We start from the raw sequence: 272,645 nt of genomic DNA, 5'->3' as shown, positions 1-272,645 counted from the left end.
GAGTTTTACGTGAAAACACCACAAATAAAAACAAGACTTCAAAAGAGAATAAAGAGATCATGCATTTGTTTTACAATTAATAACTTCATATTTCACAATATAAATGTGTCTATTCACTCAGCTGCACTTTCCTTTCCTTTTTTAATTTCCTTTACTCATTTAAAAATAATCCTGTCGCAACTCTTGAGATATTTTTGGGAAATAATTTATTTTGAATCCGACATCCTGAGCTAAATCACATTTTAATAGTTGGTCTCTTCTCATTATTCACTTGATTAGGTTGAAATTTCACACAAAACATTAATAAAACTCTAGAATAAGTTAGAAAGTGTATATGTGAAATACATCTACCTTTCAGTATCTACTGTAAATATTCTCCTTTTCTTGCCGTCACTCAGTAGCCATTTTAGTTATATTTTAATTTGAAGGCATGGGAACTTACTTCCGGTTTTGCTCTACTTCGTCACAGGTTGGATGAACGCGATTTTTCTTGTGACGTTTCAGGCTCGCTCACAGCTGCTTTCCACTTCCTGCAGAGCAGAATCACTTCTACTGTTTATTGGCTTTGACCAGATAAAAGTTTTAAAGCATTTTTATAATAACTGCAGGTGGCGTCATGACGTCATCCGTCCAATCACAAGCCAGCTTAGTTGTAGCTCAACTGAAAATCATATTAAACAGAATAAAATGAATATTTACTTGTTAAAGTGAGAAAAATATTTTATCCTACCAGCAGGTCTGTGGTTTTACATTCAAGGAAATAAAAAAAACATCCAAATAATGACGTTTGATGAGCTAGAGGAAGTTTGGCAGTGGGGTCTGAACAACAACTGTCTTCCTCCATTTACAGAACACAATAAGTGACGATAGAAATAGGTGCAGTTACTTGTTAAAAAAAAATATCTATAATTATGACAACTTTGGTCAGGCCCCATGTCCAAATAAAGGGCTTGTAAACAACAAAGTATTGTGAACTACGGCAAAACGCTTTAATTCAGCTCCGTGTGAAGACGAGTTTTACATAAACTTTATGACGTTTATGATTTAAAGAGATCAAACTGTGCTTCTTTACCATACTTTGATTGGCAGATAAACCCTGTTTATCTCAGAGTTTACACAATATCAGTCAGTGATTGTTTGCTAAACCTAAAGATCAGCGATTAACATCCTGTAATTAACTTAAGTCTTTGAAAACTTGACCATCTTTACCCAAAGATAAGCAGAGTCTGGCCTACTGGGCGTCATGTTATATAATATTAGGCTAAATCTATCGAACTGAACAAGAATAAAAACAGATTTATGTTCATTGTTGGTCATCATAAAGACTCACGGCCTTTTTTGGCTTTTTGAAAGTCCCTCAGTTTGCTTCAGGCTGACACCAAAGACGCATGAAATCGACACTGCGAGCTGTGGTTGGGTGGATGTGGGTGGATGTGGGTGGATGTGGGTGGATGTCACTCCAGAAACAGTCAAGCATGTCAGAGCGTGTTGATAGGAACACACCTTAACACATACTCGGTCAGGTTTCTGTCACTTCAGAGAACTCAGCGCCAGTTTAAAGCAGCTCCTCACAGGGCAGGAAAGGGAGCTTCAGTCTCCACAGTGTGAGTGACTAAATAGATTTACCGCAGATTAACACAACGTGAGTAACACACACACTGTTCACCAGAGTAAGATACAGTGTTAGAAAGCCACGCCCCGACAGGAAGGAGTCACCAAGAATAGAGTCGCCCTCCACCCAACCAGCTTCCCTTTCACTGACACACACTTCCTCTAAGTGTGTTTGTGTCCAAAACACAGAAAGGTGCGGTTCTTGTCTTGTGTAAAAGAAGTTTAAAAATAAATTAAACAGCAGATGAAAGGGATTCTACTTCAAGAGAGTCAAGAGTGACAACATTTTGTTTCATCTGTTGTAAAGATTGTTGTGTTTGGGAGTGTGGACAAAAAAAAATCTACTGTGGTGTCTCTTTGCATGTGTCACAGGCTCAGAGGACAAGAACTGGTCCAGAACTGGTCCAGAACCGGTCCAGAACTGGTCCAGAACTGGTCCAGAACCGGTCCAGAACTGGTCCAGAACTGGTCCAGAACTGGTCCAGAACTGGAGATTGAACTGTCCACCCTGTAAAGGCAAAGATAAAATGAAAAAATTAGGAATGTGAACCTAATCAGACTCTAAAAATGCTTCAGAGAGATAGACAGCTGCCATAAAAATGAGTAATTTTCCACACAAAGACATGGCAGAGACCCCCACCATAGGTTTATGGTGACGTTAGTGAGATCATGGAGAGAACTAACTGCAGTTTTACATATTTTACAGATGCTCAGGCCTCTGCAGACACTTCCGAGCTGCATTCGCTGACTCTGGGGAACTCAGGATTTCCGATCGCTGACTGCAACAAGTCAATTAAAACAGCACAAAGCTTATTTTGGAGTCTATAACTCAGGGTTCGTCAACCCTGACGTCTGCGTTTTTTATCAACATGCAGTTTATCAGGTGAACTTGAAGATAATTCATTTAGTCTTAATCTAATAAAACATTTTAGCTAATTCCTTTGGTCGGTTAAGTGGATTACAAAACTGCTGATGACAATAAATTGATTTCTAACCTCCCACTTCCAAGCTACAGTGAATGCAGCATGAGAGCCTGCCAGGTTGACTGTGAGGTTTAGGAGGGGGGATCAAAGTTTCCTGACCTTTATAAGGCTATAATTAGCCAAATTTAGGTGAAAAAACTAGATTGTATTGAAATGCTGAGGGGAACATCTGTTGTCTCTTTGGAAGGTGCCTGGACCCCCGTAGATGTCTGACATCCCCCCTGAAGTTTCTTGAGCTGCAGATGAGGCTTTCTGATTGGCTGAAGGGTGACATCTATTTCCTGACTGTTGCTCCTCCTCAGCTTTTGTCCATTTTTTCCTCCACATCAGAGGATTTCTGCTGAATTTAAGTTTGAACCGAGTCTGTTCTTCTCGTCAGACGTTAAAAGGATTCACTGCAGCGCTCTCAGACACGAGGACGGCCTGAACACAGCGGCGGCCCATCAGAGCAGAGACTTCAAAGAGAGAAATCATCAGCATGTCAATGCCCGGCCGGGCTCACGCACACTAATACAAACTCTTCAATCAATTCAGCCGTCGCTGGGAGACCAGATGAGTGAGCGTCATGCGGTTTGTTTGCTCTCCAGCTCATTTCTGCCTCATTTAAACAGCCAATCAGAGGCAAAAGCAGCAACACAGGCAGGAAGTTGTGTCCTCCGACTCCTACCTTTGGATGTGGGGATCCTTCAGGTAAACCGGAGGTCAGATGAGAAGCTGCAAAGACAGCCCTGGAGACCTGTTTCCATTACCGTTATTAATATTATTAGAAGTGGATTCTTACACCTTGGACACTGGACTGGGGGCATGTTGGAAGCTGCACCATCAAACTGAACTCTGGCTCCCTCTGCTGCTACAAACTGATCAAACTTCTGTACTTCATGTTCTTCTGGACTTTGAGTTAATGGCAGAGGAAAGAAATGTTTCCATTTAAATGATGTTGGCCCAAAAAAGTGATCCATTGAAACGTGTTCAAACATGAATCTAAACCCAGAATCTGAGGCAGAAACAGAGTTTTTTATCAGTTCTCAGCAGCTTTAAAGTGAATCTCTGGTCTGAGCTCCTTTATTCTCCAACACAGCCTGAACCCTCTGAGACAAGCTTTCTGTCATTTCTTTAAGGAGTCTTCAGGAATAGTTCTCCAGGCTTCTTGAAGGACATCCCAAAGCTCTTCTTTGGATGTGGGCTGCCTTTTGTTCCGTTCTCTGTCAGATGATCCCACACTGCTTCAATAATGTTGAGGTCCGGGCTCTGGGGAGGATTCATCCCTCCATAAGACCTGTTGCCACTGATTTTCAGTCCACTTCTTGTGTCATTTGGCACAGCTCAGCCTTTTCTCCCCGTTTCCCTTCCTTAAGAACGGCTTCTTGACAGCCACCCTTCCATGGAGACCATTTCTGATGAGGCTTGGGCCAACAGTAGATGGATCAGCTGAAGGTCCAGATGCATCTCTCAGGTCCTGTCAGGTCACAGCTGGATTTTTTCCTCTTTCTTAAGGACATCACTTTCAGGTCCTGTTCATCTGCTGGAGATAGTTTTTTAGGCCTGACACTTCTTCTTTTGTCCTCCACTTGTCCAGTTTCCTCAAATGTTTTAAGGACACACTGCACACCATGCTGAGATATGCCAAGTTTTCAGCTAATAGCTCTTTGGGAATCACCTTGTTGCTGCAGAAATCCTATTTTCTGTCTGTCAAACTGTGTTTTCTTTGCTGTTTTTCATAGATGCAGCTAAAGAAATGGGAACAAATGATGTGTCTTTGTGACAGGCTGCTGGTAACAAAGTGCCTAAAGATCCAGTTTAAAATGGCTTCTTTGCTAAGTTGTCTGTTCTGTGTCGACACAACACTGGTTCATCCCTTGAGTTAGGAGCCTTTTTTCTGCCTGAATGCTTCATAGCTCAGAGTTCAGTGGCTTAACAGAGAAAAAACTCAGGTACAAGGACTGAAAATGAGTGAAAAAGCAGAAAATGTCCAAAGAAAAACTCTGAAGGAGCTTCAGAAAGCTGCAGAACTATTGATCAGGACACTTTAAGAGATTCAAAGAAAGTCTGGCTGCTTGGAGGGAAAATATGAAGGAATGAGGGCTGGATCAGGACTTTTCAATGAAACAGCAGAAATCCCTCAGCTGGTTTCATTTGTAGTGCAAACAGGTTTTATATCGGTTCCGTATCTGTCAGGAACATCCGTCAGTACAGTTCAGAGGACGCTTCCTTCTGAAGAGAAGAACGATGACCTGCAACTCGTGGAGTTTGTGCTCAGCACGATTTCAACAAACATATTTCCAAATGACTTCCTGTTAACCTCAGGCTGAGTTACGACATCTTCGTTAGGTAACTGCTGCCTGGTCATAGTTTACAGAGACAGTAAACCTCTTTTAAAGCCTCTGTGGACTCTAATATTTGGCTTCAAGCAGCTCTGAGCTGAGCTTTCTCAGACTGCTGCCGTTCTGAATGACTTTACTTGTGTTTTTGTGGGATATTACTCCGACAGTGTGCTGCACAGCATGTAATCAGCACAAACTGAGGCTCCACATCTGAGTGAGATCCTTCTCTGGCTCACAACAGTGCCGTCAGAACATCTGAATAAAACAGGAGTCGGATTAAAGAGTCCAACCACTTGGCAGCGTTTATGAACACATAAGAGGGCCGTGCACGTTCTTATAAAACCATGACAGTCAGAACAGGGCTGGATAAGTATTTTTACACAGAACAGTCGGATACATTTGGATTATTTTCTATCCTGAAAGTAAATAAACTATTTATAAAAGTGTTTAATCGGGCCGTGACCTTCAAACAGCGATATTTCATCAGGGATCAGAGCGTTTTTGGTGCTTTATGGAATATATACAGGAAAGGTCACACCATAAATCAGACCGTGTCCGTGTTTGGAGCTCGTTGTTACGCTAGCTGAAGCAACGACTTCCTGACTTAGATTTCGTGCTGCAGCGTGGACCGAGCCACAGGTGCATCCACCTGACGGGTCAGCTGACTCGCTGACTCGCTGTCTGAGGTGCAGTGATGGTGCCGACCACCTCTGACGTGAGAACGCCTCACTTTATCTGCAGGAAAACTTGAATCAACCAGACCTTTAAATCAGAATCTGGCCATGGACACATTTTATTCCATCCAGGGGTCCACGTACTGATGTAATTACATCTTTAATTCTAACATCGGCTGCTGCTTGTGAATATCAGTACTTAGTCTATTTACATTTGCTCTAGAGCTGTAAATTAAGCCTAGATTGGGTTTAAGTTTATACTGTAAAGCAAACACAAAGAAAGAAGGCAGTCGGAGTATGAAGGCAGGCAGAAATGGACCTTTTTATTTTTCTCGGGCGATAAACAACAGTGGATTGTCCTGACAAGACCGGACCAAACCGGATTAAACCAGCCTGAGCCTGGTTTCACCACATTGGACCAAACAAAACTATCAGGACAGTGAAATCAAAACCACAGCTGACCAGAGGGGACTGGCTTAAACCAGTTTGAGGCAGCCGGACTCAGAACAGAAAAGTGTTACTTTGTTTTACACAGCCAGTATGGTCCAGTCAGATCAAATGGGACATGGTCCGATAATTCATTCTCTTCCCTCCCTCCCTCCCTTCCTTCCTTCCCTCCTAGGACTGAAGAAGTCGAGGGCCGGTCTATTGAATCGAGGGGAAACAGAAGATGCTAATTGGTCCACAAACAGTAAAACCCCGCCCACTCTTCCTCTCAAAGCCTCCTATTGGTTGCCTAAATCTTTCGCAAAAACACAGAGCGAGCCCTTCTCCCATTGGTCACCACAGCTTCAGGCGGGAAAAAAGGCTGTTTTCCCAACCATTGGTCAGTTTTAACACGCCAACTGTCAGTCACTCAGCAGCGGCCAATCAGGTTACAGTACCTGTGGAACTTTCTGGAATCATGAAAAGAAAGAAAAAAAAACTAAAAAGAGAAGAATGATGATGCACAGGGAGATCAGCCAATCAGATGATCTCAATAGAAAAACAAACAGGAAGTGGGAGGAGCCTCGAAGCCTCGCATGGAAATTATTTTTCTGGAATTTTTTTTTTCTCGATCATCTTTTTTGTCCTTTTTGTCCGTGTGTGAGAGCCGTCCGTCAGTCTTCCTCCTTTCTTTCCCAACAGCAGATTTCAGTGCAATGCATCATGGAACGATCGGTCGTTAGGAGAGGGTGTGTCACTACATCTGTGTGTGTACGTGTGTGCAAGTGTGTGTCTGCGTCCTGTTGTCATGGAAACATGCTGCAGGGATAGCGCTCCAGCAGCGGGGTGGTGCCGTGTTGCATCGTGGGAACTTGTTCTGTCCGTGTTCTTAGCTGGTGTCCATGGACTCCATGTTGGCCGAGCTGGAGTCTCTCTGGATGGAGTCAAAGATGGCCGCCAGCTCCTGATTGGACGAGATCTGGGACTGGAACTCTGACATCAGTGGCGACTTCTCGGCCTCGGGGATGGTCAGCAGCGCGACGACGGCTCGCATCGCTGATCGCTTCAGCTCGTCCTGCTTCTCGAACTCCTGCTTCACAGAGTTCGCCTTCACCTGCAGAGACACGAGACATTTTCATTCTGCTGTGTGGCCTCTACCGCCCCCTGCTGACCACACGCCAGCTTATTCCCTGCAAAGCAGCTGATGAAAACGAGCCCGACGAGCTTTCTCCGTGCAGCGGAAGATTTAAGCTTCGCGTCAGATTCAACAAACTGTGTTTTTCTGCAGTTTTCAGCTGAGGCTTTACTTTTTCCTCTAAAAACAGCTAAACTGAAGGAGCTGAAACTCTACAGCAAGCAGGGACCAGTTTTAAGACTGCTATCAAATTGCTAAAGATAAAATAGTTTTGAAAACCCCAGAAAGAACCAGAGAGCCCTTCTGCCATGTATGAGGCAGGTCCGCATACTTGGTAGAACGGACGTTTTGTGGCCTTTAGCTAGCGAGTTTTCAGTTCCGACCATCAAAGAACCGACCAGAAAAACTGGTGCTACAGCAGCACCAGCTCCTTCCTGGCTTCTTTCCATACATCAGGGACCTGGGGAGGGGCTACAGAGACCAACCAGACTGTTTAAAAATCCAGAGCCAGTGTAGCCGTCTGGTCTGCTTAAATCAAGGGAGAAAACTGAGCTTCAACATGCACGCTCAGCGTTTTCCTTCTGTTTAATGTTTCGATCCCGTTTGGAGAGCGGTTCATAAATACTGGTCAGTGTTTACAGATGAAACATCTGTGGAAGTCGACCGTCTCCCTGCACTGAGCTCCATCCTTCCTTCCATTTATCTGAGCAGGTCCAGGAGGGAAACCCAGACCACAGCAACACTCTCAGCTCCTCCGGGGGGATCCCAGGAAGGTGTTCCCAGGCCAGAGGAGATATAAAACCCCGCCTGCCTGAGGCAGGAGGCGGAGACTCATCTCCAGCCTTCTGGAGAACCATGGCCTGGATTTGGAAGAGCCGACTTTCATCCCGGCTGCTTCCCGCTCAGCTGTGACCTGCTGCAGTGCAGCTGAAGGCCAACAGAACCACATCATCTGCAAAAAGCAGCGATGGAACAACCTCCCAAACCCTCCTCTGCCCAACAACGCCTCCCAATCCTGTCCATGAACACCACCAACAGGCTGGATGACGAGGGGCCCAACAGGCACCGTAAACCAGCTTGAATGTGATCTTCAGAATAAAAGGGATGCAACACCAAACCAGCCGAGCTCTGGCACCACCTCAGCAGCTGCTGGAAAGTGGTGTTGGTTACAGCTTTTTTTTCAGCTGGTGCTTTAAACTGAAATGAAAACACAGCTGTTGTCTGAAGCAGTTAAAAAAAAAACCTCAGGGGCTCAAAGAGCTGCTGCTAACGGGAAGATAAATGGAGAGATGCTCCCTACCCCAACAGTTCCCTCTACAGCAGCACACAGAGCAGAGCACTCAGAAACAGGGTTGTGTGGTGGTGACGTACCTTGGTGGTGCAGGTGGCTCTCAGCGGCTCCACCAGTCTGTCCAGTCTCTGCAGAACAGCGCTGGGACACAGCGACGACAGCCGGGCCAGCATCAGGAACGTCAGCATCTAACAACACCATGGCACAGAACTCGAGCATCAGCATCAAAGATGGCCGCCACCCGGCTCAAACAGACAGACAGCACACAAACCCGCCCCCCTCTGCGCAGTCCGACCTTGATGTCGTAGTGGTCCTTGAGGCCGTCCTCCACGTGGTTCAGGAAGGTGAAGATGTCGATCCGGTCCAAGCAGCTGTCCAGCAGAGTGTACATGCACTCGAACGCAGCCTTCCTCAAGTCCAGCCCGTCATCCACCGTGTGTTTGAACGGACCCATCTCCACCTGCACACAGCCGGGACAGCAGTCAGCCCCTGAGCCCCGCCCCCCGCTGATGTCACCCCGATCTGCGGCGTTCTCACCTCTCGGATCAGCTCCTTCCTCACTTTGGTCTCATTGTAAAGTTGTGGTAAAACCGAGTCCAGCAGCTCTCGGATCAGACTGGGCTTATTGTGGGCGGCGGAGTTGAACGTTACCAAGGCAACGCGCCGCACGTTCAGGTCCGGGTCCTCCAGCGTCTTCAGGAAGTCACCTGGGTGGGTAAAGGGAGTAATTATAAGCATAAAACTGACATTTGAAATGTTTTTTTAGCATTAACTGACCGACTAAAACGTCCCAGCTTGAATCACACACAGCAGATAAAACCTTTTATATTATATTATTAGTCATATTAGACTTTAATCTCTTTTAGAATCAGCTCATCACAACAACAACCAAACCATAAGAACAGAAAAAAGTCACAAACTGAGCCGCTCTGTTGATCGATGGGCTTTTAGCCAGACTTCATGCCTAACTTTAAAGCCCCCCCCCCACCACTAAAAGTCAAGTCTTTGCCGCTGTTAACATGTCCATAAGGTGGCTGCACAGTCAATCAAACTTTAACCGTGACTTGTAATTAAACTGAAAGCATAGTGAGCCCTTCCCTGTTGGTCACATGTCTGCATGAGCCAATCACAGCTGTTCCTGAGCAGCTACAAGCTTCCTGGATGAAGTTTGGACGAGTAGCGGCACGAGGACCGATATACAACAACACAGAGCTGGTCCCTGGAGACGGATCGTCATCTGCTGTTAGGGCGAGTGACGTTAAGCAGGAACAGAGTTACTGAAGAGAAACAGTTCAGTGGTTTGACTTCTACCTGAAGCTAACCCACTTCATGTGGTCGGGGGCCGAGTCCCTCGTGCAGCTGTGCTGTAAACTCGGCTGTTAAGTGTTTATTATTACAGCTGATTCCCAATAAAGCACGTTTTAGGGAAATTCTGCGTTTTCAAACCAACACGTGCGCCGTTGTTGCTTCCAAACAGAAAGCAGGGGACGCTGCGACCGAGAGTAACCATGGCGACGGGGCTAAAAAACGTGCAGTTCAGCTGGACCGTTGAAAAGGAGGAGCAGCTCTGCATTATGGAAACAGCACGAATTTGTTGTTCAGCATTTCACCGCCAGGTGCATGATGGGAAATGATGGGAAGTCTGACTGAACACTGTGTGAGGTCTCATAAAAGTCTTTTTATTCAAAGCTGTCTGGAGTATGGGAGCCATAAAGGGTCATAAAACTGGTCTGTCCTCAGATCTTTTCAAAGTTTTATCAAAAAAATTGCATTTTTATCAGCATTTATTTTCCGTTTGTTGAGTCTTAAACATTCAGAAAAGTGTCAGCGGTCGACAGAAATGCAACAAAAGCAGACGGTCAGCTGTTACCTATGCAGTTCTTCAGCAGGGGGTCGATGGGCTGCGGTTGGTCAGAGATCGTGAACTTCACCGCTGTGACCACAGAGCTCCTGGCGTACGATGAACCTGCAGAAATAGATTAAAATCAGATGATTCTATTGGTTAATGACAGTTTGAATCTGGCTGCCCACTGGCTCAGACTGTATTGATCACCTGACAGCAGGTATCCTTTGAGGCGGGGCAGCAGGGTCTCGGGGTCGATCAGAGTCAGTTTGCCCAAACACTCCGCCACCACGTTCCTGGTTCCTTCCTCCTGACACTCGCAGTGTTTGAGCAGCAGAGACCAAACCGACTCCACGTAGGGCTTCAACCCCGACACAGACGCTGAGCCTGGACACACACACACACACGTTAAAACCACAAACACACACACACACACGCATGGATTCATTAACTTAAGCTGATCTCACTGATGATCTCTTTGAGCGAGTGCAGCAGCAGGTACTGCCTCTTGGAGGAGGAGATCTCCTGCAGGACGAAGGGCAGATACTCCGGGAGATTCCCCACAGCGATGCTGCCCAGCGCGTACGAGGCTGCCGACTTCACCTGAGACACAAACAGCCCGAGACCAGCTTAAAGGCTTCAAACGCGCAGAAACAGAACCAACAAGAGCCTTCTGCAAGGCCTGGGTGTTACCTCTTCACTGGAGGAGGAGAAAGCATCCAGGATGACGGTCTTGAGCTCTGGTTGGCCACTGAGGTCCACGTGGTGTCCCACCTCGCCCAATGAGAGCAGAGCCAGCAGCCTGATGGAGTCTGTTGAGCGGCTGTTCTTCACATCCTGTGGAAACCAGAGTCAGCACACATTCGGGTTTTCGGTTAGAGATTCTGCATTCTGTCCAGATGCTGAGCTTTTCCACCAGAAATGGATCTAAATGATAAGAATCAGAGTCCAAAATCTACGCTGCGGAGTTGGGAAGCTCCCAGTTTGAAAGCTGACGTGTAAAAGTGTCATTTTCTTCATTCATACCTGGTCGCCTGTAACAAAATAACCGTGGGTCACGTTTACACCTTATACATCATGTGACCTGGACATATATGAGCAGCAAGTTATTTCTTAGAGATGCAAACATCTGACAATCCTCCAAAAAGAAGACTGACTAAGGCAGGCGTGTTTAACTGCTTCAGTCACATGAGCCAGTTTCACTTCTTTTACTTTAAGAAGAAACGATAGAAATCTTTGCTTCACCTCAGATGGTCACTTTCTAACAGTACAGCAACTCTTGATGGCTTTGCCTTAGCTTCTAGCTGTACTGAGAGGAACGCTGGACGTATTTTTGACTCTCACATTCAACAGATCTCTGCAGTGGGGCTGCCACGATTAAACTATTAAAATCGTCGAGGACTAATTTAATAGTTTTTCTCTCAAAACTGCTGCGTCTGCCTTTCTGTCCTTGACACACATGCGCAGTCATGGTAACCGGGGGTCAGCCGTGATGTCACAGGAAGTTAAACCAGACGGGATCTGGTATCATGGCTACCCGGCAACAGAGCTCAAAAGTGTGGGAGCATTTTAAGAAAATTAAAGACAAATGTGTGCAATGCAGTATCTGTACGGCAGAATTTTCCTTCCACATCAGCCACAACAACAGGAAGCATGTTGTTGTGGCTGATTGTGAAGAGGGGCCGTCATCTTGGTAAGCTAACTGGCTAGTTAGCTGCTAACTGGCTAGTTAGCTGCTAACATTAGCGTAAACAGAGAGTTAGCTTGCTACTTACTCATATTGATAGCTGTAAACGTTAACATTAGCGATGATGATTGGATTAATTAGCCTTAGCACACATATTTCATGTGTTTTCTGTAACGTTATAACAGTGATGTGTTTCAATGGGAACGCTAATGTTTTCTAACGTTATGTTTCAGTGCTAAAAAAAGTAAGTTCATCTTCAATGAACGGCTTTGTTACAAAGCTACATGCACACCTCAGCAAGCAAATGTCCTGACTGAGTCCAAACTGAACATGTTGCTGTTATATTTGAGTCAGTGAGACTAATAATAACTATTTGATTTAAATGCAGCCATGTTTGATGCCAGAGACAAACGAAGGAAAGAAAAGTATTTATTTTTGTGTGTTTGCTACACAGTTAAATAATTGTTTGTTGCAACAAGCTGCATATTTCAAAGGGTTAAAGAACTATGAACTATGTTTTTTTTAGTTAGCATCTACCTTAAACACTCCAAGCTGAAAGCTAATGAAGGTTATATAAGAGCAGCTGCATCCTGGTGCGATAAGCTGCATGTTTTACATTCAATATATGATTAGATTAGTCCAAAAAAATAATAATCGGTGATTAGTCGACTATTAAAATGATGGTTTGTGGCAGCCCTACTCTGGAGCTGCCTTCTTTCATCTGCGTGACACCAATAAAACAAGGAGCATCTTGTCCCAAAGTGATGCTGAGGAACCGGTCCATGCTCCTGGACCATTTTAGCTGGATGTCCCTGTAATTCCTGAAAGATCTTTCATTTGGTCCAACATGCTGCAGCCAGATCTCAGATAAAGCTTAGAACAGAATTTCAAATGCTTCTCGTTACACATAAAGCTCTTAATGACCCAGCTCCTACGTATCCGACACATCTTACAGTTCCATCACTCCACCAGAACCCTTCTCTCAGCTCGGGTTTACTTGCTGTTCCCAGAATCTCAAAGACCGATATGGGAGGCTCACCTGGATGAACTGGCCCACCACGGCGGGGCCCTCGGTGGGACAGGCTCGGGTCAGAGCGGCCACACACTTGGCGATGGAGCAGTACGCCTGTTTGTGAGGCAGCGCAGCACTCTGAGAGTAAACCGGACCCGTCAGCATCCTCAGCAGGTCCATGTAGCCCAGTCCAGGGGTGTCGGTGGCCACCAGAGCCTGAACAAACACACACAGTTCGTTCTGATGAAACAAGTATTCAGGTAATCCGATCAGAAACTTTGACATAACAGGACTATGGGGCAGCAGGTATTAGCTAACATCCAGCTGTGCTAACATCCAGCTGTGCTAACATCCAGCTGTGCTAACATCTGTCTGCTGTATTTTCTCATAAACTGTGTTTTAATGCAGCTGAAAGTCTAATAAAGCCTCTTATTTCCTTCTTTCTGGTCTGTTTTCAGACCGCCGTGACCTGGGTGACTGAGAATCGACACCAACGTCTGTGACTGGAGCCCAGAAACGAGAAAATAATAAAAAGATTTAAAAAAGAAACCTGGTAGAAGTCCAGCATGGCGGCGAGCGCTCCTCCCTGCAGCAGCGGGGATCGAACCAGCGCGATGAGCTGCTGGAGGATGTTTCCTCCGCTTCCTCCACTCAGCTGAGCCAGCGAGGACGGGTGAGTCACGGCCAGCGTGGACAGGAAGCTCAGCGCCATCTGAGACACGTGCATGTCGCTCTCGGAGATGAGAGGGGGCAGCTCGGCGAGGACGGCGTCCACCATGACGGGGGTCACCGCGGAGCTGGGGGACACAAAGAAACTGTGAGCAGCGGGAGAGGGCGGCGCTGACGATGCAGGGCGGGGCTCACAGGTGGAGCCGTTACCTGTAGTTCCTCAGCAGGATGTCCAGAGCGGCCAGCGTGCACAGCTTCAGGGCGCGCTGGTTCTTTCGGAGGAAGGAGGCGAGGATGGGAACGGCGTCGGGGAGAACCGGCCTCAGATCGATCTTCAACGGAGAGCCAGCGATCAACGTCAGAGCTGTGAACACATCAAACCTTTACATCCGCCCGCCATCACGACAACATCCAGCACGCCGCCTCATCCTTCCCAACAGCTGTCTGGGGGCGGAGCTTACCTTTCACCGTTGTCAGTCGTGTGATCTCGTTCTTGAGGCGTTCTAAGAAGATCAGCAGCGTTCCTGGAAGCTCCGTGGGCAGACGATCACCTACGGCAAAACAAACCAGGAAGTGAGAACAGATCCTGCAGCGATGACATCACACCGTGTCATCGACGGCCGGCGGTTACCTAGGTTACAGATGATCTGTCCCATGCAGGAAATGGCGCGTTCTTTGACCTCCTGATCGATGTCGGCGGCCTTCAAACGCTTGATCGTACACGTGAACAGGTCCATGATGTAGGGGGAGGGGTCAAAGCTATCGGAGCCCTCTGATAGGTTGTCCAGCGGTCGTATCACCTGGAGGACGCAGAATAAAGACCAATAAGCATCGCCCGAAACGCTGAGCAGCAGCCGAAACGCTGCGGCGGCAGCTTCAACTCCCACCTTAACCAGCTGCTGGGTGACGAGCAGCGCCTCCGACGTGATCTTGTAAAAGGGGTCTCCCACGCACGCCACCACGGGTGGGACGAGCGCGGGGACGTGGGGGTGGAAGGCGTGGGCGGGGTGTGTGACCATGATGACGTGGAGGCAGGCGAGGGCATCGATTTTCAGGTTGGAGCTGCTGGACTTATCGTTCAGAGAGAAGATGATGCCTGAAACACAGAGTGGTGACTGATGAGGTCATCAGTTCATGTCCAGCAATGATCCGTAACTCAGGTTTGACTGAAATACGGAGAATTCCTTTAGAAACGCAGTGTTCGGCAGATTCGAGTGACCAATCTGGTCCAGAACACCAACCAGAGAGGGACTGTGCTCAGAATTAATTCAACAAGCCTCAATAGAAGTGAAAGGTTCCACCACAGAGACTTTTAAAGCAAATCTCTGTCACGAAATGTGTCAAAACTCAGCCCTCAAACACATGCGAAAAGCAAATAAATGATGGATAACAACTGGTCCAAATACATAAATAAACATCCAAATGAATCTGTGAATATTTTTTTGTTCGTCTTTAACGTTCAGAACGGATTTGAAGGCAAAATGCTGCTTAACTCAGTTCACTTGTGCATCATTTATCTTGGTTTTAGTTGCAGTGAGATGATCGTAGACTTCAGGAGGAGCTGATTTCGGACTAAAACCCTTGTGTTTCACACCTTTTCCACAGCCTGTACTGAAGCACTGAACGTGAGAGTTTGCAGTAGTGGGATTATTAGTAGGTCTACCTGGTATTAGTACTGGGATGTGCTGAGTCAGGGCTCCTGGGAGGACGTTCACCAGCTCGGTCAACATGTTGAAACAACACTGGCGGGTTTTCACGCTTTTCTCCTTCAGCTGCTTGTGAAGAGCTTTGACGATCATGGGCACCTGCGGAGGATGAGAGTCATTAACAGAGACAGATGGTGAGAGAGGCGACCACAGACTCTACTTCCTGTCACTGTCGCCGGTGTGGGATGCTCAGGGTTTCCTGTTGCCGTGGGAACGGAGACAGCCAAACCAGCAGCTTTTATTTTTTTTTTTTAATTAAAAATGGACAACAGTGACACCTGCTGCACAGAAACTGAACTACAACCACTACGACCAGTTTATTTCAACACATTTTAAATAAAGTCAGATGAAAACAAATGATTATTTTTCTATTTTCATCCAGTCAAAGCAACAGCCAACTTCCTGTTAAACCTCTGAAAGGGGTCCTGTGAGTTTTAGGCCTCATGTGTCCGCGGGGGAAAGGGATTCAAGCTTCTGCAACGGAAGAAATAACCGACTTTCTATCGGACTTTAAAGGGAAAAACTATTAGATCAAATGAACCTGAAAAACCAGTGAAACAGCAACATGCAGAAATCAGTTAAACAGTTCAAACTGTGGAGGTTTGAGTCGTTTCAGAAGACAAAAAGCAGTTTAAATCAGTCTGAACTGACCTCTGACTCCATGTTTCTCTAAATTCTGACAATGACGCGGTGAAACATTACATCCAGTGTGGAGGCTGGAAGAGTTGACGCCTTCAGACGTGTAGAAGTGCAGACTTTACCAACCTGGCTCTGCAGCATCGTTAGCGGAGTCTCGCCCTGCTCCATGGCGTCCGGATCAGCCAGCCAGCTCTGAGCCGGTCTGGTCTGTTTGAGCAGCGACAGGTAGGCGTGGAAAACATCCGCCTTCACGTTCTCCTCCCGCTCCTGCACACAAAGGTCGGCCCGGGCGGGTTCTGGTCACAGTTTCAGCAGCAGGTGCGGACACTTTGATGGACAGACGTTACCTTGAAGCGGCAGACGAGTGCAGGGGACACCGAGCGATAAAACTCCGGCAGCATCTCGTGACGGGTTGAAACCACGGCGTCCAGACACTTGGCCGCCGCCCTGCGAACCTTCCAGCTCATGTCGTCGTCGTCGCTGTACTCGTCGTCGCTGCCTGGACGCACAGAGAGACGCCGTTATCCGGGCAGCCAATCCCGTGGCAGCAGGCTGACGTGATTGGCTGGAATCTGCTTCGGTACCTTGATAGTCTTCATCGTTCTGCTCGGCATCCATGGCGTTGTCGTCCTCATCCTCGTCGTCAAAGTTGTAGTTGGGGTCGTAGGTCAGGTAGCGCAGGCAGATGGAGATGACCGTGGGAACGTGGGGGTAAACCTCCTTCGGACACCTGCAGACAAACGCACGTAAAAAGCGAGAACAGCGGCGGCTGTAGCGGCACCTCCACTCGCCGTTTCTCGGGTTTTACCTCCTGACGAAGGACTCGAAGGCCTGGATGCAGTATTCTCTGAGCTCGTCATCGTCCACGTTACAGAACTTCACCACCAGAGGGATGATTTTCTCCAGATACTCGCCTGCAGACACACGGGTCAGAGGTGAGGAGCAGTTAGACGGCAGCCTGCGGTCTTACCTCACACTCCTCTGACTCACCGATCCTGTGGCCCGCCTGTCTGCTGATGGCGGCCGTGCACTGGATGTACGTCCTGGTGGTCGACATGTTGTCGTTCCTCCCCAGCTCGGTCAGAAGGTGCTCGATCAGGTCGATGAAGACCAGGTTCCCGCAGGACATCACCAGGTGGCCGAGAGCCATGATGGTCCTCTGAAACAGTCAAAAACCCCCGAGTTAAACCCACCTGAAGCTTCCAGCTCGGCTACTTAATGCTGAGAAGGTCGAACGCACCTTTCTGACGGCCAGTCTGGGGGAGGTGAGCTGAGGGAGCAGACAGCTGAGGATGGAGGGGTGGAAGTTTACCAACAGACCGCCCTGTCTGCAAAGAGACACACCGACAAAGAACACCTGAATGAGTTATGGCATCACCTATGGCATCAATAGAGACAAGGAGCCAAAAATATGAAGCTTCAGGCGTCATAAAGCTGACAAAAAGAGTCCTAAATCTGTCCTGAGTGAGTCACAGCTGCATTTAGTGCTATCAGCTCATCCGGGACGCATTTTAACATGAACCGGGCCTTTGGCGTCTGACTTTAACAGGAGCAACACCAGCACCGACTTCCCCTCAGGCTGCCGCACAGGCGTCAGTCCAGCTCTCACCAAAGCAGGGACGGAGCGGATTCTGTTCGGTGAAATGTCGCCCCCTACTGGTCCAAATGGCTTCCACAGCTCAGTCACACCTTACTGTACCTGCAGAGCATGTCGGCCATGATGTCGAGCGCCTCCAGCTGCACAGAGACGTCTTCCTGTTTGGCGATGGCGCTTGTCAATCGACCCGTGATCTTCTTACAAACACTGGCGGCTAAAGCTGATCCTGAGAGGCAGACGGGGGAGAAAATGTAATGTTTTCCACCTGCAGCTTGGCCACACTGAGACATTTAATGTAAAAAACTCTGTTCAAAGGGCTAAAAATGTGCTTTATTCTAAGAAAAAGTTTTCAGGATGTAGTTCTTTCCTTTTTAAATGGCTGCAGCTCTAATAAACTTGAGAACTTGGAGTGTTTTTACCACTGGAGGCAGGAGGCAACTCTCCGATGACGGTTTTGAGTCCGATGGATGAAATGTCTCGGAGCTGCTCTTTGTCTGACAGCATGTTGGTGCAAAGCGTGTCCACGATGGTCTCCACCTGGTACTCCTTCACCTTACTGACCAGAGGGCCCAGGCTGACGAAACAAACGCACCCACAGTTAGAGACGCCAGGCATGAGCGTTTGAGTGAGATCAGGTGTCGTTCTTACCATTTCACAGCTAAGTTCTGAACTTCTCCATTCTTGTCTTCCAGCAGTTTGAGGATCATCCTCACCACCTGTCAATCAATCAAACAATCGATCAATTCCTGCACGCAAACAACGGCGAGCGCTGAACCGGTGTGAGCAGCATGCACCGACCTTCCTCTCACTGTCGTCGTCCAGTTTGATGGAATCTTTCTGCAGCTCCGTCATCAGGTCGTTTGTGGCCATAAACCTGAAAACACAAAACGAAGCCATGAAACGGCCATCAGGTCAAACGCCGTGTTCAGGCTCAGCAACGAGGCCGCCTGTTTTATTCAGCCGAAGGTGAGGCTTTAAAAGCCTGAAGCTGTTCCCATCGAGTTCTGCAGGTCCTGATCCAGCCCTCATTTCTTTAAATTTTACCTCCAAGCAGCCAGACCTCCTGAAACCTTTAAAGTGTCCTGATCAATAGTTCTGCAGCTTTCTGAAACCTTTAAAGTGTCCTGATCAATAGTTCTGCAGCTTTCTGTAACCTTTAAAGTGTCCTGATCAATAGTTCTGCAGCTTTCTGTAACCTTTAAAGTGTCCTGATCAACAGTTCTGTAGCTTTCTGAAACCTTTAAAGTGTCCTGATCAATAGTTCTGCAGCTTTCTCAAACCTTTAAAGTGTCCTGATCAACAGTTCTGCAGCTTTCTGAAACCTTTAAAGTGTCCTGATCAACAGTTCTGCAGCTTTCTTTAACCTTTAAAGTGTCCTGATCAACAGTTCTGCAGCTTTCTGTAACCTTTAAAGTGTCCTGATCAACAGTTCTGCAGCTTTCTGAAACCTTTAAAGTGTCCTGATCAACAGTTCTGCAGCTTTCTGAAACCTTTAAAGTGTCCTGATCAACAGTTCTGCAGCTTTCTGAAACCTTTAAAGTGTCCTGATCAACAGTTCTGCAGCTTTCTGTAACCTTTAAAGTGTCCTGATCAACAGTTCTGCAGCTTTCTGAAACCTTTAAAGTGTCCTGATCAACAGTTCTGCAGCTTTCTGTAACCTTTAAAGTGTCCTGATCAACAGTTCTGCAGCTTTCTGAAACCTTTAAAGTGTCCTGATCAACAGTTCTGCAGCTTTCTGTAACCTTTAAAGTGTCCTGATCAACAGTTCTGCAGCTTTCTGTAACCTTTAAAGTGTCCTGATCAACAGTTCTGCAGCTTTCTGAAACCTTTAAAGTGTCCTGATCAACAGTTCTGCAGCTTTCTGAAACCTTTAAAGTGTCCTGATCAACAGTTCTGCAGCTTTCTGAAACCTTTAAAGTGTCCTGATCAACAGTTCTGCAGCTTTCTGAAACCTTTAAAGTGTCCTGATCAATAGTTCTGCAGCTTTCTGTAACCTTTAAAGTGTCCTGATCAATAGTTCTGCAGCTTTCTGAAACCTTTAAAGTGTCCTGATCAACAGTTCTGCAGCTTTCTGAAACCTTTAAAGTGTCCTGATCAACAGTTCTGCAGCTTTCTGTAACCTTTAAAGTGTCCTGATCAACAGTTCTGCAGCTTTCTGAAACCTTTAAAGTGTCCTGATCAACAGTTCTGCAGCTTTCTGAAACCTTTAAAGTGTCCTGATCAATAGTTCTGCAGCTTTCTGAAACCTTTAAAGTGTCCTGATCAACAGTTCTGCAGCTTTCTGTAACCTTTAAAGTGTCCTGATCAATAGTTCTGCAGCTTTCTGTAACCTTTAAAGTGTCCTGATCAACAGTTCTGCAGCTTTCTGTAACCTTTAAAGTGTCCCGATCAATAGTTCTGCAGCTTTCTGTAACCTTTAAAGTGTCCCGATCAACAGTTCTGCAGCTTTCTGTAACCTTTAAAGTGTCCTGATCAACAGTTCTGCAGCTTTCTGTAACCTTTAAAGTGTCCTGATCAACAGTTCTGCAGCTTTCTGTAACCTTTAAAGTGTCCCGATCAACAGTTCTGCAGCTTTCTGAAACCTTTAAAGTGTCCTGATCAACAGTTCTGCAGCTTTCTGTAACCTTTAAAGTGTCCTGATCAACAGTTCTGCAGCTTTCTGTAACCTTTAAAGTGTCCTGATCAACAGTTCTGCAGCTTTCTGTAACCTTTAAAGTGTCCTGATCAACAGTTCTGCAGCTTTCTGAAACCTTTAAAGTGTCCTGATCAACAGTTCTGCAGCTTTCTGAAACCTTTAAAGTGTCCTGATCAACAGTTCTGCAGCTTTCTGAAACCTTTAAAGTGTCCTGATCAACAGTTCTGCAGCTTTCTGAAACCTTTAAAGTGTCCTGATCAATAGTTCTGCAGCTTTCTGTAACCTTTAAAGTGTCCTGATCAATAGTTCTGCAGCTTTCTGAAACCTTTAAAGTGTCCTGATCAACAGTTCTGCAGCTTTCTGAAACCTTTAAAGTGTCCTGATCAACAGTTCTGCAGCTTTCTGTAACCTTTAAAGTGTCCTGATCAACAGTTCTGCAGCTTTCTGAAACCTTTAAAGTGTCCTGATCAACAGTTCTGCAGCTTTCTGAAACCTTTAAAGTGTCCTGATCAATAGTTCTGCAGCTTTCTGAAACCTTTAAAGTGTCCTGATCAACAGTTCTGCAGCTTTCTGTAACCTTTAAAGTGTCCTGATCAATAGTTCTGCAGCTTTCTGTAACCTTTAAAGTGTCCTGATCAACAGTTCTGCAGCTTTCTGTAACCTTTAAAGTGTCCCGATCAATAGTTCTGCAGCTTTCTGTAACCTTTAAAGTGTCCCGATCAACAGTTCTGCAGCTTTCTGTAACCTTTAAAGTGTCCTGATCAACAGTTCTGCAGCTTTCTGTAACCTTTAAAGTGTCCTGATCAACAGTTCTGCAGCTTTCTGTAACCTTTAAAGTGTCCCGATCAACAGTTCTGCAGCTTTCTGAAACCTTTAAAGTGTCCTGATCAACAGTTCTGCAGCTTTCTGTAACCTTTAAAGTGTCCTGATCAACAGTTCTGCAGCTTTCTGTAACCTTTAAAGTGTCCTGATCAACAGTTCTGCAGCTTTCTGAAACCTTTAAAGTGTCCTGATCAACAGTTCTGCAGCTTTCTGTAACCTTTAAAGTGTCCTGATCAACAGTTCTGCAGCTTTCTGTAACCTTTAAAGTGTCCTGATCAACAGTTCTGCAGCTTTCTGAAACCTTTAAGGTGTCCTGATCAACAGTTCTGCAGCTTTCTGAAACCTTTAAAGTGTCCTGATCAACAGTTCTGCAGCTTTCTGAAACCTTTAAAGTGTCCTGATCAATAGTTCTGCAGCTTTCTGAAACCTTTAAAGTGTCCTGATCAACAGTTCTGCAGCTTTCTGAAGCTCTTTCACAGTTTTTCTGCTTTTTCCCTCATTTTTAGTCCTTGTACCTGAGCATTTTCATGTGTTTTTTCTTTGTTCAGCCACTTATCTCTGACCTCTGAACCCTTCAGGCAGGAAAAAGGCTCCCAACTCAAGGGATGAACCAGTGTTGTGTCGACACAGAACAGACAACTTAGCAAAGAAGCCATTTTAAACTGGATCTTTAGGCACTTTGTTACCAGCAGCCTGTCACAAAGACACATCATTTGTTCCCATTTCTTTAGTTGTATCTATGAAAAACAGCAAAGAAAACACAGTTTGACAGACAGAAAATAGGATTTCTGCAGCAACAAGGTGATTCCCAAAGAGCTATTAGCTGAAAACTTGTTTCCTGTGCAGGTAAACGAGGAGTTTTCCACAGGAGTGTAGTTAAAAAGTTTAATATGTGACTTTAGAGTAAAAAACATGGACAAAGCCAGATGTTTTCTGATGCAGATGTGCCTTTAAGTTCAACATTATGAGGGCTTGAACAAGTGCTGCCCTGAAACGGTTAGAGGTGGGAAACAGTCAGGTCTCAGATGAGGTAACGGATGTGAAAATGTGATTTTCTGGATGGTAACAGATGGGTTAACGTTGATGGAAAGAAAAAGGAGGAACTTGGTTTGGTGGAAGTGAAGAGTCAGGCCTGTTCAGGAGACCCCTCCTCACTTTAGAGCCAGCACAATGAAGCTCAATATTTCAGATATACGACAAATATGAGAAAATGCATGTTTCCAGCTGGAAAAGGCAGCCGTCGCCGCTGGCAACCAGAAGAACGCTGAGTCAGAGATGTCAGAGGCTCAGAGCAACATGGAAATGCTGGAGAAACTCCATCACAGCTTTAATTCTGAGGATTCGTGTCCACGCTCAGCCTCAGAAGCAGGCCTTCTGGCCACGTTGCCTCCCTGAAGCTGAGATATTTCACTGAGCAACAACACGCTCTGCAACAGTTTTAAAAAGCAGGAGGAGCGCGAAGACGTGATGGCTTCTCAAGAGCAGCGAATGTCACGGAAAACAGCTGATGTGGGCATTAATGACTGCAGCAATGCTGCTGCAGGCACACTTTTCTTTTCCTTTTAAATTTGCGGGCGAACACAGCCTTTCAGTTAACTGCTCGCATCTTTTTTATTTGCTTAATTAATCAAACAAATTGGAAGTAAATTAACTATGGATTGTTACAAAGACAGTGCTTTGAAGGTATCGTGATGAGATTCCCGCCCTCATCAATCATTTCTGGCTCCAAACATCAACTTTTCTCATTAAACAAAGTTCATACAGTTTCCCCAGAAGTCCTGATGGCCTCATTAGCGAGATTCTCTCCCTCTGATCCCTGCTCATTCTGAGAATCACTTCTGAATTTAACAGATTTCTTTTCAGAGATGAATCGCTCCACAACCTCATCCAACTATGGTCACTTCTGGCTCCAAAACAAACCCGATCGGGCGAGAGTTCATGACCCGATGGGAGCCATCACCGAGGATTAGCCTGTTTATCGCAGGAAAACAAACCTTTTTTTGTCTGTTCTCTGTGGCCACGTGCACGCCAACATGCACGTGTGTCCAGACCGACATCACACCGCAGAGCTCATGACTTTGGATTAGGACACTCTGGTTTGAACATTTAGTCGTAACCTTATCAGAGGAATCTGGACCGTTGTGCTGCTCTGCAACAAATGAATCCTTCCAAACCTTTCCACCACCTGCAGGTGGCCCCGCCCCCCGGCCCCTGGCCCCGCCCCCTGGCCCCGGCTAACATCCATCTGTTTAAAGGCACCGATCTGACCGGGGATCAGAGTGAGCGCCCCGTGGCAGGAGGACGACCGTTTCGGTTCAGCTTCAGTGACTTCATGCATCAGACTGGTGGAGTCTGACAGCTTGAGGTCAGACACAAAAGGTCACTCGTTTTTTTTAGCTTTCAGCTCCTGAAATCTGCATCACGCAAAAATATTTACAGCTTTCTGAAGACTTTATCTGAAATTAACCCGTATATAAGACCGAAGGTAAATGCAGGTGATGCAGATGTTCCAGTGGAAATAATCCAGATGGCAAGCAAGCCGTTTCAGGACATTTTCTTAACTTCCTTACTTTTGCAACACAACCAAATCCTTTAATGCCAAATGAGATAATCATGTTTTCCTCCGAAGCACATCCAGCATACGGGACAAGCCATTTACATATCTCTGACAGCTCAACAGCCATGCTGTAAGAAAATCTGCTGTGAGCGACACGTCCCCAAAAACAGAAAGCCCGTCTCCTGCAGAGCTTCTGCTGAAAGTGACTCAGTATTAAAGCCCTCAGATCAGCTCGGAAACGGCTCTTGTGGGGTCACAAGCAATTTTAACCGCAGCCAAAGCGAGCAGTGGCAGGTCACACAATTTCACAGATTTCTGGAGGCCGTCAGAGGAGAAGAAACCGATGATCTGTGCTGCCAGCTGTGGTTGTGATCGTCCTGCTTAACAAGGGGCCGGCTTTCTCCTCGGCTCGGTCTTTAAAACATTTAAACTCCAACACAAAACAGATCAGACACACTGAAGGCTAAAATGATTATCACCAAAGAAACCAGCAGAAAGATTTCTAAAGGCCACATATGTAAAGGACTCAGACGCTACATTAAACTCATCAGTGTTCTGCAGTGAAGACGATGAAAGTGATCCACGAGCCGCTTGTTTGACATGTTTCACGTAAGAAAGCCACTGTGTGGACTCTACTTTAGATGATCTGAACACAATCGATGCAGAAGAATTCATGAGCAGACACTCGGTTTCTGTAGTTTGACTCAAAATGATCGTCAAAGCTGCAGCAGCTGAACGGATTACTTTCATTTATAAAAACTGGAATAAGCGTGTCGGCTTCCTGCTCAGCGGTCAGCCTCAAAGGAGCAACCGTCTTTCTCCCTACTTGGAAGTTAATTAAACTGACGATTACTTCCAATTCATTAATCTCTCAAATCAAATCAAGTCTGGATTTTTACTAAGGCTGGGTTTAAAGGAGCAGTTTCACTTTTAGCTCGACTGCCAGCAACTGACTGGAGATGACAATGAAGGTGCATCATAATCTGAAGCAGGCACACCTTAACTGACCCTGCCACCGTGGTCAAAACGCCCGAGTGTGACACAGACAAGAGACAGAAAAGCAGCATCACCCGGAGAAACCAGAGACAAGAGACAGAAAAGCAGCATCACCCGGAGAAACCAAAGACTAGAGACAGAAAAGCAGCATCACCCGGAGAAACCAGAGACAAGAGACAGAAAAGCAGCATCACCCGGAGAAACCAAAGACTAGAGACAGAAAAGCAGCATCACCCGGAGAAACCAAAGACAAGAGACAGAAAAGCAGCATCACCCGGAGAAACCAAAGACAGAAAAGCAGCATCACCCGGAGAAACCAAAGACAGAAAAGCAGCATCACCCGGGGAAACCAAAGACAAGAGACAGAAAAGCAGCATCACCCGGAGAAACCAAAGACAGAAAAGCAGCATCACCCGGAGAAACCAAAGACTAGAGACAGAAAAGCAGCATCACCCGGAGAAACCAAAGACAAGAGACAGCATCACCCGGAGAAACCAAAGACAGAAAAGCAGCATCACCCGGGGAAACGAAAGACAAGAGACAGAAAAGCAGCATCACCCGGAGAAACCAAAGACGAGAGACAGAAAAGCAGCATCACCCGGAGAAACCAAAGACAGAAAAGCAGCATCACCCGGGGAAACGAAAGACAAGAGACAGAAAAGCAGCATCACCCGGGGAAACCAGAGACAAGAGACAGAAAAGCAGCATCACCCGGAGAAACCAAAGACTAGAGACAGAAAAGCAGCATCACCCGGAGAAACCAGAGACAGAAAAGCAGCATCACCCGGAGAAACTAAAGACAGAAAAGCAGCATCACCCGGAGAAACTAAAGACGAGAGACAGAAAAGCAGCATCACCCGGAGAAACCAGAGACAGAAAAGCAGCATCACCCGGAGAAACCAGAGACAGAAAAGCAGCATCACCCGGAGAAACTAAAGACGAGAGACAGAAAAGCAGCATCACCCGGAGAAACCAGAGACAGAAAAGCAGCATCACCCGGAGAAACCAGAGACAAGAGACAGAAAAGCAGCATCACCCGGAGAAACCAGAGACAAGAGACAGAAAAGCAGCATCACCCGGAGAAACCAAAGACTAGAGACAGAAAAGCAGCATCACCCGGGGAAACCAAAGACAAGAGACAGAAAAGCAGCATCACCCGGAGAAACCAGAGACAGAAAAGCAGCATCACCCGGAGAAACTAAAGACGAGAGACAGAAAAGCAGCATCACCCGGAGAAACCAGAGACAGAAAAGCAGCATCACCCGGAGAAACCAAAGACGAGAGACAGAAAAGCAGCATCACCCGGAGAAACCAGAGACAAGAGACAGAAAAGCAGCATCACCCGGAGAAACCAAAGACTAGAGACAGAAAAGCAGCATCACCCGGGGAAACCAAAGACAAGAGACAGAAAAGCAGCATCACCCGGAGAAACCAAAGACTAGAGACAGAAAAGCAGCATCACCCGGGGAAACCAAAGACAAGAGACAGAAAAGCAGCATCACCCGGAGAAACCAAAGACGAGAGACAGAAAAGCAGCATCACCCGGAGAAACCAGAGACAAGAGACAGAAAAGCAGCATCACCCGGAGAAACCAAAGACTAGAGACAGAAAAGCAGCATCACCCGGGGAAACCAAAGACAAGAGACAGAAAAGCAGCATCACCCGGAGAAACCAAAGACGAGAGACAGAAAAGCAGCATCACCCGGAGAAACCAAAGACTAGAGACAGAAAAGCAGCATCACCCGGGGAAACCAAAGACAAGAGACAGAAAAGCAGCATCACCCGGAGAAACCAAAGACAAGAGACAGAAAAGCAGCATCACCCGGAGAAACCAAAGACAAGAGACAGAAAAGCAGCATCACCCGGGGAAACCAAAGACAAGAGACAGAAAAGCAGCATCACCCGGAGAAACCAGAGACAAGAGACAGAAAAGCAGCATCACCCGGAGAAACCAGAGACAAGAGACAGAAAAGCAGCATCACCCGGAGAAACCAAAGACTAGAGACAGAAAAGCAGCATCACCCGGAGAAACCAAAGACTAGAGACAGAAAAGCAGCATCACCCGGAGAAACCAAAGACAAGAGACAGAAAAGCAGCATCACCCGGAGAAACCAGAGACAAGAGACAGAAAAGCAGCATCACCCGGGGAAACCAGAGACAAGAGACAGAAAAGCAGCATCACCCGGAGAAACCAAAGACTAGAGACAGAAAAGCAGCATCACCCGGGGAAACCAAAGACAAGAGACAGAAAAGCAGCATCACCCGGAGAAACCAAAGACAGAAAAGCAGCATCACCCGGAGAAACCAAAGACTAGAGACAGAAAAGCAGCATCACCCGGAGAAACCAGAGACAAGAGACAGAAAAGCAGCATCACCCGGAGAAACCAAAGACTAGAGACAGAAAAGCAGCATCACCCGGAGAAACCAGAGACAAGAGACAGAAAAGCAGCATCACCCGGGGAAACTAATGATAAGAGACAGAAAAGCAGCATCACCCGGGGAAACCAAAGACAAGAGACAGAAAAGCAGCATCACCCGGAGAAACCAAAGACAAGAGACAGAAAAGCAGCATCACCCGGAGAAACCAAAGACAAGAGACAGAAAAGCAGCATCACCCGGGGAAACTAATGATAAGAGACAGAAAAGCAGCATCACCCGCAGAAACCAAAGACAAGAGACAGAAAAGCAGCATCACCCGGGGAAACCAAAGACGAGAGACAGAAAAGCAGCATCACCCGGGGAAACCAAAGACGAGAGACAGAAAAGCAGCATCACCCGGGGAAACTAATGATAAGAGACAGAAAAGCAGCATCACCCGCAGAAACCAAAGACAAGAGACAGAAAAGCAGCATCACCCGGGGAAACCAAAGACGAGAGACAGAAAAGCAGCATCACCCGGGGAAACCAAAGACAAGAGACAGAAAAGCAGCATCACCCGGAGAAACCAAAGACAGAAAAGCAGCATCACCCGGAGAAACCAAAGACAAGAGACAGAAAAGCAGCATCACCCGGGGAAACCAGAGACAAGAGACAGAAAAGCAGCATCACCCGGAGAAACTAAAGACAGAAAAGCAGCATCACCCGGAGAAACCAAAGACAGAAAAGCAGCATCACCCGGAGAAACCAAAGACAGAAAAGCAGCATCACCCGGAGAAACCAAAGACAAGAGACAGAAAAGCAGCATCACCCGGGGAAACCAAAGACAAGAGACAGAAAAGCAGCATCACCCGGAGAAACCAAAGACAAGAGACAGAAAAGCAGCATCACCCGGAGAAACCAAAGACAGAAAAGCAGCATCACCCGGAGAAACCAAAGACAAGAGACAGAAAAGCAGCATCACCCGGGGAAACCAGAGACAAGAGACAGAAAAGCAGCATCACCCGGAGAAACTAAAGACAGAAAAGCAGCATCACCCGGAGAAACCAAAGACAGAAAAGCAGCATCACCCGGAGAAACCAAAGACAGAAAAGCAGCATCACCCGGAGAAACCAAAGACAAGAGACAGAAAAGCAGCATCACCCGGGGAAACCAGAGACAAGAGACAGAAAAGCAGCATCACCCGGAGAAACTAAAGACAGAAAAGCAGCATCACCCGGAGAAACCAAAGACAGAAAAGCAGCATCACCCGCAGAAACCAAAGACAAGAGACAGAAAAGCAGCATCACCCGGAGAAACCAGAGACATGAGACAGAAAAGCAGCATCACCCGGAGAAACCAAAGACATGAGACAGAAAAGCAGCATCACCCGGAGAAACCAAAGACAGAAAAGCAGCATCACCCGGAGAAACCAAAGACAGAAAAGCAGCATCACCCGGGGAAACCAAAGACAAGAGACAGAAAAGCAGCATCACCCGGAGAAACCAAAGACAGAAAAGCAGCATCACCCGGAGAAACCAAAGACTAGAGACAGAAAAGCAGCATCACCCGGAGAAACCAGAGACATGAGACAGAAAAGCAGCATCACCCGGAGAAACCAAAGACATGAGACAGAAAAGCAGCATCACCCGGAGAAACCAAAGACATGAGACAGAAAAGCAGCATCACCCGGAGAAACCAAAGACAGAAAAGCAGCATCACCCGGAGAAACCAAAGACAAGAGACAGAAAAGCAGCATCACCCGGAGAAACCAAAGACAAGAGACAGAAAAGCAGCATCACCCGGAGAAACCAGAGACATGAGACAGAAAAGCAGCATCACCCGGAGAAACCAAAGACAAGAGACAGAAAAGCAGCATCACCCGGAGAAACCAGAGACATGAGACAGAAAAGCAGCATCACCCGGAGAAACCAAAGACATGAGACAGAAAAGCAGCATCACCCGGAGAAACCAAAGACATGAGACAGAAAAGCAGCATCACCCGGAGAAACCAAAGACAGAAAAGCAGCATCACCCGGAGAAACCAAAGACAAGAGACAGAAAAGCAGCATCACCCGGAGAAACCAGAGACGAGAGACAGAAACTATTCACCTGGACTGAGAGGATGCACTCTGAAATAAAAGTTTCAGAGGCTCAAGATCATGTTTGTAAAAGCCGCTCATTCACAGCTGGTGTTTATCAAAGTACCACCGGAGAATTTGGCTATTTTCTTTGCTCTTTGGCTCCCCCTGCTGTTGTAAACGTAGCATTACAATCATAAAGAAAGGCCTGAAAAGTTGTAAACTGCGGTATCTCAGCTGTCTCAATCCAAAGCGCATAGTTTTAAGGTTCACAAACTTCTGTTTGTTCCTTGATTGCTTAGCTTTTGGTTACATGAAGTTAAAATGACCAAAGATTTGATTTTACAGGTTATTTCAACAGCGTGTGCATGAAAAGTAGATCTTTAAGTGTCGTCAACATGTAAACAACCCAGATTCAACATGACATCGGCTCCATCCTGTATGCAGTCCGAAAGGGTCGAGTCTTTTTTCTGGAGTCCCACCGTCAGTTTCTGAGCAGATAACCCACATTTTAAGCTCAATAAACTCAAAGTCACGAACACAAAGCTTCACTTAACGGGCTGAGCAGTGTGTGAAAAAACGGCATAATGAAAAACAAAAGGCTGCCACAATCAATCGTTTCATTTAGCAAAGAATTTGACGATGACTTCACACCTAATTGAGTTCTAGAATAAAAAAACAACTTTAACAATGATTTGTCCACCGTAAGACTGATCAATACACTGACTAATAGTTGTTTGAGTGTGTGAGAACACTTCAAAATTACTTTTTTAATGAACAAAAACTAAATGTAAAGCAGATCTCATGTTGGGTTTCTCTTGCAAGTCAAAAAATTTTTCATTTTAATAAAAGACGACACAAAACTTCTGAATTTAAGTTTCTCTAATGCACCCATCAACCTCGGGTAACCAAAAACAGCTTCCACAGCGACAGCACAGATTACCCCCAACCCATCTCTTATTTTAGCCTCAGAAACAATCCGTCACTGAAGAATCTGACAATGAAAAACAGCAATTTACTGATCTACAACTAGTTTCTGTCTCATTTTGTTGGCAGTTTTAATGTTAACGAATCTATCAAGTAACAGCCAATATAGCTTAGCTGCTCTGCTGAAATGCATATGAATGTGAAACATGTCAAAGCTACGAATTAACTGCAGCTTTTTGTTTTTTTAAACCAACTTTAGGCACAAGATTTAAATCTGAGGAAGACCGTTGCAACACAAATGTTGAAATAACAGTTTCAGGATTGCAATTCAACCCAGAATTAATGAAAAAAGCAAGTTAAAAACCCTCAGATTCTGGTGCCTATCATGAGCAAATGCTTTATTCTAATGCTTGTTAAAAGCAAACATGCAGAAATCCTTCCTCTGTTAAAGCATATATTCAACATATCATCCACTGATGACAACAAAAAGTCCTGCTCCATATCTGATAATTACAAGATAAATAAAAACATCACTCCAAAACCAGCTCCACACAGAAATGTGGCTCTCTTTGTCCGACTTTACCCCCCCACACTTATGCTTTGGAGTTATCTGCTGCACTTTTTAACCTCAGAAACTCTAAAATGAACACAGGCTGCAGCCATGTTCATAACAGCTAAGAAGGTGGGCAGGGATCTGACATCATCACATCCAGCATGTTGACATGACAACTGGACGTAAAACAGGGAATGTGTGACGTATCAGGATATAAACTGTTCATCATGTAACGCTTTCAAAAAGACTAAAAAGTGGCCAAGACAACACACAGGATGTAGTTTTGTGAGAATAAGACGTACATTTTTTATGGTTTCCTGTGTTTTTAAGATTCTGTGACGTTCATTAAACCCCAGTAAGTGTAGAATGTAATTTCCTGTGGAATCCTCTTCATTTTGCAAGCTGTTGTGGTAATATTGCCACTCAAATTACCTCCAAAAAACCCATCCAAGAGTTAGATGACCACTACAACTCGATCCTGACAAGAAGAGACCTTTTCCTTTGAAAAACAAAGAGCTGGGGCCAAAGACAGTCTTGTAAGGCAGCATGTACAGCTTAACAGTTGTGAGTGTGCCACTGTATATATTCTAATCAATTTAAAACTTTATTATTCCCCAAAGGAAGCTATATTGCTGCAGTATTAAGATGTGGCATTTTATAGGCAAACAATAAGATAAATAAAATAAAATCAGCTCACCAAACGCTTAGAAAGTGTAAGTGTGGCAGAGAGGGCTGTGCAAGAAGTATTCAAAGGTCTCCATCAATGGAGTGGGATGTTGTTTCTGTAGCTAGGCAACAACTTTGCACACTTCGACAGGTAACACAAGTGAACTCTCTCAGAGGACAACATTAACAGGAAATCACATCCAGCAGCCTTCTCAGAGACATATCCACACTTTCCACGATGACCAAGGAAAAGAAAAATCATTTCAACTTCCTCCTCCTTTTTCTCCATTTTGTTCCAGTTCTGCATCCCAGACGTCTCCTCTTCAGCTCATCTGGATTCAGGGTCTAATTCCAGGAATTACTCGGGCTTTGGAAAGCTCAATCAGTTGCTCCCATGAGCAAACAACTTTCACGCTGACATTACTCCGCATCATAACAGATGTGCATCATCCAAACCAGCACAGAAAAACGACTAATAAATCTGTTTCCACAGAAAAAAAAGCTTGTGAGACATTTTTAAAAGACACAATATGCCCAGAGCTACTGCAGCAGGTTGTCACTTGTGCAGCACCTTTAAAAAAAGGTGTGAGATGTCTCTTTATGTCACAGAAAGTTTCTATTTTTGCAAGTAACACCAAAGGCTGCATGTCTGGCTTCTAGTTCAAAACAGATGAAGGGAACCACTGAGATACCTTTAGATGTGACTCAGAGGTGATGAGACGCTCTCAGCCAGGGAATCAAACATTAAACTTGATTTACATCTCATGCCGAGTGACAGAGTTAGTCCAGAGCTAAATATTCAAACCGTGAACCCTGACACCATCCATCTCGACCTGCTATTGTGTTTACATCCGATTACCGAAGCTACCACAGCATAAAACTTAAAAACACCAAGCCTGTTAGCCCAAAACACACTGGGCTACCTGACTCTCATCTAGTTGTCTTCCAGGTCCTGTGGTTCTTCAATCCGGTACAGACACCGTTCACCCAGGCAGTAGCTGACATCACGCTAGCTTGCGGCATGACAGAAGTTGGTGCTAACCAGCTAGCAGGCAGGCTAGCTACTAACTGACGATCGTTTACTCGCAGTTCAACTGTCAGTTAAGCGTCACGTGTAGCAGGTTATTTATCTAACCAACTGTTAAGTGTAAATACATCGCTGTTAAATCAAACGAGTACAGATGCTCTAAGCTAACTAGCAGGCTAGCGATGTGGCAATGATCAGACAGGTGGCAGGCTAGCTGTTAGCACACCAGCCTGAGGCCTTCCTGGGTGTTGGATGTGTTTTGCACTGAATGCAAACAGTCTGAGCTCATACCAAGAGTCGTGCAATGTGGTCACCCTGTTGAGGGTTATTTTACCTGAAATCTTTGTCACTGGAGGTCATTTTCTCCAGGAGGTTGGAGATGTGGTACGAGGCGCTCGCCATGTCGGTGCTGTTAGCCGTTAGCCTCCTGCTAGCAGACTGCGCTCAGTGAGAGTATTTCTGCCGCTGAGTGCCTGCGTGCCCGGCTGTGTCTCTTGGTTTGCGTGATTTTAGAGGTAAAGGGTGTGTTTCTGCTTCTTCTGCTGTTGCTGTGGCCGCCCTTTTCTTCTTCTACAGCAACTGTCGCATCCCGGGGCGCGGAGTTTGGTGCGTTTGAATGGAGCTCCCGTTCTCTCTGCAGAGGGGCGGGGTTAGCAGGACTGGACGCTGCGGGTCGGAGGTCACAGTTGGAGCCTCAGTTATTAGATTTCATTTTTCCAAATCAACATTTCCTGACATAAAAGTATAATCAAAAGACAGAAAACCACTCAAACACACACACATACATATATCTCTATATATATCGATATATAAATATATGTAAATTAAAATATCTTTTAAAAAACTTTTTAAGCAATTTCCAAGCTGGTAATTTCTACTGGTAATTTTGGCATTTTTTAACACCTGTTATGCTGCATAACTACCATCAGAAGCAGCTGATTGAGCTTTGCAAAGCCCAAGTAATGTCTTGAAAAGACTCCAAATCCTGTCAGATGGGAAAATAATGAGAAAATTATGACAATTACATAAGCTATAACCTCAATTGACCAATCAGTAGATAAAATGGGAGAAAGGTTAGCCCATGCAGAGGACCGGATCTGCACGCTATTCATGGCTGCTAGTGTACCTGTTGCAGGGGCAACTCGAGGAAAGATAACGAAGAGCTGGAAAATGTCACCAGGAGAAGCAGCATTGGGTTTTAGAAGGTTCAGAGACAGGAGGCACGGCTCAGTGGACTGAAACTTTTATGAGGGAGCTTCTGGATTTGCCCTCAGATCTCACTCTGCAGATAGAAAGAGCCCACAGGTCACTCCATCCTAAACCTTCGATTAATGAAGCACAAAACATCCGCAGTATTTGGATAAAAGGGTTTACATGGACCATGACAACTCACCTGCTCCACAGAAGAAAATACATGAATGTGTCAAGATCAAAAAATCACTGAAGAGAAAAAAACATCTGAAAGACGGCATCAAAACATTCAGCTCAGCTCAGGAAGCAGCAGAGGGCTTAATGTCTTTGGGAATTCAAACATCCATCTCAGAAGGCGAGAGGCTGGATAAGGAGCTGAATCAAGCTGGCTGGAAGATAACAACAAGTGGCCCAAAGGGGAGATGGTAACAAGCTGTCTCATTTACAGGCCTTTCAAAATAAAGCAGCGAGTCAGGATTATCTCTGAAATATTAATATTCTCTAATTCCATTTATAGAAAATAGGGAGGCGAGGGAGGGGTAAGGGGAGTAAGGACCATTTTTCTTTTCCTGCCATAGATATGGGCGAGGGCCCTCTGTCTTTGACATAGACCTTCCCTCAGAGACAAATAGCTTAACTGGCTCTGGTCATAGCTCAGACCTTTCATGTGGAAGCCTCAAGTTTATAGTTCTTTGGTTCATTACTTTTCTTCCTAAAGTGCAGGAATGTTTAAAGATTTGAGATAAAAACTCAAAAAGACAAGCTTGGACGTGAAAAATCTGTAAAATGGAAGGGATAAAAATCACTTCATTAAATGTAAATGAGCTCCACAGTCATAAGAGGCAGGATGATAACCAAATTAAAAAAATAAATGTGTCTTTCCTGCAGGAAACTCATTTGAATGACAAAGAGCACACAAAATGAGGTAGACTAGGGTTTAAACATGTTTTCTCATTATCACATTTATCCAGCAGCCTGAGAGGAGAAGCCACGCTAATTCTGTTAATTATGAACACATCCTGGATAAAAAAGGCAGGCAAGGAAGGTATGTGCTAATGAAAGGGAAATTAGTGGGTTCTCTAATCACTCGGTTAAATGTGTGCGCACCCCCAGATAGTGAGTGGAAGTTTTCTAAGCAAATATCTGACATCAGGTCAACAGTTGCTGAAGGAGTCTTGATATGTGGTGAAGCCTTAAATGTAAGTTTGAGTGATAAACTGCACCCATCAGGAGGAGTTTTACTCACGTAAAACAGCTGGATGCCGGCGATAAACTGCTGTCAGACCCTAAATAAATTTGTCCTTTGCTATAACAGATGCTGTTTCAGCATAAAGAGTTCAAACACCTGACATTCTGGTCATGTGAGCGGGGAGATTTTGTTCATTTAGTCTTACGAGAAAGTTCTGTTACACCTCCTTTTTTAATCGATTTAGTTATTTTTCTTTGATAAGTCATACTGCAAAACTACAGTAAATTAAACTTACTACTGCTGGAAGTCCTGCAGAATGAGGTCTGGCATCGTCCTGCTGAAATAACCACGGACCTCCCGGGAAAAGACGGCACCTTGATGGCAGCATCTGTCTCTCCAGAACTCCAACATCCAGCTGTGCATCAGTGGTACCTTCACCCAGATGAAGCCCTCCATGCCCTGGACTCTGATGCAGCCCCAGACCATCACAGACGCTGGCTTTAAACCTTCCTCTGAGAACAGCCTGGATGCTCTTTCTCATCAGTTTTTCCCAGAAGCAGCTGAAACGTGGACTCATCTGCCCACAGAACACGTGTCCACTGTCTTTCTGTCCCTCTGAGATGAGCTGGAGTCCAGAGAACTGGGCCGTGGTTCTGCTCAGAGCTGATATATGGCTTCCTCCTGGTGTGATACAGCTTCAGCTCACATTTCTGGATGCAGCCGTGGACTGTGTTGAGTGGAAATGCTTTTCCCAGCTCCTCCTGAGCCCATGTGGCTGTATGGATCATGGTGGCCTGACGGTTTCTCCTGCAGTGCTGCCTGAGGGCTCCGAGCTCATCCAACAGGGCTTTCTGTCCTTGGCCTTTCCACACTGAGACTTCCCCAGACTCCCTGAATATGTTCCCAATATTCTGCTCTGTAGATGCTGAAAGACCAAAGTTCTTTCCAGTCTGACTCTGAGGAATATTTCCTGAACTTATTGATGATTCTCTGATGGAGTTTGGCCCAAAGCGGTGAGCCACGACCCATCCTTGTTGGAGAGGCTGAACCTTTGGTGGAAGCTGCTTTTATACCCAACCCTGACACCCTCACCTGTCAGCAGGTAACCTGCTGCTTGGAGAAGCTTCAGAAGCTGTTGCTGTGGAGTCTATGAACGTCTTTTCTTTTTTTCCTCAATAACAACCCTTTTTGTGTTTTGCTGCATCAAATTCTAGATTTGTTTCTATCATCTAAATACGATTAATTTGTTCAGTGAAGACGCTAAAAATAACATTTATCCCTCCTTAATCGACTCAGCATCTTCTCAGATTATCTTATAATACATTACAAAAATATGAGAGCTAAACGGTCCCTTCTACATTAAACTGCAGCTGTATGAACCACCTATTAACATTAACTTTGGTTGTTTTGCAGGTACTTCAGGTAACGTGAGAGGCTCAGTGTGGAGAATGATGGCCTCCACCACCTGCAGCAGGTGTCTCTGCTGAACACATCGTTCACGAGAGCTCCTCCCTGGCACAGGATCAGTAAACAGAGAATCAAATACAGCTGCAGGTCTCTGCCTGTGTGGAGCTATATGGAGCACATTATCCTCTGCTCAGAAATGAATCACCACACACACACTCATGCACAGTGTGTGTGATCTTCTACATGCAGGAGAGACTTTGAGGATGCTCTTGTCTTTCATTTGTGTTGGTTGAATGCATTCAGAGTGCGTTTCAGCCAGTGTGTGTGTGTGGTTCTGGCTTAGTGAAGACCTTGTAAAGCTTATTCTGACAAGGTAAACGATTACATTACAACCTGGTTTTAGTTTGGGTTCAATTAAAGCTCCAGTTGTGTGTAAATAGTTTAAAAAAGATATTAAATCAACACATCTGGAAGATGTCAATACAGCTGTTTTATTCAGCCAATATGGCTTCATAAAACAAAAATAGTTTGACTGTAACCACCTGCCTGAGCTGCCTTTAAACCATTTATAAGCTGAAACTCTCCACCAGTTAGTTTAGAAGTAAATAAGCCTTTTGCATGAGAGGTGAAATGTCTTGAAGAACCAAGGAAAAGAGGTCCAGCTTCCCTGATTCAAGCGTTTCAGATTCGTAGTTATCTTTCTGACATGTCTCCTGGTGTCTGATTAACCCAAAGGGCTAATTTGTCCCGTACTCGTTGATCTACGATGGAGACCCACGGCTGCCTGAATTAAATCCACGTCACTAATGCCGCCCACAGACTGACTTCTGGGACGAAAGGCTTTCCAGAACAGAACCACCTTAGAGGCAGGCAGTCGGCTGCAGCAGCTCTGGACATTTCTGTGTCTTTCTGAGCATATTTCTGAGATTTGTTCTGGGAAAACACAGTTTTCAGAAACATTTTTCTGTGCTGGTTTGGATCTATGGTTCGGATTTCTGCTGCTAACTCTGCTGATCTGTTATGATGCATAACCAGCTGATTTATAGCTTATTCTGTTATCTATCTATAACAAAAAGCACATGTTTAATAATAATTTATACTGCAGCAACATCATTTCCTTAAAGGGCATTATAAAGTAGCACTGAAGTGAATTGAATTAAGGATTAAAACCAGTTATCTAACCTCAGTCACATAGGTTCACATCCAATAAATATTCCTCTTAATTGCGGTTCTTTTGAAATAATTTTCTGTCAGTTATTTGTCAGCCTGACATTTATTCAATGCCAATCCAGGGCTTCGGGTGTTGTTTTGATGTCAGGAATCATCACGTATTCATTAATTTTGCCTGATGACTGATTTTGCTGTCTGAGTGATAATCAGGGAAAGAATCAGTGAAAGGTCAGAGCTTTAAACAGACGGTTTAATCTGAAACTCTGAACATAAACTGCTCTGGAGCAGGTGATGTGTTCTGCCCGGGTTACCATGGTGATCGAGCCAGGTTTAAAGAGTCACTTTTATGAAACTGAAAACCCCGACTTTCGGCTTAACATACCTTTCTAATCCATTAATCTTGCTTCACTGAGGCTAGAATTAAGTACAGGTGACGTTTAGGGTGAGGAAATAAGGGATTCGGTATGTGAATAAGTGTCCTCACAAGGACATTAGGATAAATGTGTGTGTGTGATGCGTCACAGATCAGTGGAGTGGGATGTTTACAATCCCCCAGGCGCTTTTCCTCTTTCTCTGTTGACACAAAATACAGCCAGACATATGTGTGCTGTGATTCCACTGTAGGTGTGTGTGTGTAAGGCACTGAAAGCGTTTGACATTAATCTGAGAAATTAGACAGCAGCTGCTTCGCAAACACTCACCGTCTCCTTCAGATACAGGAAATGATATCATGATGATAAAGAACACAAAGAAGGATTCTGCCCTCGTCAGTTTTCTCACCAACAACGGCCTGCTCACCCCTCTCAGACAAACCTGTGTTTGAAATATTCTGAATGAGGTGCTGCTCAGAGAAAACAGCTCACTGCTAATGCTAACGTGCTAACATGGGGGAGTCTTTTCCATAGCACAGGTAACCATGGTAACTGTATAACTGTACACAAAGAGGATGCCCTCATTTCTGAGCAGCCAGACTTTCTTGTAATCTTTTGAAGTGGTCTTGAACAGTTCTCCAGGCTTTCTGAAGGACTTTCAAAGCCTGATGCTAACCTCGTCCACTTCTCTGGGCTCGGAGGCGTCTGGGATGGACCGTCACACGGTGGAAACGTGTGCTGTGGTCAGACCCATCAGTATTCCACATCTTTGTTGGAAGAAATGGAGCAAAGAGCAAAAGCAGCATCCAGCCTGCTGTCAGCAGCCAGTCCCTGCAGCCAGGCTCTGTGATGGTATGGGGTTGGATCAGGGGCCAAAGCTCATTTCCACTTCTGTGACGGCAGCATTAATGCAGAAAAGTTCACTGAGATTTTACAGCAACATATGCTGCCTTCAAGGCCACATCTTTTCCTGGGACATCCCAGCATTGTTCAAGCAGACCATGGAAAACCACATTCTGCCACATTCCAAAGGCCTGGCTGAGGAAGAAGAGGTACGGGTGCTGGACTGGCTGCCTGCAGTCCTGACCTGTCCCCAGCAGAGAAACAACCACCCCCCCGCACTGCTGCACACCTTAAGACCTGTTTAAGGAAGAATGGGACAAAATAACAGCTGGAACTCCTTTAAGTGTTGGAAGAAGGAATGGAAACAGTACAAAGTGGGAAAAGACTCACTGTCCTGACTTTTGTGGAATGTGTTGCAGGTCTGAATAGATTAAATTAAGTTAATGAGACAAAACACAAATTATGTGTTTATACCGTCTGCAAAGAAATAAAAGTCAGAGTAAATGTTTCATACTGTCCAAACTCTTTCTGATATGAGGTTCTTAGCATTCTTAGCATGGTTGACTTTGATAACCTCTCTTATGGGGACATACAGTGTGAAGACTGCAGGTTTAAAGCTGCTGCTGGATCCTGTTAACTTTCAGTCTGGAAAATAGATCATAAATGGCTCAAATATCCATCCTGCTACCTCCTTCTTCCTCTCATAACACAGTTACTCTATAACAAGTTTACTGAGATCCCAAAGTGGTTGCTCCCCACAACGTAAAGTAAAATTTCAGTCTTCCAGCTGCTGAATGCAATTAGCTTCTATTTGTCTCCAGCTTGGAGAACAATCAATTCAATTCAATTCAATTCAATTTTATTTATATAGCGCCAGATTACAACAATTATCATCTCAAGGCACTTAAGTAATAAAGTCCAATTCAAGCCAATTGGAATTCAATTCATAGTAATCATAATCCAATTAATTCATATAGAGCCAATTCAAAAAAATAATATCCTAGCTAAGGAAACCAACAGATTGGACCGAAACTTGTCTTCAGTCCAATCTCCCGTCCTGAGCCTGAGGGACTGTGGAAAGGAACGACTCCCTTTAACAGGAAGAAACCTCTGGCAGAACCAGAACCAGGAAGAAACCTCTGGCAGAACCAGAACCAGGAAGAAACCTCTGGCAGAACCAGGAAGAAACCTCTGGCAGGACCAGAACCAGGAAGAAACCTCTGGCAGAACCAGGAAGAAACCTCTGGCAGAACCAGGAAGAAACCTCTGGCAGAACCAGAACCAGGAAGAAACCTCTGGCAGGACCAGAACCAGGAAGAAACCTCTGGCAGAACCAGAACCAGGAAGAAACCTCTGGCAGAACCAGAACCAGGAAGGGTGGCCATCCGCCTCGACCAGCTGGGGTTTGAGAAGACAGAAAAGAGGGAAAAGAGGGGGGAAAAACACCATAACACCATTCAAAGGATACCTGCTGGAACAGGGAAACACAAGTTAATAACCACAATAATGTCACATGGACATAAAATCAATTGTGAATCAGCCAATCAGATGAGTTATTTTCAGTCAATCTTTGAGAAAAGTTTGGAAAACTGAGACAAAACATGGAATACCAAGAGGGAATAATATCTGCACTGAAATACGAGTCAAAGTAAATGTGTTGAATGAGTTTTTGTCCACTTGCTGCTGGAAATCACACAATAAAATATGAAATAACTCTGGGTGGGTTTCAGCCATATTCACCCACCCACAGTGACCTGGAATGGAAGAGATGGCTCCACCAGTGGATAGATCCATTTGTAATAATAACAACGAGTCAGTCTACATTTATTTTAAAAGGCTGCAACACTGCAGAAAGCGGATGGTCACATGGGTCTCTCCCTGCGACTGAATCTCTCGTCATATTGAGGTCAGTCTCTGCTTTTTGTCTTGTAGCCTGCAGAGACCCATTCTTCCACTCCGCTGCATCTTTCCCAGCTCTCCCTCCTCCATCCCTCTCCCCCCCTTCTCCACTGGGATGAAAACATGGCTGCTCGTCACGTTGAAGGCTGTCACTTAATCACTGCTGCAGTCAGGCAATCTGGCGGTTGGATTCTGTTTGTTTTGACCCGGTGGGTTTCCTGTCAAAGCATCAGATCCAGTTCACTGCTTGTTTTCCTTTACAAACAAGCAGTTTACAATTTGTTCCTCTAATACTTCAGCACTGGAATAAAGACTTGACCTCGTCCGCCTGGATATCTACAACAGGAGGATGAAATTGCAAAGTCAGCATGAGCCATAGAGGCACAACAGAAGCATTAATGGGATGAGATAAACTGGAATCATCCTTTAAATCCATCCAGAGGATTTTAATGCAGTGGATGGCTACATGCATGACATCACCCGAAAAGACTGAGGCTGAATCTAACAGCAGGGAACTCACGGGCTCATGATTCATGCAGAAGATTACATCTTTCTTAAAGTCACATTTAACAGGGAGCTGAGAATAATTCATAATTTCAAAGAACACAAAATACTTTTATGGAAAGGAGTTAAAAGTGTTGGTTTTACAAACTGTATTTACCCCAAAAAATCGATAGAATGCAACAAAAACTCAAATCTGTCATTTCTTAATTGGTTACTTATTCATTAACAGTTACACACACATATATAGTATCTACATATATATCTATATACGGTTATAATGAGCTATTTTTTCAGGGACTTTACTGACCAACTTCATTGTTTTAGGAAATATGAACAAATCCAGAATCTGATGCAGCAACACACTCAGTAAAAATGGTTATAAAGGTTTATCTACAGTAACAGCTTCTGGAAGATTCTCCAACCAGCAGATTACCTGGTGACCGGTGAGGGTGTCAGGATTGGGTATAAAAGGAGCTTCCACCAGGAGGAAGCCATATATCAGCTCTGTGCAGAACCACGGCCCAGTTCTCTGGACTCCAGCTCATCTCAGAGGGACAGAAAGACAGTGGACACGTGTTCTGTGGGCAGATGAGTCCACGTTTCAGCTGCTTCTGGGAAAAACTGCTGAGAAAGAGCATCCAGCTGTTCTCAGAGGAAGGTTTAAAGCCAGCGTCTGTGATGGTCTGGGGCTGCAGCAGAGTCCATGGCATGGAAGGCTTCATCTGGGTGAAGGTACCACTGATGCATGCTGGATGTTGGAGTTCTGGAGAGACAGATGCTGCCATCAAGGTGCCGTCTTTTCCCGGGAGGTCCGTGGTTATTTCAGCAGGACGATGCCAGACCTCATTCTGCAGGACTTCCAGCAGCTTCAGACACACAGAGTGTGTGAGCTCGGCTGCCTGCCTGCAGTCCACATCTGTCTCCTGCTGCAGATGTTGGAGCATCATGAAGAGGAGAACCAGACAACCAGGGACTGCTGAGCAGCTGGAATCTGGGATTCAGCAGGAATGGACACAGATTCATGTGAAAAACTGCAACAATCAGTGTCCCAAAGTGTCCCCAAAGCATTAAAAAGTCCACATCTGTCTCCTGCTGCAGATGCATCATAAATAAATGAAAATGTAGGAGAAACTGCAACGTTCTGCATGGTGGAGGGATCAGGTTGGTGTGGGATGTAGTGATATGTCGGGGCACAAACTGCATCCAACGACCCTAGAAAAGGCAAACAGATAATTCTACAGCCAGCGTTTGACACCTCTGAGCCACCGTAGCAGCATGTTTATCTCTTAAATCTTTAAGGGGTTAATCATTCACTGTTTTCATGGGGTTTTCCCTGCAGGGCTCACTTATTTATGCTAAGCTACAACTTGAAGACTGTGGCTCCCTTTTTTGTTCATTAAACTCTTTTCATTTCATAATCAACAGAACCTTTAAAATAAAGCATTCAGAGATGCTAAAATATCCACATTTTCATGCAGTTTTTTATTTTTGGGATCACGACATTAACTTCCAGGGCTGGGTTTTTAGCAGAATGCCCCTTTAATCCACAGCTGGTAGGAGCTGGGGGCTGAATTCCTCCGAGGCGAGTCGGGACAGGATCCGGACTTAACCGGTGTGCAGCTTTGTGTGTCTCTGCAGGTTCCTTACTGAGTTTTGAGTTTAATGACAGATCTTCTGACGGTTGGAAAAACATCGTGATGACACTTTATGGACTGCAGGGGAAGAATAAACTGAATGTTTGGTGAAATAAAGACTTGCTCTGTGGCACATTTTATTCTTCACCAGCTCATTCTGCCCATGAGTCTCTGATTATATACTGATTATTGCGTCTGTTGCCACTTTACTGAAGCCTCATGAAGTAAATTAATATTCATCAGATAGTTACTGGAGCTCTTCTCTTTGTCTCTTTACCCTTATGGGTCAAATAATGTTGACAACATCTGTTGAAGCTCAGAAATGACAGCTTGTTATGCTATTGTCTTCTGCCAAAGCCCAGCTGTAGCTGTGGGACCATTGCAACACCTTGATTCTTTTCTTTTTCACACATTCTGCTGTAGATCTGCTGCTGTGTTTGGGATCTTTGTCCTGTTGATGAGCCAGTTTCAGCCCAGCTTTAGCTGTGGGACAGATGGCCTCACATCTGACTCTAGAATACTTTGGTATCCAGAGGAGTTCATGGTGGACTCAGTGACTGCAAGGTGCCCAGGTCCTGTGGCTGCAGAACCAGCCCAGATCACCAGCCCTCCACCACCGTGCTTGACAGCTGGTATGAGGTGTTTGTGCTGATATGCTGTGTTTGGTTTCCTCCAAACGTGCTGCTGTGCATTAGGACCAAACATCTCCACTTTGCTCTGGTCTGTCCAAAGGACATTGTTCCAGAAGTCTTGAGCTTTGTTCAGATGCAGCTTTGCAAACCTAAGCTGTGCTGCCATGTTCTTTTTAGAGAGAAGAGGCTTTCTCCTGCAGCCCTTCCAAACAAGCCATCCTTGTTCCGTCTTTTTCTAACTGTGCTGTCATGACCTTTAACCTTTAACATGCTAACTGAGGCCTGTAGAGTCTGAGATGTAGCTCTGGGCTTTTTCACCTTGGGGTGACCTTTAACCTTTAACATGCTAACTGAGGCCTGTAGAGTCTGAGATGTAGCTCTGGGCTTTTTCCCCTTGGGGTGACCTTTAACCTTTAACATGCTAACTGAGGCCTGTAGAGTCTGAGATGTAGCTCTGGGCTTTTTCACCTTGGGGTGAACTTGCTGGGACGTCCACTCCTGGGAAGATTGACAGCTGTCCTGAATGTTTTCCACTTGTGAATAATCTTTCTCTCTGTAGAATGATGGAAACCAGATAGTTTGGAAATGGCCTTATAACCCTTCCCAGACTGATGGGCAGCAACAGCTGCTTCTCTACGATCATTGCTGGTGTCTTTCCTCCTTGGCATCGTGTTAAAACACACCTGAATGCTGCAGAGCACACGGTTTTGTTGACTTTTGATGCCGTCTTTGTGGCTTCTTCAACATGACAACAAACACAACTCTGCTGAGAGCCAAAGGACAAAAACATTTGCTAACTTCCCTGGTTTTGAATTGTTGATTAATTTGCTCACAGCTGGGAAAGATGTCCTCTCTCTTACTGATCATGTGACAGACCTGTTGAAAATTAACCCAATTAGCCGTGAAATGTTCCACCAGGAGTTTTTTTATTAACTCCACGCAGATTGTCCGGTGTTCTGTTGCCCCTCTTCACACGTTTTTATAAGCTGCCTGGCTCCAGGTTTAAAATGCATTTATTTTATAAAAAAAACACTACATTTGTCAGTTTAAAGTTTAGTTTCCGAACCTCTGGATCAGTGTCTGTTAAAAACCGTTCATAACTCTTCTCTGATGCCTTTATTGATCTGCCCGTCCACGCATGATAACTCTCTTTTTGCTATGAATGAATGGAGGATGCGCGTGCACGCCACAGTTAGCGCGTGTCTTACTGCACTTGAGAGCTCGTGAAAACGAGCGGTAATTGTGACCAGCTCGGACAGTTTTAAGGACCATCTGTGGGGGTAACGGAGAAGGGAGCGAAGCTCGCGGGTACCGACACACCGTCTGCCTGGCGCCCCCTTCGCGGTCATCACGTCACCCCCGGCTCGAGCTCCTCCAGAGACCACAGCGAGGCTCGAGGGGTAGAGTTTCAAGGGGGGAGGGGGTAGAGAGACATAACGAAGAGTGGGAGAGAGCGAGAGGTTCGCGTGCATGTGTGAGGTAGAGAGGGAGTGGTAGAGAGAGGTAGAGTCAGAGTTAGGGGTGGGGGTGTGGGGGGTGTAGCAGCTGAAGCTAAAGCTAACTAGCCATGTTTCTATCGCCGCTGCTGCTCCTCCCGCTGCTGCTGGTGTGTGACTGTTAGCGGGCCGCCCTGGACTCCCTATCCGCCCTGAGGTGCATCATGCCCGGCTGGAAGAAGAACATCCCGGCCTGTCTCCAACCGGACCAGGAGGGAGGTAAGACCCGACTCGGACCGGTCCGTGCAGGAGCGAGTGTGTGTACATACCTGTGTGCGCGCGTGTGAGCGCGAGTATACTAATTATCGCCTGTGCAATCTCCCGTGCGGCGTGCTCTGGCGCCGCCGGTAGAGCTCGCGCGGACGGTTGAATGTTTTTAAATTAGTGAAAGTTGGTAACTGATACCTACTCTGCGTGTGTCTATGTGTGTGCGCTCGTGTGTGTGCCGTCTCGTGCTAATCTGACGCACTGACTGAGGTTACAGTGACGTTACGGTGATTTTTACGTTGAGTGCTAACGTGTTCCTGGTTACGGGCGATTACCGGTGACCGGTTACTAGCGCCGCGGAGTTAGCAGCGCCGCTAACAGGCTAACCAGCGGTTAAAAGCGGGCGAAGATCAATGGCTGGTCAAGCGGAGGGTCTGCCCTTGTGTGTGTGTGTTTGTGTAACGGCCACCGGGCTGCGGGCGGCTGTTTTTTTGCCGGTGTTCCGGTAAAAGCCGTGACCCTTCAGTTTTAGTGATGTTGTGACCGTTAGAGTCCGTGAACACCTCACAGTTATGTACGTTGAACATTAAACCCCTGTGGTGTTCTGCGGGCTCGAAGGGGGAAAGTCACCAGGTTGCTTGAATTTAACTGAATATATTGCTCTTTTTTTATTTACAGTTTTATTATACTTGTACTGAAGTTGGATAATTATTTTTTTTCTACATTTACACGTGTTAAATTACCTCCCTGAGGGCAAACATTTGACAACTGGCCCATATAAAGCTGCAAAACAAGTCTAACATGTTGAAAATAGGTATTTATATCATGTGTTGCTCATAATTTAGAGAACTTAAAGGTCCACATGCATTAGGTTCTGGAAGGGATGGTATTTAATGAATTTTGCTTTCTTTAATTGCTGATTTTGACTTTTAAAAATCCCAAATTTGTCAACACGCTGTTTGCCAAGACATATTAGCACATCAGTCGCTTTGAGAGAAGTTTATTTGCATACTAAACCACAAAACATAAAAAGTTATGTAAATCTGGTAGAAAGTAATGCATGTTGTTCAAAATGAGTGATTTAATAACCAAGTAAAAACGGGTGCATATGTGATACATCGTTGGAAATCTTCCCTATTCCCACAGATTGCTGTTTCATTATTTCAGATAAGCCAGTATTTGTGCTTCATCATTCACATATTCTCTCTTACCAGTCCAGTCTGCATTATTGAAATGTTTATTTCAGAGTATATCCAGCCCACAGGAGCTTCATGTCGTGTCCACAGGCTTCAGTTCCCAACAACAATCTGCGTTAAACGAAGGTTCATGGTCCTCTTCAGCTGTGTGGACTCTGAGCCGGCTGTAAATGAGCTGTTTGAAGACTTAAGCATCAAATAGACGGAGAAATTCTGAACATGAGGATGTGCTGTTTGCATCTGTAACTCCCTCTGTGTGTCGTACATGTGTAAATGAGGACTTGTTCATGCACCAGGTTGTGGTTTGCTTGTGTTTTCCAGCTGATCGTTCACAGCTGTCGTCATCTATAGGACTCTGTTTACAAAAGAAGCTCAGATGTTCTTCGTAGTCTTTAAACATCTGTTACTCCGTCACAATAACATTAAAAGGGATTCTGACAATTTTGGGATAAAAGCTTAGAGCATTAGCTTTCCAAAGAGACCAAAATCCAGCATTTTCTCTATATTTTTTGGTTTTTCGGTTTACTTTTGCTATGCTTTAGACCGGAATTTGAGGGGAAATTTTCCAGGGCAGGAACTTGTTAAAATGTTTTGACATATTGTGTGTAGGAAGTCAGTCGGTAGTCTGAGGTGCTGCTGTCTAATTCAGATTAAATTTGACACTACTTTTTTAAAGCAGCACGCTTTAATACTACAACAGCAGAACAGAAACACCACAGAGACATTTTCAACTATACCCTGAAATAAATTTATTCATAATGATGAAACAATTCATGGCAGCAACAGAAAAATGTGTTTTTTTCTTTATAAACACACTCAAACACTTGAAAATATTAACAAGTAATCACAGTAACTTAAGTCTGCACAGTGAGGTGACCTCATACTCATATTTGAAGCATGCCTTCCCAGATTTTATCATTTAATTTATTCTTAACATTAACAGGGTAATATTTAGCTTAATTTTGATGGCATCAAGTTTCCTCCAGGACTTTTGGAGCATTCTTTCCACCTCAGGATCCATGCAAGAAAACAGCTCAGGAAGGTATTTAAACCCTGTAGGAAGGTGCCACATCGCCAGTTTCTGTAACTGTAATTGAGGCTTTACAGCCTGTAAACTGGAGCTCAGATCCACAGCAGCTGGTCAGCGCACTAAAACACATAATCTACACAGTTCTTCAGTTTGCTGTGTAAAGACTTAGATCTACTGTCTGATTATAAAGATTCTGGTCAAAATGCAGCCTTTAACTCATCGTGCGCGCCTCCCATAAAGATTTATTTACCCAAGCCTGTAGCTTTGACAGAACCAGATGCAAACCTGTGGAGCTTCATGCAGATCCAGGCTGTAGAGGAGCTTCAGTTGTGACTCATCCAGCATTTTCTACTGTGAGAGTTGTGACTTTCCTATTTTTAAACCAGATGTGGCCAAAACACACGATTAAACTGAAACACTCAAAGAAATGGCTTGCAAAAAACAAGCTCTATGGAACAGCCTTTTAAATAATATTGTTGGTATTTTACTAAAACCCAGGAGGAATTCTGGGAAGTTGTTTGACTCTTCTCCAGTTTGTTATGTTTAAGTCGTTGTTCAGGTGATTTTCACAGAAAAACACTAAATATTTTCCATCTTCTGTAACAGTCATTTAGTATTTTTTAACTGTTTGACGGATGGATGGAATTAAATCTCAGAAAATAGATTTTCCAATTGAAATCAGTCTCTTACTATATGTATTTTCTTGTAGCTGTGTGAACCTTTATCGTCATTAGTTTTAGCACAGAATTGGGCTAATTTTTCTCTCTTTGGCCGCCCTTACAGTTGTGTACAGATGTAACAGCAAAATCAGCGTATTTAGAGCCATTCTCATGAATTTGTTGTCATTTGTTGCCACGAAAACGTCAAGTTAAACAGTAAAAGTAAAACATTGTGGAAAGCAAAGTCGTGAACTGCGGTATCTCAGCCGCTGGGCGCTCCAAAGACAGTTTTCCGCTTTACGGGAACATAACGAATGTCATAGTACTTCAAAACGAGTCGGAAACACATAGTTTTAAGGTTCACAAACTTCTTTAACTGAAATAAGGCTGTTATTATGTCACATTTTTACAACACAGCTGTGTGGTGGCTAAAAACACTCAGATAATTATGTTATTACAATCTAAAGAAAAGACTTTAAAAGTTTTTTTTTGTGTTTTTTTAGTTTGACTTTTTTTCTCCTTTTGAAGTCGAGTCAAATTAATTTTTATCACACATTTCATGTCCAAAACAATTCTTTACAGAAAATAAAAGCATTGCAGCGGGGAGCGGAAGAAGCATTAAAAATACATAAAAGAACACAAAGAGAGAGAAGTAAAATGATTAAAATGAAATCAAAATGATTAAAAAGGAGCAACAGTCGAGATGAATTAAAAGAAACGTCTCATGCAGGAAAGAAATGAAGAGATGAGGAGCTATAAAAACCGCACAAAAAGCCCAAATCTCTATTCAACAAGGTCATGTGTGCTGTCAACACAGCAGTAACGTTCCTTCCTTTGACTGAGACAATGATCGTCAGGAAAGGCTTTCTTATGACTGCACCACTGATTGAAAGTGACTGATCAATGCTCAGAACCAGAACCCGTGCTGCCTGGGCTGATGAATACAGCCGATAAGAGACTGACTTCATGCTTCAGTCAGAGCAGAAACAGATATGTCGTCACTCACCTAAAGTCTACGAGGAGCAGGTATTCCCATTTTACACGCTGCTGGTGTCGGATTCAGCTCACCATTTTTAGCCCACATTGAAAAGCTTCGCACTCTATAAACTACTCACGACTGCAGCCACAGAACCATTACAAATCCTCAACTCTGGAGCTTGAGCTGCTTCATTTGGTTTGCAGGCAGTGTTGCTGGAGAATAGAAAACTGTGCCGAGCTGCATGCTTACAAATGTGAGAGTTCATCTTTGATAAATGCAAAACATTTAGGGGCTTCTGCTGAGGATATCCACATGTATGCGAAGAGTCTCCTCACCATTAAAGCAGCCTGGCATGTTAACAGGGCAATAAATGTTGGATTAAAGAAGATCAAACCCATAATCCATTTATTTTCATTTGGGCTGACTAACACCAGATTCCAGAGGGATTATTTACCCAACCGATAGAAAAAGAAAAAGTTCAAAGCTTTATTTCTGGACCGGATACAAAAATATCAAAAAGAGCCAAAGGTGACGTCTGCAAATGTTTTCCTTTTGTCTAACCAGGACTAAATGAAGGAATTAGTTATTTGTCTGTGGTCCATGGAGCAGTCGATGAAGGAGGATGAGTGCGGTGACTCTGGTGTTGGCCGGCCTGCAAACTGCAAGAACACAGATGGAGTGTAACACTGATAAAGTGTCGGCTCCTAAGTGAGTGATTATCTCCACGGTGACACATTCACCACAACAGACTCACAGTGCAGTCAAGTGTAACTAAGCTCGGATTTCCTTCTGATTTTTCCCTTATTTCATGTTTTTTTTTCCATCAAGGTGGAGAGAAAGTACTCAAAAAACACGGAGGTGCAAAAAGACAGTTTCAGCTGCTCTGTGACACAATCATAGATGGTATATAAGATGGTGATGTTTGCCTTTAAGATTACGTTTCCAGGCCTGAGATCTTTATCCAAATAAAACCCGCAGGAGGAAGCCTTGGTGGTTATTTGACTTCATTTTCCTCCAGTTAGTCACGTTTGAGTCACTGTTCGGGTAGTTTTCTATGAAAAATGCTGAAAATCTTCTGGTTCTAAAACAAATATTTTTTAACCGTTTGACAGATTAAAGGGAAACTCCGGTATTTTAACTCGAGATCCATATAACGGAGTGAACGGTAAATAAGGCATTATCTGTCTTTATTTCACCAATTAAATAATGTCCTGAGATCAAATCCTGATGTTTTCACATCTGTATTATCAACAAAGCATCGATATTTAATCTTTTGATTCCACGATTAGTACCAGTTATATTTGTCTGACGTAATCCGATAACATTCGATAAGAACCCTTAAACACCTGAACCGGTGATTATTGAGCAAACAAACTAACCGATTATCCTGCATTAGTAACAGTGTTTACTTCAGTCCCATCTGTGTCAGGAAGAAAAGCAGCAAATCTTCTCATTTAAAGGGGAACTCCGGTCATTTTAAACCTTATTTATGGCATCATCTGTCTTTATTTCACCAATACTTTAAGAAGAATGAATGAATGAACGTGTGCTATAGCTCTGTTAGCTCATAGCTGCTGTTATGTGGCTACTTGCAGCTATAGGAGAGCTAACGGAGGGATTTCTACACAGGCACTCTACTGGGACCACTTCATCCACACGCCCCCCTGCAGCACAGCTCATTCACTCCGTGCTCTGTGACAGTCGGCTAACTTCACACAGAGTTTGCTGCTGATAGTTTTGTGCAACATGGCAGGATATTCATCAGATTTTGTGGATGAAGTGGTCCCAGTAGAGTGCCTGTGTAGAAATCCCTCCGTTAGCTCTCCTATAGCTGCAAGTAGCCACATAACAGCAGCTATGAGCTAACAGAGCTATAGCACACGTTCATTCATTCATTCTTCTTAAAGTATTGGTGAAATAAAGACAGATAATGCCTTATTTAGAGGCTGCATCCTCTAAGCCCCGTTCACTCTTATTATATGGATCTCGAGGAATCTAAATATTTTCCGAAGGACGCCGACTTTCACCAAACTGTTCTCGGTGAGTAGATGAACGTATTTCATGCCAGAAATAAGGTCCAGGTTTAAAAATACCGGAGTTCCCCTTTAATGTTAATATTACTTTTAGTAATATTTTATAGATAAAATTAGGTCTAAAAAAGGATTTTTCCAATAGAAATTCATTCGTATGCACATGCTATCGATTCATATAATTCTAAATCAGTCACTTAGTGTTTGTATTTATTCAGTTGATGCATGATCATTTATTCTCATTAGTTTTAGCAACACAAACCTTTGCTTCTTCTCTTTTACATTTTTAAAGTAACATTGGATAACTTGTCAAATGTGTTGCTCTTTAGCTCCCCCTACAGTTGTGGGATATAACAGCACTGCCATAAAAACAAGTCGTGAGCTGCGGTATCTCAGCCAAAGTATTTCTCAGGTTCAGCTGCAATCATAGATGGTATAGAAGAGGTGAACAAAGCCACTGGGACATTTTTAGCAGTTGTTGTGACGCTTTGAAGCTCGGCTTCAGTCGATAGTCAAAGAAACAATGTGTTTTCATTCATGTTTAAAGAAAAACTCTTCATGGTTTTCATCAAACATGTGTGAGAATTTCCCGTCTTCGTCAGGTTCTCAGTTGAATATGTTCACATCTGGACTCTTGGTTGTACAAAAAGGTCATTTTTTACGTCTTATGTAGAAAAGCAGGTCGAAAAAATACTCAACAAATCACAGGCTGGTGGTTAGTTCCAGCAAACGCGACCAGTTTCACCCCAGAGGCGATTACAGGATGTGTTACGGTGCTGATTTACTGCTTTGTTGTAAACCTGTCTGTGGCGCTCACGGAGAGATGGTGATTTGCTCTCCCAGCTACACTGCTCACAGTGTTTTTACGGTGGGATGAGGAAACAGACTGACACTCAAACATGTGAAATACAAAGAATAAAAAAGGAAATCACCAGCCAGCCAAAGGCAGGGGAGTAAAAATAGATAACAGGTTAATAATTGATTAGCAAACCATAAGAGACACAGTGTACTGCTGTTATAACACGGATCAAATCAAGTTTATTTGTACGGATTTATGTCAGTCCTTATCTCAGTGGGCTCTGCAACACTTCCAACTCACTAAGAAGACGAGGAATTAAATCCAGTCAAATGAAAGAAAGGAACCTCAGGAGATGAAATCCAAAGCACAGAGAAAATGGCAGCTGCAGACGTTGAACAGAAATTTGTGATGTTAATTAGCCCATTTCCCCCTGAGTTTGGATCAGGACTATTGAGAGAAACCCAGAATTAGAATGAGGGAGATTGAAGGGGAAGTGGTGAAGATGATGAAGCCATAATTATGTTTAAAAAACAGGTGATGATGGGAAAACTTGAACTGGAAAAGAGAGACGCTTTAATGATCAATTCAAAAACATTCACATTAAAAGGCTCTTTTTAAATTTTCCATTTTTCTGATGTAAGCTTCACATGAAATGCTTTTTCCTGTTTCTGTTTCTGCTGTGGGGGAAATGACCGTTTCCCTTCATCCAACCTGTGTCTTGGTGTAAAATTGGAAAATAATCAACCTCACAGGATGAAGGTGACAACTGTTTTAGAGCCAGAGGCTGCAGTTCCTCTTCCTCAGCTGTAAAACCCTGGTGCATGATGGGAAACACCAGACTGTTCACTGATCAAAGAGTTCATTCAGTCAGACGTTTGACCAGAAACTGAAACCCCAAAGTAACGCTTTGACTTCCCTTAAGACTCGATATTTGGCCCAAAAAATGCCAGAAAGGAGCCAAGATGTACCCCCAATGTTTTCAAAGTGAAATCATTTGGCTGCTTTGCCAAAATTAAACAGTTTATTGAGTAAAATCTTTAAACAGCTGCTATCACGCAACATGACTCCTACCAGAATAGATTATGTCTTATTATTTTTCTCAATTTATTGACTCTTTCTTTCAAATTTAGCAAATATGGTTAAAACTGGTCCAAACATGGAATATTTTAGATGCGTTTTTCAGAAAAAATGAAGCTTCTTGTTCTACATATTCATGCTATGTGTAAAGTAACCATTGTGGTCAAAATGGAGTTGAAAAAAGGAATAAAAGGTATGAAATTTGTGTTAATATAAATTTAGTCCCACCTTTGGCCTGGATTTGTTCATGTTGGTATGATTAAAAGCAGCTGAATGAGCTGTTAGCTCTTTGTTTTAGCCGTGTACACGGGGATGAACTGACACCGGGGATTACTGTGACACCGTGAACAAAACTAACAGATTGTGAGGATTCTCAGGCAGATTTTGAATGGACTTCTGGGTGGATTTAAGGGTCACTCACAGACCAGATCAGGTTAGTTTATAAGTTTAAAATCAGCGTGAGGAAGCCCAGCCTGTCATTTGATGTTCAGCCCACTGAACAGGGCATCCTTTAGTATTATTATTATTATTATTATAGGTTTTATCTGCTAGTAGAATAAATATTCTGTGGTTGAGGACCAGTTTTGTGACCAAAGAGAGGTTTTCTTGGAGGTCTTAAAGCTGCAGGAAGCAGTCTGTCTTTTGTGAATTTCCTGTCAAACTCACAAAAATTAGTTTATTAGTACAGTCCTAAAAATATTTGGGCTCAGTTTGAAGGTGTTATTCATTTTAGTGGTAATGATAGATTTCCATCCATCCATCCGTCCATCCATCCGTCCATCCAACCGTCCAACCATCCATCCATCCAACCATTCATCCATCCAACCATCCATCCATCCATCCAACCATTCATCCATCCATCCATCCATTCATCCATCCGTCCAACCGTCCAACCATTCATCCATCCAACCATCCATTCATCCATCCAACCATCCATTCATCCATCCATCCATCCATTCATCCATCCGTCCAACCGTCCAACCATTCATCCATCCAACCATTCATCCATCCGTCCAACCGTCCAACCATTCATCCATCCAACCATCCATCCATCCAACCATTCATCCATCCATCCATCCATCCATCAGATTTAAGAGTTTTCACATAAAACATACTAATACATTTGATGTGATATCCATGAATGAATTCTATAGATATTAGTTATTCTAAATGACTTTATAGTAACATGGTTCATGTATTTGTTTTATATATTTGTACAAATCACATACATTTTAGGTGATTTAATCTGTTTCACCCTGTATGGTGTGTAGATTTATTTAATATGTTTCAGTTGATTAAATTGAATTGTTCTGACAACCAACAGATTTATCTTAATTCTAAGCACCTTAAATTCATAGAAACATAAATATGAACATTCACATAGAAGCTAATTGATGTAAATACTGTAAAATACATAATACCTGATCCTTTTTATCTAATGACGGACACATACATGATTCTGGTCATCAGCTGTCGGCTTTCCAGCTCCACGAGGCTTAGGATAAACGTTGGTTTAGAAACCCGCGGAGGAAAGCATGGACACAGCGAGCAGCTTTCACAGTGTGTTCATGGAGTCAGCTTCAGGTGCGTGACCTTATCTCTGCCGCGGTGAGTCCAGACGGGACCAGCACCTGTGTGCCTGCAGGCGACTGTGACTGACTGAACTATGGCCAAAGCACTCAACAGCACGCCACGTACAGTCGTGTGAAAAAGAAAGTGCTCCCTCTTTCCTTACCAGACCGTAGAATGAGGAACACAGCCTCATTTGAGCAACTTTACATGACATGTTTGTTTAAAGCACCAGCAGAGAAGTTTTGAACCTTAAAACTATCAGCTTCTGGCTTGTTTTGAAATGCACAAACCTTTGTTACGCACAATCATGGGCCTGAAACTATTCTTGAAGCGCCCGATGGCTGAGATACCACAGTTCCACGGTCTGTTGGATTATTTACATTATAAATAAAGTAAAAGAAGATAAAAAAGTTTCAGAAAAGAGGCCCAACACAACACGATGTGAGGAAACAAGAGAGAAACATACAGGATGAGAATAATGGGACTGGAAGGTGTAGCGGTAAGATTGCCACCTTTCATGTGGGTGACCTGGATTCAAATCCCCTGCATGAAAGGTACTACTACCTCCAGTAGGGGTCCTTAGGCAAGGCCCCCTTACCCTATCTGCCTACCTGGAAGTCACTTTGGATAAAACCGTCTGCTAAATGCATAAACATAAACAATAAACAATAAATATAAACAATAAACACCCGATTGGATCATCCTGCTGGAGAGAACTCAGAAAAAACAACATCACAACAGCAGCGTGTTCATCCATGTTATGTTATTCATCAGAGATTTAAATGTGAATGGACTGTACTTATGCGCTCTTGGTGAACTGGGTCTACGGGGTGTCCTCTGCGTTATTTAGGCTTATTTATTCTTAAAGCATCACTACAGGCTTTGGCTTCTCCTAAAGGGGTGTAACACCACCATCGTAAAAGGAAAAACTCCCTCTGAACCCTGTATATACACAGCTATACACATGAATTTGATGTCATGCTTTACAGGCTGACAAAAGACACCCCCAGAAGCTACCAAAATGCCAAGAGACACGGTAGAGTAATGTTACAGGATCTAATACAAATAAGACGATTTATTTTATAAGTCAGGAAAGAACATCAAATGTTCTAATAAAGTTAGCCTTTTATTTTTATAGCGCTTTTCTAGTCTAACTGACCACTCAAAGCGCTTCACTACATGCCGCATTCACATGGGCGACTGCTCGTCAAATAACTACGTGCTTTTTCTAATCACTCATACACACATTCATAGGCAACGTGGGGTTCAGTGTCTTGCCCAAGGACACTTCAACATGTAGCCCAGGGAAGCCAGAGTCGAACCACCGACCTTCCGATTGGTGGGCGACTTCCTCCTTGAGCTACAATGTGGTTGTAACCTTATCGTTACCATCTCTGTCTCACAGATGAAGCCACAGTTAGCGCCTCAGTTCTGTTACAGACTAACACGGAAATAAGTTCTCATGTTAAAATGTTTGGTCAGTTTTAGCTAATTTCACACCAACATCTTGGAAGTTTACTTCCTTTCTAAATGTTTTCTGCTATCTTACAATACGTTACACTCAGTGGGTCCACATGATGAGATTAACTGGATTACAGCTACAGTTGGGTTCTGCTCCTTATCTGAGGGTAATTATCCTTGGATATATGGCGGTGAATGAATGGAATCACTGGCACAAAGCATGTCATACCCCGGTACGATAGGTGGCGCTGTCCCCATTTCAGCTATCGCTAATAGAGCCACTTCCTGTTGACGTCTTCACCGCCAACAGCAACAAACTCAGGCATTCAGAAAGATGGCGAACGCAGAGCGAGATGAAGCTGCGTCCCTCTCCATCTGTGATGAGCTGGTTATGGAACAGAAGATGCACAACATGTTTGTTTGTTTCTTTCTGTACAGTAATATCGTCTCCTTCCACTTCCGGGTGACGATCGCGGGAAAAAGTCTCGAGCATGCGCAGAACGCTCGATCCGATCCACTGTCGTTTTGGATCGAGTTATCTCGGGGTCTTAATTCGATCCGATTTCTTGTCAGATTAAGGTGTCTCCATGAGCTGAATAACTCAGTCTTATTGTAATTTATCCATTAATCCGATCCGGTGGCGCTCAGGTAACCGCACTGACTGTAATATATATACACATAATAAGGATTATGTGGCACATGTATTGATTTCACAGATAGGCCACTTTCAGATCCTTAAAAAAATAAAAAGGCTAACTTTATTAGAACATTTGATGTTCTTCCCTGACTTATAAAATAAATCGTCTTATTTGTATTAGATCCTGTAACATTACTCTACCGTGTCTCTTGGCATTTTGGTAGCTTCTGGGGGTGTCTTTTGTCAGCCTGTAAAGCATGACATCAAATTCATGTGTATGGCTGTGTATATACAGGGTTCAGAGGGAGTTTTTCCTTTTACGATGGTGGTGTTACACCCCTTTAGGAGAAGCCAAAGCCTGTAGTGATGCTTTAAGAATAAATAAGCCTAAATAACGCAGAGGACACCCCGTAGACCCAGTTCACCAAGAGCTGCTTCCTTCCGTTTCAGTTAATTGCATTATTAAACCCAGAAATAGTTTTTTAAACTCCATCATTTCCTCTGAAGCAGCCTGTGAGGTGAGTCTTTAACGTTTGGTTTAAACAGCCACAAACTGCTGGTAAATCCTCGTCACCTGGACACACTCTGCAGGAAGCTGAAGATCACGTGATGTGGCTGAAAGCTGTGGCAGCAGTTGAGCGATGAAGCAAGGATGTTATGTTGGGAACGTTACAGTCACTGTGTGTGTGTGTGTGTCAGAGCATGACATCATTCTACCGTTTTAAGCTTTTCGGCTAAGAAGCAGAGAAAATGGCTTTAACACAAACACACACAGTAACACACTTATGTCTCTGCTGCTGACACACACACACCGAATAACACACTGAAATGCACATAGGCTCCTTTAAGAGGTGCTGATGTCAGAACTCTGCTCATCTTTGTGCTCAGGATTACTGAAGCAGACCTGAGCTTGTGTGTGTGTGTGTGTTTACATCCATTTCCTTAGCTTAATGTATTATCCCCATCGTTTCTGACACAACTCTGAGGAACAAACTGCTGACTGTGTGCGACTTTCCCATTTAAATGTGTGTGTTTATGCAAATGTTGGCAGCACGGTCCTCCCAACGCTGCCTATAAACCCAAAGCACGGGGACATGTGATTGCGTGCCCAGTGACTCAAATTGTACGCTTGACAGAAAAACCTCGACAGCGTGAATCTCTTTCGGAAACTAACATGGCAACAAAAGCTTCTCAGTTTTTTTTGTAACCGTGTGCACACAGAGGCTCTAATTTGGAGTATGCAGCACTGAGATAATGGTGAGAAAAGGCTGGATTTTGCAGGTTTGAGTGGCTCAGTCTGAACAGGCCACGTGACTGGCTTAAATTAAACCTCTCACTGAAGGTTGCTTAAAGTAACCTCACAGGAAAACTGAAAATGGCTTTTTTCTTTCTGTGGATTTAAATGACTCTCCCTACCCTATAACATATATGTGTACATAAGTATTAGATTATATGAAAGAAATACAATCACACAAAGCCCACAGAGATGCTATAAGAGGGATTAAGTGTCCATATTTGGGGACATTTAATTCAATTCAATAATACTTTATTAACTTACAAAGGGAAGGAAAGGAAAATTATTATTAAAGATGTGCTATTGTTAGAGATAGACAACTAAATAAATTCAAAGAAAACCAGAGAGGGGTGATGGAAATCTTTAAGTATCGCCATAACTTGACTGGGGTGTTGTTTTTGTATCTTAGCTGATGATGTCACTGTGTGACATGTGGTCCCAGTAGAGTGCCTGTGTAGAAATCCCTCCGTTAGCTCTCCTATAGCTGCAAGTAGCCACATAACAGCAGCTATGAGCTAACAGAGCTATAGCACACGTTCATTCATTCATTCTTCTTAAAGTATTGGTGAAATAAAGACAGATAAGATAAGATACATAGTTTGTCCTGCAGATTCTGTTGATAGACCAAACAAGAGAGCTCTACCTGCCAGACAGAAGGTGTGACCTGAGGTGGGATAACATGAAATCAATCACACAGAACGTCCAAATTACCGTAGCTATTTGGGGGGAAATGGCAGCGATACCAAAAACAAGTGAGCACCACCGTTGATTTCAGTTTTTGTTAAAGTTGGAAGTCTGAAGACGATATTGATCAGTGTGGCCCAGCTGTCACTGAGGCCGTCGTTTCTATGCTTACAAACTTTAAATGACCTTCTCAGATCAAGTCTCAGTCCGTTTCTGCTCCAAATAACAAAATCCTACCTGAATCTGTCCTCTGCAAGCAAAAAAACCACAACATTTATTCACAATAGACCCACCGGCTGTTTCATCATGTAAGCTGGTGTGACGTTTTATTTTACCGACATAAACACGCAGATTCTCCTCATTTCTTTGCCTCCACCAGGATAAATCTGCACAATCTGCTGATACAGTGGCAGCAGTTCATGTTGGTGGAGCTTCTCGTGGTGACGTAGCTGCTAACTGTTGCTACAGCCTCTCATTGGAGCTGGAAGGTCATGAGATTGATTCTCCCTCGAGCTTTAATATCTCTGACAAACTGTGATTGAGCACCTGCAGAGGTCACCAGGTGAGATCCTTTTTAACCAGGCGGTGCTGTCAAGCCAAGGAAGAACCCAGAATCCGCCTAAAGCACATATTTCTCCGACTGCTTGGCTCTGGTTTGGAAAGGATTTGGGATGTTTTATTGATCCAAACATTCATGTAAATACGGAAAATAAGGCAGTTAAGACACAACACTGGCTCATCCCTTGAGTTAGGAGCCTTTTTTCTGCCTCAGACGGGGTAAGATTACAGGAAAGTGTGGCTGCTTGGAGGGAAAATGTGAGCTGGAAGCTGTATTCTGGATGATGGAGCACACCTAATGAAAGGGTGGAAGTGAGCACATGTCAGAGGAAATGGAGGGACTGCTCGTTTTGTTGCTGTGCTTCTCATCATCCTGCGTTGGACGGAAAAATCCTGAGTCACGGTGCTGAGAAAAAGGGTTTTTCTATGAAGGAAGCAGTCTAAAAATCTGTTTGACTGTCCTTCATCACAGCTCTGGGCAGCGTCCAGGTGGACAGCCAGGCAGGCTGCTGGCATCTCACACACTCATTTTCTGCTCGGATAAACCCAGCATGGACACACCAACACAGAGCACTTATTAATACACACTCTGTCTGTCGCACACATGTTGTGCCTCAGCGTGTCCCTGATAGTGGAGCAGTTGGTCTGACACTGAAACCTGTAGCGAGGGATGAAGACCAGAGTGTTTCCACTGTTTTCTGCTCTGTTTTCATCCAGCGTTGTGTTTGTGTGGGACTTTGGCAGCTGCAGTCGCCTGATAACTGTTTCTGTCCCGCCGGCACAAAACATTCACTGCAGGCTGGACTGAGTCCACCTTAAACCGCTTTCCACATACGTGAGGCCTGTGTTCATGGGTTCATCCGACCCAGAAACTCCGCTTCAGTGTTTCACCTGCAGGGACCATGTGATGCGAACGGAGTCTTCTTCACTCAGCTGCAGGTTATTCAGATAAAAAGCATGCCAGGTGCAGCCAGGAGCTGCTGATCCTCAGTCAGTGTGAGCAGCTCTATAAAAGCAGGAGTTCTGTCAGTTTAACATGATGCCAAGGAGGAAAGACATCAGCAATGATCTCAGAGAAGCAGCTGCTGCTGCCCATCAGTCTGGGAAGGGTTATAAGGCCATTTCCAAACTATCTGGAGTCCATCATTCTACAGAGAGAAAGATTATTCACAAGTGGAAAACATTCAGGACAGCTGTCAATCTTCCCAGGAGTGGACGTCCCAGCAAGTTCACCCCAAGGTGAAGAAGCCCAGAGCTACATCTCAGACTCTCCAGGCCTCAGTTAGCATGTTAAAGGTTAAAGGTCACCCCAAGGTGAAAAAGCCCAGAGCTACATCTCAGACTCTACAGGCCTCAGTTAGCATGTTAAAGGTTAAAGGTCATGACAGCACAGTTAGAGAAAGACTGAACAAGGATGGCTTGTTTGGAAGGGCTGCAGGAGAAAGCCTCTTCTCTCTAAAAAGAACATGGCAGCACAGCTTAGGTTTGCAAAGCTGCATCTGAACAAAGCTCAAGACTTCTGGAACAATGTCCTTTGGACAGACCAGAGCAAAGTGGAGATGTTTGGTCCTAATGCACAGCAGCACGTTTGGAGGAAACCAAACACAGCATATCAGCACAAACACCTCATAGCAGCTGTCAAGCACGGTGGTGGAGGGCTGATGATCTGGGCTGGTTCTGCAGCCACAGGACCTGGGCACCTTGCAGTCATTGAGTCCACCATGAACTCCTCTGGATACCAAAGTATTCTAGAGTCAGATGTGAGGCCATCTGTCCCACAGCTAAAGCTGGGCTGAAACTGGCTCATCAACAGGACAAAGATCCCAAACACAGCAGCAGATCTACAGCAGAATGTGGGAAAAAGAAAAGAATCAAGGTGTTGCAATGGTCCAGTCAGAGTCCAGACCTCAGCCTGACTGAGATGCTGTGGTGGGACCTTAAGAGAGCTGTGCAGCTGATGACAGGATGACCGTGAGATTCTGTCTCAGTCGCTGCATTTTACTGGTTTGAATATTTTTCTGGCCTCAAAGTTCAATTATCATGAATGTTTGCAGTTCAGCGTCTTTAACCCTCATTACTGTCTGGCAACTTGAAGCCTTTTTTTCCATTAATAAGGCAGCAGACAGTCCTCAGTCCTGTGGATGCTGTGTGTTCGTTATTTTATGATTCTGTGGTGCAGATTTTTCATGTACTTTAAATCTAAAGTGCCTCCCTGAGTACTTGAGATATAAATGGCAGCTTTGGAGAACAGTTTGAATGCACAGAGTCTGATGGTTAATGTTTTTGAGGGTTTAATAAGGGTCCTGAATGTCCTGTATTTCCCTGTTGGGTCATTTTTCTTGTTATTTCTGTGATGCTTAGAAAAAAAGGTTTTGTCGAATCAGACCTGAAAATGCCACCATGTCGTCAAATATCTTTCAGATTTACGTCTCCAGAAAGCTTATTTTGTGTGTTTGAACTCTGAGTTCGTCTCCTGTGCAGCTGTGGTCCAGCTGTTTGCCCTTTTCTGTCAGGGTTTGGGTTCAGGTTATACCGAGCCTTCGGGGAATGAATGGAAGTCAATGCAGCATGTGTGTGTTTTTGTCTGCGTGTCCATTAGGAATCAGGGTCAGTCACACAGCAGCCCATTAGGACCACAGATTCACTCTTTTTTGTTCTGTTTTGTTTCCGTCTTTCTCTCGCAGCCTCAGGCTTTATCAATCACTGCCTGACTCTCTGCCCCACTGCACTGTGGGTAGTGTGGGGCGCCGTCTGAAGCCTCAGATATCTTCTCTGTGGCTGGTGTCTTCATGAGCTGCAGTTCCTCTGAGTGAACAGCAGGTGGAGGCAGAGGATAAACCCTGTGTGGGTGTGTGTCCTCTGTTGTTTTAGCATTTTGTGGGGTCCAGAAGCAGCGAGCCTACTATACTTGTGGGGTCTAAGGTTTTAATCCACATATTTAAAAGAACCTTTGAGGGTCAAAACTTGGTTTTATGGTTATAATTAGATTTAAGTTCAGAGTAAAGCTTAGAATTAGGTGTTTAAACTGTGACGGTAAGGGAAAAGAGCTGAGCGCATCGCTACAAAGACAGAAAAACACGTTTGTGTGTGCGTTTTGAAGTGGAGCGTGGAGAACATGATTATATACACACACACTCACACACACAGATGTGCCGTCCAATCGTGTTACAGAGCAGCAGAAGCCCGGGAGCGATATGCAAATGAACTCACGCATTTTTAGCCACGTCCGTCTCTTCCTCGCTGTCCACCTATGACAGTGAATGTGACGGGACCATCTGGCCGGCTGTCGGCTCCTTTAGGGTGTCGAGGCCCTCAGGCCGGTCTGACAGGTGAAGGAGGCGGAGTCGTGCCTCCCTCACACTCCTGAACTAACACTGACTCTAAGTGACTCCACGACACGAGCACATCGACATGCAACACGAGTCGGCGAATAAATGACACTGATTCCTTCTTCACGTGCACGAGGGCGGCTGGAAGTCATGTGACACATCAGGCTTTTATCACAGGTTTGGATTCTGCTGCCACAGCCTCTGGAAGCAGTGCAGCAAGCCTTCATTGCTCCAGATGTTTGTTTTAAACCAAAATAATGCACGTGACGGTGAACAAAACAGCTGTTGTAACAAAATGCTTCATGTCAACTAAAATGGGCCAAAGCTCACCTGTCAGAGCTGCGAATGAATACGTTTTCATTCATTAGACAACAGTTAATGAAAAATATCAGTTAATCTTGAATCTGACGAGTGTGTAGCACCTTAACAACATCTGCAAACATCTGGATGGGAGCAAACTCTGCTCTAAAACCTGTTTATACCTTTCAACATTGACGGGGCCTTTCCAGATGTGCAGGTTTCCAGTTCCAGAGGCACTAATGAGATGCAGGCTTTGAGCTGAGAGCTGATAACCAGCTGGATGGTTCCTCTCCTCTTTAGTCTGGAGGACGCAGCGTCAGGTTCTGACCCATCTGACCCACTCTGCCTCAGTCCATTTTAAACCAGCTTTAAAGATGTTTCTGGGTCGTGTTCACATGTGGCTTCTTCTCTGCCTGATGGAGCTTTAAGCTGCATCTGATGGAGCTTTAACCTGCATCTGATGGAGCTTTAACCTGCTTCTGATGGAGCTTTAACCTGCTTCTGATGGAGCTTTAAGCTGCATCTGATGGAGCTTTAACCTGCTTCTGATGGAGCTTTAACCTGCTTCTGATGGAGCTTTAAGCTGCATCTGATGGAGCTTTAAGCTGCTTCTGATGGAGCTTTAAGCTGCATCTGATGGAGCTTTAACCTGCATCTGATGGAGCTTTAACCTGCTTCTGATGGAGCTTTAAGCTGCATCTGACGGAGCTTTAAGCTGCATCTGATGGAGCTTTAACCTGCATCTGATGGAGCTTTAAGCTGCATCTGATGGAGCTTTAACCTGCTTCTGATGGAGCTTTAAGCTGCATCTGATGGAGCTTTAACCTGCTTCTGATGGAGCTTTAACCTGCTTCTGATGGAGCTTTAAGCTGCATCTGATGGAGCTTTAAGCTGCATCTGATGGAGCTTTAACCTGCATCTGATGGAGCTTTAAAGCTGCATCTGATGGAGCTTTAAGCTGCATCTGATGGAGCTTTAAGCTGCATCTGATGGAGCTTTAACCTGCATCTGATGGAGCTTTAACCTGCTTCTGATGGAGCTTTAACCTGCTTCTGATGGAGCTTTAACCTGCATCTGATGGAGCTTTAACCTGCATCTGATGGAGCTTTAACCTGCTTCTGATGGAGCTTTAACCTGCATCTGACGGAGCTTTAACCTGCTTCTGATGGAGCTTTAAGCTGCATCTGATGGAGCTTTAACCTGCTTCTGATGGAGCTTTAACCTGCATCTGATGGAGCTTTAACCTGCATCTGATGGAGCTTTAAGCTGCATCTGATGGAGCTTTAACCTGCTTCTGATGGAGCTTTAAGCTGCTTCTGATGGAGCTTTAAGCTGCATCTGATGGAGCTTTAAGCTGCATCTGATGGAGCTTTAAGCTGCATCTGATGGAGCTTTAACCTGCATCTGATGGAGCTTTAACCTGCATCTGATGGAGCTTTAACCTGCATCTGATGGAGCTTTAACCTGCTTCTGATGGAGCTTTAACCTGCTTCTGATGGAGCTTTAAGCTGCATCTGATGGAGCTTTAAGCTGCATCTGATGGAGCTTTAAGCTGCATCTGATGGAGCTTTAACCTGCTTCTGATGGAGCTTTAAGCTGCATCTGATGGAGCTTTAACCTGCTTCTGATGGAGCTTTAACCTGCTTCTGATGGAGCTTTAAGCTGCATCTGATGGAGCTTTAACCTGCTTCTGATGGAGCTTTAACCTGCATCTGATGGAGCTTTAACCTGCTTCTGATGGAGCTTTAACCTGCATCTGATGGAGCTTTAACCTGCTTCTGATGGAGCTTTAACCTGCATCTGATGGAGTTTTAACCTGCATCTGATGGAGCTTTAAGCTGCATCTGATGGAGCTTTAACCTGCATCTGATGGAGCTTTAAGCTGCATCTGATGGAGCTTTAACCTGCATCTGATGGAGCTTTAACCTGCATCTGATGGAGCTTTAACCTGCATCTGATGGAGCTTTAAGCTGCATCTGATGGAGCTTTAAGCTGCATCTGATGGAGCTTTAACCTGCATCTGATGGAGCTTTAACCTGCATCTGATGGAGCTTTAAGCTGCATCTGATGGAGCTTTAAGCTTTAATCTGATTTCCAGGACAGAATCAGGTCTTTTGGAGCCCAGTCTCACCAGAAAACATGTAATCGGTGTGTTTGCTCACACAAAATGTCGCAGCGTCACAGTCCACGGTCTGAATATTGTGCCTTTTAAAGGTGTTTAAACTCCTCACCTGAGTAAAACACAGAAAAGATGTTTCCTTTTATCTCAAACCGCCTTTAAGCTGCAGTCTTTTCAAAGTTTTCTGCCTGAAAAAATCACCAAAACCAGCAGCTCCAGCTCTTCAGCGTTATTTCCCCGTTGGTTTAATCATCAATACGTTTATTTCAGGGTTATTTCTGCTTCTGCTGCTGTGTGTGTGTGTGTGGGGGGGGTATCTATCACTTTTCCATCAGCATTTTTGCGTCTGTCAGGCTTCGATGCAACAAGAGCTGTCAGGACATGACAGGGGTCAGAGGTGAGCGCACAGTTCCCGGTGTGTCGCAGCACAGCCAGCAGGCCGGCTGTCAGTCACACGCTGGGCTGCTTCCTTTGTGTTTCCTCACGTTTTGGGTTTTTAATTAGATTCTCTGCCTTTCACTTAATCAAGCTCTTCAGCTCCTTCTCTTCTGTCTTATTTTTAGCGAGCGTCTCGGTAGAAATAAGCAATGAAAAGAAAAACTAGATAATATTGAGACTAATTGAATACACTAGACAACTTAAACCTTTTTTTATTTAGCATTCAGAGCCTGGATGTCAGCACCTGGATGGGCTGAAAGGCTTTTAATAAATTCAACGATTGGCTGGAATCAGGATTTATAAACAGCCAGTTTGCATCTAATGGAAGAAACACATTAATCAACAATAAATAGTTGCTTTTCAGCCTGATTGATCACCATTAATGCATTTATCCAGAGTCATAAGAGCACTTAACTAGAAGGTAACCTGGTTGTGTTAAATGAATAAATCTGGTTTAAACTGTGAAGTCGGCGGGATATTTTCCTTTCCATTATTTCCAATTCACCACCACTTTCTATCCAGAATAAAAGGATATTCCTGTTGGATGGAGGGTTTGGGCCTGAGGGGTTTTAGTCGGTTCTGATCCGTCTGTGGAGGTTCTGTGTCCAAAGCTCACATTAAATATCTGTGTTTTCGCTGTTTGAAACCAACACTGAACTGAAGCCATCTCTCATTATATCTGAAGCAGGGAGGCAGACAGACCTGATTAATCTGAGCCCGGTTGGCGGGATCCTGGCGTCCTCTGATCCCAGTTTTCTCTCTTTCTCAGCCAGCTGGCCCAACCGGGAACATATCGGATCAGCCATGAGCTTCCATCAGATCCACAGTTGGGCTAACGAACCACAGCTCCTTTTCCCACAGTGGAGTTCTGCTGTTTTATTGCTCTGCTGCGGAAAATAAGAAGTTATTCACATTTATGCATTCAGGACACGCTTCTATCAAAGCGACTTTCCAGGAAAAAGGAGGCTTTTTATTGTCCTCATCAATGAATCTGCCCATAATACGTGTTGTATTATTATATAATTATATTATTATAGTTGAACAAATCAAGCTTTATCTAATTTATTGTGGTTTTAACTTGAAGGAGAAATATTTTAGGAAGAGATTTATTTTTATTTCTTTGCTTTAATTCACGGCGTTGGATTTATTTCTTTATTTTTATCCTAATATCCTCAATCTATTCATTCATAAGTTTGTATTTATATATGGAGAACACCCCCCCCCCCCCCCCGGCCACTTTATCAGGTACACCTGTGAGTAAAAGCCTGGACCTCCTTCTGCCTTCAGAGCTGCTTGGTGTCAAACTTTCAGGAAGGTGTTGGAAACATTCCTCAGAGACTTTGGTCCATTTTGAAATGACAGCATCACCCAAAGCTGCTCTGCTGCACTGAGATCTGGTGACTGGAGTCCAGGGAACTCATTGTGATGTTAAATGAAGCAGTTAGAGGTGAAATGAGCTCTGTGACGTGGTGCCCTGTGCTCATCAAGAGATGGAGATGGTCAGCAGCAATTTAAACGATGCTCAGAACCATCAGAACCATCAGAACCATCAGAACCTGAAGCGCTGATACGAGGCAGGATGGATCCATGCTTTCATGTTGTTTAAGCCAGATTCTGACCCCACCAGCTGAAATGGAGACTCTGGTGATCCTGTGTGGATTGTAGCCTCAGGTTCCTGCTGTCAGCTGACAGGAGCGGCCCCCGGGGGGTGGTCTGCTGCTGCAGAAGAGCCCTCCATCTTTAAGGTTCCACGTGTTGCTCCTTCAGAGATCTGAGTGTTTATTGGAGTTCCTGTTGCCTTCCTGTCATCTGGAACCAGTCGGCCCGTTGACCTCTGACCTCTCACAGGCACTTTCACAGCATATCCTCTCTTTTTCGGGCCGTTCTCTGTGAACCCAGAGGTGGTTGTGGGTGTAAATCCCAGCAGATCAGCTGTTTCTGACATACTGGCAGCAACGCGCCACGTTCAAAGCCCCTTTAAATCCCCGTTCTTCTCCATTCTGACGCTCGGTTTGCACTCCAGCAGGTTGTCTTGACCACCTCCACGTCATGAAGGTGCTGCCATGCTATTGGCTGATCAGCTGTTGTGTTGCCAGGTGATTGAACAGGTGTTTCCTAATGAATAAAACATCCTTTTTCTGTTACATTCCCATTTTTATACATTTATTCGTTATTTTCTCATTTATTAGGCTACTTTTGGAGACATTTATGGAATATTCTGTTAATGATAAAAAGCTTATTTAAGCAGCTCTGATTTATCAGGTGGAATCAGGACATTTTTCTTCCTAATTAACCTTTTTTCACGTTGTTTATCAGGTGTCTGGAGCTCCTCTATGGCTCTACTTTCATGAACTCTAATAATTGGACTCGGTTGTTAGGATTTGGGCCTTTTGGGGATTTTTGCACCACATGGGAGCAACTCGCCGCCCTCCAAAGCCTCATTATCAGCCCACATGGACTCAGACACGGGGGGCCTATTAGGGCCAGACTGGATGCAGCTTTCCCACCGAACCTGTGGCACTCGTGTTATTTTAACTGTAATGAACCTGATTCAGTTATTTGTGCCAGTGTGGAAACATCCAGCTTAATCAGGTCAGGAAGGTTTTCTGAATGAATCGGTGGTAAAGGGATCTGTCAACATGCTGCTTCTCAGCCGCTGTCTGCAGCTCGTTTGAAGAAGAGCAATAATCACGCAGTGGGCTTATCTCAGCAGATCATCTCCTCTGAGTCAGACTGCAGGGCGTCAGCTTCCTTTGCTCCGGCTTTAGTGTCTGCATTTATCGCCACCAGCAGTCCGGCCGCTGATGAATTAGCCGCGCGGGGGGGGATTCGGGTTGGCTCTGGGGAGGTTTTGGCCTCTAGGTCAACCAGAACACCTGGAAGGATTATCTGTAACAGGATTGGTCGGAGGCAGCAGGTATGACGCCTGTTCTCTGATTCTTCCCTCCTGTATGATCGAGGCTGCTTGTTTTCACTTAGCGACCGCCGCTCTGTTTATTACAGCCGTATAAAACGTGTAGCGCCACCTGCTGGCCACTCCACACACGCTCCATTATTCACTCCAAGCACAGCGATGGAAACTAACCTGATGAGCCTTAAAAAACTCACGGTTAATGGCTAATAAAGCCCAAAAATAGCACATGTACCGGTTGGTGTCGTAGCAGTCGGGGCTCAGCACTGTGCGGCTTTTAGAAAGTTTGTGAACCTTAAAACAGAGTGCTTTCAACTCCATCCAACGCCACACTGGAGCGCCACACTGGAGCGCCACACTGGAGCGCCAAACTGGAGCGCCAAACTGGAGCGCCAAACTGAAGCGCCAAACTGGAGCGCCAAACTGGAGCGCCACACTGGAGCGCCACACTGGAGCGCAAAACTGGAGCGCCACACTGGAGCGCCACACTGGAGCGCCACACTGGAGCGCCACACTGGAGCGCCAAACTGGAGCGCCAAACTGGAGCGCCAAACTGGAGCGCCAAACTGGAGCGCCACACTGGAGCGCCAAACTGGAGCGCCAAACTGGAGCGCCAAACTGGAGCGCCACACTGGAGCGCCACACTGGAGCGCCACACTGGAGCGCCAAACTGGAGCGCCAAACTGGAGCGCCAAACTGGAGCGCCAAACTGAAGCGCCAAACTGGAGCGCCAAACTGGAGCGCCAAACTGGAGCGCCAAACTGGAGCGCCACACTGGAGCGCCACACTGGAGCGCCAAACTGAAGCGCCAAACTGGAGCGCCACACTGGAGCGCCACACTGGAGCGCCAAACTGGAGCGCCAAACTGGAGCGCCACACTGGAGCGCCAAACTGAAGCGCCAAACTGGAGCGCCACACTGGAGCGCCACACTGGAGCGCCACACTGGAGCGCCACACTGGAGCGCCAAACCATGCCTTTGCTTTATGGTGGGGGGGGTTTGTGGCCTGTGCATGTGCAGGGCTCACATGGAGGTTTGTTTTTTAGGGCTGGTGTTGCGTCACACAGGGCTGGGGGGGGTTGAACCTACTTCTTAACTCCGGTTTATTACATCATGCAGCCTGTCAGTGTGATTTATCATGAGATCAGTGGCTCGGACCGCTAAGATGAGCCGAAGGCTCGACAAGTCTGTTCTATACCGGGCCTAATACAGAAAAAACACTATTAATAGCCCATTTAATCAGTTAAATTAGTCTCTCTTTGATTTGGTCGGAGACTGGGATGATTCCCATGTTGGGCGTTTATGAGCAGCTCGACACAAGCAGCAGGCAGATATTACCTCAGCTCAACCAACACTTTTCTGATCGCATCTCAATGATTTCTTCATCCTTCACACCTCCCTGCTCCGTCAGCCTGCTGTTCCTACGACTGAGGTGTCAGCTGATCGATGTATTTTGTGCTGAAGAAGAGAAAATCAGATGCTTCTTTTTATGTGTCAGATCCCAGACTTCAGTTGGGTTGCTGTTGGCTCGTTGCCTGACGCTCCACACGAGGTGATCTGCCTTTGTGGGGGCAGGACAGTCACATGGGATGATGCTTACCATCATTCTTCATTGTCTTCATGCACAAAGTCGGAACATTTTGCAGTGTGACGATGAAAGAGTTCAGAAGCAGTCGATGGAGGAGGTGCTCTCTGGATGCTCTTCATGTCCCTTCATAAGCTTTTATCCTGCTTTTACAATCTGTTCTCACTCCAGTCTGTGCTCCTGTGGCACAATTTCATCTGAATATCTAAACTCTGTCGGCAGCGGTCAAGATTCTGCTGCTGAAAAGGTTTCTGGGTAGTTTTGATCGGTCTCGTTTGACAGCTATCTTCTTATTAGCTTGTCTGCATTTAACTTGACAAGCAGCGAAACGGTTCTTATCAGGTTAAAGCAGAAAGCTCTAAAGTTTCTGCACCAGCAACACAGACGGTGGATGCAGATTTCCCGCCACATTCAGCGGAAAACAGGAGTCAAACGTTGCTGTTCCTCCACAGTTTCAGAGCACTCACACACTGACTCCATTCCTGAAGAGCCCTCCCCTCCCCCTCACTGGAGTAGAGTGTGTGAATGAGGAGGAGGAGGAGGAGGAGGAAGGTGGGAAACGAGAGTATAGATGGAAGGAAGAGGAAGGATGGAAGCAGCAAGACGAGATCACAAAGAAGGGAAGGAGCTAATGAAGAAGAGGAAGCACACAATGGAGGGCTGAGATGGAGGAGTGTTAAAGAGCAGCGCTGTGTGTGTGTGTGTGTGTGTGCTGCCAGCCCTGTGATTGGCTGAGCCCGGCGAGATGCACCAACAGCCGAAAGAAGACGAGAACAGAGGAGGAGAGGAAGGCTGCAGATAGAGGAGAGAACACAAAGAACGACCTACTGAGTGTGTGTGAGTGTGTGCGCTACACGCTCGCTAATGTGTCCGCATGTGTGTGTGTGATATCCAGAGGTGTGTGTGTGCAGCAGCGGCAAGCAAAAAGCCAGGAGGAGGAGGAGGAGGAAGAAACCTGATCTCACTCCCTCTTTGGATTTGCTCACATCGTCATCAGGCTCTCTGTTAGCTTAGCCTGGCCCAGTTTGGCCCAGTTGGGACCCAGTGTGGTACCGGTGGCGGGGATGGAGCGGTTCCTGGCCTTGCTGCGCCTGCTGAGCAGGAGGAGGCGAGGGAGGAGGTACCGGGCAGACGACGACTACCAGGAAGGATACGAAGACGTTTACTACTACACCAGCAAGTACAACACACACCTTCTGAGTGAGTCCCACAGAGACACAATGGGGAGAGAGAGCTTATCAACAGATTATGGTACTCCAGCTAACCCCGACTGTGTGTTCCACTCATCTTCTGAGCACATGCGTGTGTTTATATGGACAAACTGGGCAGATGAAGCAGTTTAAGTCCTCGGAAGTGGTGAAAATGTGCGTGTGTTTTATTATAGATGAAGGTCTTCAGCAAACCGCTGCTCAGTTACACACACTCAGGTATCCAGGTGACAGGGGCCAGGTGCTTTGTGGGTAATGACAAGGGAGGAAGTGTGTGCTGTGGTAGGAATGTGAACAATGTGGGAAACACACACACTAATTCCAGGTTTAACATGCTGTGTTTTTCCAGCACACACCTCTGATTGTTGCTCTACTCTAGTTTTTTGTTGCATGTTCAAACTTTTAATGGCTCCAACAACAAAGGAGGATGTCCCTCCTCTGCAGTTCAGGTTTGATCAGGTCCTTTAAGCTCATTTACAGCAGAATAAACTCACATGTCGCTGCTCACATTCTGGATTATTCATTTATGTGTTTAGCAGCAGCAGGAAGGAGGAGGAGGAGGACATCACCTGAGGTGTGTCTCTGACACATTAGCATCTGTTTCTGTGGAGAAATTTCCTGTTAAAAGAATCAAACCTCTTCAACAGCTGCAGCTCTCTGTGTCTAAAGCCATTTTAGGTGAGGCCTGGTGCTGCTGTACCTGTCAGACACTTCGTATACTCACACAATCAGCCGGGTGGAGCTGTGGTTGGAGTTCAGCCCGGTCATTTAACCGAGAAAACGCTGCTGCTTCTGGCTTTCTCTGTGGGAGAAGTCAGTACAGCTGGATTCACAGCACAGATGTTGTCTTTAAGGTGCTTTAACGGTGATTTCGTCGGATGAGGCTCAGGATTTTATTAGAGCAGAGCGACGGTCTGGAGATGCTTTAAAGTCATACACGACACGGTTTTTCAAGCTGTTTCACGGTCGTTGACAGTTTTCCAGAGAATGAAACCGGGAAGAATGCACCAAAAGGTCATAAAACATGACAAAATCAAACAAGTTCAGCATCACCCTAAGTGCTGAGTCTCATTTTGAGGAATCTGTGACTCATTCTGCGTTTTCAAACCAACACGTGCGCTGTTGTCGCTCCCAAACAGGAAGCCGGGGAGGCTGTGACCGGGAGTAACCATGGCGACGAGGCTAAAATAAGGCTTCGGTTGGACCGTAGAAAAGGAGGAGCTTCATGGAAGCAGCACAAACGATGTTTCATCTGCACTTAAACATGAAGCCGCTTATCGGTCGACGTCGTTGTTCAGCTTCTCACCGCCAGGTGCATGATGGGAAAAAGTCTAGTTGTGGACACAATGAGCCAGATGTGAGAGGGTGAACTCTTTTTATTCAGAGCTGTCTGGGGGGTGTCTGAATGTTTCTGACAGAAAGAAACGGAAAGATGTGTGAAGGGGAGCAGCTTTATTGGGATTTAATGTATTCTTAAAGATGGAACGTTTGAGCTGTACAGTCAAGGACCATTTGAGTCCAGTTAAGTGTTCAGATATTATCTCATTCGCCTTTTACAATGTTTAACATCCACCCTTTTTATTTGACCTGATTCTCACTTTTCTTTTATCTTTTTGCTCGGCAGCTCTCCACTGCTGGACCTCTTTGGGTCATAAAGTGAAACTAAAAACCCGATCTGATCATAAATTGCCTGATTAAGCATGCATTAAGTCCTCTCGGGCCATTTTAAGAGGCTACACAGCTAAAGCGGCCAGTTTTTAGCAAGACTCCAGACAACCAGGCTTCTTTGTCCTCATCTCTTTCTGTCTGTTGACTCCAGCCTGGTTCTGTCAGCTCTACGTTGGATTTTCCATCGATATTAAAGGTTTTTTAATCATTTCTGAACTAAATCTAGCAGCAAATTGCAGATGCAAACTGGCCTTACTGAATATTTAGCATGAAATGATGAAATGTCGTCGGTAATCAAACCAAAGCGCATTTATATTGCAGTCAGGTCCTTGTCAGAGCCCAAAGGGTAATCTGCTGTGATGAATTTAAAGCACGAATTGATCAGCAGCTCGCTGACTGTGATCAGCAGATGAAGGCTGGGTGGAGTGTGTTTCTATTTTAGGACGGAGCTGCTGCTGTGTGTGTTCTGGACAGGTGTGGAAATCAGATGCTATTCTTGTCTCAGATTCAGACTGCCGGGATCTTTGAAGGCACTTCTGAGAGGAGACGAAGCTCAGTATGAAGTTACTTATGTCGCCTTCATGCAGCAGACGTCCTGCAGCTTGTTTGGTCAAAATCAAGGATTTTCCAGGATTTTTCCATGTGAAAACAAAAGGTTCAGAAGGACTCAAATGTTCAAATCTTCCAGGATGTTTTTTTCTTTATACAAATACTGATTTTCTACACATAAAGTTCTGATCCAGTTCCATTTTCCCTCCAAGCAGTCCTGATCAAGGCCTTTCCAGGCTTTTCTTTGGACGTTTTCTGCTTTTTCCCTCATCTTCAGTCCTTGTACCTGAGCATTTTCATGTTTTTTTCTTTGTTAATCCACTTAACTCTGACCTATGAACCATTCAGGCAGGAAAAAGGCTCCTAACTCAAGGGATGAACCAGTGTTGTGTCGACACAGAACAGACAACTTAGCAAAGAAGCCATTTTAAACTGGATCTTTAGGCACTTTGTCACAAAGACACATCATTTGTTCCCATTTCTTTAGCTGCATCTATGAAAAACAGCAAAGAAAACACAGTTTGACAGACAGAAAATAGGATTTCTGCAGCAACAAGGTGATTCCCAAAGAGCTATTAGCTGAAAACTTGGCATATCTCAGCATGGTGTGCAGTGTGTCCTTAAAACATTTGAGGAAACTGGACAAGTGGAGGACAAAAGAAGAAGTGTCAGGCCTAAAAAACTATCTACAGCAGATGAACGGGGTTCAGGCGGTGATGGAGAATAAAGGAGCTCAGAGCAGATTTTCACCTTCAAGCTCGTAAACATAAAAGAAATGAGGGCTGGATCAAGACTTTGAGGTGCTGTACCTCTAAGAATTCCTCAGCAGCTCGTGTTATTTCCTGCTGGTTCTGCAATATGTTTGAACTCTGCTTCACATCTGCGTCCCTCCACCAGGGCTTGAACTCCACTAAACTGTTTATTCTGATTAAAGCCCGCGAGCGTCTGGTGAAGAAAGCTTGTGTTTGGTGTTTATCATGAGGTGAAGCAGCAGGATGCACCGGAGGAGGAGGAGGAGGAGGAGGCGTGGCTACTTTCCCTGGAATAAATATCATGCTAATGTGAAACCAAACGCCTTCATGAATATTTATGGAGCCTTTGGGTGGAAGTGTTTAATTTCATTTGATAATTACAAGTGTTTAGATGCTAAAAACTGAGTGAACTTTGAACACTCCTCTGTGAGAGGGAGCTGCAGAGCTGCCAAAAGACATTTCTCCAAGCTATCAGCGGCTAACTCGGTGTGTTTAGCACAGCGTGAGATTGTATATGAAAGCCATTTAGAGTCGGTTGACTGACCGGCGCAGACACTCTCCTCAGACCGGTTTTTAGTCCTTTATTTCCTCTTTAACTGAATGTGCTGCGACTGGCTTAACCTGCGTTAACCATCGAGGCTCCTCATGAAGAAATGAGACATTTACACCATTTCTGATCATTTTCTGTCCTTCTTTTGGATCAGAGCAGCTTCACCTGCAGGATGAAAGAGGGAGACACTGCATGGTGTTAACACTCACCTGGAAACATGAAGAAAGCCTCTATTTTTACTGCTCTGGCGTGTTTCCAGCTCCATGCAAACAAAGTATGAGTCATTTTAGTGAAAGCATGGCATCATGATGTCACAGATGACTCCATCACACCCAGACATGCTGCGGTTTTAAATTCTATCACAACAGCCATGATTCAAAGGGTTTTTATCCAAATTTAACCGAAAAACTGCTCTGTTAAACCCAAATGGTTCTTTGAGTTGAGCTCCAACGAGATGATGTTCAGACACAAAGAGCATCAGCCCAACAGCAAACAAAGTAGGACAGACTTAAGCAAATGAGCAGCTGCTGACGGAGGGGATGTTTTCTAAAGAATAAAGACGATGACTTTCATTAGAAAAAGAAAGTCAGGATCAGGTCAGATCGTCTGTTCTGCTTCACTGAGCGAAATGACCCGAAGTGTCTGAGTAGCAGCCAAGATGGGCGCTGTTTGACCTCTGCAGAAGCAGATAAAGGAGCTCCAGCGCTTCCTGTAAGATCTGCTGACACACGTCCTTTATAGGAGAGGAGATGTGGATTGTTGGAAAAATTATATAGTTATACTATGACAGAAGAGTCCCTCCATCTTTTCCTCTTCTATGATTCAAGCAAAAGTGTTTTGACTCTGGTTCTAGTCTTTCCCATAATATTAACTGGTGAGAAATGCCTTTTTCCCATAACATTGAACGTCTCTTCCCATAATAATGAATGGGGAGAGAAGCACCTTTTCCCATAACCTTGTGTGATCAGCATAAACAACATAAATAGCTGGAGCACCATTTTGTCAGGGAGACAACTCTGAACCAGCTTCCTGACAGGTTGTGCAGACTTGTCTCTTTCTTGCAAGAAATAAATGTTTTGTGTTAATCGTATCCAGCGACTCTGAGCCTAATTTTAAGAGAATTTTTCTAACAGGATAAATACTGTGACAACACTCAGAAATAACTATAATGAGGTATTGCTCTGTGTTTTCTCTGATGATGCGGCAGTTTCAGCGCCGCAGACCCACATCACAGTGAGGTTAGACTCACTCCAGCGTGGTCGTCCTGAAGGATTTATCTGCTTCCCTCCATGATGTTTCATTGTTGGACTTCACAGGCTGCTCACACTCGTATTTATCCTATTTATCAGTTCCTGGACTGGATGAAAAGGAGCTAAAGAGGCAGCTGTGTTCGTTTCCCTTTTGTTTAGCTGAAAACAAACGTTTAAAGTGACTGATGTGTTGTGTCCTGGAAACACATCCCGCAGCTGCTTTGCTGTGTTTTCCTGGAACAAATGACAGAAATCTGCTTTGCCTAACAAAGGTCTGAGGCCCCGCCTCCATCGGTGATGTCACCTGTCTCACCTGGCCGAGCAGACAGCTGCTTCTCCTCCTGCGATCGCGTTACCTGCTGAAACGTCACGGCGCACACATTTGCACGGAGTGACTTTGGTGTGATGCAGAGTTCAGGGCAGCGCGGTTCACACCAGTCATGTGACGGCTGTTCGCACAGAAAGACGTGCTAATTAATGCCTTAAATTAGGGCGCCGTTAGCAGGATTCTGTTCCACGTGACGGAGATGAAGGAGCAGGAAGGAGGCCGACTCTCGGTGAAGCTATTTGCAGAACTCGGATGTGTTAAAACGTCTTTGTTTTCAGCAGATTCTGCCATTAACTGCCCGCCATGAAGCGCCCGCCTCCAGCTCCACGTGTGAATGCGTTAGACTCCTCTGGACCCGGCCGGCTCTCCGGCCCACGTCTTCCACTCTTTCCTTGGCTGGGATTGGCTGCGAGCGCGCCGGCCTGGAGGCGGCGTTCTTCTCTTGATTATCTTCAGAGCCGCCGAACGCACTCACACACGAGCAGAGAGGCTGAAAGCAGAGCAGAAATCCACCCGGTTAATTAATCTGCAGGCCTCTCAGGAGCCGCAGCGCTTTCCCCTCATTATTTGGATTTGATGTTTAATTAGTTCTTTTAAATTAAAGAACAACTGACTCATTTTCCTCCTCTGATTCCCCTCAAACCGCTGCCAGTTCATTAGGAACACCTGGCTGTCAGTAATGGAACAAATGCTGCTTTTCTTTGCTTCGGCTGCAGCTCTGTGGCTGTTCAGGTAGGAACTGTAAGTTAAAGGTTCCTGTGGTTCCTGTGGTTCCAGTGGTTCCAGTGGTTCCTGTGGTTCCTGTGGTTCCGGTGGTTCCGGTGGTTCCAGTGGTTCCAGTGGTTCCTGTGGTTCCAGTGGTTCCAGTGGTTCCGGTGGTTCCGGTGGTTCCAGTGGTTCCAGTTGTTCCTGTGGTTCCAGTGGTTCCTGTGGTTCCAGTGGTTCCTGTGGTTCCAGTGGTTCCAGTGGTTCCGGTGGTTCCGGTGGTTCCTGTGGTTCCAGTGGTTCCAGTGGTTCCAGTGGTTCCTGTGGTTCCAGTGGTTCCTGTGGTTCCAGTGGTTCCTGTGGTTCCAGTGGTTCCTGTGGTTCCAGTGGTTCCAGTGGTTCCGGTGGTTCCGGTGGTTCCGGTGGTTCCAGTGGTTCCAGTGGTTCCGGTGGTTCCTGTGGTTCCAGTGGTTCCAGTGGTTCCTGTGGTTCCAGTGGTTCCAGTGGTTCCTGTGGTTCCAGTGGTTCCAGTGGTTCCGGTGGTTCCGGTGGTTCCGGTGGTTCCGGTGGTTCCAGTGGTTCCTGTGGTTCCTGTGGTTCCAGTGGTTCCAGTGGTTCCTGTGGTTCCAGTGGTTCCTGTGGTTCCTGTGGTTCCATTGGTTCCATTGGTTCCTGTGGTTCCAGTGGTTCCTGTGGTTCCAGTGGTTCCTGTGGTTCCAGTGGTTCCAGTGGTTCCGGTGGTTCCGGTGGTTCCGGTGGTTCCGGTGGTTCCAGTGGTTCCAGTGGTTCCTGTGGTTCCATTGGTTCCAGTGGTTCCAGTGGTTCCTGTGGTTCCTGTGGTTCCATTGGTTCCTGTGGTTCCAGTGGTTCCAGTGGTTCCTGTGGTTCCAGTGGTTCCTGTGGTTCCAGTGGTTCCAGTGGTTCCAGTGGTTCCTGTGGTTCCAGTGGTTCCTGTGGTTCCTGTGGTTCCTGTGGTTCCATTGGTTCCTGTGGTTCCAGTGGTTCCAGTGGTTCCTGTGGTTCCAGTGGTTCCAGTGGTTCCTGTGGTTCCATTGGTTCCAGTGGTTCCTGTGGTTCCAGTGGTTCCTGTGGTTCCAGTGGTTCCAGTGGTTCCTGTGGTTCCTGTGGTTCCATTGGTTCCTGTGGTTCCATTGGTTCCTTTGGTTCCTGTGGTTCCATTGGTTCCTGTGGTTCCAGTGGTTCCTGTGGTTCCTGTGGTTCCAGTGGTTCCTGTGGTTCCAGTGGTTCCTGTGGTTCCGGTGGTTCCGGTGGTTCCGGTGGTTCCAGTGGTTCCATTGGTTCCTGTGGTTCCGGTGGTTCCGGTGGTTCCTGTGGTTCCATTGGTTCCAGTGGTTCCAGTGGTTCCAGTGGTTCCTGTGGTTCCAGTGGTTCCAGTGGTTCCTGTGGTTCCAGTGGTTCCTGTGGTTCCAGTGGTTCCAGTGGTTCCTGTGGTTCCATTGGTTCCAGTGGTTCCAGTGGTTCCTGTGGTTCCTGTGGTTCCATTGGTTCCTGTGGTTCCAGTGGTTCCAGTGGTTCCTGTGGTTCCAGTGGTTCCTGTGGTTCCAGTGGTTCCAGTGGTTCCAGTGGTTCCTGTGGTTCCAGTGGTTCCTGTGGTTCCTGTGGTTCCTGTGGTTCCATTGGTTCCTGTGGTTCCAGTGGTTCCAGTGGTTCCTGTGGTTCCAGTGGTTCCAGTGGTTCCTGTGGTTCCATTGGTTCCAGTGGTTCCTGTGGTTCCAGTGGTTCCTGTGGTTCCAGTGGTTCCAGTGGTTCCTGTGGTTCCTGTGGTTCCATTGGTTCCTGTGGTTCCATTGGTTCCTTTGGTTCCTGTGGTTCCATTGGTTCCTGTGGTTCCAGTGGTTCCTGTGGTTCCTGTGGTTCCAGTGGTTCCTGTGGTTCCAGTGGTTCCTGTGGTTCCGGTGGTTCCGGTGGTTCCGGTGGTTCCGGTGGTTCCGGTGGTTCCGGTGGTTCCATTGGTTCCTGTGGTTCCGGTGGTTCCGGTGGTTCCTGTGGTTCCATTGGTTCCTGTGGTTCCAGTGGTTCCAGTGGTTCCTGTGGTTCCAGTGGTTCCTGTGGTTCCATTGGTTCCAGTGGTTCCTGTGGTTCCTGTGGTTCCAGTGGTTCCTGTGGTTCCAGTGGTTCCAGTGGTTCCATTGGTTCCTGTGGTTCCAGTGGTTCCTGTGGTTCCTGTGGTTCCGGTGGTTCCGGTGGTTCCAGTGGTTCCAGTGGTTCCTGTGGTTCCAGTGGTTCCTGTGGTTCCGGTGGTTCCTGTGGTTCCGGTGGTTCCGGTGGTTCCGGTGGTTCCGGTGGTTCCTGTGGTTCCTGTGGTTCCAGTGGTTCCTGTGGTTCCGGTGGTTCCGGTGGTTCCGGTGGTTCCAGTGGTTCCAGTGGATCCTGTGGTTCCAGTGGTTCCGGTGGTTCCTGTGGTTCCTGTGGTTCCAGTGGTTCCAGTGGTTCCAGTGGTTCCTGTGGTTCCTGTGGTTCCGGTGGTTCCGGTGGTTCCGGTGGTTCCGGTGGTTCCTGTGGTTCCTGTGGTTCCAGTGGTTCCTGTGGTTCCGGTGGTTCCGGTGGTTCCAGTGGTTCCAGTGGTTCCTGTGGTTCCAGTGGTTCCTGTGGTTCCGGTGGTTCCGGTGGTTCCTGTGGTTCCTGTGGTTCCAGTGGTTCCAGTGGTTCCAGTGGTTCCTGTGGTTCCAGTGGTTCCGGTGGTTCCGGTGGTTCCGGTGGTTCCGGTGGTTCCAGTGGTTCCAGTGGTTCCAGTGGTTCCTGTGGTTCCGGTGGTTCCGGTGGTTCCGGTGGTTCCTGTGGTTCCTGTGGTTCCAGTGGTTCCTGTGGTTCCTGTGGTTCCTGTGGTTCCAGTGGTTCCAGTGGTTCCAGTGGTTCCTGTGGTTCCAGTGGTTCCGGTTGTTCCGGTGGTTCCTGTGGTTCCAGTGGTTCCGGTGGTTCCTGTGGTTCCAGTTAGACACATTTTATGATCTTCACTGTGACCAAAAGCACTGAAGAAAACAGCCCAGAGCATCAGAGTAGCAGCACTTTTTTTATTCAACATTAAACAGCTTTCCGTGTCCGTGATCATTTCCGGTCACTCCAGAATAACTTTGAGCGCTCCTCATTCGATCAGAACCACAGAGAACTTTCTCTTTGGGGCAGCAGAACGGGGCCGGCTTGCCCTCACAGCCACAAACACATTTTCCTGCAGACATCTCTGAAGCAAAAGCAAATGCTGGGCTTTTAAATGCTCCTTAAATAACGGTTATCAGCCCCGGGTTTGATGGCGGTCGCTGTAACCGTGGCGTTGTGTCCTCCCTCTGCTTGAGTCGGACAGCGGGTGCGTGGCGCCGTGTGGCTGACTGAGCTGCTGCCCTGACCCATCTGCTCCTCACAGGACTGTGACTGTGGGCACTAATTAAAGGGTTGCACGTCCATCCTCTCCTCTTCCCGTGTTATTAGCACCCGGCGTGTTTTTGTGCGTGCTTGCATAAGAGCGGTGACTCAAACCCTCATGTTTGACTCACACACACACCCTGATGTTCTGAAATGCCAGCGGCGCTGATGATAACCTGTGAAACGTGAGAGTGGGTGCGCTCGGTTCTGTGTGTGAGCACTTCTTTCATCTCTCAGAATCACTCTTTGTACGGCGCGGGGTCGCTCTTTCCCCTCAATTATTCATCAGCCTGTTTCCATGGTAACGGCTGCAGCCGTGTGGGGGGGCGGATGTTTGATTTGGCGGCTTTCATCTCCTGATGATGGCGTGTTTTCACACTGCTCGGTTAAAAAGGTCCGAATGGTTCCGTCACCCCTGTGATTCTGAAGTTTGGAAGGGTTCCGGTCACAGAAAGGGAAGTGGGTTCTGGTTCCGGTGCCGCTGGTTCTGCCTTATCTTTGTCTTGATATTGCACTTTTGATTCCAGTTCAGAATGTGTTCAGAATTTTCTGAGGTTCTGATGATTCTGATGGTTTGGATTCAACACACATAAGCTGGTTCTGAATCTGGTTCACAGCTGAGTCTGACCCATCTGGTTCTGTCAGACCAGCAGCTGTTTTTTGGAGGTTCTGGTTCATTAAGCCAAAATTCTGGTTTAAGCTGGTTTTGCTGGTTCTGGTTCTGTCAGGATTTGCGTTTGTTCTGATCGATCTGGTTCTGTCACACAGACAAGTATTGGTTTTGTCGGGTGTTTTTAGGTTCTGGTTGGTTCAGCTGGTTATAGTTTCTGTGGTTCTGATTTTGTAAGGTTCTGATGTGTCTGGTTTCATTCTTTTACTGGATCTTATCCACAGTAACTGGTTCTTTCTGGATTTGTCAGAACTGTTGTTATAGATTATGTGGTTCTGAGCTCTCTTTTTGTGTTTGGTTCTGTTTGGCTGGTAGCGTCTCCTGTCCCTGATTGGTTCAGATTGGTTTGGACTCTTTTTGTTCCTTTATCTGGTCCTGATACCTTTGAGGTTTCTGGACCGGCTCCGGGCTTATTTCCTGTCTGTTAAGTTGGTTCTGATTTCATTTTTGTAATTGGTCTCATTGGTGGTTGTTGTTCTTGGACCTGACTTGGTTCTGTGCAGGTTCTGCTCTCTTTGGCTCTGGATCTGTTTGTGTTCTGATCCAGTTTGAGTTTGAGCACAGAACCGCATTTGATTCAGCCTGAGACACGAGGTGACACTTGTGTTTTGTGTAGTAATAGTATTAATTAGTACTATAATTAGTACTATAATTAGTACTAGTATTGGTATTAGTATCAGTATTAGTATTGTACTAGTATCAGTATTAGTACTATTATTAGTATTATTATTAGTACTATTATCAGTATTAGTACTAGTATTAGTACTATTATCAATATTAGTACTATTATTAGTATCAGTATTAGTATTATTAGTAGTACTATTATAAGTATTAGGGCTGTTATTAGTACTATTATAAGTATTAGTACTATTATTAGTACTATTATAAGTATTAGTACTAGTATTAGTACTATTATCAGTATTAGTACTAGTATTAGTACTATTATCAATATTAGTACTATTATTAGTATTATTAGTAGTACTATTATAAGTATTAGTATCAGTATTAGTACTATTATTAGTACTATTATAAGTATTAGTACTAGTATTAGTACTATTATAAGTATTAGTACTAGTATTTGTATTATTATTAGTACCAATATTAGTACTATTATTAGTATTATTAATAGTACTATTAATAGTATCAGTATTAGTACTATTATTAGTATTATTAATAGTATCAGTATTAGTACTATTATAAGTATTAGTACTAGTATTTGTATTATTATTAGTACCAGTATTAGTACTATTATTAGTATTATTAATAGTACTATTAATAGTATCAGTATTAGTACTAGTATTAGTACTATTATTAATAGTATCAGTATTAGTACTAGTATTAGTACTATTATCATTATTAGTACTATTATCAGTATTAGTACTATTATCAGCATTAGTACTATTATTAGTATTATTAATAGTATCAGTATTAGTACTATTATCAGTATTAGTAATGGTGAACGTCCCACCTGAGTGGAATGGGCACATCCAGCTGCAGTTTCCTGCTGCGCAGCCGCAGACTCTCCAGCAGGGGGCGGTACAGGCTCAGCCTGCATCTGAGAGCCAGTCTGACAGCGCGGTGCAGCACAGATCAGCTCAGAGCCGTCAGACCTCACTTATATAACAACTGTTACTGTGCTCACAGCAGGCTGAGGAAGCGCTGGCTGACCTGCATTTTGCTGCAGTTACAGTAATATCACTTAATGCCTTTAATACATGCAGACTGACACTAATCTGGTGTAATCTGCTGCTGAGACACTGACCCACATCTCTGACCACTTCACTACCTGCTGCAGGACACGCCCACCTCCAGCCAGCCAATCATACGACACACACAACACGCCAGCTGCTCTCTTATTGGTGCTCACATAGTCAAGAAAATACTACAAACGGCCTCACATCCTCAGTGGTTCTAACTGTTTTAATGAAGCTCCTGAGACATTTAAACCGGAACTTAATCATATTTATATTTTATTTACACTCATTTTTTACCTGCAGGCTCCATATTTCTACTACCTGCTGCAGGACACGCCCACCTCCAGCCAGCCAATCATACGACACACACAACACGCCAGCTGCTCTCTTATTGGTGCTCACATAGTCAAGAAAATACTACAAACAGCCTCACATCCTCAGTGGTTTTAACTGTTTTAATGAAGCTCCTGAGACATTTAAACCGGAACTTAATCATATTTATATTTTATTTACACTCATTTTTTACCTGCAGGCTCCATATTTCTACTACCTGCTGCAGGACACGCCCACCTCCAGCCAGCCAATCATACGACACACACAACACGCCAGCTGCTCTCTTATTGGTGCTCACATAGTCAAGAAAATACTACAAACAGCCTCACATCCTCAGTGGTTTTAACTGTTTTAATGCAGCTCCTGAGACATTTAAACCGGAACTTAATCATATTTATATTTTATTTACACTCATTTTTTACCTGCAGGCTCCATATTTCTACAAACTCGCCTTGTGTTTGTCATGAAAACGTGGGTTAAGTGCTTTTGGTTCTGACTCCCAGACATCGGGAGGAGGCAGCTCAGCCAGGCTTTCACAGACATGAATTTAGAGACTGTTTACACTGTTTGTCTGAATCCTAACAACAGGAAACGCAGCAGCTTAAACAAGTATTCAGAAGGATTAGGCAACAATGTGAGCATGTTTCTGTGCTTCCTTTTGTCCAGTTGAACCTTTCTCCTGCCTCCTGTGATGCTAATCCCACCTGAACGCAGCTAAAGTCGCTCAACAAATTAAATTCAAGGTTCCAAATCTGATATTCAGCCATTTGGTTGCAGATAAAAGGATCAGACGTCATTCACAAGTCGATTTTAGGCTAAACAGACCAAAAATAAGTCTGCTTTCGAAGGATTACTGTGACCATCGCTCAGGTCCTTCAGAAACCCTTAAAACCTTTAAAACAGCTGTTCTAAAACGGCTGTTAGAAAGAACTGGAAACCAGCCTCGATTCCTCTTCTCCAACGTGTAAAAACGGCATCAAGGATGCACAGAAATGCCCTTGAAAGTCCACTAAAAGCTCCCTCCTCGACTCTGAGAAGCACCCTGTTTCTCACAGTCTGTAATCTGCAGTAAGTTGTGTTTTTAGAAGCTTAGAATGAGCCGTTTATGTCTGTTTGTGCACCATTCAGAGGTGGAGGAGGAGTAAATGTGGATTATTGACCTGTTTTTTCCTGCTCTTGTTGGTTTTATCAGTTATTTGGGAATCTCTGTGGATTGTTGCTCTTCAGGAGTTTCAGGCCTGCAGCGCCTTTTGTTCTGAAGCTTTATTACATTTCATCTTTTGCTTATTGCTCGGCTGCTCTCTTGAGTTTTTCCTTCAACTTCTGCATCGTAAAAGTTGAATTCATGCGTCACTCATCAGCTGTGTCTTCCCAGATATGAATAAAACATCCCAAACATTCCCAGAGATGAGAGTAATTCCTGAAGAAGAGCCCTCAGTTTTCCTCTGGTGGATGTCCACCACAGTTGTTGTTTTTTAGGCTTGCTTCCTGTCAGGATAACTACTTCTTCTACTGAATTCAGAGGCCAGAAACCTGGCTGCTGTGAGGAAGGAGCTAAAACTTACTCCAGCAGTAATAATTCTTTGCTTTACTGCTCCGGAAACATCCTTCAGGTGACGCTTGTGGTGTCTTTCAGAACCAAAAAGCTTTTCTTTTTGAAACCGACCCTCCTGCTCTTGGTCATAGATGGCGATGATGTCACATTCCTTCAGTTTCCCTGTTAGCTGAGACCAGAGGTGTTAACTTTGGGCCGTCTGTGCAACAACTCGAGGACATTTCTTCAAATTTGGTAAAACAATCTCAGCTTTATGGTGAAATGAGGACATTTTACATCCTCATTTATTTCCTTTGACATCAGAATTATTTCCAAAGACTTTTTGGGTCATTTTCATTGTTTTAACTCAAGAAGTTTCTTCCATCCTTCCTTCTTTTGCATTCATTTTACGATCCTTACAGCCATCTTCCTCCTTTTTAACTGTCTTCCTTCTTTTGATCCGTTTCTTTACCTCAGTAGATTCATTTTTTATTTCTATTTCCTTCTCCTCCATCTTTCTTTCCTTCTGTCCTTCATTACTTCCTTTAATCTTTTCTCTATTTTATCTCTTTTTATTGGCTCCTTTCACATTAGTTTCCCTGTTCCTGAATTTATTTAACTTCTGTTCATTCTTCTCTTCTTTCTTTCTTCTCTCTCTCTATTCATTATATTATCCTTCTATTTTTATCTCCACTACTATCCCTCCATCATCCATCCCTCCATCCAGCTGCACAAACACACATTAGAAACCAGCAGAGGGCTACAGCAGCCTCTTTCAACCCCCCTCCCCTCCCCTCCCCTCCTCCTCCCGCTCGTCTTCATCCTCCCATCTGCGCAGACTCTACCTCCCCCCTTCCCTTTCCTCCTCCCCCCTCTGGCTGATTTTATGGAGGAGCTTCACATCTGCAGCACTCTCCGCCTCCTTCGCGAGCCCGATGACGGCGTCTGTTTGAGGAGCTCCTTCGTCAGTCAGCCACAGGCGGAGGAGACGAGGAGGAGGAGGTGCAGCTCTTTTTTTGGCGGCTGCCTCTGCATGGCGCTGGGGGGGGAGGCAACGCTGGGCTCGGCTTCACCATGATCGCCGTGTCGTTTAAATGTCGCTGCCAGATCCTGCGCAGGGTGAACAAAGGTAGAGAGACACAGAGGGACAGCGGGAGATGGAGGGAGCGAGCGTGTGTGTGCATGTGAGTGTGTGCACGTGAGTGTGTGCACGTGACATCATGCATGTTGGCCGAGTGTCATTCGCTGTGAACTGCTGACATTGAAAAGATAGAGAAGAGAGGTGGTTGTTTATGGCCAAAACCAGCTGTGTGTGTGAGCGTGTGTGTGTGCACGTGTGTGTGCACGTGGTAAACGATCTCCTGATGGATTCATTCAGTCGATGGCTGCAGGTTGCTGTGGATAAGAGACCCTCAGAGTGAGTGTGAGCAGCTTATCTCTTTTTCATGGATCTGACATTCATGTGTGTTAACAGGAAGCTGCACGAGTGTGTGTGTGTGTGTGTGTGTGTGCGTGCACGTGTGTGTGAGAGCGATCATGTGATCTGGAGGATCTCCTCTGGGAGTCTGGTGCAGTTTGAAGCTTCAGGTGTTTGTTTCCGGTTTGATTTCCCTCGTCCAGCTCCACTGTGCTGCAGGACGTCTTCAGACTTTAGGAGTCAGCCTGTGCTGCAGGAGCCCCCACCTGGGGACCCCAAACCCCCGCTGGAAGCCATTTAGATGCACTTCTCTCTGTTTTCACCTCCAAAGCATGAAGAACCAACTGTGATCCACAGAGCAGAACCGCTTACACTGAGGGTTCTGGGCCGGAAACAAACACCTGAAGCTTCAAACTGCACCAGACGTAGTTTGTTGTTAGCTTTTATTTAGCTTCTTCTTCTTCTTCTTTGGATAAAAGCGTCTGCTGAATACATAACCAGACTAACTGAAACTGTGACAGTAAGAGCCATTCAAGAGAGAACATTTAAAAACTGAGCTTCAGTATGGAGCAGAGCCACATTTACAACTGAATCTCATTGATTTTGGCTGTTTTAACGTCCTCAGCGACATGAAACAGGGTTTCTGAATCCTGTTTGTGATGTTTCAGGTAAAATATTTGCTGCTACATTTCCAAACTCTGCTGTCTGCTGATGAGTCCTGTTCAGTGCACGAGGTTTTCTCTGGTTTCACAGAGTGCTGGTGTCCAAAGGACGAGGGAAAGCTGAACTTTTGACATCAAGGATACGTCCATACGTCACGTTTTCTCCATGAAAGGAGCCGTGTTGCTCGTTTCATTTCATTTGTTTGTGCATCGCAGGAACTTCTGGTGCTTTTTTCACTCTTTCCTGCATCTCTAAAGTTCACTGCCGTGCTTTACTGGGACAACAGAGATCCAATTGAATTATTATTATTACGCAACCAAGATTGTATAACATCAGTGCAGCAGCAGTCCCTAAATGTCACTTTCAAAAACAGTCAAATTAGATATGAATGAATAGATAAACAGTGGTGGAATTTAACTAAAGAAGCTTCTGTTAAGCTGCTTTAAAGAGCTTTAGTGACAGCTTACATTTGTTTATACATGTATATATTTCACATAAATCAAAGAAATAATGGAAAAATTCATCTTTTATGGGACAAATAACAAGTCACAGTCGATGGAAAACAGATAAAAATCTGGCTTCAATGGAATTCTGCTTTTTCATGATTAAATTACCAATAAAAAACAGTCACAAGGCAGCAGCACATGAAGTGCTTCTGAAAAACAGGACACAACAGTGTACTTTCACAGAGAAATGAAGCCCACCGGCTCTGATTAAACAGGCTTCCACCGGCTCTGAATGCTTTTAGACACCGGCTGCATCCATTCCTGCTGTTTTCAACTAGAACTCAGCTGAAAAGCCCAGAATCACATCTGTACCAGATGTTTCAAAGCATCCGAATTGGATTGAAGTTTCCGAGCTTGTTGAATATTTCAGAGCAGCTGCTGTTTTAGCCGCAGTCTTTAAGGGTTAAGAGAGCTGAATAGTATAATAAGGAAGCTAAAAATAGTGAATAATGAAAAATAATGGTTGAAGTTGCTGTTTGTAGTGTTAAAAAAAGCCACAAAAAGCAGTTAATCTGTAAAAAACAAGCAGCAGTCGCTACAAGCGGGGCATAAATCAATCTATTTGTCACTACACAACACAAGATTGTTCTAAAAGTCCCTCAAAAATGAACAATAAGCTGTTTTATCAGCTGAGGAGAAGCAGGGATTTCTGACACATGGAGCAGAAGCAGATGGACGACGATGTGTTTTAGCGTCACAATGTGTCCAGATGAAGCTTTTTTCCAGGTTTTTTCAGGCAGGCGTCTTCAGTTTCTGCAGCACAGCCGGGGTGGGGGTCCTTCTCTTTATATATATGCTAATTAAAGGGGAAAGTTTCCATCTTTCCTGCTTAAAGTCAAGAACAAAGACCTGCCTTTGATCTAAAACGAGCATCTTCTTTTAAACATATCGCAGGCGCCGGTTTTCTCTCCTAAAATAGTCCCGCTCAGCTGATATCGTTTAACCTTTAAAGCTGAATGAAATCAGCAGTGTTTTCCGTTTAAAGGCAGCAGAATCAGACCCGTCTGTCTGACTGAAACCTTTCGGGAGCTCAGTCCACCCACCTTCTTCCTCCTTTTTAATTACAGGAGCACTTGAACATGTTGGACCCTCTTCTTCACTGGAAGCCACATGGGGCCTGGGATCAAGCTGGGGAATTACTTTAATCATTTTTTTGAAGCTTAACAGCCTCTTTTTAAAGGCCCAGTAGGTTTTCTCCTCCAACCAAATATCTTTTTACTGACATCGTGCATCTGGAGCCGGAGCAGCTGTATCAAAGCAAAGAAAACCTGAGTTTAACCTTCTTTCAAAGCTTTCTCTCTTTGTGTCACGTCAGGATAAGGGTCGAGTGTTTTTACTCATCTTTGAACATGGCTTGAGGAGCCTTATAAATAAGGATATTAAAAATGGAGCATCACTGTGTCACACTAACCCTCGGTGGGTATTAAATATACAAGTAGGAACACATCTCAGCTTGTGGCTGTGAAACCTCAAATGCTAACATGGGACGTTTTTCTGTTGACTCACAACATTCAGGTTTTAACTTCAAATAAGTCAAATTACTGCGCAAAAGTCTTTATGTTTTCACTGAAACATGGTCGAACTTTAAGTAAAAAAGGTAAAAACAGAGTTTTTATCAGTTCTCAGCAGCTTTAAAGTGAATATCTGGTCTGAGCTCCTTTATTCTCCAACTCAGCCTGAACCCTCTGAGACCAGCTTTCTGTCATTTCTTTAAGGAGTCTTCAGGAATAGTTCTCCAGGCTTCTTGAAGGACATCCCAAAGCTCTTCTTTGGATGTGGGCTGCCTTTTGTTCCGTTCTCTGTCAGATGATCCCACACTGCTTCAATAATGTTGAGGTCCGGGCTCTGGGGAGGATTCATCCCTCCATAAGACCTGTTGCCACTGATTTTCAGTCCACTTCTTGTGTCATTTGGCACAGCTCAGCCTTTTCTCCCTGTTTCCCTTCCTTAAGAACGGCTTCTTGACAGCCACCCTTCCATGGAGACCATTTCTGATGAGGCTTGGGCCAACAGTAGATGGATCAGCTGAAGGTCCAGATGCATCTCTCAGGTCCTGTCAGGTCACAGCTGGATTTTTTCCTCTTTCTTAAGGACATCACTTTCAGATCCTGTTCATCTGCTGTAGATAGTTTTTTAGACCTGACACTTCTTCTTTTGTCCTCCACTTGTCCAGTTTCCTCAAATGTTTTAAGGACACACTGCACACCACGCTGAGATATGCCAAGTTTTCAGCTAATAGCTCTTTGGGAATCACCTTGTTGCTGCAGAAATCCTATTTTCTGTCTGTCAAACTGTGTTTTCTTTGCTGTTTTTCATAGATGCAGCTAAAGAAATGGGAACAAATGATGTGTCTTTGTGACAAAGTGCCTAAAGATCCAGTTTAAAATGGCTTCTTTGCTAAGTTGTCTGTTCTGTGTCGACACAACACTGGTTCATCCCTTGAGTTAGGAGCCTTTTTTCTGCCTGAATGCTTCATAGGAAAAACAGTGAAAAAGCAGAAAATGTCCAAAAAAAAGCTTTGAAAGACCTTCAGAAAGCCTGGAGAACAATTGCTCAAGACCTTTTTAAACCTTTAACATGCTAACTGAGGCCTGTAGAGTCTGAGATGTGTGACCTTTAACCTTTTAACATGCTAACTGAGGCCCGTAGAGTCTGAGATGTAGCTCTGGGCTTCTTCACCTTGGGGTGAACTTGCTGGGACGTCCACTCCTGGGAAGATTGACAGCTGTCCTGAATGTTTTCCACTTGTGAATAATCTTTCTCTCTGTAGAATGATGGACTCCAGATAGTTTGGAAATGGCCTTATAACCCTTCCCAGACTGATGGGCAGCAGCAGCTGCTTCTCTGAGATCATTGCTGATGTCTTTCCTCCTTGGCATCGTGTTAAACTGACAGAACTCCTGCTTTTATAGAGCTGCTCACACTGACTGAGGATCAGTTAATCATTGAACCATTGATCAGCTGCAGCTCCTGAAACTTTAATGGAAACATGACATTTCTCATGATACCAGCCGTTCTTTTCCTTTCCACAGCCGTCTCATATGTTACGATTGTATTTTCCTCTGTTTGTGCTGAAAGGGCAACAAGCTGAGCTGCATTTCCTGCTCCAACAACGAAGCCTGTTTAAAGACCACTTAGATCTCTTCCTTTAGCATCTCCTCAGCATGATTCCATGTTAATTCCAGCATATAGAGCTCCTGCATGTATAAGTGCATGTTCCACAGCATCCCGTGTTGTTTGATAGGCAGCATTTTACGGTATATGGAGACAGAATGAGCTCGATGCTGCTGTCCTACATCTGGAGGAGGCTCGGCTTTCATCTTCACTTAGCTATGGTCTGTGTGTGTGTGTTTGTTCTTGTGTTACTGGTGTTATGGGGACAAACCTGTTACGATGTAACATTTATGAGATTTTAATGTTGAAAGCGGAATAATGAATATTTCTATTAAAAATACTTGATTTAAGGTCAGGTTTGGATCCAGGAATGTTTAGTAGATGTCGTTAAGATTCAGTCCCCAGGAAACACTTCTCAGTCGCTGTGATGTCCTCCTAAGTGGTGGAAACATTGCTGTGTGTGCGTTTCTGGAGTCTCTTTGTGCTTCTGAGCTCAGCTGCTGGGACCAAACAGCAGATCCAGAGCAGATTAGAATAAATTAGAGACAAACGGACGACCGAAATGAAGCGCTGCTACGGTAAAGTGGAAGCAGACAGAACCCGTTCAGGACAGGAGCGGCAGCATTCCTCAGTCTATGCAAACAACAAAACGTGTGTTTTCTGTCGTCTTTTAACGCAGGATCCACATTGAGACTGTTTCAGCTACATTTTGACCAATGATTAATATGTTAAATGTTAGCTTTTATCACTATGAATCAATTAAACCTTCTTATCCACATAAATCTTCACGCCTTTTTCACCAAAAAGCACATCTTGTCAGACGTCTGTGTGATGACATCACCTGGAGACCACCGTGTTCCCCGCTGGGATTGGTCGCTGTGCTGATGAGGTCACGTCTCTCTGAGGACAGGCTGACCTGAGCGAAGGCTCGGCCGCTGATTCAGACTGAGCAGCAGGCAGAAAGCGGTCAGGGAGAAGAGAGCAGTTAGTTTTCAGAGCTTCGTTCGACGCTGAAGACGGAGAAAAGTTTTTAGCTGTAGGATGTATTTCTGTGGTGGGAGTTCTGCACTGTCTGAGGAGGAGGATGGTGGTGAGTACTATGGAAGCCTGTTAACGACCTGGCACATCTCTGAGCTGTTGTCAGAAGCTGTTTCAGGAACTCCTTTCCATTTTGAAGCAGTTGGAGGATCAGCTGAAGTCGCTCCAGGCAGGTTTGTTGACGTCAGAGGACACATTTAACCACTTAGAAAAACGATCGAGCTTCTGAGTTTTGACTTACTTACTGCTGGTAGAGCTTTAAAAACAGACAAATAGACTGTTAACAGCCTCAAAACTGACAGTACTACAGGGTCTTCATTTCACCGGGGCAGTTATTTGACATTTGGGGGCTCATTGGGCTACTTTTGGCACATCTGGTTCGGTTATGGCTCTGGCAGGTGTTGCATTGGTCGCATGCAGCCAAAATATCCGAACCTGGCTTTGCCATGGAGTCCACAGCTTCAGCCCTTCATATGTGTCCCATCCACATCGGCCTCCTGCCCCCCCCCCCCCCCCCCCCTGCAGCCACCTCACTGTGCTGCTCTTTCTGCTTCAGCACCCAGTTCCCTGCCACCTTCTCTGCGAAACATAACTCACTCTAACCATTGTACTGGTCCTACATTTCCTTTTTCAACCCTTTTCTGTTTGTTTGATTGATTAATGTTGATCTACGGTGTGTTTGAGTGCCCAGAAAGGTGCTTACAAACAAAAAACTTCTTATGTTACCTTATTAAATGATTATTAAAGTACTGTTCGGGCCAGGCGTGCCCCACAGAAAATACAGATTTGGGCCATGTCTGGTGCATATGTGGCTGAGTTTAGGTCAATCAAGGCTAATTGTGGGCCTAAGAAAACTGCAGACGTGGGCTATGTTTAAATATTTGGCCTGAACTTTCTCTCCAGTCTGGGTACACTTCGTGTAAAGGTCCAAATTGGTTAAAGGAACCGGGCCAGTGGGTTTGTAGAGGTTTACAGGTTTACCATTTGGAGGAAGACAATCTGAAAGCCCTCAGTTTTAGTTACTTTCATTTGCATTTGCTGATCATTTTGTTAGAAACTTGTAGAGCTTTGAAAGCCGTCAAAGTGACAACGATGACAGTCTGGGTTTATTTTGAGGAAGTTAAACGTTTTCTAGTACCGAACCTGAAAAGCTCCCCTGAAAACATGAGGGGGGTGTCTCTAAAATATTGGCAAAATGCTGTTTTTTCCCATGCTTTTCCTTTTTGTTTTGTTTTTTGTTCTTTTTCTACTGTCATAATCATGGCTCATGTGTAAAATTAGGCTGTTTTTAATAAAGATGGCGGCCTGCGTGCAGTTCTTGGCCTCACCATTAAAGCTTGGGGGGCGCTGTGTCTTAAACCGAACGTTACTTAATCTTTAAATAAACATTTTTAAAAAAGAAACGCTCAATTTGGGTGCTAAAGAATAAATTCATCATGTCTAAAAGAAGAGGCAAATCCACTTGCACATTTTGGGTTTACTAAGAAATCGAAGATGAATGACTCTGAGGAGCAGCAAGTTCTTCGGCTGATGATGCTTTCTTGAGGGCAACCGCTGCACCTGCAGGGAAACCTGCTGCCTGTGAAGGCCCACCAACACCCGGGCCTGGGCTGACCGGCATACAGGACGGGCCGGCAGAGGCTGGAGATGTAAAGGAGATGCAGGCTTGTAATAAAGGACATGTTCTGAGTAAGTCCTCGCTCTGAGGCACGGTAGACCTTCTGAACTGGAAGTCTCTGGTTAAAGGAACGTGGTCCACCTGCAGATATTAAGCACTGTGGTGAGCTTCTGATAGTTACAGACCAGTTAAAGGACCTGGTAGAGCTCTGAAAGCAGATGAATGAACTGGTAGAAGTCCTCTAAACCAGCGCAGGTCTGAGTGAGCAGTAACATTATTTGTGTTTGTCTTTGCTTTGCAGATGAGGGGCCGTATACCAAACACTCCGCCGGGTCGCGACCTCCTGATGGAGCGCTGGCAATCAGGAGGCAGAGTATACCAGGTAACACTCACACCTCATATGAAGTGTGTTTAGGTTCCAGCAGCAGTAGGATAACAGCTGAAAATAGATCACACAAACAGCTGATGTTTTCCATCCTGTGACTTTATTTCCTCCCACCTGGAGCTGGTGTCCTACATATGATTTATTTCTGAAGGCTGAATCAGATAATCTGTGAGGGCAAGTAGAAAACACAATCTGTGAGCTGGGAAAGCTTCAAATTATGAGCAGTTGTGTCGGGCTGAGTCAGTGGGCGGGATGAACTGGTCCAGGTGTTGTTGGGGGGACCCAAACCAGTTTAGGTTAGAAGTTTCAGAGCAACTTTAAAGGTTTTAAAGTGGCTAACACGACTTCTGGTTGTAACCAGAATGAGTTTTGGAACCAGTTTGGAAACAATTTAGAGGGACTGGTGGAGCATCCACTAAAGAGGAATGAAAGTATGACACAATGTTTGAAGAACTCTTTGGGCTTTAAGGCCTAATTTGAACAATTGTTAGAGAAAGAAACCAGTTACGCTTTCTAACCAGTTAGAGGTGCTAATACGGCTGAAAAGAGGTGGTCTGGGCATCTGATTAGGATGCTCCCTGGTGGCCTGCCTTTGGAGGATTTTTGGGCACATCCAACTGGGAGGAGGCCCGGGGATAGACCCAGAACAGCCTGCTGGGATGCATTTCCTGGCCTGGGAACGCCTGGGTATCCCCCAGGAGGAGTTGGAGAGTGTTGCAGGGGAGGAGGAGGTCTGGGTTTCTCTCCTGAACCTGTTGCCTCCACCACCAAACCTTGGATAAGTGGAAGGTAATGGATGGTTGGATAAATTAGGATTTGGTACCATTTTGAAATGGCGACAGGTCAGAATAATCGATGGAAGTTCAGAGCCACTCGTTGAAACCGAGGAATTATTATGAAACAGTTCAAACAAAAAAGGTGGAGCTTGTATGAAGAACAGGGAGGTTTTTAGAGGTTGTTGGATCTGGTGGAGCCTCATATTTAATTATTGGAGGAAGAGCCTTACAACCATTGGTAGGTACAGCTGGTGATGTCTGATGGGTGCTCCTCAGGGATCAGTGTTGGGTCCTGTACTATTCAGTTCATATACCAATGATTTCCCTTCCCAGTGAAGAGCTGCAGAGTTCTGTTCATACGTGCTAATACAGATGAGTTAGCAGCAACACGTTTATCCGTTTGCTTTATAGGACTTTAAATGGCCTGGCGCCCCTCCTGTTGGATATAACATCCTCTACTGATTGTACTGACAGTAACAATTTGCTGAATTGTGTTTGGGAATCAAGTTAAAAAGTCTTCTGAGGATACTTTCCTCCTGGTCTGCTTTGTTTGAGTATATTTCCTGCATATTAAGTTATACATAAGTAACATTGTTTTAAATATGTCAAGAATTTACTTTCTTCTTGTTTTTTTAATGTATTTTATTTGAGAAGTGCTCTGATTCTCCAGCTTCGGTGCTTTCTACGCTCGTTTCCACTATTTTTGAATGGAAGCATTGCAATCAAAATACTCTGTGGGTCTCAAACCAATCAATCAAGCTTTCTCAAACAATAAATTCACTAATTAAGAGGCTAATCTGTAACAGAATCCAGTTAGTGTTGGTTAAAAAAGGGTATTAGAAGAGCTGGCAGTTTTCTAACTCTTTTATCGTTGGTTCAGCTTGCTGCAGGGGATCTGAAGTAGTTGAATCACATGACGGAGGTGTGGAGACATTTAGAGACAGTGGAAAAGGGGGTTAAAGCTAGTGAGAGGAACTGCCAGAGTTTTGGGAACTTGCACAGTAAAAACCTCGTTGAGAGAACCAAGAATCGGATAAAGATCCATTGATTTTTAACTGTTAGTGGCGCTCTTTAAGGGTTTTACAAACTACCAGTGTTGTAGAGCCTTAAATTCAGTCGTTACTTTGATACTTTCTAAATGATTTCTTGTCTGGACAGAGCGATCGAGCTATTTAAGGATCTTTATGATCAGCAGATGTGGACTAAATCTAAAATTTTGATTCCCTTCAGTCGGATCTGTCGCAGTCACCAGTGCACGTTGACTTAAACTGTGAGTAAAAACAATCCACCTGACTGGAGTGTGTAGCTGGTAGGGCTATTTTGATAAGGACTAGTACTCGATTATTGAAACGGTTAATAGACTAATCGGTTAATTGCTAATTAAAACAATCTAAAACTGAAAAAGGAGACATTCAAGCCATATTTTATCTTGACTTTTAACATTAACTGAAAATGTTAAGAAGAGTGCGGCTGTAAAAGAATACAGCCTGGTTGTAACTTTGGACTGTGAAGTTGAATAATACCGACAACTCCGCTCATTTATAGCTAGCAGGCTAAGCTAACAAGCTAAATATCTTACCATGGTGTCTCCCAGAGCTCCAACCTGCTTCTTCTTCAAATGTTCATGCAGGACAGACGTGCTCAGTGAGGTCGGCTTTACAAAACTTGCAGGTTAATCTATTTTTTCTGGGTGTTGAGGGTGAAATGCTCCCAGATCCTGGACACTTTTGGACGAGAGAATGATAATACATACGCAGCCATTTCACTGTTTCTACAGGTCATCTCCCGCTATTATTTACCGTAACGCGCATGCGTCTCTAAGCAGAGATAGGTAGGAAGTGCGATGACTCACTCTGTCCGAAAAATGATGGCTCGACAGCGTGAAAAAGACGTGTGATGACGTAACAGACAATTACCGACTATTTAATACGTCGGCGATTAATGATGTTATCGATTTTTCTCGACAACTTCGACTAGCTGGTGCAGAATGATCAGTTCCTAAAGAGAACTGGGAACAGGCCGGTTCTGCTAGAGCTTGTAAGTTAGTCACAAGAACTTGTCAAGCTCCAAAAACGACCATTTGAAGTTCAGTTCCACGTCATAGACGGTGAAATCACCATCAATGGAGACACTTTCCTTATTAAGTCTTAAAAGTGGCTTGTTCAGCATGATGGAACACTCTGATAGTGCAGCTTGAACAAAACTGTGCTCTTTTGAGGCTCTTGTTTTATTTCAGCATCAGTTGGTGTAAATGTAACTGGCAGTTTGTGAAGAAACCCTTTCAGAAGTTGTTCCCCTGGCACGAAACTGGCTCATAAAACGTTTGAGTTGAATGGAAGATTTGGGGGTTTCCTTTTTCCTTTTTCAGACGGAGTCAGCCTTGGTGTGTTTGAACAGCTCAAAGGGACACTGCTTCTCTGTGTAAAGCCTATTTGTATGGAGAAGATAAGGGAAACAATGTTTGTCACAGCTAAAGATGAGGGCATCTTAATCCAGCCTGGATGAAAGAGGTTGAAACCCTGATTCATTAATATTGAAGAGAACATTTGAAGGAAATCCTGCTCACTGTTTTATCACCTGAGGACTGCTCACATCACACTGTAGCAGGTCTGCACTGAAATATCCCTCTACCCAGCGCTCCTTCTGCTAAATATTTTAGGTGCTTGATGAAAAATAGATAGACAACAGAATAGAGGATGACTTCATTTCTCTGTTTGACCAGATTATTATTTCATCTCTCTGTGCTCGGAAAAAGGACGAGTGAAGAGCGTGAAATCAAGGCACAGAGACAGAAAAGAACGCTGTGAGCTGGAGGACTGCTGCCGGATGATGTCATTGTGAGAAGGAGTGTTCAGCTGATGCTGATTGTGTGTTATTTTTATAGATGAGTTTCGGGGCTGCACCGTGGTGGAGTTAATGAAAAAGGAGGGAACGACGCTCGGGCTGACGGTTTCAGGCGGAATCGACAAAGATGGGAAGCCTCGGGTTTCAAACCTGCGACAGGGAGGCATCGCTGCCAGGTAGCACTCATCTCTGTCTGAATCTGTCTGGTCTGGTTTTTCTGCTTTATTAAATCTTTTCTTATCTGCTTTTATGTTTGCTTTCCAGCTGCTGAGCTCAGAAAAACAGCATGACTCATTTTAAAGTCACATTAGATGCTTCAGCTGTAAAAATCTGGTTTAGCAGCTCTCCACATCACTGATGCCCTAAAAATTTACCATTTTACAACTTTTTATGTATTCTAAACCTGACTTATCATGTCTATAATTGTCTTATAGTCACCTAAAGCTTTTGGAAAGACTCAAACTGATGATTATTTGACCTTAATTGCAGATATGAAAGTCAGACATGTCTCATACTTCATGTTTGGTGCTGGTCTAAACCAGGGTCTGAGACCTTAAACACTCAAAGAGCCATTTGGACCCGTTTCCCACAGAAAAGAAAACACCAGGAGCCACAAAACCCTGAAGATAACACTGCAAATATAGTTTTTTTACCTTTATGCTATGCATCGCCCACATAGCCTTAATCGTTCTTCTCTTGGATTTAGCCACGGTTGTCCTAGATTGCATAGATCACAACACGTTTTAATCATACAAGATCACCGTAATCTTCACATTTCGAATTACATTTAAAAAACTAGTGAACTAAATAAAGTTGATTTAAATCAAATACTCATTATTTATTTTCTAAAGCCACAGGGATGAAAGAGTGACATGCGTGGGCTGCCGCTGCCGCTGCCGCTGAAATATCTAAAAAATATTTAATGCACTTCCAGTAAGATTTGGCCCAGATGTTGGTCAACGCAGTGATTCTCTGAGTTTCCTTTGATTCTCTGAGCCTCAGACTTTCATAGAAAACCCTTGAATTGGGCTAAAGTTTCCCATCGCTTGCAAGACTAAAGCCTTAAAGTCTTCCTCCACAAGAGATAAAAAATGTTGTTTTATTATCACGTCTACAAGATGTTTCTTATGTGTTATAAGAAATATCAGCTCTGAATCTCCACACTTAGTGTGTTCCACACAGACTGTTCTTTGAGCAATCCAGGAAGCAAGAAGCTTCTACGGTACGATTAAAAGTTAGCACAAGCTCGATGGTGATCCCGGGAGCTTGACCTGGAACTCATAAGTTAGAGGCCAGCATGAGCAGGGACCTCAGAGCTGTGGGGTCCCTCTGCCGGGAGCTGCACCTTTCTAATATAATATAGTATATTATATAGTATATAGTGTATCATTTAGCTTCCTCTTGAGAATCGCTCTCTGTTTCAAACATTTCTGGCTGAATTACACCAAAATTAAACAGGAACAGAGTCAGCTGCCTGTGGACGGGTCTATGCTGATAAGCATCTCCTTTAAATGGGTGAGGACAAAGGTGCCATGAGAGTTTGTTTCAGGAGAAAACTTCTAACTGTTCAATTTAGAAGAACAGATGAGTTTTTAAATAGTTTAATCACTGCTGGAGTGGTAGTTTAAAACAGAATAAGGAGAAGCGTGTACCTCTCAGACCACTTGAATTAGATTAAGCAGAAAGGTTTTCTGGCTTTAAAGGCTGACGTCATGGTCCTCTGTCAGAAAAAGAGGGCTCAGCTACTCTGAACTGAATGAGAATCTGAATGAGATAGCAAACAAAAGCCTCAAAAATGAGCGTCCTTCAAAGAGTGACTGGACTCGTTCTGAGAGATTTAAAGCCGCTGCTCCTCCGCACTGAAAGGAACAAGTTGAAGTGGTTCGGGCATCTGATCAGGATGCATTGTCCCAGTGGAAAATGTCCCAGAACACACTGGTGAGATGATATTTCTCTGATGGTTTGAAACTTTGAGAATGTGCAGTGATTAAAAGGAGACCGCCCACAAACCAAGGCTTCTTCCATCATTTTAACGCTTTGAAATAATCATTTAGGAAAAAAAAGGCCGGGCCTGGACCTGCCCCGGAGTGCTCAGAACCTGAGATAACGCCGTTCATCACTGGTTTCCAGACCCAAACCACGCCTTTACAGCTGGCCAACATATTCGTGGGCTTTTGATGGCGTCTTTGAATGGCTGTACATGGCTCACAAAATAGCTCAACTCTGAGGTTTTTAACACTGTGGAGGACACTACAACAACCTTCACCCACCAATCAAGGCTTCTCCTGCCGTTTCATCAGTGCTTTAAGGTTTTAAGAGACGCATTATTTAAAAAAGCATTGATAAATATCTTAAGTCATAGCACAAATCTCCAGAATGAGCTGAACATGTCGCCATTTCAATGTTTTTAGAATAGCTTAAAGTACGGAGGAGTAGTTAAGTGCAAAAAAACAGATACAGATAATAAATACCAATAAATGAAAGGTAATGCTGGCCTTCCGACACCACTGATGGTCTTTGAATGCAACTAACAGTCGTAGTGAGTGAGTGTAATTACGCCACAGAAGGGAAAACTACTGCTTTAGTATCAGGGTTTTGTTCAGCTGTGGAGAAAAATGTGCTTCCTTGACTTATTTATCCAGTTTTTTACTGATTAGGACTCTTAATTATAGCTTAAATGGATCTGGGAACATGATGACTTTATCTTTTTGTGGCATGATCACACTCTGTCTTCTGGAGTTTCAAAGAGATGCTTTGCTGCTGTGGTGAAATGAATGAGATCTTTTCTTCAGGAGTGACCAGCTGAACGTGGGCGACTACATCCGCTCGGTTAACGGCATCAACCTGGCCAAGTTCAGGCACGATGAGATCATCAGCCTGCTGAAGAACGTCGGGGAGCGGGTCGTGCTGGAGGTGGAGTTCGAGCTGCCGCCCGTCTGTAAGTGCTGCCAGCGGCGGGCGAATGAGCGGGGCGGGCGGGACGCTCAGTGTGAGGCTCATGTGTTGATGTCCTGGTGTGTTGCAGCTGTGCAGGGGTCAGGGGTCATGTTCAAGAACGTGGAGGTGACGCTTCACAAAGAAGGAAACAGCTTCGGCTTCGTCATCAGAGGTGAGAGGAGCTCTGTTTGGTTGTGCGCCTGAACAGCAAATGAAAATAAGCTCATGGCGTGTTCGTGTTCAGGTGGAGCCCACGAGGACAGGAACAAGTCACGGCCCATCGTCATAACAACCATCAGGCCCGGCGGCCCGGCCGACAGGTACTGAGCATCTCAAGGGTTTGTTTTGTCACCGGGGAGCATCTGTTCAAACTAAAACTTGTTGCGTCTCTACAGAGAAGGAACCGTAAAGCCGGGCGATCGGTTGCTAAGCATCGATGGGATTCGTCTCCATGGCAGCACGCTGTCTGAGGCCATGAGCATCCTGAAGCAGTGCGGGCAGGAAGCCACGCTGCTGATCGAGTACGACGTGTCAGTGATGGGTCAGTTCGAAATGTTCCTGCTGATGTAATATTCAGAACATTGATTCTCTCAAGCAGAAATTAAAGGAAAAATCTGATTTAATCAATTATTACAACTTCTTACAGCTTCTTCCCTGTGAAATTTTGGTGCATTTTTTCCCTGCATCACATAAATTTAATATAATCTTTCTATAAATACCATCATTCTTGGAAGTAAGGAAACAATCAATTCATCATTTAATCATTACAGCCCTACTATCGATGTTAATATATTATGTTTGTATAGTTTAATTCATTCATATATATGACCATATATGTTCATGTTTGTCAGCTGATTTTTATTCTTTTTCATTTGTTATATTTGTATTAATAATCTATACTGCAGCAATATAATTTCCCTTCATGGATTATTAAAGTTTTATTGAATTAAATGTAATTGAGTTCAGTCAATTCACATTTTCTTAATTTCAGCAATAGCAAGATACCGTGTAAAATACCTAGATTAAAGCAGGATGATTAGAATATAAAATCAAAGGAATGAAATGAAAGTCATTGTAAGTCTGTGACATGTGAAGCTGAAAGTAATCTACATAAATATTGTTGCTAATAACAACGTTTCAGTGAAGAAGTAAAGATTACCCAAGACAGAACCCTGTGGAACACCAAAACGAGGACGTAACGGTGTTTTTTTCACTCCCTCAGACTCTGTTGCCACGGCGTCGGGGCCACTGCTGGTTGAGGTTGCCAAGGCAGCAGGCTCCAGTCTGGGCGTGGCTTTGTCCACCTCCATGTTCTGCAGCAAGCAGGTCATCGTCATCGACAAAGTGAAGCCTGCCAGCATAGCGGACAGGTAACCGATGCTGAACAATCGGGTTTAAATTCAATCGCGTTGATGAGGTCATCGACTAGAATGAACAGATGAGCAGTTCACTTGCTGCCTGTGTAAAGGGATAATTGATGTTTTTTTTTATTTCCCCTCTGGGTGGTCATAATGTTGTGGCTGATTGGTGTAAAGAAAGTGTTCAAACTGACCTGAAAACGTTTGTCTTTGTGTAGATGTGGCGCTCTGCATGCTGGAGATCACATTCTCTCAGTTGACGGGAAGTCCATGGAGTTTTGTTCTTTGGCCGAAGCCACTCAGCTGCTCTCTGCATCCTGTCAAACTGTCCGCATGGAGATCCTGCCCCAGCACCAGGCCCGACCGGCCCTGAACGCACCACAGCATGGTAGTAACACAGACCGGGGAGACCCTGAACGCACCACAACACAGTATAAACACACACTTATATTATAAACACAGTAATCTACTTATCACAGACAAAGTAATATATATTATTAGAGTAAATTAAGTCATTATAGTTCCACATTTGTTTGATTATTTCTGTGCATTTCTGTTTTTATTCCCTTACACAGTTGTAATCCAGCTGCTACACACTAGGGGTGTAAATCACAAGTTTGATCACGATATATATTTATATTAATTCAGTTTGATTCAGAAGCCAGAGACTGATATGAGATGGTATCACCTGCTGATTTAAGACAGTTCCTTCTACTCATATCAAATCACACAACTGTAAGTAAAAATGATTTGGCATTATTACTCCTGGGATCAATCAGGCATTTAAATTAAAACAATCTGATCTTTTGTCAAAAATAGACGACATTCTGTTTATTGAGCTTTAAAATGTTCTGTTAGAGTTGTTCCTGCAGCCAGGTCTCTGCCTGCTGTGTCCTGGTCCATTTTATCCATTTTAGTGATCTCACATTTCCCCTGATGATCAAGAGAAGAAACGGTTTAAACTTCCTCCTCTCTGTTTCGTTCCTGCTCTGCATCCCAGACGTCTCTTCTTTAATTTATCTGGATTTGGGCTCTTATTCCTGGCATTACTTTGGCTTTGGAGAGATCCCATATACAAACAACTCTCCCGTTGCCACGGTGATGCATCATAACAGCTCTAAAAAGTGCCAGCGGAAATCGGTCCAGCAGCACAGCATCCAAACGACTGGATACTGTGTGAACCTGTGCCAGGGGGATTTAAGAATGAACAAATGATTAATATATCAACGTCTGATCGATGTTTTTCTTTCGTATTGATGCTATTGGCTCATTGATAATTGAATCAATGCATTGATATAGATCGATGTATCGTTACTAATCCGTTATTAATCCGTGTGATAGCCTGATAATTAAGAAATAATATGGAAGTACCGCTTTCTTTCCTACTTTTCCACCAATAGCAACAATAATTCTATTTTTCATTGAACAATTCTTTAAAAAATATGAATATTTGCAGGACAGAAAACAGGTTAACAAGGCTGCATTGATGCTGACTCAGCGTTGGAGGACTTATGATCCACTTCCCCTCAAGGCTAGTTGGTTTGGAGCTGCACTTAATGTGGCGGATCGCCACAAAGTGTAGGGCCCTAATGGCCCCCAGGCATGATGTAAACACACGCATCAAACTTAATGGGCCCTGTACACGCTCAATACAACCCAGTGTGGTGTACAAACACTTCCCTGACCAGACCCCATTGAACGCACCATAGCACAGACACAAACACGTGTCCACTGTAGCATTCATTTTACAAAAAAAAACAACACAGACACCCATAAAACCTGAGACAACTGCATAAAACATCATGGAACTGCCACTTATAAGCAGCTTACGCCTTGTGACTGAACAACTGAGGGAGTTTTAATGTACGAGTGAGTCAGTCATGGATTAGAAAAGGGCTCCGTACAGCTACAGTGGCCTCAAAGTAGTTTTATTATAGCTTTAATTCTCTATATAAGGCTTTTGTCACAGTGGATCAGTTCTAAAACTAATGTGTCCTTGTTAGCCTCTTGTTAGCCTCTTGTTAGCCTCTCTGAACATACAGTGAGGTGGTTTGAAAATAATCAGATCTCATCTGATTGAGGCTATTACAGTCATTTACCGCAGTGAAACATTCAAGGGTCGATCCTGGGGACACTTTTATTCATGTCATACAATAAATCTGGACAGAAATGTATTAAAATGACACATTTTGCACTGATCTGTATGCCTGTATGAAGGCAGGATGTTGGATATATGTTGATGATGACAGCGTCTCTCTTAGGAATGAATATACCGTAATTTCCAGACCATAGAGCGCACCTGAATATAAGCCACACCCTCTAATTTTAAAAAGAAAATACATTTTGTACTTGTATAGGCTATAAACGGATTATAAACTTAAATACCTATCGTAACATACAAATACAGGCTGCAAATGCTTTTTTTGCCTGTTTTTAACTTAAATACCTATCGTAACATACAAATACAGGCTGCAAATGCTTTTTTTGCCTGGTTTTAACTTAAATACCTATCGGTAACATACAAATACAGGCTGCAAATGCTTTTTTTGCCTGGTTTTAACTTAAATACCTATCGGTAACATACAAATACAGGCTGCAAATGCTTTTTTTGCCTGTTTTTAACTTAAATACCTATCGGTAACATACAAATACAGGCTGCAAATGCTTTTTTTGCCTGGTTTTAACTTAAATACCTATCGGTAACATACAAATACAGACTGCAAATGCTGTTTTTGCCTGGTTTTAACTTAAATACCTATTGGTAACATACAAATACAGGCTGCAAATGCTTTTTTTGCCTGTTTTTAACTTAAATACCTATCGGTAACATACAAATACAGGCTGCAAATGCTTTTTTTGCCTGGTTTTAACTTAAATACCTATCGTAACATACAAATACAGGCTGCAAATGCTTTTTGTGCCTGGTTTTAACTTAAATACCTATCGGTAACATACAAATACAGGCTGCAAATGCTTTTTTTGCCTGGTTTTAACTTAAATACCTATCGGTAACATACAAATACAGGCTGCAAATGCTTTTTTTGCCTGTTTTTAACTTAAATACCTATCGGTAACATACAAATACAGGCTGCAAATGCTTTTTTTGCCTGGTTTTAACTTAAATACCTATCGGTAACATACAAATACAGGCTGCAAATGCTTTTTTTGCCTGTTTTTAACTTAAATACCTATCGGTAACATACAAATACAGGCTGCAAATGCTTTTTTTGCCTGGTTTTAACTTAAATACCTATCGTAACATACAAATACAGGTTGCAAATGCTTTTTGTGCCTGGTTTTAACTTAAATACCTATTGGTAACATACAAATACAGGCTGCAAATGCTTTTTTTGCCTGTTTTTAACTTAAATACCTATCGGTAACATACAAATACAGGCTGCAAATGCTTTTTGTGCCTGTTTTTAACTTAAATATCTATCGGTAACATACAAATACAGGCTGCAAATGCTTTTTTTGCCTGGTTTTAACTTAAATACCTATCGGTAACATACAAATACGTGGCGTAAATGCTTTTTTTGCCCGAACAGTGCCTGTAAAACGGCTGGTAAAAAAAAAAGAAGACAGTAGCTCCCAGGAAACATCATTGATCACCTTCTTCATCTTCCTCCTGTGCACTAAAACCATCAAAGTCATCTTCTTCAGTGTCCGCCTTTAGTTTAAAAGCTGCATCATGCGCATTTCTTCGTTTGTTTTCCATGTTGAGGGTGAGTACAAATTACCGATTTACAGTAATTTAGTGTGTTTGATTTATCGTACAATTTCATGGGAAATATTGATGAAATATTCGTTCATTTTATTGGTCTAATGTTTTTGGCAGCATGAAACAAACATTTAGGCTTTTAGCTGCACCGGATTATAAACCCCGGTGCTGAAAGCCTGGGAAAAAAGTCTGGAATTTACGGTTCCTCTGGTAGACTCTAATACAAACACACAGGTTTGTGGAAATGTCCCCTTTAAGAGCGACTATCAGTATCCTAATAAAGATAACGAGGAATCCTATGTGATAATCCTCTCTCCTTTTGGACCCAGTGCTTTGGGAACTGTACCAACAATTAGTCAAGAGTCCCCCACAAGATAAGCTAATAAAGCGAAGCAATGCCAAGCATCTCTCAGTTCAAAGTAAATGAATGAGAAGGGAGACCTTTGAGGCCTGGAACTCACATTCAGCTGTTGGTTTAAAACAAACAGAAGGTCTAACTCAGCACCACCTGCTTTCACGTCTTTGTTGGGTTATGGTGGCGTTTACAGGCATGCATCTTTGCTCATCTGGATTGGAGAAAGTCTTCTGTGCCCTCACATTCTCGCCTGGTCTGCTTCGTCCTCCCATGAACCCAAACATTGGCATATTCTCTTTGTAAAGCTTCTTGGTCCGCTTCCAACTTATCTTTTTATCTTTCAAAAAAAGTACAGGAAGTTATTGTCTCCATTCCAGAGATTTATTCCTTTTATCTGTTCCCTAAAGCCTGAACTGAATTGGGATTTAAATATTCAGCTTCCTCTGCTTTGACTCTGCTGCAATATCACCTGAAAATTCAACAGATTATTTCACCAAACAATTTCAGGCATATTTCAAACAGCATATTTTCACATGTTTGAGGCAGATGTGTCCGTTTGTAAATGTTGTGATGAAGTATTCTGAGATCTTTGGTTTCTTAAGTTTTTAACGGTTAAAATGAGTTTTATATTAGATGTTTTTAGTTCCTATTTATATTTTATTTAATGTACAGTGTTGGGTTATTTCTGCTGCCTATCTTGGCCAGAACAGTCGTGGAAAAGAGATTTTAAATCTTTAGAGATCTCTACTTCCTGGTTAAATAAAGGTGAAAATAAATTATACAAACTACTGGTGCAAGAGGCCGTGAGGATTTCACTGGTACACATCGTCTCTGCTGGATGGGGGATGCTTGACAAGGTTTCATGTGGAAAAAGTTACTTTTGCTTGTTTGTGCGGTCGCCATATTGTATTCTAGCTCTGAGATGTCTTTTGTATGCACAGATGCTGAATTCTAACTACACGACAGTGTTTTTACACTAAAACTTAAGGATCAGCCTCTAAAATCATATCTCAGTTCATTTCTAATCCCAAAACCCCAACATTTTAACGAGTTTCTTTTTTTTAACTATCAGTATGTTGTAAAAGATGTCATTGAATCCATAGAAATACCTTTTCTAAGCGGGGTGTGTTTCCAGATAAAGTGAAATTTATGATAAAGCACTGCATGGACCAATGTTCTTTGAGCCCCAGATTTAAAATATTATAGAGCAATGATTTGTAAAACAATTAAACAAACAATTGTAAAAAGAATGATGAGTTTTTACTGGCATTGTAACCCTAATGAAGGCCAATGCACTTCAAAACGAGTGCTAAGGTTCACAAAAGTGTCGCTTTAAGGGAGACCCGAGTCTAAAGTGAAAGAACAAATCTGAAAAATTCACTTTACGAGCAGCTGAACTTATTTACAAACATCTCCTGACCTCTGACCTTTCCTCTTGTCTTAACCTGAACACCCTCCTCTGTGTGTGTGTGTGTGTGTGTGCAGTCAAGGTGCAGCGTAGTCCCCGCCCCCTTCCCTGGGAAACCGGAGGCTCCGCCCCCATTCTCCCTCCCTACCACTACAACACCTATCACCCTGACCAATCAGGTGCCAGATCGCACAACCGCCATGCAAACAACCCTCGTACGTCCTCCCGTCTCTTTCTCTTGAGTTTTCTTCTTCAGTGGCAGAGCGCCGCTCACCATCTCGCTCTCTCTCTGCAGCTCTCAGCCACTCGTTCTCTCCCGGCTCCATGTCGGCTTATAGTCTCTCGTCCCTCAACATGAGCACCCTGCCCAGGAACATGTATCCTACGAGTCCCCGCAGCACCATGATGAGGAGGAAGGCCAAGAAGAAGGACTTCAAGAGCTCCCGTGAGTCCGTCTGCGACTGCAGACCCTCAAACTTTATTATCCCGTCGGCACGAACAAACGGACACAAGAGGAGTGAAAAACAATAACCGCTCCCCTGTTTCCTTCAGTTTCTCTGGCGTCCAGCACCGTGGGCCTCGCCGGACAGGTGGTCCACACAGAAACCACGGAGGTGACATTGCTAGGCGACGGCATCATGGGGTTCGGCTTGCAGCTGCAGGGCGGAGTCTTTGCCACGGAGACCCTGTCGTCGCCACCGCTCATCGCCTACATCGACCCCGACAGCCCAGCTGAGAGGTAAAAAGAGCTCCCGTGACATGCTTTTCCATGTTTCCTGGCTTATCTGCAGTGTTAAATGATGCATTATGACCTTAAACATCACTCAGAGTTTAAATGCTACAGTATTTTCATGCAGAAGGAACTATTTTTATCCAAAAGTCTCAAACTCTCGCTTTTTCGACACCCTTTTTCACTCACATGTCACAGTTTAGGGTTTCCTTTTAGGCAGCGTGAGCCCGTGGGAGTTAGAGCATGTACAGCATTTTAAAATGTTTTTACTTCAGAGATGTGTTCAAGAAAATGGGTTTTTGGTTTTTGGAGGGCAGGTTGACCCTTTTCAGCTTCTCCAAAGAGCCAGAAGGCTTGGATCAGTGGTCATGGTGTCTTTTTTCAGCCAGCAGCACAGTTAGGAGAAGGTTTGGATTTGTTTGCTCCACCTCTGAAGCTGAAAGTCGAGCTGTTCCAACACTAAAACAACACGAGTCTGAACCTTAATCTGTGAGTGAAACCGTTTCAGACGTCTGTGCTGTGTTGGCATTAGACATTTGAATGGATTTTAGCTCAAACGTCATGGTAACACTGAGTGAAAAGGCAGCTAAGGGGGCTAACGGTACTTTGTGTTTACAAATGTAGACACAAGACAAATGAACGTATCCTCGGAGCTTTACCGAACACAGATGTGCTGCTGTAATCTTTGTTGTGACGGTTTGTCGTTAATGTTCTGGCTCTGATTCTGACTCTAATGCATCTGGATCTCATGTGTTGTCCTGACTGAAAATGTAGCGTGTTTCTCAAAGTGTTTTCTTCTTTGAGTTGTCGTAGCTTCTTAGTCACTAGCTGAAGTTTCTCTCCACCTTCTCCACTCCCACAGCAAACCTTCAGCAGTCTGACCAATAAGAAGACACTTTAGACCATTTGGAGTTATGATCCAAGATCAAGAATGAAATGGCTGGAAATGTCCACTTCAAAGATAGATGTAAATGATTTGTTCATCAGTTTCTAACAGAAAAGCTCTGAATGACCCGGGTCCACATGCTTTTTTTTTTACATTTCTAAAACAGCTTCAGCCTAACTTTTTGCCTGCCTGCTGCTATTTTAAGCCTCTTTGCCCAGATACGGTTAATTAGACATTGTTTATTTCACCGTGAGCCACAGACTGAGGACATTTGCCTCCATACTGGCTGAACGAGTTGGTCTGAACTCAGTCTGACAGCTGAGGTGCCGGCAGAGGTTGGTGTGACACAATCTGTCGGAGACTTCAGTGCAATGAACAATCACAGCTCTTTTGTAAGAGCTGCTGTTAGAAGGGGGTGATAACGGGTCCATTTTAGGTGTATGAAGTGCTCTTTTCAAACGGTTCACGGTGCAAGAAAACAGCATTCAGAGATGATCGGTGTCACCGAGCTCCGCTGTGACCTGCAAAGACAGGCTGCAGTTTAGGCGTCGTCACATTATTCTTTCATTATTTCATTTCATACAGCTACAGTTTGAGCCTTTCTTTGTTCTGATATTTCTGCCTGATATGTCAGAGCCTCCCGCTTGGATGAGGCAGGCAGCAAGGCCGACTTTCTCTTCCATTCTGCCTGGTTCCCAGGCTCTGGCCATAGGTTACCGCGACGACCCCCCGGCCCTTCCTGAAAGGTTCAGAGATGTTCAGGATACCAAAAAAGCTCTTAATAAAACGTCTTCTTCTGTTTCTGCTCCTTAGTTTTATCATTCCTATTGTTGCGGTTATCATTAAGCTCTGATGTATGGTTGTCATCGTTTTTATCTCAGTATTTCTCCTGCTTTATCTTCTCGTTGCCAGTTTTATTATCAAAGAAAATATTAAAGCTTCATCTTTTAAGTCATTTTTCCATCAATCGCACCCATTTCTTTTAATTCCCTTCTTCTCATAATGTTTTATTCTTTAAGTCTTAGTTTGTTCTTTGTTGTTTATTTCATCCTTTTTTCTGTTTTTTTGTGATCAGGACTGAAGCTCCTCTGATAGTTTTAAAGAACAACATTTGGATTATTTGCTGCTTTTCTTTCTTTTTCTCTAAAAACCTGAACTGGATATCTTTGAGTTTTGCCTGCTGGTGGCTCATTTTATGCTCCTGCTGCTCTCCTCCTGTCCTGCGTCCTGCTCCTGCAGGTGTGGTATTCTGCAGATCGGCGACAGGATTCTGTCCATTAACGGCGTCCCGACTGAAGACTCGACTCTGGAAGAAACCAATCAGCTGCTCAGAGACTCGTCCATCACGGCTCAGCTCACACTGGAGATCGAGTTCGACGTGGCAGGTGAACACGAGCACAAAGTTTGTCACTGCCTCGTTGTCAGCTTGAAAACACGGCCGTCTTCTTGCTGTTTGTTGATGACAGATTACGGAGAAGAAGCTGCCAGTCTGGGTTTCGTTCTGCTTCTGTGTCATTTCTCAGACTCTTGTGACTGTAACACTCCGGGCTGGTATAAATAACCGCCCACGCCTGAGTTTAATACAACAGCACAACACTGATGACTCACAGAAACATGATTATTGGATGGTTAACTGTGTGAGATGCTGCACATAGCCAGCAGTTACCAATAATCACAAAAGTCTTTCCAGTAATATTCAATCCAGTCGGTTTCTATCTGTCTGTCGCTCCAGTTAGTTTAGTTTGTGGTTAAAATGTCATCAGATAAACTATTCTCATAGAAACGTGAAGCTGCTTTTCATCTTGACTGGATGAGAAAACTCATGATAAACATAAATATAGTTCTAAAAGTAAACTTTTGTATTTAATGTTAGAAAATAAGCAGAAATATCACTCATTCATTGTTGCATTTTAGCCATATTTCAGTAGCATTTAGTGGCTTATTAAATGCTACTAAAACCTTTCTATGTTTTTGGATTTATTTTGGATTTTGTCAGATTTCAGTCCTCCGTAGTTCTTTAAAATGTTTAAAATGATCAGCGATGACTGAACTCATGATAATTATCTTTAAAGTATTCAGATAAAGTCACGGTTCTGAGGGGTGCGAGTCTCAAACATCACATTTAAAAATGGAGGTGATGGAAAAACACAGAAGTAAAATGGAGTCGTTAAAATGTGAGATGGATTATTTAGTAACTTAATTAATTTAAAGTTTATTTAACAAACTGCTGAGCTTTGAAAACTGTTAAGTTTAAATATTTACCCGACGCTAAATTCATTATTCATCATTTATATAATGAAATCCATCATTTATCATTTCATGAAAGTTCCCTGAAGGTAAAACCAACAAAAATCAATCAAATAAAAACTAAAGAAATGAAAATGCTTTGAAACTAATAATGGAAGTCATAAAATGCATGAAAATTTAGGAGTTGAGTGATAAACTATCAATGGATTTTTATTGAGACTCATACATCATTCAGAGCCCCCGACAGACATTTATTGTTTACATCAAGTAATTCTGTCTTCTGGCCTGAAATAAAAAGAAATTCTGCGCCAATGAAGCATGAAACGGTCGTTTGGAAACGTTTAAAAGCCCTGAATTACACCAGTTGCTGTGCAGAAACTACATTTTCAGGCTCATAGGCAGGAAGAAAGCGAGGAAAACAATCAAAAGCAAAAGAATCTGTGGTGTAAACGTAAGCTGGAGGGCAGGAGGGTGTGAAACAAATGGACCTTTATCAGGCCAAACAGAAAAGCAAAGGGCAGCAGGTCAAAAACTAAAACCCAGAACTGAAAGAAGTAGAAACTGAACTTCATTTGGCTTCATTAGGTACGAAAACAAGGTCTGACCCAGCTGTGGGTCCGAATACGCTGCAGGTGGAGGAAACCAGGTGAAAAACCAGCAGGGCAAAGCAGAACATCGAAATAAGATGAAAACTAACCTGCAAAACAAAGGCAACCAACAAGAAAATATCGAGAAAACAACCAAAATGACCAGCAAAAAGCTGGTGGTTCGTGTGCTGAGGAGGTTCGACTAACCTGAAACAGGTGAGGAACTGAACTCAGGTGAGCTCAGCAGAGCAAATAAAACAGGAAGGAAACCTCAGCACAGATGGAAAGGTTTCCCTCATGGATGTTCAAAGAACAACAGGAAAGATATTCAGCGGTTTGCTGGGTTCCATAAGCCGTTATTATTCATTATTAGTAACTTTTATTTATACAGGTGATGTCATTCTGCAGAGATGCTGGTTTCAAACTTTAGTGTGTTTGAATAAGAAGTGCAGAGAAACAGGAACAAGTGTCCAAGGACTCCTGGAAGTAAGATTCCTTCATGATGCAGCTTCAGTTCCTGTTGGAGCACGATCCGAGTCAGAGGAAGAACACGTTTCCTGCTCTGTACGCGCAGAGGAAACTCTGAAGCTGTGAAAGGACGAGTTCTAGGACTGCGTCACATGCTTAAGGAGGGATTTCTGTTCATGAAATTCCACCAGTGCTAAAGTCTGCGAATGGATTCAGTTCAATTCAATTCAGTTTTATTTATAAAGCGCCAAATTACAGCAAATGTCATCTCAAGGCACTTAAATAATAAAGTCCGTCCATTGTAATCATAATCCAATGAAATCCAATGAATTAATTTCAAAATAATCCAATTAATTCATATGGAGCCAATTCAAAAATAATATCCGAGCTAAGGAAACCAACAGATTGCACCGAAACTTGTCTTCAGTCCAATCTCCTGTCCTGAGCCTGAGGGACTGTGGAAAGGAACGACTCCCTTTAACAGGAAGAAACCTCTGGCAGAACCAGAACCAGGAAGAAACCTCTGGCAGAACCAGAACCAGGAAGAAACCTCTGGCAGAACCAGAACCAGGAAGAAACCTCTGGCAGAACCAGAACAAGGAAGAAACCTCTGGCAGAACCAGAACCAGGAAGAAACCTCTGGCAGAACCAGAACCAGGAAGAAACCTCTGGCAGAACCAGACTCAGGAAGAAACCTCTGGCAGAACCAGAACCAGGAAGAAACCTCTGGCAGAACCAGAACCAGGAAGGGTCTGACCCATCCGCCTGGACCAGCTGGGGTTTGAGAAGACAGAAAAGAGGGAAAAGAGGGGGAAAAACACCATAACACCATTCAAAGGATACCTGCTGGAACAGGGAAACACAAGTTAATAACCACAATAATGTCACATGGACATAAAATCATTTGAGAAATTAAACAGGAAAAAGAGCAAAGTGAGGAAAGGTGTGAGTATGGATGATGCTGAGCAGTTAGTGAGGGGTTTACAGCCCGTTGTGAAGCTCAGTCTGAGAGGTCTAAAGCAGTTAAATCTCTTTAACCTGAACTGAACCATCTCTCTGTCTCAGAGTCCGTTATCCCCAGTTCAGGAACGTTCCACGTGAAGCTGCCAAAGAAGCCGGGAGTGGAGCTGGGAATCACCATCAGCTGTGAGTACAGACACAAACATGAAGGGGGGGGGGTTAACTCTCCACACCTGTGGAAGTAATGCACAGCTGTGAGCTTATAGCACAAGGACCGCTCGGGTGGGGAATTAAGACGTCTTTATTCATTCAAACAGGATCTCCTCACACCAGTATTACATCTCCCACTTTGATTTAACACCATTTCTAGTCGTAAAAGTGTAACGATTTGAATTATTTCTGTTTTTCTGCGTCTGCAGCTCCGTCCAACAGGAAACCAGGTGATCCTCTGATCATCTCAGACATCAAGAAAGGCAGCGTTGCTCACAGGTAACCGAAGCTAACCAGAAACCTCACAGAACCTTGTGTTCAGTTAGCAAACAGAAGGCTAGTGAACAGATGAGCCTCCACCACACATGGAACAGCTGTGTTGGGTCCTGGAGGCGCGGCTTTAATTAGGCTAACAGTCCAGTGTGATTCTGTGCTGTTTGTAGGTCGTGTGAAGCAGAGAAAGTGCTTCAGAGAGCTTCTGTTCGCTAACCAGCAGGTTGCATCTGTTGTCTTTAACGTTATGAAACAAACCCCATCAGTATTATGAAGTGACTGAGTTGGACGGAGTCAGAAGTCCTAATTACCACATAGATTATCTGCAGGGTAGCTCTCATTAGTCCAGTTTTTGATCTGTGTTTATGGGTTTTTTTCAACCAGGACGGGAACCTTGGAGCTGGGAGACAAACTGCTGGCGATCGACAACATCCGAGTGGAGAACTGCTCGATGGAGGAAGCTGTTCAGATCCTCCAGCAGTGCGAGGAGCTCGTCAAGCTGAAGATACGCAAAGACGAAGATAACTCAGGTGTTGCATCAGTAGGCGGAAAAGAAACCGCTTCCAGGACACATCAAACCTTTTCCAACTAATCAGGCTCCTTCAGCTTCCTGTCTTTCCAGCCTGTTTGACCACCTTAAGAAACATCTTCACCCGCTTTATCCAACTCAGGGTCCAACCTGGAAGCCTCTTGGTGCTGAAAACCAGAAACATCTTGTGTTTTGCCTAAAATTGTCTCAACTATCCTTCAGACCTGGTCAGCTTTTAACATAATCTGGCCAAGAACCATCAGCAGCTCGTAAAACATTTACAATCAGAGGTCCTTAAGGGCACTTAGGAACTAATCAGTGACCCTTGAAAACATTCAACAATCACTATGAGATTGTTAACGACTTTTATGACCTCTTCATTACTTTTAGATCGTCTGTAATGGACCACATCAAAGTCCTCTAAACCTCTTTATGGACACTCAGCCACATTTAGAAACTATCCCTGAAATCTGAGAAGTCTCTTCAACAAACCTAAAGCCATCTTCACTGATGTGAACAACCTTTGCAGTGGCTCCTGAATCAGAAATGACTTTGTCAGGCTCATAAAGAATCCGCTCTGCAGGGGCACATACAACCCAAAGCCGTAGCCCTGACACTTCAATAACCTATAGGACTGTTTTATGACTTCATTAGAGCCTTAAAGGCCTTCAACACACAGGCCAAACACCTCCAGAGCTTTCTTAAAAACCTGAAGGACCTTTAATTAACATTAAGGCCAGCAACAGGACTATTTAAACTTCCTCAAGGACTCTCATAGCCACCATAATCATATAAAGAAATCCCAGAGCCTCTTAAGGGACGTTTAAAACATTTTGACTGACAGCTGAAGCCCATTCAGAGGCCTGTGGGATATCTTTTGTGATTCTTTTCATCTTAACTCAGTGAATCACAAGGACATCTGCAAACTAATTCAGCAACCCTGAAACTTTAATAATCCTCTGAACCTGTTTTATCATCTTATTAAGAGTGCTTATTGCTCAAGGTCTTCCCTCAAGAGCAACTATAAACAAACCAGGCCTCTAAAAGGCTCGAACCGTTGAATCAACCTTTAAAAAGCATCTTCCAATGTTTTTAGAAGAATTCCAAGTCAAGAACCCGTAAAAATGTCTTTAAAGAGACCTTAAAATTAATTCTGCCTTAAAAAATCTGAACACTTAACCTTAAATCATCTAAAAACCTGTCCAATGTAACTAAAAAAGGTCCCCAGAAACTATTGGTGTAACTCATTTAGAACTCATGGGAACATGTTTAATAGAATAAACCTTTTTTCTGGGGCTCAGAAAAGCTCAAGTCTTACTTGAACCTGCCAAGAGCTGTTTGTCAGAAGCAATCCAGTCGCCTGAAAATCATCCCCAGCAACCCCTTAAAGGTTCTTATTAAACTTTTAGGGCCTTTTAATTGATTTCAAGGATGCCATTAGGGTCCTCTTCACCTCCTTGAGGAGACTCTTTAAACTCAAGACCTGCAGAAGCTCCTGAAACCCGTCATTCATCTTGTTGTCTTCCCTCTTGCTTCACTTCCAGATTGTGGCTCATACTGTCAACATGTGTCCCTACAGTTACAGTTACCCAAGGTTCTGAATAAAAATCTGCTGGTGTTTCAGATGAACAGGAGGTGTCGGGCAGCATCATTTACACTGTGGAGCTGCAGAGGTACGGAGGCCCGCTGGGAATCACCATCTCTGGCACCGAGGAGCCCTTTGACCCCATCATCATCTCCTCTCTGACCAAGGGGGGCCTGGCTGAGAGGTACAAACTCCTGCAGCTAAACCTCTCTGGCCTTTGAAGATCATGTTGCCTCCATTGCTTTAGTCCTTTTGTTGCTGTAAAGTCCAGCTAACATTAATTGATTAGTTGTAGTCGGAGCCATTGCTGTGCAGGTTAAAGCCAGACGTCAATAATTCAGTGATAAAAAGTGTGAAAGGGTTGATTGTACAAAGGTTTAGAGCCACTGATTCTAAATTAACTTCTGATAGGAAATATGAACAATGGAAATGAATAATGTTGCAGCTCGCAGACGGTTTGATGCTCATTATTTATTTCATGAGATAATATGTGAGAAAATAATTAAATAAACGCTTAAACTCATTCAAATCAATTCAAAGTTTTCTGAGAAATGATATCAGTGACTGCATGAATGAACTATGAAGTAAAACAGTGACAGAAGAGGGATAAGGTGGTAAAAGTCGCCCCCTGCTGGAAATATTAGATATTACAACTTTTATCCTTTTTTTTTTTTTTTTACTTTTGCATTTGATCAGATTTATTGATCGTTTTGCTTTTGTTTTACCTAAATTCTGATCTTCACGCGTGTTGTTTACTGCAGGACGGGGGCGATCCATGTGGGCGACCGTATTCTGGCGATCAACAGCAGCAGCCTGAAAGGGAAGCCGCTGAGCGAAGCAATCAGTCTGCTGCAGCAGGCGGGAGAGACGGTCACGCTGAAGATCAAGAAGCAGGGCGAGCGTACGTGAGCGCACCCCCCCGCACATCCACAAGCTTCCAAACACACGTGCAAATACAGACAACAGGAACACAAGTGTTTGCAGTTTGATAAACTCGCGTCATTTTTCTGCAGTGTCCAGCCCGAAGTCCTGTGTGATAGGTTCAAGCCGGGGGCCGGGGGCGGGGCTTAATCAGGAGCACCAGGACGGCGAGGAGGAGCCTGTTGTCATGGTAGCACCTCCAACTAACCAGAGAGCGTTCAGCACGCTGCCGTCCGTGGACAGCGCCGTGGAGTCCTGGGATGGCTCCAACATGGACAGCAGCTTCACCACCGCAGGTATGTCCCCGATTTCACCTTCGAGCTGTGAGTGAAGTGAACGCAGCTCAGAAACCTTTCTCCACGTGTCCCTGCGTAGTGCCACCGTTTCAGTCGTCTCCGTACAGTTTCCACGAGTGGCGCAACCTCAAGACGACTAACAGCCAATCCTCCTCCTCCACTCGCCAGAAGGCCAATCCGCTGTCAGATCTCGGACTGAGTGACGACGACTGGGACCGCCCACCACTCGGAGGGTGAGAGCAGAGAACAGATGATTTGTGTTCAGGTCCATCATGAATCCAACAGTTAGAGAAGACTGACTGGTTTGAGTTGAGAAAGACCAACAAATCTGATGACACAACACGCGCAGCACAAGTGAAAATAACATAAAAGCTTCATGGACTTTATGAACATTAGCTGGTAGTTTGTTAGCATTCTTCATTCAAAGCAATGGGAGCATGTAGCATTGAGCTAACAGTTGTAACAGCAGTGTGTCTCTGTCTGCAGCATCTGTAATCTGCCCAGCGGTCTAATCACTGACAGCAGGTACCACACTGACCTTTGACCTTTGACCCTCACTCACTGTCCTCTGTAAGCCCTCACCTGATGACCTTTGACCCCCGTCACATGTCCCCTTTTGTCGAACAAACACTCACCAGCATGAGCGGTCTGCCACCGGCCTCCTCTGTGCGTGTGTCATCGAATCCCGCTGTTCCTCTCGCTGACCTCTGACCTTTCCTCTCAGGTTCACTGTGGGACACGATGGGACAGAACCAGACCAGGAGGAGAACTTCTGGTCTCAGGCGCTGGAGGACTTAGAGACCTGTGGTCAGAGCGGCATCCTCCGAGAGCTCGAGGTGAGCAACGCTGTCAGAATCCCTGTTTTTAGATGTTTTAATGGTAAATGGTGCTGGGTCCAATCACAGGACGGTACTGCCCAGAGAGAAATGACATCAGGGCCGATGATACAGCAGCGGACCCTGGTGTGTGGTCATCGCCGTCTACAGCTTTACTGACTTTATTCAGTGTACTCCAGATTTATCTCCAATCTCCAGATTTATAGACTGTTTTGGCTTTTCTCATGATTGTTAAAACCACAAAAATCTAATAAAATTAGTCACTTGCTGCATCGTTCTATCTGAGCCAAAGACAACTATTAAACTCTTTTTGATGCGATACTTTTACTTTGAAAGTCACTTTTACAGTGCCGTACTACTACTTGTACAGAGTAAGTACTGGGATTCTCACTCCCCCACCGGTCCAGTGCCAGGGCTTGATAACTGTTGGACTTATTGCAGATATTAGTAAAAAAAAACAGATGGAAATCAGCCTGATACAGATTCCTCTTTTTGGAATGGCTGAACTGAACTATTTTGATTTTAGAGTGATAAAATTATGTTTTCTAAATTGGGATATCACGGTCTGGACATTGATAATTGCCTACACTGAATTCTGGTCTGTCCTTGAGTAGTAAAGATAGAGGTGTTGTGGTATTTGTAGTTTTAGTAACCCTGCTGAAAGAACAACATGTTTCTATCTCCTGTGTAAATCGGGCAGTAAAAGACAGAAATGACTCCTTCTCTTCCAGGAGTCTGGAAAGGAGACGCACCTCCTCACTCTGGTATCCTCCCTCCTCCTCTGTACTAACCCTCTTCCTCTCCCCTCCCTCCTCTGTAACCAGACTTCCAGCGCTGTCAAACATCAGACATGTTTGCTGGTTTTGAATGTGACTCTAACCGCACTCTAACAGCAGCAAGCTACAGACCATGGTGACGTCTTTGTGACATCTTGGTGACACCACCCAGCTTCTGACCAATCATGTGGCAGAGTCATGTTGCATCAGGCATGGCAGTTTGAGCAAGGCATGCTTGGACAGCTTGTGCAAGGCCTGATGGGTAGATTGTTGTGCTAGTCATGATGCAGATCTGTCAGTCATGCATGCATTTGATGGGTTTTTGGTTCTTATTTTCTGTTGGGTGACATGACAAAAAAACAAAAGAAACAGCAGAAACTTCAATGTGGTGGATGTCACCATCTGAGAAAACTGTAGATCCTGTTAACTGATGCAACAAAACATTTTCCAGTACCTTTCCCCCTTTTCAGGATGTACAACATTAGATCCTGTTCGTAGTTCGATGATAGAATGAAGACAATGATAGATCCTATCAGTAGAGATTATGGTAGATCCTATCTATAAAATTATGGTAGATCCTATCAGTAGAGATTATGGTAGATCCTATCAATAGAGATTATGATAGATCCTATCTATAAAATTATGGTAGATCCTATCAATAGAGATTATGGTAGATCCTATCAGTAGAGATTATGGTAGATCCTATCAATAGAGATCATGGTAGATCCTATCAGTAGAGATTATGGTCGATCCTATCTATAAGATTATGGTAGATCCTATCTATAAAATTATGGTAGATCCTATCAATAGATATTATGGTCTATCCTATCAATAGAGATTATGGTAGATCCTATCTATAAAATTATGGTAGATCCTATCAATAGATATTATGGTCTATCCTATCAATAGAGATTATGGTAGATCCTATCAATAGAGATTATGGTCGATCCTATCTATAAGATTATGGTAGATCCTATCAATAGAGATTATGGTAGATCCTATCTATAAAATTATGGTAGATCCTATCAATAGATATTATGGTCTATCCTATCAATAGAGATTATGGTAGATCCTATCTATAAGATTATGGTAGATCCTATCTATAAGATTATGGTAGATCCTATCAGTAGAGATTATGGTAGATCCTATCAGTAGAGATCATGGTAGATCCTATCTATAAAATTATGGTAGATCCTATCAATAGATATTATGGTCTATCCTATCAATAGAGATTATGGTAGATCCTATCAGTAGAGATTATGGTAGATCCTATCAGTAGAGATCATGGTAGATCCTATCTATAAAATTATGGTAGATCCTATCAATAGATATTATGGTCTATCCTATCAATAGATATTATGGTCTATCCTATCAATAGAGATTATGGTAGATCCTATCAATAGATATTATGGTCGATCCTATCTATAAGATTATGGTAGATCCTATCAATAGAGATTATGGTAGATCCTATCTATAAAATTATGGTAGATCCTATCAATAGATATTATGGTCTATCCTATCAATAGAGATTATGGTAGATCCTATCTATAAGATTATGGTAGATCCTATCAATAGATATTATGGTCTATCCTATCAATAGAGATTATGGTAGATCCTATCTATAAGATTATGGTAGATCCTATCAGTAGAGATTATGGTAGATCCTATCAGTAGAGATCATGGTAGATCCTATCTATAAAATTATGGTAGATCCTATCAATAGATATTATGGTCTATCCTATCAATAGAGATTATGGTAGATCCTATCAGTAGAGATTATGGTAGATCCTATCAATAGAGATTATGATAGATCCTATCTATAAGATTATGGTAGATCCTATCAGTAGAGATTATGGTCGATCCTATCTATAAGATTATGGTAGATCCTATCAATAGAGATTATGGTCGATCCTATCAATAAAGACACAAGTAGATCCTGTCAGTAGGGCTGGGTAAAAAAATCGATTTGATCGATTTTGGATTGATTTAATTTAAATTGTGCAATATCGATTCATAGGGCATGAGATCGATTTTTTTCGTTTACAGCTTTAAGTAATTAAGTACAAGTTTAAACTGTCTAATTTACAAGTTTGCACTTAAAACCTGTTGTTTATGGTGAAAAGAAAAAATAAAGTACATTTGTATTTTATAACCCAGTTGAGCCATTTTCATTATTTCAGATCAGATCGAATTGTGATTAATCGATTCAGGACGATATGAATTAAATTGAATCGATTTAGAAAATTGGCCATGATACCCAGCCCTACCTGTCAGTAGATTATGGTAGATCCCATAAATAAAGACACGAGTAGATCCTGTCAGTAGATTATGCTAAGAGATGTAATAGTACATCTTCCCATCTGACCTGTTTTGTAAAAAAATAGATCTTTTTTATTGACATTGTCACTTGAGACCAAGGTTTCTACCTATAGTTCATAGAGACAGTCGTAGATTCTATCAGTAAGGACAGTAGCAGCTCTTGTGAATAGACTCTACAGTAAAAACTCTAGATCCTGTCATTAGACATTGTCCTTGGATTACACAGAAGATCTGAGAGATATAAAGTTGGAAACATCCAATAGAATCTTTCAGGTGAATCCCATAAGCAGATCCTGTCAGTAGAGGTCAAAATTCCAGCGATACTTGTAGTGTATGAACAATTTTATTCCAGCAAGGCGTTTCGGCCACTGATGATGACCCTGATAAAGGCCTCTAGCTGAATTACATTGGTCTAATAAAGTTGTTCATATTCTACAAGTTTTTTTTCTTTCTCCATGCACCTTAAGAGTGTGCAGTATCCTGAAAATACAAAGCTGTAAACATCAATAGAACCAGTAGAAAGACAGCCAATCTCATTAGTAGACCTTTGAGACAGCTCCTCTCCTGTCCCAGCAGGGCTCCAAGGGGGCTCCCTTTAATCTCCATGTTCTTTTTGAGGCACCTGCCTTTTATTTGATGTCTGACTGGTTTTCTCTTGATTGGCTGTCTCTAGGCAACCATCATGTCAGGCTCCACCCTTAGTCTGAACCATGACCCCACCCCTCTGCGCAGCACACTTGGTCGCCAGGCGAGCTTCCAGGAGCGGAGCAACTCCAAGCCACAGGTGCATAGAGCTGAGCTCTGACCCTGTGTAGGTTAGGTTATATCTTATTATGCCATATTGTACATTGTGTGTGATTCTTAATTGATTTCTGTCAGGTGACCCCTCGCTCCAACACCTTGCCCTCGGACCCTCAGCGCAGAGCCTTTGCCATGAGGAAGATGAGGCAGGAAGTCAATGACATCTTAAATCAGAACCCTGTAGAACTCCACAAGGTGACCAACGGTTCCCTGGCTCTACAGTCTTTAGCGACAGATGTATCTATGATGATTTTAACAGCGTGTGTCTGTTTGTAGCTCACTTTGGAGAAGGCCTCAGACTTGGAGGATTTTGGTTTCAGTGTTTCTGATGGTTTGTTGGACCGGGGCGTCTACGTTAATAACATCCGACCAGGAGGCCCGGCGGAACGTGGTGGCCTCCGTGCCTACGACCGAATACTACAGGTACGGGAATACATACCTTCCATCTTTAACATATTGTATTCTTTATTTTACTTCTGCATCTGAAATGTAATTTGATAAATACAAAAATTATGAATATTGTACGAAAGTACTGTACATCATAAGCTAATACAGCAAGATTTAACATGTAATTAATTTGTGCATTTTTTCTGTCAGATTAACCACGTTCGGACCAGGGACTTTGATTGCTGCCTCGTCGTTCCTCTGATTGCAGAGTCTCCAAATCACTTGGAACTCGTCATCAGCCGGAACCCCTCCTCCTCCGCCGCCACTCCACTGGCCAATCACAACGACAGCACCACCTCCAACAGCAACCAGTCCTCGAAGCCGGTTGGCAGTGAGATCGGACCATTGGAGATCTCTGTCGACCAGGGAGAAGATGGTGCCCCGATCAAGTGGAGCCAACCGGGAGATGGGTTGGGGGTTGGGCTTGGGGTCGGGCAGCTTACTAATAATTCCTTATAGCAGACAAAAACTAGATCAAACTGGATTCAACCAGTTGTGACAAGACTTGACTGAACAAGCCTGTGAGGAGAACAGTGCAACAATGATAAAGTCAAACTGGTTTAGATCTGTGTAAACTGGTTCAAAGTGGACCTCCCATGGTGCTACACACACCCTCTGGATGAAGTTTGGCCTTTGACCTCTTAAGTTTGACCCCTGAACTGCTAAAGCAGCCTGAAAGCACACAACTGAACCAGAGCAACTCCTCACATATTCATCTGAACCGGTTCTCCGTACTGGTACAACTGGTGTCACTAGAACCAGAATTATAACTACTGATCCTACTGGAACCACAGACGGAGCTACTGACCTAACTTGTCCAAGAGGGTCGGTTACTGGTCCCACTAGCCCAGAGCCATGGCTACTGGTTCTGTTGAAGCCACTACCACCGCCAACTGTATTTATGGTACACAAGCCTAGGACCAGGTCTTCTGGTCCCACTGAAGCCCAAGTCATAGCTGATGGTTTAAATGTTCTGCAACAATACTTCCTGGTTTTAGAAGTCTAAAATGAGGGCTACTTGTCCTACTAGAACCAGAGCTGTCACCAGTGGCGTTACTGGTGAAAGACACGTGGATTCTGGTCTTGGTGGGAAAAGATTCTGACTCCCACCAAAGTCAGAGCCACAGGAGTTGTCTTACCTGGTCCAAGACACGGTTCTGGCTCATGGTCTCAGAGTAACAGAGCCAAGGATACTAGTCCTGTTGCGGCAAAAGCATCAGCCCATTGTCCTGATGGTCCAAGACACATAAGAACTGACCCTAATGGTGGCAGAACTACGGGTACTGTTTCTACTGAAGCCTGAGCCACAACTAGTCTTACTGGTCCAAGACCTGGTTCTGGTGGTGGAGCAGAGATGTGGCCAGTGCTCCTGGGAGTCCACAGTCCTGGCTCTTGTTTTACTATAAAGGCTTTTGGCTTCACTGGCTGAAAACCACAGCAGCACAATGACTGATTGGATTTGAGTCCAGAACCTGCTTATGGACAGAAAGGTTGCCAAGGAGACAAGGGATGCTCCAATCAGTATCGATAGCTGATGTTGACAGGAACCAATGCTGATTATCTACAGGTTTATTTGTGTATTCCTGTGTCACAAACCCAGTCTTGTGCTCTGTGTTCTGCTCACCGGTCCAAAACATGACTAAATGATTCTGCTATTCACCTCAGAAATTACAGTCTGTGAAGGCCTCAAACCACTAAAGGTGCAATTGCTCTACATGATTGCACCTGACATTTTAAAGTTGATGGTCGTGAAATTTCAGACACAGTTTAACGATCTGGTGAGCGCTTGGTTTGCACACAGCTGCTTTAACGCTGCCTCACACAAAGATGGAAAGAAGGAAATTCTCCATGAAACCACCATTAAAGACCATGAAAGTGCTGGTTTAGACATGAGATTTAAGATGGTCACGGTTAGCTGGGAGTCTTTAGATGGGAAGGTGTAAGTGTGAAGTTGAAAATGGTTACGTTGAAGATCAGAAATCGTTGGTTTTGGTGTAGATGATGGTACGGAAGGGCGGTATCCATAAAGCAATGACGAGATGCAGCTGTTCAACATAAATACCTTAAATACTAGGTAAATGTGATGATTTATGAAACTCCAAAACATAACCTTACAATAGTCTGTCAGTACAGAGGAACACAGTTCTGATGGTAGCCCCTCAAGAAGTCCAAAGACTAAGTTCTTAACCAGAGCGAGTATCGCAGCCAGGAGCCATTGTTTGGGATGTGAAGACAACATCAAGACACTGATGTTGGTTGCAATACGCACATTTGAGCTGGTGCCAGATGACGCCATTAAAGAAAACGTTTGTTTGGTTTCAGGGCTTAAAGAATGTTGGCTCCAGGTGATGTGAGTAAGCCAGCTGTTCCAGTACTTTGGTTCGGGTCGTAAATGGTTGTTTCAAACCACCAACGGTCACAATATGATTCCTCTGAGTCTCTTTTAGGATAGCATAATCTCAGTAGTGGGTACAGATTCTTCTGGACATGGGCCAATGACAAAATTGACATTTTCACTCACATTCACATTCATTCACATTGAAACAATCGCTGCTACACAGATGTGATGATGAGTAAATCACTGTTAAGGGTTAGATTAGACAAAGAATCTCACCATAGACCTGAAGTAACGTGGTCCAAAACCTCTGGGGATGTCAAACCATGTTGTTTTGGTGTTTGTAGCAGCAACTTTTTAAAAATGAAATATCTCACTTTGTTTTTGGTTCAATAGTTACGATTATTTTAAAACAAAATAACTACAAGTCAACGACGCGCCAAGCTTCAGAAGTCTTCTAATTAAGACACTTTTCCACTGTGAAAACCTTTGTTTGAAACTCTGTTTCAACTGTAGGAATCAGGGACTGAACGGGTTTCAGGAGGAAGTCCCTGCGTGGGGATGGTATTCGTGTGAGATCGTTTCTTTAACTGGGATGAATTCATTGACAATTACATTACTATATTGTTTTTTTCATTGCTGCTTAGTTTTTTTTTTCCGAATCAGCCGATACTGATCGGAGCATCCCAGACAAAACGGAAACAAAGACGGAGGGTTTACTTTTAAGATTTTAGTTTTGTGCCATAAACGAGCTGCGGACTGGATAAATGGTGACGATTATAACGACGATACTGAGCAGTTCAATAAGAATCTTTTTCTACTGTTTACACCTGTTGGACTGGCCGCACTGTGTATGTATGTGAGTGTGTATGTGTGTATGCTATGTGTGTTACACACAAGGCCAGTTAAGCCCCACCCACCTCAATTCCCCATCTTGGCTCTACCCCACCTTCCCGCCTTCCCTTGACCAAGAGGCAGCCAAGACGACAGCGGTTCTGAGAGATTCAGCTGATTGGCTGGAACCAATCAGAAAACAAACATTTCCCTGCTTGTCTGTGATTGGTTGGTTTATGTGTTGAGGAGAACCAATCAGCTCCTAGAAAAGAGGCCAAGCATGACCCCACCCCAAGTCCTACTGTCCCCATTCTCCCAGCCCCAGTAACAGTGATCTATTATGCTAATCAATAGGTGTGTTTTCGATTGACTGTTGTCAGTTCTCTTTGTTTGTTTGTTTCAGAGGCCGCCGAACCTAAAAAGATGTACAATAGATTTTAAAAAAAGGTTCCCGTCGCTGTTCACATGGAAACCATGAAAGCCCTAAAACCTTCACCTCATGACCACGAAAACAACAAAGTAACACGAGAAAAAAATCCTGTGAAAACAGGAAACCTGTGACGTAAATACATGTTCTGTGTGTGTTTGTGTGAGAGTGAATGGATGTCTGAGTGTTTATTTTGGATGTCAACATCTTCCTGCTCTCACCTCAGTCTGAACTCACTATTTACGCTAGCCAATCATAACCCTCCCTCAGCACCAACCACCGATACAAGTTCTCCCTGAGCCAAACTATCTTATAGCTACTTTGCAACAGGTTCTTAGCTGTGGATTAGGGACCTGTGATTGGCTGTTGATGACTGTGATGCTTGGAATTAAAGCACATTGCTAGCATATAGTTAGCAAGTGGCTAGAAGATGCTGAGCACACGGTTGGTATGGCCATAACATGTGGCTACATACACAGCACAAAGCTAATCAAAACTACATCTACCACCTATTAAACATGTGTTTACTGTCTAGTAAACAAGTCTCTGACTAGCACATGGTTAACACAGCTAGTATGTGGTTAGCACATAGCTACCGCAAGGCTAACATCTAGCTGATATACCCTTGTGTTAGCACAGGTAATGTACAGTTCGCACAGACTTTGCACAAGGCTAAAACAGGGCTAATAAAACTAGTCAACATGTTGGCAGTATCATCACCTTACTAACAGCTATGTGACTGGCACAAAAAGTATCATGTGCTCCATTGGAATTTGCAGAAGCTGGAATTTCAGTTGGAAATCTACTGAAACACCCTTGAAGTTGGATTTACGACTCTAAAATTGGGTGGAACCTCAGCAGCCTTGACATCAAAATCCAACATGACCTCCCCACACATAAAAAGTATGATAGCTGGAGTAACAGACCATGTATTTACATGTCTGTCTGTCCGAGTCTCATCACACCAGTCGCACACATAGTACTGTCTAAACTCTATCAGTGAAGAGAGGTCTGCTGAATTTTTCTGTGCAAACTACAGCAAAAAACAGCTTATATTGCCAGTAGCATGAGCATAATGAGCAAAACCTGCCGATTTTCCAACTTCTAACTGGAACAGGATCTACTTGGGTGTGAAAGAATTTGGCGAGATCCCTCTTGGAACTCAACTAACACAAGGCTATAGCAAGTAAACACCAACTAGGTGTCAGAACATCGCATGTGCAAACATCTGGCCCACACTGCTAATGTATGGTTAGCACACACCTCGAGCATGGGGCTAATTCATGTATTTGTTAACATAGGGTCGATACCTAGATCACAAAGCTAGGTGTCAACAGAGGGCTAACATAACAGCAGGACTAACCCATGGTTTACGTCGCCTAAAGAATTAAGCCACCACTAGAATATAGTGCACCACTAGCACAGAAATAACAGCTCGTATCCAGTTAGCACATGGATGGAGTTAATTATTTCACTGCTAATATTAAACACCGCTTGTTTACAGTGAGAACTACAGCTGCAGAAACAGCGCCGGCTAGCGATGTTAGCATTTTAGCATTCAAGTCAAACTGCTTCACCAATAGGAGCACCCACACAGCTGAGGGGCGTGGCTTCAGAGAGGGTTTGATGAGTGAGATCTAAAGCCATACACACTGTGCTTGTGCGTATGTAATTACTGTGTGTGTGTGTGTGTGTTAAAGAGTGCATTTGTAAGTGTGTGTGTTTGTATGTGTGTGTAACTTTGCAGGGATTTGCACTCTAGTGATTCACCTCAGCAAGACATCCGCCCACACACACGCATACAGACGCACACATATACACGTGCATTGCACTGCCATTTGAAATAGTGGGTCAGATTAATTTCCATGTAGCTTCACCAACCAACCAAACTGTATTTTTTCTTTAAAGGAACAGGGATGTTGTAAAGTATTTTTGTACAAATTTAATACTTTGGTAGCATGACGTTCCTGGTGTTTGTCCTGGTCCTGTCGGGCTCCACTGCTCCTCTCCACCCCCTTTGTATGGACTACTTCTGAGCAACAATAAAGATGAAGACTTGCTGGGAAAACTTGACTTTATGTGTTGTCTCACATTAGCACACACACACATATACATGCATGCTTTTTTGTTTGTTAAGGGAACCTAACTCACACCTCCTGTCGTATATAATATTAGTGTCTAAGTTCAAATTAAAATTGGCAAAAGGGTTCAAACTCATTTCTGAGAGGCAAAAACTGCCTTCAGATTGTGATGGATTTCTGAATGTGATCGTCTGCTACAGGCACGGTTTGACCATGATGTGAAGGCACTGCAGGTAACAGACATTGTGTTTTTCCCCTCAGCAGATTGGTCAGAAGAAAGTGGGCATTTGGGGGGGTGGCCTTAAAGATACATGAGATATAGCAGCTGGTTTCAGACAAGGTGAACCATGTGCCCGCATTAAAGGCCAGTGTAAGTTTGTGTATTGCTGTGTTGAAGTCTTAAGTTCAGCATTTAGCTGTCATCATCCAAAGTTTTTCACCAGCCAGGAGTTACGCACAAGCAATTAATCTAAGTGAGAACCCGGTGACACTTTGACTATCCATTTCACAACTCACTACACACTTAAATTAAAGCTGCGATTAAAGCTTGCCACATTAATCATTACGCAAGAATTGTGATGTCAATACAACCAGCACCAGAGGCTACTGAAACAATGGTGTCCTGACCCCATGGGAATAGCTTATAAAGAAGTTGTACAGGAACATAAACAAACAGAATTCAATTTCAATTCAATTCAATTTTATTTATAAAGCGCCAGATTACAACAATTGTCATCTCAAGGCACTTAAGTAATATAGTCCAATTCAAGCCAATTGGAATTCAATTCATTGTAATCATAATCCAACTAATTCATATAGAGCCAATTAAAAAAATTAATATCCTAGCTAAGGAAACCAACAGATTGCACCGAAACTGTTCAACTGCTCTGTTCCTCTTTTATGCCATTTTTGATGTTTTTTGTAACATTTACAATAGTTGTTCCTTTTTGGGTTTGATTTTCATACAGATGTCTGTAGAGGCAGATCTGATCAGACGCTCTTCCCTGCAGCTCTTTCTGTTTTTGTGGAGTGAAACTGACCGCAAAACAAGACAAAAGCATCAGGACCTCCAGCTTTTGGTATTTTGGTAGTTCAATTTTGGAGAGCAACACTGTGCATGAGGGCGAGAGCAGCATGCATAAAGCAGCTCCACCCATAATTTTAATTCTTAATCCAGCTCAAATCGTAGCCATATATAAAAAAATCACTCCCATAAAGTTGTCATAAAAGGATGAATTAGATAATTAGATATAGAGAGATATTTGGATCATGTTGTAGAAGTATTTCTGACACAGTGTTGGGAATTTTAACACGGGGCTCTAAATAAAGTGACTTTCTTCATTTCTTCAACTTCAAGTGGCCATTTGAGGAGATGTGGTTGCTTGGGCTTTTGTTTTTCTTTTTAGCCCAGAGTATAATGTTGGTGACGTTTCCCCAGCTGTTATCTATAAATATCAAATTGGTAGTGATGGATGGGATGCATGAAGCGAAGCTTTCAGGTCAGAATAAGGCAGACAATATGAGAGCTGAGGCTTGTATAATTCTCCCAGAAATAATGTGATCCACAGCTAATGAGTCCTCCTCCCAGTTTCTTTTATGACTGTGAGCAATATTTCACATGTTGCATAAATCGTATTATTCATATCGAATTATTATTAGTATTTTATAACACAAATAGCATTAAAGATTCAGAGATTTAAGAAGTTTAATTTGGCCATTACTAAAAATTGTCATTTTTGGTGATGCAGTTACACAAAGACGTGAGGCACAGCATCAAGTCCATATGCCTACTCATTATATTTATATATATGATATTTTAATACATGTATTTCAAATAAGATTTAAATTCTTAAAAATGACTGAAATCGTGCATGATGAAGTCATTTCCGGTTGCCATCTTTGAATTTTGTCCAAACCGTTACAAATTTGCAAACTGCTTTAACTAAACGGTAACTAGTCATATTCAGTTGTAATTTACGGAAATAGCGTTTAGCGTTGATAAAAATAAATAAAAAAATTGTGTTGATAAAGTTTATAACTTAAACCGGAAATTACGTGTCCGCTCTGCGCTCCGTGCTCCGTACTGCTCGGTGAGTCGGTGTAGGACTAGTCTGGACTTATCTCCAGTGTGCCATATCTCTGCACTGAATTGTATCTAGATAACCAGTGGAAATACCTATAAACCAGTCTACTGGATAAATAACCACAGAGCCCGGGACGAAGCATGTCTACCGCTCTGGAGAGCTACATCAACCGTATCCTACTACTGCTGTTAGCGGGCTAACAAGCTAACTGCCGCTTGAAATGTATGAAGCAATGCTAGTTAGCTTAGCGCGCTAACAGGTAGCAATGCTTGCTTTTGTTGTTTTCTTTATAGAGCAATTCTCAACGCTATAGGTAATGTTTCCTAATCAGTGGTTTATTTATTTATTTTTTAAATATATTTTCTTTATTATTGTTATTTTCTTTTTTTCGTGGTTTCAATTAATAAATTAATTTGAATGAGAAGAACAGAGCAACTTGATATTCCAAGTGCCTCAACCTTTTGGGACCTCAGTTTGTCCCGTATTATTATTATTAGCATTGTCATTGTTAAAATTTGTTTTGTCATTGTTAAAAGTAGTATTTCTAGCATTCATTTATCAATACTATTATTATTAGAATAGTTTTTGAACCAGGGGGGTGTACCATAAAGTGAGACTTGAGTATGTTGAGCCTAATGTCTGAGTTTAAGTGTTATGAGTCAACTATATGTTATATAGTATATATAGTTATGTCTACTTTAACCTGCTACATCACCATGGTAACTGATGATGAACTCATAACGGGCTCCAGAGCTTTTTATACTCTGAGTTTTAGGTGAAAGCAGATGGACTTTCACAGATTCCTGTGCTGCTGATGTCCCAGACTGAAAATATTTAAATGCAGGATAATTAAATTTATATTAAGATACCGAAACTAACAGAAATTAACTGATTTAACCTTAATTTTTAAAGTTGATTTGTATCCCATATTTAGGTCGAATCTCAGCAGTTTAATCATCAAATTCAACTCAATGCAATACTGATTCAGTGCCAACTTTTCAGTGTTTAATCTATGAAATATTCCACCCACCATGGATTTCACAGCCAGGTGTCTGATGAGCGTCCACATTGGGCGCCTTCACTGGCGTTCAGTTCATCCTGGAGCACCAGTTCTTTACTGAAACTCTGCCTTTTTGACCAGAACTCAGAGTTAATTATCAACCTTTGATGTAGGTTATCAGCAGAGGGAATTTTCTGATAAATTACAAACTTGTTGACCTACGAAGAAGCTTTGCAGTAGGTTGTGTGCTGTGTTATCGTGCATTCAGAAGGCGTGTCAGAATGGACTGTAGACTATATGTTGTACTGTACATCCTGTCCTAACGAGTCAGCTGATATCAGATGTAACGCACTGGAAAGTAAACGAGTTCAGGTATATGTCAGAGAATATCCCATCAATGAAAGTCAGTTTGACTTGATCAGCGACTTACATGATTTCCATGTTCAGATGGAGCAGAGAAATTTCCATTTTCCTGCTTTTTAGAATCCAGCTCCACATATATAACGTCTATATGTCACCGTGTGAGACCTGAACCCAAAGAGGGTAAAGACACGGTTGTGAAACTTTGTTTAAATGTAAATGGAAGAGTCCAGGAAGCTTTGTTTCTTTGACTCCTGCTGCTTCAGGTACTGTGGCCATCGTCACCTCGGACGGCAGGATGATTGTGGTGAGTTTAAACACACCTTCAGCTCTGCAGCTAAGTGTTCAGGACAGCTGAATATGTGCTGCAAATGTGTCAAACCGCAGACAAAAAGAGCCGCTTCTTCAGTCTGCCCGTCCTTACCAGCTTTGTTTAAAGGTGTTAAAGACAAAGATGAACCCTTAAAATGTCCGATTTCACACAGAAAACATGAACGCACCTCACTGGTGCTGCTCAGGCCCAGACTTACTCGTGTTTGTGTGTTCAGGGCACGCTGAAGGGCTTCGATCAGACCATCAACCTGATCCTGGATGAGAGTCACGAGCGAGTGTTCAGCTCCAGTCAGGGGGTGGAGCAGGTGGTGCTGGGTCTCTACATCGTCAGAGGAGACAACGTGTGAGTCGCCCGTTTCCTTCCTTTGGACACAATTTCAGCTCTGTAATGGAGAGAATACCATGCTTTTAGAGAAAATAGCAGCAGTTACATGACAGAGAGTTATAGCTGTTTGAAGCTCTGAGCCAAAAACTTCTTTAAGTTCATTTGTGGGGCCGCTGGTTGTTCAGTTTAGCTGCAGAACCTGCCTAAAGTTTACTGTGTCACTGTGACCCAGCCCGCTCTGAAACAGTGTTTCAGTTCATGTGCACGTGCACGTGCACGTATTAGGGGGAAAAGAAAGTATTCAGTCAAATCCAAATATGTAAGTGGCCATCAGAGCTGACACAAAGGTGCATGCTGTTGTGTTCAAATGGTTCAAACATGTCCCAGAAGGGTTCCAGTTCCAGCCGTTTAAATGCAGATGTTTTCAGAGGCAAAGTGTCCTGTAAAGGGAAAGAAAACATGCTGCTGAGTGAAATAAAATGCAAATATCAGAAGAAATATGCTGCTTAACTAAAAATAGTGTCACTGCAGTCTCAGCTGAACACAGCCAGACTCAAAGCTGTTAACAGGCAGTATGTGAGAAGGACCCAGATGGTGCACCGATACGGAAAGATTCCCCAGGATGCATCCGCCCAGTCATACCGTATCCCATAATGCATTGCACCGCGGCGGCCTTAAAACAGAAAATGGTGGATCAAATTGCTCCTGTATTGATATTAAGTTTATTTCTGCTGCCTGAGATGAAGTCTCAGGAGTCTCCATGAAATGCTTTTGGCCCTGACCGACACACTAAGTCCCAGTTTTTGCTGATAATAGAAATGCTACTGATGAATGAATGAGTGAAAAAGTCACTCAGTGGATTAAGCAGCAGTGGTGTAAGAAGTCTGATGCTCTTACAGACGATTAAAGTCCATTTCCAGTTCATCAGTTTTACTGTTTGGGTGTAAAAAACTGGTCTCTGGCTTTTCTTCCAGAGCTGTGATCGGAGAGATCGATGAGGAGACCGACTCTACGCTGGATTTAGGAAACATCAGAGCTGAGCCGCTCAACTCGGTGGTCCACTGACCTCTGACCCCTGCGCGCTCGCTGTCTCCGTGGCGAAAGATGGCGGCGCGACCCCGTTGTGTGCGTGAAGCGGGAGCCTGTGAGGAGGAGCGAGTTCGCTGAGTTCTGTGAGAGGAAGGCTCTGGGAGTCTTCCTCTCTGACGGACTCTGTGGCCACCTGCTTCTGTTTGTATGTTTTCTACGTAAAGAAGTGAGTTGATAGATGTTGGGTTTACGTTTTTATGCTCCGTCTTTTTGTCAACCTGTGATTGTTTTAATAAAGTTTGAGTTGTGTTCTAAAACAGCCTTTTGGTTCATTTAGTTTGGTTTTTTTCTCCATCATCTCAACAAATTCTCCAGTTGGAGGAAATCAAAGTGTGTGGAAATGATTTGAGCTCATATTTATATATTTATGATATATTTAGTAGGGGGACTTGCTGCTGGGTTCAATGCCAATTTTAAATGTCGGCTTCTTCCCATAAATACATACAAACACAGGTACATACATTCTTAAGTCCTGTGTTGTGTTCAGTTGTCCATCGCCCTCCTAAATATAATAAGGGCTCCATTCATGAGTTCTCTCAGTTTCTGGCTCCCAAAATATGACAAGATCCTGATCTGTGGGGATTTCAATGTTCACGTTTGTTGCCCATCGGACCAATTCACCACTTTTCATTTGATTCAATCCGTGGATAAACCAACACACCGTCTGGGACACACCATTGGACCTTGTTAGTTCTTCTGGGCTTTCAGTTTCCCTTAAAGAGATGATCTGAGACTGCAATCTCACATCATCTCCCTATTGTTTTTGAACCAGTGAACAAACCTCTGGCTCCATCCCATCAGCGGCGTATCATCACTCCCTCCACAGCCGATGAATTTACTGCTGCTTTCAATGACTCACACTTCTTTCCCTTGAATGGCTCGGCTTCCCCTATCTGTCCTGATCACTTTCTCTCCTCCTTTCACTCCACCTGTACTGCGATTCTGGACTCTATTGCCCCTTTTAGGCAAAAATCTGTCAAGCCAAGAACAGAGCCCTGGTTGAACGCCATCAGGCAGCGTTGCAGGCTGAAGAAGGACAAACTGCATGTGTCTCTGGAAATATTCAGGGACTGTCTCTCATTATCAGAGAGCCGTAGTCTCAGTACCTCTCTAATATTAGTTCTGGCAGCAGTCTGAAGGTGTTATTCGATACATTAACGCTGTTGTTAACCATTCTGCTGTGACTGATGTGAGGATTTTCTTCTTTATTTTGTTGACAAAGTGGATTCTGTCAGAACAGACACTAATGTGAGTGTTATATTGACTTTAAATAAGGATCTGCCTGCTGTCCCACCTCATTCTGCTGTGTTTGATCAGTTTGAGCTGGTTTCCCTCTCTGGTCTCTGTGACGTAGTGAAATCTCTGAAACCTACAAATTGCCTATTAGATATTGTCCCTTCCAAAGTGTTGAAAATGGTCTTTAATACTGTGGGGCCCAGTCTCCTGGTTCTTATTAACTCTTGCCTTAGATCAGGAACTGTCCCAGCTGCCTTTAAACATGCTGTGGTCAGGCCTCTTCTTAAAAGGCCTAATCTTGACCCCTCAATGTTATCAAATTTTAGACCTGTTTCCAATCTGCCCTTTGATTGTTTTTATACAAATACAGTCCTTTCTTGAGGATAACTCTGTTCTTGAGAAGTTCCAATCTGGGTTTAGGTCTCGTCACAGCACTGAGTCTGCACTGTAAAAGGTGCACAATGATATCTGTGGATCGCTAAGTGCCCTGTTGCCTTAGCCTTGGACACCGTGGACCATGCAGTCCTCCTGTTAGGTCTAAGTAATTATGTTGGCATCCACAGCACTGCATTGAAGTGGTTTACATCTTACTTATCCAGTAGAACCTTCTCCGTTATGGTTGACCTGTCCTCTTCCATTGCTCCTCTCTCCTGTGGAGTCACACAAGGATCTATTCTTGGCCCTATCCTCTTCTCATTATACATGTTACCACTTGGGTCAATTATAGCCAGGCACAACCTTTCTTTTCACTGTTATGCAGACGATTTACAAATCTATCTGCAAGTGAAGCCAAACAGTAACAGTTTGACTGTATTGCTGACATTAAGCAATGGTTGGCCTAAAATTTTCTACATTTAAATGATGACAAAACTGAATGTATTGTGTTTGGGGGATACTGTGACGGCTGACTTTAGCACCTTGTCTTCAAAGCTCTGAATCTGGGAGTAACCTTTGACCTTTGACAGTCATCTGAAGTTTGACAAACAAATTAACAATGTTTTCAGGACTAGTTTTTTCCAGCTGCGTCTCCTGGCCAAAGTTAAAATGTTTTAAAGCCTCCCTGCCCTAATAAGTTCAAGGTTAGACGACTGCAATGGACTTTATGTCGGCGTCTCCCAGACTTCTCTCAGTCGCCTTCAACTGGTGCAAAATGCTGCTGCTTCCCGTCTTTTAACCAACACTAACAGACCTGTGCACATCACTCCTGTTCTTAACTCCCTTCATTGGCTTCCTGTCCTTCATAGAACTGATTTTAAACTTTTAAAGTTTGGTTTTAAAGCTCTTAACGGCCTCACCCCATCGTATTTATCTGAGCTTTTAACTGTCTGTAACCCTGGCAGAGCTCTGAGGTCAACAAATCAACTTTAGCTGGAAGTGTCCAGGTTAAAATACAAGCCCTGGGGTTACCGAGCCTTTTCTGCTGCTGCCCCCAGGCTCTGGAATAAGCCCCCCCCCTGAGATGCATCTTATTTCTGACCTGGGCCTCTTTAAATCAGGGCTAAAAACATATTTATTTCAGATGGCTTTTAATACCCAGTAGTATGGTGACTCTTTTATCTTATCTTATTCGATTTTGTTGTATTTTATTGCTTTTACTGTTATTTTATTGTTTTTTACTCATATTTTCTTCATTCATTATCTGCTGTAAAGCACTTTGGATACACCGAAATGGATTGTTGTAAAGGGCTGTAGAAATAAAGTACATTTACATTTACATTGAATCAATAAACTGTGGGAGAAGAAGGTCTGATGAGCCGTTTAAAGCAAAATATCGGTTTGAACCTCCATAAAGAATGGTGGTAAGACACTTGTTTTATATCCTTAAGTTTGATGGAATAGAATAGAAAAAGACTTTATTCATCCCCCAGTGGGATGATACAGTTTTTATCAGGGCTTTTCTTCACTTTCCTACTGTACTTAAAACCTATACCTCTGTGGTTATTTATCCAGTAGACTGATATTGACTTTCATTGGGGGATTTTTGCTTTTTAAGGAGTATTTGTGCAGTGTTGCTCTTACAAAAGTAAAACCTCAGCTGAAACTTCAGCATGAGATACTCTTCTCGTGCTCAGATGGCCTCCTGCCTGCCTTCAGAAAAGATTTAAACTCAGTCAGATCAAATCTTTTTATTCGTGTTAACAAGAATCAGAGCAGTATCACTCTCATTCAGTCATGATTTGAGTCACTAACAGCTGACTGCTGTTGAAGGTGACCTTGTGTTACAAAATAAAAGCGTCTCATTCAGGCAACAGCAGCTTTTCCACCAGAGAGTGTCCCAGTTGTGGTTTTGCCTTTGGATCCACGGTCAGGCTGTTCTCCAGCCAGGTGATCTGCTCCTGAGTGGGAGCCGGATCGTCAAAGTGCAGCCGCAACCAGGGAGTTCCTGAAAAGACATCGGTTTATTAGCTCACTGTCATCATCATCATCATCACTGTCCGCCGCGTCTCACCTTTGGCGACCCTTTGACCCAACGCCACCAGCAGCTCCGCCCCCACGCTGTGATTGACATCCTCCCCGGCCTTGGATCTTCCTGCACCCAGATGGTGAAGAACCTGAGCTAAGTCCATCCCGTTGATGTCCACGACGACTCCTACAGGAGACGGGTCGAAACATCAGTGCGTAAAAACATCTGGAGGTAAATCATTCATAGACAGATCATCTAAACAAGTAAGTAAACTGATACATGAATGTAAAGATGTCAGTAAATAATACATGTAGCCAGGTGGGAAATAAAGAAATAGACGGTTACACCACTAGATGGCGCTGTCTCAAATAAGGAGTCCCACCATGGGCTGTGGTATTTGTTTTACAGCCCCGAAGAAGAACCGGATGTGAGACGCCATATTAATTAGAACAACACGGACATGTGGCCTTGGTTCTGCATGGAGTGAGCTGTTGTTTAAGGTAAAATAGGTTTCTAAGTACAACAAGTGGCATTAAATAATAGCTGTTGGCCAGTTAGAAATAACTCATGACCACGTTTTTGTGAAGTATTTTGTACTGATGTCTCTGTATTTCGCTGATTCACGGGTCTGTTTCCTGTAATGGCGGAGAGCCTCGTCTCTGCAGGGTCTGGTGTTGCGGACGGATAACCATGTCAGTACATTCACATATGCAATCATTGTTTAATATCTGAAAATGTAAGATGGTTGACTGGGAATTTGTGTGCTGTTGGTGTTACAGAGATCAGCCATTATAGTTATTTCTGCACTCTTGTTATATTTTGTTTGTACTTATATACTGACTTCTATTGCCAGAATTTGCGATCAATCACCAGTTAAGTGTTGACTAAACCTTTGCTTTGCCAAAGAGCAAGTATATAGAGGAGAGTCCTCTGAAAGTAATTTATTTTGTTTTCTGTGGTATGGATTATATCAGATATTATAACAGAGTTGTATTTTATTCTTTTTTTAAAAATGTAAAGTGAACACCAATTTTTCTGCTCAGAATAAAGACCCCAAAATAAGATTTCTGTGTCCTGAGCCCATTTAGCCGGGCTACATACAAATAAATATGGATAGTTGGATATTTATTCTCTTCATTTACAAGCTGTTCTTCTAGTATTTTAGTAAATAAAAATATATGTGAATATATGAGAATAAACTTGAACCAGTTACCGTGACAACACCGTAAGCTTCCTTCTCTAATGGCTGCTGATGGAGGTCTGTGTTGGTTCTTTTGGATCTTAGTGCTGCTTTTGAACCTGCTTTTGAGCCAGCTGGTCACAAACTACAGGTCTAGTTATTGGTGTCCCACAGGGTCATGTTTAGGACCACTTTTATTTTATTTTCATGACATATCATGCAGAGACTTGGTGTTTCTTTTAACTGTTATGCTGATGAACCACAGCTGTATTTATCAGTCAGAACCTCTGATCCTGGTATGCTGAGTTACTGTCCCCAGCAGTTACTGCCATCTGCTGGCTGCCTTCAAGAACTCATCAAGCCTCACGTAAAAACCTCAGATTTCAGAACTCAGTTCCCAGAGTTTTAACAAAAACCAAGAAGAGAGAGCACATTACTCCCGTTTCATCATTTTAAGACCTTACTATTGACCTTTATAGGCCTACGTGACCTTTCACCTTCTTATTCGTTGGACTTTTCAGTAAAATATAAGCCTGTACGAGATCCTCTGTCAGACTTTTACATGTTCCAGAAACCCGGTTTAAGTCCAGAGGTGACTGAACATTCGTGGTCAAAGCCTCTAAACACCTGAACGAACACCTGATGAGATTTGGTGTCTTCTTAAAACACATTTTTTTTACTTGATTTTGTTTTTATTGATCGATGGTAAACTGCTTTTCAGTTTCATCACATTATCTATTGTTGTATTGACTTGTGTCAAGTTGTTTTTACTTGCTTTTATTTTCATCTGCAGTTGTGTAAAGCACTTTTACAAAAAATGTTTATCATTATCACAATTATATGTTATCATTAATTCAGCTGGGTTTCCCACCATTTTGAACACTTTTGAAGACTAATGTCAGTGAACACATCACAGTGTCAGCTTGGCTACACCTTTTGTTTGTCAGTGTGGCTGCTCATCAGTCCTCAGCGTGTCTGTGAATGCATCGCCATCGTCTGTTTGTGCTCTTCGTGTTTTACCATCTGTAGGAGCCTTCAGCTCCAGCTGATGATCAGCTTTTCTCAGGACACTGTAGTAATCTGTGTTGGTGGAGCACAGTGACCGAGCCGTCCCTTTATCCACGCCCTGAGCCTCCATCATGACCTGGAATTTGGACAGAGCCGCTCCACCAGTCACAGCATCAGAAATCTGCTTTCTGCCGTCTGGCAGGTCGGATGCCAAACCAGTCTGCATCAGTAACACTCCTCCTACAGAAACATCAAGAATCAGTAACAAAGCCACAAGGTGGAAATCTGTTCAAAATGAACTGAATTGTGCACAGGCCTTCTGTCCATGTAACAGAGGGTGAAGCAACAAAACAACCATAACAACAGCAGCTAAAGGTTATTTGTGGTTATGCATCTGTGTTTTTTTTTAGCTCTGCCTGCCTCATACCTGGTAAACATTAAAAGATCACCTGTGCTGCATCCTGTTACTATTAAGGGAAAGAAATGAACTAAACATATTCAGGTTTTTAACTTAACATTAGAGATTTTGCCAATTTTGCCTCTCACAAAAACAAATACAAGCGGCCAAAATGGGTTTCCTCCGCAGGGTGTCTGGGCCTCCCTTAGAGAGAGCGTGAGAAGCTCAGTCATCCGGGAGGGGCTCGGAGTAGAACCGCTGCTCCTCCGCATCGAGAGGAGTCAGATGAGGTGGCATCTGGTTAGGATGCCTCCTGGACGCCTCCCTGGGGAGGTGTTCTGGGCCCGTCCCACTGGGAGGAGACCCGGGGAAGACCCAGGACACGTTGGAGAGACTATGTCTATCGCGCGCATTTGTCTCGTCAGCGGCTGGCATGAACCTGTTAATCTGTTGTGAAAAATGGAAATGTATGTGTTAGTGCGCGCTATCGCGCACATTTGTCTCATGAGCAGCTGGCATGAAGCTGTTTAACCATGTTGGCTGCCCTGCTGCTGCCCTGCTGCTGCCCTTCTGCTGCCCTTCTGCTTCCCTGCTCCTGCCCTGCTGCTGCCCTGCTGCTGCCATGTTTACTCTGCCCTCATCGGCCATCTTGGCTCTGGCTTCATCAGCTGTGATAGAACAGGGCAGCCATCTTGGGTGTGGTCAGCATTAGTTGCTGTGGGCAACAGCTGTGACTGCCAACTGTCAACTGTCAAATCTGCACCTCACTTTGTCCCCTTAAAATCATGGGGTTTTCATATTGAGGTACAAGTCTGGAACAAACGGTCGCTGTTCGAAAAGTAGAAATCGTATCCGAATAATTCTTTCACCGTGAGCGCCAGAAGGGACGGGGGAAGCAAGCGGTGTAATTCTTATTCTTCTACCCGCCGTGGCTCCTATTTTATGGCAGTTTTAAAATGAGTTTTCCGACTGATTTCACGGCTCGGCCGTTTTATAATGGGATGGAATGTTCCCTCTCTGCGCTCACAGGTGATTTGTGAGAAATCTGTGAGGCCAAGCTCAATGACAGTCACATCGGGTGAAAGACAACTAAAATACCTACGTTTTGATGTATACTTTATCCAGATCAGACAGATATTTTGGACGTGAGAGGAATTTGTTCGAGAATTTTTTTTTTAAAGATTTTTAGAGTGAGAGTTACAGTGTAACCGGCATGAGATGAGCTCCTCTGGACACCTAAAACGTAAACTGCTGTTGTGTCAAAGCTGTATAAGCTATTAACAAGCCCTTTACCACAGTTAAAGTTGAGTCTTTCCTGTCACACACATACTTTGAATGATGTGTGTGTGACGCTGTATGGCTGAGTTACGAGGCCTCCAATGTGAGGCAGTTTTAGGCCTTCTCAATGCATTTTCCCATTGACAATTTGCCTGCTTTTTCCCATTTATCCGCTATTCCTTTCGAGTAATGAGAGAGATAAATACAAGCACATTTCTCCCCATCGGCGCGCACACAGCAATGTGTTTTTTATTTTAGTCGGACCTTCGCTGCGGGACGAGTAACGTGACCAGATAAGCGGTAGATGATGGATGGATGGATGGATGGTTTGTGATTAGAGAATTTGGATTTGTGTTTTTGGTATTTAGCAAGTAAAACAAGCAGGTTGATGATGTAATATTCATAACATAACCATGAGTCTGAAGACACGTTTGTGACATGTTTGTTTGTTTCTGTTTGTCTGGTGAAGTTGTCCTTCCAGTTCAAAGGAAAAAACAGCAACGATTTATGTCAGATCACACTGTCCCTTTAAAATCTTTCAGAAAATTATGTAAATGTAATAAAGTGTATCGAATCGTATAAAATCGTATCGAATCCTAGGCTGAATGCAATGTATCGTATCGTATCGTGAGATTAGCGTATCGCTACAGCCCTCTAGCTGCGACTCTTGTTGGAGTTCTGTGAAAGTTGGCGAATGGTGAGTTTATATTTCTATTCAAGTTGTGACTACAGTTTAAAGATTTAAAAAGAATGACAGCATCCTGTTAGTGATGGGATATCCTGATCCTTTAGGAATCACAACATCAGAGCAACATGTTTTACAGCCTGGAAAAAGGCTAACAACTCCTCAACTGCAAGACCTGTGGATCAGAAATGTTCGAGGACATTTTTAAATAATAAGTCTCTGTGTTTATATCTGTGGAACCACAAATGGGAGCAGTCTCTACTGCGTCGGGACTGCAGTACGGTTACAGACCTCAGACCTCAGTACTTCAAGTACTGAGATCTGTAGAAATCCCTCCGTTAGCTCTCCTATAGCTGCAAGTAGCCACATAACAGCAGCTGTGAGCTAACAGAGCTATAGCACACGTTCATTCATTCATTCTTCTTAAAGTATTGGTGAAATAAAGACAGATAATGCCTTGTTTAGAGGCTGCATCCTCTAAGCCCCGTTCACTCCGTTATATGGATCTCCAGTTATCTAAATATCTTCTGAAGGACGCCGACTTTCACCAAACTGTTCTCAGTGAGTAGATGAACGTATTTCATGCCAGAAATAAGATTCCCCTTTAACTATTTGTAGGAGATCACTTCCTACTGAGGTAAAAACAGTTTTTAAAAAGTCAGATGGTATTATGTCCAGAGTGCAAGTTGTTGATTTCAGATGCCGAACCTTTTCCTCTAGGATTTTTAAATCAATAATATTAAATTGTGACATAACCTCAGAGTTAAATCACCAAAAATGGTGTAAATCCTGCTGACTGTAGCACATACTGTACTTCCCTCTCTGCCTGCACCCTGACAGCCTGACTTGTGGTTTTCCTTCTATGTAGCTAATTGTTAGCTTTGATGTCAGCTGTAATGATATTACGATAGTTACCGAGTGTAGTGACCAGCTCCATCAGGTTGTCGGGTCCCCTCCCCTTCAGAGCCTCCAGAGATTCAATCACCTCCAGACTGTTGCCCACATATCGACCGATGGTACAGTCCATACGGGTGAGGACGGCTGCCGTACGAATGCCCACGCCATTTCCTGCACTTACCTGAAGAATCACAATAATGACAGCTCTTTACTCCAGCTTATCAGCACTTTTTGCTGAATTTAAGAAGATTTCAGATCCACCAGATAAGTAAGAAAAATGCCACCACAATGAGCTCCAGGTTTAAACCAGGGATCCAACGGTTCTCGGTAAATATGGAACCGTTTGGTCCGCTACGCACAGGACAATTCACACTTATGGACTGCGAGTTTTGTTTATGTTTATGTTTTTAGCAGACGCTTTTATCCAAAGCGACTTACAAATGAAGATATAACAGCTATATAAAAAGCTAACAATAAGCTACATAGAAGGAACCCAGGAGTCCGACTGTCAGAGGGGACAGAGTAGAGATAGGGTGCAGGCATAGAAGGAAGTGCAGAAAGATAAAGTGCAGAGATAGAGGGGGTAGGGAAGTACAAGGTAAGTGCTGGGATAGGAGATACTCTCTGAAGAGCTGGGTTTTCAGGAGCTTCTTGAAGATAGACAGGGACGCCCCTGTTCTGGTAGCGCTCGGTAGGTCATTCCACCATCGTGGGACGACACATGAACAGAGTTTGGATTGTCTTAGGCGTGGTGTAGGAGCTGCTAGACGACAATCCTGGGACCAAAGGAGGGACCCAGTTGGGACAGAAGCCTTTGCAAGAGCTTTCAAGTAGATGGAGCCGCTCCATTAAGCTCTTTGTAGCTAACATCAGGGACTTGGATCTGATGCTAAGGGCAGCCAGAGGAGCTCAATGAACAGAGGGGGGACGTGTTCTTTTAGGCTGATCCAAGACCAGACGCACCGTCGCGTTCTGGACCATCTGCAGAGGTTTCACAGCACAGGCTGGAGACCAGTTAGGAGAGCATTGCAGTAGTCAAAGCAGGAGATGACCATGGTCTGCACCAGGAGTTGGGTGGCATGTTGGGTCAGGTATGGTCTGATCTTTCTTATGTTTAGTAATGCAAAGCGGCACGAACGAGCAACCGAGGTAACGTGGTCTTTGAAGGTTAGTTGGTCATCAATCATGACACCCGAGTTTCTAGAAACCTTTGATGGAGCAAGAGATAGGGATTCGGTTTGGATGTAGATGCTGTGGTGTATGGTTGGTTTGGCTGGGAAGACCAGCAGTTCAGTTAAGTTGGAGGTGATGGGCTTTCATCCATGTTGATATGTCAGAGAGACAGTCTGAGATTCATGCTGAGACCGTGTGGTCGTCAGGTGGGAATAACAGATAGAGCTGGGTATCATCAGCGTAACATTGGTATGAGAAGCCATGTGATCGGATGATCTGTCCCAGTGAGTTGGTGTATATGGCAAAGAGAAGAGGTCCCAGTACTGAGCCTTGGGGGACCCCTGTGGCGAGGCGGTGCGCTGCAGAATGTGACCAAGCCAGGATACTTTGAATGACCGTCCAGTGAGGTATGATTCAAACCAGGAGTGTGCTCTCCCTGTGATGACCATGCTAGAGAGTATGGACAAAAGGATACTGTGGTTGACAGTGTCAAATGCAGCTTTTGGTTTTACAATTCATCTTGCACTGATGCTTTACAGGCCTCTGTGTGTGAAAAGCCTGCAAGACACGAGTTAATATCCACTCACCCACTTTATTTTGCTGGCCGTTGCACCCCTGGTTTAAACCACTCATGACAGGTGGAAATGACCTGAGCAGCCACACCTTTTTAGCCTTTTTTCAGGACCACCTGTTGGGCTTTAAACTGTACTCACTAACAGCTTTGCCAGCTCCTCAGCACTCTGCAGGTCTTTGTACAGAGCAGCTCGTCCAAACTTCACATCCAGAACCAGAGCAGACAGAGACTCAGCACCTTTCTTAGAGATGATGGAACCTGGAAATCAACAGTTTAGATGTTTAGATCGCTGCACTGCTCTCTGAGCGGACCACTGATCCCAGTTCAGTACCTGCAATGAGTGGAAGGCTGTCCACAGTGCTGGTGATGTCCCTCAGAGCGTACAGGACTCTATCTGCTGGAACCAGCCTCTCGGTCTGACCCACGATGCAGCAGCCCACCGAGGCCAGGATGTCCCGAATCTGCAGTTAAATCAGATTTTTAGACCAGATTTGAGGAGAACTGTAGAAAATTAAACAAAAAAGAGTTTACGAAAGGCTTCTTGCACCTGATCTGCTGACTGATAGACATTGAATCCTGGAACTGATTCCAGTTTATCCAGAGTTCCTCCTGTGTGAGCCAAGCCCCGCCCACTGATCATTGGCACCTGACAAACACACATTAAGTATATCTAACTTTAGTCTCCATCTTCATCTCCTTCAGTTGACACACGTCTTGTAACAGCAAATTTACACTCCCACCCGACGGCAGAACATTTCCACCAGAACCTGTTTTTTTTGGGGTGGATGTGAGCAGATGGGACTCTCAAATCAGAATGGCTCGTTAAATGAGGAACTTTCAAAGAAAGGGAACTAAAAAAATCAATCACAGTTGATCTGAGAGCACCACAGCTGGAGTTTCTGTCAGTGTTTCTGAATAAATCCAGATGTTGGTGTGAATCCAGATGTACCTTACATCCGCAGGCAGCTAGCGCGGGGGCTAACACCAGGCTCACTTTGTCCCCCACCCCTCCTGTAGAGTGTTTGTCAACCATGAGCGTTTTCCACTCATCTGGCCACGACATCACTTCCCCTGATGACATCATCTCTCTGGTCAGGGTCTGAACCTCTGTGGGTTTCATTCCTTTCTGCCAAATAGCCATTAGCATGGCCCCTGGAAGACAAAAACGGAGACGGTGAAGATGGAGACGCCTCAGTTTGAATGTGTCCGACTGTAGGAGCCCTCTTTGTACCTATCTGACTCTCCTGCATGGTTTTATTTGTAACAGCATTGATGAAGACTTTGATCTCTTCATCACTCAGCTGCCCTCCATCTCTCTTCTTCTTGATCAGATCTGGGATGGATAGCATGGCTGCCTGCAAAGAAATAACAGCTCAAACAAACCTTAGTGACCAGAATCCAGCTGGAAAACTTGTAAAAGTCACATGTTTTTATATGTGACGTCTGAATAATTTTAGATTCTAAATAAAGCAAGGTCCATGAAGACATGGATGAGCCAGTTTGTGTGGAAGAACCTGTCTGTCCTGCACAGAGTCCTGACCTCAGCCTGAACACATTCGGGATGAATTAGAGTAGAGATGTGAGCCAGGCCTGCTGTCCAACATCAGTTGCCATAAATTCCCATAAACACACTCCAAAATTTTATGGATAGCTGCAAAAGGTGGGCCGACACCCTATTAAACCCTTTGGATTAAGAATGAGACGTCACTCAAGTTCATATGCGAGTAAAGGCAGATGAGCCAATACTTTCAGCAATATAGTGTAAAACACAGTGTGTTCTGCTGTTTGTTTTTTATGTGGCTGTTGAAATGTGCACATCATGACTGTCATACACTGAGAAATAATGAGATTGTTCATTTTCCTGCACATCTCAGCACATTATCGCCCAGTATAACCGTTTTCTGTTACTTTTTTCTGTTACTTTTATTGTTTTATGAAGAGTTTGTCTTAAACTGAAAGTACTTTTAATCATCACAGCCTCAGATTAAAGGTTATTTTTACCTAGCAGCAAAACCACGGAAATTCAAGCTTATTTAGCCACCAGATTTAGTTGAATCAGTTAACAGAAACTGCTTCCTGTCTAACCACAACTGTCAACAGCAAGTCAAACTTTAACCGTCAGCTGTGAGGAACACATGGAGCAGCCTACCTGTTCTGGTGCTTGCAGTTGTGAAGTGACATCGATCCTTCAGCTGATCACAGAGCAGCGGCAGGTCAAAGTTCTGTCGGCCAATCAGAGAGCAGAAAGGAGGGGGTGAACAGCTGAGAGCCAGTCAGTTTCCAGCTCTGGTTAACTTGTCCAGAGAAAGCTGGCTGGTGGATTTAACGTGCATTTTATCACCATGAGTGTGTGCTGATTGCAGAGTTTATGTCTGTGTGTGACCTGAGGGTTGATGCCAGGTTGAAAGTTTATCTTCATGCTTCAGTTCCTGCAGAATATTAAGTTTTAAGCCTGACCAAAAGTTTGCTGCTACAGTATTTTCAAAGTATTTTTTATGTGTTTCTATCAGACATGAAAAGCAATAATAATACATATGATTGTTTTTCGGATGTTTAACCCTGTAAGACCCACGGCTGCAAATTTACAACTTTTATTGTTTGTCCTCACAATGCTATTGGATAGAAAAAGTGTTGTTAACGTAACAAACTGTTAGGTTAACCTTCAGTGTCTAAAGTTCAACAGTTATTACCTGTATAATAACCGTTGCTCTTCGATGTCATATAAAGTTCCACACAGGTCTCCCAGGTCATTGGCTGCGTTACGCCACTTTGCCTCTGGACTCATCTGATGCTGATCCTGACAAACATTAAGTGGGATAAAGGCAGAGATTGAACTTTATTAACTTATCACACTTTGCCTCTGATGAACAGTGGAGGTCCTTTAACATCAGAACCTGCATAAATGCCAGTTTTCTACCCATATGGCAGTGAAACTCACTATCTGCACCTCAATGACACACAGCTCAAGATTTGGTTAGCTGGCACTGTTACTTTATTACAGCACAAGCTGTTAAAAGCCAAATCCATAAAGATGTGGCGTGAACTACATCAATGTTATTAACAAACTGGATATGAGTCCACAGTGTAATATGAGTCAGTATAATCTAGAAAGCTAAAAATGGGAAACATGATAGCCTAAGTAACGTTACTGAGGTGAGTATTAGCACACAATGGACATAATTCATAACTGCTGCCATTAACAAGAAAACTGTAACACGTAACGTGCACCGTTGTAAAGTATGGGAGACTGATAAGAAGCCCTTTGATGTACTATTAAAACAGGTGTTTTACATCAATCTCTAACCATCTTGTCTTACTAAGCAGGCTAATCTACCTGTAAATGTGCAGCGTTGAACAGTGAATCAGAAAATACTTTATTAAGAGGGGACCAGAAGAGAGGGGAGGGGCAAAAATGTTTAATTTATAATTCAATTCAATTCAATTCAATTTTATTTATAAAGCGCCAGATTACAACAATTGTCATCTCAAGGCACTTAAATAATATAGTCCAATTCAAGCCAATTGGAATTCAATTCATTGTAATGATAATCCAATTAATTCATATGGAGCCAATTCAAAAATAATATCCCAGCTAAGGAAACCAACAGATTGGACCGAAACCCGTCTTCAGTCCAATCTCCCGTCCTGAGCCTGAGGGACTGTGGAAAGGAACGACTCCCTTTAACAGGAAGAAACCTCTGGCAGAACCAGAACCAGGAAGAAACCTCTGGCAGAACCAGAACCAGGAAGAAACCTCTGGCAGAACCAGGAAGAAACCTCTGGCAGAACCAGAACCAGGAAGAAACCTCTGGCAGAACCAGGAAGAAACCTCTGGCAGAACCAGAACCAGGAAGAAACCTCTGGCAGAACCAGACTCAGGAAGGGTGGCCATCCGCCTCGACCAGCTGGGGTTTGAGAAGACAGAAAAGAGGGAAAAGAGGGGGGAAAAACATCATAACACCATTCAAAGGATACCTGCTGGAACAGGGAAACACAAGTTAATAACCACAATAATGTCACAGGGACATAAAATCATCTGAGAAATTAAACAGGGGGGAAAGAGAGGAAAGTGAGGAAAGGTGTGACAGATGAGGTCCCCCAGCAGTCTAAGCCTATAGCAGCTTAACTATGGGATGTTTCAGGATTACCTGAGCCATCCCTAACTATCAGCTTTATCAAAAAGGAAAGTTTTAAGCCTAATCTTAATTTATAATTTATAAACACAATTTATATATATATCTATACAAAAAGTAAAAGTAAGGTGACCAGATTTGTGAAATGAAAATCGGGGACATTCCTTAAAGAATGAAAGCCCACAGACCATCTGAGGGAATGTCTATTATCAGCAAAAACTGGGCCTTAGTGTGTGTGTCGGGGCCAAAAGCATTTCATGGTCACTCCTGAGACTCCATCTGGGCCCCCTCCGGGTGAAGAGGCCTCGGCTTCAGGCCCGACAACCATCTTTGGGCCGAAGAGGACGACGCTGCTATCAGCTGGTGTCACAGTGAAAGGTTTCCATTTAGATTAAAAATCTCTTTTGTATCGAGTCCTGGCCAAGAGTTCAACACTACAGCCAAACTGAGACATTTTACAGAAAAAAACAGAAAAACTAAGACAAATAAAACATCTGTGGATCTTTTTCACATGAAGTTGCACTGAATTAAATTCCTGTCGGCGCAGTGATCTCCTGCCAGGACAAAGTTCGATCAGGCAGCTGAAATAAACTTAATATCAATACAGGAGCAATTTCATCCACCATTTTCTGTTTTAAGGCCGCCGCGGTGCAATGCATTATGGGATACGGTATGACTGGGCGGATGCATCCTGGGGAATCTTTCCGTATCGGTGCACCATCTGGGTCCTTCTCACATATTGCCTGTTAACAGCTTTGAGTCTGGCTGTGTTCAGCCGAGACTGCAGTGACACTATTTTTAGTTAAGCAGCATATTTCTTCTGATATTTGCATTTTATTTCACTCAGCAGCATGTTTTCTTTCCCTTTACAGGACACTTTGCCTCTGAAAACATCTGCATTTAAACGGCTGGAACTCGAACCCTTCTGGGACATGTTTGAACCATTTGAACACAACAGCATGCACCTTTGTGTCAGCTGTGATGGCCACTTACATATTTGCATTTGACTGAATACTTTCTTTTCCGCCCTAATACGTGCACGTGCACTAAACTGAACAACCAGCGGCCCCACAAATCAGAGTCAGAGTCAGAAAATACTTTATTAAGAGGGACAAGAGGAGAGGGGAAAAAAGCAGTTAAGAAAAGGTTCGAATATTCAACCAAACATAGAAGAGAAGAGCTTCGACTGCAAGTAGGTGTGAATGTCCAGCCATAATTACTCACAAACGGGTAAGAAAAGGTAGTATTGCCAGACCATATATGATCAAAACAGGGAGTGGAGGTGGTTCAGCTGCAAGAAGGTGTGAATGTCCGACTAAAGTTTGTAAAAAGCGGGTAAGAAAAGGTGTGAATGCCTGACAATGTATGATCAAAAGAGGGAGGGGAAAAAATTTTAATTTACAAACACAATATATATATATATATCTATATATCTATAAAAAGAGAAAAACACACAGCCTTCAGACTGTGCTCCTTGGGGAGTACAAGGTGCGGCCGGGAAAACACATCAACATCAAGAACAGCAAACATAAGGTCACCATCCAGCGTGGGATGGGGGGTAAGCCCAGAGATTTGCTTTGTCTGGCTCTCAACCAGTGTCTCAGTTCACAGGATGTCATCGTGATACCACAGCAGGTTGCCATGGAGAAGTCCTTGATTGGGTCCCAGTCGGAGTCAACAATCTCCAGGTGTCTGAAGAAGGGAGGGGAGAAGTGGTTCAGAGCGTCTCACAGCAGCGATTTCAGGAGACTTGTTACAGCGAGGCTGCTGCCAGGAGCAGGAATGCAGATTAGATCATGATAGTTGGTTTGGGCGAGTCGTCGTTTTCAATGGACACGACTCACTCTGGTTGTCCATTCTGGTCACAGAAACGATCCAAACGCCTTTGCAAAGCCACCAGCTTCTCCAAGATGTTTCCATATTGCGGTTAATGACCACAGTCTGAGAGCCAATAGCCGGGCAGCTTGGGGCCTTTGACCGCTGTCTCCGACTTCTGAATTTTGCGATACACCAGGGCAACCAGCCTAATCCAATCAGCAGAAAGCCCGTTGTCATGGTTCCGAATCTGTATAGACACGACTCTTCACTGTCCGTCGGGACAGGCGGGTTCGCCTGGACCCGAGCTTCTTGTAGCAAAGATTTTGTCAGTTGCGTTTAGAGACAAAAGTAAAACCTCAGCTGAAACTTCAGCATGAGATACTCTTCTCGTGCTCAGATGGCCTCCTGCCTGCCTTCAGAAAAGATTTAAACTCAGTCAGATCAAATCTTTTTATTCGTGTTAACAAGAATCAGAGCAGTATCACTCTCATTCAGTCATGATTTGAGTCACTAACAGCTGACTGCTGTTGAAGGTGACCTTGTGTTACAAAATAAAAGCGTCTCATTCAGGCAACAGCAGCTTTTCCACCAGAGTGTGTCCCAGTTGTGGTTTTGCCTTTGGATCCACGGTCAGGCTGTTCTCCAGCCAGGTGATCTGCTCCTGAGTGGGAGCCGGATCGTCAAAGTGCAGCCGCAACCAGGGAGTTCCTGAAAAGACATCGGTTTATTAGCTCACTGTCATCATCATCATCATCACTGTCCGCCGCGTCTCACCTTTGGCGACCCTTTGACCCAACGCCACCAGCAGCTCCGCCCCCACGCTGTGATTGACATCCTCCCCGGCCTTGGATCTTCCTGCACCCAGATGGTGAAGAACCTGAGCTAAGTCCATCCCGTTGATGTCCACGACGACTCCTACAGGAGACGGGTCGAAACATCAGTGCGTCTACGTAAAAACATCTGGAGGTAAATCATTCATAGACAGATAATCTAAACAAGTAAGTAAACATACTGATACATGAATGTAAAGATGTCAGTAAATAATACAAATAAATATGGATAGTTGGATATTTATTCTCTTCATTTACAAGCTGTTCTTCTAGTAGTGCTTTTATTACATATTTTATATGTGAATATATGAGAATAAACTTTCAGCTGACTGCCTGAACGAGTTACCGTGACAACACCGTAAGCTTCCTTCTCTAATGGCTGCTGATGGTTCAGTTGGATCTTAGTGCTGCTTTTGAACCTGCTTTTGAGCCAGCTGGTCACAAACTACAGGTCTAGTTTCTATCCTGTAAAATATGGTGTCCCACAGGGTCATGTTTAGGACCACGTTTCTTTTCTTTTACCATGACATATTATGCAGAGACTTGGTGTTTCTTTTAACTGTTATGCTAACGAAACACAGCTGTATTTATCAGCCAGAATTAATGGTGCAACGGATCATCGTTGATCTGTGATCCATTCGGATCAATATCTTCAGTTCGGCACGTGATCCGAGGACAGCGTGGTCATGGCGAGCGGAGGAACGGAGGCGCTTGAACGCCCCACGTCATTTAAGTCCCCTGTATGGGCAAAAGAGGTTAGCCCAGGGGTCGGGAACCTATGGCACGCGAGCCAGGTGTGGCTCTTTTGATGATTGCATCTGGCTCGCAGATAAAACAAAATATTCTCACTTGTTTTAATCCATCCATCCATCGATTTTTCACTGCTCATGTCCTGTTCAGGGCTGCAGGAGCAATTGTCCATTATTTTAATTGGATGATACTGGACTATGTTGCGGCGTAAAACAGGTAAACGCCCCCTTTTGAATCAGTCTGCTCGGTCATTAGCTCAAAGCTAACCCTTCGACGAAGAAGATGGCGAAAAGAAAAAAAGATGACGAGTATCGTACATTTCAGGCCGAATGGACTGAAGAATTCGCCTTTGTGGAGAGAGCAAATTCTGCGGTGTGTCTAATTTGCAAAGACAAAATTACATCGATGAAACGGTCGAATGTAAAGCGGCACTTCGACACGCGCCATGCTACCTTTGCATCAAAATACCCGGCAGGAGACAGCAGAAAGAAAGCGTGCCAAGAGCTACTGAGCAGGGTACAAGCTAGCAGCAACCTGGCAAGGTGACTATAATTCTGCTAGCTTTGCTGGATCTTTAGCAATAGTGAGGAACGGAAAACCATTCACAGATGGCGAGTATGCTAATAAATAATATGCTAATATAATATGCTAATAAATTCAGAGGCTTATTATACTGACATTTAGTTGAATTCACTTTTAAAATATATCATATGGCTCTCATTGAAATAAATTTCCAAATTTTTTGCTTTCATGGCTCTCTTAGTCAAAAAGGTTCCCGACCCCTGGGTTAGTGGATAAAACCGTGACTGTTTGTTTTTCAGATCACAGTTTATGTTTTAATAGTCTTGTGTTTTCACCTCATTCACTGATCACTCCCACAGTATTTAGCCTCCTGGTTTCCTTTCAGTCATCCTCACTAACCCTTCATCCTTTCCCACAGAGATAAGTCTTTTGCCTCACAGCCATAGTCACGTTTCTTTGTTTAGTCATTGCTCGTAGTATTTATTTCATAGTCTTGTTAACCATAGTTATTTATCCATAGTCTTGTCTTGTTTCTTCATCGTTAAGTATTTTGATAATCCGGCTCAGTTTATGTTTTTTGCCTTGTCATGTTTTGGAATAAACCTTTTGATTTTTGGAAAAGAGCTGCATCTGGGTCCTACCTCACCACCAGAACATGACGGTGTGCAGGCTCTGTGGCACAAGAAAGTCAAATGACAGGAAACACATCAAGCATGGCCACATATTTGAAGCAACATCACCCCGGAGTTTCACCGACAGGAGAGAAAACGAAGGCTGCTCATCAACCGCATTTCACCATGGCAGTTATGCAGCCCCTTGTTGCACAATCCGACCGGTTAAAGCATCACAAACGCTGTGGGTGTGTTTATAGGTGCAGACATGAGGCCAAATTCAGTTAAAGGAAGGAAATCTGCCTTTTTATGTTGCACTTTAAGTTGTTTTTCATTATTTTATGTTAAAAAGAAGATATTATGCCTTGTGCACATTATGATTTCATAAATTTTAATTTAATAATTTAAAAGTGTTGATAAACAAAAAAACAAACTGCTGATCTGAAAAACTACCTGATCCGAGACTCTGATCCACGAAATGATAAGAACCGTGAGGTTTTTCTGATCCGTTGCACCAGAACCTCTGATCCTGGTATGCTGAGTTACTGTCCCCAGCAGTTACTGCCATCTGCTGGCTGCCTTCAAGAACTCATCAAGCCTCACGTAAAAACCTCAGAGTTCAGAATTCAGCTCCCAGAGTTTTAACAAAAACCAAGAAAAGAGAGCACATTACTCCCGTTTCATCATTTTAAGACCTTACTATTGACCTTTATAGGCCTACGTGACCTTTCACCTTCTTATTTATTGCACATTTCAGTAAAATATAAGCCTGTACGAGACCCTCTGTCAGACTTTTACTTTTACTTTACTTGTTTGTCGGTCCTCAGCGTGTCTGTGAATGCATCGCCATCGTCTGTTTGTGCTCTTCGTGTTTTACCATCTGCAGGAGCCTTCAGCTCCAGCTGATGATCAGCTTTTCTCAGGACACTGTAGTAATCTGTGTTGGTGGAGCACAGTGACCGAGCCGTCCCTTTATCCACGCCCTGAGCCTCCATCATGACCTGGAATTTGGACAGAGCAGCTCCACCAGTCACAGCATCAGAAATCTGCTTTCTGCCGTCTGGCAGGTCGGCTGCCAAACCAGTCTGCATCAGTAACACTCCTCCTACAGAAACATCAAGAGTCAGTAACAAAGCCACAAGGTGGAAATCTGTTCAAAATGAACTGAATTGTGCACAGGCCTTCTGTCCATGTAACAGAGGGTGAAGCAACAAAACAACCATAACAACAGCCGATAAAGGTTATTTGTGGTTATGCATCTGTGTTTTTTTAGCTCTGCCTGCCTCATACCTGGTAAACATTAAAAGATCACCTGTGCTGCATCCTGTTACTATTAAGGGAAAAAAATTAACTAAACATATTCAGGTTTTTAACTTAACATTAGAGATTTTGCCAATTTTGCCTCTCACAAAAACTCGTTGATGTGAAGAAGGAGCTGAGCCAGAAGGCGAAAATCTCTATTTACTGGTCAGTCTACATTCCCATCCTCACCTATGGTCACGAGTTGTGGGTAGTGACCGAAAGAACGAGATTGGGAATACAAGCGGCCGAAATGGGTTTCCTCCACAGGGTGTCTGGGCCTCCCTTAGAGATGGGGTGAGAAGCTCAGTCATCCGGGAGGGGCTCGGAGTAGAACCGCTGCTCCTCCGCATTGAGGAGTCAGATGAGGTGGCATCTGGTTAGGATGCCTCCTGGACGCCTCCCTGGGGAGGTGTTCTGGGCCCGTCCCACTGGGAGGAGACCCTGGGGAAGACCCAGGACACGTTGGAGAGACTATGTCTATCGCGCGCATTTGTCTCGTCAGCAGCTGGCATGAACCTGTTAATCTGTTGTGAAAAATGGAAATGTATGTGTTAGTGCGCGCTATCGCGCACATTTGTCTCATGAGCAGCTGGCATGAAGCTGTTTAACCATGTTGGCTGCCCTGCTGCTGCCCTTCTGCTGCGCTGCTCCTGCCCTTCTGCTGCCCTGCTGCTGCCCTGCTGCTGCCCTTCTGCTGCCCTGCTGCTGCCCTTCTGCTGCCCTTCTGCTGCCCTGCTGCTGCCCTGCTGCTGTCCTGCTGCTATGTTTACTCTGCCTTCATCAGCCATCTTGGCTCTGCCCTCATCAGCTATCTTGGCTCTGCCATCATCCGCCATCTTGGCTCTGGCTTCATCAGCTGTGATAGAACAGGGCAGCCATCTTGGGTGTGGTCAGCATTAGTTGCTATGGGCAACAGCTGTGACTGCCAACTGCCAACTGCCAAATCTGCAGCTCACTTTGTCCCCTTAAAATCATGGGGTTTTCATATTGAGGTACAAGTCTGGAACAAACGGTCGCTGTTCGAAAAGTAGAAATCGTATCCGAATAATTCTTTCACCGTGAGCGCCAGAAGGGACGGGGGAAGCAAGCGGTGTAATTTTTATTCTTCTACCCCCCGTGGCTCCTTTATTATGGCAGTTTTAAATGAGTTTTCCGACTGATTTCACGGCTCGGCCGTTTTATAATGGGATGGAATGTTCCCTCTCTGCGCTCAGAGGTGATTTGTGAGGAATCTGTGAGGCCAAGCTCAATGACAGTCACATTGGGTGAAAGACAACTAAAATACCTACGTTTTGATGTATACTTTATCCAGATCAGACAGATATTTTGGATGTGAGAGGAATTTGTTCGAGAAATTTTTTTTTAAAGATTTTTAGAGTGAGAGTTACAGTGTAACCGGCATGAGATGAGCTCCTCTGGACACCTAAAACGTAAACTGCTGTTGTGTCAAAGCTGTATAAGCTATTAACAAGCCCTTTACCACAGTTAAAGTTGAGTCTTTCCTGTCACACACAAACTTTGAATGATGTGTGTGTGACGCTGTATGGCTGAGTTACGAGGCCTCCAATGTGAGGCAGTTTTAGGCCTTCTCAATGCATTTTCCCATTGACAATTTGCCTGCTTTTTCCCATTTATCCGCTATTCCTTTCGAGTAATGAGAGAGATAAATAAAGCACACTTCTCCCCATCGGCGCGCACGCAGCGATGTGTTTTTTATTTTAGTCGAACCTTCGCTGCGGGAGGAGTAATGTGACCAGATAAGCAGTAGATGATGGATGGATGGTTTGTGATTAGAGAATTTGGATTTGTGTTTTTGGTATTTAGCAAGTAAAACAAGCAGGTTGATGATGTAATATTCATAACATAACCATGAGTCTGAAGACACGTTTGTGACATGTTTGTTTGTTTCCGTTTGTCTGGTGAAGTTGTCCTTCCAGTTCAAAGGATGGACCACCAGTCCAATCAGCAACGATTTATGTCAGATCACACTGTCCCTTTAAAATCTTTCAGAAAATTTTGTAAATGTAATAAAGTGTATCGAATCGTATAAAATCGTATCGAATCCTAGGCTGAATGCGATGTATCGTATCGTATCGTGAGATTAGCGTATCGCTACAGCCCTCTAGCTGCGACTCTTGTTGGAGTTCTGTGAAACTTGGCGAATGGTGAGTTTATATTTCTTTTCAAGTTGTGACTACAGTTTAAAGATTTAAAGAGAATGACAGCATCCTGTTAGTGATGGGATATCCTGATCCTTCAGGGATCACAACATCAGAGCAACATGTTTTACAGCCTGGAAAAAGGCTAACAACTGTCTCAACTGTCAGACCTGTGAATCAGAAATGTTGGAGGACATTTTTAAATGATAAGCCTCTGTGTTTATATCTGTGGAACCACAAATGTACTTCAAGTACTGAGATCTTTAGAAATCCCTCCGTTATAAATCCCTCCTATAGCTGCAAGTAGCCACATAACAGCAGCTATGAGCTAACAGAGATATAGCACACGTTCATTCATTCATTCTTCTTAAAGTATTGGTGAAATAAAGACAGATAATGCCTTATTTAGAGGCTGCATCCTCTAAGCCCCGTTCACTCCGTTATATGGATCTCCAGTTATCTAAATATCTTCCGAAGGACGCCGACTTTCGCCAAACTGTTCTCTGTGAGTAGATGAACGTATTTCATGCCAGAAATAAGATTCCCCTTTAACTATTTGTAGGAGATCACTTCCTACTGAGGTAAAAACAGTTTTTAAAAAGTCAGATGGTATTATGTCCAGAGTGCAAGTTGTTGATTTCAGATGCCGAACTTTTTCCTCTAGGATTTTTAAATCAATAATATTAAATTGTGACATAACCTCAGAGTTAAATCACCAAAAATGGTGTAAATCCTGCTGACTGTAGCACATACTGTACTTCCCTCTCTGCCTGCACCCTGACAGCCTGACTTGTGGTTTTCCTTCTATGTAGCTAATTGTTAGCTTTGATGTTAGCTGTAATGATATTACGATAGTTACCGAGTGTAGTGACCAGCTCCATCAGGTCGTCAGGTCCCCTCCCCTTCAGAGCCTCCAGAGATTCAATCACCTCCAGACTGTTGCCCACATATCGACCGATGGTACAGTCCATACGGGTGAGGACGGCTGCCGTACGAATGCCCACGCCATTTCCTGCACTTACCTGAATAATCACAATAATCACAGCTCTTTACTCCAGCTTATCAGCACTTTTTGCTGAATTTAGGAAGATTTCAGATCCACCAGATAAGTAAGAAAAATGCCACCACAATGAGCTCCAGGTTTAAACCAGGGATGCAACGGTTCTCGGTAAATATTGAACCGTTTGGTCCGCTACGCACAGGACACACACTTATGGACCGCAAGTTTTGTTTATGTGTTTATGTTTATGTTTTTAGCAGACGCTTTTATCCAAAGCGACTTACAAATGAAGATATAACAGCTATACAAAAAGCTAACAATAAGCTACATAGAAGGAACCCAGGAGTCCGACTCTGTCAGAGGGGACAGAGTAGAGATAGGGTGCAGGCATAGAAGGAAGAGCAGAAAGATAAAGTGCAGAGATAGAGGGGGGAGGGAAGTACAAGGTAAGTGCTGGGATAGGAGATACTCTCTGAAGAGCTGGGTTTTCAGGAGCTTCTTGAAGATAGACAGGGACGCCCCTGTTCTGGTAGCGCTCGGTAGGTCATTCCACCATCGTGGGACGACACATGAACAGAGTTTGGATTGTCTTAGGCGTGGTGTAGGAGCTGCTAGACGACAATCCTGGGACCAACGGAGGGACCCAGTTGGGACAGAAGCCTTTGCAAGAGCATTCAAGTAGATGGAGCCGTTCCATTAAGCTCTTTGTAGCTAACATCAGGGACTTGAACCTGATGCTAAGGGCAACCAGAGGAGCTCAATGAACAGAGGGGGGGCGTGTTCTTTTAGGCTGATCCAAGACAAGACGCGCCGCCGCGTTCTGGTCCATCTGCAGAGGTTTCACAGCACAGACTGGAGACCAGTTAGGAGAGCATTGCAGTAGTCAAGGCGGGAAATGACCATGGCCTGCACCAGGAGCTGGGGGGCATGTTGGGTCAGATATGGTCTGATCTTTCTTATGTTTAGTAATGCAAAGCGGCACGAACGAGCAACCGAGGTAACGTGATCTTTGAAGGTTAGTTGGTCATCAATCATGACACCCAAGTTTCTAACAACCTTTGATGGAGCAAGAGATTCAGTTTGGATGCAGATGCTGTGGTGTATGGTTGGTTTGGCTGGGAAGACAAGCAGTTCAGTTTTTGGGAGGTTAAGTTGGAGGTGATGGGCTTTCATCCATGTTGATATGTCAGAGAGAGTCTGAGATTCATGCTGAGACCGTGTGGTCGTCAGGTGGGAATGACAGATAGAGCTGGGTATCATCAGCGTAACATTGGTATGAGAAGCCATGTGATCGAATGATCTGTCCCAGTGAGTTGGTGTAAAGAGAAGAGGTCCCAGTACTGAGCCTTGGGGGACCCCTGTGGCGAGGTGGTGCACTGCAGAATGTGACCAAGCCAGGATACTTTGAAGGACCAGTGAGGTACGATTCAAACCAGGAGTGTGCTCTCCCTGTGATGCACATGCTAGAGATTATGGACAAAAGGATACTGTGGTTGACAGTGTCAAACGCAGCTTTTGGTTTTACAATTAATTTTGCACTGATGCTTTACAGGCCTCTGTGTGTGAAAAGCCCGCAAGACGCGAGTTAATATCCACTCACCCACTTTATTTTGCTGGCCGTTGCACCCCTGGTTTAAACCACTCATGACAGGTGGAAATGACCTGAGCAGCCACACCTTTTTAGCCTTTTTTCTTTAAACTGTACTCACTAACAGCTTTGCCAGCTCCTCAGCACTCTGCAGGTCTTTGTACAGAGCAGCTCGTCCAAACTTCACATCCAGAACCAGAGCAGACAGAGACTCGGCACCTTTCTTAGAGATGATGGAACCTGGAAATCAACAGTTTAGATGTTTAGATCGCTGCACTGCTCTCTGAGCGGACCACTGATCCCAGTTCAGTACCTGCAATGAGTGGAAGGCTGTCCACAGTGCTGGTGATGTCCCTCAGAGCGTACAGGACTCTATCTGCTGGAACCAGCCTCTCGGTCTGACCCACGATGCAGCAGCCCACCGAGGCCAGGATGTCCCGAATCTGCAGTTAAATCAGATTTTTAGACCAGATTTGAGGAGAACTGTAGAAAATTAAACAAAAAAGAGTTTACAAAAGGCTTCTTGCACCTGATCTGCTGACTGGTAGACATTGAATCCTGGAACTGATTCCAGTTTATCCAGAGTTCCTCCTGTGTGAGCCAAGCCCCGCCCACTGATCATTGGCACCTGACAAACACACATTAAGTATATCTAACTTTATTCTCCATCTTCATCTCCTTCAGTTGACACACGTCTTGTAACAGCAAATTTACCCTCCCACCCGAGCAAATTTAGCAGAACATTTCCACCAGAACCTGTTTTTTTTGGGGTGAATGTGAGCAGATGGGACTCTCTTATCAGAATGGCTCGTTAAATGAGGAACTTTCAAAGAAAGGGAACTAAAAAAATCAATCACAGTTGTTCTTCTCAACATTAAATCTGAGAGCACCACAGCTGGAGTTTCTGTCAGTGTTTCTGAATAAATCCAGATGTTGGTGTGAATCCAGATGTACCTTACAGCCGCAGGCAGCTAGCGCGGGGGCTAACACCAGGCTCACTTTGTCCCCCACCCCTCCTGTAGAGTGTTTGTCAACCATGAGCGTTTTCCACTCAACTGGCCATGACATCACTTCCCCTGATGACATCATCTCTCTGGTCAGGGTCTGAACCTCTGTGGGTTTCATTCCTTTCTGCCAGATAGCCATTAGCATGGCCCCTGGAAGACAAAAACGGAGACGGTGAAGATGGAGACGCCTCAGTTTGAATGTGTCCGACTGTAGGAGCCCTCTTTGTACCTATCTGACTCTCCTGCATGGTTTTATTTGTAACAGCGTTGATGAAGACTTTGATCTCTTCATCACTCAGCTGCCCTCCATCTCTCTTCTTCTTGATCAGATCTGGGATGGATAGCATGGCTGCCTGCAAAGAAATAACAGCTCAAACAAACCTTAGTGACCAGAATCCAGCTGGAAAACTTTTAAAAGTCACATGTTTTTATATGTGACGTCTGAATAATTTTAGATTCTAAATAAAGCAAGGTCCATAAAGACATGGATGAACCAGTTTGTGTGGAAGAACCTGTCTGTCCTGCACAGAGTCCTGACCTCAGCCTGAACACATTCGGGATGAATTAGAGTAGAGATGTGAGCCAGGCCTGCTGTCCAACATCAGTTGCCATAAATTCCCATAAACACACTCCTAAATTTTATGGAAAGCTTGTCCAGAAGAGTTGAAGCTGTTATAGCTGCAAAAGGTGGGCCGACACCCTATTAAACCCTTTGGATTAAGAATGAGACGTCACTCAAGTTCATATGCGAGTAAAAGCAGATGAGCCAATACTTTCAGCAATATAGTGTATAACACAGTGTGTTCTGCTGTTTGTTTTTTATGTGGCTGTTGAAATGTGCTCGTCATGACTGTCATAAACTGAGAAATAATGAGATTGTTCATTTTCCTGCACATCTCAGCACATTATCGCCCAGTATAACTGTTTTCTGTTACTTTTTTCTGTTACTTTTATTGTTTTATGAAGAGTTTGTCTTAAACTGAAAGTACTTTTAACCCTCACAGCCTCAGATTAAAGGTTATTTTTACCTAGCAGCAAAACCACGGAAATTCAAGCTTATTTAGCCACCAGATTTAGTTGATCAGTTAACAGAAACTGCTTCCTGTCTAACCACAACTGTCAACAGCAAGTCAAACTTTAACCGTCAGCTGTGAGGAACACATGGAGCAGCCTACCTGTTCTGGTGCTTGCAGTTGTGAAGTGACATCGATCCTTCAGCTGATCACAGAGCAGCCGCAGGTCAAAGTTCTGTCGGCCAATCAGAGAGCAGAAAGGAGGGGGTGAACAGCTGAGAGCCAGTCAGCTTCCAGCTCTGGTTAACTTGTCCAGAGAAAGCTGGCTGGTGGATTTAACGTGCATTTTATCACCATGAGTGTGTGCTGATTGCAGAGTTTATGTCTGTGTGTGACCTGAGGGTTGATGCCAGGTTGAAAGTTTATCTTCAGTTCCTGCAGAATATTAAGTTTTAAGCCTGACCAAAAGTTTGCTGCTACAGTATTTTCAAAGTATTTTTTATGTGTTTCTATCAGACATGAAAAGCAATAATAATACATATGATTGTTTTTCGGATGTTTAACCCTGTAAGACCCACGGCTGCAAATGTACAACTTTTATTGTTTGTCCTCACAATGTTATTGGATAGAAAAAGTGTTGTTAACCTAATAAACTGTTAGGTTAACCTTCAGTGTCTAAAGTTCAACAGTTATTACCTGTATAATAACCGTTGAACTTCAATGTCATATAAAGTTCCACACAGGTCTCCCTGTGGAGAGAGTCACACTTTGCCTCTGATGGACAGTGGAGGTCCTTTAACATCAGAACCTGCATAAATGCCAGTTTTCTACCCATATGGCAGTGAAACTCACTATCTGCACCTCAATGACACACAGCTCAAGATCTGGTTAGCTGGCACTGTTACTTTATTACAGCACAAGCTGGTAAAAGTCAAATCCATAAAGATGTGGCGTGAACTACATCAATGTTATTAACAAACTGGATATGAGTCCACAGTGTAATATGAGTCAGTATAATCTAGAAAGCTAAAAATGGGAAACATGATAACCTAAGTAACGTTACTGAGGTGAGTATTAGCACACGATGGAGATAATTCATAACTGCTGCCATTAACAAGAAAACTGTAACACGTAACGTGCACCTTTGTAAAGTATGGGAGACTGATAAGAAGCCCTTTGATGTACTATTTAAACAGATGTTTTACATCAATCTCTTACCATCTTGTCTTACTAAGCAGGCTAATCTACCTGTAAATGAGCAGCGTTGAACAGTGAATCAGAAAATACTTTATTAAGAGGGGACCAGAAGAGAGGGGAGGGGGAAAAATGTTTAATTTATAATTCAATTCAATTCAATTCAATTTTATTTATATAGCGCCAGATTACAACAATTGTCATCTCAAGGCACTTAAATAATATAGTCCAATTCAAGCCAATTGGAATTCAATTCATTGTAATCATAATCCAATTAATTCATATGGAGCCAATTCAAAAAAATAATATCCGAGCTAAGGAAACCAACAGATTGGACCGAAACTTGTCTTCAGTCCAATCTCCCGTCCTGAGCCTGAGGGACTGTGGAAAGGAACGACTCCCTTTAACAGGAAGAAACCTCTGGCAGAACCAGAACCAGGAAGAAACCTCTGACAGAACCAGAACCAGGAAGAAACCTCTGGCAGAACCAGAACCAGGAAGAAACCTCTGGCAGAAGCAGAACCAGGAAGAAACCTCTGGCAGAACCAGAACCAGGAAGAAACCTCTGGCAGAACCAGACTCAGGAAGAAACCTCTGGCAGAACCAGGAAGAAACCTCTGGCAGAACCAGAACCAGGAAGAAACCTCTGGCAGAACCAGAACCAAGAAGGGTGTCCATCCACCTCGACCAGCTGGGGTTTGAGAAGACAGAAAAGAGGGAAAAGAGGGGGGAAAAACACCATAACACCATTCAAAGGATACCTGCTGGAACAGGGAAACACAAGTTAATAACCACAATAATGTCACATGTACATGAAATCAATGAGAAATTAAACAGGGGAAAAAGAGCAAAGTGAGGAAAGGTGTGACAGATGAGGTCCCCCAGCAGTCTAAGCCTATAGCAGCAGAACTATGGGATGTTTCAGGATTACCTGAGCCATCCCTAACTATAAGCTTTATCAAAAAGGAAAGTTTTAAGCCTGATCTTAATTTATAATTTATAAACACAATATATATATATATCTATACAAAAAGTAAAAGTAAGGTGACCAGATTTGTGAAATGAAAATCGGGGACATTCCTTAAAGAATGAAAGCCCACAGACCATCTGAGGGAATGTCTATTATCAGCAAAAACTGGGCCTTAGTGTGTGTGTCGGGGCCAAAAGCATTTCATGGTCACTCCTGAGACTCCATCTGGGCCCCCTCCGGGTGAAGAGGCCTCGGCTTCAGGCCCGACAACCATCTTTGGGCCGAAGAGGACGACGCTGCTATCAGCTGGTGTCACAGTGAAAGGTTTCCATTTAGATTAAAAATCTCTTTTGCCAAGAGTTCAACACTACAGCCAAACTGAGACATTTTACAGAAAAAAAAAACAGAAAAACAAAGACAAATAAAACATCTGTGGATCTTTATTTTCACATGAAGTTGCACTGAATTAAATTCCTGTCGGCGCAGTGATCTCCTGCCAGGACAAAGTTCGATCAGGCAGCTGAAATAAACTTAATATCAATACAGGAGCAATTTCATCCACCATTTTCTGTTTTAAGGCCGCCGCGGTGCAATGCATTATGGGATACGGTATGACTGGGCGGATGCATCCTGGGGAATCTTTCCGTATCGGTGCACCATCTGGGTCCTTCTCACATACTGCCTGTTAACAGCTTTGAGTCTGGCTGTGTTCAGCTGAGACTGCAGTGACACTATTTTTAGTTAAGCAGCATATTTCTTCTGATATTTGCATTTTATTTCACTCAGCAGCATGTTTTCTTTCCCTTTACAGGACACTTTGCCTCTGAAAACATCTGCATTTAAACGGCTGGAACTCGAACCCTTCTGGGACATGTTTGAACCATTTGAACCTTTGTGTCAGCTGTGATGGCCACTTACATATTTGGATTTGACTGAATACTTTCTTTTCCCCCTAATACGTGCACGTGCACATAAACTGAAACACTGTTACAGAGCGGGCTGGGTCACAGTGACACAGTAAACTTTAGGCAGGTTCTGCAGCTAAACTGAACAACCAGCGGCCCCACAAATCAGAATCAGAGTCAGAAAATACTTTATTAAGAGGGACAAGAGGAGAGGGGAAAAAAGCGGGTAAGAAAAGGTTCGAATGCCCGAATATACACAATCAAAAGCGGAAGCGAAGGTGTTCGGCTTCAAGTAGACGCGAACGTCCGACCAAAGTTTGTAAAAAGCAGTTAAGAAAAGGTTCGAATATCCAACCAAACATAGAAGAGAAGAGAGCTGTTCGACTGCAAGTAGGTGTGAATATCAGATCATAATTTGCAAAAAGCTGATGAGAAAGGGTGAGAATGCCCGACTATACACCATCAAATGTGGGAGCGGAAGTTTTCGGCTGCAAGTAGGTGTGAATATCCAGCCATAATTACTCACAAACGGGTAAGAAAAGGTAGTATTGCCAGACCATACATGATCAAAACAGGGAGCGGAGGTGGTTCAGCTGCAAGAAGGTGTGAATGCGACTAAATGTATGTGAATGTGTAACTGAATAACTGAATGTGAGACTAAAGTTTGTAAAAAGCGGGTAAGAAAAGGTGTGAATGCCTGACAATGTATGATCAAAAGAGGGAGGGGAAAAAATTTTAATTTACAAACACAATATATATATATATATCTATATATCTATAAAAAGAGAAAAACACACAGCCTTCAGACTGTGCTCCTTGGGGAGTACAAGGTGCGGCCGGGAAAACACATCAACATCAAGAACAGCAAACATAAGGTCACCATCCAGCGTGGGATGGGGGGTAAGCCCAGAGATTTGCTTTGTCTGGCTCTCAACCAGTGTCTCAGTTCACAGGATGTCATCGTGATACCACAGCAGGTTGCCATGGAGAAGTCCTTGATTGGGTCCCAGTCGGAGTCAACAATCACCAGGTGTCTGAAGAAGGGAGAAGTGGTTCAGAGCGTCTCACAGCAGCGATTTCAGGAGACTTGTTACAGCGAGGCTGCTGCCAGGAGCAGGAATGCAGATTAGATCATGATAGTTGGTTTGGGCGAGTCGTCGTTTTCAATGGACACGACTCACTCTGGTTGTCCATTCTGGTCACAGAAACGATCCAAACGCCTTTGCAAAGCCACCAGCTTCTCCAAGATGTTTCCATATTGCGGTTAATGACCACAGTCTGAGAGCCAATAGCCGGGCAGCTCGGGGCCTTTGACCGCTGTCTCCGACTTCTGAATGTTGCGATACACCAGGGAAACCAGCCTAATCCAATCAGCAGAAAGCCCGTTGTCATGGTTACGAATATGTATAGACACGACTCTTCACTGTCCGTCGGGACAGGCGGGTTCGCCTGGACCCGAGCTTCTTGTAGCAAAGATTTTGTCAGTTGCGTTTAGAGACAAAAGTAAAACCTCAGCTGAAACTTCAGCATGAGATACTCTTCTCGTGCTCAGATGGCCTCCTGCCTGCCTTCAGAAAAGATTTAAACTCAGTCAGATCAAATCTTTTTATTCGTGTTAACAAGAATCAGAGCAGTATCACTCTCATTCAGTCATGATTTGAGTCACTAACAGCTGACTGCTGTTGAAGGTGACCTTGTGTTACAAAATAAAAGCGTCTCATTCAGGCAACAGCAGCTTTTCCACCAGAGAGTGTCCCAGTTGTGGTTTTGCCTTTGGATCCACGGTCAGGCTGTTCTCCAGCCAGGTGATCTGCTCCTGAGTGGGAGCCGGATCATCAAAGTGCAGCCGCAACCAGGGAGTTCCTGAAAAGACATCGGTTTATTAGCTCACTATCATCATCATCATCATCACTGACCGCCGCGTCTCACCTTTGGCGACCCTTTGACCCAACGCCACCAGCAGCTCCGCCCCCACACTGTGATTGACATCCTCCCCGGCCTTGGATCTTCCTGCACCCAGATGGTGAAGAACCTGAGCTAAGTCCATCCCGTTGATGTCCACGACGACTCCTACAGGAGACGGGTCGAAACATCAGTACGTAAAAACATCTGGAGGTAAATCATTCATAGACAGATAATCTAAACAAGTAAGTAAACTGATACATGAATGTAAAGATGTCAGTAAATAATACAAATAAATATGGATAGTTGGATATTTATTCTCTTCATTTACAAGCTGTTCTTTTAGTAGTGCTTTTATTACATATTTTATATGTGAATATATGAGAATAAACTTTCAGCTGACTGCCTGAACGAGTTACCGTGACAACACCGTAAGCTTCCTTCTCTAATGGCTGCTGATGGTTCAGTTGGATCTTAGTGCTGCTTTTGAACCTGCTTTTGAGCCAGCTGGTCACAAACTACAGGTCTAGTTTCTATCCTGTAAAATATGGTGTCCCACAGGGTCATGTTTAGGACCACGTTTCTTTTCTTTTACCATGACATATTATGCAGAGACTTGGTGTTTCTTTTAACTGTTATGCTAACGAAACACAGCTGTATTTATCAGCCAGAATTAATGGTGCAACGGATCATCGTTGATCTGTGATCCATTCGGATCAATATCTTCAGTTCGGCACGTGATCCGCGGATTGATTTATGAAAAAAAAAGAAGTTCAGTCCACTCACAGCGTGGTCATGGCGAGCGGAGGAACGGAGGCGCTTGAACGCCCCACGTCATTTAAGTCCCCTGTATGGGCAAAAGAGGTTAGCCCAGGGGTCGGGAACCTATGGCACGCGAGCCAGGTGTGGCTCTTTTGATGATTGCATCTGGCTCGCAGATAAAACAAAATATTCTCACTTGTTTTAATCCATCCATTGATTTTTCGCTGCTCATGTCCTGTTCAGGGCTGCAGGAGCGATTGTCCATTATTTTAATTGGATGATACTGGACTACGTTGGCCGTTGCGGCGTAAAACAGGTAAACGGCCCCTTTTGAATCAGTCTGCTCGGTCATTAGCTCAAAGCTAACCCTTCGACGAAGAAGATGGCGAAAAGAAAGAAAGATGACGAGTATCGTACATTTCAGGCCGAATGGACTGAAGAATTCGCCTTTGTGGAGAGAGCAAATTCTGCGGTGTGTCTAATTTGCAAAGACAAAATTACATCGATGAAACGGTCGAATGTAAAGCGGCACTTCGACACGTGCCATGCTACCTTTGCACCAAAATACCCGGCAGGAGACAGCAGAAAGAAAGCGTGCCAAGAGCTACTGAGCAGGGTACAAGCTAGCAGCAACCCTACTTTGACTATAATTCTGCTAGCTTTGCTGGATCTTTAGCAATAGTGAGGAACGGAAAACCATTCACAGATGGCGAGTATGCTAATAAATAATATGCTAATATATGCTAATATAATACGCTAATAAATTCAGAGGCTTATTATACTGACATTTAGTTGAATTCACTTTTAAAATATATTATATGGCTCTCATTGAAATAAATTTCCAATTTTTTTGCTTTCATGGCTCTCTTAGTCAAAAAGGTTCCCGACCCCTGGGTTAGTGGATAAAACCGTGACTGTTTGTTTTTCAGATCACAGTTTATGTTTTAATAGTCTTGTGTTTTCACCTCATTCACTGATCACTCCCACAGTATTTAGCCTCCTGGTTTCCTTTCAGTCATCCTCACTAACCCTTCATCCTTTCCCACAGAGATAAGTCTGGTTTTGCCTCACAGCCATAGTCACGTTTCTTTGTTTAGTCATTGCTCGTAGTATTTATTTCATAGTCTTGTTAACTATAGTTATTTATCCATAGTCTTGTCTTGTTTCTTCATCGTTAAGTATTTTGATAATCGGGCTCAGTTTATGTTTTTTGCCTTGTCTTGCTTTTGGAATAAACCTTTTGATTTTTGGAAAAGAGCTGCATCTGGGTCCTACCTCACCACCAGAAACATGACAGTGTGCAGGCTCTGTGGCACAAGAAAGCCAAATGACAGGAAACACATCAAGCATGGCCACATATTTGAAGCAACATCACCCCGGAGTTTCACCGACAGGAGAGAAAACGAAGGCTGCTCATCAACCGCATTTCACCATGGCAGTTATGCAGCCCCTTGTTGCACAATCCGACCGGTTAAAGCATCACAAACGCTGTGGCTGTGTTTATAGGTGCAGACATGAGGCCAAATTCAGTTAAAGGAAGGAAATCTGCCTTTTTATGTTGCACTTTAAGTTGTTTGTCATTATTTTATGTTAAAAAGAAGATATTATGCCTTGTGCACATTATGAATTCATAAATTTTAATTTAATAATTTAAAAGTGTTGATAAACAAAAAAACAAACTGCTGATCTGAAAAACTACCTGATCCGAGACTCTGATCCACGAAATGATAAGAACTGTGAGGTTTTTCTGATCCGTTGCACCAGAACCTCTGATCCTGGTATGCTGAGTTACTGTCCCCAGCAGTTACTGCCATCTGCTGGCTGCCTTCAAGAACTCATCAAGCCTCACGTAAAAACCTCAGATTTCAGAATTCAGCTCCCAGAGTTTTAACAAAAAACAAGAAAAGAGAGCACATTACTCCCGTTTCATCCTTTTAAGACCTTACTATTGACCTTTATAGGCCTACGTGACCTTTCACCTTCTTATTTATTGCACATTTCAGTAAAATATAAGCCTGTACGAGATCCTCTGTCAGACTTTTACTTTTACTTTACTTGTTTGTCAGTCCTCAGCGTGTCTGTGAATGCATCGCCAGTGTCTGTTTGTGCTCTTCGTGTTTTACCATCTGCAGGAGCCTTCAGCTCCAGCTGATGATCAGCTTTTCTCAGGACACTGTAGTAATCTGTGTTGGTGGAGCACAGTGACCGAGCCGTCCCTTTATCCACGCCCTGAGCCTCCATCATGACCTGGAATTTGGACAGAGCAGCTCCACCAGTCACAGCATCAGAAATCTGCTTTCTGCCGTCCGGCAGGTCGGCTGCCAAACCAGTCTGCATCAGTAACACTCCTCCTACAGAAACATGAAACACAGTCAAAACTGAGACAGGCTTTTCTCTTGTTCGTTCAAAATCATCCAATTTATTCACTTTTTCCTTTTTATTAAGGGAAGAAAAGAAGAAAATAACATTTTCTTCTGGCTGATGAGTTGTTTCTATAAACAGAAGGGCCTGAATTACTTGTTGCCGCAATTTATTTGGCAACAATATTTACCTTAAAGCTAGAAATGTAATTTGAAGAAAATGAAAAATATGAAAGTGTCAAATCTAAACTATTCTTGTCCATCATTTGTTTACATAAAAAGATATGAGAAGATGTGATTAAGAATGAACAGAGGGTGGAAATCTGTTCAAAATGAACTGACTTGTGCCACAGGCCTTCTGTCCATGTAACCGAGGGTGAAGCAACAAAACAACCATAACATCAGCCGATAAAGGTTATTTGTGGTTATGCATCTGTGTTTTTTTAGCTCTGCCTGCCTCATACCTGGTAAACATTAAAAGATCACCTATGCTGCATCCTGTTACTATTAAGGGAAAAATATGAACTAAACATCTTCAGGTTTTTAACTTAACAGAGAGATTTTGCCAATTTTGCCTCTCACAAAAACAAATGTGTGGTGTGACCCCTGCACATGGACTGCCATACAAATTAAGTTGTTCTCCTGATGAAGAAGACACAAAGACACCATCAAAAGCCCACAAAAATGTCAAGAAATCACAAAGCAAAATGGTTTGTTGTGGGGCTGGAAACCAAAGACATGAACTGCAGCCACAGAGAGGTCCCAGACAGTTTTAGGTGTCCTTGGAAATTAATCAGAAGCTCATAGTTTTAAGGTTCACAAACTTCTCCGCTGTTGCTTTAAGACATTATTAATTCTAAATAGAATGCAATTGGAAGTCTGTTTAGGTAAATGTCATCAATATCCATACGAAATGAGGTTTTCTTAAAACAGGAAACAGTCTGCTTTCCCAGTGTCCATGAACTATTCACCGGAGCGTTACCTTTTAGCAGGTAAGCTGTGGTTAAAGTCGGTTTGTCTCCCCGAATCATAGCGACGTTAAACGGTAAGTCTTTATTTTTGTAGCGGTTTACAACAGGATTAAGGAAATAAACCATTTTTAACTTTACCTTTTAGCTCGCTGCTGCTATATTATTATTTGTACCTCTTTGGTTGAAGGAATATTTGTATGTTTTATAAAGACGCGAACAACTCCAAAAAAAGCGTTTTCTGTCGAACAAACTATCAATTTAAACACGTTGAAATATTTTTTAATCAATTAAATAATTGTGAAACATTCAGCCATTTTTCTGCTTGAATATACTTGAGATTATTCATAAATTAGGAACTTGTTTTTCTATGAATATTAATCACTTTCAAAGTGAATTTTTTAAATACTTTTTAAATAGCATTTCTGAGGATTTCCCATGAACATTTAAACTTGAGTCACTTTTAATTGATTTATTATGCCACAACACATTTGTAAATCCATTAATGTAAAAAGGTGTGAAGGGTCAAAAATACAACTATATATATTCAACCTCTGTTTTATCAGTAGACCGTTTCTTTTACTGTAGCTCAGGAGGAAGAGCAGTCACCCACCAATCGGAAGGTCGGTGGTTCGACTCTGGCTTCCCCAGAATACATGTCGAAGCGTCCTTGGGCAAGACACTGAACCCCACGTTGCCCCCCCAGTGTATCATTGGGGGTATGAATGTGTGTGAATGATTAGAAAAGCACGTAGTTATGAATCTTAAGACGTGCTGTATGAATGTGTGTGAGTGGGGTGAATGAGGCATGTAGTGAAGCGCTTTGAGTGGTCAGCTAGACTAGAAAAGCGCTATACAAGTACAAGTCCATTTACCATGTACTTCCCTCTATGCCTGCACCCTGACAGCCTGACTTGTGGTTTTCCTTCTATGTAGCTAATTGTTAGCTTTGATGTCAGCAGTAATGATATTACAATAGTTACCGAGTGTAGTGACCAGCTCCACCAGGTCGTCGGGTCCCCTCCCCTTCAGAGCCTCCAGAGATTCAATCACCTCCAGACTGTTGCCCACATATCGACCGATGGTACAGTCCATACGGGTGAGGACGGCTGCCGTACGAATGCCCACGCCATTTCCTGCACTTACTTGAATAATCACAATAATCACAGCTCTTTACTCCAACTTATCAGCATGTGACGGAGTGACCCCGTCCCTTATTTCCCAGGACCTGATCTGTAGTCTGCAGGCTATTGGGGGTGCACACCTACTAGTCTGTGGGTTTGGGGTTGGATCAGTATGGAGACTGGGACATCACTGGCACTGATGGGTGCTAATCTAAAATCTGTTATGTTGGTGGTTGTGTATGAGTATTTTTGTGTATCGGGGGGAATCTATGTCGGCTGCAGGTGATAAGGAGCACCTGTTACCCGGAGGTTGATGATTATGGGGGAGGAGTTCAATTAAGAGAGGGAGCCCTTTAAATGGAGAAAGACGGGTGGAGAAGGGAGCGAAAAATGGCTGGGAATGATGTAACAGCTGGAGCTGATGTGGGCTTGATTGGTAAAAAAGATATGTACAGACTGTAGTAATTTTTGGGACTGAACACACATGTGGGGAGAAAAGGGGGCACAATAAATAGCTCCACCAAGAAACCAGCAAGGAAAAGTCTGTGAGTTATTCCGGTGACGCTGAACCCGGTCACCGGGAGGTGGAGTGGCGGACAGCAAACACCTGGGCCCGTGATGAAGAGGGCGATCGCCATTCGCACCTCATAACATATGGTGTCAGAAGTGGGATCTATTGCTTCGCTGGAACTAAGAGAGACGATATACCAGAGATGGCTGGTCGGAAACAGAGGGTCCGTCATCCGGCAAGGACCGGACTACGATCCCAGGCGGGATATCCCCAGAGCCATGCCGCAGCGGCCACAGCTGAGACAGACGTGGATTGGGAGACCGCGGTTCCGTCAGAGGAGGAAGAGGATGATGGAGAGAAGCCAGGCGTTTCTGGATCGACCGGGGGGCCGATCGATCTGGGTAGTATGTTGCGGAACTTTCTGGAGGCCCAACAGAGAAGAGAGCAGAATCTCTTGAAGGAGCTCCGCAGCCTGAGAGGCTCGTTCCAAACGCCTGTTGCCCCGCAACCTCTTTCGCCGGCTATGCCGACCGTTCCGGTTAGCTCAACTCCAAGCACCGGAACAGACGGCTCGATGCTCGGACTGCCAACACCAGCCCCTCGAAGACGCCGACGAGATCCGCCAGGTTGGCGCATTGCACCCCAGATTTTTGGGACCCAGCTCAACAGTCTCCGCGGAGGTGGAATGAACGAGGAGCGACAGCAGGACAGCGCCCAGGTACCGCTAGCACCACCACTGAACCACCTGCTCCTGGTAAGACCATAATTTGTTATTATTGCCAGCAGTATGGCCATAAAGCTTCAGCGTGTCCCCTCAGAAAGACGAAAGTTGCAGGTACATGTTATGTACCACGTAATGAGGTGGAACCTGCTGAAAATACAGAGAATAGCCGCAAAACGTATAAAACTGTGGTGGTAAAAGGACAAAAGGTGTTGGCCCTGATTGCTTGCGGTAGCTTTATGTCGCTTATCAACCGGCGACTGGCTTCCATCAGCACATTGGATTATGGCAACACTACGGACATTGCATGTGTGCATGGAGATCGGCATGCGTATCCGCGAACTGAAATTACCGTGATAATTGAGGATCAGCCTTATCTATTGACTGTTGGTGTAGTAGAGAACCTACCTGTAGATCTTCTGCTGGGAAGAGACTTACCTGTGTTGCTGCATCTGCTGCGGGACGTTGATGAGGTTGTACCTTGTAATACTATTAATGTTACTCCTGAGATTGCTAATGTTAGCCATGTTAAGACTGTGAGGATTCCTACTGAGGGGGAGGATAACGGTGTCAAGGTTAACTTGAACTTGATGAGCCATAAGGCTAATGAGGGTACCACTACTAAGGTTGACACTGGTAAAAATGACGGGGTTGTGTGTCCTGTGTTTACTCGAGCCCAGGCAAAAGCTGGTGTTCAACCTCTCCCAGATTTGGATCATAGTCTGTGCGAAGGTGGCACTAAGGGGCCAAAAAAATCAAGACGCCAGCGTCGTTTTGAAAGACATCTAGGAATAACAGAAAAGAGTGTATCGGGTTTGACTACTCATAAAATGTGGACTGTGCCAGATAACATCACTGAGTTGCAGAGAAATGATGTTACATTGAAACCTTTGTGGGGAAAAAGTGAGGGATGTGGGGATGATTAGCCATGGTGGAAAAGATTGTTTTGTTGTGGATAAGGGTTTATTGTATATGCAATCTGACACACTTAATCGTTTGGTCATCCCGGTAGCCTGCAGACAGGTCGTGATGTACTTGGCACATACAGTCCCGTGGGCGGGACATTTGGGCCGTCATAAAACGTATATGCGTGTGAGTTCACGTTTCTTTTGGCCGGGCATGTATACTGACATTCAGCAATATTGCATGACATGTCCTATCTGCCAAAAGACATGCATACCCCGCAGGTCAGAGCGGGCACGTCTACATCCAATTCCTGTTATCTCAACACCATTCCGGAGAATCGCAATGGACATTGTTGGACCATTGGCAAAAAGTAGCCAAGGGCACCAGTACATCTTAGTGGTGTGTGACTATGCCACCCGTTACCCAGAAGCTTTCCCTCTACGCACCATCACAACTTCAGCGGTCGTTCACGCTCTGGTGGAATTGTTTTCCAGAGTAGGCATCCCTGATGAAATCCTCACCGATCAGGGCACCAACTTCACATCACGTCTCATGCAACAGTTTCACATACAACTGGGTGTTACGGCACTAAAAACCACACCATACCACCCGCAGACCGATGGTTTAGTGGAGCGGTTTAATCAAACGCTGAAGCGGATGCTACAAAAATTTGTTGCCGATACCGGTAAAGACTGGCACTGATGGTTACCTTTTCTACTGTTCGCCTATAGGGAAGTACCGCAAGCCTCTACAGGATTTTCCCCTTTCGAGCTTCTGTATGGTTGGGACGTCCAAGGCCCATTGGATTTACTTCACAAAGGCTGGGAAGGACCACAGCTTCAGACTGAAGAGAAAGGAGTGGTCCAGTTCATCTTGGAAATGCGAGAGCGCCTAGCGGGGTATCAGGATGAGGCTGAAAGAAATATGCTGGATGCACAACAAAGCCAGAAGACCTGGTATGACCAGAAAGCCCGACATCGTGAGCTTCAACCAGGTCAGAAGGTATTATTGTTACTTCCATCTTCCACCAGCAAACTTTTGGCCAAATGGCAAGGGCCGTACGTCGTCACCCGGAAGATGGGCCCGGTCACGTATGAGGTCCATCATCCGGAGAAAAAAAAGCAGAAGCAGACCTACCACGACAATCTCCTTAAAGAATGGAAAGAGTCTTGGGGCCGGACAGCTACAGTGGGCCTGGTGGTGCAGGAATCTGAAGTAGAGCAGGAAAATCCGGGTTGGGACATTGTGACCAAGTCAACCATGCCAGAGCTGGCTCATCTGCCTCCCAAGCAACTAGAACAAGTGTGGCAGGTATTCCGGACCATGCCAAACCTGTTTGGAGCCAGACCGGGCAGAACCACTGTGACCCAGCACGTCATCAGGCTAAAGAAAGTTCAACCATTCCGGCAATGGCCATATCGGGTCCCACAACAGCTGGTGGGGAAACTGAGGAGTGAAATTACCACAATATTGGAAATGGGAGTTATCGAGTCGTCCGACTCCGAATGGTGCAGCCCGCTGGTGTTACTAACGAAGAAAGATGGATCGTTACGACCCTGTATTGATTTCAGGAAGCTCAACGCCTTATCGGAGTTTGATGCCTATCCAATGCCTCGGATCGATGACCTCGAACGCATTGGATCAGCCCAGTACATTACCACATTGGACCTATGTAAAGGGTACTGGCAGGTGCCATTGGATCTGTCCTGCCGGCCATACACTGCCTTTCGGACACCTACTGGACTTTACCAGTTCACGGTGATGCCCTTTGGACTCCATGGAGCCCCAGCCACGTTCCAAAGGCTCATGGACCGAGTGCTCCAAGGATGCGAGGACTACAGCGCCGCCTATTTGGATGACGTTGTAATCTTCAGTCCATCTTGGACCGATCACCTGCACCATCTGAAGAGAGTCCTTGGAGCCATCCAACAGGCTGGCCTCACTTTGAACATTGCCAAATGTGAGTGGGCAAAACAGGAGGTAAAATATCTGGGCTATCGGTTGGGACGAGGGGAGGTCCGACCTCAGGTGGATAAGGTGGAGGCTATCCGTAACTGTCCACGCCCTCAGACGAAGAAAGAGGTTCGGTCGTTCTTGGGTCTGGCAGGATGGTACCGCCGCTTCGTGCCCCAATTTGCCACTATTGCCACACCACGAACTGCCCTCACCATGAAGGACAAAAGAAATCCTGTCCTCTGGAGTGCTGCATGCCAGCAAGCGTTTGACACTCTTAAGGATCACCTGTGCTCATCCCCGGTCTTGCGCAGCCCTGATTTTGACCACCGATTCTTGGTGCAGGTGGATGCATCAGCAGTGGGTATCGGAGCAGTATTAGCCCAAGGAGAGGAGGGCACTGAACAACCGATCCTGTACCTGAGCCGAAAACTAGTGCTTCGAGAGACCAGGCACTCAACCATAGAGAAGGAGGGGTTGGCCATTAAATCTCCGCTACTATTTGTTCGCACCTCATAACACAGCACTTTTTGCTGAATTTAAGAAGATTTCAGATCCACCAGATAAGTAAGAAAAATGCCACCACAATGAGCTCCAGGTTTAAACCACTCATTACAAGTGGAAATGACCTGAGCAGCCACACCTTTTTAGCCTTTTTTCAGGACCACCTGTTGGGCTTTAAACTGTACTCACTAACAGCTTTGCCAGATCCTCAGCACTCTGCAGGTCTTTGCACAGAGCAGCTCGTCCAAACTTCACATCCAGAACCAGAGCAGACAGAGACTCGGCACCTTTCTTAGAGACGATGGAACCTGGAAATCAGCAGAGTTCAGATGTTTAGATCGCTGCACTGCTGTCTGAGCGGACCACTGATCCCAGTTCAGTACCTGCAATGAGTGGAAGGCTGTCCACAGTGCTGGTGATGTCCCTCAGAGAGTACAGGATTCTATCTGCTGGAACCAGCGTCTCGGTCTGACCCACGATGCAGCAGCCCACCGAGGCCAGGATGTCCCGAATCTGCAGTTAAATCAGATTTTTAGACCAGATTTGAGGAGAACTGTAGAAAATTAAACAAAAAAGAGTTTACGAAAGGCTTCTTGCACCTGTTCTGGTGACTGGCAGACATTGAATCCTGGAATTGATTCCAGTTTATCCAGAGTTCCTCCTGTGTGAGCCAAGCCCCGCCCACTGATCTTTGGCACCTGACAAACACACATTAAGTTACAAACAAGTATGTAGTTGTTTTTTATTTTACACTGAAGGTGGTTCTTTTCCTAACTTTTCTAACAATGACACAATGTCTCTCTGACAGACAGGTCGACTTATGGGGAAGGCCCACTTCCCTTATATAGCACGGTCGACCACCCTGTCCGGGCCATTCTCGCTTTTTTCCTCAGAGGAGTTACAAGAGCTCCCTCAGTGCATCCGGTTGTCAAGTTGGTTACTAGCTTAACTGCTACCAGATGTCCTGTTAAGGGAACCGTTGCCTAGCGCAGCACTGACAGACTCTGGACTTTGCTGACAGTTATTTACAGTGGTATTGCGACCATGTTGTGGCGAGCTTCCCGACAAGTCACCAGCTGCTCACCTACCGGGTGTCCTGTGTGAGCTTTGGGCTACGTTCACTCGAGCTCCGCTGGGTGCTAACATTAGCTTGTTAGCCACCGGAGCATGGTTGACGCGTAGTGGCAGACTATTCTCCACACGACAGGTTATAGTTAGGCTCACACTGACTATATACCACATTAAAATATTTTAAACTAGGCTCACCCCTAGTACCACATTTATCCCCCAGTTGGCATGTCTGTCCCCGCAGCCCCCTTCACAGGAGCCGGGCAGAATGAAGGGATGGGTCCTGCCATTGCCCCACTTTCGGGCAGAGACCCCCACCCAATGTGTATCGTGTGCATGGGAGCTACGCACGCTCAGGCAGCGCTAGCGGACCCGCAGGTTTGTGCACATTGCTCCACCTTGACGGTCAAGATCCTGGAAAGGAGATTGAGAGTGGCTGTGTCATATACTGACGGCAGGGACCCTTCCCTCACCGCATCAGATACCGTTCAGGAGAGCCACGCTACCCATCAGCCGCAAGACCCAAAGGCCTGGGCGGACATGATGGAGGAGGTTGAAACCATACCCCGGCTATTCGAAGGTGTCTTCGGGTGGGAGGAAGACGACGATGCCTCGGCCGCAGCAGCGAGAGGCAGACAGGAGGAAGCGAGACTGCAGCGACCAGAAGCCAAGAGCGGGGAGTAACAAGCCCTGGGGCAAGCACTCTTTCAGGTGGCAGCGAAACGGTGTTAGGGAGAAGTACCTGACGCGCCATGCCCCTCATCACCTGTCCCTCCTCCGACAAAGAGGAGAAGAGAGGAGTTCAGAGTAGCGGTTCGGGTTTCAGGAGCCAGTAGCCTCCTCCCCCTCCGCTAACTCATAAAGACGGGGAGAGGGACTGTCATGTTCGCACCGCAGTGCACAGTTCGACAAGTGTCACCAAGCACCTGTCATTTGCTACAGCCAAGAGCCGTCCCCCTGGGTGTCACCAAACACTCATTTACTGGTTCCCATGTTCACAGAAATAAAGCTGACAACCCCGCAGCCAGGCCAAGAGCCGACGGCGGGTTACAAAAAATGTTAAATCAAACATCGGGCAGCCCAGGGAGGGAGGTTCATACCGCTTCCCGGCCTCCGGAGGGGGACATTGCCTGTCTGGAGAGGGGGCCCCTGGCTGTTCAGGTGGAGAAATGGCACGCATGCGCAGTGAATACATGGTTCATGTTGTCTGTCTCCCGGGGATACAGGCTTCAGTTTGCTACAAAACCACCCAGATTCAACGGTGTTTTGATTTCAGTAGCAGAGGGGGAAGCTGCACAGGTGTTCATAAATTGAATTAATTCTCTTTTACTCAAAAGAGTGATCAGAGAGGTCTCGATCGAGGAGAGTCAACAGGGATTTTTCTCCCGTTACTTCCTCATTCCAAAGAAAGGGGGATCACTGCGTCCCGTTCTGGATCTGCGTGTTTTTAACAGTCATCTGAGGAAATACACGTACATTAAAGGGTAAAGCCTTTTCAGCAATCATGGTGTATCTGGCCGCTATTTCAGCTATTTCAGCTACATAGGCTTGGGGGATAAGCTGTCGAGCCAGCATCCGCTGGTATGGTAAATGGAATGGACTTGTACTTGTATAGCGCTTTTCTAGTCTAGCTGACCACTCAAAGCGCTTCACTACATGCTGCATTCACCCCACTCACACACATTCATACAGCACGTCTTAGGATATAACTACGTGCTTTCTAAGCATTCACACACATTCATACCCCCAATGATACACTGGGGGAGCAACGTGGGGTTCAGTGTCTTGCCCAAGGACGCTTCGACATGTATCCTGGGGTTCAGAGTCGAACCACCGACCTTCCGATTGGTGGGCGACTGCTCTTCCTCCTGAGCTACAGCCGCCCCACTTTATGCCACTTTATGAACGGAGTGCGCCAGAAACTGCTGATTTCCAGGCTGTTATGGGACTTGGCAGTTGTGTTAGATGCTCTCTCACAACATCCATTTGAACCTTTGGAAGTGGTGGGTCTGAAGTTTGTATCACTCAAGACCGCTCTCCTCCTCGCTTTGACTACTGCGAAGCCAGTGAGCGATTTACCGGCGCTGTCAACCCGTCCGGCTTTCTTGCAGTTTGCGCCGGACTTGTCTAAGGTGTGTTTATGGCAAGGGCGTAACCATGGTTTAGACATTGGGGGGGGTCCAAGAAAAACAAAATTGTTAAGTGCATTATCTACACTTCTTTATTTATATATGAAAAATTGGACATTTAGAACATAGTTTAGAGGACTACATTGACCATGTAAGTTCACATCTAAAGGAATAGTGTAATTTCTCCGAGACAGTGACTGCCCCCCCACTTTGTTTTGGTTAGTTGCTTACTGTTTACTGACCTTAAACACACCTACCAATTACAATTATGCTCTTCCAGTAGTTCTGTAGCAAATAGGACAGCTGGCCCCTTAGTTCCAGTGAAAGGGACTCTGAATGCTTCAGCATACCAAGAGATTTTGGACCATTTCCTGCTCCTAACGTTGTGCACAAAGCAAGGTCCATAAAGACATGAAAGAGGGAGTTGAGTGTGGAAGAACCTGTGCTGCACAGAGTCCTGAAAGAACACCTTTGGGATGAATTAGAGCAGAGACTGAACCAGGCCTTCTGTCCAACATCAGTGTTTGACCTCACAAATGTGCTTCTGGAAGAATGGGCAATAATTCCCATAAACACACTCTTAAATCTTGTGGAAAGCTTGTCCAGAAGAGTTGAAGCTGTTATAGCTGCAAAAGGTGGGCCAACACCCTATTAAACCCTTTGGATTAAGAATGAGATGTGACTCAAGTTCATATGCGAGTAAAGGCAGATGAGCCAATACTTTCAGCAATATAGTGTATAACACTGTGTGTTCTGCTGTTTGTTTTTTATGTGGCTGTTGAAATGTGCACGTCATGACTGTCATAAACTGAGAAATAATGAGATGAGAGTTCATTTTCCTGCACATCTCAGCACATTATTGCCCAGTATAACTGTTTTCTGTTACTTTTATTGTTTTATGAAGAGTTTGTCTTAAACTGAAAGTACTTTTAACCCTCACAGCCTCAGATTAAAGGTTCTTTTTACCTAGCAGTAAAACCACGGAAATTCAGGCTTATTTAGCCACCAGATTTAATTGATCAGTTAACAGAAACTGCTTCCTGTCTAACCACAACTGTCAGCTGTGAGGAACACATGGAGCAGCCTACCTGTTCTGGTGCTTGCAGTTGTGACATCGATCCTTCAGCTGATCACAGAGCAGCCGCAGGTCAAAGTTCTGTCGGCCAATCAGAGAGCAGAAAGGAGGGGGTGAACAGCTGAGAGCCAGTGGTCAGCTGGTGATGCACTTTATCACCATGAGTGTGTTTGTGCTGATATCAGACATCCAGTTTATGTCTGTGTGTGACCTGAGGGTTGATGTGAGGTCAGAAGTTTATCTTTCAGTTCAGCTGCTTCAGTTCCTGCAGAATATTTAGTTTTAGGCCTGACCCAAAGTTTTCTGCTACAGTATTTTAAAGTAAATTCTATGTGTCTATCATACATGAAACAATAATACATATTATTGTTTAAAAATGTGACAAATTGCATAAAAATCCCTTCTTCCTGTTTCTGGGAGCATAAATCCTTCAGGTGTCTGAAGTCATCAACAAGTGGAAAACTCCCCAAAGATGTTTCCCTCTGTTTGAAAGTTCCTCACTTAATGAGTCGTTTGATTTTCATTGTAAATTGAAGTCACTCCTAAGACTTGACCTCTGAGCTCCAGTCCAGTCTGCTGTCCAGGTAAACCCCCAGACATCTGTTTTCCTCCACCATCTCTTCCTCTCCGCCGCTCGATCCTGCCGCTTTGCATTACTAAACATAAGAAAGATCAGACCATACCTAACCCAACATGCCCCCCAGCTCCTGGTGCAGACCATGGTCATCTCCCCCCTTGACTCCTGCAACGCTCTCCTAACTGCTCTCCTAACTGGTCTCCTAACTGGTCTCCAGCCTGTGAAACCTCTGCAGATGGTCCAGAACGCGGCGGTGCGTCTGGTCTTGGATCAGCCTAAAAGAACACGTCCCCCCTCTGTTCATTGAACTCCTCTGGCTGCCCTTAGCATCAGATTCAAGTCACTGATGTTAGCCTACAACAGGGATGTCAAACTCCGGTCCTCAAGGGCCGTTGTCCTTCAGGTTTTAGATGTTTCCCTGCTCCAACACACCTGATTGAGATCAATGCCTCATTAGCTGGTTTGTGCAGAATGTAACAATCTTTTGAAGAGATTAATTTAATCTGAATCAGGTGCGTTGAAGCAGGGAAGCATCTAAAACTTGCAGGACAGCGGCCCTCGAGGACCGGAGTTTGACATCCCTGGCCTACAAAGTGCTTAGTGGGACGGCTCCCATCTACTTGAATGCTCTCACAAAAGCTTATGTCACGACTCGGTCCCTCCGTCACCATGACTTGGTCACTAAATAATGTTATATCCTCATTTGAACATCGTTTTGGATAAGAGCATCTGCCAAATGCATAAACCTCTTCACCTGGATGGAGACAGTGTTTGTTGGACAGTGTTTTTTATATCAGTCATTAAATTCTCTGGTTGTAGAGATCACTATGCGCGTTTTACGCAATTTTCACTCTTCGTTTTCTCATAATTTTGGCTTTTTTTTCATGAATGTGGCATGAATTTTGCCTTGATTGTGTATTTGTAATTGATCTTATTTTCAGCTCAGCCCTTACAGTAAGGCTAAAATAGCAGTTTATCTCACTTCCATTAAAGCATATAACATGCTTTTTATTAATTCTAGGTGTCAATCTGGTATTTTTTTGCCTTGGATTTGATTATTTTTACTGCTCTCCACCACATTGCTTCATTTTGACCATATATGGCATATGGAAAAAAAGGGCTATTTTAACTAAATGTTGCTGTCACTATACGCAGCCGTCGAGAGAGACATAACAAACTTTGACTTCTGTTGAGTTGTTCACGCAGCTGTGATTGCAGCCAAAGTTCATAAAAAATGCAACATGAGGAACTAGTCATGTCTTACTTGGCAAGATGGAGAGAGCCTTTACACAGGAAGAAGTTCAGAAGGCTTTGGACATCGTGATGGAATCGGAATCCGACACAGTAGATAGATTTTTAGATTTGTCTTTTTAATCAACAACAGAAAACTCTGGAGATTGAAGGGTGGAAGCTGTCACAGAAAATGAGCTCTCAATGATGGAAAACATTTGTGGAGCTGTTGAGGAGGAAATTGTGAAGATGTTTAGTAGGCCTGAAACGATTCCCCAATTAATTCGATTGCAAAAAAAATCCTTGATACAAATTATCTGCCTTGATGCTTCTTTTAAGGAAGCTGGCAGAGAACCAGAAGGAAGCTAGCAGAGACCAGAAGGAAGCTGGCAGAGACCAGAAGGAAGCTAGCAGAGACCAGAAGGAAGCTGGCAGAGACCAGAAGGAAGCTAGCAGAGACCAGAAGGAAGCTGGCGGAGACCAGAAGGAAGCTGGCGGAGACCAGAAGGAAGTTAGCAGAGACCAGAAGGAAGTAGCAGAGACCAGAAGCAAGCTGGGAGAGAGCAGAAGGAAGCTAGCAGAGACCAGAAGGAAGCTAGCAGAGACCAGAAGGAAGCTAGGCGAGACCAGAAGGAAGCTAGGCGAGACCAGAAGGAAGCTGGCAGAGACCAGAAGGAAGCTGGCAGAGACCAGAAGGAAGCTAGCAGAGACCAGAAGGAAGCTAGCAGAGACCAGAAGGAAGCTAGGCGAGACCAGAAGGAAGCTGGGAGACAAACTGAAGGAAGCTAGCAGAGACCAGAAGGAAGCTAGCAGAGACCAGAAGGAAGCTGGGAGACAAACTGAAGGAAGCTAGCAGAGACCAGAAGGAAGCTAGCAGAGACCAGAAGGAAGCTAGGCGAGACCAGAAGGAAGCTAGGCGAGACCAGAAGGAAGCTAGGCGAGACCAGAAGGAAGCTGGCAGAGACCAGAAGGAAGCTAGCAGAGACCAGAAGGAAGCTAGGCGAGAACAGAAGGAAGCTAGCAGAGACCAGAAGGAAGCTAGGCGAGAACAGAAGGAAGCTAGCAGAGACCAGAAGGAAGCTGGGCGAGAACATCGTTGACATCATGATCCCACACAGAGGATACGGATACTGCAGAAGAGGAATATCCACCTTTGTAATCCTCCTTTAAGAGCTCTGATGTGTCCTTTGACAGCGGGGACGGTGAGACAGCTTCAGCCATGGGATGGATTTCCACATGTGGGGAAATTCAGTGGGCTCCCACCAACCCCTACTTAGGCCACTCCTGTAGGCACTGGAATGGCACGAGGACCCACCTGTTCCACCACCGCCAAAATCATTAGCCTGGTCAACAGCTTCAATTTCTACATCACCGATGACTTTGTGAAGCTGATTACAGACACACAAACTGGAGAGATATTGATGCCACCGACCTGCAGGCATACATCAGGCTGCTGCTGCCTGCTACCGGTCGCACAATGAGCCCGTGGGATGATCACACCGGTTGGGCCAACTTCCGGGCCATCGTGAGTCCCGTTGCATTCAGGCTTATCGACACCCGCCTGCGTCTGTGTGGAGTCAAAGTTTGTGATGTGGACACCTCTTACGCATGGAGGATGTGCGTTTTATAACAGTTTTTTCATCTGAAAACCTGGCATTCAAAGGGTTAAAACCTTTAAAAATCAATGAATATTTTATATCAATTATTCGGTGAGATGTAGGTGATTTAATAAAAAAATTAGCTAAAAAAAGTCGAATAAAACAATGTATCATGTTGCTTTTATAGCTTTTATAGCTCCATGTATATAAATCCATGATGTGGGAACACATTCTCCAGATAATTTCATGACAACATAAAACTGTCACCAGTGAAGTCGGCTGATCAGTCTGAACCCTGTCGCGTTTCGAGGTGAAACTTGTCACCCATTAACGCTTCGCTGGTCGTAAACCTGCGACTGAAAGAATCGCACACGAAGGCAGTGTTTCCTTTGTAATAAATGACAGTTTATTATAAAGATTACAATCTGTTGCAGAGCTCATCAGTTGTCATCGTGTGCTCTTCAGTTTTTAGAAAAGGGAAGAAAAAACTACAAGTACACACACCACTCACTCCAGAAGAAACTACAAACATACTGTAGAAAGAGGAAGCTAGAGAGGAAGAGGAGAAGCATAATCATCAAATTATAACCAGGAGGAGGAAGGTTTCACACGCAGGTTCGATGCCCAGGATTCTCAGCCAATCAGCAGGAAGATGAGAACTGCTGGTCAGTAACTGTCAGTGACCCAGTGGCAGCCATTTTGGCTCTTTTTCCAGATTCGTCCTGGTTCTTGTAGAACTGGACCGTCAGTCTGTACTTTAGATTCACTGCTCGCCGTTTTCGGAGGGAACATTTCTACTTTCCCACACCGACTGATTCTGAAGAATCTGGATGGTTCGATGTTTTCAGACTCTGTAGCGCCCCCTGGTGTCTACTCTCAGAATCCTTAACGACTTCCAAACCATTTCAGTCAAATGAGAAGTTTTCCCGCTCTTACATTTCATCCTCATGGTGACAAAGAGTCACAACATTTTATTTTTCATATATTTGTGTGTCTGAAACAAAAAAAAAGGTGAATTAATTAATTAATTACCCTGTTTTGATGGAGATTAATAAACTGAATTTGTGTTAATGCAGTTAAATGGAATGAACACATGGACCAGGTGAGCTGTTTTATATCATCCGATTGTCTTCTTTAGACTTTGATTTAACTCGAGAGGAAAGCTAAAAAAATTATAATGAAAACAATTCGTTTTAGCTTAAAAAACTGTTTGTATTTCACGTTTATGTCCGAAAAACAGTAACAGTGAATGTCTGAGTCAGTTTTTGGTTTGAATTTGATCTCGGATGTTGGATTCATTTCAGGTTTGTCTGCATTGATCTGATGGGCTCCACCTCACTGTGGGCTTTAATCAATGAAACCTCAGCTGTAACGTTAACTCCTCGGTCAGTTTATGATTCAGTGGCACAGAGTGGAGAATCTGTGCCACCTACTGTCAGATATTTAACAGCGTTGGGTGTGAACGGACACATTTTGTCAGTTTGTGCTGCATTCAGGTGTCTCGCTGACCGCTTGTTGTGCTTCATTTGATGACCCCGATGACACTGAGGCTAAATAAGTCTGTATCCTTGAAAGTGGTCATGTGATTCAGAGTGAATCCAAGGACAGAACAGGAAACTAGATTTCCCAGTGTGGAAACACTGCTGACCTTTTGCTTGTTTCTGATTGGCTGAGAAGTCCTTTGACAGGCGTATGACCTCATATCAGGTGGGACCTGGCTCATTTGGTTTAATCTGTAAATGACTGTTTTCTGCAGTGTGTGTGTGTGTAAACAGCTGCAGGTTTGTGGTCTCAGCTGGTTTTCATTGGACCGGTTCTGTTGTAGGACGCCACTCAAATCTATAAAACCTCCAATTAAATCCCAAACAGACCATTTACAGATCTCTTTATGATTGATAGATAATTCCTGGCAATAAACAGGTTTATTTTCAGCTGATTCCACCCTTAAAAGTGAGTGCTGGTTCAGTGCTTTCTACTAAAATGGGCTGATTTTTAATTTAAATGAAAGGAAACCTGAATCTGGATAGTTTCTTTTCTGAGTTTTCATCAACAAACTCCTGCCAGAAGATTTCTTTCTAACCTGCATGGTGATTTAAAATCAAATGATGATGGCATGTTAATATTTTTCACATTATTACACTTTGTATTTGTAGTTAAAAGTTATATCAGACTTTTAACTATCAAGGATAAGCTGATATTTGCTCACATTATTTGTATATTTCATAAACGCAGCTCAGTTTGTGCATTTAATTCACATTTACCTGCATGAAATTAGTTCACCAGCAGAAATGTTGAGCTGTAACACCTGATTAACAGCATCTGTGTGTGAAGAGCAGGTAAATGGAACCTGAATTGTTTCTATTCTTTTTATTAAAATATAACCTAAGTTGCCTGAAAATGTTACAGACAAAACTCGATCAGATCTAATAACGAGTTAATGTGAACTTGTATTGTTGAAACAATTGCTGGTCTTTTCCAGATTAAATATTGGTCTGACTCTCTGAGCTCCAGCCAGGATTTTCCATTTGTTTCTAGTTGAAAACTGTGATTATTGTGGCGTTTCTTTTCCACTGATGCATTTTTCCTTCAGTCTTGTAATGGAAATGTGGAAATAATTTCAACAGTTACTCCTCCAGATAAAATCTCATGACTGAAAAATGAGTGTGTGCTGCCAACAACAGGCTTCTAAGAGATGATAAAGGGATAATTTAAGCATTAATCACTGGTATAATGTGCATGGCCCGAACAAAAACACTTTAATCCAAAGGCAGAGGGTAAAGAAAAAGTTTGCCGTGTAGCTCAGGGATAAAAATAATCCAGAAAAACTTATTTTACCAAGTGACAAACCTGACTCAATGTGGGCTTCATTGAAAAAACATTATTTTTTACTCCTCCTTTAAAGCATCCCTTGAGAATTTGGTAATTGTGTTGCTCTTTGTCTCCCCCTACAGGTGAGGATTGTAACACCACAGTCATAAAAACTGATCTGTGTGAGCCCTGCACATCCTAAGTTATGTTGACGAGGCCACAAAAACGACTGAAGAGCAGAATGGTGGAAAACAAAGTCATGAGCTTCGATATTTCAGCGTCCGGGCACTCCAGGGCAGGTTCAGGTCGAGGAATGTGTATAACAAAAGTCAATGTACTTCAAAACAAGCCAGAAACGCAGATTTTTGGGGTTCACAAACTTCTCTAGTGTTGCCTTAAAGTTACAACAGGAAAAGTGGACATTATAAAAATATTCTCTGTTGGTATCAAATGGTTTTGCTTGAATCATTTTGCTTTTGTGACCTTAGAATGAAATATTTGAGTCTCTTTATGCAGCAGGTCCTTCATCAGTATCAGTGCCGGCATTTTGCATTGTTTTTTTGGGATTGATCTGATTTTATCCCTGCCTGGAAGCTCCTTTTTCACTGTCGGGTAACAAAGATCTACAAATCCTAGATACTGGTAAATAACCGTGTTTCTAATAATCTCTGTGCAAAAACGTAAAACTTAAGCATGTTTGTGTAATGACTTCTGTACAGGCTGTCGGTTTAATATACGAGTTCAGATTTAGTTACTGAGCCTGCTCCTCTTTAAGTGTTTAATTAGTATTTTAATATGTTGTCAAGTAATACAAAATCCTACTTATTTGGAGGAATTATAATCATAAAAAGCTTTTATAGAGCTGAGCCCACACTAAGCTGTGGGTGTTCAGTAGCTAAAATAAGTTAAAGGATAAAAGGGTCGGCCCTCTGAAACGGGACTTATGTGCTTTAGATAGATTTTTAGATTTGTCTTTTTAATCAACAACAGAAAACCTTGTATTTAAGACCACTCTGGAGATTGAAGGGTGGAAGCTGTCGCAGAAAATGAGCTCTCAATGATGGAAAACATTTGTGGAGCTGTTGAGGAGGAAATTGTGAAGATGTTTAGTAGGCCTGAAACGATTCCCCAATTAATTAGATTGCAAAAAAATCCTCGATGCTTCTTTTAACTCCCACCAACATGTTCTGCTCAGTGGTTTCACACCCACAGTTATTACTGCCACACAATGTGCTGCGTTTGTAGCAGCTTGATTTTTACGGAGGAAACCGGAGAAAACAATGAGGAGCAAAACATGTCTAAAGTTTGGGAGCATTTCAAAGAAAAGAAAAATACTGAACAGTCCATTGTAAAAGCCAGTTAGCTTAGCACGATAGCACAACGTCAATGCTACAGCATTTTAGCAGAAAGCAGAGAGTTCACATATCGAGTCCATGGAGTAGAACAAACACAAGGGAACATTTCATGTTAGCATTTTAATGGAAATCAGTCGGGTTATTAGCTGAGAAGGACGTTAGCAGAGACCAGAAGAAAGCTGGCAGAGACCAGAAGGAAGCTAGGAGAGACCAAAAGGAAGCTGGCAGAGACCAGAAGGAAGCTGGCAGAGACCAGAAGGAAGCTGGCAGAGACCAGAAGGAAGCTAGCAGAGACCAGAAGGAAGTTAGCAGAGACCAGAAGGAAGCTGGCAGAGACCAGAAGGAAGTTAGCAGAGAACAGAAGGAAGCTAGCAGAGACCAGAAGGAAGTAGCAGAGACCAGAAGGAAGTTAGCAGAGACCAGAAGGAAGCTAGCAGAGACCAGAAGGAAGCTGGCAGAGACCAGAAGGAAGCTGGCAGAGACCAGAAGGAAGCTGGCAGAGACCAGAAGGAAGCTGGCAGAGACCAGAAGGAAGCTGGCAGAGACCAGAAGGAAGCTGGCAGAGACCAGAGGGAAGTTAGCAGAGACCAGAAGGAAGCTGGCAGAGACCAGAAGGAAGCTGGCAGAGACCAGAAGGAAGCTGGCAGAGACCAGAAGGAAGCAGCAGAGACCAGAAGGAAGCTAGCAGAGACCAGAAGGAAGCTGGCAGAGACCAGAAGGAAGCTAGCAGAGACCAGAAGGAAGCTAGCAGAGACCAGAAGGAAGCTAGCAGAGACCAGAAGGAAGTTAGCAGAGACCAGAAGGAAGCTGGCAGAGACCAGAAGGAAGCTGGCAGAGACCAGAAGGAAGCTAGCAGAGACCAGAAGGAAGCTAGCAGATACCAGAAGGAAGCTGGCCCGAAGGAAGCTAGCAGAGACCAGAAGGAAGCTGGCAGAGACCAGAAGGAAGTAGCAGAGACCAGAAGGAAGCTAACAGAGACCAGAAGGAAGCTAGCAGAGACCAGAAGGAAGCTAGCAGAGACCAGAAGGAAGCTAGCAGAGACCAGAAGGAAGCTAGCAGAGACCAGAAGGAAGCTGGCAGAGACCAGAAGGAAGCTAGCAGAGACCAGAAGGAAGCTAGCAGAGACCAGAAGGAAGCTAGCAGAGCCCAGAAGGAAGCTAGCAGAGACCAGAAGGAAGCTAGCAGAGACCAGAAGGAAGCTGGCAGAGACCAGAAGGAAGCTAGCAGAGACCAGAAGGAAGTTAGCAGAGACCAGAAGGAAGCTGGCAGAGACCAGAAGGAAGCTGGCAGAGACCAGAAGGAAGCTGGCAGAGACCAGAAGGAAGTTAGCAGAGACCAGAAGGAAGCTAGCAGAGACCAGAAGGAAGCTAGCAGAGACCAGAAGGAAGCTAGCAGAGACCAGAAGGAAGCTAGCAGAGACCAGAAGGAAGCTAGCAGAGACCAGAAGGAAGCTAGCAGAGCCCAGAAGGAAGCTAGCAGAGACCAGAAGGAAGCTAGCAGAGACCAGAAGGAAGCTGGCAGAGACCAGAAGGAAGTTAGCAGAGACCAGAAGGAAGCTGGCAGAGACCAGAAGGAAGCTGGCAGAGACCAGAAGGAAGTTAGCAGAGACCAGAAGGAAGCTAGCAGAGACCAGAAGGAAGCTAGCAGAGACCAGAAGGAAGCTGAGGCTTGGGCTGGGCGGTAGAGACACCTTTTCATTTCTGTCCCATTTTTTTTTTTTTTTGGGGACAAATGGTGGTTAAGATGTTAATGTGAACTATTATTCTGAGTCACATCAAGTCCAGCCAGAATAAAAACGGCTCATTTTATCAGACCATGTAGTATCTGTAAAAGCACAGACTGCTGCTTAAGGTGTGGCGTTAACGGCTGTTGTTTCACTTTCTGTTTCTGAGTCACTGTGTTGAAAAATATATATTTTTGGACATGTGATCCAGACCTGATTGTGGCTAAAAGCTCGTTCTTAATATACATTTTTCTCTTTTAAACAGTTATTATTGCAAAAATATTTCTTATCCGATTACTGGATTTATCAATGAAATAATCTATAGAAAACTCTGATACTCTTTGCCTCAGTCACTTCAACCTGATGATATGAACAGCCACAGATGTGTTTTTTTTAGTGAGTTAAGGCCATTTGCAATGGTTGCCATCTCCAACTTGACCACTAGGTGTCACACTTTTTTTTTTTTTTACTGTTCCGTTAACTGGTGAAAACAGCTGTTCATTCAACCACCTTTAAACTGAGAAATGCTCACAGAGAGAAGACTGAATCACTCATATTTGTCTGTAGGGTTAGCATTCCAGCGATTACTCGAGTAGTCAGACATGTTTGTTCTCTGCTAGCGTCCTTCTCAGCCAACAAGCCGACTGATTTCCATTAAAACGCGACCATGAAATGTTCCCTTGTGTGTTCTGCTCAGATGTTCTCTTTTCCTTCGTTTGAAATGGAGAAAACTGTCCCCGTTTAACCTAAAATAACCCTGGATCTGGACTCCCTGGAACAGCAGCTGATCATATTCTGCACATCTCTGTCTGTGACGGACTGTGAGACTGAGTCAGACACTGATAAACAAACTGAGCAAAGGGGGTCAATGAGGAATTGTTTTGGCCCGTCTCGCCATCAGCTGACGGCACAACAAGGTGTCTGAATGTTCCCTTCCAGCTCAGAGCAGCTGGATATTACAGCTTAACTGTCTGTTGTACATGATGCACTGCAGCTACAATCTTCTACCATAAAACATGAGCTGCAGACCGTACAGTCCGCCGTAATGTGCTGTACACAGACTATGTTTTCTGTAGCTGTGATTGCTGGTTTCAATAGAAATGCGTCAGCATTGTCCAGCTTTGGGAAGCAGCTCGGTTCAGGTACTCGAATCAATAAAATCCACATAGATGCAGCAGATCCGTTTTCATGGAAACAGGCATCGAAACATTGTGCTTTAGAGTGGAGTCGATGGGAGAGGCTCTAACATCCCAGTTCCTCCATTTATAATCGGATAATAATTCAAACAAGAGGGAGGGTTAATCATGTGATGGGAAGCCAACGGTTTTAAAACTATCTGAATATGGTTGAAACCAGGAGTTCATGTCACAAGACGGCACTTGTCCTCTTAATTACTGTTTGAAGGAAAATGTGACTCTAAAGAGGCTGAAATGAATAAAATGGCTGTTTTTTTTACCTTGGATGGAGCTGAGAGTGTCTCCTTGTTTCCAGAGTTTTAGTGTACGATGTTAAAAGATGTCCCGTCTCTTTAAGAGTTGTTGCTTTTAATGTAGTTGGTGTGTGTCGGAGAGGAAATGTTGTGTTTTCGAGCATAAAGTGCATCAGCTGGAAATGATTCCATAACTAAGTCCTACAACTTCATGTAGGACTTGGTAACATCAAACTAATTAGATGGATTTAACTTGGACAGTATGTAAAATATTTCAGACTCTAAAGTTTTTACAACTTCTACAAAAAGATTACGTTCAGTTATACTTTTTAACATTTATTAAAAGTATATATTGTACAGCACTTAGTCTTGATCCAGCCCCCATTTCTCTACACATTGCCAGGAAATGGTAGAGAAGACTCACTGAAACATGGTCAAACATGAACATAAACCCAGAATCTGAGGCAGAAACAGAGTTTTTTATCAGTTCTGAGTAGCTTTAAAGTGAATATCTGGTCTGAGCTCCTTTATTCTCCAACTCAGCCTGAACCCTCTGAGACAAGCTTTCTGTCATTTCTTTAAGGAGTCTTCAGGAATAGTTCTCCAGGCTTCTTGAAGGACATCCCAAAGCTCTTCTTTGGATGTGGGCTGCCTTTTGTTCCGTTCTCTGTCAGATGATCCCACACTGCTTCAATAATGTTGAGGTCCGGGCTCTGGGGAGGATTCATCCCTCCATAAGACCTGTTGCCACTGATTTTCAGTCCACTTCTTGTGTCATTTGGCACAGCTCAGCCTTTTCTCCATGTTTCCCTTCCTTAAGAACGGCTTCTTGACAGCCACCCTTCCATGGAGACCATTTCTGATGAGGCTTGGGCCAACAGTAGATGGATCAGCTGAAGGTCCAGATGCATCTCTCAGGTCCTGTCAGGTCACAGCTGGATTTTTTCCTCTTTCTTAAGGACATCACTTTCAGATCCTGTTCATCTGCTGGAGATAGTTTTTTAGGCCTGACACTTCTTCTTTTGTCCTCCACTTGTCCAGTTTCCTCAAATGTTTTAAGGACACACTGCACACCATGCTGAGATATGCCAAGTTTTCAGCTAATAGCTCTTTGGGAATCACCTTGTTGCTGCAGAAATCCTATTTTCTGTCTGTCAAACTGTGTTTTCTTTGCTGTTTTTCATAGATGCAGCTAAAGAAATGGGAACAAATGATGTGTCTTTGTGACAGGCTGCTGGGAACAAAGTGCCTAAAGATCCAGTTTAAAATGGCTTCTTTGCTAAGTTGTCTGTTCTGTGTCGACACAACACTGGTTCATCCCTTGAGTTGGGAGCCTTTTTTCTGCCTGAATGCTTCATAGGAAAATCAGTGAAAAAGCAGAAAATGTCCAAAGAAAAGCTTTGAAAGACCTCCAGAAAGCCTGGAGAACAATTGCTCAAGACCTTTTTAAAAGATTACAGGAAGTCTGGCTGCTTGGAGGGAAAATCTAGAGAAATGAGGGCTGGATCAGGACTTTTGGACTGTAACTTTAGCATATTGCTGCTATAAGCACAATTTCTTAGTTGGACACAGATTTGATATATTTACAGTTGTAGTTCATCAGTTCTTCAGGTATGTAACTGTTGCTGTGTGTCAGCAGTCGACCGTTGGCTTCAGGGCGAAAGAAGAACGTGTCGAAGAATCGGTGTTTGTTGAAATGTGGAAACACAGCATTAGACCTGGTGGAGGATGCACTCCTGGAGCACTTTAGTTTGTTTTAATGATGTCAACAGCAGGATTTAAAACTCTTACAAATATATTAAACAATCTGCCTCTAACTATATTGTTGTTAGAAACCATTTATTACATGTTTATATTCTGCCCTTTATAGTAAAAATACACCACTTATTCAGCTGTCTGAGGATATTTCTGCTTTGATTATGAACTAAAGATTTCACTCAAGCTCGAGTGACTGACATACTGTAGTGTGTGTGAATACATGTGAATGACAGTGGTTCTAGTGCAGATTTGACATAAGTCTTGATTGATTAAGGTAGAAAAATCCCCACTTAATTGTCATTACCTTCAGTATTTGTGCTTGGGCTCATAAAAAAGCAGCATCCCTTCTTTTCTTAGCAATGATATAAAATGATATTGACCAAATTACACCCTTTCTTTTGATTTGACCGGAAAATCTTTGAATTTCACAAGTCAAACAAAGTGAGATTAAATGTAATCGGGCAACTTTGTTTAAAAATTTATATTAGGAGGAAACTCCCCTTATGGCGGGAATGAAAATCCCTTATATGGCAGGGAGGAAACTCCATATATGGCATGTTCCTGTGAGATGTTCAGGGCGTCATGGCCACGTGCGATTGATTAACTTCGGGGGGGCTGGTTCATGAGTTTCAGGTGTCGGAAGGAGGAAGATATAGGAGGGGGAGGAGGAGGTTATTCTCTGTACAGATGGCTTTAAACAGATAGCACCATGTACAGTAAGCCCTCGATAAGCAGGTTAAAAACCAGAGAGGTTGGAGCTCTGCTGCAGCTCTCCCTGAAACACACAGCACATCAGCACAAATCACACTCATCGACAAATCATCATGAATTCCAAAACTTCACCTACAACCTGGAAATTCAACTCATTGTCAAATCATAAGGAACTCAAAATCTTTTTCCAGACGAGTATAAGCTCTGTAAGTCATCACCACCACGTTATTATTACTTGTTATTCATAAATTCTAAATGATCTGCATCAACATATGAATTAATGTCAGAATTAACACAAAATCTTCATGAGTTATATTTGAAAAAATGCTAAGTCACAAGAACTTTCTGAAAAGAGTAACATCCTCAGGTGTTTAAGGTCCCAGAAGCTCACCAATGGTCCAGCTAAACTTGACTGGGGAAGCAGAATGGCACAAGGAGGAGGAGAACCCGTCTCGTTATAATAAGTCAGCTCTTTGATCGGCGAATTTTCACATGTCGTGACCGGCAGCAGAGCTCTGCGTACAGCTGACAGGGCTTTGGCATCAAACCCCCCCACAAAAAGTAAAGACTTTATTGCATTTCTACCGATACGTCACTCTGAACCTGTCCAAATGGAACTTACACAGCTAATATTTGGAAAAATGAGCCCAAAGGGTCACTCAAAGCGTTAAAATCAAGATAAGTTTTAGTCTATTTCTTCACCAACTTCTTATATCTGAGTATTTGTTGGACTTCTAATCTTTGGTTGGACATAACAAGCAGTTTGAATTAGAGCAACTTGCTCTCTTAATGGATATTTTAACTGTTTTCTTCTTATTTTTGTGTTTGTTGGTAGATATTTTAAATTTTTCTATACATTTAGTGTTATTTAGAGATGTTTCATGATGGTTTCAAGTTGCCATGAAAAGGCTCAAAATTTGAATTTCTTTTATAACTGAACCTGCGGAGCCCGGTTTGCTCTGATTGGTCAGCTGCCTGATCAGGCTCCGCCCACCACTGTTTGAAAATAATGTCAAAGTATTTTGCTTTTCTTCGTTTTCTGAACCGTTAGTCTGACGGAAACACATTTCTGTAAAACTATGGCGAAAACTTTCACTACATATTCTGTATAATTCTGTTTTTATTTGGTTTTTAGTCCAGTTTGTTCTTAAAAATAACTTTTACGAACCTCCTGCTTTCTGGTTACTTTGTGCTGTATTTGAGGCCTTGTGGCTGACGCTTTGGTTAACTCGTGTTATTATTGTTCTTGTCATTTTCTTCAGTTTAAGAAAGTATTATTTGTAGATTAACGTCATTCTAGCTTGGTTTTTGTCATAAAAAGTGTGTCCAGCTTACATAAATGCATTGAAATCACATACGTAGTTTTCTTGTTTTAACAGCGATTAACAGCTTTGTTTGAGAGTTAACTTTAGGAGCTCGTTGGTGTTGGTTGGACTAAATGAGTTCTTAAATTCCACAGAAGCTGGTCGCAGAGGTCGGTGCCGCCAGTCGTTGAGCCGCTGATTAAAGAGCTGATGAGCCAAAGTGTCTCTGAGAGTTTGGCGTTGGTGAAAAAGTCTAAAGATTCAGTCACTACTTAGATATTCTATCAAGGAGAGATGGCCTATCATCTGACCAGAGGTCAGGGGTTGTGAGGTCACAGTTCAGGATGCCTAGAGGTGATTGGCTGGAGGGAAGAGGTCAAGTGGAACCATCCAGCAGCTGTCTGAGGGCCCTCTCGATGTTGATTCGGTGTCCCAGTCTGGTGACCCCCAGCTCCACGTAGTCGTCCTTGCTGAGGGCGGGGAGATGGGAGCCTTCGATCTCGTGCTCCTGGAAGCGCTGGCGGTGTTCGGCCAGGCCCATGCTCTCCAGCCAATCACCCACGTCATATTTATTCCACAGGTTGAGGGGCCGCTGCCTCCATGGCCGAAGGGCCAACAAGGGCCCGCTGAGGACCGGAGAGGGGCAGGGGGAGGCGTGGGGTGAAGGCGAGGGAGAGCGGGATCTGGTTCGTGCGCTGGCGCTTCGCATCACAAAGCGAACCTCCTTCGGTTCTGATGGGAGGCTGAGACTGGACGACTTCAGGATGGTCAGACCGCGACCAGAGCTCAGATCTGGCCTTTCAGAGCAGGGGGCGGGGGATGATGAGGGGAGCCCTACCGACCTATCAGAGGGGGAGGGAGAAGGGGAGGGGCTTCGGCGGGTGACGGGGTAACGACTTCCTGGTCGGACCGTGTAGCTGGCGCCGAATCCTCGCTGGGAGATGGTGTGAAGTTCACCGAGGCTGGAGAACAACCTGCAGCGAATCAGAGGCCACATTGATTATACAACACCGCCACAGTCTAAGCTCCACCCCCTGTTAGCTACCATTTCCTGTCAAGCTTCTCCATTACCTCACTGAGGTTCACAAACACAGGGAGTGGAAATTAGACGTGATTTTATTCATTTCCACTGGTGAATGATCATGTGACACATTCAGAAATAAAGGAAGTCGAAAGCAACGACTCCCCAGACTGTTTCACGTCATCATGATGAGAAATGTAAAGCTTGAAAGGCCTGCTGCGATTGGTTACTGTGAAGCTCCGATTAGCCACTGAGGTGGAAGCTCTCGTGTTTATGAAAAGAAAACAGATGGGGGTTTAAACTCAGATTGTTAGCAGTTAGTCGTCTGAAAGGAGGCGAACATCAGTGAACTGTTAGGTCATGAAGATTCGTCTCTGAGCAAAAACAAGAAATGTTTACCAGAGATAAAAACCTACGATTTACTCTCTCCACTGTTCACACATCTGGAACAACACAAGCGACAGATTGTTACCACACACACTCAAACACTCGGGCCGCAGCATCTGCATCACCGGGCCGGTGGACGTACCTGGCACCGCCCACAGGGGACCTCCGGCCGGGGTCCAGGGGGCTCGGCTCCTCCCCCAGGGAGTGGCTGTCTTTGTTGAGCAGCTGCAGCCGATTGGCCAGATCCAGCCCAGACCCCGCCCTGCCGCTCAGCTCCAGCGCCGACGCCGACCGGCTGGTCAGATCCACCGCTGATCCAGAGCCCTGTCCTCCCAGCGCCGCTGGACGGCCCCCGCCTTCCTCTGGGCCGAAGCCCCGCCGCTCGTCGTCCCCGCCCCCCCACAGCTTGGACCTTCTCTGGAACAGATAGCGCGGCTGCCGGGAGCTGCCGCTGGTGGGAGAGGAGCAGAGGGGGGAGGACGGGGAGGAAGAGGAGGCGGCGGACGGGAGGAGCTCGCTGTCCGATGATTGCTTCAATAACGGGTCCCGGAGCGCGGAACGGCCCCGGCCGATGGGTGACCGAAGGCGAGGTTTCAGACCCGAAGGGGAGGTGGCGGCGGATGAGGGAGACTGGTGAGTGACAGGTGGAAGTGGGGAGGAGGGGGAGGTGGGAGCGGGAGGTGAGGCCAGGGTGATGGAGGGAGGGAGTGAGCTGGGGGACGAGGAGCTGTCATGGAGACGCTCGTCACCTCCTTCCTCCTCCTCTGCTCGTCTGCCCAGGGAGTCAGGACCGCTCTCTCCTCCTCCCTCCCCTCCTCGTCGTGGCAACAAGGTGAGGGAGGATGGGGGAGGAAGGGCTGGAGGGCTTGCAAAAGCAGGGGGAGGACTCACCAGACCAATTCTGCGCAGCTCCTCCCTTGTTTCCTCATCACTGGAGGATAACAGAGCAGGTGGGAGTGTCACGGTGTAAGCCCCGCCCTCCTCCTCTGAGCTGCCCACTGTGAGGCTTCGGCGCCTGTCAACCAGAGCTGAATGGCTCTCATTGGCCAGCGCCGGCAAGGGGGAGGGTCTCCATCTCTCAGGGGATGGCGCAGCAGGTGATGTCACTCCTCCTTCTGTTTCAGGCCGCTCCACCTGTCCATCGGGGAACAGAGGTGGGGTTATTCGCTTGTGTCTCAGCTCTGGGCTGGTTTGGGGAGTGGTGCGCTTGGTTCGCTGCTCCGGGCTGGTCTGAGGGGTGGTGCGCTTGGATCGTGGCTCGGGGCTGCTCTGTGGGGTGGTCATAGGAGTGCGCTTGTGTCTGCCCTCGGGGCTGGCAGCCGGGGTGGGGATAGGCGTGGTGGATGCAGACACGTGTTTAGTTCGAGGCTCGGGGCTCGGAGTGCGGGCGGTGAGCGCTCTTTCCCTGGCAGCAAGGGCCAGAGCGAGTGGCGAGGACGGATCTGAGGAAGGACGAGAAGGTGTGGTCAGGGTGGATGTTCTCATGCAGGTGTAGTGTTGGAGATGAAGAGGTTTAATGTACCTAAACCTAAAGTTTACGTTTAACAACCAGATTCAAAAGGCTGCAGATTAAAATGGTCAGAGACAAAGAGATAAATGTAAAGGAGAAAAATACTGAGTGGGACCCAAAGGTGGTGAATACTGCATGTGGTGACATCACTGATGACATCACTAATGACATCACTGATGATGTCACTGATGACGTCAACACATTTCCACGTGGTTTTCTTTTCTTTTTGATCCTTTTCTGACTTCGTGAACACAACTATGAACAAAGCTGTTCCAACTTGTGATCTTTTTCATGTTTTTCTGTCTTTTTATCCACATAAAAACAACAGAAAATCAGTAAAATTCACGTCAGTAAGAACCAATCAGGTCCTGGTCCTGGTTTCAGGGTTTGAGTGGCAGAGGACTGGTGTTCATATCTGTTAGTTTCATCTGTTCTCAGAGTCCAGAAATCAGCAGCTCAGTGGGCTCAGCATCTGTCACATCTGTCTCCTCCATGGCCAACAGGCTCATCAAAGTGTCTGACCCCCCCCGTGTGCCCCATCTACATCCACCTTTTCCCCATCATTAAGGCCTCATCGACCGCTGCCTCCCTCACTGAACAACAGCTTAAAGTCGCTGTCCTCCCATCTGCTTTCACCAGTAAAGATTTTAACCAAAACATCTCGTCTTTTTAAACACTTTTTATACATTTTCTCTAAATTTCTTCCATATGAACACTTCCTGTTAGCTGCCTGAGCTAACGGCCGCCACTGAAACGGCTTTTTGTGTCATTCGCTTCCCCATCAGTTTACTGGAACATTTTGAATATGAAGACACCTTAACTTGGGCTGTTAATTCAAATAAAACATGTCTGCCATCTGGTTGAAACCAGGTCTGATGTTATGTGGGACTTTTAACCCGTTTTATCCAGTCTGGGGGCAGTTATGCGATGGTGCTGATTAATACTGAGGCAAAACATTTCTTGTCAATATTATTCTGAAGATGAGGAGCTTCATGGAAGATGGAGACAAATTTAAGACTCTTTTCTTCATTTTCTCAGTAAAAAACTGTCATCATGTCACACAAAATGCAGCAGAACGACTCTTCCAGAGATCGAACAACACATTAGCTTGGTGATGTCAGACTGACCCAGAGGTTTCCCCGTCAGCGGGTGGAGGAAGGTATGAGGCGTTGGTGAAGGCGACAGGACCGGAGCCGGAGGGGGAAGCTCGCCGAGGTCGTCCATCGAATGGCTCTGAGTCAGGAGAGGTAGCGCCTGATTGTCTGACCCCGCCCCCTCCACAGACAGGAAGAGAGAGGACCGGCGGCCCTGAACCCGAGCTCGCTCTGAGAGAACGTGCTGCTGGTACAGCTCCGCCCGGCTGGGGCTCGTGGGTCCGCCTCCGTCTGACTTAGACAAATCGTGATCTTTGATTCCGAGACCTGGAAGGAGAGAAACTAGACTGATGGGTCTGTGACGGAAAATCTGCGTCTTTATTCCAAACCTTTTTATTCAGACTCGTCTTTATCAAAGTCCAACATGTGCCAACTTCCTCATGTCCGTCCTGTCGGGGCTTTTTCATCATCTGAGCTACGATGCAGTCTGTTGTTGGGTTCATTTTACCTGATGTAGTATCCTTTAAACTTGAGGTACATTTTGTTTTATTTTTTGATAGAAGTAAGGCCTAGTTTATAAGCAGTTTATATATATATTGAGGAGAAAGTGTGGGCATAAAAGCCATTTAAGTTAAAAGTGTCTCATCAGGAGATTCTAACCTGAACCTTCTGTGGAAAAATCCCTAAAAGTGATTCAACTTAAAATCATCAAAGATAGGAAAATGCCGCTTCAGTCGGTAAAAATCCAGCTTCCTGAGACGATGTTTCTACTGTAAAACCTGTTTGAGTCCCCAAAGGTCCCAGCACGCCTTTAACTTTAACAATGAGTTTTGCACGCAGTTGTTCCAGCTGTTAGGAGCTTTGCGTCTGTCCCCTGAATAAATATAAACTTTTTTAGAGTTTATTTTAGTATCATGACCACATTGTATGGGCTGGCTTATAAATAACTTGTCCACATTTGATTATTGGAGCCGTCACTTTTCGCTGGGTCCTGATTGGCTGGCAGAAAACGAACATGAGGAAGTGTGTAAAGAGGAAGAATGAATGAAAATGTCCCATCATGCACTCAGATGGGCGGAAAATGCTAACCCTGCTCCTCAACAGGAAGTTGTTTCAACAACGGCGACTTCCTCCGCTGGGGCTTGGTGGGCGGAGCCTGCTGTCCCACGTTAGCGTAAGGGTTTTCTATTGCTCGTCCCCGGCGGCGTGACAGCGGTGAGTGGCCGAGGGCGGGGCTGGTGCTGTGGAGAGACAGCGTAGAGGTGTGTGTGGCGGTGTGAAGCGTGTGCGTGGCGGTGTGTGTGGCGGTGTGCAGCGCGTGCGTGGAGGCGGCGTGCGCGTCAGGCTGCAGCGGTGTCGCTGTGTCCTGCAGGATGATCATGGACCTCGCCTTTCTCTGTCTCTCGGCGTGGGCGTGGCTCCTCGCCGGTGAGTCGGACAGCTCCTGCAGCCTCGGCTCCGCCCCCGGCTTGAAACTGGAGCGGGTTAGCCCCTCCCCTCGAGCTGGGGGAGGAGGGGGGAGGAACGACGGAGGGGGACCGGAGTCGAGGAGGAAGAGCGGAGAGGAGGGAGGAGGGGGCGGGGCTGTCTGAGGAGGAGGCGGGATGAAGCTGTCTGTCAGCGAGGAGCTCCGTGGAAACCGATTCTCGTTGATCAGAGCGGTGATCCTGTCGTCCTCTGGTGTGCCTGCAGTGGTAACCATGGAGATGTTCAATAAACACATGCTGTGTATCAGATGATGTCATCAAAGGTCTAAACAACCTCTTTAACTGAGAATATTTACTGGAGCTCTTTCCTCGGGTTAAACTTTGACCAAAGTCTCTCACATCTTAATAAAACTGCGTCACGTTTTTATAAAGAGGCAGAATATGTCACCTTTAACAAATCTGGAGGTTGTAAGACGGCAGTTTTGGTTCAGGAGACCTCTGCCTCCACACTTCAGCATGGATTTGAAAGTCCATCAGAACATTTTACTGTGATTGGTATCTATAGGCTCACCGAAGCTCTTGGTTCTGGACATCCCTCGGGGTAAAGGCATGGTGCTCTTCTCTGGAGCTGAGGGGGGAACCAGACCCTGGCGCTCGAACAGCGACTGCAGTCAACAAAAACAAACGAAGAAGAAGAGGTCGTTCATCCTCCTGTCCTTCCACATATGAGCACAGTAAGCCAGCATCGGGTCGTCGGTCTTACATTAATCTCAGCCTGTGTGATGCGCCGGCTCGTCGGTCTCTGCTTGACGGTCGCCGCTCTGAAGTCATCTGACGGACGGGCCCTCATAACAACTTCCTGTTGACCTCCGGCCAACATCTCATCCAGTTTCTCTGGATGGGGGAAGCACAGAGCACCTTTAGCAAGCTGTACGACACCAAATACACACAAAACGACCACGACCACGCTGTCACATGACTGCACAGTTCAAAACATCCAGGGCCGCAGCGGCGTTTTGAAATGCTGAACTAAAGCTAAATTAAAGCCAAACTAATACAGTATTCTCTACATTAAGGTGACATTTGTCTGCCTTTGATTATGTTGCAGCCTCTGAACCTTACAGTGGGACAGACGGGACTTCCGTTTGTATGGGATAAGCTGCCGGATAAGACGTGCACAAGGAAACGTGCACGCTCATCTAAACTTGTGCATAATTCTAGTCAAATCATATATGATTAGTGTGTATTTTATCTGTGAGAATGTGGTTTAAAACAGTTACAACCTTAAAAAGTGCACATCTATAGTCGTGATTTCCTCATCATTGATGCAAACTGGCAGTCATTATTCTACGGTCAATAACACGCCACAGGCGCTATCTGTGCACGTGCACGTGCTTTCAAAGCCCGCTCAGCTCACGGGGAAAATAATGCCAACATGGAACACAATCAGGTAACGTTAAACGGTTTCTCCCCACTTGAGCGCCTAACTATTCCCCTCAAAGTCGGTACTTTAGAGCTAAGTCTCTTCGGGTTTGTCTCTGGCTCACTTTGGAGTTTGGGCCATTCTTCAAGTAAAACTTCTTGGGTGGGTTCTGCTGGTTCTTAGTGATCTCTAAGCCATGAGTTCTGGGCTCCATCCCAACATGTTTAAACGTTGCTGTAGCGATACATGCTGGGGATCCCACATCTCTGGAAGACTGACACACGTTTTCCTCAGTAAGTTCCCAGTTGTTTAGCACATCCATCATTCCCTCAGTTGATGGAAAAACCATGATGCTGCCACCACCGTGCTTCACTGTGGGGGTGCTGAGCCTCCCACATGCTTTTCTGAAAGCAGATCCATTGATTTTTAATCGTCTTGAATGATTTTGGACGCTTTTGTCCTCCTTTGTGTTTGAATTCATCTTTCAATTCCATCACTGTGTTTGTCTCGTTTTGGTGACTCCATTTTCTCTTAATTTATTTAATCCTTTATCTAAATCAGTCACAATTTCTGCTGCTTTATTTGATCAATTGTTGTTTCCACTTTTGTTCCTTCTGTTGTAAGATGAGTGGCTGAGCTGGAGTATGACGTCTGTGATGCAGTTATTACAAAGAAGAAAAATACTGAGACACATTTTATGGTTTAAACCACTCTAGACGTTCAGAAAGTGTACTTTACTGGATTTAGGTTTCAGTATTTACAAGTTTTGAGACGTTGGTGCTTTTCAAAGCGATCAAGCTTCACAATCTTTTAGTTTTCACGTGGCGACAGCTTCACTGAAATGATTTTCAATGGTTTCCTCTGTGCTTATAACATATAAAGTATGGAACAGGCTTCATAAACTCATGCTGCCACTTCAGATCTACGTGGTGCTGTTGTTGGTCCTTTAGCTTTGCTCTGCTGTGTGATGGAGTGAAACTAAGAGTTTTTTTTCATCCTGTTTTGATGCTTTGTTATGAAATCTGTGAATGTTGGCCCTCCCTGGCTTAAGTTAACTTTCAGCCTGTGCACAGCGTCATCGGTGCCTACTTTATGGAGTTTTTGGAGGGTTGCAGGCGGATAAATCCGTGTGTTGTGCAGCTCTACGCATGTGAGGGGAAAATCTCATCTGGTGACCTTTGAGCACTCAAAGATTTTCAGAGTCAAAGAGTTTCTGAACATTAGAAATGTTTCAATTTGTGAGATGATCACAATCCTGTGTTGAGTTTCAGGCCCTGGAGACTCACGAGAAATCAGTTGAATACGTAATTTAACTCGTCAGATCATCCCCTTGGTTCTTTTTCCTTCTTAAAAAAGGCCTAAAAGAAGACGTCAGAACTACATTTAACTCAAGTCCAACGTGTGATTTGGGTGTTGTCCTGAGCTGCGGCCCTGGAGCATCACAACAACAACGAGACACAGCAGGTGCTTTTCCACCAAAAGGTTCCAGGAACTCAAGTACTGGAAAAGTTAAAACCTTTCTCAGACTCCCTCCATCATCCAGCTCCCCGTTTCCGAATCTATTTACAAGAAATGTTCAGAATGTTTGGAGAGAAATATTCTTCTTGATGAAGACATTCCTGGTGTGTAATTTATCCTCATGTGACCCGTTTGTAGCAGCATTAAACAGCTACAAAAAGTCCTCTTAAAGCTCATTTAATTTAGTGCTTCCTGCACTTCCTGCGCTTTAAAAACACAGAAATGTGTCCAGTATTTATCTTAAACTCTGGTGGAAACACACCTCACCATGTCACAGCAACAACACAACACAGAACCACTGGGGTCCATGTGACTCACCGAAGCGTCTCCTCCTGGCTGCAGACAGAGCAAAGGTCAGAAGGCTCACTGCTGCTGTTTCACGCTAAACTCTGTGTGTGTGTGTGTGTGCGTTACCTATGTCCTCCAGGTCAGCCGTCATGGACTTGGATCGGAGTGTTAGCGAGGTGCTGGGGGCTCGTTTTGGAGGTGGAGGAGCTACAAAGAAAGAATCTGATGTTTTTAATTTGGTACATTTCAAAGAAAGAAGACAAAGAACAATAACAGGAGGGTCGTAGTTGCATGAAAACAGAATTTACTGCAGAAGCATCTGTTGTCATGACCTTTGGTTCCTGGAGATCAGCAGGTGATTGTGAGCTCCATAATGAAGGGTTAACACCTAATGTCATTGATCGTTAACGGCTGCTGGGAAGGATCAATAACATTAAGTCAAGGCATGCATGTGTAATTCTGTGCTGCAATCGATTCAGAAAGTGTCTGTGGGTATTGATAAGAGTTTAATCAGCTCCACTGTGCTTCAGCCAGCAAAAACTTTAAATATCATGACAATGAGCTCATGTTCTTCCTCTTCACGAGCACCTTGAAGCCTGCTGTTTTAATTGTCTTGGATTAGATGCTTGGATGGTCTCTTTTACTCTGGAAAGTTTCCGACTGATTGAAATGACCCGGTAATTTCTCAGTAAGAACAATCACAACTACACTAGAATTAAACTAATTATTGTCTTGGACCAAAACCAGAGTTTTAAACTGCAGATAAACACACTGGTGTGACTGAAACACCCAGATAAAGTTGTTTATCCAGGTAAAGTAGGCTCCCTGATCCATCTTTTGGTAAAAACTGTAAAGTGTAAATGAATCCAGCTGAATTATTTCTGTTTAAGCTGAAACTGGGACTGAAAATCAGCCCATTAAGACTACGTGAGAACTGACTTAAAGCATTTACAGGCTGTCACTCTGCTCTGATAACATCCTGATTGTACAACCACAGCCACACCATTAAAGTAACAGTGAATTCAGCTGGATTCATGGGTAATCTGATCCCGCTCCGTTTACCAGGACAAGGACAGTGGTCCAATGAATAAGCCGAGCTGTAACCGCGGCAGCCACGATGCTCGATTATTTTCATCCGGTCGCACAAGCTGTGATTCATCCAAATACACGTGTGAGCAGCCGGTGGAGACGTGGGTGCAGTCAATAGGAAGAAAAAAGGATCAGATTTTTATGATGGGATTAAGAATAAAACGGTCAGTACTCTAGAGCTGAAATACAGATGTTCAATATTCAACAGAAAGTGCTTTAGATACTTCATTTAATGCAATCTCATCACACTGATAAGATCGTATTAGTACAATGAGACCAAATGCTACTTTATTATCAGGTTTGATCATCTAAAAAGGAAAGAAAGAGGCACAAAAGTGAGAGATTTCACCGGCTGCTCATTTTTATTAACACGAATTACAGTTTGCAGAACTCAATAAATGTGAATGCTGCAAGGAGTTTTTATCTCTTTCCTTCCACTGTTTCCTAAAGGAGATAATAAAGGAGGCATTAAAGCTCCTTTCCTTTATTCAGAGAAGTCCTTCAGCTCTTATCAAGGCTGCCTCCTGGTCATTTCTCTCAGGAACGTCCCTGAATAAAACTTCTGTGGTTTTTACTCTTCTATTCTGATCTACCAGGTAATGAATTATCATTTTAAAGCCTCCAACGTAATAAGAACACATCTTTCAGAGTACTTTATTAGCTTTTCGTTAGCTCTATCAGCTGCAGTTTTACAAAAGTAGATCTAAATCCGGAGAATAAAATACCGTGGGCACAAAACTCCCACTTGTGATATCTAATCTCAAACTATCTAATATCTGATATTAAGTGTCCTTACGTTGCAAATTAAATGAGCTCAGCAGCTTGATGAGGGGATGAACTAAACCAACAAGATGAGCTGCTGACGTACCTTTCTTCCTGATCAGGTTGGACTCAGACTTTCTGGAAACTGACACGACTTTCATCAGCAGGCGGCTTCCTCCCTGTCGGATCAGAGACACGACCTGCCGGTGGCCCACCTTCACCACGTCGGTCCCGTTCACCTGGGCAGCGCACACACTCAATGGAACCAGTACCTCTATGTTATGTGCCATGTTATCATGTGAAAATGCACTTTCTCTAGATCATAAGACAATAGTGGTTAAAAACAAGTGTTTCCTGTGTTAATACCCATATTTTAAAGTAAAGGCAGGCATTCCCTGTTGCTGCCTGCAGAAGAGTTTAAGCAGCTGCTTCAGCCTGTAACCTTCACACAGTGATGGTAAAATAAACTTTACTCGGCTGAACTAACTCAATATATTAACTGGTTTTCAGAACAAAACATGTTACATTTTTTATTTTCATACAGCTGATGACGCTCGAAGCTTATCCAATCAGAGGAGACTTTACACACTGAGCGTGCACTCGGGTGATGTTTTTTAAGTTAAAGGGGACCTGCCAGTCACATGTATCTTTATATAAAGTATACCCTGATCTAATAACTGTATCTTATTTTCCTCCTGACTGCAGCACAGCTCATTCACTCCGGTAAGAACGTCCATCTTACTCAAAGTCGTCGTTCACGTCGTCAAAATCTGATAAATATCCTGCCATGTTGCACAAAACTATCAGCAGCAAACTCTGTGTGAAGTTAGCCGACTGTCACAGAGCACGGAGTGAATAAACTGTGCTGCAGGGGGGCGTGTGGATGAAGGGGTCCCAGTAGAGTGCCTGTGTAGAAATCCCTCCGTTAGCTCTCCTATAGCTGCAAGTAGCCACATAACAGCAGCTATGAGCTAACAGAGCTATAGCACACGTTCATTCATTCATTCTTCTTAAAGTATTGGTGAAATAAAGACAGATAATGCCTTATTTAGAGGCTGCATCCTCTAAGCCCCGTTCACTCCGTTATATGGATCTCCAGTTATCTAAATATCTTCTGAAGGACGCCGACTTTCACCAAACTGTTCTCAGTGAGTAGATGAACGTATTTCAGGCCAGAAATAAGGTTTAAAAACACCAGAGTTCCTCTTTAACATAACTGCGAAAACTGAGGATCATTTGTTCATTAATTTATTTTATTGCTTCATTCTAGCAACTCCAACAAACAGACATGTCCAGATATCAGCTGTTACCTCTATGAGGAAGTCTCCAGTCCGAAGCCCCGCCCTCCAGGCCACGCCCCCCTGATCGACTGACTCCAGGTACTGCAGAGCAGGAAACGCCGGTGTGGGGGCGAACTCCTCGATGGGCGTCTCAGCTGAAAAGGAACAAAGTGGAGTTGACAGGTGAGTAAATCCAGCAGCTTCTATCGAGCTCTGTGTAACAAACATGTTAGATTTAAGTATGGAGCAGGAAAAGGGCCAAAATTAAGACCAGTGACTTGGCATTTATTGGCTTTATCCCTGCAGAAGGCAGCTGCTGATCCAGCCAATGACAAGCCTGCGCTGCAGACCTCAGGCGCTGCGAGCTAATCAGATCTGACTTTAAGTCCCACTTATTTCACCTTAAGTCTTCTAAATTCTGTTATCTAAAAGAATTGAGGTGAGAAGTAAATGTTTGACATTTTGATGCTCTACTGCACTTCCACTTAATGTCAACAGATTTAATGAAGTAAGCTTGTACTTCTGTCAGGAATGTGTTTGTGAGTCATTTACCGGACTGTGAAGGCCTAAAGGTTTGTAAATAACTGTTGTGCAGCAGCATCCGTCTGAGGAAAGTTTAACCAAGTGAAAGCAGGCCTTAAAGATCTGATATGAATTCAAAATAAAGCCACTAAATTTAGTTCTGGCCACAAATCTTCTTCTTTTTGTCCGTTTGTACAGCGGAAGCTGGCCACTCAGGCTCAAATCTGATTGGCTCACAGTGCAGTTGGACGGCTGCTACCATAACAAACTACATTTTCACTAAAGCCATCATGGAGCATATTTTGTGACTCAAATGCAACAAAATGATTGTAAATTGTGTTAAAATGAAGATGGAGTGGTTTTATTTTCCTGCTAACTTTACTTCTAATGATATAAAAACACACCTGCAAAGTACCAGGTTTAACTGACCTACATATTCATTTAAAGAAGGCCAGAGTTTTCCAAAACATGATCAGTTGGAGCAAATAATTGTGTCCATGAAGCTCATGTAAGGAGAAAACAACTTGAGTTTGTTAGAGTAACTTTATTAAACTGAGCTCATAATTCAATATATTTTAAAACTGAAGGAAAGTTATTGACAGTAAACTCTGCCAGAAACCAAGAAGAAAAGTTGACTCTTGATGCTTTTACAGGAGACACACAACACTTTGGTTCTATCATCTAGCTCTATGTTCGTTGTGTTTGTTTTTACCAGGAAGTCTTATTCAGATAAAATATTTTTCTGCAAGAGACCTAACAGCAGTCGGGTCACTGCACCAAAACGACCTGACACCAAATAGAAAAGAAGCTAATCGAGTTAGCTTTGGCGTGCTTTTAACCAGAGCCAGACAATTGGGTAGGTTGTCACGAGGAGCCGTTAAGAGACATTATTCAGAATTAGCATGCAGACACACCAGTGAAACCATTTGTCTGTCATGAATTATACTGAAATGTGTTAAGAAGAAGCTGAACCGAAGCACCAGCGTTACTTAAAATCACGTTGGCCTATGCAGAGTCAGAACACGGTCAAACGCATTTACAGCTGAGCACGAACCGTCACTTGGCGTCTCTTTTTCCACCCCACTTTTGTAATGGCTGCCAGACAGATGTCACGCCAAGGTAGATAGGAATTGTATTTCCTTTACGCTGGAGCCTGGACTCAGTAGGGTTTAAACCACATTACTGCTCCTTGATTTCACCCACATAAATGGAAAAATACAGCTCAAAAGTACAGTTTTCATGACCATGACGTCGATAACAGTGAAGCACCCGGTGGCCTTGACTGCGAGGGCTCACAATGAAAGTCAGCTCTTCCAAATTCGAGGATGTGGTTCTCAACCGGAAAAGGGTAGATTGCTCCCTCTTGGTTGGGGATGAGTCCCTAGATGGTTATGATGCCTCCTAATCGCCTTTCTTTGAAGTTTTTTCAGGCACGTCCAACCGGGAGGAGACCCCGGGGCAGACCCTGAACTAGCTGGAGGGATTAGAAATCCCATCTGGCCTGGCAACGCCCTGGGAATTCCCTGGGAACGCTCTGGGAATGCCCTGGGAATGCCCTGGGAACGCCCCAGGAACGCCCTGGGAACGCCCTGGAAACACGCTGGGAACGCCCTGGGAACACCCAAGGAACGCCCTGGGAACACCCAAGGAACGCCCTGGGAACACCCTAGGAATGCCCTGGGAACGCCCTGGAAACACCCAAGGAATGCCCCAGGAATGCCCTGGGAACGCCCAAGGAACGCCCTGGGAACACCCAAGGAACGCCCTGGGAACGCCCTGGGAACACCCTGGGAACACCCAAGGAACGCCCCAGGAACACCCTGGGAATGCCCTGGGAACGCCCTGGAAACACCCAAGGAATGCCCCAGGAATGCCCTGGGAACACCCTGGGAACGCCCTAGGAACGCCCTGGGAACACCCTGGGAACACCCTGGGAACACGCTGGGAACACCCTGGGAACGCCCTGGGAACACCCTGGGAACGCCCTGGGAACACCCTGGGAACGCGCTGGGAACACCCTGGGAACACGCTGGGAACACCCTGGGAACACGCTGGGAACACCCTGGGAACACCCTGGGAACGCCCTGGGAACACCCTGGGAACACGCTGGGAACACCCAAGGAACACCCTGGGAACACCCTAGGAATGCCCTAGGAACGCCCTGGGAACACCCAGGAGCTGGAAACGTCAGAGTTTCCCTCCTGGACCTGTTGCCAGACGTTGGAGTGTAGGATAATGGATGAGTGCACGCTTCCACATACAGGCAGGGGATACACTTCCTGTTACCGGGCGTAGTTGCTCAGGTCGCTCACAACCCGCCGCCTGCAGTAGCTGCAGCCAGAGAGGCCAAAGTGGCCGAAGGGGCGGGGCTTTCAAATAGCAGGCATATATCATAATCCATCTATACATCGGTTCCCTCTTTCACCCTGGATCACACTCTGGGCAGCCTTCTTTGTGTTGCATCTGCATATTTGCGATGGAAACGCAATGCCGTCGGTCCATCTGGGTCCATAACGTCCTGAGAAACCGGCCTCTCCACAGAGAATTTCACCGGCTGATGCTGATTGTTCTTTGTTATCTTATTAAAACATGTTATTCGTTTCTGAATGTCCCTAATTTGCCTCTCATAGGCTGCCAGCCAAGACGATACATGATCAACTAAGTAGTACTTTTCTTTGGTCAGTGCTTTGATATGGATACAGCTTCTGTCGACTGCTCAGCTTTCTAACTTTAGTCCCTTTCACAGCGATAATGATGCTCATGGTCACCAGTTAGCCTTTACTCCGTAGAAACCAGAGCTGCCATGTGAATAAGACTCTGTGTAGGAGTTTTCTTCTCAAGGCTTCTCCCTGTTCTAAATATCTCTCTTCGTTTCTTCCTCCAAACACCCACCACTCCTCCATCCCTCCCTCTCTTTCTACCTTTAGCTCCTCTGAGGACGAAGCCGAATCCTTCGCTCTCCCTCTTCTGCAGCACAGCCGTCTTCTCCTCGATTACATAGTCGCTGAAACACAAAGAAACTTCACATTTAAACATTTCGTGTACCAGCTGCAAAGTTGATCAAACAAATCAAGTTGAAGACTGAAACAGTTGTTGATATTTACAGTATGATTTCAATCAGATGGATTTACTTTGTGAATGTCCTGTTTTTAAAGGGAACACTGGGAGCTTCTACTTCCACCAGAGGTGGGCGGTTTGACCACAGGAAAGGTCTGCTATGGCAGAGGACATTTGCACACCGAGGCGGAGGTTTGGTGTGATGTATCGAGAGTCCAACAAAGAAGCGTTGCTGCCTCTCTCATGTCGAGGCTTAACTCCCATGTTTTAACAAAGCACATCCTTAACATCCATGACAAAAAAAGGCCCTTCCTGGTTATGAACCTCAGAGATTACTGAAAGTACTGAACAACGCATTTTTCTGCTAAACTACAGTTGTCTTTGAGCTGACTGTGTGCCAGAATCTCTAAAAGCCTCCTCCAGCACCAGCTCTAATCCTGCAGTCCCTCAGGTTTGTTTTTCTGTCACATTAACAGGTTAAACCAGCCACAGATGGAATATATAATCATCCGGCAACTCAATACCGACTCAGTTATTTCTCAAAAGTCTAAAGATTTCATTTAAACGCTTGAAGACCTTTTAATAAGGGTGCTCCGATCAGTTGGCTGCAGATACGGAGATATATAAGGGAGGAGTTATCTCTTAAAAACCGTTTACTGTGCCACAAAGAAACTAAAATGACCAGCAATCATCTGCTGGTTAATGCACAGCAGAGTCGATGACGTTATCCGTCCATTTAACCCTTAACCCTGCTGTGTTTAAGCCATGCGTGTTGCTCGTTGTGCTGGTGTATAAATGGAGCGAACCCACTGTACGTTCTCTGCTGTCGTGACCTGCTTGAAAATCCCCAGCCATATGAAGCTGACCAGTGAAAAAGTAATAAGTTTAATCACCAACCAACACAGCGATCAGGAATCCCAATTAGGATCATCTGTATGTCAGTGTTCATGAATTAGAAGAAATGTCTAGTTAACACACAGTGGAAGATTTTAAAAAAGCATCGGTGTTGAGGTCAGGAGTGCAGTCTGTTAAAGATAAAGCTACAGTTTTGTCATAAATATTCCAGCCTATTACACAGTGGGGTGCAAATATTAAAGCTCTGTGTTATTTGTGAAGGCAGACCTTCATGTTGACCTCACTACAATTTTTCTCAGGCAAATGCACCATTATTATTATTTTCCATAAATTATAAAACATGAAATGAACCGATGGGGTGCTGTGTGAAATAATCATCCCTGTGTGGGAGGAACTGAGCCCAGTTAAGCATTAATCATCTGGAGGAGACTGTGAGGCAAAAGGACCAGTACTGAAGGGTTGACAGTTTCATCGGTGAGTATCTGAACACAAACAGGAACCTTCTTTGAGTAACTGAGGAAAAACAAAGCTGTTCTTGATTAAAGGCGGTAATATATTGCCTTATTAGAGCAGAGCGACAGTCTGGAGATGCTTTAAGTGAGCCTTAATGGGCTGATTTTAGTCCCAGTTTCTGACAAAAGAAAATATGTGAATGAGAGCAGCTTTATGGGGACTTCAGCTGGATTTTTATATACTTAAACTATACGGTTTTTACAAAAACATGGAACTTGGGGCATGTACATAGCAGCTATGTGCATCAGATGCATGATTTTGTAGGATTTAAGTTGGACAAACAACTTTAAATGCATTTTAAAACTCCAGTTTAGTTCAGACTAACAGTAATTAGTTTTTCTCTAGTGTGATGTAAACAGGTGTATTACCTGTTGGAGGTGTAGTGATGGTGTATTACCTGTAGGAGGTGTGGGTGTATTACCTGTAGGAGGTGTAGGGGCGGTGTATTACCTGTAGGAGGTGTCGGTGTATTACCTGTAGGAGGTGTAGCTGTATTACCTGTAGGAGGTGTAGTGATGGTGTATTACCTGTAGGAGGTGTAGGTGTATTACCTGTAGGAGGTGTAGTGATGGTGTATTACCTGTAGGAGGTGTAGGTGTATTACCTGTAGGAGGTGTAGTGATGGTGTATTACCTGTAGGAGGTGTAGGTGTATTACCTGTAGGAGGTGTAGGTGTATTACCTGTAGGAGGTGTAGTGATGGTGTATTACCTGTAGGAGGTGGCGGTGTATTACCTGTAGGAGGTGTGCGGGCGGTGTATTACCTGTAGGAGGTGTAGTGATGGTGTATTACTTGTAGGAGGTGTAGGTGTATTACCTGTAGGAGGTGTAGTGATGGTGTATTACCTAAAGGAGGTGTGGGGGCGGTGTATTACCTGTAGGAGGTGTAGGTGTATTACCTGTAGGAGGTGTAGTGATGGTGTATTACCTAAAGGAGGTGTGGGGGCGGTGTATTACCTGTAGGAAGTGTAGTGATGGTGTATTACCTGTAGGAGGTGTAGTTGTATTACCTGTAGGAGGTGTAGGTGTATTACCTGTAGGAGGTGTAGTGATGGTGTATTACCTGTAGGAGGTGTAGGTGTATTACCTGTAGGAGGTGTAGTGATGGTGTATTACCTGTAGGAGGTGTAGGTGTATTACCTGTAAGAGGTGTGCGGGCGGTGTATTACCTGTAGGAGGTGTAGTGATGGTGTATTACCTGTAGGAGGTGGCGGTGTATTACCTGTAGGAGGTGTGCGGGCGGTGTATTACCTGTAGGAGGTGTAGTGATGGTGTATTACCTGTAGGAGGTGTAGGTGTATTACCTGTAGGAGGTGTAGTGATGGTGTATTACCTGTAGGAGGTGTGGGGGCGGTGTATTACCTGTAGGAGGTGTAGTGATGGTGTATTACCTGTAGGAGGTGTAGGTGTATTACCTGTAGGAGGTGTAGGTGTATTACCTGTAGGAGGTGTAGTGATGGTGCATTACCTGTAGGAGGTGTAGGTGTATTACCTGTAGGAGGTGTGGGGGCGGTGTATTACCTGTAGGAGGTGTAGGGGCGGTGTATTACCTGTAGGAGGTGTAGTGAGGGTGTATTACCTGTAGGAGGTGTAGGGGCGGTGTATTACCTGTAGGAGGTGTAGGTGTATTACCTTTAGGAGGTGTAGGTGTATTACCTTTAGGAGGTGTAGGTGTATTACCTGTAGGAGGTGTAGGTGTATTACCTGTAGGAGGTGTAGGTGTATTACCTGTAGGAGGTGTAGGTGTATTACCTGTAGGAGGTGTCGGTGTATTACCTGTAGGAGGTGTAGGTGTATTACCTGTAGGAGGTGTAGGGGCGGTGTATTACCTGTAGGAGTTGTAGGTGTATTACCTGTAGGAGGTGTAGGGGCGGTGTATTACCTGTAGGAGGTGTAGGTGTATTACCTGTAGGAGGTGTGGGGGCGGTGTATTACCTGTAGGAGGTGTAGGGGCGGTGTATTACCTGTAGGAGTTGTAGGTGTATTACCTGTAGGAGGTGTAGGGGCGGTGTATTACCTGTAGGAGGTGTAGGTGTATTACCTGTAGGAGGTGTAGGTGTATTACCTGTAGGAGGTGTCGGTGTATTACCTGTAGGAGGTGTCGGTGTATTACCTGTAGGAGGTGTCGGTGTATTACCTGTAGGAGGTGTGGGGGCGGTGTATTACCTGTAGGAGGTGTAGCTGTATTACCTGTAGGAGGTGTAGTGATGGTGTATTACCTGTAGGAGGTGTAGGTGTATTACCTGTAGGAGGTGTAGTGATGGTGTATTACCTGTAGGAGGTGTAGGTGTATTACCTGTAGGAGGTGTAGGTGTATTACCTGTAGGAGGTGTAGTGATGGTGTATTACCTGTAGGAGGTGGCGGTGTATTACCTGTAGGAGGTGTGCGGGCGGTGTATTACCTGTAGGAGGTGTAGTGATGGTGTATTACCTGTAGGAGGTGTAGGTGTATTACCTGTAGGAGGTGTAGTGATGGTGTATTACCTAAAGGAGGTGTGGGGGCGGTGTATTACCTGTAGGAGGTGTAGGTGTATTACCTGTAGGAGGTGTAGTGATGGTGTATTACCTAAAGGAGGTGTGGGGGCGGTGTATTACCTGTAGGAAGTGTAGTGATGGTGTATTACCTGTAGGAGGTGTAGTTGTATTACCTGTAGGAGGTGTAGGTGTATTACCTGTAGGAGGTGTAGTGATGGTGTATTACCTGTAGGAGGTGTAGGTGTATTACCTGTAGGAGGTGTAGTGATGGTGTATTACCTGTAGGAGGTGTAGGTGTATTACCTGTAAGAGGTGTGCGGGCGGTGTATTACCTGTAGGAGGTGTAGTGATGGTGTATTACCTGTAGGAGGTGGCGGTGTATTACCTGTAGGAGGTGTGCGGGCGGTGTATTACCTGTAGGAGGTGTAGTGATGGTGTATTACCTGTAGGAGGTGTAGGTGTATTACCTGTAGGAGGTGTAGTGATGGTGTATTACCTGTAGGAGGTGTGGGGGCGGTGTATTACCTGTAGGAGGTGTAGTGATGGTGTATTACCTGTAGGAGGTGTAGGTGTATTACCTGTAGGAGGTGTAGGTGTATTACCTGTAGGAGGTGTAGTGATGGTGCATTACCTGTAGGAGGTGTAGGTGTATTACCTGTAGGAGGTGTGGGGGCGGTGTATTACCTGTAGGAGGTGTAGGGGCGGTGTATTACCTGTAGGAGGTGTAGTGAGGGTGTATTACCTGTAGGAGGTGTAGGGGCGGTGTATTACCTGTAGGAGGTGTAGGTGTATTACCTGTAGGAGGTGTAGTGATGGTGTATTACCTTTAGGAGGTGTAGGTGTATTACCTGTAGGAGGTGTAGTGATTGTGTATTACCTGTAGGAGGTGTAGTGATTGTGTATTACCTGTAGGAGGTGTAGGTGTATACCTGTAGGAGGTGTAGGTGTATTACATGTAGGAGGTGTGGGGGCGGTGTATTACCTGTAGGAGGTGTAGTGATGGTGTATTACCTGTAGGAGGTGTAGGTGTATTACCTGTAGGAGGTGTAGGGGCGGTGTATTACCTGTAGGAGGTGTAGGGGCGGTGTATTACCTGTAGGAGGTGTAGGGGCGGTGTATTACCTGTAGGAGGTGTCGGTGTATTTGCTGTAGGAGGTGTCGTGTATTACCTGTCGGAGGTGTAGGGGCGGTGTATTACCTGTAGGAGGTGTAGGGGCGGTGTATTACCTGTAGGAGGTGTAGGGGCGGTGTATTACCTGTAGGAGGTGTAGGGGCGGTGTATTACCTGTAGGAGGTGTCGGTGTATTACCTGTAGGAGGTGTAGGTGTATTACCTGTAGGAGGTGTAGGTGTATTACCTATAGGAGGTGTAGGTGTATTACCTGTAGGAGGTGTAGGTGTATTACCTATAGGAGGTGTAGGTGTATTACCTGTAGGAGGTGTAGTGATGGTGTATTACCTGTAGGAGGTGTGGGGGCGGTGTATTACCTGTAGGAGGTGTAGTGATGGTGTATTACCTGTAGGAGGTGTAGGTGTATTACCTGTAGGAGGTGTAGGTGTATTACCTGTAGGAGGTGTAGTGATGGTGCATTACCTGTAGGAGGTGTAGGTGTATTACCTGTAGGAGGTGTGGGGGCGGTGTATTACCTGTAGGAGGTGTAGGGGCGGTGTATTACCTGTAGGAGGTGTAGTGAGGGTGTATTACCTGTAGGAGGTGTAGGGGCGGTGTATTACCTGTAGGAGGTGTAGGTGTATTACCTGTAGGAGGTGTAGTGATGGTGTATTACCTTTAGGAGGTGTAGGTGTATTACCTGTAGGAGGTGTAGTGATTGTGTATTACCTGTAGGAGGTGTAGTGATTGTGTATTACCTGTAGGAGGTGTAGGTGTATACCTGTAGGAGGTGTAGGTGTATTACATGTAGGAGGTGTGGGGGCGGTGTATTACCTGTAGGAGGTGTAGTGATGGTGTATTACCTGTAGGAGGTGTAGGTGTATTACCTGTAGGAGGTGTAGGGGCGGTGTATTACCTGTAGGAGGTGTAGGGGCGGTGTATTACCTGTAGGAGGTGTAGGGGCGGTGTATTACCTGTAGGAGGTGTAGGGGCGGTGTATTACCTGTAGGAGGTGTAGGGGCGGTGTATTACCTGTAGGAGGTGTCGGTGTATTTGCTGTAGGAGGTGTCGTGTATTACCTGTCGGAGGTGTAGGGGCGGTGTATTACCTGTAGGAGGTGTAGGGGCGGTGTATTACCTGTAGGAGGTGTAGGGGCGGTGTATTACCTGTAGGAGGTGTAGGGGCGGTGTATTACCTGTAGGAGGTGTCGGTGTATTACCTGTAGGAGGTGTAGGTGTATTACCTGTAGGAGGTGTAGGTGTATTACCTATAGGAGGTGTAGGTGTATTACCTGTAGGAGGTGTAGGTGTATTACCTGTAGGAGGTGTAGGTGTATTACCTGTAGGAGGTGTCGGTGTATTACCTGTAGGAGGTGTAGGTGTATTACCTGTAGGAGGTGTAGGGGCGGTGTATTACCTGTAGGAGGTGTGGGTGTATTACCTGTAGGAGGTGTGGGGGCGGTGTATTACCTGTAGGAGGTGTGGGTGTATTACCTGTAGGAGGTGTGGGTGTATTACCTGTAGGAGGTGTGGGGGCGGTGTATTACCTGTAGGAGGTGTCGGTGTATTACCTGTAGGAGGTGTAGGTGTATTACCTGTAGGAGGTTTGGGGGCGGTGTATTACCTGTAGGAGGTTTGGGGGCGGTGTATTACCTTTAGGAGGTGTCGGTGTATTACCTGTAGGAGGTGTAGGTGTATTACCTGTAGGAGGTTTGGGGGCGGTGTATTACCTGTAGGAGGTGTGGGTGTATTACCTGTAGGAGGTGTGGGGGCGGTGTATTACCTGTAGGAGGTGTGGGTGCGGTGTATTACCTGTAGGAGGTGTAGTGATGGTGTATTACCTGTAGGAGGTGTAGGTGTATTACCTGTAGGAGGTGTATTACCTGTAGCAGGTGTAGGTGTATTACCTGTAGGAGGTGTAGTTGTCGTAGGATCCCACAGTGTAGTGTCTGAACAGTCTCTTCGTGCGGTCCTCCCTCGTCTCTGAATCACACATCGCATGTTTTCAGTCACTTTTATCACATGCATCTGCATCATGTGACGATGGGGCTGAATCTGAATATTTACCCAGTCGTGGGTCATACTGTCTCATCTGGACTTCTTCCACACAGTCGGCAGGAAACCAGCCGGTTCTGCCTTTAACGCTTCCCTCCCAGAACCCGCCTTCACCGATGGACAGCACTGTACGCACAACACAGCACGCCGTCAGCATCACCCACACCCACACAGGTGCTGTGGTTGAACCACGTCTCCGCCTCACCTTTGACCCGCTCCCCTCGGTGCAGCTGGATCTCTCCGGGCCCTTGTGGGACGTGGGACCGGGTGGCGATGAAGGTGCGTCCGGGCACAGCGCTGTACAGCCTCTTCTTCCTCATCTGTGGCGTGATGGGCGGCGAGGAGGGAGGGCTGGTCTCCACGTGGCCTCTGCCGCTCGGGCTGCAGGGCGACAGGAAGAGACGGCGTTTAAACCCCCGCTTCACACCGAGGCTGCCACAGGTGGTCGTGTGCGTACCTGAGGCGGCGCGTGTGGCGTCTCAGTGAGTGTGTGTGCGTGTCGTGGTGTGTCTCCAGGCTCTGCAGGGAGGGGCCAGGTGAGGAGGCGGGGCTTTCAAGGGCGTTGTCGCTGGCTGAGCGAATCAGGGAGCGAGGAGACGACAGGCCGTTTCCTGGCGGCGTCCTGCTGGCGCCGAATCGCCGGCGCTTCGTGTAGGAGGGTGTTTCTCTGAAGGGAACTACTTGGACACATAAACGCACACATGGAAAGTTAGCATTCACCCTCAGTGATGTCACACACGCGCACGACTGTGATGTGTTTAAACTCACCGACATCAGACGCTTTGTGGATCTTGATGATTTCAGCGAGCTCAAAGTTCCCCGCGATGATCGCCACCTGCACAAGATGCATTCACACGCTTCACTTTGAACTCCTCTGATGCGTTTGTGTAACAGAAAGTGTAGGTATTTTGGGCTTCCACGGAGGCTCTCGGGTTAAAAACTCAAAGTTGTGATTTTTGTCCCAGTGATTCCGTTTCTTCTTCTTCTTAAAAGCTGTAGTTTTATTATTTTTATCATTTAAGATGTTGATTTTTGTCTCTGTGTGTGTTTTTAACCGTGGTCACTGAAAGCATCACCTGCTGCGGAGCGGTTTATGTTCACAGATTCCCTGTAAAAAGCTCCATCTTCTCACTGATTCTCTTCCTGATGATCATCCAGGCAGAAAAATCTGACTTTTAAATGTCATCTACTGATGTCTGACTTTAAAACCAACTTGAAAACATTTAATTTATGTTGCATAAAAGTCAGATTGTCAAATAACTGACAGAACAGTCGTCTTAACAGTCAGTCAGTGAATATAGAAATGTTTTAATCTATTTAATCTCCTAATTCAGCTGTAATGCAGTGACGTTTTCATCGTTTATTCTGAGAACTCGTTGGATTTCTGACTGCACTTAAAGATTCATTCGTACAAGCTGCTGTCATGAATTAAATGTCAGCTGGCCCATTTATTTTGTGTTGACGAAGCATCTAATGATGATTAAAACCTTTAGGTGAGCGTGTTTTAGCTGAGCTGCGAACACAAACCTGAAAAGCTGTCTGGTTGTTGTAGTTCTTGATGTCCTTATTGGCGCCTCTGAAAAGCAGAACTCTGGCACAGCTGTCCTACAGAAACCAGCAGAACCATCCCGTTAACAACAGATGAACAGGTGTGAACACAAAGCAGAGGCCAGAGGATTTATATTTTCATATAATCTAAGCTATTATGCTCGCCGTCTTGGTCATTTTTACCGGCTGGACCCGCTGCAGTCTTCATTCTGAGCTCTGGGCTTTGCTACCTGTAACTCTGGAATAGCAGAAGAAGAAGTCTTACAGGAAGTAGGAATGCTAGTGCTACTACTTCCACTTTGGAGCTGTTCTATCAGCTGTCGTCACACGGAGCTGCTCTTAGTAACGATATATATATATATATATATATATATATATTACATGAGGACTATTCTATTCCAGATAAGCAGAATACAGTCAGCTGTTCAGCTTCTGGTGCAGCTCTACCGTTTGTTCCATTTGTGTCAGTGAGAATTCAACATGCGTGTTGTTTTTTTTTAACGTAGCTTATTGAAGTTGCCGCTGAACATCTGCTGAACATCTGGGCCATAGAGACGCCTGTGTTACCTGGTTGTACAGAGCACAGAGGTGCAGTGCGGTGTTTCCTGAGGCATTCTGGGAACTCATGTCGGCGCCGTAGAACAGCAAGTGCTCCAAGTGCTGCACGTTACCATAGCGACATGCCTGAACTCACACACACACACAGGTACAGATCAGAGTTGTTCAGAGCCTGGACTTGTCATCAGTGCGAGTAGCTGAACTGATTCTGTGGGTGTGTCACCTGGTGGATTTCCTGCCACCCGTTCTCGTCTGTGATCCCTGTAACCATGGCATAAACGGCATGAGCCACTAAATAAGCACGTTAATGCTGTTTAAAGTGTCGTCAGGTGACCTGTGTGCGCTCCGTACCGATGCTGGCGTGGTCCTGCAGCAGCAGCTCGCAGCAGTAGGGGGCGCCGCCCACCATGGACGAGTGGTAGAGCGGCGTCAGACCTCTGCTGTCCTTGTAGTCTGGAGACGCTCCGAGGTCCAGCAGAGTCTGAGGACCGGGACAGATCAGAGCGTGTTCTGTGCTGATAGAGAGGTGAAACGTGAGCTGAGCTCGGACTCACCGCGAGGGCGGCGCTGTTCCTGCACAGGACGGCCCGGTGCAGAGCCGTGATGCCGTCTCTGGTCCTGAAGTCCAGGTGAGCGCCTCCACTGCGAAGGACTTTGATCAGATCACAGCTTTCCTCCAGCTGCACCGCCAGAGTCAGAGGACACTCTGACAGGGACAAATGTTTGGAGATTTATCAACAATATCCTAAACACATCAACATCACTGAGCTATTTACGACTTCTTTTCTGATTCATAATCTCAGAAAAAGAGCTGGATGATGCAGACTTTCTGTCTCATCGGCTGATTTTAGAGTCTTTGGTGACACATTAAGACACAAAACCTGCAAGATATCATCATTTAAGGAGGAGCCAGGGGCCGAAATCACGAAGCTGGATGAGTCTGCAGCGTCATAAATCGCTCTTTAAGATCCAGCCTGAAATCATTTATAGGGGTTGAACCATAACTGATGTCTGGTCGTTGTTTTTCCTGAGCAGCACACAGCTGAAGTGCACACTTCATTTTTTGGTGACTCATTCACTGTTTTATAACCGTTTTATCTCTCAGATGCTTCCATTTCCCTGCTCTGAAGTTCAGGCTCTGAGAGTTGGAACTGATCCTCTTTGTGGCTCAGTTCCTTCAGTCCAGCGTTGAACTGGACCAAGTTGTTAAAACAGTGGGATGAAAAGTGTTTGCTGCACATTCACAGTCTTTAGCTAACTCTGCTGGAACATTAGCCTCAGATATAGTTTATCCACTGGGCTCTGATATCCTCTGAGGCTGCTGCTGGATGGAAGATGCATGCTCCTCAGTGCAGCTGACAGCAGAACATTTCCACCAGAAGCTGGCTTCATCCGCCCAGCAGGGTGGATGTGAGTGGGCGGGGCTTAGCAGAGGAGGCGGAGCCAACTTAAGGAGTGTTTTTGGGGAGTTTTACACCTGCTGGTTGCTGCACATTCACAGTCTTTAGCTAACTCTGCTGGAACATTAGCCTCAGATATAGTTTATCCACTGGGCTCTTATATCCTCTGAGGCTGCTGCTGGATGGAAGATGCATGCTCCTCAGTGCAGCTGACAGCAGAACATTTCCACCAGAAGCTGGCTTCATCCGTCCAGCAGGGTGGATGTGAGTGGGCGGGGCTTAGCAGAGGAGGCGGAGCCAACTTAAGGAGTGATGAACTTTAGAAATGGCTCCTTAAATGAGGAACTTTCAAACAAAGGGAACTAAATGAATCCCAGGGTTGTGTTTTTGGGGAGTTCAGACACCCTGATATATGCTCCCAGGATCAGGAAGAAGGGATTTTTACACAGTATGTCACCTTTAAAGCCATTTGTTTTCTGGTTGAGCCATTTTATTGTTGATGCTGTGTGGTATGAGCCCAGCGTGATGTTTCAAACATGAACTTCATGCTGGCTGGAACCTTTCTAAACTCATCGATCATTAACGCAAACACGAGTGTTTGTAAATAACTCAGAAGTTTTAATTTAGCTGCCCATAATTAAGTGAAGGTCTGTTTAAAATGAAAGTGAAACAACACTTTTCCATGCACAGGATGTGAAGGGCTCTGACTACTTCCTGAATGCTTCCATCGAGCTGCTCACCTCCGCTGTCTGAGTCGTGGAAGTTGGGGTCCAGACCTTTTTCCAACCATTTGGAAACCTTCTCCACGTTCTTCTGATGAACATGTTCCATAAAGCGCTTCAGATTGGCCTTAAAAACACAAACATTTCATCTGAAGAAGCAGCAAATGCTGTCTGTAAAGCATCATCATCAATTAAAAAAAAACAGAAAACAGCTGAACAGCCCTGAAGATTTCAATGTGTCCTTCAGACACACACAGAGAATATTTACCTGATTATACCTCTGCATCATTAAACTGGAGCTGGCCACAGGTGAAGTGTGTTACCTTTGTGTGCAGCTTCGCCAGCTGCTTGTCGTCCACGTAGCTCTGGGTGTAAACTCGCCTCTTATAACGAAACTGCATGGACAGAGACGGAAAGAGCTGGTTCACAACAAACTGAATCTGTGCGATGCTCAGACTGAGATTTGATCACTGGTGACGTCCTGTTAAACAGATCCCAAATTCTAGTTTTTAAAACTCATCTGCCCAACAGAAAGCAAACAGAAAAAGATGAACATCTTTCTGCAGTGCCCCCTGCTGGATTCATACTTTCAACATGACCTGATTGTCTAATTATAATTGATTTAATTTCACATCTTTGAGCTGGTTTTTCCTTGTTGGTCCCTTGGTTCAAAGCTTCCAGTCAGCTGAGACAAAGAGGTGGAAACTGAGCTAACAAAGACAACCTGTAATTAATCTCTGAGAAATTAACGAGTAATTAATAGTTCTGTGCTTAAGTCCTGATCCAACCCTCATTTCTTCATATTTTCCCTCCAAGCAGCCAGACTTCCTGTAACCTTTAAAGTGTCCTGATCAATAGTTCTCCATCTTTCTGAAGCTCCTTCAGAGTTTTTCTTTGGACATTTTCTGCTTTTTCCCTCATCTTCAGTCCTTGTACCTGAGCATTTTCATGTGTTTTTTCTTTGTTCAGCCACTTAACTCTGACCTATGAACCATTCAGGCAGAAAAAAGGCTCCTAACTCAAGGGATGAACCAGTGTTGCGTCGACACATAACAGACAATTTAGCAAAGAAGCCATTTTAAATTGGATCTTTAGGCACTTTGTCACAAAGACGCATAATTTGTTCGCATTTCTTTAGCTGCATCTATGAAAAACAGCAAAGAAAACACAGTTTGACAGACAGAAAATAGGATTTCTGCAGCAACAAGGTGATTCCCAAAGAGCTATTAGCTGAAAACTTGGCATATCTCAGCATGGTGTGCAGTGTGTCCTTAAAACATTTGAGGAAACTGGACAAGTGGAGGACAAAAGAAGAAGTGTCAGGCCTAAAAAACTATCTACAGCAGATGAACAGGATCTGAAAGTGATGTCCTTAAGAAAGAGGAAAAAATCCAGCTGTGACCTGACAGGACCTGAGAGATGCATCTGGACCTTCAGCTGATGGGAAATGTGCACCAGCTGCAAAATAAATAGCAAAAGTTGCTTTCAAGAGTTAGTTGAGTTTGTCTCCTCTGGGCCTCTGTAGCAACATGGCAGAACAATCTTTGCTCTTATTCACAGTGATGAGTGACTGCCTTCATCCCAACAGATCGCTGCAAATCCTAAAGACTGGAACTTTGAAGTAGTCTGAACTTAAAGATTTAGGGCTTATTCTTGGTAAGTCATACACATGCGTCTGTAACGCTAATACTTCATGCAGAGTGAAGGATTTTGGGTATTCGGTCAACGCAGACGGGCTTGAGTGCAGCCTTCAGAACAGTTGCTGGACTCTGGAGATCGATGCTACGTGTGGGTCGAAGGTAGAATGTTAGCTTCAGTTAAATAGAGGACACCCACAGCAGATTTCGTAATAAAAAGGATGAAACGCCCAAAAATAATATCTAAAGAAGTACAGGTGAATGCATCAGGACAAAATATAAAGCCACCCGTTCCTCACCAGCTCCTAAAATGAGCCTCAGATGAACAGCAACACATAACATATTATACTGTGTCATTATTTGTTGAACAAACACTGAAACAAGATGCATTTACCTCATCAGAGCTTTTCACATGACTGTATGAGGGAAACAGCTCAGTAACATTAATCTAATGACCTGAAGTCGCCAGGTCGTTCGATAAGAGAGACGATTCTACGACCAAAGAAGTTGGGACGCTGCGTAAAATGTAAATAAAAACAGAAAGGAGTTACAGATCCCCTAAAAAAGTGTCTCATTTACAACCGGACATGGAAAACAAATGCTGAACGTGAGACATTTCACAAAGACAAAAAATACGAGTTAATCTTGAATATGATGGCAGCAGCATCCCCTCTTCTTTCAACAACATCTGTAAACATCTGCAACTGAGGAGACCAGCTGCTGGACCTCTGGGAGAGGAACCCTGTCCCGGTCCTGTCCGATAGAGGATTCCTGGGTCTGTTTTCAGGTGGTGAAACATCTGGACTGCGGCAGCTGGACTCTACGCTGACCTGCTGCTGGAACAGATGCAGGATGTGGTTCAGCTTTGTCCTGCTGAAACATACCAGGCCTTCCCTGAAGAAGACGTCGTCTGGATGGGAGCAGATGTTGCCCTAAAACCCGTTTATACCTTTCAGCTTTGATGGAGCCTTTCCAGATGTGCAGGTTTCCAGTTCCAGAGGCACTAATGCCTGAGAGAGAGATGTTATTATGTTCTGTCTTCACAGTTTTACATTGAGGAACATTACTCTGAAACTGCTCCACACTTCTGCCCATCTTTACCTCTGAGAGACTCTGCCTCTCTCAGGTGCTCTTTTTAAACCCACTCCTGTTCCTGACCTGTTGCCAGTGAACCTGATTCGTTCCTCCAGCTGTTTTTATCTTTAGTGACGTGTTGCTGCCGTCAAACTCAAGATGAGCTGATATTTTTCATGAAATAATAAAATGTCTCATCTTCAGTATTTGATGTTTTCTATGTTCTGTTTATTTTTGATCATTTTATGCTGGGTGGTATGATAATACAGTTGTAAGGTTTTATTTTAAAAGTTTGGGATCACTTGTTTACGGACTCAAAATGGCCAAAAAGAAAGACATTTCTTTGGAGAGCCGTCAGTCTGTTGTGCTTAGAAAGAATGGCTCTAACAAGGACAGCAGAAGGAGTGGGAGGCCCCGAAATGTGCAAGAAGACAAATATCTGAGAGCTTTAAGACAACGATGCCTCACAGGTCCAGCTAAGAGAAGCCTCCAGGATGCTGGGCCACAACAAGCCATTCCTCAGACTGGCCAATAAAAAGAAAAGAGCCCAGATGCTGGAAGACTGGAGAAATTTTTGAGGTCTTTGGATCAAACAGAAGAGCATTTGTGTGATGCAGAACAAATTCAAAGATCCAAGAGCAGCGTTTAATACCATCAGTCAAGCATGGTGGAGGCAGACTGATGCTTGGGGGTGATTTCTACAGAGTGAGGCGCCATGACACACCCTCAGTTTCATTCTACAGCAGGATTATGACCCGAACCACACCTCCAAATGTTATCAGCAATCATAAAAGAATAAGCCAGCCTCTGGATCTCAACCCTATCGGGTCGTAGTGTTACGGAGGGAGGCTCCATCAAGTCCATCCATGTTGTGGAAGCCTGGGTTTTCTTAAAAGTCTGAAGAACACAATCATCATTTCCATAAAAAACATTCCTATTCAGACTAATTTCATGTGCGTTTCCATGGAAAACAAGAACATTTCCAAGTGATCCCAAACTTTTGAGTAGTAGTGTAGATTTATCAGATTTATCTTCTTCCTCCTGTTTTACACAGGAAACCTCTGATGAACCCTGAAGAGGTGCGATGCACTTTATTTCGTCAGGACAGACACCAGATCTGTCCTTTAAACGTTGCTGTGACCTGATTGGACGTTTACCTCCAGATATGGGATGGGTGTGATGGGGGGGAGAGGATACTCCTTCAGCAGTCGCTCCTCGTCCAGAAACTTTCCGGCTCGGCCGTTGAACGCCGGCTGGAAGAGACCATAGTTCAAAACATCCGACAGAGACTGAGTCAACGTCACCAGAACCTTCTGCTTACTGGTCCAAACTGGTAACTCTGGGTCCAACCGCAAACACTTCTGAGAGAGCCGGAGCCAGAGAAGCAGACAGCCGGACAGACAGAGAAAGAGACGGACACAGACAGACAGACAGGTTTGTGCTGTGCCTTATATTCATGTTCATGTACACGCTTGCGTGTCCGTGTGTGTGTGTTACCGTCTGCTGCAGGTCTGGGATGCCGATGCGGACCACGATGCTGTTTCCAGGGGGCGTGTCTTCTGCGTCGTCGTCCCTGGCGACAGCAGAGCCTGTGGGGTTGCCGTTAGTAACCGCCTGTTGGCGTGGGCGATCATGTTTGGTGTCAGCAGCCGGACTCAGAGGCATGTGGCTGGAACACACAGAGCCGCGATTACAGCCTGAACCAAGGTGACGGATCGCAGCGCGGAAAACGACGACACCTCGCCACACGCCGACTGTCACATCCAGCTGGTGGCTGAAGATGTTTTAATTAAAGCTAAGGATGTGTCCCACTCACTGACTGACTAATGTCTCCTCACTTACTGAAGCAGAGTTCGGAGCTGCTCGCTTTCTAACTTGAGACTTGTTTCGCCGCCAAATTAAAGGCAGTCATGATGAAAATCAGCTCATAATATAACTTTGTCTTCCAACTGGCTCACTTATCTTCATTATCTGCTCCATTAATAAAGGTAAAAAACCACAGAGTAACATGTTCTGCCATTTCTTTACTTGATAAATCCATTACCATGTCATAAAAATAGTTTTCTACATTCAGGCGTCTGTGGGGACAGAGATGTGAGCATGACTCTAACAGCCTCCCACAGACATTTCTCACAGCAGAAATTTAGCATTTTCAGACACAGATTTGCAGTAAAACTGTCTGATTCATTCCAGAGTCATATTCAGGTGTCTGATTGTGAGAACGCATCTTTCTCAGATCATCTGCTCTGATCTCCACCTTCTCTGCTAATGTTCCTGGGAAGTTACATCACATCCTGTTTTTCACCCCCAGCTGAAGCATCCGATTGTTCTGCTCAACAGTTTTACTCAAGTTCAGGGACTGTGAATGTCTTATTTTGTTGAAGCGCTGGTTGCTGGGAAACAAAGAAAGGTTTAATTTGCTGTATGAGTAGTAGGTTTATATTTAAAAAAATCTTTAAGGCCACAAAGTGACCAAATATTAAATCTAAAAGAGAATCAAAACCAACCCAACGGACTCTACACGACCACAGTGATGTACACCTTCAACTTTACCTATATAGTATATATGTTATGTTCACCGACCCTGCAGAGTGTATTTGAACTACTCCAGGCTGAGTTCAGTTGAACACATCTTTAGTTTTTTGGTTTTCCAGCAGCTGCAGACGCTCTGACGACACTTTCTGTTTCTGTTCAGTCCCTTCTGACTGCCGCTGCCACAACAAGATATTATTACATCTTTAATTATCATTTGCATTAATCTTCACTGGGGCTAATTAGTAGTTTATTAGCATTGATGCTAATTAAGTCAGAGCAAAGAGTCAGAACTTGATGGCTGCTTCCATCACAGCTGAGCACCAAAGCGAGGCAGACGGAGAGGAGAGCACGAGTTGTGAGTTGTCATAGAAACTGGAATAGCAGGGAATCCTGTGCTAACCTCACTCTGTGTGTGCGTTAAAAAAAGCCTCCTGATCTACATGCCCACTGTTGCCATGGCAACACAGTTGAACATCTTTATTGCGGTACCTGCTGACTCTCTCTTGTCAACCTCACTTGTAGCATTTGTCTGCCTTCACGTCCGTCCGTCCACAGCGAGACGCTTTATGGGACAGACGTAGCGTTAAAAATCTAAAAAAAATGCAACTAAACAATCATCAGGTACCGTGTTCCAATATCAGATCAATATAATAAAATGATGGGAGGACAGGCAGGAATGACGAGAGCCAGCAGAGATGTGGGGGTCTTCTTAGTTATTTGAATTGAAGCACTCAGAGGGACCCACTCTTGGTTAAATCACCATAAAACAGACCCTGTGAGGCACTTCAATCATAGTTTTATTGAACAAAGTACTTTATAAAAACACAGATGCTCTAAAAAAATACTCTTAAAGTGCAAAATATGTATGTTTTCCAGTTTTCAAGCTAACTAATGGTGTTTTTTTTATGTCTCACAGTTTTTAAAAAAGAAGCTAATAAACCCCATGAATAGAAGTTTTATCAATTAAAATTGTTTTAACAATACAACAGAATCAATTGATTGTTAATTAGAATATATAAGAATATCACCAGAAAAAGATAAGTAAGACACAGAAACGTGAAGGTACTAGTTAAAGCCTGGAAATGCACAACATGTGTTAAGAAAGCAACGGCTGCAGGAACAGGTGCACTGAAACACCAAGTGTGTGTGGAGCATTTTCGTGTTTAAGTTAAATATGACAACTATTCAGAGCATCACAAAAGCCTCAAACTGATCTGAGCAGCTCAAAGACAGACATCGTCACAGCTGTGCACTGTTGAGAGTTTCAGGTGCTTTTTAAAATATCAAGGATCTTCACATTCTTGAGTTTTCTGTTTGTGGAGCTGTGTTAGCTGCTGTGGCAGAGCTCTACATTTCAATCAGCTGAAGAATTTCAAGGGTTAAAGGACTAATGTGTCTGATCCATGCAGGGTCATCAGGAACAGGTCAAGCTTTCCATGTTCACTGCTGCACTTAATCAACTGATTTGAATGAAACTGAACAACTGCTCTGTACCTCTCACTTTCGATATGACTGATTTGACTTATGTTGAAGCTAAAACTATTGTATTCAGGCTACTATAGATGCCAATGGTATCCTTTTTAGCTTAACTTTAGGTTGTTTATGCTAATGTAGCAGCTAAAATTAGTTTGTTCAGGTTAACATACCTAACTTCAGCTTATGCAACAGATATGCAGCTAATACTGTTAATTATACTAATGTAGAGGCTAATGGTAGTTTATTAAGGCTAATGTAGCAGCTAATAATATCTTATGCAGCTTAAAACGTCACTATTTTGCTTATATCAGTGGTGAAGCGAAAATGCTCATGTTCAGGCTAACATAGAGGCTAATGGTATTTTCTTTAGCTTAACATTGGGTTAATAATGCTATTGTGGCATCTAATTTTAATTTGTTCATCTTAAAGCAGTTTAAGTCAGATTACGTAGCTGCGATAGTATGTTATTTAGGCTAACGCAGAAGGTAATGGTCTGTTGTTAAGGCTAACATTGCAGTCTCACTATTTTGACTTGGCAAATATTGAAGCTAAAGTAAAAAAGTAGCTATTGAAGCTACTTTTGTTTAAGCTAACAGAGAATCTAATGGTATTTTATTTGTCTTATGCTAATGTAGCAGCTTATTGATTTGTTCAGGTTAACATAGGTGGTATTGTTATTTCCCTTCGGCTAACATAGCAGCTAATGCTATGCTAATTGTACCTTGTTAGATTTTTATGTTTTTGCTAACATTGAAGCAGCCATTATATCAATCAAGCCACAATAGCAGCTAACACTGAGTTGGATCCTTCCTTGTTTATATTGAGTTACAAAGCACATTACACCACTGTGAAAATGCTTTTTTTTAAGGCATAAGGTATCATGTTAAATGTCTTCTTAACCCATTCAGACCAAAGGCTTTTAAGAGTTAAAACCACAGCAGTTTGTTTATGTTGGATGATTTATTATAACTAATGGTGGTATTTTTGTTTGTTTGATGACCTCTAATATGAAACAAAAAAGGAAATTCACATTTAAAGCATCTTGTTCATGTTCATGCTTGTGTCTAAAATTGTGTTGTGTTGGAAAAAGCTGCTAAACAAATGCAGATTACTTCACGTTGGCCATGGGTTATCTTTACTTTTGTCATGATTAGTCTTTGAGCTCCCACTGATCTTACGTCATAGTAAGTGAGATGGTAAATTAAGCTTCTTGTCAGGATATTGTGAGGAGTCTAAGACTGACTTTGTCCACCATTAAAGGGCTGTTTCTTATGGGAACTCAACATTAAATATTCCACTTTTAAAACGTTTCAATTTTTTTACTGAAAATGTTCAAAGAGATGCTAAATTAGAGACTAAATGAGGTTAATCTGGTAAAACAGAGGCTAGCTGGCTAGTTTTTCATGTCCTGTGAATGAAACAAGCCCGTACACTAACTTTATAAATGTCTGCCTCCAAGATTGTGAGATTTGAGCCATGCTCTTTAGAAATCCATTGGCAGAATTCCCATTTTCCTTCATCAAAATATTTCCTCTTGCTGCCAGCTTTGAAATCTTATCTTAGTGAGTGCTTGAAGACACCAGTAGCGAGTCTTCAAAGCAGCACCTCAGCTCTCAAAAAGATAATTTAACTTTCCAATAAAAGCCAGTTCCCCAAATACATTTTAATTTGATTTTCACATCAGGCTGAAATGAACTGAGAGTAATCAAGCAGCACTAACAAGACACAGTGAAATGAACAACTTCCTTTCATTTACTACAGTAAAAGCCACGTAATTGCAGTGATATTTAACTCTACAATCTGCACTTGTGGAGGAATTCTCTTGACACAGGGCAGCATATAAGCCTCTGAAATGTCACAGCATCAGATTAAAAAGGCTCTTTTCTCTTTTCACATCAACTCTCAATGCTGTTCAGAGTCACCAGTGGAAGTGGAGGTCATGGACAGATCAACCATAAACACATTCATGTTAACATGCAGGTTCTAACTGGGAGATGTTTTAGATGTTTTTCCATCAGGGATTATTTGAAGCCGAGTGATGCAAATTCAAATTAAATGTCAACCTAACAAGGTCACTGTACTGGTGCACCCCATTCCTCTCTAACAAATATTAACTCGGTTTAGTCAATTAAATGTTATGCTCCTTTGGAACTCCGACTCCTTCATAGAGAAGTGTTCTGCTGTTAAATTCTGCATTCACACTCACTGATTTAATCAAACAGTTTGAGTCAGGATTCAAAGCACATCATAAGGTCACCAACAAACTCCTCATGGCCTCAGATAATGACAAAGACATGTTTTTATACTGGTTCTCTTAAATCTCAGGGCTGCATCTGATACTATCGAACACAACCTTTAATTCCAGAGACTTCAACATGTTATCAGGATTAAAGGAACTGTATTATGTTGGTTTAACTCCTATTTATCTGATATATTCCTCTTTGTTCATGTAAGTAATGAGACTTCCTCACACACTAAAGTTAGTCATGGAGTTCCACAGGGTTTTGTACTTGGACCGATACTTTTCACTTTAAATACACTTAGACAGTTTTACATACATTTCCACTGCTATGCAGATGACACTCAGCTAGGTTTTAAGACTATAATCATGTCCAAAAGTCATAAAAACCTGGATTAATAAAAATGTTCTAAATCTGAATTCAAACAAAAGTTATTGCCTTTTAACCTTGCTCTATTAAATCTATAAAGCAACAGTTAAAAATGAAAATCATCACTTTTCATTTCAGTTACAGATAGTCCAATTCAATCCAGTTAAATATGAATTCAGATTAGTCCATCTCATTATAAACTGTGTTATCTAAAAACTCCTCAGAAACACACTATCCCACTTTGTAGTTACTGTGATGTCATTCCCATGGTCAATTTGACCAGGAACCATCCTTCAACTCAGTGGTTTTTTAGTCATGACCTGCTCGTACGGGTGCTCTTTGTTGGAAATAAAGAGTTTTGATTGCAGATTTCAACAGTATTACTGTACTAAGCAACTAAGATTATCTGGGGGCGAATCGCATTCTCCTGCAATACCACTTTGCACCACTAGATGGGACATGAGTGATCATAGTTTTTAGTCTCCCTGGAGCCATCAGAAGAAGAACAGGAGAAAGCAGTAGCATGATTGATGACCAACAGACCACAGAGATGAGCAATAGTGGTGAAAGTGAAAGTAATAACAACAATGGCAACAACAAGCCAAAACAGGAGCAGATATTTGTGTTGCTTTTGGACAGTAAAGAAAGCCAACACAGAGCTTCTGACTTTTCTTCTGGTTTGGGAAGTAAAATGCTTGTATTGTTAAACTTGTGAATGCAGCTGATGTTGCAGTGGTGTTGAAGGTTAGGGTTAGGATTTACCAAAGAGGTAACAAGGACATGTTCCTGGCATTAGTCGGCTGTTTTCTCATTATTACAGATGATTTCTTCAGTTAAAATGAAAGGAGATGGTAATGAATCAACCAGCAGCAGAGCCAATAAAGTTTTTTCCCCTCTCATTGTAATCAGCTAAATGCTGAATGAAGAAATATCTCAATAAATGTATCCTGAATAGGACTGAAACAAACACCATGTTTGGTAAAACTCTGCCCCTTTGTGGTGATATTTTTTGAAGACCAAAGCTACAAAGTCGACCTTTAATGAACAACAGAGCACTTTGATCTCAGACTGCAGGTCTACCTGTGGTTCCTAGAGTTTCTAAAAGTGGAATTGGAGGCTAAAGCCTTCAGTTTTAGTCAGGAAGCAGGAATCCTTTAGGCCTGGACAGAGCTGTCTGTTTAGCTGACCCTGAACCGTTTTCAGTGAATTTGGTTCTGCGGGATATTTTTTCTCCACACCGTCATCAAATGCTGCTGAAATATTGTTGGGCGTCTCTTTAAGTAATGACCCCTGAGATGGCTTTTTGTTTTGACCTGAATTCATCCCGTGATAATAAACCAAACTGCAAAGAAATCAAAAGCTTCAATATGTGCACACAAGTTTCTGGTCATCCATCTTGACTAAACAGCTGCATTAACTGACAGTAACTGGGATTTTCAGTGTCTTCTGCTTATTCTGGCCTTTTATTTCAACAATTTCGCCCCTCCTCATTTGTTCTGTGAGAGTTTATGAACTCCCAGCTTTGGCAGATTCTTGCAGTAAACACTAAAGCCTAACGCCAGAAGAAGAGGTCACATGTAAAATAGCTTTACTGAATCTCTGCTTTCTGAAGAAACAGCTGCAGCCTCAAACACAGAGCCTGGATTAATGTCCTTTCCACCTCCAGCCTTGACGATTCCAGCTGCAATCAGCTCGAAGGTGTTGGGTCCGATCTTCAGCCTCCATTTCAGAAAACATTTCATATCCCCCGATCAGAGGCTCTGAGTCACCTTCTGACATTTATGAAGTCTTTCCTCCTCTCAGAGGGAAGACTTTGGACTGGACTTGTGGGGGCATGCAGCCAAGAACTGGCTGATGATAATGTTTTATTTGGCCTTCATCAGCAAGTTGAGGCCCAAGGAATGTTCCTATTTTATCAAGCAGACCAACAGCAGACTAGGTATCAGTGTTTTCTTTCAATCCTCACCCATTTCTGTGGTTTTACAGTAAGACACTAACTGCTCGCTACAAAAGAAACCACAGAAAGGAGCGTGGGAAAAGAGAGACAAAAGTTCCCTGACATTTGACGGATTAACCTTGAAAACTAACTCTGTGACAGCAGTTCAAACACATCTGTGACGCACTCTGTTGGGAAACAAACAGCAGTTTCTAAATCCACAAAACTCAAGAACTAATTACTTTAAACTGAAACTATACAGCAGCTGTATGAAGTTAAAATGTAGAATTTCTATTATGTGCTGTTTCTGAACAGCTCAGACAGAATATCTCTGAATCATAATGAGTCGTTTTTCAGTGTTTCCAACACAATGACAATGCTTGGGCGAGGCTCTCAGGTGCATTACCACCTGCTCATCTGCATTTGGTGACCTGAATTTTTTTAATCATGCTCTTTATATATCAGTTCTTCCCCAAAATTGTACATGTAATGACCTGAAATTTAAATTTTTGACCTGAAAAAAGCAGGACGTCTTCCCACACTTTATACCTTCTTCCTCTTTCACTGGACGGGTACTGATGACTATCCAATCAGACTCCGCCTATATCTCCACCCACCAACAGATAATGCTTCCTGCCCCTGCAGATTGGGTTAATTTAACCATAAACTTTCTCAAGACAATGAAGCTCAGTTATATAAGCTCTTTCATATTTCAATTTCATTTATATGCTGATGATACAATTATTTATTGTGGTGTGCAAACTCTCGCTAAAGCACTTGCAATGTGCATTTAATGTTGTACAGAAATGTCGAATTTGAAACTCAGAGTGTCAGAGTTTGGTCAGGATTGCCAGCAGTAAGTCGGACTTGTTTCCAGTGAGGGTTGGACTCCGCTAATTTTAAAATGTCAAGAGTAGGCCACTGAATATTCCTTCCGTGGTCACTCTTGAAGGAAGAATAGTTGAAAGGGTTAACTCTACAAATATCTAGGCATGTTATCAGGATTAAAGGAACTGTATTATGTTGGTTTAACTCATATTTATCTGATATATTCCTCTTTGTTCATGTAAGTAATGAGACTTCCTCACACACTAAAGTTAGTCATGGAGTTCCACAGGGTTTTGTACTTGGCCCGATACTTTTCACTTTAAATACACTTAGACAGTTTTACATACATTTCCACTGCTATGCAGATGACACTCAGCTGGGTTTTAAGACTATAATCGAGAGTAGGCCACTGAATATTCCTTCCGTGGTCACTCTTGAAGGAAGAATAGTTGAAAGGGTTAACTCTACAAATATCTAGGCATCCTAATGGATGATTCCCTGACTTTTAAGCCTGCATGTACAAAGTCTGGTTAAAAAACTGAGGCTGACGCTAAGTTTCTATTTTATTTTTCCTTTAGTGTGAGGAAGAGACTCGTTGCTGCAATATTTTTGCCCGTTTTAGATCATTATTATCAATATTTATCTTATGTCCATGCGTGCCCCTGCACAGGCATTGAAACTGACTGACACGGTTTACCATGCGTCACTCAGGTTTATCACAAATTGTAATGCCCTGACTCACCACTGTGAGCTCTATGCTCGGGTGGGATGGCCTCGTTTACAAGCTCGTACACATACACACCGGTATACTTTTATAAATAAGGCAATTCTCGGGTTGCTCCCAACTTACTGCAGTTCTTCTATTTCTTTAAAAGATGGTCACTGCGTTCCAGGGAGTTTTACACCTTATCAGGACCAAATGACCCAAATTGAAAGATCTAGAAAAGGAATCGTCAAAGTGTTGTTTCAGCTGATGTTGATTTCATTATTTGTATTGTACCCTGGTATTTTTAGTATTTTATTGCCAGTATTTGTTGTAATATTATCTGAATGTCTGTGTTCTTTGTTTGTGTTGCTGTTCTGTCTTGGCCAGGACTACCTTGAAAAATTTATTTTTAAACTCAATGGGACCTTTTTCCCGGTTAAATAAAGGTTTAATAGAAATAAAAAGTATCAGAATGGTCATGAATTCACTGTCAATCCCTTTCTGCGATATTAGAAATGCAACAATATGATATACTTTACTGTCCCCTCGGGGAAATTCCTCTTATACTCAGATGCTGCATACATAAATGAAGGTCTCTGTCGTTAGTGAGAGCACAAAGCTTTAACATGGACTCTCCAACTGAGTTTAATCCAAACGGACAGGAATAATTGTATGAGCAGACCTGATGAATGCATTTACCCACTGCTCCTCACACCACTGCACAAAGTTTCCTGTTTCAGAGAAGCAGGCTGATGCATTGTGTCTTTAGAGAGTGTCATCAGAGAATTTAAAAGTCCTGGGGAGACCATTTGTGCACTCGTTTGTGAAAAAGTGTGAAAAGAATTGGAGAGCTGACGCAACCCTGCGGCTGAGAGATCCTGATTCTGACAGAGTAGACTCTGATGTAACATTTCCACTGGTTAAAAGAGAATAAAGCTACTTGTGTGAAAGGGACTGCCTTCAGGTTTGAAATCAGCAGATGAGAATGCAAAGTGTTAAAAGCTGATAAAATATACAAATAAAATATAAAAGAGCCATGCTCTTCTCTGTTGGGGAAGGAGCTTGAGCTGGTGCGTGAGGCTTGGGCTCTGGAACCAGTCCTCTTGAGAGGGGTTGGACTCTGGAGTTGCCCGTGGTTAGAGGGGCAGAGCGGGTGTGGGCATAGTTATTGCCCCCCAGCTGTGTGCCTGTACATTGGGGTTTAACCCGGTGGACGAGAGGGTAGCCTTCCTCCGCCTTTGGGTGGGGGGACGGGTCCTGACAAGAGGGGCAGAGTATCCAGCCTTTTTGGAGTCCCTGGAGCACTTCAGTGCTCACGTGGGCAATGGCAATGAGACCTGGAAGGGTGTGATTGGGAGGGACGGCCCTCCCGATCTGAATCAGAGTGGCGTTCTGCTGTTGGCCTTCTGTGCTCGTCTGTGCTGGTGGGGACGGGGCTCTGCTGACCTCAACTAGGGACATTGTGAGTCGGTGGGGGGAATACTTCGAGGAAGTTCTCAATCCCACCGACACGCCTTCAGAGGAAGCAGAGCTCGGAGACGGGGCCTCCCATTTCTGGGGCTGAGGTTGCCGAGGTGGTTAAAAAAGCTCCTCGGTGGTTAAAAAAGCTCCTCTGTGGATAGGCTCCAGGGGTGGATGAGGTCCGTCCTGAGTTTCTCAGGGCTCTGGATGTTGTAGGACTGTCTTGGTTGACATGCCTCTGCAACATTGCGTGGACATCGGGGACAGTGCCTCTGGACTGGCAGATTGGGGGGGTGGTGGAAGAGGGGGACCGGAGGGTGTGTTCCAACTACAGGGGGATCACACTCCTCAGCCTCCCTGATAAGGTCTATTCGGGGGTACTGGAGAGGAGGATCCGGCGGACTGTTGAATCTCAGATTGAGGAGGTGCAGTGTGGTTTTCGTCCTGGCTGTGGAACAGTGGACCAGCTCTATACCATCAGCAGGGTCCTGAAGGGTGCACGGGAGTTGGCCCAACCGGTCTACTTGTCTTTTGTGGACTTCGACCGCGTTTGATAGGGGCCGTTCGGTCTCTGTATGACCGGTGCCAGAGTTTAGTCTGCATTGCCGGCAGTAATTCGGATGTGTTTCCGGTGAGGGTTGGATTCTGTCAGGGCTGCCCTTTGTCACGATTCTGTTCATAATGTTTATGGACAGAGTTTCTAGGCGCTGAGGGTTTTCGATTTGATGACCTCAGAATTGGGTCTCTGCTTTTTGCGGATGATGTGGTTCTGTTAGCGTCGTCGGGCCGTGACCTTCAGCTCTCACTGGAGTGGTTCCCAGCCGAGTGTGAAGCGGCTGGGATAAGAAACAGCACCTACAAATCCGAGACCATGGTCCTGAGACGGAAAAGGGCGGAATGCCCTCTCTGGGTTGGGAATGAGACCCTTCCCCAAGTGGAGGAGTTCAAGTATCCCGGGGTCTTGTTCACAGTGAGGGACGAATGGAGCGTGAGATTGACAGGTGGATCGGTGCCGTGTCCCCAGTGTTGCTCTGCACCGACCCGTACTTGTGAAGAAGGAGCTGAGCCAGAAGGCGAAGCTCTTGATTTACTGGTCAATCTATGTTCTTTCTTCCTTCTGCCAACACTTAAAGCCGTTCTGACTCTGAGGAAACCAGGTGATGCAGAGTTCCAGCTGTTATTTTGTCCCATTCTTCCTGCAAACAGGTCTTAAGGTGTGCAGCAGTGCGGGGGGGTGGTTGTTTCTCTGCTGGGGACAGGTCAGGACTGCAGGCAGCCAGTCCAGCACCCGTACCTCTTCTTCCTCAGCCAGGCCTTTGGACTGTGTCAGAATGTGGTTTTCCATGGTCTGCTTGAACAATGCTGGGACGTCCCAGGAAAAGATGTGGCCTTGAAGGCAGCATATGTTGCTGTAAAATCTCAGTGAGCTTTTCTGCATTAATGCTGCCATCACAGAAGTGGAAATGAGCTTTGCCCCCTGATCCAACCCCATACCATCACAGAGCCTGGCTGCAGGGACTGGCTGCTGACAGCAGGCTGGATGCTGCTTCTGCTCTTTGCTCCATTTCTTCCAACAAAGATGTGGAATACTGATGGGTCTGACCACAGCACACGTTTCCACCGTGTGACGGTCCATCCCAGACGCCTCCGAGCCCAGAGAAGTGGACGAGGTTAACATCAGGCTTCTTTTCTGCACAGAAAAGCTTGTGAATGGAGCTCTGTATTGTGGTGCTTGACAAAGGTTTCCACAGTAATCCCTTGTCCATGTGCTTCTATCAGCTGCTGATGAATGACGGTTCTTGACGCAGCGTCTGAGGGGTCAGAGGTCACGGGGTCCAGCTTAGGCTCGCTCCCTCGTCCTTTACACTGAAACTCCTCCAGATTCCCTGAATGCTTTAATGATATTCTGCTCTGTAGAGGTAGAAATATGCAGATCCCTTCCAGTCTTTCTCTGAGGAACATTGTTTTAAAAGATTTTCCCTTTAGATAAACCGGAGATCTTCTGCCCATCTTTGCTCCTCAAAGCCTTTCATGGAGGCTGCTTTTGAACTAGATTGTAATCACCTTTGAAATAATATTCATCAAACCTCATTACAAGCCCTAACCCCCCCCGTCCCAACTGTTTTTTGCAGCCTCAAACGTAAAAATGGGTGATTGTTAACAAATGAAATGAAGCTGATGAGACAAAACATGGAAAGTCTTTAGTTCATACTGTCTACAACAAAAACAAATGCAATGTAACAAATGTAAGAATTACTCTTTTTTTAAATTCTATTTAAATTCATTGTACTGCCCCAACTTTTTTAACAGAAAAAGTTGGAAAAAGTTAGAAACTCAGCTGACAAAAGTAAAGAAAAAACACTGATATTAGCTGATTCTGTTGGGTGAGCTGCACACATAATCCTCATGATTTAATAGTCTATTACTTCAACAAATCTTTAGAAAAACAAGCCTGACAACATGACAAAATGCGCCTTACAGAAGTCTCTGAAAACGATATTGGACGACTCAGCAATTCTACATTAAAAAAGCAGAAAGAGGAAGAAAACAGCTGAAAGTGAATCAGCAGAATTTAAGAGATGAATAAATGAATCTTTTCTTCCGTTTCTTGAGTCATCCTGTTCCTCCTCTCGTTCTTCCCTCATTAGCACTTCTGTTAAAACGCTCCGTCTTCAGGCTGAAAATCAGACTTTTCACACCTCAGTAAGCTAAGTGTTTCAGCCAGAGTTGGCAATCACAGCATATTTTTCCAGTGAAAAGAGCAGTTTCTTTTATCTCCATGCTTGCTGTTATGAATGTGAATGGGTGCTTCAGGTAATACTCAGTGGGAGCAGCTTTCATGTCGTTTCCCTGCTCTCGTCTCTGCAGAACGCTCCGTTATATAAGATCTCTTCAAGTCCGTCCTCGGGTTTCCTTCAGCACCGACCCGATGCAGGATGTTCAAGCGCTGGAGATCATTGTCCTGGGAAAAAGGTGAAATTCCTGTTGGATTAGAGCAGTGAGAGGCTCCGTCCTGAAATAGCTTGAGGTCACGGTTTTGTTCATTTCCCGCTTTTGTCTTAAGCAGAACCGCTGTCCACCCACACAGCCTGAACAATACAGCAGCTACGCTCTTTATCTGGAAATAACAGCGAGCTCTGAGATGCTTTCAATCCAGAAGATGTTTGTTCTGCTGGCCTGAGAGGAGCCATCGTGTGTGGGGTCAAAAGATCAAAGATCTGATGCTCAAAAAAATGCTGTGTTTGTGTTTCCAGCCACCAAAACCTGCGACTTTTCTGTTAAAACTGTACGAGTCAGTTGATGAAGATCAGTTTTAACAGGAATAATTTCAAAATAAAGTTTGGATGTGATGTTTGGCACCTCCAGATTAGCTTTCTCACACTTGATGACTCCAAATAGTCTGTAATTAGTTCAGAATGAGGGTGTAGCGAACTCAAGTGTGGAATTTAATACAATTCCACATTCCTGTGTGGAGATGTTTGTGTGTAAGGACCAGAAATCCTCTAATTTACAACAACCTTTAACCTATCAAAAGACTTTGGGGAGGTTTCTCAGTCCCTCTCTCCACAGACCTGCACCATAAGCTTTGGTGGATGCATTTACGACTTAGTGCTAACTGAGCTGAACAACCAGACTTTAACACTCCCCACCTTATCTGGACAAAAGTAAACCAAGGGTGACATTTACCCCGACTCTGATCCAGACTGATGAGAGACAGACGTCTCATGGAACTCTTAAAATGACTTTACTCAGATTCACTTTCAGCTGAATCTTTAAACCGTATTAAATGTGTTTTATATCTTTGTTCTTTAAGGTTCTCAGTGAAATCACGAGCCGTATTTTAAGACCTTTTTTCACAATCGTACGTGGAAGAATAACGACGAAATCATTATTTTGGAAAATGACTAACCTGCCCATGGGGCCACATCGCCCCCTAGTGGTCCGTAGTGTTGAATAGTTAAACCCAAAATGAAGTCAACGACTTTCATATGACATTTATATGAAGTAAAGCACCTGTTAACCGATGTTTCCTGCTGTTTCTTATTGTTTTCCATGTTTAACACAGGAAAACAACATTGTTTGGCTCATTGTTCATATGTCATAACTTTACCATGAATTTTGAGACTCATAATCATTACCTATGTTATCTTATGTTGTTATTTGATGTCTTTATATTCTGAGTTTATGTTATATCTTGAACCTTCATATCTTAACAAGCTTTCAGGATCCTCTAGACCAGTGGTTCCCAACTGTTCTGGCTTCAGGATCATTTGTTATAGACAAGCTGAGACCCAGGAACATTTTCAACATCTCAAATTTCTTGAATGAAAACAAGCTGCAGTTTGAACCTGACTTAAAAGAAAATATCACAGTGGGTCAATAGACACAAAATTCAAGTTTAACGATAAACAAAAGCAAACAAAATAGTGTGACGGTAGAGAGGAAAAAGCCCCTTTAACACTCAAGTGGCTGTATTTTAATTCAAAAGTAGAAAAATGTCGTACCTGCGTGTAACCACGGTAACTCTCATATGAAAACAAACCGTAGCTTTTCTTCTATCTGTGAAATGGCGGGAGTTGATTAGCATTACAGGCTATTGTCGCCACCTACTGTTTAAGAGTGTGAATAGCATGCGTTCTGAGCCCTTCAAAATTAAAGCATGGTCTTTTTTTTCCCCAGTCAGAGTCTGGCGACCCATTGAAAACGGGTCCGTGACCCACCGGTTGGGAACCACTGCTCTAGATGAAGGTTTATGAGATTGTTTCATCCAAAGTCTTTTAACGCTAGAATTAGATCGTCTTACAAAGCACGCCCAGGCAGACGTTTCAACAGTTTCAGGCATATCATTGGCTGAAAGTGTAGCGTAAGCCCAGTTGGCTCCCTGTTAAATTCAGAATAGAATTTAAGATTCTTCTCCTCACATATAAAGCTCTTAATGACCGAGCTCCATCATATCTTAAAGAGCTCACAGTTGGATATTTCCCCAACAGAGCACTTTGCTCTCAGGCTGCAGGTTTCCTTGTGGTTCCCAGAGTTTCTAAAAGCATAATGGGAGGTAGAGCCTTCAGTTATCAGGCCCCTCTCTTGTGGAATAAGCTGCCAGTAAATGTCCAGGAAGCAGACACCCTTTCCACTTTTAAGATTAGGCTTAAAACTTTCCTTTTTGATAAAGCTTATAGTTAGGGATGGCTCAGGTGAGCCTGAAACATCCCATAGTTCTGCTGCTATAGGCTTAGACTGCTGGGGGACCTCATCTGTCACACCTTTCCTCACTTTGCTTTCTTTCCCCTGTTTAATTTCTCAAATGATTTTATGTACATGTGACATTATTGTGGTTATTAACTTGTGTTTCCCTGTTCCAGCAGGTATCCTTTGATTGGTGTTATGGTGTTTTTCCCCGTCTTTTCCCTCTTTTCTGTCTTCTCAAACCCCAGCTGGTCGAGGCGGATGGCCACCCTTCCTGAGTCTGGTTCTGCCAGAGGTTTCTTCCTGGTTCTGGTTCTGCCAGAGGTTTCTTCCTGGTTCTGGTTCTGCCAGAGGTTTCTTCCTGTTAAAGGGAGTCGTTCCTTTCCACAGTCCCTCAGGCTCAGGACGGGAGATTGGACTGAAGACAAGTTTCGGTCCAATCTGTTGGTTTCCTTAGCTCGGATATTATTTTTTTTAATTGGCTCTATATGAATTAATTGGATTATAATTACAATGAATTGAATTCCAATTGGCTTGAATTGGACTATATTACTTAAGTGCCTTGAGATGACAATTGTTGTAATCTGGCGCTATATAAATAAAATTGAATTGAATTGAGAGCAGAAATAGAACGAGAAATGAAGTAACCAGAAAGATGGCAGGAGAGGAAGGTGAGCTGGACTCTGCAGTCAAATTCAAGTCCTGCTAAAGAGAGAAAAAGGCATTTTTCCTAACATTTCAACTTTAAAGCTAGTGAGCCAGTGTTGGCTATGTTTTCTGTCGCCACAGTAAAACATTCACAATGTCAGAAAGGATTAATTATTATCATTGTTTTTAAATAGGAAAAAACACCTCAAGCAGACTTAAAACCGTTTCCATCAACTTTTTAAAATAATTCACAACTTCAAATAAAAGCCCTGCTGGAGAACTATTTGTTGGTGTCCGTACACTTGTCCAAGTTTTCCAAGTCACAAGTAAGTCTCAAGTCTTTCCAATCAAGTCTCGAGTCAAGATGTGAAAATTCAGAGTCAGATCCAAGTCCTAAACTTTGAATTTTCGAGTCCTTATCAAGTCATATGACCAGATATCTAATTCCAATGCAGATTAATAATAAAACATTTCCAGAAATACTCGCTGCTTCTTAAATGGTGCATTTATTTGCCAAAGTAAGCAGAAAACGCAGCTGAACATGATCAAAAATAAAAAAAAGTGCTGAGGTTGCATTTAGCAGCAAATAATAAACCAGGATTAAAAAAAAAAATTTGAAATATGGATTAAAAGCCTCCATTACTGTACTAGCAAGCTAGAATATGTAGCTATTAAGCTAACGCTAACTACCCACTAATCACAGTGACAGCCTTGACTTACCGTTCTTTATGTAGCTTCAAATGTTGAACCAAGTTGTTGGATTAACAACCCTCTGTAGTTCGCTTGTTAACCACTTCGTAATTTTATAATTTTTTCCAACTGGGACCCAGTACCGTTACGGTAAATCTTTGTACATCTCTTCTGTGACATCACTGTATGTTGTGTTGAGTCTGGGAATTCTGGGTATTTTGTGTAAACGGACTGGAAATGAATAAAGTTAATTGATTTTAATTTTGAATTGCTTGATTTGAATAATAAAACACATTAAGCTTTTTTTTTTGTTGTGAAATATCAAGTCAAAAGGCTCAAGTCTAAGTGAAGTCGCAAGTCGGTGATGTTAAAGTCCGAGTTGAGTTCAAAGTCCTTCATGTCTCTGTCAAGGAAAGTCGTCCAAAAATATCCCACAGGCCAAAAAGACGTGATCAAGGGAAGTACAAACAGAGGGGCGTGTCTCTGCAGAGAAATACACCGCCACACACTTGAACTGGGTTGTAAGACAGGACTGACAGGGATTACTTTGGTATGAGTCTGTATGGCGAGTGTTTGACAAGCAGAGACGCCCTTCCACAGTCCTCTTGTATAATTCAGAGGCTGAATGTCCTCCTGTAGTGAGAAGAGTGTCTGCGTTTCCAGCTGACAATGATCACAGTCTGGCTGCTTCACACACCAAGTGATCAGAGTAAAAAAAAAGGAAAAAAAATCAGCTTCACATCCTGAAATGCAAATTCTGGGCTTCACAGTCTGAGGATGAATCCATCCTGAGTCTGACCGCGTGCAGCCAGTAAAACTGTGATTACAGCTGGTACCTCAGAGGCAGTTCGGTGTTTTCAGGTGAAGCTTAACAGCAAAAGTACTCCATTACATGAAAAAGCATGAGATTAAAACGGAATGTATAAGTGGATCGATGTTATCAGCGAAAATGGTTTAAAAGGAAAACTACTTAGTGTGAAAATGTATTACAGTGAATGTTAAGGAAGTAAATCTGTGTAATCGGACTTTGAAAGAAAAAAGTGATTGAATTTCTAACTGAATATTTATGCATTGAAATTATGTATGTTTTTCAACGTTAAAATATTCAACCTAAAAAAATTCAACCACAAACAATTCAACCACAAATAATTCAACCACAAATAATTAAACCGCAAAAATTCAACCGCAAAAATTCAACCACAAATAATTCAACCGCAAAAATTAAACCACAAAAATTCAACCGCAAAAAATTCAACCGCAAAAAAATAAATAAATAAATCAGCCATGTCCAGTAATAATGGGGCTTCAGTGAGTGTTTTAACTCTTCTTTATCTTCTTTATGCCATCAGTGTGGTTTGTGTCTGTGAGATTAAGTAATAGACAGCTGACATTCGTACATTAACAGACATTTGTATTGGACATGAATTTTTTGCAGTTGAATTTTTTTTTGCGGTTGAATTTTTTTGCAGTTTAATATTTTAATGTTGAATTATTTGCGGTTGAATTTTTTGCAGTTGAATATTTTAATGTTGAATTATTTGCGGTTGAATTTTTTGCAGTTGAATATTTTAATGTTGAATTTTTTGCAGTTTAATTATTTTTTGCGGTTGAATTTTTTTGCAGTTGAATATTTTAATGTTGAATTATTTGCGGTTTAATTATTTTTTGCGGTTGAATTTTTTTGCAGTTGAATATTTTAATGTTGAATTATTTGCGGTTGAATTTTTTGCAGTTGAATATTTTAATGTTGAATTATTTGCGGTTTAATTTTTTGCAGTTGAATATTTTAACGTTGAAAAACATTCAGATACATAAATTCAATGCATAAATATTCAGTGCTAGAAATTCAATCACTTTTTTCTTTCAAAATCCGATGACACAGATTTACTTCCACAGAATGTGTTATTAAGCTTTCCAAAAACTAGATTTTAATGTAAAAAATGTTAAAGCAGCAGACAAAACCAACTGAGCCGAACCTTTTTAAAAAAGTGGATAATATCCCTGATTTTACTGGAATTTTTATAAACCCAGAAGGTGGGTTACTGAGTCGAAAAAGCTCAAATTTTCTATGACCTGCTTTATCTTCATATAGCGAGCAGCTGTTTACCACCGTGTTAAAGTCAAAATATCTTTTATATCGTAAATGTACCGTAAAGACAAAAATTACGCATTATTTTCCAAAATCCAAGCAAATACAGAGTAAACATTGAGGCTGAGCACATGGTGCTGGTTCAGAACTATAACTATGAAATGACTGAAGATTAAATGATTTTATATATTTATATTATATATATACATGTAATGCATATTATATGAGGAGCATATTATAATTTTTATTATATATTATAGTTTTTGTATTTGAGTTTTTTTTATAACCCAGTAAAGATATTCTGGGAAGTAGCTCAGCATCACTGTGTTGATCAGCTAACTCCTCGAAGATTAATTTAGAAAAACTTTGAAAAACTTTTCTAATATTTCGTGGTTCAAGCCTCTCAGGACTTACAGCTTTTCCATTCAAACTCTTTTAATTTATCTTTAAATACATTAACTTTTCATCAGATAAAGTCCCAATAAAGATGAGCTCCAGCTCGACCAGATAAAACCTGATTATCCTCTGATGCTTTGAACGAAGCGACACTTTACCGAGTGCTTTCTCCACTGCTGCTGACAGCAAACCTCAGCTGGATTCACTGTGCTGCCAACAGCCAGAGGCTGTAAGAGCTGGAAAATCACAGCAGCTGAGAAGCTAATTCACTGCCTTTTAATGATCCAACGCTTCTGTGTGGTTTTGTGAGATCTTGTGACAAAAACCTGAAACCAGTTCTATGAAAATGAGCATCTAGGTTCTAAAGAAAGGGGTCAAAACCACAAGACTATACCAAACTCTACCTGAGAGAAAGGCCACCTGAGCTGCAATCATGAATGCCTAAAAGCATTGAGGAACGAATTAGCAGTTAGTCAGCGATGGAAAAAGTATTTAGATCCCTAAAAGTGGCAAAACTATAGCATGAAACACTTTTACAAGCAAGTAAAATCATGCATACATGATTTAAAAGTGAAGTTATACTTAAAAAAAGAACAACTGATTACTGTCTGTAAAAAGGCCCATTTCAGAAATGACTGCCAATAATGAATAAAATTAAAATGACTTTATATACAGCCGGGGAGTGTAAAAAAGCCTAATAAGATAATAAGAAAATAAAAAAGTCTTTTAAGCCACTCTTTGCTGTATTTCAAACACAGTTCAGTCCTTTAATTCGTCTCACTGGCTGTCCCCTGCTCATATGAGGCAAGGAAGTGGGCGGAGGGAACAGAATAGTGACAGATTCTCCTATAAGAACAGCAAATTTATGCTTGTTTCCACACTTCAGCATATCTGTGTTATAATAAGCTTCCCTGGCAACATGCTTGCTGTATCGTTGCATGCTGTGTGTCATTTGTGTCGTTTAAAAGCCGAGACAGTCTCTGTTGACCTTAGATATCTGGGAACCTCTAAATGGAGAGACTGAGGAGAAACAGGCCCTACTTCAGGCTGTTGAAGGTAGAGATTAATGAACTGATAGTATGGTTGAATGGATAAAAAGTGTTGATACTGATGCTTTTCTCGTTTTAACACGTCCTGGTGCTACCATACAATGTACCAATACACTGGCACAACAGTCTGATGAACTGGAAAAGAGGCAGATTAGGTCAAACGAACTGGCCCATTGCGACAGAACTATGTTAGTTAGTCCTTGTCCTTGTCAGTAGTGTTTCATGCTGTCATACAGCTCATATGCAAATATGGGCTTTTACACGGTTTTAATTAGAGTCCCACATTTCTAACATTGGGCAAATATTTGCATTTGTAAAGAAATGCATGAATGTGCACCAGAGATGTACGAATGATGCTGATCAACAATGTTAATCAACTTCTATTCAATTAATCATGTTCTCAGGAAATTTCTCTGGAAACTAGGATGTATGAGGAGTATTTTCTCTCCTGAACCCAACTGGAGAAAGCAGACTGCTGCCGTTACTGAGCCTGACTCTCGCTTTCTACCTCTGCAAGGAAGTAAGTCCTTCTGTTGCAGGGTTCTGCTCAGAGAAATAAATCTATCTCTCTCTATAGTCCAATAAGATCCTGACTTTGCTGAGTAAAGAACCCCAAAATAACTTGTACTATGATTTGATGCTACATAAAATTAAATTTAAACTGAAAGCCACAATGTTTAGTCACAAATGTTCAGGCAAAGCTATCACAAAGAGGCTAAAAAGAGAATAATTTGACATTAAACAACCTCAAAGAAATATAAAAAAAGCCCAGAAGGAGACACAAAAACCATAAAGACGTTAAACAAGCACAAAGAGACACAAACCAACAACAAAGAGAAAAAACAAGCACAAAGAGACACAAAGCAACCACAAAGAGAAAAAAGACAAGCACAAAGAGACACAAACTAACAACAAAGAGAGAAAAGACAAGCACAAAGAGACACAAACCATCAACAAAGAGATAAAAGACAAGCACAAAGAGACACAAACTAACAACAAAGAGACACAAACCAACCACAAAGAGAGAAAAGACAAGCACAAAGAGACACAAACCAACAACAAAGAGAGAAAAGACAAGCACAAAGAGACACAAACCAACCACAAAGAGAAAAGAGATAAGTACAAAGAGACACAAACCAACCACAAAGAGAAAAGAGATAAGTACAAAGAGACACAAACCAACCACAAAGAGAGAAAAGACAAGCACAAAGAGACATGAACCAACCACAAAGAGAGAAAAGACAAGCACAAAGAGACACAAAGCAACCACAAAGAGAAAAAAGACGAGCACAAAGAGACACAAACTAACAACAAAGAGAGAAAAGACAAGCACAAAGAGACACAAACCATCAACAAAGAGATAAAAGACAAGCACAAAGAGACACAAACTAACAACAAAGAGAGAAAAGACAAGCACAAAGAGACACAAACCATCAACAAAGAGATAAAAGACAAGCACAAAGAGACACAAACTAACAACAAAGAGACACAAACCAACCACAAAGAGAGAAAAGACAAGCACAAAGAGACACAAACCAACAACAAAGAGAGAAAAGACAAGCACAAAGAGACACAAACTAACAACAAAGAGACACAAACCAAAAACAAAGAGAGAAAAGACAAGCACAAAGAGATACAAACCAACCACAAAGAGACACAAACCAACCACAAAGAGAAAAAAGACAAGCACAAAGAGACACAAACTAACAACAAAGAGAGAAAAGACAAGCACAAAGAGACACAAACCAACAACAAAGAGAGAAAAGACAACCACAAAGAGACACAAACCAAACACAAAGAGAAAAAAGACAAGCACAAAGAGACACAAACCAACAACAAAGAGAAAAAAGACAAGCACAAAGAGACACAAACTAACAACAAAGAGAGAAAAGACAAGCACAAAGAGACACAAACCATCAACAAAGAGATAAAAGACAAGCAAAAAGAGACACAAACTAACAACAAAGAGACACAAACCAACCACAAAGAGAGAAAAGACAAGCACAAAGAGACACAAACCAACAACAAAGAGAGAAAAGACAACCACAAAGAGACACAAACCAAACACAAAGAGAAAAAAGACAAGCACAAAGAGACACAAACCAACAACAAAGAGAGAAAAGACAAGCACAAAGAGACACAAACCAACAACAAAGAGAGAAAAGACAAGCACAAAGAGACACAAACCAACCACAAAGAGAGAAAAGACAAGCACAAAGAGACACAAACCAACAACAAAGAGAAAAAAGACAAGCACAAAGAGACACAAACTAACAACAAAGAGAGAAAAGACAAGCACAAAGAGACACAAACCATCAACAAAGAGATAAAAGACAAGCACAAAGAGACACAAACTAACAACAAAGAGACACAAACCAACCACAAAGAGAGAAAAGACAAGCACAAAGAGACACAAACCAACAACAAAGAGAGAAAAGACAAGCACAAAGAGACACAAACTAACAACAAAGAGACACAAACCAACAACAAAGAGAGAAAAGACAAGCACAAAGAGATACAAACCAACCACAAAGAGACACAAACCAACCACAAAGAGAAAAGAGATAAGTACAAAGAGACACAAACCAACCACAAAGAGAAAAAAGACAAGCACAAAGAGACACCAACCAACAACAAAGAGAGAAAAGACAAGCACAAAGAGACACAAACCAACAACAAAGAGAGAAAAGACAACCACAAAGAGACACAAACCAAACACAAAGAGAAAAAAGACAAGCACAAAGAGACACAAACTAACAACAAAGAGAGAAAAGACAAGCACAAAGAGACACAAACCATCAACAAAGAGATAAAAGACAAGCACAAAGAGACACAAACTAACAACAAAGAGACACAAACCAACCACAAAGAGAGAAAAGACAAGCACAAAGAGACACAAACCAACAACAAAGAGAGAAAAGACAAGCACAAAGAGACACAAACTAACAACAAAGAGACACAAACCAACAACAAAGAGAGAAAAGACAAGCACAAAGAGATACAAACCAACCACAAAGAGACACAAACCAACCACAAAGAGAAAAGAGATAAGTACAAAGAGACACAAACCAACAACAAAGAGAGAAAAGACAAGCACAAAGAGACACAAACTAACAACAAAGAGAGAAAAGACAAGCACAAAGAGACACAAACCATCAACAAAGAGATAAAAGACAAGCACAAAGAGACACAAACCAACAACAAAGAGAGAAAAGACAAGCACAAAGAGACACAAACCATCAACAAAGAGATAAAAGACAAGCACAAAGAGACACAAACTAACAACAAAGAGAGAAAAGACAAGCACAAAGAGACACAAACCAACAACAAAGAGAGAAAAGACAACCACAAAGAGACACAAACCAAACACAAAGAGAAAAAAGACAAGCACAAAGAGACACAAACCAACAACAAAGAGAAAAAAGACAAGCACAAAGAGACACAAACCAACCACAAAGAGAGAAAAGACAAGCACAAAGAGACACAAACCATCAACAAAGAGATAAAAGACAAGCACAAAGAGACACAAACTAACAACAAAGAGACACAAACCAACCACAAAGAGAGAAAAGACAAGCACAAAGAGACACAAACCAACAACAAAGAGAGAAAAGACAAGCACAAAGAGACACAAACTAACAACAAAGAGACACAAACCAACAACAAAGAGAGAAAAGACAAGCACAAAGAGAAACAAACCATCAACAAAGAGATAAAAGACAAGCACAAAGAGACACAAACCATCAACAAAGAGATAAAAGACAAGCACAAAGAGACACAAACTAACAACAAAGAGAAAAGAGACAAGCACAAAGAGACACAAACCAACAACAAAGAGAGAAAAGACAAGCACAAAGAGACACAAACCAACAACAAAGAGAGAAAAGACAACCACAAAGAGACACAAACCAAACACAAAGAGAAAAAAGACAAGCACAAAGAGACACAAACCAACAACAAAGAGAGAAAAGACAAGCACAAAGAGACACAAACCAACCACAAAGAGAGAAAAGACAAGCACAAAGAGACACAAACCAACAACAAAGAGAAAAAAGACAAGCACAAAGAGACACAAACTAACAACAAAGAGAGAAAAGACAAGCACAAAGAGACACAAACCATCAACAAAGAGATAAAAGACAAGCACAAAGAGACACAAACTAACAACAAAGAGAGAAAAGACAAAGCACAAAGAGACACAAACTAACAACAAAGAGAGAAAAGACGAGCACAAAGAGACACAAACTAACAACAATGAGAGAAAAGACAAGCACAAAGAGACACAAACCAACAACAAAGAGAGAAAAGACAACCACAAAGAGACACAAACCAAACACAAAGAGAAAAAAGACAAGCACAAAGAGACACAAACCAACAACAAAGAGAGAAAAGACAAGCACAAAGAGACACAAAGCAACCACAAAGAGAAAAAAGACAAGCACAAAGAGACACAAACTAACAACAAAGAGAGAAAAGACAAGCACAAAGAGACACAAACTAACAACAAAGAGAGAAAAGACAAAGCACAAAGAGACACAAACCAACAACAAAGAGAGAAAAGACAAGCACAAAGAGACACAAACTAACAACAAAGAGAGAAAAGACAAGTACAAAGAGACACAAACCAACCACAAAGAGAAAAAAGACAAGCACAAAGAGATACAAACCAACCACAAAGAGACACAAACCAACAACAAAGAGAAAAAAGACAAGCACAAAGAGACACAAACCAACAACAAAGAGAAAAAAGACAAGCACAAAGAGACACAAACCATCAACAAAGAGATAAAAGACAAGCACAAAGAGACACAAACTAACAACAAAGAGACACAAACCAACCACAAAGAGAGAAAAGACAAGCACAAAGAGACACAAACCAACCACAAAGAGAAAAAAGACAAGCACAAAGAGACACAAACCAACCACAAAGAGAAAAAAGACAAGCACAAAGAGACACAAACCAACAACAAAGAGAAAAAAGACAAGCACAAAGAGACACAAACCAACAACAAAGAGAAAAAAGACAAGCAAAAAGAGACACAAACCAACAACAAAGAGAAAAAAGACAAGCACAAAGAGACACAAACCAACAACAAAGAGAAAAGACAAGCACAAAGAGACACAAACCAACCACAAAGAGAAAAAAGACAAGCACAAAGAGACACAAACCAACCACAAAGAGAAAAAAGACAAGCACAAAGAGACACAAACCAACAACAAAGAGAGAAAAAAGACAAGCACAAAGAGACACAAACCAACAACAAAGAGAAAAAAGACAAGCACAAAGAGACACAAACCAACAACAAAGAGAGAAAAGACAAGAACAAAAAGAGACACAAACCAACAACAAAGAGAAAAAAGACAACCACAAAGAGACACAAACCAACAACAAAGAGAGAAAAGACAAGCACAAAGAGACACAAACCAACCACAAAGAGAGAAAAGACAAGCACAAAGAGACACAAACCAACAACAAAGAGAAAAAAGACAAGCACAAAGAGACACAAACCAACAACAAAGAGACACAAACCAACAACAAAGAGAGAACTGACAAGAACAAAGAGACACAAACCAACCACAAAGAGAGAAAAGACAAGCACAAAGAGACACAAACCAATAACAAAGAGAGAAAAGACAAGCACAAAGAGACACAAACCAACCACAAAGAGAAAAAAGACAAGCACAAAGAGATACAAACCAACCACAAAGAGACACAAACCAACCACAAAGAGAAAAAAGACAAGTACAAAGAGACACAAACCAACCACAAAGAGAAAAAAGACAAGCACAAAGAGACACAAACCAACAACAAAGAGAAAAAAGACAAGCACAAAGAGACACAAACCAACAACAAAGAGAAAAAAGACAAGCACAAAGAGACACAAACCAACCACAAAGAGAAAAAAGACAAGCACAAAGAGATACAAACCAACCACAAAGAGACACAAACCAACCACAAAGAGAAAAAAGACAAGTACAAAGAGACACAAACCAACCACAAAGAGAAAAAAGACAAGCACAAAGAGACACAAACCAACAACAAAGAGAAAAAAGACAAGCACAAAGAGACACAAACCAACAACAAAGAGAAAAAAGACAAGCACAAAGAGACACAAACCATCAACAAAGAGATAAAAGACATGCACAAAGAGACACAAACTAACAACAAAGAGACACAAACCAACCACAAAGAGAGAAAAGACAAGCACAAAGAGACACAAACCAACCACAAAGAGAAAAAAGACAAGCACAAAGAGACACAAACCAACAACAAAGAGAGAAAAGACAAGCACAAAGAGACACAAACCAACCACAAAGAGAAAAAAGACAAGCACAAAGAGACACAAACCAATAACAAAGAGAAAAAAGACAAGCACAAAGAGACACAAACCAACAACAAAGAGAAAAAAGACAAGCACAAAGAGACACAAACCAACCACAAAGAGAAAAAAGACAAGCACAAAGAGACACAAACCAACAACAAAGAGAAAAAAGACAAGCACAAAGAGACACAAACCAACAACAAAGAGAGAAAAAAGACAAGCACAAAGAGACACAAACCAACAACAAAGAGAAAAAAGACAAGCACAAAGAGACACAAACCAACAACAAAGAGAGAAAAGACAAGAACAAAAAGAGACACAAACCAACAACAAAGAGAAAAAAGACAACCACAAAGAGACACAAACCAACAACAAAGAGAGAAAAGACAAGCACAAAGAGACACAAACCAACCACAAAGAGAGAAAAGACAGGCACAAAGAGACACAAACCAACCACAAAGAGAGAAAAGACAAGCACAAAGAGACACAAACCAACAACAAAGAGAAAAAAGACAAGCACAAAGAGACACAAACCAACAACAAAGAGACACAAACCAACAACAAAGAGAGAACTGACAAGAACAAAGAGACACAAACCAACCACAAAGAGAGAAAAGACAAGCACAAAGAGACACAAAGCAATAACAAAGAGAGAAAAGACAAGCACAAAGAGACACAAACCAACCACAAAGAGAAAAAAGACAAGCACAAAGAGACACAAACCAACCACAAAGAGAAAAAAGACAAGTACAAAGAGACACAAACCAACAACAAAGAGAAAAAAGACAAGCACAAAGAGACACAAACCAACAACAAAGAGAAAAAAGACAAGCACAAAGAGACACAAACCATCAACAAAGAGATAAAAGACAAGCACAAAGAGACACAAACTAACAACAAAGAGACACAAACCAACCACAAAGAGAAAAAAGACAAGCACAAAGAGACACAAACCAACCACAAAGAGAAAAAAGACAAGCACAAAGAGACACAAACCAACCACAAAGAGAGAAAAGACAAGCACAAAGAGACACAAACCAACAACAAAGAGAGAAAAGACAAGAACAAAAAGAGACACAAACCAACAACAAAGAGAAAAAAGACAACCACAAAGAGACACAAACCAACAACAAAGAGAGAAAAGACAAGCACAAAGAGACACAAACCAACCACAAAGAGAGAAAAGACAAGCACAAAGAGACACAAACCAACAACAAAGAGACACAAACCAACAACAAAGAGAGAACTGACAAGAACAAAGAGACACAAACCAACAACAAAGAGAGAAAAGACAAGCACAAAGAGACACAAACCAACAACAAAGAGAAAAAAGACAAGCACAAAGAGACACAAACCAACCACAAAGAGAGAAAAGACAAGCACAAAGAGACACAAACCAACAACAAAGAGAGAAAAGACAAGCACAAAGAGACACAAACCAACAACAAAGAGAAAAAAGACAAGCACAAAGAGACACAAACCAACCACAAAGAGAGAAAAGACAAGCACAAAGAGACACAAACTAACAACAAAGAGAGAAAAGACGAGCACAAAGAGACACAAACCAACAACAAAGTGAGAAAAGACAAGCACAAAGAGACACAAACTAACAACAAAGAGAGAAAAGACAAAGCACAAAGAGACACAAACTAACAACAAAGAGAGAAAAGACGAGTACAAAGAGACACAAACTAACAACAAAGAGAGAAAAGACAAGCACAAAGAGACACAAACCAACCACAAAGAGAGAAAAGACAAGCACAAAGAGACACAAACCAACAACAAAGAGACACAAACCAACAACAAAGAGAGAACTGACAACCACAAAGAGACACAAACCAACAACAAAGAGAGAAAAGACAAGCACAAAGAGACACAAACCAACCACAAAGAGAGAAAAGACAAGCACAAAGAGACACAAACTAACAACAAAGAGAGAAAAGACGAGCACAAAGAGACACAAACCAACAACAAAGAGAGAAAAGACGAGCACAAAGAGACACAAACCAACAACAAAGTGAGAAAAGACAAGCACAAAGAGACACAAACTAACAACAAAGAGAGAAAAGACAAAGCACAAAGAGACACAAACTAACAACAAAGAGAGAAAAGACGAGTACAAAGAGACACAAACTAACAACAAAGAGAGAAAAGACAAGCACAAAGAGACACAAACCAACCACAAAGAGAGAAAAGACAAGCACAAAGAGACACAAACCAACAACAAAGAGACACAAACCAACAACAAAGAGAGAACTGACAACCACAAAGAGACACAAACCAACAACAAAGAGAGAAAAGACAAGCACAAAGAGACACAAACCAACCACAAAGAGAGAAAAGACAAGCACAAAGAGACACAAATTAACAACAAAGAGAGAAAAGACGAGCACAAAGAGACACAAACCAACAACAAAGAGAGAAAAGACAAGCACAAAGAGACACAAACTAACAACAAAGAGAGAAAAGACGAGCACAAAGAGACACAAACCAACAACAAAGAGAGAAAAGACAAGCACAAAGAGACACAAACCAACCACAAAGAGAGAAAAGACAAGCACAAAGAGACACAAACTAACAACAAAGAGAGAAAAGACGAGCACAAAGAGACACAAACCAACAACAAAGTGAGAAAAGACAAGCACAAAGAGACACAAACTAACAACAAAGAGAGAAAAGACAAGCACAAAGAGACACAAACTAACAACAAAGAGAGAAAAGACAAAGCACAAAGAGACACAAACTAACAACAAAGAGAGAAAAGACAAGCACAAAGAGACACAAACCAACCACAAAGAGAGAAAAGACAAGCACAAAGAGACACAAACCAACAACAAAGAGACACAAACCAACAACAAAGAGAGAACTGACAAGAACAAAGAGACACAAACCAACAACAAAGAGAAAAAAGACAAGCACAAAGAGACACAAACCAACCACAAAGAGAGAAAAGACAAGCACAAAGAGACACAAACTAACAACAAAGAGAGAAAAGACGAGCACAAAGAGACACAAACCAACAACAAAGTGAGAAAAGACAAGCACAAAGAGACACAAACTAACAACAAAGAGAGAAAAGACAAAGCACAAAGAGACACAAACTAACAACAAAGAGAGAAAAGACGAGTACAAAGAGACACAAACTAACAACAAAGAGAGAAAAGACAAAGCACAAAGAGACACAAACTAACAACAAAGAGAGAAAAGACAAGCACAAAGAGACACAAACCAACAACAAAGAGAGAAAAGACAAGCACAAAGAGACACAAACTAACAACAAAGAGACACAAACCAACAACAAAGAGAGAAAAGACAAGCACAAAGAGATACAAACCAACCACAAAGAGAGAAAAGACAAGCACAAAGAGACACAAACTAACAACAAAGAGACACAAACCAACCACAAAGAGAGAAAAGACAAGCACAAAGAGAAAAAAGACAAGCACAAAGAGACACAAACCAACAACAAAGAGAAAAAAGACAAGCACAAAGAGACACAAACCAACCACAACGACTCTAAACAACCTCACAGAAATATAAAACATCCACTGAGAGACAGAAAATAACCTCAAAGACAAATATAAATGGTAAACGAACTGCACTTTTCTAGTTCAGCTGACCACTCAAAGCACTTTTACACCACATTCACCCATTCAGTTACACACCCACGCAGCACGTCTTAGTCTACATGGTTGCATAGATAGATGCACCAGGGCCAAGGACACTTCGAGGCCCGGGTTCCCGGGAGCCGAACCACCGACCTCCTCCAACAATAAGCTATTTACAGGGTCTCAACAAGTCAAACTTAAGACTTTTTAATGAATACAATTTAAGACCCATTTCACAACCATACTTGCAAAAATGTACAAAAGGCCTGAAGGAAACTCGGAATTACGATTTTTTTTTTACAACTCTTTCACATTAGAATACAAAATGCTGAACCTCACTAAAAACAGCAGGAGCCTCTCTATTGTGAACTAATATATATAATTTTTTAATTGCAAGACTTATATATAAACAAAGTGAAGAAGAAGAAGAAGTGGATTGTTCTGGGCCACATTAATGGAGACATGAAAATGCAGTAACTACAGTAACATTAGGTGACGTGGTGCACAATAACGTGATTTTACTTTGTTTTACCATCATCACGTCAGGGTTTCTCATCAGTTTCATGCGTGTGTCGGTGCACGTAACCTTAGACTCGTTTCCTGAGCGGAATCCAGAGGAAAATACACCGGTAACGGGACACGGGACGATTAAAATATGCAAAACGCCGCAACGGAGCAACAGAAGAAAGATGTCCAGCACCAACTAGTTTTGCTGGATAAATTGTGACCGGAGTGCTCAGGTACTTTTGTTCCGTTTTGTTGTCAAAGCGTCCTCAAAAATCTAAATAATTAAAAGTAATACTGAAGTTTATGCATTTGTTTTAAATAAAAGGAACCTTAATACATTTTGAAGACCTTTCAGAATCATACTTAAGGCATTTTATGAAATTTTAAGACATTTTAGACATTTTAAAGCGTCAAATAATTGGATTTTAGACATTTTAAGACTTTTTAATACCCCACAGATACCCTGTATTTAACAACTGTCTCCTGACAGTCAAATTTATGACTAGTTATAGCAAAAATTAAGAGAAAAAAATGTCTTTAGGACGTGCAGATAGCTGCATGTGGTCATTTGGTGGAAATGCACGGGCCACATGAGGTCAGTGATGGGCGGGTTTCAGACACAGCCTTGTTCTAAATCTAAATTAAACTGAATTTCTGCTCCTGATTTCGGTCACCACCGAATATCTGATGCTCTCAGGTAATAATGAACGAACCACACAAAAACAGTTTGCTGTACAGAACCAGACCCAGAACATAAAACCACCTTCAGATGCACTTACCTATCGTCAGCAGTCCCATCAAACTTTTCCACTGGCCTTTACTGATTTCTGCGGATCTCTTCTGGTCTGTCCCGGCCTGCTTTGGTGTGCCCTTCAGAGTCTGACTGGTTTACTGGTCCGGTGCTGGTTTTGGCCTGGTTCTGGTCCAGTGTGAGGTTCCTGGGTCTTTGGTCTCTGACTAATTTATGAGATGTTCTCTGGTAGAGAGGCTGTATTCCTGTTGTAGCAGTACTTTTTGCAGTAGAAGTAGTTCCTGTTGATGTTGTAGTTCTTCAGAGTTTGCAGTAGTCTCACAGTAAATTATTTTTTGTAGTAAAATTGTAGTTAAAGTGTAGTAATTCTGCTGGGTAAGGACAGTCTCAGAGTTTCAGATTGTATTCTGGGAGCTGCCCTGCCCATCCTGTAGAAAGAGAGGAAGAGGGGGAGGAAGAGCGGGAGGAAGACAGGGAGGAGGTGGGTGGGAGGTAAAGGAGAGGAATACCAGGATATGGAGGAGGGCAGGAAAGGGAGAGGGGGAAAGGGGAAAAAAACATGTCAGGAGATGGAGGAACAATTTAAATCAGAACTGAATCACATATAGTTGCACAGTTGGAGGCCATTTCAGTTTCAAACACACAATGTGATGCTGTTAACATGGAAACAAGAGTGAGTGAAAGTGCTGCTTCTACCTGCTGATAGTATCAAGTAAAAATAAAATATATCGATTTATTTCTCTGCTCCTAAGTTGAGCACAAAAAAAGCGAATTGACTGAAAGTCTTCGCACAGAAGATGAGGATTCGCTGTTAGATTCGCTGTCAGCGGCTGCCATTTATGACCAGATCTGTTCTGTCTGCAAACATGACCACAAGGAGACTGAAAAATGACACGAAGCAAGACAAAATGACCACAAGGAGACTCAAAAATGACACGAAGCAAGACAAAATGACCACAAGGAGACTCAAAAATTACACGAAGCAAGACAAAATGTCCACAAGGAGACTGAAAAAACTAAATGGCCACACAAGATGAGCACAGAGAGAAAAAAAGAGATGGAAAAAGGTACAAAAAGACTAAAGAGAGAGACACATAATGACCACAAATAGTTTCAAGACCATCAGAACAGTACAAAATGACAACAAATAGACTTAAAAGGACCAAATAGCAGCATAGACAAGTCAAAAGCTGTTCAGGAAGGGACTTGATACTACAAACAAAACACAAAGTGAGCATCTTTGGTGCTGATATGCCAGCAGCACATCTTAATCTACACAGTACTGAAGGCTACACTCTGCTTTTTCTCCATCACACACATTCAAACAATGATGGATGCAGTGGAGGAACCATGAAGTTGCTCAAGGACACTTTGATTTGCCGTGCTGGGAGGCAGAGGATCTGATTGGCAGATGACATTTCTTCCTTTCGGAGCTACAGCCACTCTGTGTGACTGCAAAATGAAAAACTGTTAAACTAATTGATGCTTGGGATTGGATGTCACTGTGCAGGAGGGGTTAAAAAAGAATACTGACCAGAGAAAAGCCCCAGAAACGATGCTCATCTTACAGAGAAAATGATGTTACGGAGAGAATTTCATTCCCTGACATTAGCTTGTCAGGTAGTGCCTCCCTCCAGGCAGAATGAACAAAAGGTGTCAGAGCTAATCAACGGTGGAGTGCCTCAATTGATCTTAAAGGCCCAGGAGAAGAGCAACATCCTAAATGTTGTAAACTTGGCTGTCATCCTACCAAATAATCTCAGAGGGAATCTTACCTGTTTGATAGAATAACACAAAATAAAGTATTCTGGTAAAACTGCATAAAGAGCCGCCTTTAGGATAAACCTCTGGTGAGCCAGTAGCTTATGGTAGCATACTGGCAGGCAGCTGGTGGCCTGCTAATTGTTAACAGCATGCTAACCAGCTGGTCTGTGTGGGTCTGGCTATGAAATCAAAATGTTTCCACAGCAACGCAGGCAGGAGGAGGACATGTTGGAAACAAGAAAACAGCTAAAGAAAAAGTACGACACTGATTAGAAGTACTTCCTGTGACTCACAATTCCTGTTTCCTGTCTCGGTTGCCAAGGAAACGGATGTTTGGCAGGAAGACTCTGAGAAGCTGGACCGCACTGATAACACTTTGTACTTGTATCTTTGTGAGGACCCTCTTTGATTGAGACCTGATCTTAAACTGAACCCTCAAACGGCTCTGTGACGAAGCGAGGACCGGATGTCCCTTCAAGGCCTGAAACTTACAGAAGTCCCCACAGACACAACTGGACAAGAACACACACACACATACGCGCTATGTTCATGTTCGTTTGATAATGTTCAGTCACAATTTGTAGCTTCAGACTGAGTTAGGCAATAAATATGACATTATAGACTCCACACAGTCGCTTCTGGCTGTGACCTGCACCAAAGGATAGTTCAGGGGTCGGGAACCTATGGCAGGTGTGGCTCTTTTGATGATTGCCTCTGGCTCGCAGATAAAAATAAATATTCTCACTTGTTTTAATCCATCCATCGATTTTTCATGTCCTGTTCAGGGCTGCAGGAGCAACTGTCCATTATTTTAATTAACATTGTCAGAATCAAAGGAATAGTGTCTAATCCAGACTTAGAAAGACTAATCCATGCATTTGCCTCCAGCAGGTTAGACTGCTGTAGCGGCTGCTCACTGGGCTCTAAACGGGCCGTAAGACAGCTGCAGGACATCCAGAACGCTGCTGCTCGAGTCCTGACTAGAACCAGGAAATACGGCCTTATTAGTCCAGAGCTCAGGTCTCTGCTCTGGCTTCCTGTCGCTCAGAGAATAAACTTTAAAACAGTTCTGTTCGTGTACATCTCTGACATGTTAGAGCAGGGGTCGGGAACCTATGGCTCGCGAGCCAGGTGTGGCTCTTTTGATGATTGCCTCTGGCTCGCAGATAAAACTAAATATTCTCACTTGTTTTAATCCATCCATCGATTTTTCATGTCCTGCTCAGGGCTGCAGGAGCAACTGTCCATTATTTTAATTGGATGATGCTGGACTACGTTGCAGCGTAAAACAGGTAAACGGCCCCTTTTGAATCAGTCTGCTCGGTCATTAGCTCAAAGCTAACCCTTCGACGAAGAAGATGGCGAAAAGAAAAAAAGATGACGAGTATCGTACATTTCAGGCCGAATGGACTGAAGAATTCGCCTTTGTGGAGAGAGCAAATTCTGCGGTGTGTCTAATTTGCAAAGACAAAATTACATCGATGAAACGGTCGAATGTAAAGCGGCACTTCGACACGCGCCATGCTACCTTAGCATCAAAATACCCGGCAGGAGGCAGCAGAAAGAAAGCGTGCCAAGAGCTACTAAAATATATTATATGGCTCTCATTGAAATAAATTTCCAAATTTTTTGCTTTCATGGCTCTCTTAGTCAAAAAGGTTCCCGACCCCTGGGATAGTTGAACAGTCCAACTCCTCCCACATCCAAGTAGTTTATGTTTTAGAAGCCACGCCCACTGACCCATAACCAGCCAAATTGGACGCGGGTGGAGTTGGACAATCCAACCAGACATATTGGATTACACATGCATTAAAGGTTTTTCATAACCCTCAGATATGTTGCAGACAAGCTGTCCTTTGCATGATGCACTGATGACAGGAACATTTAATGCCTATAAAAGTGCAACTAAGTCCTCAACAGTCAGGAGTCCAAAGTATCTTGTGCTGCTACGCCAAGGGACTTTCTATTAAAGGAAGTTAAAGATTGTTTCAGACCATATATGTGTCAGGATTCATAGTTGTAGCTTGAGGAAGAGGAGCCCAATGCAGGAGTATTGAAGTAGGTAGCAAAGACAGGCACTGGAGAATAGCTGAAGTTTTATTTGAACATGAAGGGACAGCCAAGGCAGAAATAAACCAAGTACAAACAAAACTGCAAGAACTAAACTAAAGAGGTGCAAAGGATGAACTGATGGACAGACTGACTGACACCATAAACGACGACGTAGATCCATAGGCGAACAAACAACACTGGAGAGCTATAAATACTGAGAAGGCTGATGAGTAAAGTGACAAAAGGTGAGTGAAACCAGGCGACCGAGCCAAAAATACTGAGGACCACTCGGGGTAAAAACAAGAAACAGAATCTAACACTGAGGACGGAAAAGAGAATACAAACAATAAAGTTCAAGATACCATAACCCAAACATGACCACAGAACACAGACTAAAGCAAGACACTAAGAAATAACTAAACCATAGCAGAGGAAGATGGATTGTGACAAGATTCTGTGACAAGAATCAGTGCTCTGACTGTGGAAATGACCGAATTCTCACAAATCAGCACTGTGGCACGTCCCCACAGGGTTGTGCTGAGGCGTGGTTCTTTTAACTTGACATCTAAAATGTTACTTGTATGAGGCAAGCACAAACTAAATGTTCATTTCTCTGATTCACCACTGTCTCAACGATTTTCAAGCTCATTAGACCACCATGACTGTGTTTAAGCAGGATCAAACCGTTCGAGGTGCCATTGCCATCATTGACACGTTACACTTTAGCTAAGGCTCAAATCCACTGTTCATATGGGAAACATTTCACTGATGTTTACAGTTCTTGCAATGGGAATTTCTGCTGTTGCATTCTCAAGTTTAGCTGAAAACACTCGTGTTGGAAAAGCTACTAGTCTGGCGTAAGATCAAAAAAGGGGCCTATACCGAAGCTTTATGAACCACAATCACCTTTTAAGGTTGCTGTAATCAAACCTTTACTTAAAAAAATCTACTCTAATTGGCTAATTATCGACCCATATCCAATCTCCCTTTTTTGTCTAAAGTTATTGAAAAAATAGTTGCATTTCAACTTTGTGATCATTTACATAGAAATAATCTGTTTGAAGAGTTTCAGTCAGGATTCAGAGTGCATCACAGCACAGAAACAGCATTGGTGAAAGTTACCAATGATCTCCTGTTAGCCTCTGATAGCGGACTTGTTTCTGTGCTTGTCCTGTTGGATCTCAGTGCTGCATTTGATACGATCGATCACAGCATTCTGTTACAGAGACTTGAACATGTTATTGGGATTAAAGGAACTGCATTAGGCTGGTTTAAGTCATATTTATCTGATAGATTCCAGTTTGTTCTTGTAAATGAAGAATCTTCCTCACACGTTGGAGTAAGTCATGGAGTTCCTCAGGGTTCTGTGCTTGGACCAATTCTTTTTACTTTATACATGCTTCCATTAGGTAACATTATCAGACAGCATGGCATAAATTTCCATTGTTATGCTGATGATACTCAGCTGTACTTATCTATGAAACCAGATGAAACTAATAGGTTGGTCAGACTACAAGCCTGTCTTAAAGACATAAAGACCTGGATGACTCAGAACTGTCTGCTTCTAAATTCAGACAAAACTGAAGTTGTTCAGTTGAGCGCTTCAGGGAGAAATTGTCTAGTTATATAGTTACTCTAGATGGTATTTCCTTGGCTTCTAGTCCTACAGTGAGGAACCTTGCAGTTATTTTTGACCAGAATTTATCATTTGACGCACATATAAAACTGGTTTCTAGGACTGCCTTCTTTCACCTTCGTAATATTGCTAAAATCGGGAACATCCTGTCTCAAGGTGATGCAGAGAAACTAGTTCATGCATTTGTTACTTCAAGATTGGACGAATGTAATTCTTTATTATTGGGCTGTCCCACATATTCTCTGAAAAGCCTCCAGCTGATCCACATTTGTTGTAATTTGTTTAATTGAATTAAACAGGAATGCTACGATGTAGCAATAAGTGACGGGCTCAGTGTTCGGTTCATGTGATCAAGGCAAAACCCAAACACTGTAGACTGAAGCCAGACAAGCAAAACATAATATACCGAAATAAAAAATACCAGAGCAACTAGTATTTTTCATATGACGAGACCATGATTGCTCCAAAAAGGACACAGTGTGGAAAGAAATAGCAGAGGAATTGAAGCAAACCTGGAAAAATAACCATCACCATAGTAAACAGCGCAGTCATTTTTTAGTGTCCTCCAACAGAAACTATCTGGGGAAATGCAATGTTTAGACTCCATGTTGCTCTTCCCAATTACAGCCTTTTACAATTCAGCAGTTATCGTCATCACACAGTCAGCACACATCAAACATGATGTCATAGCCAAGTTCATTAGTGGCTTGCAGTGAAATGAAGAGACAGCTAAAGTCACACAGTGTGCGTTTGCTCTTAAAAGTTGACAGCTTTTCCTTTCCTTCTAATCACTAATAATTCCTTATTTTCTTCATCTCTCATAGATGTAACATTTGCTAAATGGAAAATAAAGGTTCAGTTTTCTTCAGCGATTTATTTGAGGATGATTTCAGTCACTTACAAAAAAATGCAGGCTATCAAGCCACCTTCGTGGGATGCAACCAAGCAACAAAGCTTGAAAGTTGTTCCCCTGATGTGCTTCAGCAGAGATATTCCAGGTAAAGATGCTGCCTGTGCAGGGTGTCACCACTGTCCTGCCACAACATGCCGCATGCTCTGGTCATGCTGATCCTTGGAAGAGTTTTTTTTTTACATATGCTACGATGCAACCTGAAGGCAAATCCCGTAAAAGATTGATCACAAACTGGTCCCCTTCATAGAGTTAGTAAAGAACCATTTCCTTTTGTGATTACAGACTTCCTTTCTATTTTTATCTGTTTTATTTTTACAAATTCTTACAAGCTACTGCACTGTCACTCAGCTACCTGAACCTGTTGATGCAGTGAGTATATTTTCGATGTATATGGGGCTTATTTCTCTTTTTTCCCCCCTCAACCCTGGAGGTCGGGGTAGGGGTGATCACAACTCTGCATTTACTGCATTTATAATTATTTTTCTATTGTTCAAAACTCAAAGAATTTGGAGACAGAGACAGAAAGGCAAAAATAACACGCTGGAACACCTCGACCAATAAGAAATGCCACAGGTAATTTCAAAGGTAAGACTTCCCAACCTGGGCCAATATAGGGATGGTGTTAAATATCTCTCCTGAATTTTGTTTAGTTCCTACTTTCTGCAGCGGAAATATGGAAATAACCCCCCAATCATCTCTGGTTCATGAGGAAAGTTGCTGCAGTCAAAATACAGCTAAATTATTGCTTCAGTTGCAGTTGTTTGGTCCTTACCTGAGTTTTAAATTCAGCTTTTGCATAAACTCAAATAACCTCAACTCAGCAAACACCTTGTGGGTGAAAACAACCTAAAATCTATAGAATTTATAATGATATAACTGAAAGAAAAGCAGCAAACTGTGGAGGAAACTGGAGGAAATTCAAGCCATAGTTTATTATTTTATTATTCAAATTGCTGTCGGTTCATTTCTGTTGATAAACTAATCAACCCTTACAGAATAATTCCCATTAATGTACCAATTAAAGCTTCCTGAAAGCCCTGATCGCACACGAATCGCAGTAAACACACACCATCATATTCTTCCATCATCACATCCTGATAAGACTCCTGCAGGTTTTTTCTTGGCTGTGCAGATGTGGTCAGATAACCAAAGATGCATTTCATTGTTAAGTGTGAACAGGATGTGTGTGGCGTCCTGGAAATGTAGCTCCCCTGGCCATCACCATGGTAACCAATGGCAGGAGCTGATAATACTCACTGTATTCACTCTCTCTGACACACACTTTGTCTTGTCAAGTTTCTCACGCTGCTTGGAACCTCAACACTGAAGACAAACTGTTCAGTTTCCTTCTCTGATTTCTGAACAAAATCTGAGACTCTCAGCGGACAAAACGAGCATCAACATGTAAGACCGACTGAATAAAAGCACGAGTTACAGATCAAAACAAGCGTATTTGTTACAAACAGGAGGGAACGTTGGCCTCAAATTCACCCAGTCTCAGTACAAACATCTGAAAACCACACTGATCCTGGTCCGATCCTCACAGAGTCCTGACCCCAGCATCAGGGAGTTACACTGAGATTCACTGTGATACCTCAGGCTCCAGGACCACAGCATCTGTATGGGGAAGCTGTTTAAATTCCATGTTTGAAAGGCTAAAAATGCACTTAAAAAAATCATTAAAACCATCCTAATGTGAGGCACTAAAAGACCAAAACGACCTCACAGAAACACTTTCTACTCTGTAGGAAACCTGACAAACGTGTGTACATATGGTGTTTCGACAGAAATGTGATAAATGTAGAATTTACAACACTTACAACACTTTCCAAATTATTTCAAACTCCTCCAGAGCTGAAAAAGGCTAAAAATGCACTTAAAATGCTACAAAAAAATCATTAAAAAAATGTGAGGCACTAAAAGACCAAAACGACCTCACAGAAACACTTTCTACTCTGTAGGAAACCTGACAAACGTGTGTACATATGGTGTTTCGACAGAAATGTGATAAATGAAGAATTTACAACACTCCAGGAGACAATTGCAAAAACTTTCCACCAGTTATTTCAAACTCCTCCAGAGCTCCCATTAATCCCAGACAAGTCCTCCTCCCTCCTTTCTCACAAGCCTCGACAACCCTTCTCACTCTGTGGTTTAAACAGCACAAAAATGCTTAAAAACTCAAACATTTAATTCAACAACAATCATACGTCAGATATACAATCAGATTCATCACCTTATTTCTTTAAACTGATTAACTATTACCTCCTCAACAGTTTGACCCATTTCACAGATAAACCAGTTAACATTCCCTATCAGATCAAGTCTTAAATACAGTTTTAATATGAATTATTTTGTACTTTACAGACACAGAAATAAATTCTACTAAATCACACACACTATGTGTTCATGTGCAGTTAAGGCTCGGCTCGGCCATTTAATGGGTTTACTTTGCTTATCTGAGTCCAACTTCACTGGTGGATTAACCTATTTAGCACGAGGCTTTTTCTGAATGACACATTAACTCAAAACAGGTAACAAATAATTAAGATGCCAGGAATTCAGAACCATTTAAGTTGGACAGCTTTGTAAATTTCAGACATTTTATATGCTTTGTCAATATTTTTATTTATCTCTATAAAAGAGATCATTTTCCTCCATCCCTTCTCTGTTGTTACCAGCTTCTATTTCTTCAGATTTCTGTGTTAGAACCTGGAACATAATTGAATTTTTTGGGGGGCTTTCATGTGACGGACCTACAAGTAATAGTTCAAACTGGTGAAAGGAAAAGGAAACAAAAAGTATTTTTTAAAAAGTGTTGCATGTACCCTTTGCTATGCTGATCAGTTACCTTCAGAAGTCACATAATCACAGTTTAAGTTACTGTATTTTGCGCACTATAAGGCTCACCTGATTATAAGGCGCACGTATTACGTAATGTTCTCTGATTGGTTTATCGCTGCCAGCACACGTCATGCATGTATTATGTTTCTGTTTCTGTATTTATCAGACGCTTTTATCCAAAGCGACTTACAAATGAAGATATAACAGCTTTATAAAAAGCTAACAATAAGCTCCATAGAAGGAACCCAGGAGTCCGACTCTGTCAGAGGGGACAGAGTAGAGATAGGGTGCAGGCATAGAAGGAAGAGCAGAAAGATAAAGAGCAGAGATAGAGGGGGGAGGGAAGTACAAGGTAAGTGCTGGGATAGGAGATGCTCTCTGAAGAGCTGGGTTTTCAGGAGCTTCTTGAAGATAGACAGGGACGCCCCTGTTCTGGTAGCGCTCGGTAGGTCATTCCACCATCGTGGGACGACACATGAACAGAGTTTGGATTGTCTTAGGCGTGGTGTAGGAGCTGCTAGACGACAATCCTGGGACCAACGGAGGGACCCAGTTGGGACAGAAGCCTTTGGTAGAGCATTCAAGTAGATGGAGCCGTTCCATTAAGCTCTTTGTAGCTAACATCAGGGACTTGAATCTGATGCGGGCGGCTAAGGGCAGCCAGAGGAGTTCAATGAACAGAGGGGGGACGTGTTCTTTTAGGCTGAAATTATATTACGTCCCTGTGTCAGCGGGAAATGGTCCGACGGTCAAGGACAACATCATCGGTCGTTTTTACACTTTATAAACTTATAATCTGCACATCGGTCTGCATCACCCATCTCAGACTGAAGAACAGGCTCACTGGGGCAGAAGCAGAAGCATTAATGATGATTAACACGATTCAGTCGCTCAGTACGAGCTCGGTACAATCTTCGCCCCATTCAGAGTGAATGGATCCACCTGGATTCACACCGAACACAAAGCAAGTGATAGAAGTGGCCAGTTACCATTAATTTCCAATGTAGGAGAACGAAGAGGCGCGGCTAAAGTGAACGTGGCGGTGAGTGATGCGGAGGGGGCTTAATGCCCCAATGAATGCTCGGCGCTCCCCACGGTAAATTTAAAATGGCGGTTTCCGTGACAGCTTTTGGAACACATAAAGCGCACCGGATTATATGGCGCACGGCCGATTTTGTGAAAATTTAAGGCTTTTAGGTGCGCCTTCTGGTGCGGAAAATACGGTAGTTAAAGTGTCACATGACCTCCGCATTGAGAGGAATCAGATGAGGTGGCATCTGGTTAGGATGCCTCCTGGACGCCTCCCTGGGGAGGTGTTCTGGGCCCGTCCCACTGGGAGGAGACCCCGGGGAAGACCCAGGACACGGTGGAGAGACTATGTCTCTCGGCTGGCCTGGGAACGCCTCGGATCCCCCGGAAGAGCTGGAGGAAGTGGCCGGGGACAGGGAGGCCTGGGTTTCTCTGTTAAAGCGGCTGCCCCCGCTACCCGACCCCCGGATAAGCGGTAGATAATGGATGGATGGATGGACCTCAGTATATATACACCTATTCTGAAAGGTCCCGGAGTCTGCAACATCCCTAATCATCAGGCACCATGAAGACCAAGGAGCGCTCCAAACAGGCCAGGGACAAAGGTGTGCAGTCAAATCAAGGTGAACAGAGCACTGTTAAATTCATCATCACACCAAGGAAAGATCACGGCTCAGAGAGGGCATCAATCAGAGACGTACCAAAGAGACTAAAGGTAACCCTGAAAGAGCTGGAAACAGAGGAGACTGGTGCATCTGTCCATAAGCTGTACACTCCACAGAGCTGAAAGGTACTGAAGTGAGACCAGAAAAAAGCCACTTCTCACAGAAAAGTTCATCAAAAGGCACGTGGGAGATTCCCCAAACATCTGGACAGAAGTCAGAGAAGACTAAACTGAAACTTTCTGGCCATCAAGGGAAGCCACTTCTTATCACCCGAAGAACAGCACCGCCACAGTGAAGCATTGTGGTGGCAGCACCATCTGTAGCAGTGTCTGTTTTATACGATGGACAAAACTATAAATAAACATAAAAATATCTCTCGCCTATCAAATAACAGTTTTAACAACAAAAAAACACCAGATAAATGAAACCTTTTCATTTTAGTCACTTGTTCCAGCAGCTTTACAAGTTGATGTAATTTGATTTTATGTAATTATGTAATTGTAGACAGACGTACGTTTTTATTCATACGTAAACAACGTAAATTCAGCCCCAGTTTTACGTTTCAAGGCCAGTAAACAAACTAGCTGCTTGTCCAAAGGCCCGAGCAGCTCAGAAACGTGAGTAATGGCATTAGATGGGAGAACATTGAATACAAGGCGCTTCAGAAATAATACAACGATGCTCCTTTTGTCTCACAGTGAACCAATCAGAATCTGGCATTTCAATCACAGAACTCTTTCAGATCAATATTTCAAAGTTGCCAAGTATTACAACTGTACTAAATTTACAGTTATGAAGGAGAAAAAGGAGAAAAGGGATTAGAAGAAGTGATGCAACCAGCATAGCAAATGCAATACAAGATTTGTCTACCAAGATAAAATGTATGTTCTGCAATGAAAGTCTCATTTTATTTCTGTGTTTCAGTGTTTGATGATTCCCTTTGTTCACAACAACACATTTTAAACTGCAAAAACAACAGCAGTACTTAAAAAACGTCAAGTTTCACATAATTGTAGACACAGAATACACAGAATGAGAGCTTCGTTTGTATAATACAAATTTAAGTTTTGCTTTATCTACTTATTTTCTGTTTGAATAAACTGCAAACACTGGTTTCCAGACAGCAGAAAGAGGTTAAACTTGACAACTTGACATTCAATTAATTTCTTAAGGCGCCTTTAAAAGCTTAACAATAACAATGGATGACGAAAACGCCAGAAAAAATCCTCGTAACATATATGTTCTGTTTTCAACACAAGCCTGAACAGCTGCAGCCTCATTGACAAACATCATAGCAGTGGGTCTTAATTTCACAAATAACCAGCTTTTCAGAGGTAGTTAAATGGGTAAATAAATATGAATCGTAATAATCCCCAACGCATCATCAAATGAAAGGAGCAAAAGAAATAAACTTAGCTTGCACAGCCCAGATATCCTGCTCAATCAGAACTGAAAGCCAGCGAGAAGAAAAGGGTTTTGAGCGGTGTTTTAAAATGATTAAGTGTCTGAGGCTGCTCCACAGATAAAAGGCCGCCACCAAAAAGGATCTGTAATTGCTGTTTTTGAGTCCCCGTCTACAAATGTCCAGGAGCAGCAGTGGCTACTGACCAAGACCGGCATACAAAACAATTACAGCCATCTCAGTTAGAGGTAATGCATTAATCTCTCAAAGTCATGTGGAGGCACATTTACATTTATTTAAATAGGCTTGTCTTGAAAACCAAGTCAAAAATCAGGAGTATAAAAGGCCAAGAGCAGAGGTGTAACCATCTAAAGGTTGAACTGTCTAAATAAAATGATTTCCTTTTTGTTTATGTTCAGTTTGATGAAGCTTGTCTCCACCCATGATTGTACATCACTAAGATATAGTTCAACAGAGTATGAATGTAACCACGGCTGTTAGTTAGCCAGACTGCTCTGTAGATCATCTGCAAAACGATAAAAGAAAGTCATACTTTTTAAAACTGAACCCACAAGGAGACATATAATGAGAAAAGAACGGGGCCCAATAATGAGCCTTGGGGTACTCCAAAAGTGATTAGGGCCTCAGAAGAGGAATACTGGCCTAAATTGTCAGAGATAAACTCTCATCTGACAAATAAGACCAATTAAGGTTTGTACATTTAATGCCTGCACACAAGTCCAGATGTGATAAAGTCGCAGGTTTTATACAACAACAGCAAGCAGATTTTTCAATATGAGCTGTCAAAGCAGCATGACATGTATGAAAACTGAGATTCTGTAAGAACTTTGGCTTTATATTACACTCAATCTAATGTCCAATGTCACATCCACGCTGTGGCTCTCTGATACCGGCATAAATATATCTGAATTTCATTATTATCACAAATTTAATACCTTATAACGCCATAACGCCACCTTCGAAGACACTTCTCAGCCGAGGTAATTTGCTCACAACCAGCTGATGGAAAATTGGCGAGTTTGCATTATCTTTTAGCTGAATTTTCCAAGTCTGCTTGACAGTTATATAGAAAAACAGCTTGTGTCAGAGCTGACTGACTGTCACAGAATTATAAATCTAGCAAAATTAAGGTTGCAATAAACCTATGATGCTACACTTCTGTGTAGAAGATCGTGTTATACAATCTTTTTACACTAAAAGTAGCATGTTTAAACAGTTTAACAGAACTACACCCACTAAAACAACTCTGTTCAACATGTCCCCATCAACAGTAGCAGCATATTAGATCTTTGAGCACTGAAAGACACAAGATACACACAGAAGTGGACTTACATCCAGTAACTACCACAAAGTCCTGAGGAACAAGCCTGTAATTTATAAAAGGGATGGCATTATATAGTAGGCCGCGTTGGATCATAGTTTCCAAAGATAATTTACTAGAACTAGTTTATCATTTTTGATTGGACCACAGATGTTAGCCAGCGGAAAAATGACATTTCTACACAGGCACTCTACTGGGACCACTTCATCCACACGCCCCCCTGCAGCACAGTTTATTCACTCCGTGCTCTGTGACAGTCGGCTAACTTCACACAGAGTTTGCTGCTGATAGTTTTGTGCAACATGGCAGGATATTTATCAGATTTAGACGACGTGAACAACGACTTTGTGTGAGATGGACGTTCTTACCGGAGTGAATAAACTGTGCTGCAGGGGGGCGTGTGGATGAAGTGGTCCCAGTAGAGTGCCTGTGTAGAAATCCCTCCGTTAGCTCTCCTATAGCTGCAAGTAGCCACATAAGAGCAGCTATGAGCTAACGGAGCTATAGCACACGTTCATTCATTCATTCTTCTTAAAGTATTGGTGAAATAAAGACAGATAATGCCTTATTTAGAGGCTGCATCCTCTAAGCCCCATTCACTCTGTTATATGGATCTCCAGTTATCTAAATATCTTCTGAAGGACGCCGACTTTCGCCAAACTGTTCTCGGTGAGTAGATGAACGTATTTCATGCCAGAAATAAGGTCCAGGTTTAAAAATACCGGAGTTCCCCTTTAACTGCAATCAAATGCATTTAAAATGAACTCCCTCTGTGGTGCGTGAGATTTAGCGACCTAGCTGTTGCTAGCACAGCAGTTTTAACCTCTGGACAATAACAGCTGCCTATATGTTGATGACACAAATTTTGATGTTAAAAAAAGTCAGTGAGCACTGCAGAAGAAGTGAATCCACTTCCTGTTCCTGTGAAAAGAGTTATTAATTTATTTAGGGCAGATCTAGTTTTAGATAGTCGGTCTGAGATTACGGCCTACACACTCACTGCTGATGTTACATAACACACACGCGCATACAGGATGATACAGTGATGCTGGAGGAAACAGGAACAGGAAATAAAAAGAGGGAACGAAAAGGAAAGTGAGGGGAGAAGAGAAGGTAGTTTGTGAGGAGATGATTGAATAAAGAGATGAATGACAGAGCAGTGAAAGGAGGATGGGAAAGGACATGAATGGAGGAGGAAAAAGTGTGTAAAAGGAACAGAAGGCAAGAATAGAAGGAGTGAAAATGAACACAAAGGACAGGATACAGAAAAGAGAGGAGGGGACAGAATGATGGTAAAGAGGTAAAAACGGGAATGAGAGAAGGAAGAAGAAAGGAGAGGTGGAGGAAAGAAGGAGAATAGGGAAGAAGGGAGGGAACAGAAAAGGAAAGGAAGGAAGGAGAAAAGGGAAAAAAGGAAATAAAATAAGGACGGGGGAAGCAACAAGGAGAGAAAGGAAGGAAAGGCAGAGATGAGGAAAGCAAAAGTAGAAGCTGGAATGAAAGAAAGAAGAGATGAAAGAGGGATAGTTAGGGAAGAGAAGGAAAGAAATGAAGAGATCAGGAAAAGAAAGAAAGAAAGAAAGAAAGAGGGACAGTTAGGGAAGAGAAGGAAAGAAATGAAGAGATCAGGAAAAGAAAGAAAGAAAGAGGGACAGTTAGAGAAGAGAAGGAAAGAAATGAAGAGATGAGGAAAAGAAAGAAAGAAAGAAAGAGGGACAGTTAGAGAAGAGAAGGAAAGAAATGAAGAGATGAGGAAAAGAAAGAAAGAAAGAGGGACAGTTAGGGAAGAGAAGGAAAGAAATTAAGCGATGAGGAAAAGAAAGAAAGAAAGAGCGACAGTTAGAGAAGAGAAGGAAAGAAATGAAGAGATGAGGGAAAGAAAGAAAGAAAGAAAGAGGGACAGTTAGGGAAGAGAAGATGAAAAAGATGTTAGAAAAAAGTCAAGTGTGGACAAAATGTAATGATGACTTTTGAAGTTAAAGAGCGGCAGCAGCTAACTCACACACACCTACGCACACACCTGCACGCCAACACACAAACATCCCTGAAAGATTTCCAGACATGCAACCCTGCAACACACACACATTAAACACACACTGCGCTGCAGAGACTCACCCAGAAGCTCAGCGCCTCGTTCTCCATGATGATACAAACTGAAAAGAAACGACTGATGGGGAGAAACAGAGAGGAGGAGAGGAGGATGATGGGAGATGGGGGGAAACAAGAGGAAGAGGAGGAGGATCTGGAGACGAAGAGGGAGAGAGGAGAAGAAGAAGAAGAGGGAGAGGCAGGACGAGTGGAGGGCTGGTAGGTTCAGCCCACACACTGCCAGCATGACACACTCAGTGTATGCCAGTGTGTGTGTGTGTGTGTGAGTGTGCATGTGTGAGTGCGCACGTTGTCTCCCACTCCAATGCGTGGGTTAGAAAACACACCTCTCTCCCTCTCCTCTCGCTTGTTCGATGTGAGCATGAGCGAGAAAAGAGAGGGGCAAGCGGCGTGGGTGTGGAGGAGCGGCCCCGTCACCATGGAAACGATGCAATCGCCAAAAAAAAAAGGCAAAAAAAAAGGACGAGATTCAGGATTCAGCATCCAGCCATCATCATCATCATCAACTACAGCAGCCAATGAGCTCTGCTCAAAGACACGTTTTTATTCATATGTTGAAATCAAACAAATTCAAAGACTTTTTTTTTTCCTCGACCAATCGCTGTCCACGTGGCCGCGGTCACGTGACACCGGGGTGTTCTCCACATGCAGACCTTTCACCTGTCACTCAGCCGGGGAGGCTGAAGCCTCACTGCAGCGATGAGGCTGCATACTGTACAACTCCTGCATTCATGTCCTCTGTGCTCCTGAGGAAGCGGCCGCATTTAGAACCACATACCAGCAGATAAGAGATGAAACGGCTGCTTTTAAAATCACAACATACAGCGCTGTGCAGCAGTCTTCCCCCACTCCTCATTTCTTCATGCATTTCCAGGAAAACAGGAAACAGTTACAGTGATTTATTGAAACACTGATGTAAATACAGTAAATCAGGCAGAAACGGAGCTTTCTGTCATTTCTTTAAGGAGTCTTCAGGAATAGTTCTCCAGGCTTCTTGAAGGACATCCCAAAGCTCTTCTTTGGATGTGGGCTGCCTTTTGTTCCGTTCTCTGTCAGATGATCCCACACTGCTTCAATAATGTTGAGGTCCGGGCTCTGGGGAGGATTCATCCCTCCATAAGACCTGTTGCCACTGATTTTCAGTCCACTTCTTGTGTCATTTGGCACAGCTCAGCCTTTTCTCCCTGTTTCCCTTCCTTAAGAACGGCTTCTTGACAGCCACCCTTCCATGGAGACCATTTCTGATGAGGCTTGGGCCAACAGTAGATGGATCAGCTGAAGGTCCAGATGCATCTCTCAGGTCCTGTCAGGTCACAGCTGGATTTTTTCCTCTTTCTTAAGGACATCACTTTCAGATCCTGTTCATCTGCTGTAGATAGTTTTTTAGGCCTGACACTTCTTCTTTTGTCCTCCACTTGTCCAGTTTCCTCAAATGTTTTAAGGACACACTGCACACCATGCTGAGATATGCCAAGTTTTCAGCTAATAGCTCTTTGGGAATCACCTTGTTGCTGCAGAAATCCTATTTTCTGTCTGTCAAACTGTGTTTTCTTTGCTGTTTTTCATAGATGCAACTAAAGAAATGGGAACAAATGATGTGTCTTTGTGACAAAGTGCCTAAAGATCCAGTTTAAAATGGCTTCTTTGCTAAGTTGTCTGTTCTGTGTCGACACAACACTGGTTCATCCCTTGAGTTAGGAGCCTTTTTTATGCCTGAATGGTTCATAGGTCAGAGTTAAGTGGCTG

At 43.7% G+C, this 272,645-nt stretch overlaps 7 protein-coding genes across 9 annotated transcripts; 2 read left to right on the top strand and 5 right to left on the bottom strand.

Annotated features, from left to right (window-relative positions):
• Positions 1-5,882: 5,882 nt before the first annotated feature.
• On the bottom strand, positions 5,883-32,868 carry cand1 (cullin-associated and neddylation-dissociated 1). Its single transcript, XM_072377969.1, has 26 exons — positions 32,548-32,868; positions 18,393-18,468; positions 18,243-18,310; positions 18,014-18,168; positions 17,697-17,820; positions 17,238-17,325; positions 16,988-17,156; positions 16,806-16,911; positions 16,582-16,727; positions 16,345-16,496; positions 16,124-16,264; positions 15,316-15,457; positions 14,540-14,748; positions 14,284-14,452; positions 14,114-14,203; positions 13,863-14,016; positions 13,534-13,780; positions 13,011-13,199; positions 10,978-11,121; positions 10,752-10,887; positions 10,495-10,671; positions 10,312-10,407; positions 8,979-9,148; positions 8,737-8,901; positions 8,522-8,629; positions 5,883-7,129 (listed from the first exon to the last, which is right to left on the bottom strand). Exons 1-26 carry the CDS (start codon positions 32,613-32,615, stop codon positions 6,905-6,907), a joined length of 3,714 nt encoding a protein of 1,237 aa, XP_072234070.1. The 5' UTR covers positions 32,616-32,868; the 3' UTR covers positions 5,883-6,904.
• Positions 32,869-44,590: 11,722 nt separating this feature from the next.
• Positions 44,591-126,707, top strand: grip1 (glutamate receptor interacting protein 1). 3 transcript variants are annotated; one of them, XM_072377908.1, is made up of 26 exons: positions 44,591-44,768; positions 92,690-92,770; positions 96,434-96,569; positions 99,186-99,331; positions 99,419-99,502; positions 99,575-99,650; positions 99,726-99,871; positions 100,553-100,700; positions 100,907-101,076; positions 106,250-106,387; positions 106,468-106,617; positions 106,725-106,911; positions 109,028-109,173; positions 112,156-112,236; positions 112,470-112,539; positions 112,918-113,063; positions 114,687-114,831; positions 115,409-115,548; positions 115,661-115,864; positions 115,944-116,097; positions 116,351-116,389; positions 116,589-116,700; positions 120,469-120,579; positions 120,675-120,791; positions 120,873-121,019; positions 121,194-126,707. In XM_072377908.1, the coding sequence occupies exons 1-26, from the start codon at positions 44,714-44,716 to the stop codon at positions 121,500-121,502; spliced, it is 3,438 nt and encodes a 1,145-aa protein (XP_072234009.1). In that variant the 5' UTR covers positions 44,591-44,713; the 3' UTR covers positions 121,503-126,707. The 3 variants fall into 3 exon arrangements, with proteins under 3 accessions (XP_072234009.1, XP_072234007.1, XP_072234008.1); XM_072377906.1 differs by lacking the exon at positions 44,591-44,768 and adding an exon at positions 70,113-70,613; XM_072377907.1 differs by lacking the exons at positions 44,591-44,768; positions 116,351-116,389 and adding an exon at positions 70,113-70,613.
• Positions 126,708-128,815: 2,108 nt separating this feature from the next.
• Positions 128,816-132,148, top strand: lsm8 (LSM8 homolog, U6 small nuclear RNA associated). The gene is made up of 4 exons (XM_072377250.1): positions 128,816-128,975; positions 130,431-130,471; positions 130,713-130,840; positions 131,797-132,148. Exons 1-4 carry the CDS (start codon positions 128,945-128,947, stop codon positions 131,885-131,887), a joined length of 291 nt encoding a protein of 96 aa, XP_072233351.1. The 5' UTR covers positions 128,816-128,944; the 3' UTR covers positions 131,888-132,148.
• Positions 132,149-135,258: 3,110 nt separating this feature from the next.
• LOC140283049 (thymidine phosphorylase-like) lies at positions 135,259-144,975 on the bottom strand. Its single transcript, XM_072377684.1, has 10 exons — positions 144,893-144,975; positions 143,975-144,098; positions 143,693-143,895; positions 143,291-143,389; positions 143,075-143,204; positions 142,883-143,001; positions 141,015-141,177; positions 137,752-137,979; positions 135,597-135,737; positions 135,259-135,530 (listed from the first exon to the last, which is right to left on the bottom strand). The coding sequence occupies exons 2-10, from the start codon at positions 144,090-144,092 to the stop codon at positions 135,385-135,387; spliced, it is 1,347 nt and encodes a 448-aa protein (XP_072233785.1). The 5' UTR covers positions 144,093-144,098; positions 144,893-144,975; the 3' UTR covers positions 135,259-135,384.
• A 4,155-nt stretch (positions 144,976-149,130) lies between these two features.
• Positions 149,131-159,737, bottom strand: LOC140283000 (thymidine phosphorylase-like). The gene is made up of 10 exons (XM_072377616.1): positions 159,639-159,737; positions 158,693-158,816; positions 158,411-158,613; positions 157,986-158,084; positions 157,770-157,899; positions 157,578-157,696; positions 155,728-155,890; positions 152,285-152,512; positions 149,469-149,609; positions 149,131-149,402 (listed from the first exon to the last, which is right to left on the bottom strand). Exons 2-10 carry the CDS (start codon positions 158,808-158,810, stop codon positions 149,257-149,259), a joined length of 1,347 nt encoding a protein of 448 aa, XP_072233717.1. The 5' UTR covers positions 158,811-158,816; positions 159,639-159,737; the 3' UTR covers positions 149,131-149,256.
• A 4,399-nt stretch (positions 159,738-164,136) lies between these two features.
• On the bottom strand, positions 164,137-174,999 carry LOC140283102 (thymidine phosphorylase-like). Its single transcript, XM_072377757.1, has 8 exons — positions 174,856-174,999; positions 174,640-174,769; positions 174,442-174,564; positions 173,612-173,617; positions 169,521-169,673; positions 167,333-167,560; positions 164,475-164,615; positions 164,137-164,408 (listed from the first exon to the last, which is right to left on the bottom strand). The coding sequence occupies exons 1-8, from the start codon at positions 174,967-174,969 to the stop codon at positions 164,263-164,265; spliced, it is 1,041 nt and encodes a 346-aa protein (XP_072233858.1). The 5' UTR covers positions 174,970-174,999; the 3' UTR covers positions 164,137-164,262.
• A 15,365-nt stretch (positions 175,000-190,364) lies between these two features.
• Positions 190,365-271,145, bottom strand: shank3b (SH3 and multiple ankyrin repeat domains 3b). Its single transcript, XM_072377905.1, has 28 exons — positions 270,906-271,145; positions 255,172-255,571; positions 223,842-224,013; positions 223,502-223,705; positions 219,957-220,028; positions 219,652-219,760; positions 218,066-218,217; positions 217,863-217,992; positions 217,735-217,772; positions 217,521-217,637; positions 216,933-217,010; positions 216,174-216,240; positions 215,863-216,085; positions 215,611-215,786; positions 215,418-215,531; positions 215,258-215,333; positions 208,264-208,346; positions 204,851-204,975; positions 203,647-203,779; positions 201,816-201,896; positions 201,720-201,737; positions 199,224-199,354; positions 199,032-199,125; positions 198,123-198,719; positions 197,067-197,360; positions 194,572-195,871; positions 194,459-194,485; positions 190,365-193,995 (listed from the first exon to the last, which is right to left on the bottom strand). Exons 3-28 carry the CDS (start codon positions 224,007-224,009, stop codon positions 193,398-193,400), a joined length of 5,205 nt encoding a protein of 1,734 aa, XP_072234006.1. The 5' UTR covers positions 224,010-224,013; positions 255,172-255,571; positions 270,906-271,145; the 3' UTR covers positions 190,365-193,397.
• Positions 271,146-272,645: the final 1,500 nt, after the last annotated feature.

Source organism: Leuresthes tenuis, unplaced genomic scaffold, assembly GCF_036924035.1.
Source record: "Leuresthes tenuis unplaced genomic scaffold, fLeuTen1.0.hap1 SCAF_23, whole genome shotgun sequence".
In the NCBI taxonomy this organism is placed as follows: domain Eukaryota; kingdom Metazoa; phylum Chordata; class Actinopteri; order Atheriniformes; family Atherinopsidae; genus Leuresthes; species Leuresthes tenuis.
The sequence above is the reverse complement of the archived record's forward strand: the minus strand, read 5'-3'. Positions and strand labels throughout refer to the sequence as shown.

Coding starts and splice junctions, on each gene's coding strand:
- cand1 (XM_072377969.1), bottom strand. CDS start 32,615: ATGGCGAGCGCCTCGTACCACATCTCCAACCTCCTGGAGAAAATGACC. Junction 10,672..10,751: donor CTCGCTCAAAGAGATCATCA/GTGAGATCAGCT, acceptor GTGTGTGTCCAG/GCTCAGCGTCTGTGTCGGGG. Junction 9,149..10,311: donor CCTGCTGAAGAACTGCATAG/GTAACAGCTGAC, acceptor TTACCCACCCAG/GTGACTTCCTGAAGACGCTG.
- grip1 (XM_072377906.1), top strand. CDS start 70,478: ATGGAGCGGTTCCTGGCCTTGCTGCGCCTGCTGAGCAGGAGGAGGCGA. Junction 109,174..112,155: donor GATCGAGTTCGACGTGGCAG/GTGAACACGAGC, acceptor TCTCTGTCTCAG/AGTCCGTTATCCCCAGTTCA. Junction 116,390..116,588: donor GGTCTAATCACTGACAGCAG/GTACCACACTGA, acceptor CTTTCCTCTCAG/GTTCACTGTGGGACACGATG.
- lsm8 (XM_072377250.1), top strand. CDS start 128,945: ATGTCTACCGCTCTGGAGAGCTACATCAACC. Junction 128,976..130,430: donor TCTGGAGAGCTACATCAACC/GTATCCTACTAC, acceptor CTGCTGCTTCAG/GTACTGTGGCCATCGTCACC. Junction 130,472..130,712: donor CGGACGGCAGGATGATTGTG/GTGAGTTTAAAC, acceptor TTGTGTGTTCAG/GGCACGCTGAAGGGCTTCGA.
- LOC140283049 (XM_072377684.1), bottom strand. CDS start 144,092: ATGCTATCCATCCCAGATCTGATCAAGAAGAAGAGAGATGGAGGGCAG. Junction 143,002..143,074: donor CAGCCTTCCACTCATTGCAG/GTACTGAACTGG, acceptor GTTGATTTCCAG/GTTCCATCATCTCTAAGAAA. Junction 135,738..137,751: donor GCTGAAGGCTCCTACAGATG/GTAAAACACGAA, acceptor CGTCTCCTGTAG/GAGTCGTCGTGGACATCAAC.
- LOC140283000 (XM_072377616.1), bottom strand. CDS start 158,810: ATGCTATCCATCCCAGATCTGATCAAGAAGAAGAGAGATGGAGGGCAG. Junction 158,614..158,692: donor CATGCAGGAGAGTCAGATAG/GTACAAAGAGGG, acceptor TTTGTCTTCCAG/GGGCCATGCTAATGGCTATC. Junction 155,891..157,577: donor AGGAGCTGGCAAAGCTGTTA/GTGAGTACAGTT, acceptor GTGATTATTCAG/GTAAGTGCAGGAAATGGCGT.
- LOC140283102 (XM_072377757.1), bottom strand. CDS start 174,969: ATGTGTGTTTGTCAGGTGCCAAAGATCAGTGGGCGGGGCTTGGCTCAC. Junction 164,616..167,332: donor GCTGAAGGCTCCTGCAGATG/GTAAAACACGAA, acceptor CGTCTCCTGTAG/GAGTCGTCGTGGACATCAAC. Junction 164,409..164,474: donor GGGTCAAAGGGTCGCCAAAG/GTGAGACGCGGC, acceptor ATGTCTTTTCAG/GAACTCCCTGGTTGCGGCTG.
- shank3b (XM_072377905.1), bottom strand. CDS start 224,009: ATGCCTCTGAGTCCGGCTGCTGACACCAAACATGATCGCCCACGCCAA. Junction 215,787..215,862: donor CGCCACACGCGCCGCCTCAG/GTACGCACACGA, acceptor GTCGCCCTGCAG/CCCGAGCGGCAGAGGCCACG. Junction 201,897..203,646: donor CAACCTGATCAGGAAGAAAG/GTACGTCAGCAG, acceptor CTTTCTTTGTAG/CTCCTCCACCTCCAAAACGA.